Raw genomic sequence first — 253,012 nt, 5'->3', positions numbered from 1 at the left:
GCTCTTAAGCAAGACTCACAATATAGCTCTATATTTTTCCAAAAAAGTAATTATTTAAATGCAAAATAATCCAAGATGATAAGTTCAAGTGAAATGTGGGTTTTTCTTTATTGCCATTCCTTTATACTGTACATTCAAACAAAATGTCATTTCTTCATGGCCATAGAGCAACACATAACAATACAGTAGCACAGTACACATGACAACATAAAGTGCAAATACACAACAATGTGAGACAAGTGCATAATATACAATAAATACACATGATGGTGCATGTTAACTAGACAACTAGACTCACTATTCCCAAGGCAAACAATGATGTATAATGTAAAAATTAGCAGCGATATCAAGTACAATGTAGCAGCAAGTAGGCTAAAACAGTGTCTTATTACAGTAGAGTGCCCAAGTGCAGGTGTGCAGTGATGGTTGTATGATGGTGGGGAAGGATTCGACTAGGACACTGCTTCCAGGACACAGACTGGAACATGTTCAGAGAGGCAGCCACCTGCAACAATCACACAGACTTACAAGAGTACACCGAAACAGTGACTGCGTACATCAAAAAGTGCATAGAAGATGTGACAGTCACCAAGACCATCACCACACGGGCCAACCAGAAGCCATGGATGACAGCTGAGGTTCACGGGCTGCTAAAAATCCGAGTTGAGGCATTCAGATCAGGAGATAAGCCAGATCTCAAAACAGCAAGAGCCAATCTGTCTCATGGCATCAAGAAGGCAAAACATCAATATGCTCAAAAAATCAACAATAACTTCAGTGACAGTAAAGACACCCAGACCCTGTGGCAAGCCATTCAGACCATCACTGGCTACAAGCCCCTGCCACAGGCCAGTGACGATGACACATCCCTGCCGGATGCACTCAACCACTTCTACTCACGATTGGAGATACAGAACGACACACCTGCAAAAAAACTACACACATCTCCAAACAACCAGGTGCTCTGTCTCTCTCCAGCCAACGTAAGAAAGACCTTGTCCAAGATCAACCCACGTAAGGCTGCGGGCCCTGACAACATACCTGGCCGTGTACTAAGAGATTGTGCTGCACAGATGACGGATGTTCTAACAGATATCTTCAACACCTCGCTGAGCCAGGCAGTCGTCCCCACGTGTCTCAAATCCACCACCATAATTCCAGTACCAAAGAAGTCACTTGTGTCCTGCCTGAATGACTATCGTCCCATAGCACTGACCCCAAGCATGATGAAGTGCTTTGAGAGGTTAGTCATGCACCACATCAAGTCCAGTCTCCCAAACACGCTGGACCCATTCCAGTTTGCATACCGTCCAAACCGTTCCACGGATGATGCAATATCCTCCACTCTCCACCTAGCTGTCACTCACCTGGAACAGAAAGACTCTTATGTTAGAATGCTGTTCATCAATTTCAGCTCAGCATTCAACACAATAATCCCTCAGCAGCTTATCAACAAACTAAACTTGCTGGGCCTCAACTTACCCCTCTGTAACTGGATCCTGGACTTTTTAACTGAAAGACCTCAGTCAGTCCGTGTCGGCCGAAACACCTCCAGCACTACCATACTGAGCACAGGTGCCCCACAGGGCTGTGTGCTTATCCCGCTGCTCTTCACGCTACTGACTCAGGATTGCACTGCCAAGTTCAGCTCCAACCACATCATCGAGTTTGCTGATGACACAACTGTGGTAAGCCTCATCAGAAACAACGATGAAACACACTACAGAGAGGAAGTGGCACAGCTGGCTGAATGGTGCGGTGTCAACAACCTGTCCCTTAATGTGAGTAAGACAAAGGAGGTTGTGATGGACTTCAGGTGAAACTCTGTTGACCACCCCCTCTGACCATCGACGGCTCGGCCGTGGAGAGAGTCAGCAGCACTAAATTCCTGGAAGTGCACATTACAGAGGATCTCACCTGGATCACCAACATCATGTCACTCAACAAGAAGACCCAACAGCGCCTCCACTTTCTCCGCTGGCTGAAAAGAGCAAGTCTCCCTCCACCCATCCTCACTACTTTCTACAGGGGCACCATTGAGAGTGTGCTGACCAGCTCCATCACTGTCTGGTATGGAAGTTGCAGTGCTGCTGACCACAAGACCCTACAGTGGACAGTGAACACAGGCTCCTGCCATCAGGTAGAAGGTACCGGAGTATCAAAGCTCGCTCTGTCAGATTGCTCAACAGCTTTTTCCCCCAGGCTGTGAGAGCCCTCAACTCCAATCTCCCTGTCCCCCTCTGAAACCTCATCCACAACCCTACCTCCTGAAACCATGAACACCTCACCCTCTCCCCCCAACTCTTGAAAATCTGTTAAGTGCAATTCTGAGTGTGCTACACCTAGTGAGTGGGCTATACAAACCACCTGTAGTAACACACTCTTTTCTCTGAATGTACACTGAACACTTTTTATAGACACTCTCACACAAAGACTCAGTTTACTTGTTTACTATGTTTACTTCTGCATTGCACTGCAAATCATCTTGCACTATGCACTGCTTCCCCCAAAATATCTCTTTTGCACAATTTCATGTACAAAATACCTCTTTTGCACAATTTCATTTACACTATCTATGTAAAGTATCTATGTAAAGTTTTTGTATAGTTTTTGTAAAGTTTTTGTAAAGTATGTATAGTCAACTTAATTGTTTTTCTTATACTTCTATGTTCATATTTATGTTTAACTTGTATGTAGCACCGTGGTCCTGCATGACACAACATTTTGTTCCACTATATGTCCACACGTAGCAGAATGACAGTAAAGCTCGACTTGACTTGACTTGACTAGTCCGGGTGAGCGCTGGTGAGTGCTGGGAGGCAGCAGTGCATGAGTATTCTGAAAGCCTCAAGGAAGAAGCTGTTGTGAAATCTGGTGGTGGTAGCATGGATGCGCTGGTACCCTATTCCAGATGGCAGGAGGGTGAAGAGTCCATGAGAAGCGTAGGAGAGATCATCTACAATACTGTGGCCTTGTGGATGCGGTTGCAGTAAAAGGTGTCGAAGGTGAGTAGAGAGACCCTGATGATCTTCCCAGATCCTCTCACAAACGATTTAAGACTGTGCACTCCCCATACCAGAATGAGACAGCTGGGTTGTCCTGGGATGTCAGAGGATGACAGAGATCTGTCATATCTGTCTTATTATGATTTAAGAACATTAGATAAACAGAACAGATAAAGACCTGGGCACATTCATCAAACATAAAACATCTAAATAGCAATACTGGACTTTTCCTTGGAAAGTAACTAATGCACACTCAAAAAGTCACCAAAAGTCGAAGAACAAATGAACAAAAGAACAAAGAACTGCACAAGTTGTACAAACAGTAGTAATCAGTGATTGGTCATTGGGAATATCTGTTTGTGTAAGCACAACTCAGTCATGCTGTACACACTGGTGGTGAGTCAACTAAACCTTATATAAGCAGCAGCTGCGAGATGTTGAGAGCCTTATCAAGTGCAAGACAGTCACTAAGGTCTGGTCAAAACCTCACTAGATTTGTGGCTAGCCTAAGAATGAGATTTTTAATGCAGCAGGCATCTTTTGCAATAACACAGCTAGCAACTGGAACAAGACAGGATATTGTTGGTCAAATGTCATGAGCTCATTTCCATATTAAACTTACACAAATATCAGATTTCAATCTGGATACCTGGAGACCTATTTGACCACAAGTGAGAATGTGTAGAATGTGATTAAGATCTTACATATATATAATATAAGCATACAATCCTGACACAAGAAAACATGTATAAATGGAGTTAAAAAGGTAGTGTGTTAACAATCTGATCAGTTTAAAAAACAGATTTGAAAACAATTATTATTTACAACCTAGTAAATTATCTGAAAGCTTTTAATTAAATTAGGGGGATGATATGGCAAGGCAAAGCAAATTTATTTATATAGCACATTTAATACACAAGGCAATTCAAGGTGCTTTAAAAATAAACAAATATAAAACAAATGAAAAGAGAGAAAATGAAAAATAAATATGATTAAAAAACTATTAAAATATTTTTAAAAATTAATATAGCCAAAATATCATATCACAATACATTATAAACAGAAAAAGAGAAATTGTATATTAAGAACAAAAATACAGCACATTTTTAAACCTTCAGTCAACTTCCTGTTACTGTGAGTATAACAGTAGTCGGACGTATACCAAGATTGTGTCATCATATCGCCCACTTATAATTTAAAGCTACAAAGTGTGTAGGGTTTTTTTGTGGTTAAAAAATAGTGGGGACCAAAACATAATGTATAATATAATGTTCATGAGATGCTGTGAATCTCCCTGATATAAAGTAATACTTATTATTACATAATTGTAATTCACAATCGGTGCTGGATCATGCATCATATGCTCATGCATCATATGCTAGCACAGATACACCAAACTCCATCATGCCACAACTTTAGACACAAAAGTATTCCCACTACTTTCCGAGTGATCAGGACGGAGCGTGAACAAATCCAGTAATACAGGGTGTCCCAAAAGTCTCCATACATAGGGGATTATGTTTGCCAGCACCACATCGGTTGTGCCTTCGTCAGTGAATGTTCATGTACGTCCACTTCTCAGTTGGTCCGCAACACGTCCAGTCTTTTTGAATTTGTTAATAAGTTTGGTGTGATGTGCTTGCCATTTCCATTGCAACCTTGCGACAGCTTCTCAATCCAGCCATGAGAATGATTTCAAGGCCTTCTTCTTTTGTCACAGGCATTCTTAAAGGCTATCTGAATATATATATATATATATATATATATATATATATATATATATATATATATATAAACTGTATGAAAAATTTTGGAAGATATTTTGCTAAAAAGTGTTAATTTAAATGTATGGAGACTTTTAGGACACCCTGTACTATAAGATGAAAATTGGTGGGAAGCTGGTGAATAATAAATGATAATTTATGTTCATTCTGGCCAATTTATGTTCATTCTGGAGTTTGTATCGTCACCCAGCTGTGAATTTGCTGAACTAAAGATGACCAGTTAATGACTAATAGGAGCTGTTCATGTGTTTAGTCAGTATGTTTGTATTTCAAACTTGGCAATACTTGGGCAGCGGTGAGTCATCTGGAGAGTCTGTTCTCCCTGGAGTCTATATTTATCACTCAGTGTTTTAGCTATCATGCTAACATCTAATAGGTTTGATAGGTGAGAGAACAACAAACATAATAAAATAATGAAATACATAGAGAACACAGATCAGTTAATAAAAATACACACAATGGAAGTGACCAGAAGTAATAGCTTGGTGTAAAGATAGTTATCTACCCTGCATATAGTAACTGGTCTAGTTTGTGTCTAACAATATTGAAAATGCAACTCTCTAATGCAGATACACTACTTAGTGTGTTTTATTTGGTTTGGGATGCAGCCCTGCATTCTCTTTGAGCATCTACTGAGTTGTGAGATCAATCTACGCAGTGGAGGACGAGCACATCAGAACCCGTTGTTACACAATGTTGTTCAGTGACTAGCTTGTAATAACGTTCTACCAGAGAGGGAGAATTTCCAAAATCTTAGATCCTGTATCTGCTTTAAGTGTTTAGACAGACTACAATGGCTATCTATACATTCGAGGTTCCTGTCTTTTTTTTAACGTGAGAAGAAGAGAACAACTAAGAGGACGGTTTAAAGGGCAGAGAGGCCTAGCTTGCTCTGAGTGGGTGAGTGTGGACCATGGAGGCTTGTAACTAAAGGTTTCCTTCTATCTGCCAATTGTCTGGTTTGAGGGAAGCGTACACTCGGACTTTCATCTGCAGCTGAAGAAGAGCCATGACCTTGGCTTACATCCTTGGCCCATTAGTCCTGAGAGACAGCGCAAGCAAAATCACTGTCTGTCTGCAAATAAATCCTCCTGACATCAATTTAAGCAGAACACTGCTGAAGTATTTATATAAAGCAGACTCCAGTCAATAGTTCCATGATGGTGCTGTGCAGCAGCACTATTCCCAATACTACGCCTACAGTGCCTTTAAAATGACTGTATACATTATGGAAACATTCTTTATACCTGGTCTTGCAATAGCAGAGTGTTTTATAGTTTTGTGTCCTGTCTAAAGCGCTGATCATTTCCTGTAAATGTCAGTGTAAGTTTAATCAAGGACATCAGGACTACAGTATGCAGTTCCAGCTATTTCTCCCAGCTCAGTTTGACAATTTGATGCCTCATCAAATATCATGGCAATCTTAATTATTAGTATGTATCTTCCATGCCTTTACTCCCTGCATCACTAACTCTCAGAATGAAGAAACATTATTCTGCATAATTTAAGACATCTTGCAGGGTAGTGCATAAAATCATGTGGATATGGGTCAAGAGCTTCAGTTAACGCTCATCAAACATGGGGAAAAAATGGGATCTCACTCACAGGCAGGTTTGAGTATTTCAGAGAAAAACATTGATGATCTGGAATCAGGAGTTTATACAGAATGGTGCAAAAAATAAAAAAACATCCAGTATTTTGCAGTGTGAGGTCACCGTAGAATGACCAGACTGGTTTGAGTTGACTGGAAGGCTACAGTAACTTAAATAACCACTCTTTACACCCGTCGTGAGCAGGAAAGCATCTCAGAATGTACAACACGTCAAACCTTGAGGCAAAAGGGCTACAAAAGCAGAAGAGCACATCAGGCTCCACTCCTGTCAGCCAAGAGCAAGAATCTGAGGCTACAGTAAATTTAAAATCTATAATCATTAGTGAAGCTAAGTCACGGAAACTAATAAGAAACATTAGATACATTTGACTCTATTTAGAATATATGCACTTGATACAGTTCATTCTCCACACTGTTATGGACATATTATTAAAATATCAAGAAAAGAAATTGATATGAAGGAGAAAAGGAAAAATAAAAAGAAATCATTTTTGTGATTGAAGTGAAACAGCTGAGATTGAACAGCTGCTCCAGCTATTCGAGTATGGTTTTTTTTGGGATCAAGAAGACGCAGTGGACAGGGAATTCATGAACAAGACACACATTAGGGTATTAGGACAGGAGATGAAGCTTTGTCGAAAAATATACAGGAGAGGTTATTTATATAAGTGGTGTTTTAGGAGTTAGGATAGAAAAATGAAACAGAAATTGAGTAAAAACAATGTCTTTTTGAAGATGTGAAAGGAAAAAAAAAAAGAATTCATCTTACAAGACATCTTACTGACAATTACCACCATGAGCAAAAGGGAAGAAAAAAGGAAAGTCATGCACGACACAGAAAAAGGTCAGTTTAGGACTCATGAATCACATGCATGTGTCTGTTTATGTTTAATTATATGTAATGCTTTTTGAGCAGATTAATGTATAGAAAAAGCCTAGTACATCATATAGCATAAGTAAACTAACCATGCAAGTTGATCACTATTTATTAGTCTTGGTTTAAGTAACACTTAATAAGAGGTGATTAAAGGAATGAGGTCACCAAGTGCCATCAATTCACAGTTACAGACCACTTCTTTATAATTATTATGGGGCTTGATTTAATTATAAAATCAGGACGATCATTTTTGGGTGGAGTTGATCCTAATGCACTAATTATACCATGTAAACTTCTCTCGTTTTCTACCTCAGTAACTCTCAAAGTGTAAAACAAAAAGTTATTTCCTGCCAATGCATTCCATTTGATCTGTTTTTTTTTTAACTGTGTTAAAAATGCAACATAGCTAGATAGATCACAATACTGTCTCAGTGTGAGTTTTGATCTCCGCTCAAGATTGTGGTTTTAGTGCTGACTTACACATTTGGATGGAGATCTGGGAAAAACCTGTTGGATGTCATTGTGGATAAATTCTGGCAAATGGCCACTTGACACCTCAACTTTACATCCTGTTGAATAAGAAGTCAGTTTAACAAACACGGTGGTTAAAAACAGTTCGTCCAAATATGTCTAAAAGGTTGCTAGCTAAGTGTGAATGTCACGCTTTGATCGCACCCAATCAATTCAGTACCAGCTGTCAAAATGTCCACGATGATCCTGTGCCATCTCATCATCATCAAAACAGAGAAGAGCGCTTATACACTCTGTACAGATGGCAACAGACAAAAGTTTTTAAATGTCTGAATGACCCAAATATACAGGAAAATATAGGCAACAGAACAGAACTCACTGAATGAATAAGAGATTATTTCCCCACTTATGTCAGTGTGAACAGAGATCATTTGGGTGAAGAGATGATGATGAGGCTCTTGTTTAAATGCTGTGAGGGACTTTTACTTCAGGTGATGAGACAGAGACTGATGTGGATTATGCTGATACTCAAAGTGAGAACTCATTTCCCATTGTAAATGTGTGAATGCCATCTTCTCCTTTTTCACTTTTGGAGTAACCATCTCAGAACTTTATTGTGGTTGAGAAACATATTTCAGTAGAGGAAAAACTGTAGATTTTGGAACTATATATATAGTGAAAATGTCAAACTTTGACCATGCAACAGTTTTCCCAGGCTAACACACCTTTGTATTTGAGAGTAAAATGATACATGCATGTTGATCTAGAAATAAAAGAAATATACAGTCATATTTTCATAAAAAGGAAACGACACTTATGCCGTAAAGCATAAATCTCCAACACCAAACAATAACCAGCCAGGCTATTTTTTATTTCCTAGCCCGATACATAACAGTATCTGCACGCTAACCTGGAAAAGCAGAGCGTTTTTAGATCTGACTCACTCGTGCAGAACGGCTGCCAGAAAAACTAGCGCAAGACACAAAACACGCAAAGATAAATGTCACATTGGGAGTGTTTACCGTTAGCCCAGTGGTAACGCTGATTAGAGAGATCTATCACAGGACCATATGTAGCCAATATGGCTGAGAACAGCTGGAACAGGGACCGGCTGAGCGCTCATAAACTCTCAGGACTGTGTCTTATAGCTTCTCTGTGTTATATTAATGGTCGGGATTGAGACCATTTAGACATATCAAGACGTCTTTGTCATCTCCACAGAGTCCTTTCCACTGCAGATATGCACAAATATAAAAACAGACATGATCACAATTTTGATGTTATTCTGTTTTATAGGAGTGAAATTCTAATATTGGTATAGTGTTGGTATTTTCTACTATATATATTTTTCTGACTGTGGCACAGGAGCAGGAGACATTTTGATGGTCGGCATCTCATTACAAACTGAATCGATTAGTCGGGTGTATGTCCTTTTCCTACAGCACAAAGCTAATATAACATGATCAAAGTGCGACTTTCACTGTGTAAGGAGGATTTAGACATCTTTAGGAAGATTGACTGGTTTTACCACTGTGTTTGTGAAACTGGCTCCTTACGCAACATGATCTTTGCAGGAAGATAGCCTAGTCCAGATTAAAAAGTTAATTAAAAAAACACATCCGCATTGGTTTGGTGAAATATGTTTATGGTTTCTTACAATAGAAGTGTCAAAGTACACCGTATGGTCAAAAGTATGTGGACACCTGACCATCACACCCATACTGTTGCCACAAAGTTGGAAGCTTACAATTGTATATGCCGTCTTTGTATTCTGTAGCAGTGTCCTGACCTCAACTCTGGTGAACACCTTTGGGATGAATCGTAATGCAGACTGCACCCCAGCCATCATGTGTCCACAAACTTTTGGCTATATAATGTATATTATATGCAGAGAAATCCAATTTTATCCAAAACCTGATTTTTCATCTTCATTTGGCTGTTTGGCAGAATTCAGGCCCAGCCACATCTGATGGATTTTCCCAGACCTCCAACCAAATGTCATTTATGTCAATGTGAATCATTTAACATTGCATTTTATGACTAATTAATTAAAGATAGTCAATTAAACAGAAAATGGTTAATTTGGAGTTTCCAGAACAAGTAAGTATGCATATAATATAAATTCAACAGGTTCCAAAGTAAATCTTCTTCTGCTTAATTCATGACAGCACTATATTAAAATCCTGTTATCTAACTAGCCATCACTTTACCTTTGGAGTTTGTAAGCAAAAAGAGTTGCGCTGGCAACCTGGTTGCAAAAAGACCCAAGTAGCCTAGCAACTTTATGCTACTTGGTTATAATCTGTCTGAAAATTCTTTCAAGAATTTTATTTAGGAGTCAGATTGATATTACACAAAATGTTCTCCACTTCTTATTATGGATTAGCACTAAAAGACAAGGAGTGCTATTTGGCTAAACTAACAGTTTCAGATTGTATAACTCTAGAAGAACTAAGTAACTCCTCAGTAAGAAAGAGACCTACTTAGTTTCAGCTTAGAACTACTTAGCTGAGATGAAATGACAGATCTGAAATGAGACAAAGACAGAGTTCTTTGCTTGGGCCAATTATCCCTCCTATTGCCTGTAACCACTACCGTCTTCTGTTGGCTTGGAAAGGTGTCCAACTGGATAGAATTTACAATAAAAAAAAAAAAGAATGTGTTTATGATCACTTTTCCTTTTCTGGTAGCACAACGCAACATTTTAGAAAACTCTGGCGTGCTCTTAAAAATTACTATAGTTTCCTGCTTTTTTATTTTGTTTACTTGAACATTTGAACCCCCTACGTCTAGGAGACCAATACACACATATAGCAGTAGCGGGAACCTGTGTTCACACCTCACCTGAACGGTTTTCATTCCAAACCAACTCAGGTTATCCACAGCATCACTTTACCATCTCACAGAGTCAATATTTCTAACGCCAAGCAATTTCTTACTTATTAAAAAAAATCTCTATCTTGAACATTCACACAGAGCACTAGCTATATGCCCATCAAGGTTGACAGAGGGGTATTACCTCATTTTAGATTAGAAGTCGGTTTAATGGAAACTCAAGGTTGTGTAACGTCTGCTATATTACTTTGAGGTCGGGCTGCCATTCACAGCATGCAGTTGTGGCGATTGTAATTCTCCTGTGATGGCTATTTTGGTGCCTGTTGGCTGAGTCATTCTGCAGAGTAATACAAAAATGTCTAAGAAGACTGTTTCACTTCGTTTCATTTTATTATATTTAAGTTTATTTACCTACAGGCTCTATTCTAGGCCTCATTAAGTACTTCAGGTACTTGGTGTGGGGATGTGCATACAGGGAATGATTTAACGACAACAATGCGGTATGTAATTTTATTACAGAGGAATAAACACTATCCAGACGCTGGATGGAGGGATTTTAAAGCCTCCACTTTATAACAATGAGATATGAGCTTGGCTCTGTTATTATTATCTATAAAATCCAAAGGACCCACCATCAGTACAGTGGCCTGGATGGACAAATATGGCAAAAGCTGTCCTTTTATCATGGTGTTTGGCTTAAAGAGGATATAAACACAGTGCTACAGTTCTCCTATGAATAAACATAAATGATAGATGCCCACTTTACATGTAAACACTGCAGTGCCAGTGTATATGTCCTACCTGACGCCAGATTACAAAGTACTGAATGAACAAAAGAAAGGGTATGTGTGTGTGTGTTGAAAAGGATAACCTTCGAAGGCTTAGTAACCACACTGGGTTCACAGATGGTTCAAATTAGTGGGGCAATACTCTGACCTTCTTGTCATCTTCTCGTACCAGGGTTTCAGAGAAATGCACTTTTATAGGCACCCTGTTTAGTGTTGCTAAAATCCAGAAACTGCAGCCGTAAAAATGAGCCACTAAATCTGGTAAAAGGAAAAAGAGAGTGACAGAAAAGAGGAAAAAGAAAAGGTCGATTTCTAATGGAAATACCTATAAGAAATAGAGCAGCGATTAACCAAGGTATTTGAATTAGTATTAACACAATACACTACATCAAAAATTTTATAGAGTTTAAAACATCTTTCCAATGTTTTCAATGTGGTCCAGAAGTAAATGTACGTAAGACAGATTGAGCAATACAGGTACAGTTAAGTGCAAAAGGGCTTTGTATTCCTGATTTTGTTCCCTAGGACAAAATCAGGAATACAAAGAAATTTAATTTACACTAGCAAGACATTTAGTGTGTTTGATTTATTTTCTATATTTTTTTACTATTATAGAGAACAGAAAACTACAGGAATTCCTGAATTGAAATACAGTATGTATTGTCGTCACCATGTCTTCTGCATGTAGAAAACTGCATTTAAATTTCCATTCCAGGCTCCTGAGTGGCACAACAGAAAGGCAGCAAATCATCCGGAGGTCACGAGTTCAAGGATCCCAGTAAATGATCTTTTCTTAAATTTGAGATGTCAAAGTATATATGTGGCTGAAAAACCAAAAATTTTGGTCAAAACCAGATTTTTTTTTTTTTTTGCCATTTTTTGCTGTTTGCACTTTCAAATTAAAAAGTACAGTAGTTTGATTTTACATCCAATGTTCTGGAGTACAGCACAAAAACAACTTACTTACAACACTGTACTATAATAATGGTAACCTTTATCATATATCTCTCCTTTAAACCTCACCATTCCACCATTTTGCTCTGTAAAGATTATCATCAACGCATGCCTGGTACTAAAGCGCTCTACATTACCGTACCTGTTTTACAATCCACGAAGAGCAGGGTTAGTTTGTCTATGTTAATTAAAGCTGAAATATTTTGTTAACCTGTGGGGCAGGAGATACAGTGTTCCCTTCATTTCGCCTGTCAAATCAGATGGCACAATAAAGAAGGCCACACGTATAAAGGCACCATCTACTACTACTGAGAACCCAAAGATGCGGAGAAGTAATTACATCGTCCCGTTTACCAGCGTGCCAGCAAGACAAGTAGACTCAGGACTCAATCTGGCTCTGTTGAAAGAGAAGAGAGTTATTGTTTCCTCAGTAAGAGTTGGGGTAGAGTTCAATTACATTTGGATGGAGATGGAGAGATCTGTGTTACAGAAACCCACTGGGGCCTTCCGTCACTTCAAAGTGTGTGGCTTATCAACTGTTTGCATCAGCAGCCCCTCTGTGTTTGTACAAGATAGCTTGATACGGAACATGTAAGCAAACACTTTGTCGGCTGTCGATTTCTTGCACTCTGCTATCAGCATATTATAAACATACTTTCGTTTATTTAATTTGCTTTTTTTCCCACTTCCCACGTCTGACTTTCTTTGAAAGCACTTTAAGAATTATAGGACAGAGCTACGTTACTGGACTGAGCTCATTCTGAGTGTGATATGGATATTACATTACTTGAATTGATGGAAGATGCTGGAATTTCTTAACCACCAAAACAAATTGTCTTACTCTGCACAATAGAAGTTGTTTATAACAAACAGGAAAGTTGAACCTCTTTGGAATATCAGCAGCAAGAAATAAACACAGTAGACAGATTCATGCGTGAGATCAGATCGGGTTTATTCACGAGTCTTTCCATCTGAATACTTCTGGTTATTTATTCTACTGGATTTAATCCAAGCCTAAAGCTAAGAATCTCGTCTTCTCTTGAATGGTTGAAAAATCTCAGCCGCATTGAAATGACGCTTTGGATGCAAGTAGAACTGACTAGCTAGGGCCCATGTGCTGAAAGGGCCCTTAAGGGGATGAGACTAAATAAAGACAAATGCAGGGGTCTGTGGAGTCCACCCACAAATTCACGGAATGTCTCTGTTTGGATGACAGATGCGATTCCACTTCGTCTTCCCCTCTGAATGCGAAATACGTAGATGACTTATTAAAGCCTCTGAGAACGGGAGCATTGTAAGACACGCAAAAGATTCTTAAGCCAAGCAGAAACAACAACACCAGGGAGAATAAAGTGCCTAAACTCATTCCGTTATTCCGCTGGCTGAATGAGTGCAATTCATTTTGATGAGTAAGGAATGCAGGTTCCCCCTTGAGTGTTAAGTGTCAGAACAAGCGCACTAGAACAATTCATTTGTGTAGGAAAAATATTTGTGCTATGTAGAGTGAACAAAAAGAGACAGACTGAGTGAAGAAGAAGAAGAAGAATTCTCTTAAGATCAGTTCTCAGCTCACTGATCCTCAGTATGGGTGGGAGAAAAATGCCGTTTCGTCTTTCGGCTTGACTCGAGGTGAGACGTCCAGGACCACACAGGAAATTTATAACCACCCTGGAAATTAGGAAGCAGAAAACGTTTAAATGTAATACAATCTACATTTATTTAGATCTATTCAATCTATCCAAAAATATCACTGCTTTAAGAAAAGGTCTTGGTACTTTAACAAAAATAAGAAAAGTAAGTCATCAGACCAGATTTGAAGAAGGGAGATGTGTAAGAAATAAAACATGCTGTTATAGGAAAATAATCAGTGACAGCCCAACATGAAGCAGATTTACTGTTACCACCCTGAAGTTGATTATTTTCCAACAGCAGCACATCACAAAATGATTTATTCCTCATACACAGCTACAATTTGCCAACAATTATTATTATTATTATTATTAAGACACATCATACTTTTTATCCTTTTATAGTTGCATTAAATGTTGTGGAATTTCCCCAAAACAAGTTGGTTCCTATTATCACTTATGCTATAAGTCGTTCCCTTATCAGCCTCTTTCTTTCTTGCTCTGTGTTTTTTTTTTTCCAGTTACTGAGAAACCGGAAAGCGAAAGTCCTCTGTCCTGAAGACTGACACTGGAGACTCCTTCAATAAACAAATGTCTAAATGAATATTTAATAAATGCCTCCTTATATTTAACTTCAATATTATGATTGTACATTTTTATTTGTTAAATAACAACATGATATATATATATTTTTTTATTTGTCATCAATTATATGGAACATCCACCACACAGGTCCCTGTGTAATTGTTACTATAGAAACGATAACGTATTAGTATAAACACATCAACATAAACCTGGGGTTTGTCTTAGACACAACTATTGTCAGAGCTGCTGTTAAGGAAAATTAATCTACACCTTCTGACCACTGACAATTCAACAGGACTACGGTATTAAAGGGAGATTAAATTGTTTCAATTTTCTCCCTACTAATATCTTAAGCATTTTTGTTACCTGTGATAATGAAGGAAAATCTGTGAAACATAAAACAATGAATGTCTAGTTGGAATAAACTACATTTCTTTGTCTTCTTCATTTTGCTGGGGTACGCAAATACAAACGGTTGAGTCCAAACAAGGACAAAAGAGTCATGCTGTGTTTTGTTTAGGGAGTACATTCCCTTTGTTTATTTGTATATCGAAGTGTCTATTTAAAGTTGTGGTTTGTTCCATGTTAGGGTTCTTCAGACAAAATTCAATCCGTTCGTTTCTAATGGGATTCAGGATCTAGCGTGCCAGTAGACACCCACTCATCGGATCGAGGGAGCAGGAGGTGATGGACTTTGATTGAGCTCTTTCTCTTTTGACTCAGACAGACAATCCCCTTCTAGACATTGTCTTTGTGAAATCTCATCCTGACCACACACATGGACGTCAGAAGATCTGGCAGTTTCAGCATTAGCAGGGGAGTGGACATGGAGGATTTCAGATCCACAAACAACAGCAGAGACTGTGAGGGAGTGGAGAGATTGGACATGACTGTATCCTGCCTACTCAATAAATAAACATCAGTGATGAGCAGTAGCATTGCAAAGGCCATAAATCTTGATGTTTCAAGTTAAACGAACCCAAAAGTGTAAATCAAGTCTGTTGAGACAGGAGACTGTGGGTGTGTTTCAGAAGCTGTTAGTGAATTGGCAGTAGTGTTACAGTTACTCAGTAAAAACTGTAACAGATTGAATGGAAGCACATTGTATGGAAGGCTATCTTAAATCAATAAAATACAGTAAAGGCATAATCAATTCATTAAAATGTAAAATCAAAACATAAAAGAAATTTATTTAACTCCAGGGTCCATGGTAGGACCCTGAGCTTGGGTTATTGTCTGTGGAGTTTCACATGTTCTCCACATGTCCATGTAAACTTCCTCTGGGTTCTCTGGTTTCCTCCACTTTCCAAAAACATGCACGTTGGATTGGCTTTGCTAAATTCCCCATAAGTGTGAATGAGAGTGTGAATGTGTGTGCATGGAACCCTGAGAAAGACTGGGTTCCCACAGTATTCCCAGGATAGGCTCCAGATCCACTGTGACTCTAACAAGGATAAAACACTTACTGAAGAAGAAATGTTTAATTGGTTATTTCAAGGTTTGTTTATGTAATTAAACAAATTACATTTAGAAGCTACTTGATTTAAAAAAAAAAAAAGATATTTCCTGATAAAAACTGATTGATTCATTACCAGCAACAAAGTCTGGGCTAGATAAGTTTGAAGAGGAGACAGTCATTCGAGCCTGTTACATTCACATGTACACTGGCGAATCACTAAGGAGGTGAACGAGCAGTTTGGAAGCTTCTGTTTCAGGGAGTGACCTTTCTGAACAGTGGTTCTTTGCCCCATCCAAAGTGCCTTTCTGATGCTCTGAAGCCATCATATTTCTATCAAAATTTATGAAGCCTACCATTTATTAACTTGTGATGTCACCAAGCACACACAAGGTCCAAATCAGACCAAAATAGCCTCAATTGTTTTCATAGAATGTTTTTTTTTTTTTAAGATTCCTTTCTTTCTGGTGGAAAAAAACATGGTTTGGAGACAAGTCTCAATTATGACTAAGTAAAGTTTACCAACAGTTTTAACAGTGTGTTGTGTGGTCAGCAAGTCTTTTCATGTTATCATCAGATGTCCAGCACCACAAAGACTGAAAATCAATAATAAAAACCACGAGTTCAAGGCTACATATAAAGATGAGAAAAAATTTCAAATAGGTCTATAATGTGAAGATAAGTCACACAATTGCGTTATTTTGGATGTTTAATATTAAGTTCTGTACTGTGTAATGCTATCTTACCTGTGTTTAGAAGTCACATGTTTTATTCATGAAGTTCTGGAGTAATAAGACATCTTAAATTCTGTTAGGGAAAAAAAAAACAATTTATAGGTCGCAGTCACAATTTGTTTTGCCTTAAAAAAGGTAGTTCAGAACACTTACTGTTGTAGTCTAGTTTGAAGTTGAAGCTTTTGCAGTCCTGGGGTCTTATTTATCAACACTATGTAGAAAAGGTTCTAAATGGCTTCTTAGGCATAACATTTAGAAATCTGTGCACACAATAAAATTGTGATTGACAAAAGTGTAAGTAATGGGGCTTAATAAATACCAGTTGTACATAGCTGTCACGTATGTGCAACTACTTTGTTAGCTACAGGCACACCTACAACTAACCATATATGGTATGTACGCACATAAGCATCGCTTCTAGGGGTACATAATAAAAATTTATTTTGCTAGTGGCATGATCAAAATGAACTTTTTCAGAAGCAAGGATCAGGAAAGTGGAAGATGATGAAGCCATGCTGGAATTGTTAATGTAATATTTTTTAGTGTTTAATATTAACAAATGGACAAATGTTTACCAAATAACAAATGGTCACAAATCAGCTGTACCTTCACTGACTTTTCCAATTCACATGACATTCTGTGACTGCTGCAGATCATTACAGGGCACTGGATCAGTTGGGCCTAACAAAATTACGACATCCAACACTGCGGGTACAACCCTACTCAGTGATGGTTGGGAAACCTCTTTATCCTTGATTTCTTTCTGAAATGAGTCTGTAGCCAAAAACACTATGTTGGAAGGACTTGGACTTGCACAAGAATTGCATTTGTGTGCTTCATTTCCCTCCAACTTGAGTCCCAACACAAATTTATTAGCAGTGGTTTCGGGAATAAGTTTATCTGCTGATAAACCGCTCAGAGCTTACAGCTGGTCCAGTCTGTAAAACACGCTCTTTCCAAATGGCACAACATGCCACATCCTCTAATAGTCCTTAACATGCCGAAAACTTTTATAGCATTTGAGCGTAACTACAAACATGTTTGTATTTAACAGTAATCACATTTAATCAAAAAGCAGTAATGGATTTTATAGTTAGTTTAAATGATTAGTCCAGATTCCTGATTAAACAAAACCCTACGTAAAGTGCTCCTCAGCCAAAGCATTACACTAATGGCTCTATTTTTCACTGCTTGTTTCTTTGCTTGTTTCTTCAAATCTGTGCAGAAAATATACACAAATTTATGCAAATGTTCATTTTGATAAATCCCAGAGTACGCATTGACAAGTTTGTACACACAACTTACACCCATATTTGTGCATGAATGAGGGGCTTTTGTCAAACTAGAAAAATATCAGATTTGTAAGTCTACAAAGTCATTAGTAGTGAATCACAAAGATGAATACTGAAATCAAAATTCTGAAAAATCGGTGCAAAAAGAGGCCAACTAACATAACTGAGATGATTTGTAAAGTGTTATATTTTTATATGCTGCTGTATTTTTGGTAATTTAATTTTTTTTTTCTGTGCGTCTCTAGTCATTTTATATACAGGCATATGAGGCTAGAAATTTACATGACACATTCTGCGTATTGTATTTTATATAACATATATGTTGCTTTGAATTAAGTCAGAATGGCTGTAAAATGTTAAATAAATAAAAAATTAATACAGAAATACAGTGATAGCATTAACATGATGTAATATTCTACAGTCTTCTTAAATGCTTTGTGTTTGGCCAGCTTACCCTTCTTTATTTTCTCATTTGTCACTTGTTAGAAAGCTAACGCTCCTATTCAAGTTTCACCCACTCACACTGTTCACATCAAATCTTTTTACATTACAAACATCATATTCATGATAAATGTGTGGACACTTACCAGCTTTTCAACAGTTTAAGGAGAAGTTGCTCAGTGTGAGTCAGAGGAATTGTATTAATGTTCAGTTATTAGCTCACCGCAGTAGAGCTTTGACTTTTCCATAAACAATGGACGCAGGCAGAAACGTAAATAATTTCCTGGTTAACCTCATCAAAATGGAGGCCATATGCAGTGCTGCACAGCACAGAGACTCAATTTCAGTCTGGGCTCACACTGCAAGTTTGACGTGACAACCCCATTCATCTGAACAGGGACGCAGGTTGCCAAGCTTCTACCCAAAGATGCCATTGTACCAGCTGGGCTCTGACGTCTCCAATTGACTGACTTGACTTGCTTTGATTACTGAGCTCGGGCGATATGCCCAAATCACAGCCAGAGGGGAGTCTGGAGCCATTTGTTTCTCTAACTTCGTGAACGGGATGTCTATGAATACGGCGACCTTTGTGGTCAGGCTCATGTGCATACATTTACATAACAAGAAGAGCAGCAGATGAGAGAATTTAGCAACAGAAGCTGTCAAGACATTCTAACCCAGACAGATGAGTTGGCCTCCTCCTTCTCCTATAATAAATGAGCGAATAAATAAACCAATGCAAACAAGTTAATAAAAACGACGGCTCTCGGAGTGTGGTCTTCATTAGCGCTATGATAGGCTCAAGCTGACGGCCATCCTGTAATTCAGAGACAGCCTGGTCTTTCAGTAAATCACATAACACTCTGATGCTTAATGTAACTCAACTGACTAATGATCCAACATCAACATGCGCCTCCCCTCATCCTTTCATTACAGGCCGCTTCCTCTCACAAACGGCTCCGTTCTTTGAAATGAGACATAAATAGCTGAGCGACCCACACGCAGTGAGCATCTCAAAACTCATAACAAACCATAAACTGCATCAGTGACACCAGGTCCTGGAGGTGTTTCTCTGTCATGGAGAGGATTTAAAATATCATTTGTAGAACATATAGAACACAAACCAGGTAGCAGGACAGAGAGAACATGCTACTCATAACTTCCGCCAAAATGTAGAAGCCTCCACACGGAATATGAGGTCGTGTGCTTACACGGGAGAGATGGCATTCACTTAAATCCCCACAATCCAAACAAAGGAAATGTCATTATACAAAATTCTCAGGCCTACATACATGTGTACATGTGGGTATTTATTTGACACTAAGAAAAGAGCATGCAGAATTATTATTATAAATATGACACAAATCATATCAAAAAGAGAAGGAGACTGTATATGTGCCCTGAACCATTTGGAGTTGGACGTGTACAGATTATTCGAATTTATAAGTGAAAACAGACATTATGAGCTGTATATCTTTTCAGCTCATTTTACTGCCAATTCTGAAGCATGTCTGTCTTCTCCAGAGGGAGATTAATGATGAACAAAGAACTGACTCACAAAGCATAGAACAGCTCTGCATGTGGAGGAAAAGGAGATGTGAAGTGAATGGGTGTATTGAAAGATTCAGCCCAGGATCCACATGTATGGAGTTCAAATTTTAATCCAATTTCTAATTCATTTGTGCCAAAAGTATCAAAGAAAATAACAAGATCCACAAGCAAAATATCTAAGTATCAAAATATAAAAATGTTGCAAATATAAATAGTAAGATACAAATTTGATTTATTTACTCTAAAATGTACATGTTCATTTAATGTGCTTTTCATTTAATGTTTTTAAAAGGTTTTTGTTTTTTTATGCATTTTTCTGGATTTTCCCCCCTTTGCTTCTGACTTTTGGAACATTGTTCACGGGTAGGCAGGACATAGAGCAAGTCTTACACCCTAAGTGCAAATTGGTCAGCTGGAAAGAGGAGTGAGGCGCCCTCTGACCCCTTAGCCATGCTGACTCGGTGATCCATGGTGCCTCACTCAACATGGCAGACACATTGGGCTTAAACAAGCTGGGCTTAAACATGTAATTTACCTTAAATTCACAGTCACAGGAGTGAAACATCGCAACTGTCACATTTGTCTGCATGCAAAAAAAGAAAATAATTAACATTAAATGTTGTTTGAGATTGCTGGGGATTGACCAAGTTACACATTTGATCATGTTTTTTGCAGCTTTTCAAATGTGCAGTGCAAGAGCTGAGCCAATCTCCAATCTGAAAGCTCTAGATCTTCATTTTGGTTTGAGCAGCAGGAATGGTTACTGACGGACATACCAAACAGGAGTATGAGTTTCCAACAAATCCCACCAAACCACAATATTGTGCTGAATGATTCCCAAACTGGTCTTTACTTTCTCTGTGTTTTTGATAGTCACACTTTTATATGACAGATTTGTTTTTTTTCTGAGACCAGTGAGCGATCAGATTTTCCTAAAATACATTTCACAGGACCGCAACTCCCTGTTACACAGTCATTATTCTGGAACTGTGGGGGCAATCAGTGCACTACTGCAAGCATTCATTTTCAAATCACAAAACCTGAAAACTCACTGGAGTCTCATTTGACTGACACAAAAACAAACTTGTGGTAGACAAGTTTTACTGCATGTTTCATGTATCTAAAAACAATTCTTGTTTTTGGCAAACTGTGATACATTCTGCTGCTCTAATCATTATAATGCTAAAGGATTGTCCTTGACAGTAAAACTGTGCTGTCTCCTACACATGTTCTGCTGGTACAGACTTTACAGATTTAATTTTTTTCCTCCATTAAAAGCATTAATACAATGTAGTCTCTATGATCAGATACTGACCTGTGTATAACCTCAGCATCATCCACGATATCATCCACGAGAGACCAGTAAACTAACGGAGCGAACTGTTGTGAAATCTACACCCTGATGTAACTCTACAACCAAAGCCAGCACACACTCTCAGGTCACAACAGATGTGAGGTAACACGGCTGACACAAGTCACTTCCATGTGGTGGGGAGTCACTTGGGTTCTGGATGAGTGACGTACCTTTGGCTGACTTCACCACGAAGAAGACGTATAGACAGATGTGGCTGCAAAACTGAGGTTCTTCAGGCTTGGGGAGTGGCTGGAGGTCTTCCTGAAATGAAACCTAAGGTTAATAGCGTATCCAAATCCTCTGAGTCTTCCTGGAAATCTACTCATGTCCACCTAAAAAGTCCTTCTGCACCTGCTTTTTTATTTAACCTTTACTTGCCCTCATCCAGAAATCAAGAGACATCAAGGCCCTAACACTAAATGGACCATAAAAAATCTATATTATTTTGCAAACAAAACTTTTAAAATCACACTCTCTTATACACTATATTATCAAAAGTTTTGCGTAATAACCCCCACTTTTCTTTCTTTCCACTAGGATTTTGGAGCATGGCTTTGGGGATTTGTGCTCATTCAGCCACAAGAAAATTAGTGAGGTCAGGCCCTGGTTTTGGGCAAGGAGGCCTGGCGCACAGTTGGCGTTTCAGTTCATTTCAAAGATCTTCAGTGGGGTTGAGGTCAGGGCTCTGTGCAGGACATGTGAGTTCTCCCTCTCCAACTTTGGCAAACCATGTCTTCATGAACCTCGCTTTGTGAACAGGATGCAAGAATATGTTTGGTCCCTTTAGTTCCAGTGAAGGGAAATTGTAATGCTACAGTATATAAAGACATACATACAATTCTATACAATTGTGTGCTTCCAACTGGAAAGTTGGAATAGAGTGGGGAAGAACCTCATATGGGTGTGATGGTCAGGTGTGCACAAACCTTTGGCCATATAGCGTATGTACTAGTGGAACAGTGGGTAGGATTGCTGCCTCATAGCTACTAGATTTAAGCATGAGCTCAAGTTACTGTCTTCGCACTGTGGATGGATTCACAGTTATAAATAGGCTTAGGTATTGGCTGATACCCTAGAGAGGCCTGTCCAACTCTCTACACACTTCTTTTATGTAAATATCGTAAGTGTGGTGTTCCTTTTTTATATTCTCTGCTGGTTGCCGTGTTTTAGCCTGGTAGTGCCTGACTAGTCCCATTTGGCTGCACAAACTACATAGCTAGCTGGAGAATGTATGCAAACTAACCCCATGTCCAGAGAGCAGTTGCTTTTGCACTAAAACTAAGATATTTTGCCAATTTAGACCAAAAAATCTGACAAATTCCCCCCAAAAAAATTATTGTGTATAGATTGCATAAATAACATAGATAAAATAAATTGCTCTTCATGAACTCTACCGTCTACCCTCTTAGCAACAAAAACACTGGCACTGTACATAAAACAATTTAAGCCTGTGGCAGCAAGGTGGAAATCATCAGCTAAGTTCAGGAACTGTGACTAGGAAAAAATATCTGGAACTAAACTAACACAGACAGTGTTTTCCCATGGGTGGGGAAAAAAGAAGCATACCATTTTCATGAAGAAAATAATGAAAATCATGGACAGCAGTGATTTTTTTTCCTAAAAAATATGTTGACTGCTGTTTACTAGTATTTTTTTTTCAGTTGGTACTTTACATTAACTATTTGTACTTACGTATATAAGTTGATTAAAATGATGGATAATGTCAGCTAGCTAGCAAATGGCAACTCAGTCAGCGATGACCCCAAAGCTCTAAAATTTGCTTCCTGACAACAGTAAACTCAATATACCTGCGGACATTATTTGACTATGATTTACACATTAATTAATTTACATATGAATTAATAACACTGTATTTTCCACTTTGAGTTAGCTGATACACTATGTTAAGATACTTTGGGTATCTCATAGCGTGCACGCTCACGAAATGAACAAGTGGTGCCCATCACCAATAGGGGCGGGCAAGAGGCGGACCCACAGTCTGACTCGGCCATACATACTGTGCGTGCTCTGGCTACAATTTTAGCAAGAAAGTTCAAATATGTGGTTTGCCATTCAAAGTTCAGCAGCAATTGAACAAAGGAAAGACTGATACTGATTCGATCAAATTAGTGACTAGTGAAACATGTCTACAAACACATTCACAGCATTAAATATGACAATGGATCAGATATAGGGCATTCATCAAATCTGATCTGATACCCAGAGGTTCAGGCCAACGTTGGTCTACTCAGTATCAGATCAGTGCTTAAGTCATACAGTATTATTTTTTTAAACTATTTTGTATAAAAAGCATTACTCTACCAGCATGCGGTAATCACATCCCCCCTCTAAGGAAATAGAGGAAATCAGTCGTAAAGCCATCTATGGGTAATATAACAGTTATCGTTTTCTGTCCCTCAATGGAGCCAAACCAAAATAAAGCTTATGTGTACCCCTCCACACCATAAATCACCGTGAAAGCATTTAATTTGACCCCGACTGTGAAGCATCGGGCAAAGAAAACATCCAGCAAAATGTTGGAACCATCGGGAAATATTTACTGAGATGTATTAACAAGCATGTGAAACGGCTTCCTCCCTGGTGTTTACATGTTCTGAGTGGTGGACATATACATTTCAAAAAGCCTGTGAAAATAAATGGGTCATATTAGGATCACAACATCCCTGTGGTTTAATGGTAGTTTAATGGGAAAGAGGCAGATTCGCCCACTATTTCAAATCAACTCCACCTTGTGGGATACATCTGAGCTGTGTTGTGCACTGAGCCAAGGATGTGTACCGGTAACATGATTGAGAGGCTATGTTCATCTGTTGTGAAGCTAGCTTTTTTTATTCTAAAACTTCTATGTTTCCTAAAGCTTATTTTACTTCAGTAAAAACATTTCAAGGTCATGCAATATCTAGTACTTTGCTGGCAAACCCCAAAAAAATTAAAAAAAGAAAGTTAACCAACTTCCATGGACAAACATAGCCTACTGAGGGAAATAACCATAAACTACAGCTCCAGAGTCGTCCTACAATAAGTGTAAGAGGTACACTCTGCATGAGAAGTTCAGCCACCATGTCATTTTGAAGCATTAGTTATGTACAAATGTTTTATGACGTGAAAAGTCATAGCTGTGTTACGACATACGGCACAAACATTATAATCAGTACCACGTAATTAGGTTTGCTGACCAGCCCGGCTCTAAAAATACACCAGCTGCTCCATCCATCAGAGAGCGACTACTTGAAGCATGTGATTCTCTGAATGCGGATGGTGAGCTATGATGATGTAAACATGGAAATCATAAATCAAAAGCATGGTGGAGCCTTTTGAGGAGACAGCAGATTTTTCCTCTCCCTGTCATGTGGGTTCTGGGTTGCAGCACTGAGCACGAGAAGGAGCAATGACTCACTGCTTTGGAAAACTGGTGTACACAAATGGCAAGATCAAGTCTTAGAGGAGATAAACTGAGCTGGAAATCACAAATGAATCAGAAACAGCATGGATGTGTACAACTTCTTGTTCCATAACCTTTTTTTCAAAACTATCAATATTCAGAATTTTGGGGGAAAAAAAATGCTTAAACAATGAAAAGGGTCTTTTCCGCTATGTAATCCAATGCCAAAGTAGTTTTTTTTTTTTTAAACAAATAAATAAATAAATAATAAATTAAAAAAATAAATAAATAAAACTTTTTCCATAACACAATGTACACTAATTCAAAAAAGGGTCCTTGAGGGTTCACTGAATAGTTAATAGTTCTATCTTTCTAAACAGATCCTACTTGGAACCTTTTTCTAAGGTTCTACATAAAGGGTTCCTAAATAAGTACTTTTTTTAAACTCCATTTTCTCCCAGTTTGGTCATTTGACAGTTCCCTCCTAATTGCTAGCCCTCCCCATCACATGACAGCTAACAATTAAGGAGGCCACAAGCCACCACATCTTTTCAAACCGCTGCTCATGCTACGTCATAGGGCAGCCGTGCCCATTCAGAGGAAAGTGCTATCTGCCCTCTTCCGCAAACATGAACTCACAAATGCCCACGATTGGCTAATGTCACTCTAATTGACAGGGGAGAGAATAACTACAATGGATATTGCATCGACGGGATTCAACCTCACAATCTCCTGATAACAGGGCAAAAGCTTTTCTGTTGAACCACTCAGAAGCTACCAAAAAAAAAAAAAAAAAAAAAAAAAAAACACTTTTCCATATTTTCCATATACAGTATATGTAGTTTTTTTTTTCCACAAGAATGTAGGATCAGCATTTTTGCTTAATGATAGCTAGATGTGAGGCAAGGGGACAGAGGAAACCGGAGAATGCAGAGAAAAGCCTCACAAACTATGGGAGAACATGTAAAACTCTGTGTGAACAATAATCCAAGCTCAGGGTTGAATCGGAGACCCTGGAGCCTTGAGGTAGCAATGATTATGAATATGCATATGAATACCTTTACTGGCATTCCACGTTGTATATGTACAAGATTCACTGAGACTAAAGAGATAGCCTAGATGTGCCACCATCTTGGGATAATCCTGTATGCAAGACAATGTGGCCAAAAATCAGAAGACATTCCAAAGTGGGCTCTGGAAAATTAGAGAAAAATGGTCAGTTTTGATTTCAGGTCATCCTATTTTTAGGTCACATTGTAATATTCTGATAGTACCAACCAGGATATTGTGGAACCAAGCAAAACATGGTAAGATGCCCATCTTGACCTTGTTAAATATATTGCATTGAAACATCTGAAGGCAATTATTCAATGCCTTTATTTCACAATTACAAAATGTCACCTGGGATAGAAAGTGTTAAAAGTAGAATCCAGCTGCATTCTGGAAAGAATACATCAAATTACCTAAGAACATAATCTACCCAAGCAGCTCTCACCAGCACTTGGAAATTAATAGATAATTGAATTAACTTTCCCAAAGAAATATTCTTCTGTCCCCAAGCAGGTTATTCATCTGTGTCACTAAAGCCTTATGAGCAAGTGTAAGCTGAAAGACTTATATTTATATTTGTGCTTATAATAATGTTGCTATCCATCATCCGCCAGCTCAGAGGACACACAGCCTTCCAGAATGAGCAAGACAAAGAGTCTGGGGTTCAGCCACTCCAGGAAAGAAAGAGTACAAGGAGAGCAGCCAGAAGACACAGTTTCCACAATGTAATCCTGAAAATGAGACAGAGAACAGACTGGACATGTTAGAGGAAATTATAATTCATGGCCTTCTGTGTAGACTCTCCTCATCCATTGAATTAGGTCAGTACCAGTGCTTTCACGTGTGTGATTGGAACATTCAAAACATGTAAAAAGACATTTCTTCTTTCAAAACATCAAAGTAGATAAGATACAAGACACCTTTTTTTAAAGTTTTCTGTCATCAGGCTACTCTCAGAATAAGAAAGAGAAGTCAGGAGTGCTAAATGAGGAAAAAGGTAATTACATGGAAAAACAAATATGGCCAAGTACAGGGATGGAGGGCAAAGGTCAGACACGGCTGAACAATACTTCCGATGTTCGGTTCAGTGACCTTGCCTTAGAGATGTTATTTTAATAGCATGTAGAGACAGAGAGAGGGAGACAGGCGGCAGAGACAGAGCAAAGAAAAGAATAACAGGGTATAATATCCAACAAAGTTTTTTTTCCTAATCTCTACAGGGAGCATGCAGGGAAGGAAGACCAGGCTTAGCCTGACGTAGGTCTGGGGTTAACATCAGATGTACATCACATTACAAGTTGCAATAATGCATCTCCATCATCTTTTTATGTTAACAGGCAAGAAAATGACCTGCCACTATTGTCCTTTTACATAGGAGGCAACAAATCACTCTCTGCTCCACCTGTCTCTTCCACTTCACATACGAAAGGTCAGAATTCTCCACTTACCATCGCTTTTTCAGCTAGCCGGCAAAAAATTTACTTGCTTACATCTTTGTTAGGGTAACCATAGTAACGATTATGCTAAGCACAACTACCAGTGGTCCACAAGCCACATGTCCGTCCATCCATTTTCTGTACCGCTTATCCTACAGAGAATCACGGGGAGCTTGGAGCCTAGCCCAGGGGACTCTGGGCACAAGGCAGGGGACACACTGGACGGGGTACCAACCCATCGCAGAGCACAACTGCACACACACTCACACACCCATTCATACACTACAGACAATTTAGAGATGCCACTCAGCCTACAAAGAATGACTTTGGACTGGGGGAGGAAATCAGAGTACCCAGAGGAAACCCCCGAAGCACAGGGAGAACATGCAACCTCCACGCACACAGGGTGGAGGCAGGATTCAAACCCCCAACCCTGGACGTGCAGGGGGAAAGGGGAAGAAAAAAAAAAAAAAAACATGAAACCATGAACCATCTTAATTATTTCAGCTAAATTTAAAAAAAAGTATAGTTGTTAATAAGGTGCAGTTTTCTGTAAGGAGATGTTTAACATTTATGGAAGGAATCTCCAGTGTCAGTGCTTTGTAACAGTCAGAGTTTGAAGAAAGTCTTCTGGACAGATGTACTTTGAGCTTTGCTGATGAGGGAATGGCTGTTTATAGCTGTTATATTCATTCCACAACATTAAATGTAACTATGAATGGATAAAACATATGATGTGTCATTCTTTAACAAATTGTAATAAATGGCAAATTGCTGTGGTATAAGAGCAATAAAATATATTGGGACGTGCTGTTATAGGAACGTAATGATTATATTAATGATTATATATTAGGCATAACTCGTTGCGTCAGGCTGCATCCCACCACTGTTTTGTTGATTATTTTCCCATAATAGCTCAAGTGCTATAGCCTCAAGTGTTTAATCCCTTACTTATCAAAATCATTACTTTCTATGAATATTCTAGACCCTGGTACTCACCTCTATAACTGAAAAATCTAAAGGCAAAACTCAATTAGGAACTCTGTCTCTCCATCTCATACACAAGTTAAGGTAAGATTAGGTTTAACTATGTATATTATATATATATATATATATATATATATATATATATATATATATATATATATATATATATATATATATATATATATATATATATATTTTCCTTAAATTCCGTTCAACCATTTTTCCTTACAGTACTGCAAGCTTTCTGAAGGGGAGTGCAGAACCAGATGGTAATCAAGTGAAATATCTGAACAGGAATTCAGCTCAGTCAGAACGTATACACTGTGCTCTCGTATGGCCTCTTGTACGTCCATCGAGGTAATATCAGAAATCGCCAGCAACCTATGCTATGGCTGAAACGCCCCGTGGATTCAAAAAAGGGGGAGATTTGGACAGCTTCCCAGCACACCTGCCCTTCATTAGAAGATCCCCATTGTGCCTGTGAGATTTCCCATCCACAATAATCCAATTTAAAAAGTAGCCTGATCTTATATGGGAAAGCAATCTGCAATCTGGAATTAAAACAATAAGGGTTTAAATGGAGGTTAGTGTTTGCAGAGATTGAGTTTTCAGAAATAGGACAAAATAGGGTTTTAGTCAACTCAGTGCAAGAGACAAGGAAAGAAAGGAATGTATGCAATTTTCTGTTACTCTCAAAAAGCAAAAACAGCAATTTAGAACACAATTTTGGGCAAAGTTGTAACTATTGGGAAAGCATTAGTTAAATAAAAACATGCTTGTTAGGGATTATGTTTAGAAACCTCAAATAACACAAGGATGCATCTTACAAACATATCACTAAATGCAGTACAAGCAACAGAGCAATCGTACAAGAAGCTTGTTATAGCTCTACATTGTAGCACTACCCTCAATTCACCAACTGTGTCATGCTAAAAAATAAATTGCACCTTAAATGTATACCAATTTCAAGAATAACCATGTCCAGGGTCACATGGCTGTAAGCCAATTATAATTATTCCATTTATTTGAATGACCTTTGTGTTACAGGCTCAGTAGGTGATTCTACATTATTAATAATAACTAGTAATAACTATGTTATTACTTTTTATGCCTATAATTGTTGCTTATTGTTGCTTGGTATGTGTTTTTTAGATACGTTGCCATAGTGCTGCTGGCAATGTATTCTCAGATTAAGAATGTTTGCTCTTTACTAGCATTGTCAAAATACTTCAGATGTCCACTGATAGCTATAATTGCATTAATCTCGCAAGTCAGACCCCTTAGTTAGAGAGTCTGGTAGGTTTCATCAATAAACTTTCACAGAAAGGGGATATGACTGATATGCCAAATGAACAATTCCAGTTCATTTTAGTAGCCAGTTGGCAAAGACGCAAAATTGTGTTGTTTATTCACCACTGTGTGCTTTAAACAAGCTCTTTTTTCCAGTGTCTTACTTCAAAGGTTTAAAGGTTTTTGCACTGAAAACCATAAAAAGATGAGAGCCAAATCGTTTTCAACCTTAAACATTATGAAGGTTGTAGCCAGAAACATGTACAAAAATTATCGGATGCTCTGTATCCCATGGAGCATCTGAGTCTGATAATATGGCTGCATAACCTTCAGTAATCCTCAAAAAGACACGCAGTTTTCTTCGGTAGATGGTTTACCAATGTAATTATCTACACACAAGTTTCATCTGTAGTATTTTAACATGACTTGATTTGCTGCTATAAGGAGGCACCAGATCAGATTTTGCTTCAGGCAAGCCCGTCTGGAATTACCAGTGCCTCTGTTAAACCTTTACAGACATGCGCCTCAAATATTGAAAATTAAATAAGCCTTCAGACATGCGAATTTGCCTTGTCGTGGTCTATGCAGCAACAACATCTGTGTCTTCCGTGAGGTGGATTTCTCCACATCTGGGCCGCATCCTAATGCTTTTTAAGGGGGGGCGGGGACAGCCAAGCAGCTGCGCCCTACGGCCCCAGGTGGTAGCGATTGGCAACGTGTCAGACTGTTTGTTAGAAGACCGATCTTTGATCCCTGGCTGCTGTGTTATCATGTTAAGTCATGGGCCACACACAGGGGAATCCAGAAAGGCTCTTCTTGGAGCTTGTGGTAAGAAAGAGAAAACACTGCCATGGCGTCAGTGGAAGGAAGCAAAACTAACACTGAGCCTGAATATCTACACTCGCATGCCTTTTGTGCAACATCATAAACAACCAAGAAGTATTTTCTCTTCAAAGGGCTGGGTGTATACAACAAAACTGGGTGTGTACAACAGAATTTGAAAATTCCTGATACAGAAAGTCTGGGCTGTTATAAAGAAAATAAACTGTCTCAAATGACTGAATATCAATATAAGGATCTATATGCTGCCGCCTTACAATTTCTTGACTGATGCTCTGAAGTCATGACAGGGTCAGTCAAAGCACTATAAAACACTGGTTCTTGTAAAAGCATCTTCATAAATAATCAGTTTTCCTTCCTCCCACCTCCCAAATGCTCAGGTGTGTAACTTTTATCGCCTGGAAAGGAGCATACTCAGGAGCCCACATGTGGCAGTTTCCCTACCATCTGGACTCCTGACTCTCGTTTACACACACAGAGGTCAGATCCTGCATCTTGTTTTAAAGGAAGGTATTTTCGGAAGCAGAGAGCATTGATGTGGAACTTCAAAAATAAATGCTGCATTTACAGAGTGGAAAATGCTCCACAGGCCACGCGGCTTCCTCTGGTGTTGGGCGTAAAACACGTCCAAGCCCCTTTGGGAGGCCCAAGTGCACGTCTAACAAGTTTTAATGAGGCAACAAGGCCAACAGCTCGCCATGCAAGAAATAATCATGCTTGGCACAATTACTCACAGCTCAAGTATTTACAAAGATGTGTGGAAAGTGTTGGAAATTTCAGACGTGTGGAGGGCAATGTGTCACACTGTGACCCTAAAAATTACGTGAACTTACGCAAGATGTTTAACAAAAAAAAAAGACAATTAATATTGCATTATCAAAGGAGGTTTGGAAAGATTTTAAGGGGTGTAAAGCATGAGCTGTTAGCGAGGGAAAACAAGAATTAAACTGCCCCAAATTTTGTTTAGCCCCCGATTACTATCTGGAATTTATCTATTATCCTGATCCAAGATTCCCAAATGAACCTGACCAAATCAGGTAGTGCTGTGGCCAGAGATGAGAATGAAGTAAAGCTGGTTTATGATAACAGACTGGTTTATCATAATAAATGCAGTACTGAGTTTACCTTTATCTAGTTGTGAAGACTTCTGCTCAAATGTGTCTAGAAATGACCTCACCAAGACTACGAATACATTAGCACATCATGGTAAAATGTACATAAAAGCACATGGCCTGCAGCCAAGACAGCATGAAATAGGACTGAAAAGGTCATAGAAAGTCTGCCATGTATTAACTAGTCCATGGGGACAATTTCCTTCAACAATGCAGTTTTATTCCAGAACTAGCCCAAAGGTGTCAAGAACTCTCACTTTGGTTATAATTACGGTGTAAGAAGTCTTACAAGTCAGAAGTTCAGTGCCTTCTGAAGTAAATTGCCCTTAACTGACCACTCCTATTTGGCCCTCTTTCAGTGTCATTAGTACAGCTTGCAAGGTATTTGCCTATGGAATATGGATAACTCTTAATTAAATTAGAGAGGAAAAAGCTAGGAAAGCTGACCTGTTGACACCAGAAAGAATCAGGGTTGGGCATAGCTTCTGTCAAAGATGAATATGAGAAACTCAAAGGGAAGTCTTGGTCCACTTCCTCCATCTCCAAAATGCTAATATCAATTTCACTCTCTATACTTACCTGTTATTGGGTCTTCCGATGTGCCTGCAGACTAATCCAGCTCAGGGTTATGTGTGGAGTCCTGGGAAGGTAAAGGATTCTGAGTAGAGCCATAAAACTCAAGATGTGACATCAGTTGGGATGAAATATTGGAACTGCAAAACAAACTCTTGATTTTTTTTTTCTTTACAAAGATTGCAGAGAATCACATACTTTCACTTTATCCTGGTCTGGGTCAGAGTGAAACACTGGGTGCAAGGTGGGAGAATTCACTCTGGGTGTGACACTAGGAGGACGAAACTGGAGAAACCAGAGGAAACCCACGCAAACACAGGGAGAACATATAAAACTCTGCAGACAGTAACCCAAGCTCGGGATCGAACCCAAGACCCTGGACCTGTAAGTCATCAACGCTCACTGTGCTGTCCCACCAAGACCAATAATTCTCAGCAAGTCATAGGAAAAACAGTAAACAACTCTAGAGCAGCAACAACTACTTGACAAAATTGCTAAAATTCACTAATAAAAATACACTATATGGCTAACAGTATGTGGACACCTGACCATCACACCTATATGTGGGTCTTCCCCAAACTGTTGCCACAAAGTTGAATTGTCTAGAAAGTCTTTGTGTGCTATAGCATTAAGAGTTCCCTTCACTGGGACTAAGGGGCCCCAAACCTGTTCCAGCATGACAGTGCCCCTTTGCACAAAGCAAGGTCCATACAGACATGGTTTGCCGATGTTGGTGTGGAAGAACTTGAATGACCTGCTCAGAGCCCTGACCAGAACCCCACCGAACACCTTTGGGATGAACTGGAACGCCAACTGCGCACAAGGGCGCCTAGCCCAACATCAGTGCCCAGTCTCACTAATGCTCTTGTGGCTTAGTGAGCACAAATCCCCACTGCCATGCTCCAAAATCTAGTGGAAAATCTTCCAATAAGAGTGGAGGTTGTTATAGCAGCAAAGGGGAGACTAAGTCCATATTAATGCCCATGGTTTTGGAAAGGAATTTTCAACAAAAACATCTGGTTGTGATGGTCAGGTGTCCATACTTTTGGCCATTTAGTGTAATGCTGAGGGACGCACTGCATCAATCACTTTATTGAAAAATAAAAATGTATTTGGTGGAAAATAGCTGAGAACATTAAAACAGAGAAAATGGTTTGACCAAAGTCCTCCAATCTACAGGAACACTAAAGTCCGGTGTTGCCCTCATGACATTCTTCTGTGGCCAACATGAGAAGCACAATGTCCTGGGCTGAACCATACTTTTTATCCACCGAGTATTTTGTTGAGTTGTCCTAGCTCAGCAGGTTGCCCAATTGTTTCACAAATTTATGCTCATATTTATCAATCTTTCCTTAATAGAACATGGTGAACAGCCAACAGCCATGCTTATAATGGAAAAAAAGATGGTCATGTGTTTGATGGTGAGTGCCAGGGAAGGATAAGAACTGAGAAGGACGATGGCAGTGAACAAGAAAGCAGTTAGCGATGATCATATTTAGGGATCTGTGGAACTGAGGGTTCTACACAGCTCAGTGTGTTTCTTGCTATAAAAGGTTTCAAAGGAAGAAATGGCAATAAGAGATGGTTCAGTTAATTGTTATGGTACATTTTCCTCCAAACACCCCACCAACATTTCATGATTTCCAGTACATTCAAATCCTCAGGTCATGTTTTCAGCCCAGTCCATGGCCCATTGATAACCCACTTCCTTTTAAGTGTATCAAATGAGAGACTCATCCAGAAAATAAACTAGGGCTGTTAAAATAAGTTGGGCACTATATCCCGTTTTCTGAGTCCTGGGAATATATTTCCCAACACCATTCTTCACGTATGGTCATGAGATTAATGAATTTGGGGGTTGAAAAATGAGAAAGCAAAGAGATTTACAGCAGGGTCAGTTCATGGGTCATTCTGCAGGCTCTGCTGTGCCAGACCTCAGGTGGTGGATCTACAAGGTCAACTGTCTGTGAAGCTCATTTCCACTGAAAGCATGCAAAACCTGGACAGGAAGTGGTACAATGGAGAGCTGACTGGGGAGCGATGGAAATTAAATAAAGAGAGGGAGTGTAAGCAGCCAGCCCCTGTGCTCCAGTGTAAACAGAGCCTGTGCAAGGTCAAGAGCACAGAGCAAAATGGAGGCTTAATCAAAAGCAAATGCATGAGCTTTATCTTTAAAAATGAGGGCGATTGATTTAGGCAGCAGTCAAATCCAGGATGGCGAATCATCAAATGAGGAAGTGCAGGAAGTCATCAGGAAGATATTACTAATGGTTAGTTATGATGTGGCACAAAATTTTTATGTCTTTGCATACTGAACAGATATTCCATGGCCATAGTTAGAGCAATGTTTAATAATAAAATTGTCATATTAAAAACAGAGCAATGCTGCAATTACCATCACTGACTTATAAACTATTTATGTCCCGTCCCGTCCCGTCCCCGTCCCGTCCCGTCCCCCAAAAAAAGGTTTATAGTCCACGGCTTTATGTCTCGGACTCACATTTTAACACCACTTACTTTGTTCTTTAGGGTGAATGAATCAGGCATGTGTTTTATAACACAGTTTTACGGCTGCTGGTAAGTGCTCAGGCAATTATTAGATAAGAAACCCAACTTAAATCACAGTTTTGGGATCTGGCAGGGTTTTGCGATAGCCAAGCGACGATCTTAATTCCGCACAGTGGGGTTGCACAGTGGAAAGGGCAACTAGGGGGAGTGTCTGCTCCCCATCACAGTACCTCATTCTCAACCCACTCATTTTAACATTTCAGTTCCACTCAGCAGAACCACAGGAGAGAACAGTCAGTGGTAGTGCATGGATTAAGGCAGCTTAAAGATGATAAAAAAGAGCTCTTTGGCCTTACGTTGCAAGTCTATTCTGATCATTTTTTTGTTGTTGTTGTTTTGTTTTTTGTTTTGAGAGCTCCTATTCTGAGTGAGATTTTAGGTGAAATTCAAAAGAGTGTTACTATGCTTTCAGTTGTGCAAGCTATCTTGGAAAGGTGTTTTGATAAACATGCAGCTTGAAATGACTCGGAAGTTGCAGGAAAGTCCAGGTGATAAAAAGCTAACCCTTAAACCTATTAATTTGCATAATTTTTTTTTTTTTTTTTTTTTTTAAAGATTTTACCACAAAAACCCTAGTGCATCTTGGTGGACAGGACAGCTATTATTTTTTTTAGAAGCTACTTAATAATAATTTTCCGACCAAAGAGCCAAACAGTCACCCACTTGGTTTCTATTGGCTCACTGGAGAGAGGATGATGAATTCACAGGTCAAAGTTCAACTAAATAATGTCAGAATAAGTGAAAAATAGCCGCTACCAGAAGCAAATGTGCATCTTTCATGTACCATATCGTTCCATTAAATGGAAAGTGAATCTTTCCATTTAATCTGAAAAAGCAGAAAAGTGTAGTTTTCAGGTGTCTCCTGTATAGCTGTGGCAAGTTTAAAAATTCTAAATGCTGGCACCTTTGAATTTGTGCTTTGCATGGTTTAGTTTTTAATAGAGACACACACACAACATTATCTGCTGAAATATTAAAAAACTGAAAATAACAATTCTGTACTACATGCCTCATTTCATGGTCACTGTCTGAATCTGACTGTGTTATGTGCAAAAAAAAAAAAAAATTCAGTGGAACGTGCAGAACCTTCCAAAAAAACTGCAATACTTTCTCATTAGCGGTTGCAAGTATTTTCAGAGCTGATCTCAGGCAGGCATTTCGGCCAAGTCAACTTTGGAATGTAGAGGATGTGATCATTCATTACAAATGTAGGGTGGTTTTTTTTGCTTTCTTCATCACCAAGCAATACACTATTTAGAAGAGAAAATAATTTTCTCTAAAATGAGATAACAGATGCTAAACTGAACAACTGCAGAAAGAGGCCAATGGTGGCTGTTAACTGAGACTGTGGACTTCAAACTGACATGCCTGCGGTTTTCTAAGACTTTTTGCAGAGGCAGTAGATTATGGGGCTGTTCCTCAATCCTGGAAAAAAAGAACACATTGCTATATAGAGCAAAGGCTGCTGTAGTGTGGATTCATTTTTTTTTTTTTTTTAAATGAAGCTAAATATGTTTGAATACCCAACATATACATAGTTTTTTCCAGATACCAATTCCTCATCCATCTTGGTACCATTTGGCTTGGCAAAAACACCTACAACCACAAAGGTATCCACACAGAAGTGAATCTATATTCATTTAATTTTTACTCTAAACATAGTACAGCATTCTGTTTACTAGAGTCTGAACATGTAAATGCTTTGTCAAGACAATTTGTTATTAATTGAACTACCTACCATGTGAGGTCCAGAGACGAATGCATAGGTTTTGCTGCCCCCTAGTGTTTCATTCATGATAGTAGCACCAATTCACAATAAATGTGAATCGGAGTGTGAAGTCTCTTCTTTTTAAATTTGCTGACTCCAGAACATATCAAAACATTAAAATTCAACTCCAAAGAAAGCTTGCTTCTCAAGCTTCTCAGGGATTTAAAGACACACATACTTAAAACAAAATAAATAAACATTTATTCATCTTTTTTTTAGAAACTGGCAAAATGACATACAGTAATAAGATTACAGAGAGCATCTCTTGTGCAATTTTCAAGTCATCTCAGTAGCAGTACAAAGTACTTAGTAGAAATATATGGACTTTATACAAACCAAACAGTCACAACACAGGAACAGCGTCCTCCTCCCTTTCTCCCTTTACCTTTTTGGGTCTTTGGTCCACAAGCTGGACTGGGAATCTTACCACAGGATACACACTACACTGCTTCAACTACCTCTTTAGTAGTGTTTGTGTGTTTATCATGGCCAGCTCTTCATCGTTCACTCACTACTTGTTCTCTGGTGGTGGAGTTGGAACTGTCTGGGGATTACGAGGAGTCTCACACCTCCTGGGAGGGTTAAATGTCTTGCTGACTCTGGGAGAACGGACCATTCCCAGAGAAACGAGGGGTGCTGGGTTTTGGAGTCGTGACAGGTACTCCATACCACGCTTCCTTTTCACACTCTTTGGGTCCTTACTGTCCGAGTTTCCAGTGGGTATAGGGGGTCTTTTGGTCACTGGGGTGAAAGGGGAGAAAACTCGGCTTGTCTGATGTGGAGTTACCTGGGAATAATGACAAAGTGTGGAGATTATACTGGATTTGGCAGTCCATATCAGGTAATTGCATCATTGTGTCTTTCTACTGGCCCACATGATTAACAGTGAAACAATAAATAAACTCACATTATTTCTGACATTTGGTTTTGGCACAGATGGTAAACCTGGAGTTCTTGGGGACTCACAAGAGTTCAAGAAACCTGTTGGAATCAGGTTTGAGAGCTTCTCTTCAGCAACTGTGAAGAAATGCTCATAATCCTGTATGGAAAGCAATCAATAGCACATAAATCTACAAAATATTTTCCATTTGAGCATTAAATAAAAGGTTCTAATGATTCTAGGTTACAAACTGATCTCAAATGATTCATTCTAGTCAACCTGTTTAAATCTTGGTTTATACAAAAGCTATTTGATGCAACACTGCTTTTCATTTAATTATTAAAATCTTAAGCTAAAATTAAATCCAAAACAATTTTGACCCGTTAGATAAACAGATGTTCTGAAACTATATATTAATCTGACCAAGAAGTATAAACTGCCCTGGTTACCTCAACAAATGTCTTCAGATGAGAAATATCTTCCTGTAAGTGGGGTTCTTTAGGGTTTGTAGAGAATAGTGCTTGTTCTCCAGCATAAAGGCTGGGGACTGGGCCAGACTGCTGTCGGAGTTGCAGGTTGCTTACAGCCAGTAGAGCTAATGGCTTTACCAGGTCCTCCAGAACGAGAACAGCCAGGCTGCTGCAGATCCTCACAGAGACAAAGTCAAACTTTTCATCCACAAAATACAACACAGGAGACGTACCTGCGAATTAGGGACATAAGAGGGAAATAAGACACTTCATCATTATACAGCTGGAAATATTTTTTTTTTGTTTGTTTTTTAAAGGGACTGTAGGTTTAGACTGACAGATTATACAGAAAAGCAATGTATATGCTCTGATTTCAGCATTAACCTAAATTATTGCAGGTCAATTCATCCAAGAGTGCAGACTAGTGAAGGTGAATTTTTTTGCTTTTTTTTTTTTTTAAATGAAGAAGAAATGTGAGCTAAAACAATCCTGATGGAAAAAAAATCTGAGTTTGTTCTGAACAGAAGCATTTTCGTACTTTTTAGATTTTGATCAAATAAAAGATTACGTGCCAATATGCAGACTATACAACACCAGTTTACCAGGGGAAGCTTCTATCATCACATTTGTTAACAAAAACTGGAAATGTGGTGACTAGACATTGCTGCTCCATTATTCAACTTATTCAACATATTATTTATCTTTAAGCAGATAGAATTTAGAGAAGTAACTACAAATATAACTACAAAAATATGCTGCATCATATTATTTGCATAGAGAAAATTATGATGGATTAATGACAATTTCTAAACACTTATTTTCCTTATTCCTTTTTCCAAACAAACCTTGTCTGTCCAAGATGGAGATTACGTATCCCACAACGTCGACCTCTCCACACGGAGAGCTGAATCCAGGGCTCTGAAGATCTCTGAATTTCACTGATTGTCTTGCAGGAAAATGTAGACTTAACCATTCAGGGCAAACCTGTTTCACAGCACCTGATAGTTACTTTTATATCTGTTTCCATTCAGGACCGAGCAGTCCAAATGTGACACTTTAACAAAACAATGCAATGCACACTTGCTAGAATATAGAGAATGTTTTCAAGGAGTTCTTTCTAATCAAAATTCTAGTATTAATGTAACCTCCCCAGCTTTACCTCAATGTCCTGAAACTGTGTTTTCTTGGTGGCTGTAAACTGGATGTTGGAAGTGCTAGAGCGTTTCTTGGTCTCTGATGTGGCAAGATGATAAGCCTTGTATCTGCAGCCCTCTCTCAGTAAGGAGCGCAACTCCACAGAGGGCCGCCAGATATTCAGTGTGTATACTAGAAAATATACACAATCAGTTGCTTGAATATTAGCCTTAGTGTAACATGCAGCAAAAACCTGATGCATAAAATTACAAGCAGAACTAAGTGCATGTCCCGTGGTGTCTGGTTAAATATTTATGCTAGTGTTTTTTTCCACACATATGACAAATGTGCATGTCCCCTTCTGCCATGATTAAAGATATAGTGAGCTATTTTTGGCAGCAGTTAGCTACAACTAGCTTGTTTGAAACTTGAAAACCAAACAAACACAATTTTCCCTTCAAAGTTACATCCAAAACATATGCGCCCACAATGGCTGAATGCAACATGATTAACAGGCATGTACAGACACTTCCTGATTCGTTAGCTGTTGTTTTACAATGCTTCAGCTGCTACAGAGATCAGACTTTCTCCTCTGAGGAAGTATTTTTTGACAGCCAAGCATATAAAGCATGTTCAGACTTGAAAGTCACTTTTAATTTTTCCTGCAATCTATAATCTGTAGCATCAGAGTACAGGATAAACTCTCACCACGGCTGCTGTGCAAATCATTAGAGTCAGCGATGGAGAGTTTCCAGACAGGAGTAACATCTCGGTTAGCGCAGCCCCCTTCAGCCTCCTGTACAGCCTTGTGCATCCGGTCCTGTAGCTCTGCTCTCGTCCTTTCGGTTAAAGCTCGTCTGTAGCTACTCAGAGCTTTCACCTGCTGTGTGCTTAGATGGGCCTGTGCAAATACAACAGAAAAAATATTTTTTAAAAATTGCCTGTAAAGTGGAATCTCTTTAAGTTTAATCACCAGCTTTCCCAGTGTCTTATGTCACATTTTAAATAAACTGTCATGTGACATGTGTGGTATGAATTGTAGGTAATACCGCTTCAGTGAAAACGGCTATGGTACATTCTGAAGTGATCATGACTACACCCTATCCCCTTCAAAGGGTACACCCTTCCAGCAGGAACCCAGAAGGGTTTTCCCCTGTAGCGAACAAAAGTAACGGTACAATCACTAACACTCATGTAAACAAGAACAAGTACTGCAATTTAATAATGAACAGATGGACTAAGCAAAATTAAATTCACCCACACTGCCAGGAGTTTCATTTAGGAGCTGCTGTACAGTTATTCTGTTAACTTACAAAGGCAAGCAAATACAAATGTACGAGCAATGTGCTATAACCTGGGGTAGAAATTAAACCCTATATCAAAAAGCTAATTTGCAGGAGCGCTAATTTCAGCTGTTCAGCTGTACCTCATTCATTTGAGGTACAAGTTATAATAGGCTATGCGTCTTACTTGGACTTGACCTTGACATTTATACAGTAGTTAAGCCCGTCTGTTGGCGCAGCCGTTATTCTTTCATTCAGCATAGAAACAGTGCAAAGAATCTCAGCAAAGTTTCCATCAGTTATTTGCTGCAAAAATGACTGTTTTGAAGAAACAGATCACATCACTTGTTGGATAGTAGTGTATGATGGACCATCTCTAATATTCAGGGACTATCACTTTATTACAGCTTTTTATTTATTGACTGATTTTTTTTAAACAGGCGTTAAGTGTCTGCTGAATCATGCTTCCGTTCAATCATAGTTCCTCCTCTCTGATTATTCACAGCCTACCAATGATCAAAGTAGTGTTTATAAGAGGTTGGTTAAATCGGATTAAGCGCCTTACCTCCACAACAGCTGGATCACTTTCCATTGCTTCATGAAGCTCCTCCCCATCCTGCAGATTTTTTATCTCATGGAGACTGAATGTGCGGCTTCTACTGGTTTTCTTCTTTTCTGTAAATGCACATATAATAAAACCCCTCTGATAGCAATAATCTTCTACAAGGCAACTTAAGGCCTGTACCTAAAGAAATCACATCACATCCAGTGTGAATTTTAGGTTAGATGAATGTTCTATAGCAATTCTCTTCCATTACTTTGGGCCATAAATGACAAATTCACACAAAATAATTCTAAGTGAGAGTTGTATTTAGCTATATTTATGCAGCTTCGTATGTAAAAAAAGACATGCTTTAAATTCCTTAAAAGTGGAAATATACATTTATTGATCCCAAAAGAAAGTCACCGTGGAAAGAGCCACCAGGAACAGCTGTAACAGTTTTTTTGGGGGATTTTCTAAGAACTCTGGTGGAATTCAATACAGAATAGTGATAGTGATTTCTAGCTCAGAGATGATCATTAATTTGATTTAAAAAAAAAAAAAAAAAAATCAGTAAAAATGTAGTCATTATTCCTAGCCTAGCAGCAAGTACCCCAGTCTGATGCTATGGCACACAAAGACAACAATAAATATTCCCAATTTTAGTAATATCATACCTTCTTCCTCTTTCTCAATCTGGGCTTGTATTTTAGAGAACAGGAGCTCCATGGTCTTTTGTTTGGTGCTGTTGTAGCGTGCTGCCTCTCTTTCTTCAGCTCGCTCGTTGCGAAACACAAAGACTGAACCTGGCTTTTTCTCCATCCACTATTTAATAAGACAAAGTTAACAGTCAGAATATAATACAAGATCCGGTTTAGTCAAGTCTGGATTTCAGAGTGGATTTCAATATCAGGCTTGCAATAAACATGTCTTTAATCAGAAGTGCAACTCAATACCCAAGAAAACATTTTACAAATTAGGCCTCAATGAAAAGCTTTCAGGGGCAATATTGGTGAGAAATGCTGAATCTGTATTGGATTGGGTTTTTATGCCGTGAACAACATTAGTGAGTGACGTGATATTAGTAAACTGAATAGCAAATTGCAAAATGGGATCAGAGAAAAAACACACCTGTGTTGGGTAACTCCGCAACACGATGATGTCCACACAACTCACCACTCCTCCATTAGCATACAGTGATGAAAGTAACAGTGAAAAGGGTCGAGGGTCTTTATGGAAGCCAAGCTTGGTGTCCCAGCGAGCTCGTCTTGTACTGTTGGCTGAAATCTTAAAAAATAATAATAATAATAAATTTAACAGTACAATAAAACATTTTTCGAAATGCCTAAACCACTTCTTCACACACTGTATGAAGAAGATTCCATGCCAGACAGAAATGCAATCACTTCTATCTCTTCAGTTTAAAACAGTCATAACACACTGCCTTATTTTTTATTCTGAAAGGAAATGTTGCCTCACCTTGAGCATGAGCGAATCAGGAGCCTCTAGAGGAGGACAGGCATCCTGAGAGCCAATCAACTCTGCGCCGTGGATCAGAAGTTTCACACCCACTCTGAGACGGCCCTTTCGCAGCAAGGTAGACAGAGGAAAGTCCAGCAGTGCTTTAATCGAATACCAGCCATCAGTAAGCCATATGACTGCAGCGGGCATCTCGGGCTTCTTATCTGTGGTGTCTATGGCCTCCTCTGACCCGACTGGACTGTGATCACATTTGGCAATTCCACACACGCAGAGCACTATGGTCTTGGCTGGTGTGTCGTCTCTCTCCATAATCTTCTTCAGGGCTGATCTTCGACTGTGGTCCACCTCAACATCATACCTGAAAATAATAAATGAACCCCAATACATTAGAAACAGTTACCAATAACAACTTCTTGCCCTCATCAGTTTAGGTAGCTAAACAAAATAAATACAAAAGAATATGGAAACAGTGGCTAAACTGAAGAAAAAAACTGAAGAGTGCATTAGTGTTATTAAACACTAATGTTAGCGCAACACAGTCACCTTACATTTAGACTCTGGCTTATTTTTCAAAGCTCATCATAATTTTGAGTTATATTTTATTCTAGTTGCTGCATTTTATTCTAGATATTTTTAGGCAAGCATTACGTTGGACAGGACAAGCACACTAGAGCTGTCACTCGCCTGGTGGGCTAGCTAATAAATGTATGACTTGTCCACCCCTGTTCTATCAACAATGGCTGTTGACGTCAGTCACAAAAATAGCTGGTGCATATATTCCAAATTTTTTTTTATTCAGCAACATACAAACAATATACTTGTGTACTGTATAAATGCAGAGCACATCTAATACCTGAGCTTGAGCTGTAGGAGCACCTGCTCTGGAGTGAGACAACGCCCACCCATCACTTCTGGGAAGGCTCTTTCCATGGAGGCTCGTTTCCACACAACCCACCGATAGTGGTTATACACCCATGCTTCACTTATCAGTTTGGGGTCAACACCAGGAGTATCACACAAGGCTCTGCCAAGGAACAATGCTCCAGATATGTAACTCAGGAAAGTGAGTAGAGAAGCTAAATACAGAAATTCCCAAACATCTTTCTTGTGTTTACCTGTAGAACTCCTCTTTACCCAGCATTCCCCTGTTATCTGGAATCAGCCACCCACCATCAGCCAGCTGAACCCCTCCAGTCTCTCTGAGAATGTCATGTTTGAAAAACTCGTCGCAGCTGAACCGGAAAGCCTCGGCATTCTCGCTAGTTATCTGGGACACTTTGAAGGATACACCATGCTGATAGAGCTAAAAGAGAAAAAGCTTGGTTGTAGCTAAAACAGACCTGATGCTTCTAAATAGTAAAAATACTACAAGACATACAGAAGAAATCACCTGCTCTTCTGTGTGTAGCTCAGGACACTTGTATCCTACAGCCTCTTTCAGAGAAACTCTGGTCACCCCGGACGTCTTAGCCAAGTAAAACGTGCCAGGCAGAGGTCGAACTCTCTGACGCTTCTTTTTTCTGATTCTCATGTTCTGCATATCTTGTGCTAACTCCAAGGACTGCTGCCAAATGACTTTAATAATCAAAATGAGACTTAGATGAGAACAAGATCAAAATTAATAAATTGATTAACATACACAGAGGTGCTAACATTGCAAACAAGAAAATTGTAGCAGGCAGGAAGAAGACCAAAATCCACTGCACATTTGTTGGTTTGTTGGGGTTCTTTAATAGATATTTAAGAATAGCAAGGCAAAAGTCCAATGTGACCGCTGATATTTTACCAACCAAAGAGACCACAGTATCACTTTCACATTTTCAACTGGCTTAAAAATCTAAGGTTTGCAAACTCACAGGCTAAATTAAACCTAGAAGAAGCTGGTTAGTTTTCTTTGCTGCTTTAGCTGAAAAAGTGTAGTTTTCAAGTGTTTCCTCTATTAGCGCCATAGCAAGAAGTCAAAAATATTAAATGCTGCTGCTACACTGTCGATGTTGGCATGTCTGCAAAGACACCTTCGTACAGCACATTCTCAAATATTAGCTCACTTGCCTTGAAAAAAGACTATAATGAATATGTTAATGAATATGGTTGGTTCAGTTCACCTACACAATGCACACATCTCTGCAGATGCCCTTTTATTACCTTACATTATTCAAAACAATAAGTCACTATGCTGAGTCGGAGGCGGCGGCGGAGGCTTTGGACTCGTTTTCACGTACCTTGTCCACAAGCAGAATTTCCATCAATAACCACAAATTCCATACCTTTGGAAGTTTGGATATGACAATCCATTTACTGTCTGCACTTAGAGTTCATGAGCAGATATTCCATAGTGCATAGTAAATAAACAAACATTTCCCAATTTCTAAATTCCCGCTTGCAAACTTGTTACATTTGTATGTGTTTTATGGTCAAAATACTGTTTACCTTCCCACCACCACCACCTCCCCTTCCTGTCTAGAACCTCAGAGCACTTTTTTTAATTTCTTAGGGCACCACACAATGAACAAAAATTAAACACAAACGTAAACAAAGGTATAAAAGGCTCCTACATCCACATATTATTAAGAGTAGGACTTTTAACTTGCCTACCTTTCTTTTCACAAGGGACAGTAGTGTGATTCTCCAACTTCTCCTCTCTATTGGTTTGTGTCTCTGCTTTCTGGTCCTCTGGTTTCCTGGCTGAGTGATTCCTGCTGTTTTCACAACTAGAGCTTTTGATGGCGGGGGAATCGCCAGAAATTTGTGGTGAATCCTTCACATAAACACTACCTGAGGCATTTTTCTTTGTAATGGGTGGAACAAACACACTAGGAACTTGGGCCACAGCTGTGGGAACACAGTTTTTTGGCATCTCAGCCTTAAGATTTTTTTGAAATGGGGGTATAAACACTGGAGCTTTGGGGTCTGATGGTCTCCTTATTTGGTGAACTGGGTTGGCTGATGTTTGGTCCACAACATTCCTGTAATTCAAAACAATTGTTCATTTGACCTCTACTTACTTTTAAAAGCATTTTTTCCCCCTGAAATACCAGGTCTACATTGCATTAACCCACCTGGATGGATAAGTGATATTGGGCTTCAAGTTGTATTTGAAGATTCTTCTGTCTCTCAGAGTCCCTGTAAACATGAGGCCAAGTGTATATGAGAAGCAGACATGCTGTTATGGGAAAATAATCAACAATAGTGTGGTGTGGTCCAGTGCGAACCACCATCCCAAAGAAGACTATTTTCCTATAACAGCAAGTCCCAAAATGTTTTCCCAGCAATTTTCCAATGATTGATTATATACACATATATATTAGAGGTGCAAAATTATGTAGAAATTATATTTTAAAAATAGACCATTTAAGCCAATTATGTATTTTTCTTTTTAAAATAGCAACAAATCTTTTAACATGTTTATTATTAAGCTTACATTATTTTTAACGTTCGCTACATACATCATAAGTCCCTGTGAATGAGTTCTTACTATAGAAACAATAACATATTAGAACAAGTTCACTACTATCAGAGCTGCTGTTATATGAAAATTAATCAACCAACCAGAACAAGAAACCGTTTATGCTCATTTTACAACACTAACCATTGGGGCTGCTTTTCACTGGAGTACAGACTGTTCTGTCTTCTGAGATCTGGACAAACTCTGACACAAGTCTTCTTTTCAAAGGGGGTTGACCTTAATATGATTAAAACTTGCATTAGTAGTGTGTAACAGCAATACAAATGTACGAAAATCTAGAGCTGAAAGGTCCCACCTGTCAAACTCTTGTCATCTGAAGTCCGTTTTCGTATTCCTGTGTTCACCTCTAAGCATCTCTCCTGACATAGACTAGGACTTTGCCTAATGCCAGTGTCCAAGCTACTCAACAAACCGTTCTCACTGAGATCATCCTCTAAAAGTGCTTTAGTGCAAGCTATTGCTTCTTGCTCAAAATATTTTTGCTGGGTTACTGTGCATCCATCAAGATTTAAAGAACGGTGGCTCAGCAGGGAAGGATTATCCTGGGATGGGAGAGATGGACTAGTGGCTTTGGTCTTTGGCACAACTGGTGTCTTGTTAATATTTGTAGATGGTGCTCCACTGGTAATTTTATGCTGTCCATTAGTAACTGGTTGTGCATCACAATCTCTGAACATCTCATAAGCTACCTCGAGGGCTGATTTCGACACACAAACACCTTTTCCACTGGCTGTACTAAAGCCAAAATGACCTGATCCCAAGTGATCAGCCTTTGGGCCTCCACTCATCATGTTCTCATATGTTCCTTCAGATTTTCCAGCACTAGCTGGAATGCTTTCAGTCTTAGTACTTAAAGCTTCACTACTATAGTTTTCATGTTGTCTTGTTTGCATGTTTAAGTGGCTCTCAGTGTTGTGTGTGTCAACTGAAACATCATCACAACTGACAAACTCATCTTTACCCTTGTTCAGCTCCTTTTCTGACACAGCAATATTTTTGTTACTGGCTGCATTGAAAGGCAATCTTATATGCTTAGGACCTGTTGCTGATGTCTTTACAGCTGACAAATTACTGGGATCAGGTTCTAATCCATCCACATCACAGTCAGTAAAAAGACTCTTGGCTTTCTGGAGGGCCTTCTCAGAAATGGCAACGTTCCTTCCACTTGCAGTACTAAAGCTGCAGCTTTTTCCTGAAATAAGAGTCTCGTTTTTGGAAATACACTTCTCTTCTGTTATTTCCAATCTCCTTTGACCAGGTGAAGCAGCATTTGAATCATCTAACATAGCTTTAGCCCTCTGAAGTGCTTCAGTTGAAACAGACACCACAGCACCACTTGCTGTACTGAAACCACAGCCAGATGGTGGTTGAAGGGTCTCAGCGGAGGTTTTAGTGAATTTCCTTTGGACATATTTATTCAAATCTGTGGAGTCTTTCTTTAAAGTCTCTTTGTTCAGACTGTCCATTCCAGGCAAATGCACGATGTTTCCCGCAACTGCCTCAAAGCCACAATCATCCATCACACTTGTGTCGTCTCCTTTTGCTTGAGAAATATCCACACAATCAGGATCACAATTTTTAAAAAACATCTTGGCTTTCATAAATGCTTTTTCAGAAAAGCTCACTCCTTTACCACTTGCCATCTTGAATCCGTTGACAAATGCGTGCTGGCCTGTATTTCCTTCAAGATCCAGTTTTGCATTCTTTTCCGTTGATTTTGTTTCATCTGAGCTTCTCACGCTGTCATCAATATCTTTGAAAATGGTTTTTGATTTCTGAATCGCACTTGCTGAGACAGACACTCCTTTGCCGCTGGCCATTTTAAACCCGTTACTCTCCATGGATCGAGGACTCGGACACACTGCCTGTTTTTTGTCAGGGCTGTTTCCAAAATGGTGTTCTTTCCCAACTTCTGGTAAAGCTCCATCAGACATCTTTGAATCATGAAGTACTGCCAACACATCAGAAGAATTATGTATTGAAGTCCAAGAAGTGGCTTTTGTTTTTGCAGGGGAATTGTCATGCTTGGTTTCTTTGTCATTTGCAACTTCATTTAGAAGTTTCTTTGCATTCTGAAGAGCTTTTTCTGAGATCTTTACTTCTTTCCCTCCAGCAGTACTAAATCCAAAATTGACCGTGTTGCTCTGAATTAAATCTGGTTTCTGATCTATAGGTCCTTGGAGTGTTTCCAGATTTGCTTTGCTACACGTTTGTTTGCACATTTCAGCTTCTTTTGTTATTGAGCTTGCATTCGTTATTAGCTTTAGGTCAAGCTCAGACTCCATGGCAATCCTGCAAGACTTGTCCTGGTGGTCGTCTGACTGTTTTGCCTTTTGTTTAACAATATCTGCTTTGCAACCACTCTCGAGACCAAAGTTTCCTTCGGTGTCCTCTATATCTGCAAAAATGCTTCTTGCCTTGCTCAGACATTTCTCAGAGATGGTCACAGCATTTCCCTTTGCAGTTTTAAAGCCAGAACAAAAAGACTTTTCTTTCAGACTGTCGTTAGCCATATTTGGCATTTCCCATGGTATATGGCATGACTTCCTAATATTTATACTTTGAATACCAACATCTCCATTCGTCAGACTGTTTGGGACTGAAGCATGCACATCTGCCTTGGACTGATGTTTTTTCGACACCTGCCTTTCAGATAAATCACAGTTAAAACTATCATCAAAGTCAATACCAGCAAGTATCTCAGGATCCCACTCTCTCTCAGACTGCATGCTATCTGGACATTTTGAGCCAATCTTTGTGTGATAAAACTGCGTAAACTCATACTGGCTGCCTGCTTCTTCTAACATACTGCACAGCTCTGTCACATCCGCCCTTTGCGAAGCTGTCAAAGACGAAATTCCATCATCATTACCAGTGGAATGTTGTGAAGGTTTCCGACTGTTTTTCAAGTCAAAATTAGATGGCTTGGCATCTTTTACATTGCAGACCTGCAACTCGTTATTTGACAGACATGAATCAAACTTCTCTTCATCCAACTCCATGAAAATGTCTTTAGCTTTCTCGAGATTCACAGATGAGATTGTAATACTTTTGTTAGATGCTGTTTTGAAGCCAGATTCATTTGTTTGGCACATGAATGTGCTAGGAATATTCTCTGCAGCTGTCTCAGATATTAAAACACTTTCATCAGAAGTTTCTCTTCCAGATTTATGTCCATGGTGATAGCTTTCTGAAGCCAATTTCTCTCCAGCAGTGTTTGCTGTAACAGGTTTGTAAGAGTTGTACTGGTTCGTACCCACTTTCGTTGGTTCAGTTACACTTGAAGTGCCTGTGTGAGTCAAAGGATTGGATTGCTCTAAGGATTGGTCTAATGCTGCTTTGGCTTTCATTAAGGCTTCAGGAAGTATTACAATAATCTTATTATTTGCTGTTTTAAAACCAGAATGAAGATGTTCATTGCCACTACAGGATGGAGTTTCCAGGCTAAAACCAGAACAAACTGTAGGATAGCCACTGTCACAGATTGTGCTCTCAAGAGACTGTATATTTGTTAAATCGATGATTTTTGCTGCCTGATGGTTGATGTCACCATCACACTGCATCACAGATTCTGTTTTAGTCTGCACTTCACTTATTTCTTTCGCTGTGCAAGTTGGCATTAAGACACGATCATGGCTGCTCTGTGCACTCTTGTGTGACGATTTTAACAAGTTCACTTCCTGAGTGAAATCTTCTGCGAACGCTTTGCAAAGCTGAGTCATATCTAGATCATGGTCTATGTTAAGACTTGCAGAATGATCCTGCTTAACAGTAGTTTCTGCTGGCTGGACGAAATGATCTCTAGTGTCTGTGTGTGTATCCTCTTTATGACACGGAGGAGATTCCTGGTAGTGGTTCACAGCATCTAAAGAGATGACAAATGAGAGACAAGTTTACTACTTTGAATAGGTGCTATAAGAACATGTAGAGAGTATGAAAGATGAAAACTCATACCAGTGACATTGTGCTGTCTTGTACTTTCTGAATTTTGCACCGGATACACAAACTTCCTGGGTTTTCTTGAGAAGGTAAGTGCTGGAGATGCCTCCAATAAAGAACTTCTTTCCTGAGACTTCTCATGACACGAATCAGGAGAGAACCTCTGTTGCTCGGACGTGCATGAAGAAGACTGTCCAAGCTGTGTGATATTTTTAACAATATCACTTTTGACTGAGGAGTCTACATGAGGACTAGTGTGTTTACTTGATATTTCGGAGATACACACTTGGTTTGTCTTGGAGTCTTGGACGTCAGATAAACTCAGAGGAGTCCACTGTGTGAAATCCTTATTATTAAGCTGACTTGAAAATAAAGGAGACTTTAAACTTGCGATAGCAGTGCTGGTATCTGTCTTTGATGCTGATGTACAGTCTGTAGTGTGATCTACTGTCACATGATTTGACTTTACTTCCTTAGAAACACCGTTCACTCTCTTTTTTCTTTCCTTGGTTTTAACCCTTCGCAAGGCTGAGCCACTGTTCGTGAATAAGAAGGAGAGCACGTCCTCAGCATCATTAAGAACACTCTCCACTGTGGTCCGCACATCACCGTCCTTTATCGCATCCGGTACCGTCTGCCTCCAAACGCCTCCTATATTGTCAGAGGACGAATCTGATTTTTGTTCTTCTGCCTGGACATTCCCATCTGTTAGCGTGTCTGTGGAAAAAGGTCCAGACTATTTTTGAAATGAGATTCAAAATGAGCTTCTCACAACACATCCAAGTTCAGTTAAATAAACAGTTAAATTTATAAACATATACAAGACTAACCATTATGTTGCACACTGGATATACTTGTGGATGTTGCTTCTGTGCCTTTTGAGAGTGATGGAAACAGCTTTCGTACAATCTGTATGGAAAAAGAAAAAAAAAAAAACACACGTTAGTTAAAAAAAAAATTCTTCTTTCATAGACCATAACCCTGTGTTCCAACGAGTGACAAAGCAACAGGTGACGTTCATTTTTTATGTGCAATTTCAGCGACTGTGGCAGACGACATTGGGATTGGGATTTTCTCAACTCTATGATGCAGTAAAGAGACAAATCTGACTGGCTCGAATGATTCCTCAGACCAATCATATGCCGAGTGTGGTACAACATTTATTCAGCTCCTCACACACAACTTTATGCTGCGTTCATGGTGCCTTGTAAGTTATAATGACGTCATTTCCCATCTCGGTACATTCAGTGCACAAAGTGGAAAAAACATGGATGCCTCCATGAAACCGTGTCTTCGGTTTTCTCTATCAGAGCATGTAAAGCTCATAAAAAGCTACTTTAACTGCACTTTTGCAGTTACAAGCCTGAGTGAGTAGTGTTAGCAACAAGCTAGTCAGCTAACATTAGATTTATGAGTTGATAACTTTGATGCTTATCTTCTCAAAACAGCGATTAGTATGGTCAGTGTTATAGATTTAAGTCCTGTGTCTGCATATTAACTGATTTAGTGCTGATACTGCTTTAAGCTAATTTAAAAGTAGAGAAAGGGATCTTTACACTGTCCACAGTGTGCATGGACATGTTGATTTGATGTGACTCTATAAACAAGGAAAGAACAGGTAGATGAGAAGACTACCTCAAGCTGACGAGTTGAAATTTAAATTTGATCTTCTGCAGCTTATACTGGTTGGAGGCGGGGAATTACAAGTTGCGACCTAGCATCGAAAGCTGAATGAGTTCCTACCCACAATTAGTTCCTGTTTACTGTTTGATATGCAAAAAAAAAAAAGTCATTCTGTCACATACAGCTCACTAAGCGTGTACAGAGACATTACAAAGAAAAATAAAGCTTGGAAGGTAGTAATAGCTCTGGTGAATGTATGCAGTTAATAAAGCTTATACAAAGCTTTATAAAGCTTTATAAAGCTTATACATAGGCCTGTATGTACATGGTGGTGCCTCTAGTGAGTGTACTATTTCAGTGCTATTTCAGTTAGCTCACGCTGCTGATGAGCCTTTAGAACTGAAAAAAATAATGAGCTGCTATAGACGGTACACGGCCACACGCGCCACCAGTAGCATTTTTCAACACACCAGTGACACATGCGACTTGTTGTTCGCTAGTGTGAACGCAGGGTTAGGTGAACCGGATACCCACAACCCATATTAAAAGTGAACTTAAGACTACAATAAATTACATGATTAATTCCAGACTAAAATATCCACTTACAATGACTTCTTTGTCTCTGAGAAAACTTACTGGTGGAGACTGGCCTTCTGTTTTGGCTGTCGAAGCAGAAATACAATATTGTCAATATAAATGATTTTCTTTAAAAAAAAAATAAAATAAAATAAAATATTCTCTTGAAAAATGTCATCACCTGTGGCTATACTTACACAAAATAACCGTGGGGGTCAATGCTGATGGTGTGTTAAAGGAACTGCTCCAAGATAGATCAGGATTTAACTGAGCTCCAAGGCTCTCACAGATGCGCTGTGCAGATGTGGATTGTGGCTAAGAAAACATTTGCGAAATTTACAATTTTGATCAACATGATTAGATTTAAAATTTGGATTTTTAAAAAGATTCAGATTATTAATTGATAGGAATGTAATACGGGAGTGTGTCTTACTGTTAAATCCGTTGGTGTGTCAAGTAGGTCTGTAACAATGAAGAACAAGTACATAGCAAACAATAAGTAGAAATACATAACATTAAGATTACTGAGTGTTGGGGTATTTGAATGTTAAAAATAATAAACAGGAATAATTTTTACACATTAAAATATGTACAGAATAACACAGCTCAGACTATTTATAAGAAAGAAGACCATTATATGAAAATAATGCATGCTGAGGGGGTGTAACACGGCATTCTCGTATAAGAACACGGTCTGGAGTGTGTTGTTCCACTTATACCACAGCAATCTTCCAATGATTACAATATTTTATTTATTAAAGAACACATCACAGTTTTGATGATTTGATGATGAACATCCGAGAGACAAGTTAGTTCCTGTTATGACTTTATGTATGACGTTATAGCTGCGATAAACTTTCATTCCCTCACTTCCCTCTCTCTCTCTCTCTCTCTCTCTCAAAAAAACACAGCTTGTCAGTTTACCAAGAAACCGGAAAGCGTAAACTCCTCCTCCTGAAGACTTTCCTGTGCTGGGAAACTTTACAAAGCACTGTGACTATTACAAAGCACTTACAACCAAGACTCTTCCGTAAACGTTAAATAAATGTCTCCTAACAAAAACATCACCATGTTAATGATTATACATTTCACATTGTTAAACAACATGTTTTATAAAATAATTTATTTACAGGGACCGCTGTAGAAGTCCCTGTGTATAAGCTGTTACTATAAAAACAATAACGCATAAGAACGAGTGCATTAATATTAAACTATTGTTCGTGTTACAGCCAGTATTACTGTCCACACTGTGCTGTTATAGGAAAATAATGCATACCTCACCAAAAAGATTAAAAAAAATAGAACTGGGCTGTGGTATAATACATTTTAATAAATAAAAAAAGCTATGCACAAAAACATATACACATTCAAACACTAGCCTTGATTCTTACCTAAGCATGCACTTGTCTTTAGAGATCCCCAGTCTTTTTCAAACTGCTGGCTAGAGAAACAAAAAGACAAAGACCTTGTATTTATACCTCAAATATGAAATTGAAACATTTATACCTGGGGTGGACAAATCACACTACTTTCTCCAACAAAAACAATACTGTTAAGATACTACTATCTTATGCGTGAAGTGAAGAGCAACACTGGTCAACAACTGATTTTTTTTTAAGACCAAAAATATAGTGCTACGTTAGCAAATCTCTTAGAAGAGTACTTATTATTTTAAAGTAACTATTATGGCCAAGTTAGTTACCTGTCTTTAGCAAAGCCAAACAGGCATGGGCTTGATTCTGCGCCGGGTGGAACAAGAAACAAGTTCTGCATTCCTGGGAGTGAAGAAAAAAAGATGGATTAAAAGCAGTCATATAAAGTATCTGTAGATCATACAGGCTTGCTGCTGAAGAGCAAAATGTATCTCTCAATCTAAAAAAAAAAAAAAAAATCTCAAAAACAGTTTGACGATAATTTATTACAAATATACTTTAAAAATACAAATACAATTTAATATTTATTTGGTGCAGAAAATAAATACTGAAAAAAAAAACTGGTTCATTATGACATTTTAAACCAAATCAACTGCTTTTTAAATTTCTAACTGTTTTTAAAAAAATATTTAAAGTGTTAAAATTTCCCCACCTGACTCGGGAGAATCTTCAATACCTAACGCAGGAGAATGTGGCCGTCTACGCCTAAATATTCTGGGTGTTGAACACATCTGACTGTCCAAGACTGGCGTCTTAGCTGGAGCTCTGAAAATGACTTCGTCCTTGTGTGCTGTGGTGTCATGTTCAACAACAGTGGAGTTTTCACATCCATCTTCAGAAGCTCTCACAGTCAACTCCTCAAACCAGTCCGAGTTTAGTGGCCCGAGTTCTTCAATAAAAAGCAAATAAATAAATAAAACAGCAAGTTAAAGTTAAAGGACATTTTGGATTGGTACACATAAACCGGAACATGACACAAACTATTAGGGGTGTAACGATGCACTATGACACGACATCGTGGAAATGTGCGATTCGCATTGTGGACATCAGCATTCTGTTGATTATGTATATAATGCACTTGGACTGTTTGAACACCAGAGGTCCCAATCTGCACATCCCACAGAGTTAATATATACAGAGAGCAGGCTGACTGATAGCTCCAGATCACAATGACCAACACGCATTATAGGTTGTATCATTACATGGAAAGAGCTCTCCAGTAACCTTCAAACAACGCCAGCCCCACATCTCTGTGATCTAGGGTGCCCAAGAAAGAGGTTGCAGAAGCCGGGCCTTTTAGCCGACTTTGGAGCTTTATTTCGAGTTAAAATGTCATCTCAGACGCTGCTAAGGAGCTCATTATGTTTCAGTTGATCATTTTCCCCAGGTGAGAGACTTTGTTTATTCAATCAACTTTATAAAGGAGAGAAGGAGAATTTATAAATGAATTAATTTATTTTGAAGATATGGTGAACCTGAAGTACATTTTGCTCACAATATTAAACCTCTGTTCGTAGAAATATTTAATTTATTTTGTTTTATAAAGAAAAAAAATGCACATTGTTTATGATTTAGAAATAAAAAATGAGTCTTTTGAGTCATAATTTTTCTTTATTCAAACTAAATGCTCTGAGAATTGAATTGAATCGAATTGTGAAGCCAGTATCGTTAATTGAATCGAATCCTGGCTGGAGTGTGTCGTTACGCCCCTACAAACTATGTACAGGCACCTGTTTCAATTTGATGGAAGAAGTCGTCAAACATTTTGATTTGTGTTTGTTAGTGTGAAGTCTGAGACGAAGACGAGCTGGCCTTTGTAGAGAGCTGAAAAAAGAAAAAAAACTAAAATTAGTGTAAACATGTAGTCACAGATCCGACCAGTGATGTGAATTTCAGCTGTAATTAAGTTATTGCACCTTTACAAATGTCTCCATAAAGAAATCTTCACCATATCAAAGATTACACATTTTTATTTACTAAATAACCCCATGTTTTTAAATCCTTTTATTATTAGGTTAGATTGTGTGTTAAAGCTGTTATAGAAAATTCCTCACCACATTCTGATCAGATTCATGAACTCAACAGCACTGTGCTATAAGGCATTTTAATGCATTAAGGTATTTGTTTTCTTTGCAAGTTAATGCCCTAATTTCTGACATATACTTTAGTGAAGTGAGGTGAAGTGACTTGTGGCCAAGTATGGTGACCCATACTTGGAATTTGTGCTCTGCATTTAACCCATCCAAGTGCACACACACAGTAGTGAACACACACACACCGTGAACACACACCCGGAGCTGTGGGCAGCCTTTTTTTTTGCTGCGGCGCCAGTTGGGGGTTCGGTGCCTTGCTCAAGGTTCTCACCTCAGTCGTGGTATTGAGGGTGGAGGAGAGCGCTGGTCATTCACTCCCCTCACCTACAATCCCTGCCGGACCCGAGACTCGAACCCACAACCTTCAGGTTCACCTTCGGGTTGCAAGTCCGACTCTCTATCCATTAGGCCTGCACGACTGCACTTTAGTGAGCGTTACTTCAAACTTGGCATGTACTGATGTTAGATTAGATTTTCAAACACAACTTGATTTTAAAGTCCATGAAATGGTCTATGATGTCAACTAACACGTTCATATTGACATTATAATTCTGTGCATATTTAAGATCAGCAATTAAGTCTACAGCACTGTCCTGAAGCAAGAGTACTGCAGTAAAACGATTTGTAAAAGGAAGCCTAGAATTTGTACTAAATATAAAAATGGACAGCATTTTCCAAACTGGAAATCACCACTGTTCTCAGTGACCAACCGCTGATCAGCACTGTAGCCAATAACCAATCACTGATCAGCATTGTAGCCAACAACCAATCATTGATCAGCATTGTATCCAACAACCAATCACTGATCAGCACTGTAGCCAACAACAAATCACTGATCAGCATTGTATCCAACAACCAATCAACAACCTTTTCGTCCCAACCTCACACTTCTTCGTTTGAAACTCTCTTCTTGGAGATATTTACAAGTAATAAAAGCAAGTTTCCTTCATAACTTCTCACCTTTCACAACTACTCGTTATCAGTTTCTTTTTGTCTGCGTTCTTGTTAGTGAGTATAGTGTTTTGTAAACGTGTTAAAGTTTACTTTGTGCACAGTGCCATCACCACAGATTACTTCCTTCTATAAGAAATAAACTATTTATGAAATAAGTTTATAATTTATTATCTTCTACTAGGGTAAAACACTATTTTAGTCTACTTTATTATATTCTAAGTGAAAATCTTCCTTCTTCACATACCCTAAATTGTAATTTGATTATGATCAAGAGGAATACATTAATATGCCAACCAGTGTGTGACGTCATCCAGCGACCTTTCTGAGCCTGCTTCAGCTACTTTCCCCTGAAAAGAGTTGGCAACACTGCAGTATTTTGCTGACTGTCGTGTAAACTGTCGTGTAAACCCCGCTGCTTTACTCAGATTAGTTTCTTCCGTTTTATTTCTCACTTTTCTGCTGAAGTTACCTCAGAGTTTTAATCCACCAAAACAAACTCCACCCCACAGGATGGCGAGCAAGAAGCACAGCTATTATAACAGCTTGCAAATTACATTATTATAAAAAAAAAAAAAAAATACACACTGTGAATAAATTCATGACAACTAATTTAAATCCTGACAGGAAACTCGAGCTAACTTGAGCTTAACTCAGAAACCTGCTAGCTCGCTTGCTAACTCTTCACTTCGCCAATAAACCTATTAACACTGAAGTAAAAGTGCAACTTAACTGAGTAATAACTGTAATATAGTTGTAGTTTACCGTCAGCCAAACATATCGGCATCGTTTTATAACCCGCTGACATCTGTCAAAGTCGTTCCTAATGCCTTTCGCTAGCATTAGCTGTTAGCTCGTTGCTATTAATCTGTATTCTTGCTTGTCACGACACATTAAAAGTTGCCGCCTCTGGCTTTGAGTCCACTGATTTAATAAACCCTGCTAGCGCTATCCCAAATAACCCCATGCGCCCTACTTACGTACACTTCATAGGCCATGGAAAAAAGGTTAGCACACACTACCTAGAACACTGCGCTCTCCCATAGGAACACAGCCAGCATGTCGCGGCGGAAGAATTGTGTAAACACCCAATCATATATGAGTATTGCTGTAAAGAGGCGGGCTTACAACGAACACGGACCAATCAGCTTCAACCCTAGCTTCTATCCCAGAGCAGAACGTACCGGTTCCTGAATATTTTAAAATATTAAATATTATATAATTTAATCTTTTGAATATAATAAAATACAGTACAGTTAACTATTAAGAATATGTTAAAAATGTTTTAACTAAAAAGAAGTCTTTTCTTTAAAAGGAAGTAGAAGAAATTTAGCAGTGTACCCACTCTATGAATATAGCCTGTTATTACCATTACAGCACCCTAGAGGGCGCTAATGCACTTCAATTCTCTCTAAACTAAACTAAAACGCTTTTAAAAAAAAATATGATACTCATATTATTGCAACTTAAGATTTATTATCCACCAAACTCCATTTTTAATGATTATTGTTCAATTAAGTAGTAGTTGCAGCTATAGGAAAGAAAAACATTCATCTATACATCCATCCTTTAATGGCTTTGGACTGCAGTTGATGTGAACAGTTTTGCTGCAATGGCTTAGGACTACAGTTGCTTTGCTAGTTTTAGGACTGCAATTCCCACAAACAGTCTTGCATTCAAGTCTCCAACCGTGAACAGATGATAACTTCAACAAAATAGACTTCATGTGTAAACTGTAATGATCTTTTGTAGTTACACAATTGCAATTTTTGACCATATAGTACGCAGTTAAAGAAGGGATTTATTTATAATCACACTATTCGGTGTCACCCAGATGAGGATGGGTTCCCTTTTGAGTCTGGTTCCTCTCAAGGTTTCTTCCTCATATCATCTCAGGGAGTTTTTCCTTGCCACCATCGCCTCTGGCTTGCTCATTATGGATACATTCATAAATTTAAAATTTACATCCTGAGTTTATATATTTCTGTAGTGGACAGTGTCCATTGTTAAAAGTGCTATACAAGTAGAATTGAATTGAATTGAACATGACAAGCTGCACATTTCTGTCTACTTCAAGAGAGAAAAAAGAGGCTAGCAATAGGATGACTGTTTATAGCTGCTACAACATAAGTGATAACAGGAACTAACTTGTTTCAAATGTAACTAGAAACAAATAAAACCTATACTATATACCTTTATTTAAAAATAGTGTTGGCAAACTGCTGTAGTATAAGAGGAATAAAACACTTCAGGGCATGCTGATATAGGAAAATAAATCACTTCTGTGTGGTAACATCGACTTCACTTCCTGTCAGGCTGCATCACACCACCCCATCACTGATTACTTTCCTATATCCACATGCCCCATTATGTTGTATTCCTTCTATGGATAGTTTCATTACGAGCTTTCTGAATTTTAAAGTGTGAATTTTAGCCCAACTTGCCCGTCTTGCCCATTTCAACATAGCTGTTCTTCCAATATGTATGGCTAGATATTGCTGTGCTGTAACATACTTTTTTTTTTTCTCTAAAAAACTTGTCAAATCAGTTATTTCCAATTGTCTAACCTGAAGACATTTAGCAAAATTATAGCTTACATTTTCACTCAGGTATTCTAGCAGTCTCTGGTTTCATTCTGCTTTAACTAGTAAAGCAGCTAGCAAATATATATATATATATATATATATATATATATATATATATATATATATATACAAACAGGTGGTTTTGTAGTTCTTTAACATTGATTTCCACTGGAAACATGTTACTACTATAGTCTAATAAACCTCAAAAAACAAGATCTACATCATCTAAAGTCTCTCCTGGTGAAGTGCTTTTACTAGTTCATGTTAAAGAATGTTTTCAAAGCATGAGGCGTGACTACAGGAGGATGGAGTGTACTGACATTTTATTCATCACGTTTATTCTGCACCAGAGCTTCAAAGAACACAACGCAAAGCACAAGAACAGTATTTACAGGTTAAACACATCTCTCAAAGCATAGCATGTCTGCGTCATCCCTTTCGGAGCACACAGGTCTGCAGAGTCAAACAACAAAAAAAGATGAATAAAATAGCAGAAAAAAAGAGAAAAAGTTACAAGCACGCTTCACTCAGACATACTATTATGTACAAACGCAACCTTGATTTAAAATAGTTTCTTATGTTCATAAATATCTCTATTCTCTTCTTATGGTACATACATTTGCATGCTTGGCCATGTTTCCTTCTATAAAACTATACCATCCAAAGCGTGTGGATGTATTGGGAATATAAATAAATCTCCTATATGCAACAGTAGAAAGCGAAAAAAAAAAAAAAAAAAAAAAATCTGATCTTCATTAAGTAGTGGATGACTTTTCTAAGCATCCAGGTCATTCAGACAGTAGCACTGCAGCAACATAGCTCTGAGTTGGTATATGTGTGTGTGTGTGTAGTCATTATACCGAGGTGCTTAATGGTCATTTTCCTCATATGAGCACAAAATCATCTTCATTAATGATTAATCAGGAAGAAGAAAAAATACAGCATCATTCCATCATTCCTGCTACAGTATTCAAGTAGCCTGAATACAGTATAAAAAACAAAACATTCTTTCAAAGATACAGTAAGTCTTTTTAAAGCATTGCACATTTTCCCTTAACCTTTACAATGGTAGACGTGAGCCTGGCATTCAGGAAGCTTTGGTTTCGCCAGTGGCAGAAAAACATGACCCTGTGACATCATATGTACTAGTTTTAGTGCAATACTCAAGGCTAAGGAGTTGTTTTTTTAACTAACCCTAGAACAGATTGTCACACATATCCAGTCCCACACGGATGGATGACAGTAAATTCAGCAGCGTCTGTGGATCTCCAGTGGAAAAGCAGCACCTCAGAGGCTGATCCCAGTGACACTGGAGTCGGGCAGGAAGGCCGTGATGGCGCTGTAGCCTTGCGCCCGCCGGATCATGTCCCTGATCTCGCGGTTAAGCTCGGTGAGACGTGAGCAGGCCTCGGACAAGTCTTGCTTGCAGCCCACCAGGGCGAACGTGCCCGTCTGTCCCAGCGTCTGATGCCGGAAGTAGATGCTCAGCAGAGTCTGGGTTTCGTTCTCCGAGCTGCTGCCGAAGATGTCGCTCGGCCACAGCCTCCTGCAAGGCAGAGGGGATTCACAATTCATATTCCGTTCCTTATTTAGCAATAAAGCATTCTCATATACTCTTTTTTTTTTACTCACTTCCACCTGCCCTCTTAGAAAGTTTGACCAATCCCAAGTATGCTCAACATCCCTTTATCTAAAACTCCCAGACTGCTGAATTACTACAGGAGAACTAAACTAGCTAAATATTCTTGATTTTCCCATTTGGCTCACATGGTAATGAGAGTGGAAAAGGCCTGCATGAGCCGGTGGTTATACCTGCACTCCTGAATGTAGCGGATGGCTGTGGAGAACTCGTTGTTCCTCAGGCTCTCCAGGATGGCCTGCACCGCCGCCTCAGACGAGCTGAAGGAGGGATCAGTGGATGTGTTAGTATCTTGCGCTGCCTGCTCTCCTGCAACCGAAGCTGCTGCTGCTCGCAGTTTATTCTTTAGCTCATTCAGCTCCTTGGACATGTTTACCAGCTAGAGAGGAAAAAAAAAAATATGTTTTACGAGCTCCGTAGGCTTGGATAATCACATATTAATAATTGTCATGAAAGGATGTCGCTAAACCGTGGAGTGCATGAATGTAAAAGGAACTAAGTGCTTAGAGCCTTAAGGTGAATGGATTCATATTTTAATATAAAACTGAATACTGCTATAAAAAAATACCTGAACAATATATTGCTTGAAAAAAAATCCAGCCGATATTAAGGTTTCAGCGTAAGTAGGAATCACTGATTCCTGTTAATGGACCTCATTTATCAATCATTTGGCAAAGTTGTGTGTAAATGTTTTGTACTGATTGATTTGCTATGGCACTTCCTTCTAAGGGGACAAGTGGAATAAAACCCATCCATCCATCCATCCATTTTCTGTGCTGCTTATCCTACACAGAGTCGCAGGGGAGCTTGGAGCCTATCCCAGGGGACTCGGGGCACAAGGCGGGGGACACGCTAAACGGGGTGCTAACCCATCGCAGGGTACAATTGCATACACATTCACACACTACGGACAATTTGGAAATGCCAATCAGCCTACAAGTCCAAAGACTATCATGTCATGACTATGATGTCTTTGGACTGGGGGAAGAAAGCCACTTGCAGGAAAGCCACTCGCCCACTTGTAGGAAAACCATGCCTGAAAATTTAAAAAACATAGGGAACCCTGTAGGATACAAGCATCAGGCATCAGTTGTGCCCTGATATAAATTGTGCATGTTCATTCATGAAGGTCGTACCTCTGGAACAGAGCTGATAGTGTAGACTTCACTGATCAGTTTACAGTAAGACTGAAAAAGCAGGAGCAGTTGAAAGTGGAGTTTGTACAGTCTTTGACACAGCTCCAGTTGCTAGAATTTAAAAAAAGCAGAATAAAACATATAATCAGTGCTTGCTTCATTTACTACGCTTGTTAATATTTTAAAGGCAAAACCAAATGCTGTTTTTACGTATTTATTTTTTTTTTAGTACAACAACCTTTCAAAGGTCATCTGTATAGGGATGTAGAGTAACTATAATAAAAGAATAACCTGTCCAAATCACAGTTGCTAATCCAGTGTTGGAATAGGGCGTAGAAAGGTTTTCTGAAACTTACTGCAAGAGTTTCCATTTGCTACAAAGCAGGCCGTTTACAAGGGAAAAGGTGAGAGGTGAGGAGAGAGAAAGTTTAGCAGATCGACAAAAAAAACCACATGCAGCCCTCCAGACAGGGCAGGATTAAGCAGAGGCTCGATTTGATTGACACATGCATGGCCAGAGAAAGACAGAGCCGACGGGCGGCAGAACGGAGATGAAATATGAGGCAACTCTGCAGCTCTCTTATTTCAAGCCAAGCACAGAAGCAGCACTGCCCTCTCACAGAGACTCTGCTGGGACAGCGAGACCTATTACAGCTGGTTTATACTACTGCACTAAAGTGTATTTGCATCATTACACAGAGAGGGGGTTTATGGGTAAACCTGGTGCTTTGACAGACTGATATGTAGTCTGTCTTGTGTATAGGAGTGTGGATAGTACAGGAGAGTGCTGATTGGTTGAGGCAGGGAGGTGCGTCAAGTTGGGTACCCAGAAACGGAAACATTGTGACCCTTTTTCTGTAGGTTTTCAGAGTAATATTAGCAATACTTAAATCTAACTGCAAACTCAACATCGCTTTGAAGTAGCTCTATAACGAGCACAAAAACATATGGAAAGTGATATACTGATACTGATATACTGCGAGATAACACAGAGAGAGAGAAGTGTTCGAGCTGCAGCTCCTCTCATCACTGTGGGCACAAAATGCAGCACACATATACTGTATAAATACACTATATACTGTAAATATAACTGTATTTTATTTATATAGAGTAATAATAATAGTATATATGAAACTAATAATAACATTTCAGTTCATTTAGCTAGCTAAAGTGTTGAGTGATTTATATGACCTTTAGATGAATGTTTGAACAATAAGCTGTTCTTATTAGGGACATTATTCAGTGGGCGGGGCTTATTATATATTCTCTTTGCATTTCCAATATCCATATTACTTATTACAATATCCTTGACAGCAGATAGCATGGAATTTGTGATTTAGAACAGGGAAGTAAGTATTGATCCGCTTCTTCGTTTGAATTTTCTGCCTCCTAGTGGACACATTCATGGTTACGTGCAAGTAAGAAAGCAGACACCTTTGCAATCGCCTGCACATGACACCCTGATACGATCGCAAATACCCGAAAGCACAAGTATAAACCATGCCTTACACAGACTAAATATAGTATGTATAGTCATATTTTATTGATACCAATGAATAAGATCAGAATGATGGGAAAGAGTTTCTTTAAGGTTGTTGTTCACTGGGCTACATGACACCTACATGAGCCCTTCATGACAACTGCCATAAACATACATCAGCAATTATAAAGGTTTATCACACGATGGATGTTTTTTTTTTTTTTAATCAATTTCAGTATCACAGAATTCATTACAATGACACTTTCTAAGCTCATTGTAGCTCATTGCACTTCTGCTGTGTCATGGTAATAGTGATGGTTTTTGACAGTAACAGTTATTCTACTGTAATGACACAGTTATATGTATGTTCTCTGATCTTTGAGCAAAGTTTCATTTTATAATATAAAAAAAAATTATATTAAAATAGATGAAAAGCATATTTAAGACAACTGATGTATACTGCAATAAGACCTTATGTTTATGTAGGTTTATGTTAGTTGTAAGGTTTAGGGAGGGTTTACAATATGTAGGTTTTATGTAGCCCTATAAGCACTACCCTTGCAGGTTATAAGCAAATAATGACTAAATAGTATGCAAGGCCATCCTGAAAACAAATATGCTTGGTATAATAATTTTAGATGCATAGATATAAGGAAGTGAAAATTAAGCAGTAATGTTGTTGAACATCACATATTCTTGTCTAAATCACATCCTTCTAATACTCTTCTGCCCAGCAGAGTTTTCAAAAACCTGAGAAATGAGAGGGGTTTGTTGTAATGATATGCCAAACTTCTAAGGCTGCTCTGGAAACAGGCTTAAAGCTCAAGAGTCAGAGGACAAGACAGCGATTTCACTCACAGAGCTACCGCAGAACAACCGACAGGCAGGAAATGTGAGAGATAGATCGAAACGGAAGCTGAAATTAACTTGGTCAAATAATGAGTCATATCTATACAGATAAATGATAAGTAGGTAACGTGCATTACATTTGGGCAGCTACATAACACATTTAGATCATTCACTTGTTACCATGGAAACAAAGTTTTATACATCAATACATAACTGTAATCAATGGCAACGTACAACATGAAATTCTGGATTAAACAACGTCATGACGCGAGCAGTGGGCAGCAGGCAAGCCTACAGTAGTCCACTTTATATATAAGGTACATTCTCAGACATATTATGAGATTATTTCAGACTTCGTGAGGATTATGAAGTAGGAATCACACACTGACGTGAATTTATACCTTCTCTTCAATCTCGGAAGTCTGGTGTGTGATAATCCCGTCTCCTGAGCCTTTCGGAAAAGTAGCCTTGCAGTTCCGCAGCCACTGAAAGCAATAAAAATGATACATGAGGTGTTGGGAAAAGATTTTAAATCACGCATTAGAGCAGAAATGAAATTACACGTACTGAGATGGCTGCTTCCTTCCTGTTGTTGTAGGTGTCCAGGTATTCCTGGAGCTCCAGCACACTGAACTTCATTTTCTCCAGCAGTCCGTAGGAGACGATCTGGAACGGATAGAAGGAGTTTAGAGGAAAAAAAGCTGCAAAAAAGACGACCCAATTAGAGGTTGTATTTATAAAACTTTGTAACACTAATAGTTCTTCCAAGTGGCAATAAATGTAAAAATAAAAGTTGCTAAATGTAAAAACATATATTATGTATAAAAATAAAGTAGGTATAAAAAAGTTTCTTTTTTTATACCTACTTTTATATCTACTTTTTCTTTTTCCGTCAAAGAAAATGACGGAACAAGAGTTTATAGCTACTATAACATAAGTGATAACAGGAATTAACGTGTATTTAACATTTTTTTTCCTTGATTTGTCTTCTCTTCCTTCCTCTTTTCTTTTTCTTTCTTTCTTTCTTTCTTTCTTTCCACTCCTGTTCTGACTTCTTATCCTCCCTTATTTTCCTTGCTTCTCTACCCACATGTATGTATATTTAAAAAAAGATGATGATAATAGAATGCATAAAATAACTTATAAAAATAACTAAAAAAAAAATTAATGTGTTACATGCACATTCCACACTATTAAATATAACTATAAATGGACAAAGAGCACAAAGTGTCATTAAAAACAGAAATAATGAATCGTAACCATTGCTGAATCACTGTGGAGTAAGAGGAATGAAACACTTTGGGATGTAGCTGTAATGGGAAAATAATCAACTTCAGTGTGGTAACAGTAAATCTTCTTCAGATCTGGTTGCATCACTTATTATATAACGTTCCCCTAAATCAGCAAGATAAGAGCTTTTAACCTTTAGATTTTTTTAACTGCCTTAGAATAACCATTTTAAGGAGGTTAGAAGAGTTGTTTATTTAAGTTGAAGGACTATATTGCTATTGGGCGTTTATATTATTGATCATTTTAAATTACAGCAGCCCAGTATCAGAAATTAGTATCAGAAATTTTAGCTCCGTAAAATCAGCATTGCTGATAAAACTTTCATATCACATATGCCCAAGCACATTCAAACATTCATTTGGTGTAAGCAAATCCAAGATTTTTTTAGGCTTCAGTAGTTTTGTGTTTGTGTGGCTGTAACACGTGTTTAGTTCTAGCATTACTCACTGTATCAGCATCTATAAACAGAGTGGGGCACTTAAAGCACGACGTTAACATCTGCGACGACCTGACGAACTTTGCTCCTATTCCACGAAGTCCATCGCCGAGGAAGCCAGCAGCGTCACAAGTCAAGGCACAGAACTTGGTCTGGATACTCTAAAAGAAAAGTGTTATCAGTATTAATAAAGTCACAGCACGCATCCAGGCCTGTCAGCTTTGGGAAATGGAGCACAGCTAACTAGATTAATGAATAAACCACAGATTAGTGGTGGAAATCCTCCAACTGGAACTTAACCAAAAGTGACCAGATTTTCCAGGAACATGTTTAGAATCATCCTGATTAAAACCCACATCACAACAAAATATGTTTGTAAAGCACATGAGCCTTAAAGTGGAGCACGTCATACTTGGAAAAGTGAAGAAAAGACGTGGAAGGTGTAGACAGCGCAGGAGCCGTCAGTGTCGGCCACTAGCTGGTTAAGGTGGCAGCGCCAGGCCTCCTCAGCGTCATCGCACACCACCGGCTGGAAGGCAGCCAGGATGGCTGAGAAGAAGGGAGACGGCGGGGGAGAGGAGGAACGAGAGTCAAGCAGGAGGTCCTCTCTGTCATCTTCAGCCATCGCTCCAGGACTGTGCTGATCCCCAAAGCGACTGAAAGGCAAATTATGATTATGTGAATAGAACATCACACACTGAGGTCATCACACACAGAGGTCACAAGGTCAATTTCTTTACATAAAGACAATAAAAATAAAGAATTAAATAAAATAAATAAATAAAATATTCCTAAACTGACTGAAAGGCAAACTAAGAGACAGAGGTTTAGCTGTATAGCACATTTCATACACAGAAGTCATTCAAAGTGCTTTACATAATAATAATAATAATAATAATAATACAAATACTACTACTAATAATAATAATAATAATAATGAGAGAATTAAAATAAAATAAAATGAGATCAAATAAAATAAAAATACAATTAAAATGTAATTAAAAGTACATTTCAGAAAATAAAGCTCAAGTCCTACAAACATGGTAGGCATAAATGGTAACCTGGATTCAATAATCTTAGATCTAAAATCTTCTAGGAATTGGTTATAGTTATGTATAACACACACACACACACACACACATATATATATATATATATATATATATATATATATATATATATATATATATATATATATATATATATATATATATATAGTATCTCTAGGTATCACATGGTCCTGAGAAGAAAACGTATGCTTCATATTCATCATTAAAGCCATTTAATGTCCAAACCTGGGTGGACAGCTGGGCCCCATATCTTCCTTTTCCTCCCCGTGAGCATCCAGAGACACACTGTCAAAGCCACTGGGAAGCTCAGTAATGGAGAGGGAGATGTCATCCTCATGGAGGCTTGTGTCTTCGTCCTCTGCTGACAGCTCAGTCTAATAAACAAACATGACGAAAAGCTGTGTAAGTAATTGGAACCCGTGAAAATGCACCACACATTGGTCTTTCACTGGAAACTTAATAACTGGAAAAGTAAACAGTGTGTGCTAGCAGTGTATAACTGAATTATGCATAAGCAGTCAAGCAAACACTCATGCATGATTATTACGTGGTTCATTTTATGTGTCTGGTTGTGCTTTTATGTGCTCATCTACAAACATTTATCTCAGTTAAAACTAAAGTTAAAAAAAGCCATAACTACACAATTTTATGCGATTTTACCTCCAATGGTGCCAAGGCAAGTTTAATGTCACATATTTGCTTCTTCATGTAGCTACAATGTTAATGTAATGATATCTAAGAAGTCTGTCATATATATATATATATATATATATGTGTGTGTACAGAATTTCTTACAAAATAGAAAAGATGGCTTTTCTATATTTAAAAAAGTTAAATATGGAGCTATATACACATAACTAACTACATAATATACCGTAACTATATACTATATATAGACCTATATAATCATAACTAATATACTATATTACTATATTAGCTGTATTATAACTTTCTGTTCAAATTCCACTTTTAGTCTTTTATAAGCAGTCATTCCTTCATTTGAATAAGACCAAATGTAGAGTTTGTTACTGAGAAATATGGGGGAAAACTGACTGCTGCAAAGTCACCAAGCATTGCCATATCAACAATTGTACATCTTGTTTTTTTAATTAACAACACTTTTTTAATCCATTTATTAGTCATAGATTATGTGGTGCATCCGCTATACAAGTCCCTGAGTATTAGCAGTTACTATACAAACTACATATTATATACCATTAATATAAATCTGTGATTTGCCTTGCAGTTAGAACTACAGTCAGATCTGCTGTTATTGAAAATTAATCAATACCTTTTAGCCAATCAGATTCAAGAATTCAACAGCACTGTGGTATAATAGTTCTAATTTGAATTAAGTTAGAAAATATGGATCTCTGCTATTTTATGAAAATATTTCTTTAAAAGTGGGATTGATGTAGCTTAATAATGTGATCTGAAGAAACTTTATGAAGATTTGGCCTTCCATTTTGGCAGAGAGATTTTCATTACTTTTGATCAACTGTAGCTCAGATACTATTTAGAGTAAGTAGAAAAATTAAGTCTTTTTTAACCAAACCATTACATTAAGCAATCAATATTTATCACAAAATGTATTCATTGCAATATTTCTAAATTTTAAGAAAACATAGAGGAATAAATTATGGATACACTGACCTTTTTAGTCTAAGATTCTTCTTGTAGAGTTTCTTTTTTCTTTAGGGTATTTTTTTTAAATGCTCAAATCAAGGGAAATTGAGAAATGTTTGAAAATTGTTGGAAGACTAAGACCCAGTGATCTTGTCTAATATATGAGGCCACAGGCAATGTGTACGCTCGCTTCCTTTGCAGCTCCAAGCTTAATTTGCATGCAGAGGAGATCCGAGCACAGCCACCCCAGCGAGAAGCCGTACACATTGCCACAGTGGCCAAGTAAAATTCGCTGCCACCCAAACCCAAAGCAATGCCAGTTAACACAGCCAGATGAAACCTTAAAGCCATGGAGCTTCTAAAGAGTGCTAGGGTTAGCTGATTTCCATGCAGCTATGTCTACGTACAGAAATCCCAGAGCTTGTCATGGTCTTTAAAAGAAGCAGGTTATTAAAAACCAAGATGTACAGCAGCTAACCATAAGCCTGTAAGATGTTAAACCTCAACCATGTGCAGAGCTAAAAGCAGAATCATTTCCAAAAGAGAAAGCAGAAAGTGTTTTTAATCAGCGGGGTTAGTGAAAAACTCGAGAATGGAGGTGCGGTAGGAGTAGGAGTGACTCGGCCCCGAGAAGTCAGCCGTTCTGAGGGCCTTATTCACCCGTGGGGTCGAGTCCTCAGGCGTAGAGGCGTGAAGACCAGGCAGTGATGGGGTCAGAGGGAGGGGGGTGGCCGGCACAGGTTCCAGTGAGGAAGGAAGTGAGTCCATGTGGTTCACCTTCTCAGTGGGGGACATCATGACATTCTGGAAAGAGATACACAGGCTCTTACTTAAAAATGTTTTAACAAAGGGAACGTTTGATTACATTTATACTCAAAGGAAAAAAAGTAGCTCTGCTATGCTTTGGGGGCATTTATTTATTTTGCTGGTAGGTTTGGGTACTGCAAGCCTCCCTGCAAATCAATACAAAAAAGTTCTTCTGACTGATCCCCTTTATCCTGTGATGAAACATTTTATCCTGATGGGTGTGGTCTCTTCCAGGATGACTCCACCCCATCCACAAAGGCTCACTGAATGGTTTGATGAGGATGAAAATAGTGTAAATCATATGCTATGGCCCTCACACTCACCTGATCTCAACCCAACTGAACATCTATGCATGATTTTGGACTGACAGGGCTCTTGACCACCGTCAACAAAATTGAGGGAATATCTTTTAGAAGAATGGTGTTCGTTACTCCAGTACAGTTCCGGGACTTGAAGAATTGACGACAAGGAGCAATGAAGCAGTTCTGGTGGCTCGTGGTGACCCAACACCTTACTAACAGGATTTAAGTTCACCCTTCTAAAGGTGTTATTTCAATCCTAAAATTTTTGATGTATACTGGATACTAGTTGTTTTGATTCACATAATATAGTCTATTTATTGTTCCATCCAAAGCCACGCCCCTAAAACACGCACAAGTCCACAATTGACTTTGTTGGCTAGACGACCTGAGCGTTAGTGTAAGGCCCTGTTTACACCTGGCATTAACACGCATCCTGGGTGATCAGATCACAAGTCATCAGCACTAAGTACAGGTGTGAATGAGGTCAAGAGGCATTGTGATCCGATCACTCAAACCACATTCCGAGGTGGTCTGTGATGCATACGACCACATCACATTTGTAGTGTGAATGTGTCTCGATGCATCCTGGACAGCAACAAAGAAGAACCTAATCGACTGCATCATTGCCCTAGACGGAAAATATGTAGTCATTGCGAGACTGTGTGGAAAACATGCTGGAGACCTCCACTGCTTGTCTAATGAATAAAAACGACGCTATATCAGCTGAGAACACAGCTGCTTTTCATAGCATCTTTTGTCATCTCATTTCTCATTCATTTAAAAGTTCTGTTAGCAGATCAGGTGATTAAAACATTTGAAACAGTCCATATAGGTACAAATAAGATTCACAGGAGATTTCTTCTTGAAAATAGATGCAGTGGAAGACTGACGTAATAAATATCTGTGACAGGCTTTCTCCAGCAGAATCGTTGTATGAAATCCGCTCACAAGTGGTTACTGGAAACACATTCATAATGTAATGCCAGATGTGAACGGCTATGCGTCTCAGCTGTCCACTTGTGATCCAGGGCACATTCATATGCCAGGTGTGAACGGCTGTCCACTTGTGATCCGATTACCCAGAGCACATGTTACTGCCAGGTGTGAACGGGGCCTAAAAGACGGTTCATTCGGATTTGAAAGAAAACACGATTGACAGGAAGGACACCTTCTAATCCTGATTGGCTGGATGCTGCAAGAACACGTCACACGTGTTATCTCCTGGGGCAGCACAGAGACCAGACTTTCTCGTTAGAACATACAGTATATTTTACTGAAATTGCCTGAATGAGAGAGATAATCATTGTTGAAATGATTATCCTGATAACTTCCTGCTAGGTGTAACATCTGTCAGCAATGAAATATTTTGGAATCTTAGTGAAACTAGCACTACATTGACACCAAAGCAGCGAGATTTTGACTCACGAGCTGTGAGGAGGCCAGGATCTGGCTGACAGTAAGAGAATCTTCCTCAGAGGACTCGTCTGAGTCATGGCAGATGGTGGGTCTGAGGCTGGGTGAGCTGCCTGACTGTTGACTCTCATCTTCCTCTTGGATGCGTTGTTCCACACGGTCCAGGCTGTCTATAGAGCGCCTCCTTGCCCCCCAGTTAAAACTGTCCACCGTCTCCCCCTGGCACAGAGACACACAGAGCAGTTTGGGGAAGAGGTTCGTGCTTCCATATACATACATTTATACACACTCATGCTTCCATACACACTCACACAAAAGCACGCAGTGTCATGCTCTTCTACAGATGTACTCTATACCATGAGTGTAGATCAGGCTGTCTAACAATTCATTCCTGGCATGAATATTGAATATCAACTGCCCAAAAAGCACATCAGTGAAACATGTCTGTTGATTTGACAAAACCCTCCAGAGCCATGACTGCCCAGGTTAAGGAGAGCTTCCTGCTGAAATAAGGACCAACTTTCAGTGAAATAACGTCTTGTCCTGATCCAGCACTAATTCCAGCCATCATTATATTTTACTTCAAAGAAGTTTCATGTTATTGATTGAGTAGGAGACTGGTATATTTATATTTCCCTAGCTTAGCGATGTTTAAAAGTGTTCAAAAACCATATCAAACCATGCATGAGTGGAATAACACCATGCACAACACTGCAAGCACAGGGAACGTGATAAGATGTAAGTAATGCTACAGTCCTTGCACTGAATACTAGAGCTTACCTGTAGCTCCTTCACAGTACAGACATACACAGAAAGAGAGGAAACCACTGAATATAATGTCAGAGACAGACGTTTGTCAGGATGTTTTAAACACTATAGCATCATATTCGAGTTCTGCCAAATGATCAGATTAGGAATGGGGGTAAAAAGGATGGGTAAAGCATAAACGTTACACATTTGTGGTGGAAACATAATTTCATAAATTGACCAATCAAGTATGCTCAAGCTAAAGCTCAAGCAAATTTTCCAAAGAAAATGAATTAATAACACAAACACTTTGTTATCGAGGACAAAGATGAAAATAACAGCAATGCCGGAACAGACTGTATTGAATCGGCAGTTCGTATATACAGTAGAACTACAGTACATCATTAAAATCCAGTGAAAAAGTGTATAACTTGGCTACACTGTGCTGCATTCAGTCCATTCAACTTGACATGGAATCATCTGTTTAACTGGCTACATATACATAAGCCATAAAGCCCCTAAACTGCACTATAATGAACAATTATGTCACACTTTAACATTCAGTTTAGAGCCCTTTCTTTCTTAAAAAGTCTTCTTGCTGCCTGTTGTCAATAAGACTTGGTGATTTATTGGTGAAGCTGGCGCTGGCTGGGTGACACAATACTCAGTATGTAAGAAAACAAAGGTGGCTGAACTCCAAAATAAGGTAAGTCAATGTTATTTCAGATATGAACAAGCAGAATGGCAATGCCTCTGAAACCAACAAGTCTAGTCTTCTTGTTACCAATCTGTATGGCTCAAATACCCTGAAATATACCTTGATCATGTTTGGATCAATGGCAAAATGTAATCAATTCAACTAATGGTAGAAAGGATAAGTCCTTACAAATCCTACAATTAACCACGTATTTTTGAGATATTGAACTCACAAGAATTCCATATCGATGGAATTACAAATGGACAGATTCACAAATGGCAAAAATCTTAGATAGCCAGTTCCTGAACATGAACGTTCTAGTAATATCACTATATGACAAACAGGAAGGAAGTTGCTGAAAAAACCTATTTCAGACATTTACCCTTGCTGTGACCTTGACCCCTTTTGGATCAATTTCTATATCTAATCAGTTCATTTGCTGGTTACAATGATAATTCCATATAAATCCCACAAACATTCAAACACTGGTTCTTGAGATATCATGCTAATGAGAATCTCGGACGGACGAACAGACGCACAGACAACCTGAAAATGTAATGCTTCCACTACCTTGTGCCGGAGGCATAAAAATGCCCTGCAAAAGCTTTCTTGTTTGCATATAGTTGGAAAATAAAGACCTCATACCTCTCCATCCTCCAGCTCCACGTCCAAGAAGTCAAAGTCACGGAAGACCCGGAACTGCTGTTCAGAGGTTGTGTCATCCATGTTGTCTGGATCCCGGGTCCCGTCCTCTGAAGACACCAGACTGGGCTGGTGATCGATCAGGTCCAGCTCTCCGCAGGACGAGAAGATCACCTGGAGATTCAGAAAAGGTGTCATTATAAATTTGATTTTATTTTACAGAATTATTTTCCAGGAATTATTTCACAGTTTTACTGACTGAAGGGTTTTTGCTCAGCCCCACTTCCTGTCCACACAGCGTCAACACGTTCACCAGCTTCTCTCTCGTTCTCTTCTACAGGATGAAAAGGAAGGAAGGAAAATTGGGTAACAATTCCTATGAAGCACATATTTATAAATATTTATAACTGTGCTCAGAATTCTTTGTAAATTGGCAATGATTCCTTATAAGCCATTTTTTTTTAACTCTAATAAAACTCTAAGTGTCACTATTCATTATAATGCCATGTGCTGTAATGTACAACCTTTATAACTAATAATGACCTGTGAATAATTACTAATTACTAAATAATTAATATTTATTAACAATTATTTTAAAAAATCATTATAACCATTTTAAATGGCTTACAAGGAAACACCAACTTCACAAACAGTTTGTCAAGGTAATGCTCTGACCTTACTCTCACTCTCTTAACACATAATTAATATCCAAAAGAACATCATGGTTATAATATTTGCTAATGCATGTATGGATGATACTGTATGCACTGGTGTGTATCTGTGCACAGATGTTTAAAACACACCTGAGATGACTGGGGTCGTTTCCAGCTGACAGGCACCAGCACGTGGTTGGTGTTGTTGGAGCCAGAGGAAGTGGAGGAGGTGCTGCGGGTCACGACCACCATTCCTCCAACCTTGTCATCCCTACCTGGAGATCCGTGCAGCTCGTCATAGCGCCGGCCAATTAACGGAGTCTGAAACACACACACACACAAAGTCAAAAAGATATTTAGGCCCAAATTGTTAACATGTAAAGCAAGCAAATAAACAAAATCCTATCTATCTATCTATCTATCTGTCTGTCTGTCTGTCTGTCTGTCTGCAGAGTTTTACCTGTATCTGTACCTAAATACAATACAATATAATACATACATACATATATAATACCTACAGTACAATATAAAATACAAATGAAATCACCATATCCACTTTCTCTTCTCAGTACAGGGACTGATGTTAAAATTAGTGCCTGTGGTAATCAACCACACGCTGCACGTGGAGCTCATTTCCCTCTAGCTCTGCTAGTGTGTGCTCAGTAGCTTGGCTCAGAAAATGATGACCAAACTCACTGCCAAGATGGATCAAACTCAACTCACTTTCCAGCTCCACTGGATTTTGTACTAGCTTTTTCTCTCTCTCTCTTGCTTCCATGAGGCTGAATGGTCTGTATTCTGTATCTGACAGAGAGGTGAGATCTGTTTAAAACCACTAAATGAGCTGTCTAGAACTCTCACTCTATTCGGGATGCAAGGCACCAAAACCGGACTGACATCATTTCCTGGAATTCATGCAGCACACAAATAGCTCAGTATTTGGTTCCCACACACTGACCGAGCTGGGCTTTCCCACACACTTTCAACAACCAGTGCCTTTAAGCAACGCTTTACTGCCTGCTTTCTCTTAAAGTGTGAAGTAGAGGTGAAGAAAATACACTTCCCTGACAGCGAAGCTAGAGATAAATGGCAGAGGAATAAGAAAAGGCCCCGCCTTGGAAAACTTGGTAACACTGGGCAAGTATGCCAGGACTGGGTGGTCTCCTTTTCAGAGAACACTTCACACAAAGATCTCAGAAAGTTCACAAGAAAAGGGGACAGAAAAAAAGGAATAAGATGAGACCATAATAAACTAAGGGAAAAGAAGAGAGGGCAACTCACCTCTGAGATGTCAAAGTGGAAATCGAGTGTTTTCCCGGGCAGTGCTTTGGATGCCGCGTCCCACACACGACTCACGTCCACATGTGAGACGCTGCTGCTGGAAGGAGACGAGGGAAGAACCAGACTGGCAGAACGAGACACAACTAACTTCAGTATGTTCAAAGCTTCCTTCCAGTGCGCCGTCTGGAATGCACACACACACACACACACACACACACACACACACACACACGTAAACAAAACATCCACAAAACATGTGCAGGTATGCAAACAGATACAAACCTCACATACATACACACACACACACACACACACACATGTACTCACACAAACAGAATCAGTCCAGACATAATAAAATGAAATAAAACAAAAATATTTAAGAAGATACACAGCAACCAGAGAGCCTTCTTACAAGCACCTGGATCTCCTTCTGTGTGTGTGTGTGTGTGTGTGTGTGTGTGTGTAGGCCTCAGTTATGTGGAGGCTGGCCAAGAGGGCAGAGTGTTTACAGAGAGTTGCTGGGTGTGTCTCTGAATTTTCTACCCAAATGCAAGGAAAAGGCTGAGAGATAGGAAGAGATTAGCAAAGCATTCTGGGAAATGAATTAGCAAAATTTTGATTACTTGAGATAATGATAACCTGTGCGCTAATGAGCAGTTAATCCCAACACATTAAATGTTCATGGAAAAAGACGGCTGGTCACAGTATTGAAATTCTGCATGAAACGGCCCATCAGTACCTCAGTGTCAACAGCTTCCACTGCATATTCAAAAGTTTTTAGAACCAAAACAAAAAATCTTTACTCCCTTTCATGTCATTTTTATGCAAAATGTCATAACACTATGTTGTCATCAGGAATGCCCTGAACCAGTTCCACTTGGAAGAAGCCCAAGACTCTCAATTTCTGATGGACCAGGGTTTAGTACAGGTGGTGTGTTCAAAATGGACAGAACAAAAGAAAGCATTTAATATATCCTCAACAAGTAACATAGGTGTGAGTAAAAGTGCCCTAAAATAAATTCATATAGTTCCCCCTTAACATGAATGTATTTGATGAGCCAAAATATGTTCTTTAATATCACCCTGGAGCTATGAGGCTAAAGTAACATAATGAAAACTAGCTATAATCTTCCCTTACATGTTAACACTAAAGAAGTACACCTCCAACACCAAACCCTGTGGTTTACAGTAATAGTGAAAAACATTCAGCAGTAGAATTACAGATATGAGAAGTAAATTATCTGAAATCTAACTGTAACTGAAGTCTGATTATTATAATTCGAGATAAGAACAAATTGTACCCCAGTAGAGAGAGAGAGTGAGGAAGACAGATAAACTGTAGCCACATGTCTGACAGTGCAAATGTACTGCAGAGACAGAGAAAGAAAGACTGAGAGAGATTGAGAGAAAGATCTCATCGAACCTGAACAAACTTCTCGATGGTGTTGAGCACATCGGTGTTGAAGCTTTTGGCCTGGATGCTACTGAGCTCCATGTGTGTGAGCAGACTGTAGATAATCTGCAGGAGACTCTGCTGCATGCTGGGAAGGCCTTTCTCCAACAACTGCCAACACATTGCATCACACCAGCATTACCTATTACTAGTATTATGTTTATATAATGCATATGCATAAGCATAAGCAATGTTTTATACTGAAATTGTTTGAAAGTAGTTTATTGGTACAGACTGCATAATATCATATCTACATAATATAAGTACAAAGTATAAAGATGAAAAAAGAAAGGAAGAAATAGGGAAGGATGCAGTCGGCTGGCTTCACGTGCCTCAAGGGGAAGCAAGTGATAGCCTTTGCCCTCCCTGGTTGGTAGCTGTCGTGTGATAGGGGAGAGCTGCCTGAGGGGTGGGAATTGGCCATGACTAAATAGTAAGAAAAAATTACGAAATAAAAAAATAATTGTTAAAACTGTTTTTTCATTCTCTTAATTTTACTGTTGTTCTTTTTTGGTGCTTAAATAAATAAATAAATAAATAAATAAAATAATTTTTTTTCCAGTTTAGAGTTTTATTATTGTTTTTGTTAATGTCATTTGTTGTTGATTTTGCAATTAACATTTAAAATTAAAATTTAATTTATTAATTATTTCCCCTTGAATTTTGTATTCTACCTTTTTAATATTAAAAGTGTGTTAGTTAAAAAAAAACTATTTTCAAGGCATAACAAAAGCCAGGTTTTTGCAAAGTGCCTGTTTACCTCAGCCATGTAGGTCACCATGCAGAGTGTGTTTTCACTGAAGGCTTCGTGCAGGTAGCGACACACCACGTTGACCCAGGACAGGCAGTCACGTGTGTATGAATGTGTTTTATACAGGGTCATCACATGGGCCAGGTTGGACAGCTTTGAGTTCTTCTCGTCAATGCAGACCTGAAAATTGACATGGGCAATGATTAGAGAAAAATCTTAACACTCTTTTGAAGAGCTATGTAATGGCGTTTGTGTTCAGCTGAGCTGACCTGAGCTATCCTCTCAGCCACGTCCTTACAGAACTGAGTGGGACAGTCGAAGTGTTGGACCAGGTGAGGGAGGAGACAGAGGATGTTCAAAGGAAAACCTACAAACAGCAACAGGATATTTTTATAAAACAAGACTACTCATACTGCACTCATACAATCTATACTAGAACAAATGCATACAAAAAATAGCTTATACATAATCCATGATTAAGGCTGCATTAATATATGCATAATTAACACTATATTGTTGCTAACACTACATGATAATATAGCTGCATTGTTATTAATACTGCATGACTGAAACTACATTACTGCTAATACTCCTTCATTAAAGGTACATTGCTACTAATATTACTAGAGTAAGGTTACATTACTTTATACATAATTAACACCACATTACTCCTTTTACTTATTTATTAAAGCTGCATTACTACCAATACTACTTTAATAAGGTGAAATACTACTAATAATACTGTACTAAAGTTGAAATAATATTAATACTATTTTATTAAAAAATACATCACTACTGATAGTACTAGATTAAGGTTACATTACTTCATGCACTACTTTATTACTATTACCCATTTATTAAAGCTGCATTACTACTAAAATTACATGGAGTAATAAAGATACAGTTGCGTTAATAAAGATACAGCATTGCTAATACTACGAGATTATGGTTACATTACTTTATGCATAAAAAACTTTATTAAAGCTACATTATTACCAATATTACATTACTAAAATTACAGTAGCACTAACTAAGCAAGCTTTGGTATAAATCTTCCAAGTAAACAGGCTAACAGCACACCTATGGACTGGGTCGTGTCCACTACAGACAGACGGGAGATGGGCGTGAGCTGGGAGAAAAGCTGCAACGTGAGCTCAGTGGTGGAAGCCGAAGTGAAGCCCTTGAGCAGAAGCTGCTGGAGCCCAGAGAATCCAATCCACCTCAGCTGGCTCTGGATCTTCTCCAGCTTTTCACGGTAATCTTGCTTCTCCAGAGAGACATGGGCAAGCAGCTTACCCAGCAACCGCAATGCCATCTGGTACTCAAACTCAAAATCTGACTCCATGAGGGACACGGCTGCCCAGAAGATGGTGGCAAGGAGGTTACGGGGATGATTGGCATTGGTGGGGTTGATGGAGAGTACATCATCAGTGCAGGAGGTGGAGGAGTGGGAACGCAGCTTGGCCAGGTTGCCCTGGCGCCGATGGGCATGGGCATGGAGGCGGTCCAGGGTTGCACTGCGAGGAACATCAGAGGAACGCTCTGCCTCACCAAATCGCTTAGGCACAGAGTAGCTTCGCTGATGGCGGATTCGCTCGGATGCAGTTCCTGAGCCAGGGGCCAAATCCAGCTGACTGGTGCTCTTTCTGTTCATTGTGAGCTTCCCATCAGCAGGAAGGTCTGGAGAAGAAGCTCTGGTAGAATATATAAAATATTTACATAAGAAATTAAGTTTGCTTTGACTACCTTTTAACAAAAATATGAGACTGATAACCTCTGCTACATGTTTATACATAACCTTTATTACATGTGACTATGAATTAATAAAAACGATGATTTGTTGTTTTTTAATGAATAAAAATGTGATAGTGCTGGCAAATTGCTGTAGTATAAGAGCAATAACACTGCTACAGGAAAATAATCAACTTCGAGGTGGTAACAGTAACTCTGCTTCGTGTCAGGCAGCATGACATCACCCCATTGTTGATTATTTTCCTATAACAGCATACTACCAAATGTTTTGTTCCTTACTTATAATTGCACTGCGATAAAACTGCTATGAAATATAACTGTAAAGAAGATAGCGTGTGTTAAATAGTGAGCATGAAGCTTAAAGTAAAGAGTCTGTGGTTGTTACCTTGTAAGAACAGTCATTAAATCATTGTTCTTCAGGCACTCGGCGAGGTTGTCCACTACAGATTCGAGAGTTAGGAGAAGCTCCATGACATAACCCTGAGAAAAAAATAATAATAAATAAGCATTACTGTTATAAATTTTGAGAAAGTCTTCTTTGCCAGATCAAACTACAAATATTTAATCCAATCTAGCGTTTAATCAGCCTCACCTGCACCTCCTCGCCATGTTCCCCCACCACCTCGACGAGGCGAGAGAGCAGGTCAGACACGGCCAGAGCCGAGAGCGGCTGCCTCAGAGCGCGGAACAGCTGGAAGGAGCGGCCGGCGTAATGCCTGGACGAGCTGCATAGAGCTGTCTGCAGAGCTACGTCACTCAGCTGTTGCTCCAAACATGCACCTGATTGCAAACACACATGTCACGCACAAACACTACTTCTATATATCAAGTATTGTTTTTATTCCAAATGTATGAGAGCTATAATAACAACAATTACCACATTATCACCATTATCGTTATAATGGAAAGCACTTGAAAGACTTGCCTGATTTGGACTCTTTAAAGACAGAAACGACATGATGCAGGAAGTTGGTGAGCTGCTCTGTGCTTTTTGAATGCTGGTTTTTAGGGCTGATATCTTCATGACACCACAATGGCCCAAATGGCCTAAAGATAACAGGAAATATACCATAAATATTACGACCTGTATGTCAAGGAAGTCCGCTTTATAATAAAGCTTATCGCTCAGCACATTGGAGTAAAATGGCATCTGTTATTCTCTGTGTTCAGAAAAGTCTAGCTTATATGATCAAAATCTGATCAGAAAGGTGTCATGTCATAACCACAGACACAACTGCACTGCTGAGTACTCGATTCTGATTGGTCAGACGGCATTGCTTTATTAATGTGCTCGTTCTAATACACTACCATTTCTATAACAACTTAACAACTAACACAGGGACAAGTAATCCGGATGTTCAACATAAACAAATTAAAAACTGTGTGTTATTGTTGATATTTTGAAGTTTTCTGTGAAAACCTGTTAATTTTATAATTATATACTTTTATTCCTAATCTTAATCCTAATTTTATAATCATATACTTTTAATCCTTGTTCATAACAAATCTTACCAAAAAAAAAACGAGTGTTCGAAGTGTACCATTTAGAAGTGTTATCATTAGAAGTGTTTCCATTTTAATTAAAGATTGGCAAAATATTTTTAAAAAAAAGTGTATATATGCTTTTGATATTATAAAATATATTTTTTATATAATTTCATGTTTTCTATATAAGGGATACCATATATTACTCAGCAAAAATAAGTTTGTCCCAAACAGTTGTAGTGATCACCACTAGGTGTCAGACAAAGCAAAGAGTGTCACAGGTTTATTAGAGAATGTGAGTGTTCACCGTGTGCTGAGGAACTCCACAAGCTTGCTGCTCTTCTCATCAGTGTCAGTGCTGCTCTCCAGTGTTTCTGACTCCTCAGTGGAGAAGTGCGGGAGGTTGCTGCTGCTGCTTCCCAGACTCAGACTCGAGGATGTAGACGAGGAGCTTAATCCAGAGTCAGGCACCGGAGACGCCTGGGCATCCCGCAGGAAATCCACACCACCTGGGGACACAACATGGGCATGAGGGGAAAAGGGGGCTTAAAGCATAATTGAGTCCAAAAGTCTGAGTCGACTGCTAAAAACTTTCATTCAATAAAACCCTGACAAATATGTCTCCAGCTGTAATGCATATTTCTAAAACTAGTGATATAGACGGGAGGAAAAGCAGTAGGGGTAAGAAACCTTAATCCCAAATGAAGCCTGAAGTCCTGCATTTCACCTCCAATTCCACACTTGATAAAGCTGTTAAGGTGCAGACTTACAGTGATCAAGTGATCGAGGGTTTGAGAGCATAAACATGAGCATTTGGGACAGTCTTAAAGACTTGATTACATTCCTGAATGTTGCCTGTTCAGCGATAAACACTCAGTGTCATTACTCTGAGAAATAGTGAGAAATAATTAGAAATAACTGTTTGTGACGGCCAGTTAATTCCAATAATACACCATGGCAAAATTAGCTGTCTACACACAGGAGCACCATATAATATAATGTGTAGGTAGGCTACAGTCTAGTTCATTTGTGTAATTATATAAATTAGATCATTGATCACACTCAGGTTAGCCAATTATTTTATATAATTTGTGACCTTCATGGCAAGATTAATTAACATTAATTAATTAAAACTTTATTTGAAGTCCCTTTTCCTCTGGTTTAACCCGCCTTGGTGTTTCCTGCTCTCTGATAGATCCCTGCTCATCATTGCATCGAGGTTTCAGTTACAAAGAGTAACTGTGTAATAACAAAGTAGGGTTAGACTCAAACTGAAACTTCGAACTGAAACTTATCACACTTACATAACTGCGTCATCAAGCATTATGCCAATAAAAGCGATGGGAACTGTTTAAAATAGGATATGAACACAAGTGTATGTTCTGTTCAGAGGTTAAATGTAAAGAAAACACACTCATAGGCTTTTCTCACACACTGTTGCCATCGGAATTGTGAAGTGCAGCAAATATTAATATAAAATATAATATTTTATATAAATATGAAAAGAATTGTACAGCAGCACATTTAAGTCAGAATTTCAAGAAACTTTTTATTATTTCGAGATACTAAGACATAGCGTAATGAAACGTTAATGACGGGTTTATATTGTTTATAAAATGCTGGAAATGTGGAAGCTGTCTTCATCAAATTTAATATACATACAATAAAATGAAATTATCTACTGTTTGAGTAGATAAAAAAGATACACAAAAACATACTCATGATATATTTCATGTTTATTTTAGTGTTTATTTTAGTATTTATTAGTTGAGTTTTAAATCATATGTGCTATTCTGAAATAATATGATTGGAAGTTTTGATGAAAGGACAGAGTAAGTGAACTTGCTCATACTGATGGCACGCATACAGTATACGTGGTGTGTGTATTTCTATCTATGTATGTTTATGTAGAGGGTTGACATAAAAATTAATCTCATTAGATGATAAAGTGACTCCGATTCAGCTGGTTATTTTCACATAACGAGACACAACCGGAGGCAAAGCGACTCGGCAGCGGAGGCTAGGCCATGACATGGGTATTAATCTCATTCACAGTGTTATGACAGAGTACAGTGAATAATGTATGATCAGTGTCAGTTCGGCTGAGACCAGACACGCTCAACTGAGCGACAAATTCAAGACCTCGTCTCACACACACACCAGCCGCTGGTAGATGCCCCTTTTAGGGCAGGAAGATAAAAACAGCGCAGTGGAATGCTCTAATCAGGGCTCTAATCAAGACGCTGCATACATATGATTGTTTTTGGCAAGGAATTCGTTTTCGTCAAATAAGTACGTCATCGTTTCTCCACCGAGACAGATGAGAATAGCAGTGCTGTATAAAGCTACTTCGGAAAGTGTGTTATGTCACTGACAAAGTTTCGTTCTAAAAATAGTGCATGAGGGTGTTGTTTTTCAGGAGAAACCACAGGTCTACAGAAGGTCAAAGTTCAGAGCTCATAAGAACCACTTGCTGATTGCTGAGATCCACTGAAAAGTCTTATGAATAATTCAGACCGCTCACACAAGAAGTGCCTAAAATTGGTACTAACCTGGAGTGTAGTATACAATAACAAATGCTTATAGTATATTTGTGCTACTGTTAAGACATATCTTAACACTAACTTACAGTCTCATTACTGTCTGAGACTAAACAATGAAGACATCCTTTAAATACAAAGATTTAGGTATTTGATGGAACATTTGATGAATTTTTTCCTTATTTACTTGCTGATCATTGGTAGGCTGTCATAAAACATCAAGTCTCCACATATGAGACCACTACAATCACAAGTACAGTAGCACAAATATACTATGCTATGTGCAACATGTATCTAATTATAGTGATCCATATCCGCCTTTTCCACTTACAGCTTAATTTCCCCGAATAAAATCCAATAAAAATCTAATACATTCCAATAAAATGCCACTCAGTTCACTTGTACGTATGTCAAATGGAGATTTTTAAAATCTACAGTATTTAACTTGAGCACATTTTTTGAAATTTATCCAAAAATGTTAATTCAAAATTTTTGACTGGCAAAAATTTTAGCTCTTTTATGCATTTATATAGATCAGAACAAGGGTTTCGTATACAGTGACCCCCTTGTAACTGTAAAAGAAGTTACCACCTGAGCACAAATATATTTACAAATATAGTCAACTATTCAAATATTAGGCTCACTATTTAAATGTGTACAATAATATCTAGGATATTTATTGGAGTCATATAATTTTTTTTCTTAACTTTCCACCAGCAGAACACACCACAAACCTTTTTAGAGGGAACATTTACATTGTTCGTGCCTTTGGTAATAAGATAAACCTGTAAGCCTGTAATTTTCTTTGCTATAACATAAACTGCAACTTCCCATCTATGATCATGAAAATAACTGAATCTTACACACAACACTACACGTAATTCTACAAAACCACACCTACTGAAACAGAAGGCAATAAGTACATCCTATGCTTGCCATGGCACCATTTCTGTCCTTCCTTTCTGGTAATCTAATAATTTAAAAGAATGCTACGGGCAGCACATAGCATGTAACACTGACATACCTGTGTAGAAGAACTCAGTCTGGTAGTTGGGTCGGGTGCCAAGACTTTTGCTGTGTATCAGTGTGGAGGAGACCAGGGGGAAAATCCTGCTGCAGGAGAGCGTGAGGAGCAAGTGCAGGAGAAGATGCTTACAGTGCTCGAACACCTCGGGCCGACAGTGGTCCATTCCTGAGTTGGAAACGCAACACATCGTCAAACATTAATATTTTGGTTAAACTTCATGCAGTGGGATCTAAAACTGACTCAAAAGTGAATAAGTCTAAGACTTAAATAAAATAGCTACGAAATTGCCGAAAACATGAGCCCTTCCAGGTTCCATCTTCAGCTGGTGGATGTGATTTCTGCGTTTTTTTTTTTTTCTTTTTCTTTTTTTGGTCCTTCTCACATTTATTCATTTATTTATTACTGTTTATAGTTACATTCAATGTTATGGTATGTCTGCAAGAATAGCTTGTGACTTTACCAAGAAACTCTGTGGTAGAAAACCGTAAAATGTAATAAAATGTTGTAATACCTTATAAAAGCATTATAACATTTTCTGAATGTGTTCATAGGTTATGGCCCTGAGAGAAAGTGTTACAAACTTTTAGGTTTTCAGCATGAGGATAAATGAGATTTTATATGTTTTTGAAAATATTTTGAGAGGAAATATTTATATAAAAGTGTGTAAAAGTTCCTATGAGAATGATTTTTGTAAAGTAAATAATTTCACTAACTGTTTGAGTAGAACATTTTTATAATTTTCTTTAATTTTTTTTTCATACAGTCATTTTTACCCATTTTAATGAAGGATGCCAATATTTTCTGAACTTGCTTTAGGCTTGAATGGTTTGCCCTTCAAGTACATTTAAAGTTCCATTAAAATATGACAGCAGACAGTTAATAAGCCTGCAATTACTAAAATCAAGATATCTGGTGAATACTTTGTTAGTATTTTTGTCTGTGACACTAATAGAGTGTCTGGGAAACTTTGACTGGCATGTTAAAAGTGTATGTATTGTGCATGTGTGTGTGTGTGTGTGTGTGTGTGTGTGTGTGTGTGTGTGTGTTTGTAAGAGGAAAAATGGCACGGCAATCATAGCAGTCTCTGAATAAAAACAGATCCAAGCATTCCACAGATTTTTGTAGAACGATAATATGATATCACCCAGCATGAATCAGGCTCAGAGGAAAGATTTCTCTGAGAAGAAAACAAGATAGTGACAATTTTAAAGCCCCGTCTGATGAGTATCATCACGTCTCATGGATTCTAAAGAATCATAAGATTATGACGGCTTTAAAAAAAAATACTTTCTCAGGATTGAGTTGTGTACACACAATTGCATACAACATTAGTGATGAAACCAATTCTTCTCCTATCCTAGCGAGACACAGATATTATATCTCACCCAGAAAGAAGGCATGGAGCAGCAGTGGCAGGTGAACACTCCAGTCCTCTTTCACACTGTGATCCACCACCAGCTCCGTCATGAAGATCACAGCTATATTACACCTGAGAAACCAACACACATGTCATGCACATCTGTGTGTAAATAATGTGTACAAAAAAAACAATTAAGCTGATCATGCAGATGTGCATTTGTTCATATTAAACGTTAATATTACCGAAATAAACAACTGCCTAAATAAATAAATAAATAAATAAATAAGTCACGAATTTCCACCTTACTGTCCAAATTTTAGAACTTTGTGCATTTTCCCCACTATTAAACAAGTTCCATTTTAGGACTTTTTCAGGATACCATATACAGTACATTGTGTGTAATATGCTTAAATACGTGTATTTGTACTGTTTTTAAAAAATACAAATCATCTTTAAAAATTGCTTATTTATTTCTTTTTTAACTACAGTCTTACTTTGGCAATTTAATTATTTTAATTTGGCCTCAGTCTACAGGTCAGTGTGTGCTGCTTTAAAATGTGCTTTAAAAATTGCATGTTTTAGTCTGTCTGATAAAAAGAGAATAACATGCTTTTATATTTTACCTTTGCATAAGCTGACTTCAGATAATTTGCTATAATTTGGCTTAAATGTGCTGACTTTGAAGCACTTCTGACACTGTTTCTGTCTAATTCGCAAGACATGTAATTTGACACATAACATTCTTTACACACCGAACCTGACACTTTTGGTCATCTAACATCATCCCTTTCAAGCAGCAGCAATTGCTTAAATACATTTAATGACCATGTTGCGTATGTTCTCTGTGCATGAAAAGCGTAATCTGACCTGTGTAACGGCCCACGCAGGGTCACGGTTTCAGGCAGGAAATCGACCAGGGGGGCCCAGCAACCTCCGTTAGCCGGCATGGGCAAAGGCAGTGGCTGATTGGTCTCCAGGACATTCATCAGCCAACCAGCATATGGTGGGAGGGGCTCATCTGCATGTCAGGGAGCAAATTTTGTACATTTTACTGTATATTTATGACATCCTTTTCCAATTATCCATTACCACTAATGCTAGCTTTTACACAGCTCTTAGAAGAAAATGGTCTATAAAAATCTCTTTATTTGTGACAATCTGCCAGGTGGTTCCCTGTGATAGGGCAGGGAAAGTCAAAATCAAAAATAAAAAAATAAATAATAATGAACCATAACACAATATCATGATTGTACTTTACTCTAAATAACTCCATTATGCAATAATGTGATCTGTTTAGTGCAAGAGGTTTATCATACAGGAGCACTTTTTTTAAACACACCACTCTGAGAAACTAACAGAGTGAATATGTCTAAACTGGAATTTCATCCTCTTTCCCTTACCCATAATCCCTCTCTATGCATCACATTGCAAATATGCAAATATGTATGAACACTGAAGTGTAAACCAGGCCTCAGGCTGCATTCGAGCGTGAGGATATCCGTCAGTGTCACCGCACACAGTTCACTAAAGTTCACTCACTCTTTTCCTCATCGTACGAGCCTCCGGAGCTATTGCTGTAACGAGACTCCAGACGGATATGAGCCCTCATCATACTTTTGAGCCTATGGCAGAGAAACACACATAACACACATAACACACAGATCTGCCTGTCAGGAATTTGTCGCATATTACAGCAATTAAAATGTTTAAAATAATTCTAGTGGGTGGTATTGTACTCAAGTTATTCTGCTCCAGTAGCAGTAGGAGATATTTTAAGTGTACATGTGTTTGTGATAAGGTAGGTATCACTACTGTACCTGTCCTCACTTTCTTTTGCCATTTTTGGGTCATCATTGTCAGAGATGTTTTCCTGGATGGCGATAACTGTATTGCTGCTGGATGTCGTACCTGTCGAGATGTTTTATTATGGTTTTAAAATTGCAGTGAGAGTGGGAATCTGGATGGTTGTGTGATCGTTTTGGTCCTTTCTAGCATTTCCTAATGGATATTAAATTAATATTTCAAGACAGCTATAATTCACGGTGTGTGTGTATACCAGAAGTGGCAGTGGGTATTTTGCTGGTGGCTGAGAAGCGGTAAAACGGGGGATTGTCGCAGTGCACCACCATGGGATTGACCGGGTCAGTCTGCTGGAGCTCAAACAGCAGCTCTTCCATTGTCTGGGTGGTGTTGTTCCGACACAGATAGATCACCACCTTCTTAATCTGAAGAGAGACAAAGAGAGATAGACGGAGTAGGAGATATAGATATGGACTGCATCATAAAACCCTATTTAAGGCCATAAGAGATAGTGATGTTGGAGCACATGAATGCTGATGAAATGTTCTTGGTACTGTCAGGACTATTGGTGTGGTTGGTAAATTTTAAAAAGGCAAACGAATATATTATCAGGGGTATGCCAAAGTGTAATACCAACCCAGGACATTACCCCTCCCTGCCTCTACCATTCCACTATGGTTCTCATATATATTTATATACACACAAAGAACTTTCATTTGTTGTGAAGTGTTGCCAAACACTGTTTATTCACTGTGTTATTCTCCTGATTTTATGCTACACTACTTTGCCAGTACTTTGTGGACAAATGACCATCACAACCATATGTGCTTTTTGAACATCTCATTATTAACGGACATGAAACTGTCATGTAAAGAGCCTGAGATGGATGCAAGTGCAGTCACGTGTTTATTAGAACAGCAGGCAGACAAATCCAAAATACACAAATGAGGGAACAGAACAAAGAACCAGAGAGTAACAACACGGAACAGAAAGGCTCAGTAAAGACAGGCAGGTAAACACTGAACAATATTTCGCACTGAACACAAAAACATGAGGGTTTAAATATACAAACTAATCAAGGTGCAAAATGAAAACAGGTGAGAGTAATCATGACATATTAGGACAACAACCAATGACAAGACATGGGTGGAGACAAGACACGAACCAAAACAAAGACGCACGTGGCAACGTAAACAAACACTACATAATACGGAAGTGTGCGCCATAGCTGCGAGCTGCTAAGTGCGCTGAGAGGCATGGTATGCAGCGCTCGGCATGAGGGGGAAATACATGACAGAAACATTTGACTTTTAAAAGAAAAATGGTAATCACTGAAGGTGGTGCATATCTGTCTTTCAGTAATTGTGTTCCTGTGTGAATGCCTAACAGGTTTATTCCTATGATGAGACCTTGTGCTATAAAATTCAACCATAATGGTTTCATAATAGTAACACTGAGGTACTGATGAGTAGCAGAATTTTTTTTTACCTTCCCATTCAATATTATGACCAGCCATCACTGAGTAGATGATTACATTTTCAGAGGTAGAAAAACATATCTGAATGACTACACTTACATTAAGTGTGTTTACTGTCTTCTCATGGACTTTTGGGAATGTTTGTTCAGGGACGTGGCATTTACACTATATGGCCAAATATTTGCAGACACCTGACCATCACACCCATAAGTGGGCCTTCCCCAAACTTTTGCAGCAATGCTATCTGATAACAGCTGTCTGATAATAATTCAGTCAGTTAGTAGAAGGGAAGTAGTTGAAGTACTCTATTTTGCTATAAATATTGACAACTACTTTGTTAGAAATGGGACAAGGCTTTTAGTCAAGGCTTAAAGTCAGGAAAATACCGCATTCGCATTGGCTCTTCATTAAAATGGGGTCTCAAACATGAGAATGTAAACACAAATTCTGACCAGAGTAACCAGGCCCCATAATTTCTGTTTATTAAAATAGAAACTGGTGAGAACAGGAAATAAATTGGCTTAATCAAATTAGCTATACAACAGGCGTTATACCCTTAAGTCATGCTTGTGTCCGCATGAAAATAGACCTGTGTTGTTGTTTGACATGCTTTGGATTCTTGTGTTGTCGCTTGAGCACCTCAGGGCTGCTGGGTCTAATATTAGATGTTGTCTAACATGAGCTTTCACATGCTATTTATCATTTCCAAATGACACTCATCCCTGCCTCCACCCTTCAAATGTGACAATAGCAGCCGACCGTGACAATAGCAGCCTTAACAAACTGCCTATTGTTGCCAATGTACAAATACAAACACAAGCACGATTCCAGTTATTAAAAGTAATGGTAAACATTCAGTTTAAGTAGGACTGATATTTCCAGAATGTGTAGTCACACAGGACTCACGTGTGGTAGGAGAAGGGTGTCGCTGCTGACGCCACACAGGCTGATGAGGAACTGTAAGGTTGTACGCAGGTTACTGCTCCATTTCTCATTAGAGACCACAGCGTTCCAGGCTTGCTCCATCTCTGGGCCCGGCACATCTTCACCATACTGACACACACATCCATATGAAAGTAATGTGCTTTTTTAATACATAATCCATATATCTTATGTGATTATCTAATCAAATCCAATAAAGATATCTATCTAAAATAGATAAGGAGAAGAATTAAGACATTTTTCAACATGATTTAAACATCTCATCTCATTTATTGAAACACTTGACTTGAAGTAGTTTTTGGAGAAGCCCAAAGGTTCACATACTTTTTTTTTTTTCCACCCTATGTTGTGTCTGATTTCGATTTTTTATTCACAGTGCATTCTTAGAAAACGTCCTTTCAAGCTATCAAGGGTTTCTTCATATAGTCAAGAGGTCTTGGCCTCCTAAAAGGGCTCTAGTTTGGAACACTTTCAGACAGAGAAACACACTGTAGGGTTCTACACTGAAGAACCTTTAAGAATCTCCTTGGAGGAACAATCTGAGAAGGGCTTCAGATTTTATCCAAGCTACACATACTTTAAAAAAACATGCTGTGTCTGAATTCATTTGCTATTCACCATACGCTCTTCAAGGGATTCTTTGTATAATTACAAACTGGTGGCAGTAGTGAGAAGTTTTGGCTCAATGGTTAAGGCTCTTGGAAACTGATCAGAAGGTTGGGGGTTTAAGTTCCAACACTGCCAAGCTGCCTCTGTTGGGCCCACGAGCAAGTCCCTTAACTCTCTCTGCTCATGGCTGACCCTGTGCTTTCATCCTAGTTTCCTAACAAGTTGGTATATGTGAAGAAAAGAATTTTCTTTGCATGTACTGTAATGTAACGTACATGTGAGAAAAGGCTTCTTCATTAAGGGTCTAAAGCTGCCCAAATGGCTCCTAGTTTGGAAGAGGATCTCTGTTGGAATGTTCCAAAGGGACAACAAGAGAACCTTTAGGGGGCCCAGATTTGACCTTTTTTCTAATAGCGTGTACTGCATTATTTGGGGTTGCGGCCATTTTATAGTGTTGTCTGAATTCTGCTTTAGGTGAAGATCAGACTATATTTTATAAAAAAATTAATGCAGAAATCCTGGTAATTCCAAAGAGAACACAAACTTTTTCTTGTAACTGTATTGTAATTGGCTCTACTGCTTGCAGTCAATAAGAATCTTGGTGGAATCTTGCATGAAAAATATAAACTGCCCAAATTTTGGTTACTCCTACGCAGCGATCTCATGGATTACCTTGGCGGTCATGAACATGAGGTTGTTGAGGACGAGTGAGGTGGCTTGTGCTGAACCCCAACCGGAACCCTGGAGGTGTGACGAGGGTGGGGATATGCAGTGACCCCGCCTTCTCTTCTCCTCTACTTGGTGGGCGGGGCTGGAGGTAACAGGCAGAAGACCTCCGTCCACCAGCTCGATGTTTCTGAGCCACGGCAGCAAGTAGGTCAACATCACCTGCCTCCCGTTGGCATGCGTGGAGGGAAACCTCTGACTGACCTCTGGAGATGACGGATCACGACAGAGAAAACGGGAACGATTGCGTGTGAGATTTGTATTTTGTGAAACAACAGCTCATTAGCACAGACAACCACACTAATCACCCACCTGAGAAGAGGGGCAGGGTAAGTTCCGGGTACATCCTGGCAAGCTGGGCAGAGAGCTGGCCCACTGAGAGACTGTAGAGGGGCGGCAGAGGCCTGTGTGTACCATACAGAATCCCACTACTCTTCTCATCCACTATCCTCTTAGAGTACACACACAGCTTAGACTCCAGAATCTGCTAACGCAATGGAATACACAAACGTGCACACACCCAACATATTTAATCCATGATTCATACCACACCAACTGATATTTTTGGTTGATGAATGTTTTTAATCCATAATCACCTGCATTAACTGCATAGAAATCTCATAGATCTCTCTGCTGTTGTTTGATGCTTTGAAGAGGATGAGGTTCAGCAAGGTTACAACGTCATAAGAGTAATTTCTGCAGGGAAAACCAAAATAAAGCATTAAAATGAAGTTCAGGCCAATAATTCTATATATGTGGTATGGTACACATGGTACACATTACACATTAGAGAAGGAAGTGTCAGAGTCTCTGTCCAAACCATACTCATTATGGACACACCCCCTATTAATGCCATGAATGCCCACAGTGACTAAATATAGTTACGGCGTATTTAGACTACACTAAATGAAGTTCTTTGTGTAAAAGTATGCAACATGCCACAATAACTAGAAATACATGGTTCAAGCAAGCTACAGTGACATTCCTCAGATATGAAGGGATACTTGCAAAGCCCTGTATCCTTCAGCTTATACATACACAAATATGAAGGTAAGAAAATACGGCTCATATAAAGACCTTATGTAAATATAGGTAATATTGGGGTGGGGGTTGTAACTCAAATTTTTTTTTTTCATTTGAGGGCTGATTTTTATCATATGGATTGAAAAAACCCTTCTCATTACTTCCAGGTGTCATATCTCTGTCTGTCTTGTATTCCAACTCCCAGAATCCTTGGTGAGCACATCACAGCCGGCAACTAACCACAAATGCCAAATCTTCAGAATTCAGTCTCTGAACCTGAATCACATGACCTCTATTTCCCTTCATAGTCCCCTGATTACTAATTACACACACTTGTCTTTAGAGAATTGCTTAATCTCTTCTTTTCTGTTTGAAGACTGCCTGACTCTGTCATAATTTGTATATACAGCATCATTGCCATGTTCAGGCTTTGAACGCTGCTACACCATGCAAATTTAGTTTTGCATAATAAGCAAATCAAACCTGGTTTCCATGAAAGCACTGAGGTGTTAAACGTCACTATTACAGTTCAGAGTGAATCTTTATGTGCTATAAAAATAAAGCACATGAATATTCTTAAAAACAAGTACCCTGGGCTCCTCTTAGACCATCTTAGCTGTAAACACAACGAATGCCTGTAAAGTGTGTATAATGCATTTCAAATTTAACCATATATACCACTCATTAGCCACATCTGTATTTTATCTTATTGGACGTTATGTTGAGGACACACATTCTTGCATGCACTGTATTTACCGAATAAAAATCCTGATTGTGGTTTTTATTTAATCCCAAACCCACCTGCTTCCACAGACAGTGGCGATGGCTTTGAAGCAGCCCGAGGCGAGTTGGTATGAGCTGGTGTAGCAGCGATCCATGGCCCAGTTGAACAGATTGGCCTGATCTGGGTTCAGTTCCAGCAGGAGCACCACCACCTCACAACCCAACTGATGAACCTACAGGAAACATCATACTTCTAAGTAATTCTGATTAATCCTTATGATCTTTTAGGTCTAAATCACCAGAGGCCATTTAAATTAGTGTGGAACCTATTTTCAGTGTGAACCTTGGCTCAGTTTTATTAAAATAAAATCAGCAAAATAAGTGTTTAAAATGGATACTTGAAAATGTAAAATTAGGGGTGATTTTACTGACTAGATGTAGCGAAAAATTTCCGTGCATATTTCAGTAAATATCGTTTGTAGCTAATTATTGGTATAAATCAGTCTTTGGCATTTTTAAATGCATTGCATAACTACAACAATATGAAGAAATTGCCTTGTTCAACAGGACAATCATTGCTGAGTTAAAGAAATATGACAGCATTTTTTTAAAAACCTGATCTCTAATTGATATTAATCTCCTTTAATGGTGTGGAATATTTATTGACAGCTCGGATTTAGACTTACATTATAAGTGAGTTTCAAGAACACAAGTACAAGTCTCAGTACAGAGGAAACTACTGAAAGTTTTGCTCATAGTAATCATGCTACAGATGCTGCAAACAGAGATGAGCGTTTCTTTAAACCACTGACTTCCACAACTTGATACTTTGAAGTGCATTTCTTGTTTACATGTGCTGCAATACAGATATATAGTATGCAGTATATACTTAAACCAAATAAAAGAGTCTGGTTTCTTTTTAAGTCAGTGATGAAGATGTACATGCAGGGACTTGAAAGGATAGCAAAGGCATTTTGCCATGAAATGTACGCTTCCACGTACGATGATACATGCCCTATATGCAGTGATATCCAGGCATTTGAGACTCCATATCAGCACAATAATATAAACACGGATTTCCCTCTGACAGATTCAGACTCAGGATGAGCGAATTAAATGGGCATTATTATTCTAATGTTTGAGAATAGTATTGTGATGAATGATAAGCTGTGTACCCGCTGATCCTGGCAGGCTAAGATGTTATCCAGCCACTTGTAGAGATAGCCGTCTGGAGAGAGACCCACGTTGTCAAACACAGGGCCACAACAAAGCACAGACGACATGGCCTGAGAGAAACAGTGGAACATGGACATGTTTAGCATTTAATCATGTTACTCAGTCTAGCCCTAGACTGTGAGATAGAAAACCGAAGCATGGAGTAGTCTTTAATAATTTTACATAGTATGCATTATTAATTTTAGGGACACTTGTAGGTTTATGTAGGGTTTATATTATGTTGCAGTAATAGCAGTAGTAGTAATAGTATTAGTGGGAGTATTAGTAGTAGTTGCAGCAGTAGTAGTAATTGCAGCAGTAGTAGAAGGAGTGCTAGTAGCAGTAGTAAAAGTAGTAGTATTGATAGTATCAATATTAGTACTCTCAGTAGTAGTAGTAGTAGTAGTAGTAGAAGTAGCAGTGGTAGTAGTACTAGGAATATTAATAGTACTCTCAGTAGTAGAAGGAGGAGAAGCAGGAGTATAAACAGCAGTAGTAAGAATATTAGTATTAGTACTATTACCAGTAATAGCAGCAGTTGTAGTATTAGTATTAATAGTAATGGTATTAGTATTAGTAGTGGCATTAACATTAGCAGTAGTAGTATTGGTAGTATTATTAATTAGTGATAGTACGAAAAGGAGGAGGAGAAGGAGAAATATAAGATCAACTTTTTACTCTCTAATGTTCACACACACACACACACACACACACACACATACTTTCCCAACCCACCTTGAGTATAAAATTGCATTTGAAAAAAAACAAACAAACAAACAAACAAAAAAACCAATGGGATCTTTTCTGAAGAGGGATCTTTTCTAGCTCTGTTTGACAGAAATTAAGGACCTCACAACCAAAAGGCAGAACCTACAGGAATTTAAGTTTCGTGCACTCATATCATGTTCCACTTTACATTTTCAGACAGGCAAAAGTTCTAAAATTACATGCTTCTAGCAGCAGCCACAGATTGGCACAGGATCAGTTTACATCCCTCACACTGTTATTGAATAGAGGGTAAAGACAGCTCTGGAAAGGGAAGACAAACGCACACGTGCATACATGCACACGCATGCACACGCGCACACACGCACACACACACACACACGTTCTCCAAAAAACCCCCACAAATATTCAGCACAAAATGTGAAACAGAACCCTGCAGCTTTCCTCACCTCTGGTGCAGGTACACACCAATGTCTTGTCATTGTGCAAACATGCAGTAGCACTGATGTCATTAAAACAGCTGCAGTCACCTATTAAATCTATTGTCCAAACACAAGCCTCAAATTATGGGCTTTTACTCCCCATTCAGCTCTATACAACGACTCAAGAGGGGACATTAGTGTAGGTGATGTTTTTGTCATCAAAAAAGGAAGTGCAGCTTTAAAAATATATTAACACTGCTAATTACTTTGGATAAACCCAGATTGAGGGTGTTTATAGATAAATAACATGGGTATAAGCTTTAATTCTCTTAATTCCTTCATTTAGGTCATAACTGTCATTAAATAGAGGCATTTTACTGAGCATTTATGGTTGTGGTTGGGGTCAATATAACTGTGTTACAACCGTGCATGCAACATGGTCCATACACACTGATTGACATATTAACAGCAAACGTACTGATCCATTTTTTTCCCATGATTTTAAACCGCACACAACCTGAACCTTTATGATGTGTGAGTGTTTTTTATTCAACTCATTAAAAGTAGTGAAACTACTGAAAAACTGTGATAGAAGTGACCACAGAACCACACACAGAACAACAGAGAGAGCTTTGTGATATTCCGCAGATTGCCACTTGAGCTGAGATACAGCATGCTAAAAAGAACTTGAGGATAAAAGATAAGAGCGGTCACATAGTGTCACAGTGTTAGTGTTAGTAATTATTATCAGCCTTGATGAATCAGAAGTGGAAAGTTCTCTGTCCATGAAGAGTTCCCCATGTCGGAAAACTTAAGTTATGACTTCACCTCAGACTGTTGCAAAGCACTGACACTGGATACTCCTTCTTTAAATGTTCCATTAATGACTCTTCACGGAAAATTTCACCATATCAACAATTACACAATTTTTAAAATCTGTTTATGTGGAGCATCTGCCATAAAAGTCACTGTTTAAGCTGTTACTATAGAAACAGTAATGTGTTAGACTAAGTGCTTTAATATAATCTTGTGATTTGACATCCAGCACTGAGGGGCTGTTATAGAAAATTACCTTCTGACTCAGAATTCAGCAGTGCTATAATATAAACAAGTATAATATGTCAAATTGACTCTAAATATGATAAAAAAAACTAGTACAAATCTCTTTTATAAGGTATAAAATGTTTCAGATTATAAGTAGTTTGGTTTCTGTGTTGAAAATCCAGCACTAAATAGCTCTAATGCCTCAAAATAAATAAATTCATAAATATCAGGGTACAGAACTGCCTAATATTTGAGTAAATAAATCATTAAATCATATTCCTGAAATAAATCTAAAAATAATTCTTAAACTGGAGCTAGATTGCTGCTATTTGAATGCCTACTCTAATGAACATTAAAGATAACTTTAATTTCTTCTCCCATTCTCTATATATCTTTATCTATACTGCCTGAAAAGAAATTCAGAGCTTCTGTATGCATTAGACAGAACTTGCAAGGCCAAATCGAATGAAAAAAAAAAAAAGAGTAAATCTAGTTGGCTCAGTGCTGCATTACCTTCAGGGCACAATACTGATATCGGGTGATTTGATGGTTCCGGTCGCTGTAGCGGTCCAGGGGAGTGAACATGATGCTGAAAGGACCGGCCCATTGGCTGAAGAGGATGAAGAGGTGATGTCGTAAGCTCTGTTGGGGAAACAGGAAGCGTCGATGGTGCACTGAAGACAGAGAAATATATCATTATGGGTCAGCTCATCAGGCAGCTCTAACCTTTCATCGAAATGCAAAGAATTTATCATGGACTACCCTTCTTTTTAGTATTTACTTAACGGCCTGTATGTGAACTCTGAATATTTGATTTAGACAATGCCTGATATTGTGACTCAAACATAACATTTGGTATTGATTGTGAAATCCATTCTCTGAATGCCGTCTCTGTCACTTTACGAGGAAGTCTGAAATAGCTAAGAATAGCTCGTCATTTTGCCCTTGACATCATTATAATCACTGCTATTTTGGGAAGAGTCTTACAAAGAGAACTGTAACCGCTATCAGTCAGACAGCAGGGCAACAATTAAGTTAGTCATATTAATAGGAACAACTTGGAAAAAAACATTTGCCACACTTATGTTCCATCATGGATAGTCTCAGTTCTTGAGTCACACTGTCCTCATTTAGAAGCGTCTCTGTGTTCTACACTGAGAGAACTGTATTATTTGTCAGTCTGGTCTTTACCAGGGACACACTGTATGAGGTTGGCCACCATGGAGCTAAAGTGGGATCGGATGTCTCTGAGGATCTCCACATCTTTGTCATTCTCAGCCTCCAAAAGCATCCTGGTCAGATCCACATACTCCAGAAAGAGAGCGCCAAGAGCCAGAGTGTCACGTTCCAGTGCTCCATTAGTACTAAGTCGAGAGACAGAGAGAGAGAGAGAGAGAGAGAGAGAGAGAGAGAACAGGAAAATTCAATAAAAATTCAATTAAATATAAAATATATGGTGTCATAAAGGTCTGCCTTAAAAAGTGTAGGATAAAGTGTCATTCCTGGAAATGGATCAGGTTTTGTTTACAATGAGCTCTTTCAATAGTTCCTCATTAATTACTGATGAATTCCCAGTGTAAAAACACAAGTACTACAGGGGATATACAGGGCATTATGTGGGCTATATAATGACTTTATGCCATGCCTATGAAATGCACATATATAGTGAATATGAAGTCATTTTGGAGGTATAAATAAAGAAAAATAATAAACCTATTATCTTTGGTAAAGACTTGAGGATGGCAGATTTTTATATTTACATATATATCCTGGCTTGCCTAGGAAATCAAGCTAAATATCAGCAACAAGAAGACAACAAGAAGTAAATAAATGAAAATCAATGAAAAACATTCCAGATTCATTACTGAAAGACATAATTTTAATCTTCTGCAGTTTACACAACATGAATGCACAGTGCTGCTAATGTTCCTTTGTCCATAGTATGAAATTACAAGCTCATTAATATTAAAATATTTACAACAACAAATACAACAACAAAAACAGATACTATATGGTTTTAAATGTTAAATAAAATTTTTGAAGAATGTCAAAATCCCTAGTACACAATAAAGTTACATTTGTAGAGAACAGGATGCAAGTACGTAAACTAAGAATGGGGTTTATTAAGGGTAATCCAAGTACCATCATCAAAATCAGTAGCTGAGGTCAAAGCACAGACAGATGGCGTAACAAAAGAATAACCCATAATCAAAACATAAGAACAGGATCAGGACCAAACCAGAAAGAACTACACAAAGAAAAAGAGAAGACAGGAAAATAAGGAATGAACTTAATGAGACAAAACATGATAAAACTTTACAAGGAGGAACTGAAACAGCAGGTCAGAAATGACCAAACTAATCAAAGTGAGGCACGTAACAGGTGACCACATTAGGGTAATCAAGCAATGTCATGAGACAGGACCAAAAGTAAAACCATAGCACATGTCACAACAAAAGCACAGGGAACTCAAAACAAAACTACATGAGAGCAGCTAGGAAACTCCCTGTACACTGTCAGTGGGAATTCACAACATATTCATACAAAAACACAAAACACACACAGATACAGATGAACATATTCCTCTCACCTGTCACTTATAACCCCAGAATCAGCCAGCAGCTCAAAAATCCTGAGCAGTTGGAGCCTCAGCAGATCCCTTCGCTCTCTCCGCTTCTTATTCTGATGCATAACAAGAGCTCAGAGATTGCAGTAAATTGCATCCATAAATGCTGCATACTGTTTTTATACAGCCATCCATCTTTTATTTACACATCATAAATGTACAGGGTATATATGTGAAATGAGCCATGGTTGTATGAACATCTACACACTTACAATGACATGAGTCATCAACAGAAGGGCATTAACACTGCACTGATGTTTTATAAAGTTTTTTTCATGTTCCCACTACTGCTTATAAGCATTTATACAAACTTATGCCAGGCATTTGAAGGTTTCATGGTGTTTTATGTGTTCTTATCTTATCTGCTAGACTCCTGCTGAATTCACAAGTGAAGTGAATAAAGTTCACAAGTGAAGTGAATTCACACAGAACAGGTGAACACATTAGGGTAATTAACCAATGGCAAGACGGGGGCAGGGACAAAACCAAGACAAAAGCACATGCCATAACAAAAGAACATGGACTGAACTCAAGACTACATGAGAACACCATGCACTGGGAAGGGGAATTTGTGATACAGGGGCTATATTTGTTCTGTAACACTTAAGCACATTTAGAATGCATTATTAAAATACCACGATACCTTAGAATGCCTGGCATAAGTTTATATAAATGCTTATAAGCAGTAATGGGAACAAGAGTAAAACTTTATAAAGCATGAGTGCAGTGTTTATGCCCTTCTATTGATGACTCATGTCATTGTAAGTGTGTAGATGTTCAGACAGTAACTATTCATACACTAGGACTATGCTTGGATTGGATTGCTCCACACTTGTGAATCTTATGCAAATGTTATGGTATAGACACTGACCTCTGGTCTCTTCTCCAGAGCTTCCTTCATCAAAGGGTGCAGTTCTTCTATCAGTTCTCTGCATGAAACACACCAACAAATAAATTAAAAAATCAGCAATGTTATTTTGTTTCTACGAAGGTCATGTTTATGATGAACTCATACACATATGTACACATATCATGTTATAACACCTTCATAATACATTATACATATTCTAATAATTACTTATTACAATTTATTACACTGTATAGCTACTTTTATGATGCATTATGAATTGCTAACATGTCCCATGGTAAGTAGTGTGTATATGAGTGAACAGCGTGCACTCAACAAACTGGGCCTGAATTTTGGTACTGATGTGTTAAAAACAGTACTTACAATGCATTCTGTTAGCAATTTATTGATAAATAAGGGCACAGGTTAGGAAATGATAGTATTTCTTTACGGACCTGAAAATGAGTGAATTTGTGCGGCCGAAGCCCAGCACCAGTGCCTCGGTGATCTCGATGCTCTCAGAACGCATCAAGGGAACGAGCTGCTTTAATAGCCAAGCTACTGAGGGCGTCCCCACCACCTGATGCACAACACACACATACACAAACATCATTACACTATGATGGATATAGTGCCATCCAAAGGTACAACACTTAAAACTTTCAAAAATGAATACAAACAAAATGAATCAGCTAGTGTAACTTACATGTGTTAATTAATGACTGTTAATTCTGAGTACTCACCTTGTAGTCGTGGCTGCTGCTGTTCTCACTAGTAGGGGTCATGATCTCTGGAGCGGAGGCTCGCAGATGGCCAGGGCTCATGATGCTTGGCTTGGCCACACCGAAGCACAGGATCAGGTAGTTCCTCCACAGAGCCACATAGTTGTCACCTGAACCTGCTGCACTCATCTTTTTAGTATTAGCTGGGTTGCTAATGGGGATCAACGAAAAACAATTTCACACATTTATTTATCAATGATTTATCATATTACTGAGCATGTTGAGCATTGAATAAAGTTAGAATAGAGCCTGCTATTAAGCACTTGGTCAGCTGAAAGAGCTGTGTCTCACCTGGGATCGATCACAGGCATGAGCAGCTGCATGCGGGTGAAGGCGTAGGGCCAGGCGTAGCTCAGCGCTGTAGGACACTGCTTGGGCAGATGTTCCTGTCTCAGCAGGCTGAAGAGGCAAAGAGCCCAGGGGTCCCGAGCCCATTGTGCCACCACCCACACCGACGAGGGGCTGCACACATCATACTGACTGCTGAGGAGATTCCCGCTCCACTCCACTAACCACTGCAGGTCAACCTGGTGTCCTGAGGGAATCGACGTCTGAAACACATACACACACAAACACTCATGTACAAGTTTAACTCATGTTAAAATAACGGCCAGACATGGTTATGACATTGATATTTTTAATAAAGTATATGGGTTAATATCCAGTAGTTTCCCTCTGACCTACAGTAGGGTCCATATTTCTGAATGTATGTCCAGTCTTTGTTGATTATCAGTTATTCAAAAGTTTTGTTCATTTCACCAGTTTCATCAAGCTATGCCAGTCTTCATTACACTTTTTAGAACTGTAAACCAAAAAGACAAAATAAAACATTTTAACCCTTTCATGCACAGTGTCCACACTACTGAAGAGTCAGTAAGGCTGTTTTTAGGAAAACATAAGCTTTAAATCACACACAAATCACTTATATTCAATATAAATCATTATCCTGATTTCTGTTGTTCAAACTTTCTCTACAAAATCCCAAATTAAGAAAAAAAAATTGTGCTAGACTACAACGAACACCCTTTGCTTTTTTAACATTTAATTTTCTTCCCGCCGAAATCATCTGAATCAAACATCGCTCCTAAACTGTGCATATTTTCTATAATTTTAATCACTGACATTAAATATTTTAGACCTTAATGTCAACTATTTAGTTTGTAAACACATTAGAAGATTTTTTTTGTATTATTTTAGGTCTAATATGTTATCTATTTTACTCATGGCATTCCTACACATGCACAATCCATTTATTATTTCATATAAACGATATTTAGAAAAAGTGAAACTTCATATGGCATGCTATTTTATGTAATAGAAAAAAATTAAAAGCGTTTGGATATGTTTTTAAAACAATAAATGCATGAAAAGGTTAAATGAGATCTTCAAATAATTTCTTACATTTAAATTCCTTAATACAAAAGCACTTTTTTGGACATGTACGCAGACTTTTGGACCCTGCAGTAGGTGTCAGTAAGTGAAGATTCTCCGCGGCACTGAACACACAGGCTCTGTGCAGTCCACAACACACACAGTGTATTAAACTGAGTATTAATCCATAAACAGAGGGCAGACAGGCCAAACTAATTTGTATGAGTGTGAGAACAGAGGCGACTTTGTGGCTGTACAGAGGCTGCTTCTGTGCAGGAGGCTGAGTTAAACCACACACACAAACACACACACACACACACACACACACACACACACACATGCACACTGTGAATTGCTTACAGAGTCACTCAGCACATGTGTGAAGCTCTCCAGCACCACCGGGCTCGCCTGGTCCAGCACGTCCAGCATGGGCCGCTCATCATCCTGTCCAACACACACATCCACCACACATTTGTGTTCACAAATACTTCCAAATTTCACTCTTTTTTTAATGTGTGCAGCATGTTTACAACATTTTCCTTGGAAGGCCCTGTGCTTTCCTTATTAAACCCTCAGTCAGGTGCTGGAATTTATAGATGATCTTTTTTTTTTCGCATTAGCCTACTCGTAATATGCCAATTTGTTAGCATTTTTAATGACAGTCATAAAAAAACCCACCTATCCATTATGGTAGTTAGCTGCCCCATGTGGTAAATGAGCATACTGTTACAGTAGATTAAACCCTGTTCAGATGGGGTTAGTTTTACAAGGGGGGTTTTGGGGTAATTATTAATTATAGGTCATGTCTAAATCCATCATGTGAGCATGCTTGTGTCTTTTACCTAAATATTCTCTCAAGAAATAATCCCAAGTAATTAGTATTCTACATTCTATCATATCCTGTGTAGAAAAAAAATGAATCCGTGCACACCCTAATTCTCTCAGTTCCAGGTTGACTGTAGAGGACTGGAATGTCTCACAAAAAATTTTATGATACTGTTAAATATCTTAAATATCTATCATTACTCTTAAATATCTTTTAAGAGTATCAAATATCATTATTCTTAAATATCTTGAAAATGCACTGTGAGCTGTGAATGAATGCATGACTGAGTTCAAGGAGAGTTTTGGCCTTCTGTTCTCAATTCCAGAATCAGAAATGAGGGTTGCTATAATGTGTGCTGTGAGAGGTGTGTATGTGTGTGTGTGTGTCTGCTCTAACCTCAGTGTGTGAGACTGTAAGCAGGAGGAGGCGGAGCTCTCGGAGCACGGACACGGCTAGTTTGCGTGTAGCAGTGTGACAGGAGCAGAGCAGCACGAGAGCGAGACCCTCAAGAGCACGCAACACCGTCGAGAAAGGAGCAGTGTCAGCACGGAGCCTGGAGCCTGACACACCCTGTAATAACTACACATGTGCGCACACACACACACACACACACACAGCCAGATATAATATACACACAGAGACAATACATACAGTACATACATATGTACAGATATAGATCACATCTACACATACATAGGTACAATACACATATTCACATATACACTAAGTCATAAATATCAAATGCATGAACATACATATGCATACACAAACATACACACATGCAAAGTATATACAGTTACAAAACATGCTCATACACATACAGACATGCACAGAGACAAAGACACACAAAATCACATGTTACAAAATATGCACCTCCCCAACCCATAAAAACACACACACATATATTTTCAAACAAACTAAAATATCAACATGACATATTCACATCAACTGAGTTCTATAAATCTTCAGTTTTAATTTATAACACAAATACGAAATTATGTAATTAATGGATTTTTTTGGATTCTGGAAGTTGCTTAGAGCAACAGAAAGGTGTGAATCATCTTCATGACACCGTGACACCACCCATCCTCTGCAACTCCACCTTAACTTCAACTCCAAAACCAATAAAATCTCACATTGTTCAGATGTCATCACGCATCAGGATCATATTGTTCAACTATAATCAAGTCAGTATGGATAAATCTGTATAAATATAAGTGTGAGTGTTGATGTTTTACCTCGGCGGAGCAGATGTTGGTGTTCTCTGTGCTCCTGCTGGATGTGAGGAGAGCGAGCCTCCACTGCGTGAGGAGCTGGAGGAGCAGTTTGATGGAGGAGTGGAGAAGGCTCTGCTGCGTGTCCTGCACCTCCCGCAGCAGGAAACCGCTGTATCCCAGCAGCACTTCCTCCCGCCAGTCTGAAAAGTCCAGCAGCAGACTCTGCAGCGAATTCTGGGCTATCAGACGCAGCTCATCGTCCATGTGGATGGTCAACCTACTCACAAGACACACTGAGTCAAGCACGTAACTATAGTTTATTTCGACCACATTTTCACCAGCTGAACAAATGAAGCAGCAATCAAACACAGCAGAGCTGCAAATGTACAGCTGATATAGTCATAATACTCACAAATAACAGTACTGTAATATGAATTTTGGTTTACACCATAAAACAAAAAAATTAATCAAATGAGAAAAATAGAAATAAAGCGCTCTGTGAAAATGTTAATTTAAGTCTTTAATAAATATTAAAAGTGTAACATGTGAGTTGAGGCACAACACAAGTGCTTAAAATCATAGTCAAAGTCAAAGCATTGGTCAAAACATGGAAACCAGAAACTCAAGTGAGGGTCTAATCCAGGGAATGCTAAACATGAAACAAGAACAAGGCGTGGATGTAAAGACAAAAAAATGTTAGACAATGAGACAAAGACACAGGGCGTATAAATAGACAAACTAATCATGGATGACATGAAGGTAGGTGAATACAATCAGGGAACATACCAATCACAGGACAAGGGAGGAGACAAAAAAACAAAATGCACTTCAGTACAAACAAAGGAGCACATGGAGGGAAATCAAAACAAAATATGAAGGCTAGAGCGGAATTCATGAGAAAAGAAGCACAATGTAATGTGCAATGTTATGTAAGGACAGAAAACACAATGGGGCCTACAGTTTTAGGAAAATAATCAGTATTGATTATGTACAGTGGCACAGTATTGCAGCCCAGTGCAAAGTGAATGCTGAATATATTATATAGCCAAAAGTTCGTGGACACCTGATCATTGCACCCATATGTGGGCCTTCCACAAACTGCTGCCACAAAGTTAAAAGCACACAATTGTATAGGATGTCTTGTATGTTGTAGCATTACAATTACAAATTCATGACAATGCCCCTGAACACAAAATGAGCTCCATGAAGACATGGTTTGCCAAGGCTGGAGTGGAAGAACTTGGAAGGTGGAAGGTCACTTGAGCCCTGACCTCAACCCCACTGAACACCTTTGGGATGAACTGGAACACTGACTGCACTCCAGGCCTCCTCACCCAACATCAGTGCCTGACCTCACTAATGCTCTTGTGGCTGAAGGGACACAAATCCCCACAGCCACGCTCCAAAATCTAGTGGAAAGCCTTCCCAGAAGAGTGGAGGTTATTGTAACAGCAAAGGGGGACTAAATCTAGAATGGCATGTTCAACAAGCACATATTGGTGTGACGGTCAGGTGTCCACAAACTTTTGGCCATAGAGTGTATTTCACTGTAACGGCCCATCCTGAAGAGTTTGTCACTTCGCTATGCTTACAACATAAGTTCATAATGTATTTATTGTTGTGGAACAGCTGCGAAACAAGATAATTACTGTTATCTTTTAAGTTGTTGCAGTTATAAACAGTTGTTTGCTCACCAGCCCCCTTTTTTACTTCCTTTTAAACCGGAAAGCACAAAATCATCTGTCCTGAAGACTTTCCTGTGTCAGGAAACTGAAGCCAAAGCACTGACACTAGAGACTCCTTCCAAAAATGCTAAAGAAACGTCTCCTGACAGGAAACGTCTCCATATCAGTGATTCCACACATTTTATTCATCCATTTATGAGAAGCAAGTTGTTGCTATAGAAATTATAACATATCAGAATGAGCATATCAATATATACCTGTAATTTGCATTGCCGCCCTCTGACCAATCAGAATCAAGAATTCAACATTGCTCTGGTTGAAATCTACAAAATAACCTGAGAGTATATGGATATTTAATTATACAAAGAGAGTAAGTATGAACTTGTGTTCATGTTCATGGCTTCAACTTTAAGTTAATTTATAGCTACTTACTGATGTTTCAGAATGTGTTTTATGTTTTTATCAAGTCTACTGAAGTTGTACTGTAGAGGTTTGGAACATTTTACCATCGTTTACAAGATTTACAAAATTGCTTAAAATTTACCAGGTGCACAGTGAGTTTTTGTAAAATGTACAAAGACAATACATTTTGAAAGTAACTTTAAATGATAACCAGCTTTTCAAAACGAGAACATTGGTAGCTCAGTGCTTAAGGCTTTGAGCTACACATCAATAGGTCATGAGTTCAGATCTCAGCACAGCCAGGCTGCCATGGTTGTGTCCTTGAGCAAGACCCTTAACTTTCAACTGCTCAGCTGTCCTGCTTCAGCTGTAATGTGCTTGGGTTAAAAGAGAAAATGCAACATGTGCATTACTAAATATAAGTTAAATATGAGAGATATCCTGGAGCAAGCTGAAAAGGAGCAACCCTTTATTTTTTCACCTGAAATAATCCTCGACATGACATTTATTTAATAAATAATGAAATGAAGTTCTTCTTTTACGGCGCATGCAGCAGGAAAGTAACACTCGAGGTTATCACCTGCAGTCAAATAAACCTGCTCTGACCTAATGCTTTAAACATGAGGAATTAGACCCAATTAGAGCAGTTCACCTCTCAGATTGCACTGAGAAGTCACTTTACTCAGGAGTCTCTGAGAAATCAAATCAGCCATGCATTCACTATACTTTCATGCTTCTGTCTGTATCTGTTTGGAGATTTCCATACATGTAAAGTTAAAATGAACCCTTTCTGTTGACTACTTATGCTAATATTTTGAAGTGCAATAAGATAATGTATTTTTAAACAAGAGAAAGGAAATGAGGCAAGCTCATGGAGAAAAGTTGCTACTTGCTTCATCATTGACATAAATGTTTTCATCACCTTTTATCACCTCCTCTCTCAGTCTATACAGCCATATTTTCTAACATAATGAATCACCAAAAATCGTAATCATAACAATATTGTAGCAGATAATATTTAACCATATTTCATATAATACCACTTGACAGTGTGAATTCAGAATTGTTAAAAACTGAGGGATAAAATGGCAACTTTCCGAGCTGGATTACTTTCACTGCATTGTAATGGTCACAGAGAACAGAGGCTCTAGTTCTTTCCAGTTTCTCTATAACATGAAAAACTGTGTTCTTTTTTTATTATAACTTCATGAGAGAGGAGAAAAGAGAAGCTGGTGATGTAATGACTATTTATTGCACTTATAAGTGATAGCAGGAAGTAACGTGTCTTGCAGATGTTTCACAACATTAAATGTAACCATAAGCAGTGAAAATGCATGATATGTTGTTCATTTATAAATTACAAATTGTAATTATTGGCAATTGCTCTGGTATAAGAGGAATACAATGTTTCAGGATGTGTTGTTAAAGGAAAATAATCAACTTTGAGGTGCTAACAGTAACTCTGCTTCATGTCAGGCCTCATCACACCACCCCCATCATCCACCCCTAACACACACACACACACACACACACTCACCGAGCTAGCAGGTCGACAAGCTCTGGCTTGGTCATGCCATCAGGCAGGATGCGAGGGATGGCAGCTACACACGTCCTAAACAGGTCGATCTTGGGCTTCCTCTCCCCTCTGTCACACAAACACAGACAGAAATAAAACAGAGTTTAGGAATATTATTCCACTACCACAGCAAAATGGGAAAAACATGTAACTATAGAGTGTAATTACATATGTACTTTAGACAGCACTCTAATACACTTATTTATGCTTTGTATAAGTAGATATTCACAAATTTGCATATTTTCTAAAACCAAAATTCTTCTGATGTTGTAAGAATTCAAACATTTATTTTACTGAAAAGACACTCTCAAGAGAAAGACTTTTTCAGAAAAGGAAATGATGGGAAATTATTATTTCTTTATTATTTCTTTACTATTTAGTCGAGAAAACAACAAGGTTATCGGAAATTCCTTCTAATGGGAAATATGCATCTAATTAGGGATAGAAATGAATGTAAATTCCATGAATGCAGGTCATCTAGAAACTCAGATTCTTGTTTATAGTCTAATTAGTGTGGTTTATAAGATTTGTGAAGAAAATTGACATCTATCATCTATATGATAAACAAATTGATATATGCATCAGAAAAAAAAGCTTTTCAGGGATTCATAACATGACATAATTCTGGAAAGTGGGTGGAGCTTAGGTTTTCTTCAAAAATAATCATAAATTGACTGGTTTAAAAGAATAAATAAATAATGATTGATGTTAACAAATTGGTCATTTCTATTGGTCATTTCATATAAATCCAGCGTGCTGTGTGTAATACTCACGTGATCATGTCCTCCGGTTCCTTATTAAGCATCTGTGCATTAGTAAGCATCATACAGCGACCCACTTCTTTATCCAAATGTCTCAGGATGTTGTCTATGGCTTTCCGAACTTGGGAATAATAGAGAGACATTCCTACATGACAGAACACATGGGATAAAGGATCAAATATATTTAAATTGTTTTCTTTTCTTGTAATTACATAAATAACACATATTTGTGATTATGCAGTGACCAAGAATAGTGCTCAACAAATCAAAACTATTTTATATTATAAATTCTTTACAGTGTTACTGATGAACTTCACACACTCTTGGCTTTTTCTCAACCAGCTTCAGGAGTTTCTTAAATTTCTCAGCATCTACGTTTTACATGATTTTTTTTAACCTTTTAGGTAAAAGCTGCTTCAAACTACAGTTGTCATAGAAACAAATTTCAACCACCAATCTTTATAAACTGTCTTCAAGCTATTGCTTATATACACTTTCAATCTAGTGTGCCTAAACTTTTGATGGTAGTGTAAATACTGTACTTTGCTTGAGTTAATCTGATGTGTTAGTGTTAGTCTAAAAACACTTTTAAAAATTACAAACCACACCGTTTATCTATAGAGTACATAGAGTCTATAGATATACAACTATACCTTTTTTATTCCACTTCATGGTTTCAGTCACTCACCTATAAGTTTGGCCTCCTCCTCGGTGAGTGCTTTGCTCAGGTACGTCTTTTTGACTCGCAGCGTGTTCCCAGATGGAAGCGTGACCCCCGTGTTGGGCATCGGTGGCTCTCCGTCCTTCTGCTGCAGCTTATCGGCGATGACCAGGAATGCACGCAGGCCAATATTCATCCTCTGAAGTACACACAGAGGCATTAGCAAAGCCAAGAGGATAATGTAATGGCATGCAAACACATTTACTGAGTAACTCATCAGTGGATGAAATGGCATGAACACACACAACACAAAACATTGCAAAATAAATTGATTTAGTATAATAACTTCATTATTTATGTACCTCTGGATTAAGACTAAAAGCTTTTGCAGGCTTCCCAACACACAGCAGGTCAAAGATGACTTCTTTCATGGCAAAATCAAGCCTTTCCTGTAACAATGGAGTTAAAAAAGTAAAACAAACAAAAAAAAACCCAAAAAGCCATTCTTTGCTTCATAAAATAATTAACAAACAGTCGCACTGGCAGTTAAAAATGATTACACACCTAATAATTTGTTTCAACTTATAAAACAAGTTACATTAAATACTTTAAATATTTATTACTTACCTACTTACTTACTATTTACTTGCTTATTATTATTATTACATATGAAACTTTTGACTGACGGTTTTGACATTGTGGGGACATTTGTCTGGTCCCCATGAGGATTTTTTTTGTTTTTTTCTTTACCTGTGCAATAAACTGAATGATCTTGACGAAGATATTGAGAGGCATGTCTTTCGGGACCACACTCCGAGACCCTTTCGGGAACAGCGTAGTGACAATATTGTTAAGACGTCTGTTTAGAAAAAACAAAAAGGCAGTAAACAAAATGCAATATATCAATTTATCAAGACCAATCAATTAAACAATCGAACAGAATTCATTTTAACAACTGACATACACTAGGCTTCACTGGCAGCAGGGACAGAAATAACGAGGATTCTGTTACCGTATCGTCTGCTATTTTACTCAATTCTTCTAAGTTTAGTTCAGCTCTATTTTGGAGGTAATTAGTGCATCGCACAATCCTGGCATGACCCCTATACACTAGCTTTATTTAAAGTCATGGCATGAACGTGTGTATATGCTTGAGAGTGTGTGTGTGTGTGTGTGTGTGTGTGTGTGTGTGAGAGAGAGAGAGACTGACAGCTTCCAAGTGGCCGGGGTGACTGCTTGACCTGCAGTGTGCTAATCCCGATTCATATCTTCACAACCTGCTAAAGTAACCGAGCGACTTCTTTATGCTAGAGGTTAGCGGAGGTAAATGCAGCCTCCTGTAGCCTGTAACAACAGACCCTAAGACCACTGAATCAACCTCCAACCCTACTAGAACCCCACACCAGAGCACAGTACAGTAAACACAAAAGACCAGGTTGTGGTGCAATACACACTAAAGGAATTTATGTATTGCACAAAGAACTAGACTGTTTGCCATTAAAAAATAAAACAATGCATTTTCACTGCCCATCAGTCCAGCGGTAAGGTTTATATCTATTTTAGACTGACGCTAACAGACTAACAGAATTTAACGGTACTTGAGGGAAGGGCTAGCAACACCATTGTCTATTGGTTACAGGGTTATGGAAACTGCACCATATATGCCACACACAAATTATTCAATTATTAAATTAATTAATAAAAAACAAATGCTAATATTGACAAGGACAAGATCTCAACTTGCATAAACATTTAATTTCTCAAAAATGTAGCAAAACAAACCCTGCCCAAAAGCACAGAAGTATTTTCACTTTCGAATCATTACGGGGTTCCGCCTTCAGGAAGATGTGTTGATAACATCCTTTACAATTTTCTGTGTTTAGAAATCGGATTCTCTGTTCTTAACCTTGTTAACTTTATATATTTGAGTTGTGCGGATGGTTATGAATTTGCGAGCTGGATTTTTCATCTTGCGTTCATTATTGACAAAATTTTAAAATCTGTCATTAACCAGACCTTTCATCAGTAACCGCATTGCATGTAATTAGAAAAGTCAGATTAAGAAATAATGCCTGAACTATACAAAACATGAGGCATATCTGAGTAAACCAGCTGGCACAACAGGATATTTTCCCTACTACTGTATCTTAATGAGACCAATCATATATATATGTATATATATATATATATACATATATAAGAGAAGAAATATTGAATCTTATGTTTTAAATATGTAAGGGACATACTGTTACTGGAAAATCACTTATTATATAAATATATAAATAAATAATTACTGTTACTAACCCAAATTGATTATTTTCCTATAACAGCAATTTACCAGCAATTACAATTTTTCCTTATTAAACAATGACATGTCACTCTTTTTAACCATTTAAAGTTACATTTCATGTTGTGGAACACCCATAAGACAAGTTAGTTACGGTTCTCCCTTACATTATAGCAGCTCTAAACAGTCGCTCCCTCATCAGCCTCTATTTTTGTTTCAGATAAAAACACAGCTTGTCGCGTTACTAAGAACCAGGAAAGCGCAAACTCCTCCGCCATGAAGACTTTCCCACGATGGAAAACCTACCTACTGTTACAAAGCACTGACACTGGAGACTCCTTCCATAAATGTTAAATAAACATCTCCTTACAGAAAACATCACAATATCAACAATTATGATATACCTTACGTCTTTGTTAAACAAAAAACACTTTTAGATTATGTGTATTATTCACATGACAAGTCCCTGTGTAAGTCGTTTCTATAGAAACAATATGGTATTAGAACAAGCACATTAATATAAAGCTATGATTTGGATTACAGCTAGAATTACTGTCAGAGCTGCTGCTATAGAACATAAATCAACCTTCTGACGAATTAGATTTGAGACTTCAACAGCACTGTGGTATAAAATGTCATAAAATTGTATTAGCTTTTTCGTAACTAATGGAAAATAATAGTTCTTCATAGACTCAGCATTTCACACTATACCTCAGTCCACCTCATTAAAGTGCTACTGCAGTTATAGTGGTCTGGCATTTGGACTAAATTAACACCCTAAAGCTCAAACTGCATCCACTGAGTTATTTTAGAAAACCTAATAAATCATCAGATAAAAAAGGTCCAAACACACGTCTAGGTTCCAAAATGGCACTATTCATTGTTTGCATCCAAGCTCACTGCCAAATAAGGCTGTTAGCCAAGTTCCCAGAGTTTTTCCTTTTCTGTCCTCCACCCGCTCCTGGCCCTCCTTCACTAATTACGCTGAGGCACTGAGTGCATTTACTCTCCACACACACACACACACACACACACACAGTGACGCCACTGGGTGGGGTACAGAGCGTGTGTTATTTATTTCACTGCTCCAGCCTGCCCATAATCCACCAAGAAAGATGGCATTGATGGAGCAGGCATGATGACGTAAACACCACTTCCTGTGGCTCAGCCCAGGCCTGGCTCTCAGTGGGGTTTTAACTGCAGGAGTGTTACACAACACGGGTACACACTCACCCCTGTGTTGCAGTGTTGCTTTCACACTTGATGCGGATCATGTACACCCAGAGGAGACGGTACAGAGACTCCAGCGCTACACGGGCCATCTTCGGGTCTTTGCTCTGCACAACAGAAATGCTCTTTTTAATATGATGTTAAATCACAATTATATATGTAGACATTACAACTATGGCATATTCAAGGAAATAAAATATACTGTATATAATATGTTGCGTTTAGATGCCACCTTTCAAAACCAGTCTAGATAACTACAATAATAATTCAATAATTATAGATAAGTATATCAAATATATTATTTGCTACAGAAGATTTGCACTTAATCCAAAATGGCAATTTAAAGCAGAAATCTGAAAAGCAGTACAGAGTGTAAGGGGAACATCCACTACCTTCAGGTTTGAGAGACAGTTGCTGAGGAAGACATGCCATCTGTTGAGGAAGAACTGTTTCTGACTGACGCATAGCAAACAAGTGACGAGTGGGTAAAGAGCCTGAGCACAAAGACAGACACATGATCAGGAAGTTTTCTAACTGTATATACTTGGCTTAACTTTCAAAAGTTTTCATATATTACAAAAATGATATCCAGGGCTCAGTTTTCCACAAGCAATGGTCACTCACACAAACACACACACACACACACACACACACACACACACACACACACACACACACACACACCCCTCCGTATTCTGAAAAATTCCCAAGCATGAGTACAGTTTTGGTGTATCTATTTCCATAAACATTGTTTATATAGATAATAATTTAGATAAAGTTACAATATATAAGGCATTATTAAAATCAGATGACATAGGCTTTGTCAAGGCAACAATCATTCCTACGATGAAGTTAAAATAGCACTTCTGAAGCAGAAAGAGAGCTGTTCAGAGGTAGCATCTGACCAGAGAGTGTTTCTTCCTAGTAGACAGATCCAGCGTTGTATCATACAAACTCTCCACAAAGTTCCTGAGACAAGGAACGTTGACTTCATTCTTCACAGCCTGCCATTAAAACAAAAATGATCAAGGCTCAGCCAAACAAGTTTCAGCCACAACAATAACAATTAAAATATAGCCAGTGTTATAAAATACATAGTCAATCGCCAAAATTGCATCTTCTACACATATCTACATGTAATGTGTTCACCGGAGTTTTTTTTCTTGAATATACAGTAAATCAGACAGTCCAAATGATAACTCAAGATTTAAATGAGAACACTTAAAGATTGCTTCAAATCTTTCTTAATGTATTATTAAACATTAGTAAATGAAGCAATTTGAAAACAAATATGAAAAATCAACAGAGATTCTCAACTCCTGTCCACTAGTTTACAAATGTTTAATTTTTTTCCTGCCTCCAAAACATCTGATCCAGCTGTTGGGAGCAGAGGAAGCTTGAAATCGGAGTTGAAATGATCAAAAAGCATTTATTAATTAAAATAAAAGACTTTATGATCTAAAAAGTCATTTATTCAAATGATCAAAAGGTTCTGTAGGGGTCTACATACAGTATATAGAACATTTAATGGTTAACCTTCAGGGACAAGCAGAAACCCATGACGGTTCCAAATTTGACCTTATTTCCCAAGAACATACTATATTTACGTTTACAGCATTTAGCAGACGACCTTATCCAGAGTGACTTAGAGAGGCGGATACTAGAATACTAGATGTATACAAGCAGAAAGTTTGTCTGAATTTGTAGAGCCTGAGCCAATACTTGTGCACTCACTGCTGCAACAGGCACCAAAATCTCCACGAAGAGACCAGCCAGAGCCTGCTTGATATCTTTGTCTTTCACTTCCAGGAAATACTGTGCACATTCCTGTAACAGAGAACATGGTGAGGTTTTAGATGCCTGCACTGATGACTTCACCCACAGCAGCGACTCGACGAGACCGCAAAGCAACTCCACTGTACATGATTTATACCGCATATATCAATTAGAAATCTGACGACAGGTGGTTTACTCCAATAAAAATAAAATATCATTGATAGAGGCATAGCCTGGTTTATGCTTTCAGTACGAAGTGTCTCATGAACACAGACGAACAGGACACGTTAGAAAATCGATCAAAATCAATGTCACTTGTCTCAGGAGCGATGACATCTACAACACAAAGGTTGAAATAAACCTTTATAAATGTTTACGCAGGTTTATACGTGTCTGTATAAATCCCAAATAAGTATTTAAATACTTTTATTACCTATTTACATAATAGCCAGAAATACAAATTCTGTTAGAATTCCAATAGCATTGTCAGTTAATTTTGTACTTCATACACACACACACACACACACACACACATACACACAAGGGCTCCTGAATTTTTGCCACACTTTCAGTTTCTCTCTTTTGGATGAGTATCTTTTGATACTTATTTTATCCCACTCTCAAAAGATTATTTTAACACTGTTAAAAGATCCAGTAAGCCCACATATGGTAACATATTTAAACTGTAAATATGTGTGAGATTATTTTTTGCTGTTGGAACCTTCCGGCACACGGCTTTAATACTCTGTACTGATTTGTTAATAAACAAATGTGGTAGAGGTTGCGTTTCGCAAACTCACTTTTCAACCTACGAAACAACGTGTGTTTGCTTGCAATGCTATGAGTCATAAATACTGTAGTACAGAGTGTATACATATTCGATAAAAGCACAAGATGTGAATTTTATCATGTTATTATTAGAAGAAGAAGCAGCCTTTATTTGTCACATATACATTACAGCACAGTGAAATTCTTTTTCACATATCTTCCAGGTTTCACAGCTTCCTAACAAGCTGGGGTCACCCATGATACAGTGCCCCTGGAGCAGACAGGGTTAAGGGCCTTACTCAAGGGCCCAACAGTGGCAGCTTGGCAGTGCCGGGACTTGAAGCCCTGACCTTCTGATCAGTAACTTAGAGCCTTAACTGTTGAGCTGCCAAAGCCAATGTTACATATAGCACTTACGCTGTTTTAATACAAAATGTTTTCAGTCAGTCAGATCATTATCAGTATTTTCCTAACTCTAAATCCTTATAAATTTAACTTTTTGCAAATTTGAGTTTTTTGATATTACGTCAGATATGTTTTACATATGCACTGCTCTGTGTTACATTACCACCTGAACCAACAGGAACAAAGATTCCAAGCAAATACAAGGTGCTGATCTTGCATCTTGTTTTTTTCCATGTGGGTTTTTTCCAGGATTACAAAAATAGAGCTCACTGTTCCCCTATAATGTTACTTTTGTGGAAGTAATGTGTGTTGTTATAATAATTTAGACACGCCCATGATGTAGTAAGCCTGTGCAATGCTTTCAAAGAAAAAAAAAACTAATTTCATTCTTTTTAAGGTATTTTTCCACAGAACAAATGGGTTCATAGCTTGGCAAATTGAGTTGATAATTGAATAGTGCAAAAGAAAACATCTTACAGATTTAACGCCTAACTGGACGCATTAGTCTACAGCATACTTACATCAACTTTCACTTAAACTCTTGAATAACTATCAGTTAATGTGCTATGAATAGCCTGATACAGATTACGTAACTATAGTTAAAACAATATGCGCACTGTGCTGCCATCAGAGTGAGAATATGTTGTGTATGGTGTATAACTTCCAGGAAACTTTGCGACATTCATCACTTTCTCATCACTTTCTCATCACTTTACAGTACCTGCATGAATTGAAAAGATGCCTCAAAGTCCTCGACGGGATACATCTTCACCCTGAAGAACTTCAGACCCATGATGAGACTGATGGTGCTCTGGACCACGCAGGGGTTCTGCTCCTTCTGACGGAGCTCCTTCAGCTCACTCAGAAACTTCTTCTTCACAGCAGGGAATCTGAGGCAGGGCCAAGCGAGAGGAGTAAAAACAAGACCATATACTTTTAGAAGAAGATGAGAGATCTGTATATCACGGTCATTTTTCCATCTTGAATTCAATCCAACAATGCATGACACTTAAGTAAACCATTAAGCAGGATAATTTTTTTAAACAGAGTAGGGTAAAATATATTTCACGAGATTCTGAGAATGAGTTCTGAACAAATTTCACATAAAGATGCAGAATCATTTTATTTTAGGTACGAAAAAATGGACTTGGACAAGGACTCAAAAAGAAAGATAAAAAAGATAAAACTAAAAGCATGGAGTATGAACAAGAAGAATATTAAACGATAATCTAACTAACACAGTACAGACCTTTAGCTAATTAAATATATTATATATAATGAGACTACACCCTTCATCTCTCTCTCTCTCCCTCTCTCTCTAGATCTATTTCTAGTCAAAACAAGTAGTCCTTAAATTAAAATTAAAATTATAATGTTTCCCCAAACAAGTAGTTTTCATTAAGAACTTAGGAGAAGCAGTGTGGAGCTTGTAGACATCTGGGCAAAGCATGTATAGTGTATTGTTTTCCTTTTTTGTGTGTGTGATCTACTCACTTTGCCTGAGCCAAGACTCCTATTACTTCTGCATATAAATCTGCTACAATGTGCATATTGGCAATGTTAGGACCGTTGTACCTGAAAACATGCAGAAAACACCATAATGTTATAGCTGAGTGAAACAGGAAGATCTGACGTACTGGTAGTGGATAGAAGAAGATCAGAATATTACCCTTCTTTGTATTTAAAGTGCTTAAACGCCAAGTCAATGACTTCCTGGACCAAAGTGTCGAGAACAGGGTGGAGAGGCATCTAATCATTGAGGGAGACAGAAATGATCATTAGAAAGCTTATATGTAGCTCCTGTCATAACTTTTTACATGCTTCATCCATGTTTCATTATCTTAAAGAACCTGAGCAGTGCAGCACTTGTGGCTGAACTCTAAACTCAAAAATATTTGTACCAAAATATCCAAACCAATATCTGTAAAAATCAACCTGAATATATGAGGAAAATAATATTGCATTGTGACTCATCAAAGAGAACGCAAGAGACTATATAGGAACAAAAATAAAGTGTCTAATAAAAGTAGCGGTCATCTTGAGGCCAGAAAAAGATCCACCAACAGTTTCCTCATTCATCGGTTTCATCTCTGGCATAACAATCTCACGCGTGTGTAAATTTGTGGGTAACATTTTACCAACCTGAAAAATGCTTGCTTTACAGTTAAGTAATAAATTCAATGTCATTAATAATAAAATAATCATGTGCCTATAAGTAATAACAATGAAAGTAATGTTAATAATCACAATTGCACATGTGGGAAACTCAGACTTAAATATTGGGAATGAGGATTAGTATCAACATAAACAGGATACTAAATGAGGTTAAGTGTCAAGGTCTGTTCATGCTAGTTTACATTATAATCAACATTGTAAATGTAAATTAGAATGAACAGACATGGATCTTCATCAAGCCATTAGTCCTTCAGTTGACTAACAGGTGCGTTTGCGTACATGACTCACCAGGCATGAATATTATATATGTTACCATATATGAGGTTATTACATAAGTTGATATCAACACTAAAACACACTCACCTGTATTTATAAATAAAGCTATAATGACATTAGACTGTGGGTAAATTTGACTTATTTGAGTGCTAAAATGAATAAAAACCTAGCTATAAATAGTATTTGCAAGTTAACTACCTGCAGACGTGGCTGGAAAAATGGTTCAGTTTTCTCCTTGATTGTGACCTTAAACAGTTTTATAAACGAGCAGACAAAATCCCTCTAAATCAGAAATGAATTTTTCCTCTTTTTCTTTACTTCTTTCCTAGGATCTTAGATCACTGTAATTCCTTTCTTTTATTGGCCCAGTATCGCAACACGTGCAGAAAGTAGGGCGTGTTTCTCGTGAATTGGCGCTGTAAATGCACATTAGCGTATGTCATGTCAGGAAGTTGTTTCCATGCAGCTTAAGCTAAGTGATCATTTGAGTTCGAATCAGCTCTTGTTTTGATATTGTACAACAATTTCTTGAACCAAGCACAGTTTCGCTCATATGCCATTCCATGTGCTCAAATCTGTGGTTCTGTCTACGTAACTTTGATGAATAAGGGTAAAATGCTGATGATGTTAAATTAGAGGCCATAGACTCATCATTGCATTATCCTCAAAGCTTCAATGAAACAAGAAAGACATGAAACATGAAAATGTCAGCCACAAACTGGCTGACGAGTCTGATCAAATACATCTGGGGTAAATTTTGTAAGCTTGTGCTTTTCTCTGAGGTTGCTGCTAATAAAAAGACATAATAGACATTATAAAGACTTCATAAAGACACAATTTTGTAAATTTTAAAGATCTATATGTTAGATTATGACACTAGATAATTCAGTGTCCATCCAACCTGCTGAGGTGCCAACTCACATGTTGGTTTGAGTGAGATAATACTGTATCAAGTACCTGTTTGAGAACTTCTATAAGAACAAGGGAGAAGATGAAGTCGATGGCCAGATCTCTCCTCTCCAGTAGATAATCTCTCTGCTGTTCATCACTGAGACAGAGAGTGAGAGAAGAACAATGAACAGATTGTGTAAGCTATATTCAACCTCGCTGTCTCATCCTCAATCACAGATTAAAACATTATTGTGCAGCGATGAAACACAGCTCTCCATGACTCAGTGCTGGGCTGGACGTGTGATGTCACTGGGCTATTTTGGCACTGCTGAATCAATCCGCCAAGTCGAGCCTGGAGGCGAACATTTTAATGGTCCATTATAGTGTATTTCTGTTATGTCAGTGATATTTATAAGGAGAGGTGTCATATAGTCCATGGCAGAGAAAATATACCCACCCAAACACACCCAAATACAAAATCACATGGAATTCAATACCAACAGAGGTCCATTCAGTTTTATAGAGTAAAACAATAATGTAATGGTCTTACAACACAATTCTCACTGCTCTTATCCTTGTGAAAAAGGGTAACAAGTCTCACTTTTTGGACTTTGTGCTGGAGCGTGGTCTGTACTCATGGGATTCATCGTCCACTCCATTCTGCCTCCTGTACCAGTCGAACAGCGTGCGGAGGATAGAGGGCAGGCAGTACTCTGCCAAAGAACTCATAGCGCTGATCAACTGGAAGGCAAATGATTTATACAGTTAAATATTGGTGAAGAAGAAGAAGAAGAAGAAGAAGAAGAATATAAACACAGGTACAGGTATATCATAGATCACAGTTATATCATAGATCACAAGCATGTAAAATTAATAATAATCATAGACTTTCAATAAAGGGAAAGGAATATGGACAAAAATAATAATAATAATAATAATAATAATAATAAAAGCTCTCACAGTACTGATGAACTGGAAGGCAAAAACAATTGCACATTTAAATGTAGGATATTTGTAACCTCCATCTGCACTTTATTACTTTATGTCTGAATTGTAGTCATGACATATAATAACATTTAGTAAAGATATATAAACAGTAATAAACAATAATTCTAGAAGAAAGTCATTAGGTGAGTGGAAAAAAATGGTGCAAAAGACGGCTTTTAGTTGCATTTCAAAATGAGGAAGGGAGACGCAATCTCAGAGATGTGGACAAAAGTGTTTCACTCTTTACTGAATGTTGCATAATTAACTGCTTGAAGTCACAGTTCAACTGTTTCTGGCATATTTAGGTATAGTTAGTCCCATTTCAAAAATCTGTTTTAATCTGTTCCAATTTGGCTGCAATGTGAAGGAACTTTAACGTCACAGAAAGCAGAGAGGAGGACAGAGAGCAAAGCAGCAGAAACCTAAAGACATGGTCAAAGTGGATTTCTTCACCAGAGTGGAGTAAAAGCAGGCTTTTATCAGTGGTCCTGGTGTGACGTGTTTCTAGCGGGAAATTAGTGGAAAGCTAACCATAGCCAGGGAGTTTGTTGTTTGAGAGGAGCAGAGAATGACCTCAGCCCTGTGCCCACACTCAAGATTGATTCTTAGGATCAAAGTTCATGTAGGTGAACTTGGAGCAAAGCAAAATTGAAGAAGGCGAATGCAAAATTAACCACTAACAGAAGCGAATTCCTTCTTTTTTTGTGTACTGCATCCTCTACCAGTTAAAAGAATGGGCTTTCTCACCAATTTATTTGTTTCCGGTGTTACCAAAGACACAAATCTTGGTTGACATGGTAAACTTTCTCCTCCCATCCAGTGACAATTTTCACATTCTGAACAGACTTCACTGTTAAAAATTAATTTAATAATATTCTTCCTTAATTAACGTAATTAATAAAATCAGTTGATTCATCTCAAAGGATTTAATCAAACAAAATATGGATTTTTAAAGTTTAGGACAATTCTCATGAGTGGGCTAAAGAAAAAGGACAATCCACGTGGATGAGAACATCCATGAAAGATGAGGTGTGTAAGGTACAGGAATAGAACATACAGAAAGAAAGATGTCAAAATGAGTATGAGAAAAAACAACAACTGAGAAGGTTAAAAATGGAGGCAAAGAGGTGAGTATGTATAGTATATCTTAGATAGTGGGGAGGAAAGGAGTAAAAAGGAGAAGAGAGGAGTGATAGGTTTGGGGCTCAGGGAGAACACAGAACCGTTCATTCTGAAAGAAGAATCATCTCTCTGTGAGGTAGCTGAAAGACCAGGAACTACACACACACACACACACACACACACACACACACACACAAAGCCCTGTGAGCCCTGAATGAGCCTGCTATCTACCTGGAGCACACACACACATACACACACACACACACACACACACAGAATGCTTACAAACCTGACTATGAAAATAAAACTGCTTGCTCACCAGAACATTTGGATGTTTTTTTTTTTTTTAATGCTGTAACACGGCACGTAACATGGCACATAACAGGCTTTATCCAACATAAATCTCTAATAATTACTTAATCTGATATCTAATAATTTCTTTTATACCACAACAATTTGCTATTTATTGTATTTTTTTTATTATTAGTTAAAGAACAACATATACTTTTCTAGTTAATGCATCAGTGCATCTGCAAAACAAGTTGGTTCCTGTTATCACTTATGTTATAGCGGCTATAAATAGTCTCTCCCTCACCAGCCTCTGTTTTTATCTCTCTAGAAGCAAATAAAACAAAAAAAAAAAACAGCTTGTCTTGTTATTGAGAAACCAGAAAGCACCATTACAAAGTGCTGACAATGGAGACTCATTCCATAAACGTTAAATAAATGTCTCCTTGCAGAAAAGTTCAAAAATGGTCTTTGGTAAATAACACTTTTTTTATTTGTTTATTATAAAACTTACTCCTGGTGTATTATTTATTAGTATACAGCCAGCACTACTGTCAGAGTTGCTGTTATAGGAAATGAATCAACACCTTCTGACCAATCAGAATTAAGAAATCAACAGTGCTGTTGATCCAACTACAGATCTAGAGGAATTATTAAAATAGGAAACATTTTAAAAATTGAAGTTAAAAGTACATTTAACAAAATAAAAGAACTAAAAAAGAACAAATATGCTTTTATACAACACAGAACTATCCCATAATCCTGTCCTTAGATTTTACTATTCATCATTTATAAATCATTTCCGTATTCCCACTGATGTGGGCCAGAGCGATCCATAAGCATTTCAATAAAATATAAAGCCTGATTAATCTTTGGCTTGGCAGATCAGGCTAAAAGGTTCCCGTCTGCAGGAGCTGACATTTGGTCATTTCTCGGATATCATGTTTCCTGTATATATATCTGTTTGTCTGTATATAAAGGATCTCATCTTTAAATCTATATAAAAAAGTTTAGTGATGTGCTCAGCTGAGTGAAGTGCACCTACTTGGTCAAACTGTGGATCCTCACCCCTCTGCAACGATTTAGTTAAAGGCTTCTCCTGAAAAAGGAAAAGAACATAAAATAACTTTATTACATCTGAAGAACAGTCATCAACTGGTGTATTCTATCGTAGTGCAGCAAACATTATTTTTAAGGTTTATTTTTAAGATTTTATACAGTCTACCACATGCATATATCACTGAGAGACTGCGTTCGTGTTTGGCGTGCTATTTTTCCCGTTGTAACTCTTAGAAATGAAACTTTATTATTTTAAAAATAATTTGTCAACACTGAATCTAAGAAAACATGTCTTTAACCATTCAAAATCCATGTTAACCAATTGCAAGCAAATACACTTTATTTTCTCTAAGGTTCCCTGGTTGACAATGGCTGCATTTCGCTCTTAACATGGTTGGGTCTTTTTAGCATGGAATTAGCAAAATGACAAAATATGGCTAACTAGCATCATGCTAAAGTCATGAGGACATTCTAACGATTTATTTAACGTGTATCTTTTTTTTTTTTTTTTTTTTTTTTTTTTTTACTAATTTACTTTCAATCTATAATTTGGGTAACAGGGTTGTACCTTCAAATTGACCTTGTCAATTAATACCTTAATGTCAATGAGAATAAAGAAAAACAAATGAGAGAACTTATTTTTCCTTTTGATGTCACAACTTCTGAAGATGCAAAAATCTTCCAAATATTTCATAGGGATGGACGTGTTCAGGTAACAGGGCTGAGGAAGTGTTGTGGGAGAGTAAAATAGTATATAGTGGATGACTCATGGAAAGCATCTGATGTTCAAGCATGAGATGTTAAATGTACAGTATTCACACATTAAAGCCAAAAAAAAAAAATTTTTGAAGTATTTTAATTCATTTTAATTTTTGTTCTAAAGTGCAGTTATGCTGGGTTGGAAAATGGCAAAAATGCTTTTTTCAAAGTGCTACTGAGGTTTTATTAATATTTTGAGCTATTTTTCTGAGACATACACATAGGTGGTCTACACCTATGTCTTTTAAAATGGCTTTTACCTTTGCTTTATTTACATATTTTTAAATGTAACATCAGTTGGTCATGAATGGTGCCACAATTGTGGAACCTTCCACCTACATGATCCACATAAAATGCAGGAAAAAGTAGAGGCACACTGTCTTGGTGTTTCCGATCAAACAACCATGCTTTTTCCACGCCTAAGTTATTCAATGACACATAAATAAGACATCCAAGGTCGTGCTGTTGGCTTTCTTACAGCTCAATCAAACACTTATATCGGCTTTAACTTTACGCAGTGCAGTCAAGAGCAAAGAGAAGTCAACAGAGCTAAACGAGTCTATAGGCCCAGACAGACAGGACGCTGAGGTCAATTCAATTTATGCTGATTCAGCTCAATAACAAAGCCTTTTAGTTTTGGGCTCATAAATATTTCAGCTGAAAGTTGTTCTGGAGCAGAATTGATTAAGCTTATATTTATAGAAAGTGCAATGTTCTTTTCAGAAACAAATGCCCTTTTGTATGAGCTTAATGCAGTCATTGATCAGTTTTTACGACACTCATAACAAAAAAAACAATGTCTGCCCACTAGATTACTCATCTGAGCTACTGTTATTTCATTTATTAAAAGTGCAAACAACTTTCTCAATATTAATAAAGATGACAGGGAGGAAGGTGTACTTTACATTTCGGAAATGGACAGAAGATTTACAGTCTCATCTTGTAGTCCTTCCCTACTTTTTATAGGACGCTGTAACCTGTAAAGGCATTCACCCTTTCCGCCTCCTCACATTTCTCTGTAAATCTTCCTCGACCTGTAAATCTTTTTGACTCTCTCAGCATGTTGATAGGCCTTGGAATGCTGTGAAACATATAGTCATAGGCTGTACTACCACTAACCACTTTAAAATACTTTACTGAACCTTAAGGATATGAATCACTAACATTTTGCTAGCATGAAAATGGCTAGTAACTTGCCCGTGTATTTTCTACACAGGAAAACTGAATATTTTAGACTATATCATTGGGCACGGCTTGCAAAGAGTATTTGTTTCTACACTAGCTAGCACTAGCGTGGCGAGTCTCTAAGACTAGCACCTCCGTGTTAGCATACCATTACAGAAAACCTATAAGACAATAACATGGCTAATACTGTACTTATTCAGGCAATTTGCCAAATAGTCTTAAATCCTTTAAGACAAAAATTATTGACATTAACACTAACACACAACACTAACCAGATATATCATCAGGCTGTAAATATGTTTGCTAACCCATGAACATCAAATGGTACCATATTGTAAGAACTAGTCACATTTCAATTGGGTTTTATTAGAAAGAAAAATAAACTCTCTTTTTAACCAACATATAGACATATTAATTGCCAGTCATCATTTCTCAGAACTCTTTAGAACTATTGACAATGTTGCTATAAAAAATACTACAAAATCTTACACAATCACTTAAAAACTACATAGGCAGCACACAAAAACATGTTGAGAATGCTACACACACTTTAACTCTCACTTTATCCCTGAGCAGAGGGCAGCAGGTGCTGGTGCCTGTGGCCAACGTTACCAACTGACGTATCCGGGACCATTCTCTAATATCCTTTCACCTTAACTTGACCCTGTCACACATCTGTTTTTATTCCTTGGCCTTATTCCTGGCTTGTCTTTACTCCATACCTCTCTAAAGCCAGTGATCACGTAAGCAATGGCATGTGATCTGAATTTCTGGAGTAATGGAACGAGGTAAACGTTGTTTTGGGTTTCCTACTAATGCACCATTTGAGACACACTTTTTTTTTTTAACTTTTTTATCTTCATTCCAAAAGTATTCTTTAAAGAACTTAATTTTAAAAAATGTTTATTGGGAATATCACCAATACAAACACTAATATTAGCAAATATTTTGGGCAAGTGATTTACAGGAAGAAAATGTCCCAGTATGTCCTCGTATCTTATGGAACAGTATCTGAGCTTCCTGGTGTCCCTTCTGCATGTACCAGTTCCTTTAAAGGCAGTACGACACTAATAACCCAGCAATTGTGAGCTTGTTCATAATACAGGCCCAGTTTAAGTCACATACGTTATATGGCCAAAAGTAAATGGACACCTGACCATGTGTGGGCCTTCTCCAAATGACTGCCACAAAGTTGGAATCACACAATTGCATAGAATGTAGTATTACAATTTCCCTTCACTGGAACTAAGAGGCCCAAACCTGTTCCAGCATGAAAATGCTCCTGTGCACAATGCAAGCTCCATGAAGACATGGTTTGCCAAGGTTGGAGTGGAAGAACTCGAGTGGCCTGCACAGAGCCCTGACCTCAACCCCACTGAACACCTTTGGGATGAACTGGAACCCTGGCTGTACACCAGGCCTCCTCGCCCCGCATCAGCGTCTGACCTCACTAATGCTCCTGTGACTGAATGTGCAAATCCCCACAGCCACGCTCCAAACTCTAGTGCAAAGCCTTCCCAGAAGAGTGGAGGCTTTTCTAGCAGCAAATGAGGAACCAAATCCATATCAATGTTCATGATTTTGGAATGGGATGTTCAACATGCACATATGGGTGGGATGGTCCACATACTTTTGGCCATACAGTGTATTTTAAGTTTAAACAAAACGTATTACCTATTCACCTATTACTAATTCAAAATATTATACATCAAAAGATAATTAACCCAAACACATTAATGGCGCTGTTGGGCACAGGGTCAGAGTAAATTCTTTGAAATGCAGCCTATGAACACTCAACACAAACTGGGCAGTGGAGGAGCCTATGTCTTGAAATGTTGAAATACTCGATCGAAGCTTGAACAAAAAGCTTTTTAAGGTCTGACTGGCATTTCTGTAGTACTTTGAGTTTAACTAAAGAATGCATTCTGATCTTAGAAAAAAAAGGTTCATCTTCTTAGTTTCTTCATTATTCCAGGTGACATAATTATTTCAAAATGTCACATTATTTTCACTTTGATAAATTTTGGGACCAATGCGCAATTTTAAAGCTCAAATTTTTAAATAATTAAATAGATCAGACAGACAGATAGATAGATAAACAATAAAAAAGGTTATAAATAAAAAGGTTACATCTAGCACCTTTTAGGTGCATGCAAGCTTAATGGTCCTATGAAGAGCCTTACAGCAGAGAGTTTCCCCTTCCCAAAAGACTTCAAACAGAAACCCTTTAAAACCTAGAACTCCAACCATCTCTAAACCACCCATTGACGGTTCACCCATGAGGAACCCATTTTCTAAGAGTACACATTTAGAAAATTTAAGACTCGCAAGGGTTATACATTAAGAAACCTTTAAAGAACCCTACAACATATGCTTCCATATTAGAAAAGGCTCCTAGTAGAACTGTTTATGTAGCAAAGTCTTAATTATTCAATTTCTAAGAGTATACTTTCATTTCCCACCATTTTTTTCTGTCCTGTTTATCAAGGATATTTTTTGTCTTTGTCTTTTTTTTAACTAATAAGCACTGTATGTTTGTGTGTTTGTAGTTGGATGTACTTTCAGGGAAATAAAATCCATAAAAATATTTGAAAACACTAAGTACAGATCTCTTTTAGAAATCTGTACTGTGTTCAGTCAGGATGAACTTTCAATCTTATATCACTTAAGAATGTTGGAATCCTGTTTGAGAGGTACAGTAGACAGAATGCTATTAGTTTTTCATAACTGAGGAAGTGTGTACTCTAAGGCATTTTAGAAAGGCTCAGTTGAGGAAAGGAGGGTCAATTTTAGCTAAATAGTGTGCTATATTAAGTTTCATAAACCAATATCCTGTCTTCTTCTCATAAGAAACGAAATCAATGTGAGGGCACATATTGATTCCCGCTCCCTTTTAGCAGTGAAAATTAAATTTCATTCCATTTTCACTCAGCTGAAAGCTGATGTCCTCAAGACATGTGGGTCAGATTCAGTTTCTGACCCTAAGTTATGCCATTATATGTAGTTTACCTTACTTCCTGTTCTGCTTTATACTGCCAGGTGACAGTTTGTGTAAATGCCTTTAGATAGGATGCTGATATACAGTGACATCATGAGTTATGTAAGGAATGAAACATCTGTAAGGAAGAAAAACATCTGTTTTAGGAAAATAATTAATGACAGGGAGTTGTGATGTGTGACGCAGAGTTACTGATACCATCCGGAAGTTGATTATTTTCCAATAACAGTACATCCTGAAGTGTTTTATTTCTTTTATACCACACGATTTTTATTTATTAAAGAATGACACATTGTACGTTTTATATGTTTATCATTATATTTAATGTTGTGGAATGTCCACAGAACAAGTTGGTTCCTGTCATTACTTACAGTATAACAGTTATAAATAGTCATTCCCTCATCAGCTTCTCTTTTTTTCTCTTTCTTGAAGTTAATAAGACAAAAAAAAAAAAAAAAAATCCTGAAGATCTTTGGGTGTCGTAAAACTGACAACGTTACCACTGACTGTTACATACAATGCTCTGACACTGGAGACTCCTTCCATAAATATGAAATAAATGTTCCATCACAATCATTATAATCAATGATCATATCAATAATTACACACACTTTTAATCCATGTATGTGAAGTCCCTGTGTACATTGTTACTATCCAAATAACAAAGTACTATAATGAGCACATTAATATAAACCTGTTATTTGTCTTGCAACCAAACTACTACCAGAGCTGCTAAGCAAACTAATCAACACCCTCTGACCAATCAGAATGGTGAAAGAAAAACCTTGCTCCTGCATGTTATAAACATACTTGCAACCTAACGCCTCTGTTTATTCCAGAAACTGAATGCAATGTAGAGATAGCTTTCATATTATACTGTACAATGGCTCTGTGGCAGAAATATCTCCCATCTCATGTCATAATTCTTCTTTTTATTATTATGATCTACACATAACATATAACCAACTAAATTTCCTTTCAGATATGAAGGATTTGTCGAAGAACAAAAGGTTAATGAAAGGTCTATGCAGGTTACATATCACTGAATTGTCTACTAATATTGAATCGAAGCAAAACCAGTCATCTGGGAGTTATCATTGACACCACTGATTTGACTACTAGATCACATGCATAAGTGGCCAAGCCATGACTTTGACTATTAGATGAAGAGGCTGAGAGGGCCGAGTGCAGAGTGTGTGGTGACTCAGGAACTCAGGGAACTTAAGACTTAAGCAGAACTGAGACCGTCAGAAACGACCAATAAGAAAAACAAAAGCATCAAGCAGGAGAATAAAGAGAAGATCTATGACCTGTTCTCCAGTAGTATCAATCAATAAGAGAACTTTTGTCCATCTATGTTAAGCTTACTGTAACACCAGAGACTCAGGAGACGGCTAAGGCTCCAAGTGCTTGGAGGTTTTAATCAAACGTTACACACAGTGCAAACCTAAGGCTGAAGAACAGGAAGAGGGACAGAACACAGAATATCCATGATACTATCAAGGCCAGTGGAAAATAAGAAGAGCAACCAAAATACCAGAGCAAAGATCAGTGCACAGAATTATCAGTCAGAAAACAACGGCTCAGAACTTACACGTTAAAAAGTATGAGCAAGACACTGCAACGTGATTGTGAACTTGATTGTCCTCATCTAGTTCATAAACAAGAAGTGATATCAGAACAGGACATGATCATGAAACAGGAAGTGGCAATTAGTACTCAGGGGAGGGGGCCCTCTGCTGGCATGGATGTTTCATGACACAAGCCGATGTTACACCAGCTTTACATTGTATGAGTTTTGCCAGATTTTGCTGTTGCGGAAAAATATTGCTCATCAAAAAGAGTTCTTTGGTTGTAAGTTGGGATCTTAGCAAGCATCATGTGAAAATCTCACTTGCAGGCAATTTAATGCCATTAAGACCAAAGACAGACAATAACAATAAGTTCTGTCAGATATTTTCTCAGAGTGTGCATTTGGATTATGCAAAACTCACAGGGCGGGTACAAGTATGGTACTGGCAATGGCGAAGCGTAAAAAAAGTGCTATTAGGTATGTAGCCAGCTAATTAGAAAGCAAAAACATCGAGTTTGTTTATCATTATGACAACGTGAAATTATTTCATGCTTCCTAGCTAAGTAGCTACAAAAACTTGCTGCATTGCTGTACGAGATCCCGGATCGCACTTATCGATGACATAAGCAAAACTTAGTAATTTTCGTTAATCACAGGTCTATCCTTAGTGGATCTTCATCATATAATCTGACATGAAGAACGCATTATCACACAGTCTGTTATAGAATGTTACCAGGACCATCTCACACAGTGTGGCAAAAGCTGTAATCACACAGTCTACAGCCAGGTTTACTCACCAGTGGCTCGGCCATGACAAGCCGGATCTTGCGCTCAGAAAGTGTGGCGAAGTTGGCAAACAGGCTCTTGAGGACATACTCGCCAGGGCGGCTCTCGGGGTCCACGTTGATGGACATCATGGTCCCGGGGCCCTTCTCGCTTTGAGAGTGGTACACAGGAACCACAGGAGGCTTGTTGTATCCAGGAGAGGCTGCCAAACATAACACACAAATACACGTTAACAAACATTTGGCTCGGAAACCTGAAAAATTAAATGTCAATACTGAGATGCTTCCTCTTTCTGTTTTTTTTTTTTTTTTTTTTACTCAAAAGACACAATACCCCATGTGCTACACAGGGAAAAAAAGAAAATTAAAGAACACAAACTTTTCCTCAAGCCAGTGTGTCAGACATGAAGTCATTTCCCATGTTCTCTGTCTCTCTAACAAACACGCCTGAGCGCATGGGCCGCTCTTATCTCAGCGCAGACAAACGGAAGTAAAACGCCCAGACTCACAGATGCTGTTCACATTCCTCCACTGAAATGTGACATCATTACCGTGTAAGGCAAAAAAATTGCCTAAGATTGAGACAAGGCAAGGCAAGGATGAACTCCAAGATAAGTTAAATGTACACTTTAAAACTGGGATCTAGACTCTGATTCTGCATTTCCATGTTAATTTCACTCCAATCTGTGTGAGAAATAGAGCTTATTCAGAACTCTGCCTTTTGAATACAGTACGTTTATATCAGTGATTACAGAGACAAAGTTTTGCCAGTATATGGTGCTCAATGCCAAGCGACATATAAGTAAAGAATAAACCACAACATGACATGCTGTTATAGAATCGACATTTATATATTGTTTTAATTAATTAAAGAATGACACCTCATGCTTTTTATCCTTTGATAGTTACATATAATGCTGTGGAACAAAACAAGTTAGCTCCTGTTATCACTTATGTTAGTAGCTATAAAGAGTCATTCCCTCACCAGCCTCTCTTTTTTTTCTTTCTCAGAGACAAAAAATGCAGCTTGAGAAACTGCGTAACCCTCCGTCCTGAAGACTTTCCCGTGTCAGAAAACGTAAGGTTAAACTGTTACATCTGACTGTTAGAAAGCACCGACCTTGCAGACTCCTTCCAAAAATGCTAAACAAACTCCTCCTCACAGAAAAATCTGTGAAGTTGTAAGTTGTTTCTCTCTAAGCAGAAATGATAGATTAGAACAAGCACATGAATATAAACCTGTGATTTGCCTTGCAGCTGAAACTAAAGTAAGAGCTGCTGTTATAGAAAATTAATCAATACCTTTTGACTAATCAGTTTTGAGCATTCAGTACAACTGTTGTATAACTACAGTTCAATGTAAAATATTATAGGAAATTCAAAGAAAACTACGGGGAATTTTTGTAGTTTTTAAGCTAGTTATTAAGGAAGATTCACTATCATTTACTATTTTTTTAATTAAGATACATTATCATTTTGTTATGACAAAAAAAAACACACCTTCACTTCACTAGCGAACACCTAAGATATGTATTCTTACATGTCTTTTTTTTTCACTTACACACACAGAAGCTACTGTACAGCAGAGGTGTTAAAGGAGGGAAACAAGCCAAAACACTCACCTAGTTAGAGCACACGGAGAGGTTAGAGCTGAACAACAAACATACAAACCTTTAAAACAGACTCCCTTTCTCTGCATCTCAGAATTTCTCTCAGAATTCGCAATCTCACCCACATCCCATTTTTAAATACGATATATATAAGGTAATATATAGTATAAAGTATATACATATATATGAACTACCACATACAGAGTAAACCTCTCTCTCTGTCTCTCTCTCTCTCTCTCTCTCTCTCTCTACACACATACCCAGGCCCTTGATGAAGCTGACCATGCTGGCTTTGCTCCAGCACATGGCTGTTCCGTCCATAGTGGGACACCGGTGTACCGTATCCATTCTTGCTAATTTTCACATCACACGTCGTTATCAGCCGTTCCTACTGCATCTCTGGCTTGTTGCGTTCCCACACACAGCCTCCATCTCTATCCGTGCCCTCAGCAGATCTCCAGTCAATCCGGGATGCACGGCACCGTGTTTTCGAGTGCGCTTGTTGCTGGACGTCTCTGTTCAGACGTGTGATCAGTTTGTGGCTCATGAGACTGAAGGTCAGGTTGGAATTTTAAGCTGGGGGCCCGGGCATGTGTGGAGGACTGACACGCTGCAGTGGCATAGCTGCTTGGCTATATTTATCCCTGAGTACACACTATACTGAGAGATCAACCCACCCACACCACCAGTGTAAACACCTCCCAATAACACACAAGCACATACACACACACAAACACAGTTTAGCTCCTGACAGGCTACAGTCAACCTTTTTAAACTTTTTTTTCAGAAATTGCTGATGAATACAGCCAAAATGAAACAACTACATGCTTACAAAAGTAAAAAAAACAAGCTAGATGTGAAAATGTACAACTAATTTTATAAGATACCTAAGGTTCTGTACTAGTGAGAAGTAGATTTTAAGTTAAAACCCTAGGACTGTCAAAAGGTAAGCCCCTGAACCCATTTAATCCCATATCTTCCCCAGATATATGGGTACATGAATTAAAGACTAAAGACTCAGTAACAGTTCCCTTACCTGATATTATTTTACACATTATTTAACATGAACAAACCATGAACTTCAACATTAATGTACCATCAATGAAATGAAGTAATTTGTACACTTGTATTAATTGATTTGTAAGGAATAAAATATGACAGGGCTGTTATATGAAAATAATGCATGACAGAGAAGAACAACACATCCCAAAGAGTTCTTTTGGCCTTATAAGATTGCAATTTTATATTTATTAAAGAACAACGTCATGCTTCTTAACGTTTTAATACTTATGTTTAATGTTGCGGAACACCAGTGAGACAACGTTATCACAGCTATAAATAGTCATTACCTCATCAGCCTTTCTTTTTTTTCTCTCTCTTAAAGTCAATAAGACAAAAAGCTACAGCTTGTCATGTTACTGAGAAGCCACGCAGCACAAACTCCTCTGTCCTGAAGACTTCCCCATGGTGGAAATCTTACTGACTGTTACAAAGTGCTGACACTGGAGGCTCCTTCCATGTTAAATAAACATCTCCTTACACAAAGATTCACCTTAGCGATGATTATACATTTTTTTTTTAAATAAAAAAAAGGTTTTCTTAATTCATTTATTATTAGGCTTACATTATGTGGAAGGTCTGCCAAACAAGTCACTGTGAATGAGCTGTTGCTATAGTAACAACAATGTTTCAGAATGAGTGTTTAATATTATATTATATTTAATGAGTAATTAATATTATAAACCTGTGCTTTGACCTACAGCCAGAACTACTGTCAGAGCTATTGCTATAGAACCCATGCCTTCATATATGAGAAGTCAGCAGTGCTGTGGTGTAATTTTAAATAAAAAAACAAATAATCAAAATAAGGAACACCTCCATTTACCAATGTTCAGACCATCAGTGAGTAAAATGAATACACAAAGACCCACACGAACAACACCTTATTGAACAGGGTTGTGGTTGTTGCTTGGCAAAATTCAGAACTTAGACTGAAAAAAGTTCCAGTATTTCAACCTTCCACACTGTAGTTTAAATTTTGTTAATTTATGTGGATTTATTTTTATTCATGGATTAAAAAAAGCAGTCAATGCACATGCATTTCATTAACATTTAAATAAGCATCAAATAATACACAAGTTATCGAACGTTTTTACTCACTTAACAGTGTTTTATTAATGCTAAAGTTTTGTACGTTCATGTTAATTAATGCAGTAAATAATGTTGCTTTAGGGAACCTTAATGCAAAGCTTTACCATTTAATCCTTAGTCACAACTGTAAGAAGTTATTATTCCATATACAGTATTGTACCATTATATCATAGGTTGCATCAGTTGAGGTAATTGTGTTTTACACCATACAGTAACTGCAATTTAGCCAAATATGTCCTTCTGAGTGACTTTCATAGTTATGATTGTTCATATGTTTCTATTTCCTGTGAGGATGACCTAAAAGTGCCAGTACTTATCAATATTATTAAAATATCAATAATTATTATACATAAAAAAAATAGTACATTTAACTCCCGTAACTAGAATGATGATAAATTGTCAGGTGCATGTCTGAAGTAAGTGTGTGTGTGTGTGTGTGTGTGTGTGTGTGCGTGTGTGCGCGTGATGAATCCAGCTCGAGACACTACGTGCAACTTTGCAAACAAGACGCTGACTCAGACAGAGCACATTACATCATCGCTCAGCAGAAGAGACTCTCAGAACAGTGCTGCTCCCCGTGGAACAGTCCGCAGACACCCACTGAAGCCTGTGCTTCAATTACTGTCTGTTAGGAATTTGTGTACTCGCTGTTTTATTGGGATGAAAGATTAACGCTCATTGGACTACAGGCTTTTAACGCATCATTTTGAGTCCCGCCTCTGGACGCACGGTTTCTCTTTATGACAATTAGTAGACCTCTCAAATGGGCGTAACCTCATAACCAGCTGTCAGTCAATAAATCGGGAATGAACATGACTGACATGTCAAACTTAAACATATCCATGCCAGTCCGAATTGCTCGGAGCCTGCAGTTAGTGTAATTTGTAAATATCATAAATAAACTGTAAGTAAGTTCTGGTTGATTATATGCATTCGTTTCTGAAATTTGATGTTTATAAGTCTAGCTAGTTGTCACTTCCTTCTTCAGTTAGCAGCATAGCTGCTTTCTGGGACGAAATGGCTGGCACAGCTAATACTGACCTGATTTTAGAAAAGGCTTTAGATGCTCATACTTATGAGGAGAGACTGAAAATTAAACAAGATGGCAGACCAATGCCCAAGATTTTAATTCAAAAGTCAGGGTCCGTGCAAAACAGGTCCGTATAGCTGTCTTGGTAAAACTGGAGTAAAATTGATTGGCTGTGTTTATTATTACTATTACTCTAAAACCCTGTGAATGAGCGACAACACGTTAGAACGAGTGCATTAATATAAACCTATCTTACATGTTACATAAGAAATGCACACACAAACACACACACACACACACAGCTGTGCTTTACTCACATGCTTCAGTGTCAAAAACAAAAAAGATACGAAAAAGAAAAACATTAAAAAAAAAAAATTCTGTATTAGTGACCAGAATGTTGAGTAAGTAAGAGTAAGTAAGTAAGAGTTCAAATCCCAGGACTGTCAGAAAAAGCAAGGCCCATAATTCATTCAAACCCAGATGTTTCCCAGATATTTGTCTACACAAAAAGTTGTTTTAGAAACGGGAAAATATAAAAATAAAATATAAGTCTACACACACACAGACTTATTAATTAAGCTAATTAATGATATGCCTAAACCTGAACCTAGCCTAACCTTTTGGCTCTTTTATTTTATTTATTTATTTATTGATTTTTAACAAAGCTGCAGTTTTTATAAAAATTTTTTTTTTAAAAAGTTCCTTCAAGGCTAAAACTGTCAGATATTCCTATCCTTGTGGGGACATTTGTTTCCAATGAAGATATAAAAACATGTCCCCAAACACACAGACATAGGCTCATACTGTATATGCATCCACATAATTATCCAAACTTCCTGCTTCAGCTTCAGCATGGGAAGAATTTTCCTTCAAACCGAACCTTCTACTGTAAATAATGTAGGATGTTATTTAACAGTTAACTCTATAAACGGCCCTTTGGGAAACTCTGCATAATTATGAATAAATGGGAACTCAAAATCCCCCTCCATTCTCAGATGCTTATCAGCTCAACACATTTAAAGCAACCTCACAGCCCACACATTTGTTATTTCAGACTCAGGACTACTGATGTTCTCGTAGCATGGAGTGGATCATGAGCGAGTTATCCCGCAAAAAGTTACGTGGTTCACATGATATCACAGTACATAGCTGAAGTGTATTCTGTGCGTTACATAAGAAGAACATGAATCTAGGGCTATGGTCATATTACCAAACTGAAGTGACAAAAATCATAGTTTATGCCTTACTGAGAAGTGGTCATGTGACATGAAGGAAAACCGCCAAATCAGAATTCATGTGGCTTTGTGGTGTACGCACATGCCATCGTCATCATCCAGCATCAGCAATGCAGCAAATCAACAACAGTGGACAGCAACAGCAGTGAATATGTTCAATGGAAGGATGGAGAAATTGGTGATTTCCAGGAAACCTGGAAGAACTCTACTAAAACAGGGTAGTGTAATGAAATAATTGTCTAAGAAGTCAACGTGTGAATGCGGGACATTTCAGGGGACGAGTGCTTTCTCATTAAAGACAAATATAGGCAGAGGTAAGCAAAAAGTACTGAGAAATTATACTTAGGTGAAAGTATAGATAATGTGTCAAAATATTACTCAGGTAAAAGCAGAAGAATCCAGCCAAAAATGTACTCAAGCGAAAGTCAAAAAGTTGCTCAAGTATTAAAAAGTAAATAAGTAAATATTTTTAACTCCTGAAATTACGTAGGTTACAGCACTGACATGACTGAATTGACACAATTCTTTTTTCCACATTGATGTATTTGATTGGATGCTTTAAACTGTAAATGAAATGCACTAGAGCCCATGTTACTCATGTATAGCATCCACTCATTGGGTGTATGAGAGAAGAAGAGATTTGTAATGTACTTTGAAGGTCTAAATAAGAATGTAAGGAGTAAAAGGTCTTGGAACTGTAATTAAGTAAGAGAACAAGTATTCAATTTCCAAAATACTCAAGAAAAGTATAAATGGGGCAAAATAATACTTAAGTACAATAACAAAGTACCATTACTCAAGTATTTTCCACTCCTGGATAGGGGTCACCTGTGATTGTGAATGTGAACTATCAAGATAGCCATATCCAATCTGAGCTAAAAATCAAAATTGTGCAATGTGAAGCATGTAATGTGAAAATAGCATTAATTTCTGAATGTGTGGGAAGAAGTTGTACGTTTTGGAAAACAGGGTTGTACACTCATTTTTCCTTTACCTAGAAAAGTGCATATATTGTACCTTTAACCTAAAGTGAATTATATAATATCTTAAATTATCATTAAAGGTACACTGTATCCACAGTTTTGGTGAAAGATTCATATAAAAGGTACAAAAGGTAAGAGATAAGGCTACTTCATCACTGCAACTTTACACTGTGTATGTGTGCATATGTGTGTGTGTGTGTGTGTGTGTGTGTGTGTATGATGTGATGAATGACTGATGAGACCTCTATGGAATAAAACCTGAACAATCACCATCTGCTAGTGAAAGCCAGATGTCCTTCACAGAACAAGACTGACAACCGGATCATGAACACAAGAGTCTCTTTTTTCACAACGTCCCTGAGAATCTAGGAACCTGGTAACAGAATCAGGTGATATTGAAGAGTTGAGCTGTTGCTGAAAACAGCCAGATGAGTTATGGACATGAAAAAAAAATATGACATGTCACTGCCTTAGCACAGTGAGAACACCAAAGCACTGAACCTGTAGATAGATAACAGCTAATTCTACAGCAGCAGGAAGTAAATATTGTCTTTAAAGTCAGAAACCAACAAAGAGGAAAAAGGTTGACAGAGAAATAGAACTTCTTTATTTTTTTTAAATCACGTGACAGTGGTGGAGATTACTATCATCTACTATTAATATTGTTATAGCTATTGTTTTACTTATCACAGTTGTAAGACTAAATGATTGGTCACATGAAAGAATCTAAAACTCAAAAACTATATAACAAGTATAAATAATGTTAACTTGAATCTAACTGCAATTCTAATGAAACCAGAAAGTGCTGTTGATATGAGACATAGTGTTTCAAATTTGCCCTATTGTTCATATAGTTAACTCGGAAATTCTTTAACTCTGAAAAGGTTCCGTGGGTGCAAAGATTTTGAGAACACCTGGCTTAAAGAGTTAATTGCATTGTCCCTCTGGACCCTAGACCCCTTTCATATACTAAACATGACTTGCTAAATCCCTTCATGTGAGTAGATGTCAATTTGCCAAATGTCCAAAATATGATCTGACCTTCTAAAACTAATTAAAAAAAACCACAGTTTAAACTGTTATGTTTACTGAATTCGTGGTTAAAATCAACTGAAGTCATTCATGTTCATTTCAAAGCCATCAGAAACTTTTTCATCATGTAATACAGGGAAACCTACAAGGGTGGGAACTGGAAAAAAACAATAATTCTACTTCTAGTTATCGCAGGTGGAAAAACATAGCCACATCTTAAAGTCTGATCTTTTGGATTTTCCACTGAGTCGGGGGAAAACCAAAACAACACAGGAACATTAAGGAGCTTGTTCTTTTTTATGGGTCATCTTCAGATAGCATCAGGAAAAAAAAGCTCAGCAAGTTTCACATGAACACGACTCCTGCCTCCCAACTGAACATCCTCTACTGTCAATTGGAGGAGAAAAGGGAGCTCCTAGAGAGCAGGAGCTATGTGATTAACAGCCTTTTCTGTAATATCTTTTACATAAAACACAAAATATGTAATGTGCATCAGTTAAGTTTACCCATATCCAGCTTCCTAGCTTCCTCTAGCTGCCTCCATTAAGTTTGTCAACTAGGGATGTAACCGAATACAAATACATTATTGAGAACGAACAGATAATGTGGTCTATACAGATACAAATATTCACCCAAAGGTGAACAGAAAATCTAGCTGAGACTAGAGGTGTGTATCAGGACTGGGATTCTGCAGAATGGCAACAGGAAAGTCACGTGAATGTTTTTTCCTTTCATTTGTGAGCGAGAGAACCATCAGATATTAAACCTGTGGGACTTACAGCATTCATTCATCCTTAGTACCTGCCTGGTCACAGTTGCTGTGACTTAAATTAGGCTCCTAGATTTTTTTTTTTATAATTTGGGAAACAGAACAAACTAAATTTTTTTTAGATATTGCACACAGATTTAAAAAAACTAACACCTGTACAAGCGGAGTAAAAAAAAAAGTCCTCCATATCAATTATGAACTCGAATAATGTAGCTGAAGCTAAGGAACTTCAGAGCCAGAATTAACACCATGCTGACAGTGCTTGTGTTTCTACCTCTGGGCTTTTTTCAGCGTTTTCCAGTTTTTCTGGGGTTTAAATAATCAAATAGTTAAAATTAAATAATTAAATAATAATTAAATAATTAAATAGCTAAAATACCGATTATGTAAAAAATACAAATATGAATATCTGGGGCATTAAACAGATACAGGTACAGAAACTGGCACTGTGTAACACCCCTATAGTTTACAAAGCCAAACAATGACCAGTCCCATCTAACTTAAAGCCACAAGTACAGTTTGGCCTGACCCACCAACTTAAAATGCCTTTTTTGGTACTCAAGTGGCCGAGTTCGACAATGTTTCTGGAAGTGCAGAGTAGCCAGTGTTAGTGCAGCATGACATGGAGTAGGTTGTTTTATGTTCTAAGCATGAGTTATCCTGAAACTGTCCAGACTACAGATCTAAATATAGACATTAAGTTAGAGAACCAATTTATTTTTTTTTTCTTGGAAGGACAAGGACTGAGACTGTTGTGGCATTCATGTAATGAAATGCGCATTCCCTGGCTGTCCCTTATTGTCTTTAAATTCAGACTGAAGATGTTTCAGTAAGCACCTCAATCATGAATCTAAACATGCATTATGTAATGTAATAAAAAGGTGGTATATTTACAGTATGTCTCAAACTCCTGTTTTAGGTAGTGCCTTAGCTGTTTTTAGAGGCTGGTCTATTTGCTAGGAGTGGGAATCTTTGCATTTCGCAATTTGATTAAATTTCAATTTTATGGTCCCATAATATGATTATAATTTGGTTTTTATACATCTCAATTTTGGATTTTCATAGTCTTCAGTATAATCACTATCTGTGTTAAAACCATAATATCAACACTTTCATCCATCTTAATCTATATCGATTATGACTGTCAGAAATAAATTCATAGTTCTAATACTTCTTAGAATTTTCTAAGAATTTGCAAATATAATTTGCATATTTGAAGACAAAAACTCCACATTTGAATGTTTCAAATATTATGGTCTACCATTAAAACCAACCTCTACCAAGCACAAGTTCAAATAAATGTGTTTACTGAACTTTTCTACTACATTTAGATAAAGAGCTGTGAATAAATGCAGGTCATTTTAATTAATAAAGTATGCAGGAGCATATGTAAAAGTCAGTTACAATTTGCTCCTCAGTGCAAAGAGAAATACATGATGCGTTGCACAATCGATTAGTTGTTGTTGTTCCATATCTATTACCTGAACAAGCAATTTTTTTTTTAAGCAGACAACAAGGCACTTCTGCAAGTTAGTCTGGATAAGAGCTTCTGCCAAATGTCATAAATGTAAATGCATTACGGAAGTGCTTATAAAAACAAGAAGCACGCATCTCCATCGGATAATCAAAGGAGTAAGCTCAGAGGACACAGTGATAAATCAAACCATCCCTAATCATATTAGCTGCTAAATGCAACGTGAGATAAAATCTAAAAATCTCTCGAATCTAAGCAGAAGTGACACGAATCCAGCAACAAGAACAACAACAACAACACATCCCTTTGCACAGAGTGGTGAAGTTACTCACTGCTGCTCCAGGACTTTAGCAGAGACTTGATGCTGATTTCAAAGAACCCCGAGTCCTGCTGGCTGGCCATGGCGTGTTTGGCTGTCCCGTGAAGACTCGGCACTCTTTTCATGCTCTGCTTTGTGTGTATGTGTATGTATTTGCGCCCCTGCCTGCTGTAGCCAGGCCGTGAGTAGGCAGGTGGTGTACGCTGCTCTCACTGCCTGAAAGTGATGCGATAAAACAATGCTGCTGCTGGCTAGAATACACACCGCTCCAGCTCTCCCCTTCCTCCTTTCCCTCCCTCTTTCTCTTTCTCTTTGTCTCTCTCTCTCTCAGAGGCAGGTTGGTTTTAAATGCCCTTGCTGGATCAGACTCTGCTTGGAGACCGGGAATGCAGGGAGGAGAAATCCTCTTAGCCAGTGTAGCTAATTATAACCTCTGTTCGCATCTCAGAGAGGGGCTCTTACTATCAGAACTGTCCGGCCCAAGACACGTAGCATTCAAGCTGATCATCCAAACCCCGAAGGGAAAAGAACTAATTAATGGTGCTCAGATTTTCAGCCCAATCAGTGAGTTTTCTTAAAAAAAGTCTGTCTTTTGTAACAGCATCATCAGAAATGATCACAACCTAAAGCAAACAAAGTGATGACACACCACAAGGAAAAACTGATTATGCTTTTACGTTGTGGGGGGCATTTATTTTTATCAGCATGATTTGGCATGCCTTAGAGGGAAGAGTCATTGTAAATCAATACAAAGTTCTTCTGATGACCTTTATCCTATGATGAAACATTTCTATCCTGATGCAAGTGGTCTCTTCCAGGATGACTCCGCCCACATCCACAGGGCACAAGGGTTCACTGAATGGTTTGATGAGAATGAAAATGATGTAAATGATAAGCTATGGACTTCACATTGTGAAGTAGCTGTCCCAACACCTTACTAACACACTTTATGTTGGTTTTTCCTTTAATTTGTCACCTGTCTGTATAACATACTGAATGTTATGTATATTTATTTGACCTTTTAATCCAAAGCAAGTGACAAGAGATGCTTAACGAAAGTGTCCCTCTGCCATTCATGGGATTTGAACTCACAACCTTCAGAGATTTGAACTCACTAGTGTGTTAGTAGCGCAGAACTGTAACACCAGAGCATGAGATTCATACATTCATTCATCTTCAGGAACCGTTTCATACTGCAACACCAATCCAATGCAAGACACACTCTCACACTCATTCACACCTAGGGGCAATTTCGTATAGCCAAATCACCTACTGGCACGTCCTGGTGATGGAAGGAACCCTGGGAACCTAAAGGAAGCCCATCCAGACATGGGGAGAACATGAGAAACTCCACACAGAGCTAATGGACCCTGGATTTGTGAAGCAGCAAGACGACCCACTGCACCACAACACATTTCTATAAAGTTAGCTATGATGGGCTTGGGTTGCTTATACTTAATTGCCATGTGGGCTTTGCTCACTGCAAAACTGCACTATTGCTAAGTCATTAACACATGACCACTGTGGATTAGCAGTACACTTGAAAACCATTCTCCAAGGACCGATTTTTTAATGTAAGCATGTTTAATAAGGGATTTTTTTAAACAAATTAAGTGAGTAAAATCTATATCATAAATACAGATTTAAACCCCAGAATCAGACATTACAAATCTGTGTTCTTGTCTTTACACCTGATTAATGGTTATATGGAGGATTGGGAGGACATGGTTGTTTTTATGTTGAATATATTGTAGTTTGTACTGGCTACTATACCCCAGCTAACAGAAGTGACTTTATCAGCACAGTGGTAAATGTAACACTGATTCTTTTAATATGACCTGTTGAAGCTTTTAGCGCAGTCAGCAATCTGAACCTTCTCTGGTGCCTCAGTGAGAGATCAGCTGTCTGTCTGTCCTCAAGAATCCCAAACATTTACCACATGCTGCGCTGGCACCGAACTAGCATACCTGTGCTGTCACTCAGGCAAACTTCAATATCTCAGAAAGCGAAAATTCTCATTATGAGGAGAGTGTTTTCACTCACTCACCAATGTCAGGTGGACAATCAAATTGAAATAAAGCCGAACCCAACTCAGAGGACAGATATGGCGTATGATATGGGTATGACTATTTACATTTATATTTATATTTATGGCATTTGGCAGATGCCCTTATCCAGAGCGACTTACAAAAGTGCTTTGAAGTCTATCAAAAATACATTCTGATATTGGCTCACTAGGTCACAAACTAGGAAGACCATCAGTCCAAAACTCTGTTGGGGAGGTAATAGACAAGCACTCAGACAAAACAATATATATATATATATATATATATATATATATATATATATATATATATATATATATATATATATATATATATTTTTTTTTTTTTTTGGTAAGTGCTAACTTAAGTACTTAATTTCCAGTTGCAAGGTGATTACGAGCACCAGTACATATATACTCCAATTTTCATGCTGATCCATAGTATTAAGTGGTAATGGAGTTCACAAAATCTGGATTATATAATCTGATTACAGAAATCAAATAGCTGTAATGAGAATAGGATAAATTTTTTTTAAAAATGTACATGGCAATCAGATTGTGATTATTTTTTTTATAGATTGTAGTTACTGAAAATGAATGAATAAATGAATTTTAACCCTGATATTTTAATAAATGATGGCAATGGGATTGTTAAGATAAAAACACTACATGTTAACTGATAAGACAGTGTTTGGTGTCTAAAGTTTGCTTCTTTACTGGTGCGGGTATGCAGTTCCCTGAGCTACATTAGATTTGTAGTGTTGAAGTGTTTTTACTTTATTTTTTTTTTTTTAATATCTGTACTTTTCTTTCACCTGATACTTCCAACATTTACTCACTACATTGTACAATAAAAATCTCTAATTTCTACTCACTGCATTTCTTAACAATCATAAATTTGTAAAGTCATAAGACAACTTTTTAGCATCAGACGGCTTCAAGGAGTCAACTCGATTTCTCACGTCTAAACTTTAACAGACGTGACAGTGAGAATGAGACGTAATACCCATCACTGTAATCAATCCGTTGCTAAGTACATTAAGTATTTAGAAAGTAAGTTTGTATTGGGACAGCTAACAATGGGTTTTCAGATAGTTTGTATGGTCAGAGTTATCATGCTAGCTAACATTTGAGAGATTAGGAATAAAACTGTTGTTAGTTAGCATTACCTAATGTTTTCCCACGTTCTTTGGTTCCTTGGTGAAAAAAGCACTAATTTACCACCGGTGACTAAAATTGCTTGTAATTTAAGGCAGATACGATACGTTTCTACTGAGTGAATAATTTGTGAAGATTCTGTACTTTACCAGAAGATTTATTTAGATAAATAGTTGCACTTTCACTTAACTGAACTAATATTATTTCCTACTGCAACTATGAACAGATTTTTTGTTCTGTTCTGTAAGGCAACTAATAACAAGGATGAATCAGATTACTGAATCAGTGGGTTTGTAGGTTATTACTCGTCTCCCATCCATCTGTGTACACACACCATGCTGGTCCAGGACACTGCTTTAGTAATCTTATTAGCTTCCTCTTTAGTCAGCTACTTGACCTTCGTTACATAATGCACTGACTTATGTTTATCAGACCAGCTGGCCATTTATGTAGCTGTGAACAGAAGAAAATGACCTACTGGGTTTGGATAAATGGAGATTGTTTATTTGTCTTGAGTATAGTATCATTGGAATCACCTTTTTAATCTGTTACTGTTGATTTATCCAGTAAAATTAGATTTTCTAATTTGAGACTTTCACTTAAGTACAGTAACTTTGACTGAAAAACTGGACTGGCAGTGTATATTCACAAATGTTTATTAGGAAATTTTTAATTGTAGCTTTTTAATATGTTGCTTTAAAACCATGACACTTTTTTGTAGTGAAAAATTTGGTACATAATTTTATGTAATGAAAAATTTGGAGACAGTAGATTAATCCGATCTCTTGAAAATGTCTATAAATTGGAACAGGGCAATGTAATTTTGTTCGATTTCATACAAATAGTAAAATAGAGTAAAATGTATGAAGTCGTGCAACTTTTCAAGTGTGAGACCATGCTCACAATACTGACATTAATGGCAATTTCTCACATACCAATATACATATAAAAACAAATTACTTATGTAATTTATATAAGTAATTATAAGTTTAACTGTTAAACTCACAGCCTCATTCCTTACTGGCATAACTACACAGCTTATTCTGTTTGTTTAACTGCAGTAATTAGATCATCTGAAGTTGTTACTCAGTGATACGAAAAACTGAATAAGAAGTTGATAGGTTAAGTTGTTAAAATAAGTCAATAACGGAAACTCTCAGAATGTTGAGCTCTAAAAAAAAGCAGAATTACACCATAAATGCATAAAAAATCACTAGGAAAAAAAAAAAACATTGTTAGTTTTGGTGTCTCTAGCACCTTACAGTATTATGTGATTGTTGTTTAAAATACCATCATGTCCATACAGTTTTTTTTTAAACAGGCCATGTGATTTCCACTGATTAGAGAGTGGAACTTCAGTATCAGCTGATCATATCACAGGATATATCAGCCAGGCCCTAAAACAGTCACGAGAGAATTACAACATTTTCAAATTATAATTACTTGAAAAAAATTTGCTGGAAGTATCTGAGAGAAACATTGTAGCCTGTAAAGAGGAACACAGTAGTACCAATAATCTGGAAAATGAAAGTTCAAAATCTCTATCCTGGTAACATTTGGGACATACTGGAACTTATTTCCTGACTAAGAGCACTTTCACACCAACTAGTCAAAGGGTTACCAAATATTTTGGACAAATGACCAAAAATGGATAAATAAAATTTCTTTGGCTCAAACCGTTGACATTTTGGTTTCTCCTTGTTAGTTACCATCATGCTTGTAAATCAATATTTTTTCATGTTTCAACATATATTCATGTTCATTTTCTTGCCTTCTGTTGAGTCCGAGTCACTCAAGGGTCTAGCTGAGGTAGATGGACAGTGAAATTTATTCATTTTTATTGCTAAATTAGCATATACACACTTAACTTAAATGTGGCTTCTTCAAATGAATTAAACACATATGCACATGCGATAACACCCTAAAGAGCTATTTCACACTGTAGGCACACACACACACACACACACACACACAAAACAAGCTTCTGTTCAGTTAGTGAAGGCCATGCGATATGTCAACAAGTAGTTAGAGAACATTGGCGTAGGCAGCTCTTAGCTGTCACATTAACAGTTTATTAAAAGCATTTTAGACTGTGGGTGAAGGACAAGAATGTGAAGCATGTTGGATGGATGCATACGTCCCTGTGGTTTATCAGAACTAACTCAACTCCCTTCAAGCACCCCCTTCTCCTCCCCATTCCCGGCACGTTCCACCTCTCCCTCCCTCCCTTCCTCTCTGTCACTCTTTTGGCTTCTATCTCTTCTTTTACTTTCACTTCAGGCTTTTGATTCTTTCCAAATTGCATGCATTGTTTTTTTTCACACACTTCCTCCAACTGTCACTAAGTCAAACATTTCCTCCTTCCCTAAATATGTCTCATCTTCTTCCAAGAATAATGTCAATTTTTTTTAACAAAACAAAAAGCTCACCACAAGAACACCCATACTGTGCCAAATTTGCCCAAATTACTGAGTCCATCTGGATACAAGAGAGCAGTATTAAAGCTGAAACAATGCTGTTTCAAAGCAATTCAATTCAACACCACAAGCTATTAAATAATGTCCACTTTAATTTTTAGTTATTTGATTTGCCTTTCTGGGGAAATCCTGAAAATTTCTGTGAAGAATCCTACAACAGAGAGTTTCCCTTACAGAAAGGCTTCTACTGTATGTAGAACCCCGTTAGCTTCCATTTCAACACTTTCCACGCATCACTAAGTCTGTGGTACTACTCCATAGTTAAGATCTTATGCTTTTTTTCCATTCCCAGGCACAAGACTCATTATGCAGTACCTACATGAAAATAATGCAAAATGTGAGGAGCAGAAGTGTGGATCCATGTGTGTGGCTTCCTGGGAAAACCCTGGAAAATTTTGAAAACTCTGAAAACTACAAACTTTCCAGAACTGAAATATGTTTCTCAATCACAAGTAATGTTCTAGCATTTAAGAGACTAAAAAGAGAAAATGAGAAAGTTGCATAAAGTTTTCATTCCAACTAAGGCACAGTAGCATCATGGACACTTTGACAGTCATTATCTAATTCAGTAATTCCAACTTAGCGACTTTGTCAACTTTTTAGACTCCTTTGGCAATTTAGTTTCAAAAAACAGCCTAGTAAAATTCCTAGCATGTTTTTGAGGAGGAGTTTTTCAGATCACAGCTGCTGGTCATATGAGTTGAGAGGGCAGGTTCGATCAACTCATCACCAGTGGGTAAAGTCTGACTGAGTCGTGCTCGTGTCATTGTTTCCCACCAACCCATCACCAAGTACCATTGTTTCTCAATGGCCAATCACTGATCACCAGTGTTCCCAACAACCAGTCCCTGATCGCCATTGTTTCCCTGTTTCCCAACAACCAATCACTGATCACCAATGTTTCCCAACAACCAACCAACCAATCACTGATCACCATTTTTCCCAACAACCAACCAACCAATCACTGATCACCATTTTTCCCAACAACCAGTCCTTGATCACCATTGTTTCCCAACAATCAATCATTGATCACCATTGTTTCCCAATGACTAATCACTGATCACCATTTTCTCCAACAACCAGTAACTAATCGCTACAGTTTCCAACGTCCAGTCACTAATCGCCATTGTTCCCGACAACCAATCACTGACCACCATTTTCCTCAGCAGTCAATCACAGATCACCACTGTTTGTTCACCTGTACACTTCTTTGTTCTTCATTTTAAGGGGTTACTCCATCCGTAACCATTTCTGCTATGTCTATTTCCCATCTACTCTCTACCATTGCTTCATTTTGCCTTGTGTCCTTGATAAAACTACACTATTTTGTAAATATGTAAATAGTGTGTGGTGCTGTTACCAAAGACCTCTTTCTATAAGAAATAAATTATCTATTATTTTCTATTCTGATAAAACTCTGATGAAAATCTTCCTTCTTCATATAACATGTTTTGATATGCAAAGGACCATCATGATTCAAATAATATACAAATTAGTCTATGACATCATCTGCTGACTTCTAGCATCTGCTTGAGCAAGAATTTGCTACTTTCACCTGAAAAGAGTTGACAACACCAATCTGATTACAAACTGAATTGATTATGGTTGTGTTTCTTTTATTACAGCATACAGCTGTCCCAAAAAAACAAACTGATCAATGTGTGGCATTCACTATGTGAGGAACTCACACTTAACTAGGAAGGTTTTAGCCATCTTTAGGCAGACTAACTGTTTTTACCACCATGTTTGTTAAACTGACAGAAAGATAGCCAAGTGAAAGTAAAAAATAAAATCAAAATAATTCCACATCGTTTCCTGAAGCTGACTTGTCAAAGTAAGTTATAAATCCAATTTTGGTCAAAACCTACTTTTGTTTGCTAGAATTCAGTGAGTGGGTTTTTCCAGACCACCACACAATGAAATTTAGCAGGTTGAATAACAGCAATAATATAAATACTCGCCCACACCTTTGTACATCAGCCATGTCAAAACACACCAATCAATTACAAATGAACTGCTCATGAGAAACTTGATTCAACCCCAACTCTACAGAAGAAATCTAGCACCTTGTACTGCTACTCCTAATGTGTGCGGTGTTTCAGCGACGAGATGTAAAATTCTTGAGCTAACCATTATAAACATGACCATGAGGTAAGGCATTTCACGCCTGCTTGAGAGTAGTAGCTGCAATTTATCGGTGTGGACTCTCCTTAGGAGTGTTCAGGTCTCTCCTAAGCTCAGAAATCCAGCTGAGTCTGTACATCACCTACATGACAGAATGCTGGGCCTCTTTTTGTAGCGCATCTTCTTCAGCTTGCCCCGGAAGTCCTCGGGTAAATTTGCCATCCGGTCCAGCATCATCCTGTCGTGCCATGTGCACGAGTCCGTCTGCTCCGTGTCTGGCATCTCCAGCTGGCACCGTGCCCGCTGTTCTTCAGCCTTTCCTCCACAGGAACATTGACATCTGCTTTACTTTACTTCTGCTGTCTCAGTCCAGCTCTCTCCCTCTCTCTCTCCCTTTCTTTCACTCTCGTACTATAAGTTTCCCGCGGAGAGTTGAGTCTTTATTTTGGCTTGCTGCTCGTGAGAGCATGTGTGTGTGTATGTGTGTGTGTGTCTGTGTGTGTGTATGGGTGTGTGAGGAGATCCAGGCTGGCGCATTTTAACACTCCCTGCACTTGTCAGAGCAGTTCAGCCAGTTACAGAACAGCAGTTCATGGAAATGGGCAGGTGGAGAGAGAGAAAGAGAGAGAGAGTGTGTGTGTGTGTGTGTGTGTGTGTGTGTGCACATGCTATTCACACAGAGAGGAAGTGTGGTGGTCAGCCAGGGTGTGTAATTTGCAAAAACTCCCCTCCTTAAGGCAGCTATCGCAAACAAGCCATTTCCTTAAAACAGTCATTCCCTGCACAAACTAAGCGCTCTGTGTGTTCATGCTTCCGTAGTCTGGAGGTGGAATTGTCAAATAATTCAAGACACGCTTTCTGCTGCACAACCTGTGTACCATGTACAAAATTACACTGTACAATGTTTTTTTAATTTGACTTTCATTCTGAAATCTCTATTTTGTAGTTACACTTATAGTGTCCACTTTATCTGTTTATCTATAGATAATCTTGGTAAAAGTGTGCATTTTAATTGAAACGAAATTTATTTTCTATTTATCAATTTTCACAATTCTTTACTCTTTCAGTCAGTAAAATTGCATTGTTTTAATTTAATATTCAGTACTGCTGTTATACTGCGCAACAGTGAAAACATTTGTCGTTGATCCAATTAAATTTGTTTTGCCTGTCAATCGATTCATGATTCACTTACACGAGTCATGCAAAATAAACAACCTATCTGCCTGTGAATCGATTCCCCAATGTACGTTTAAGTGTGTGCATTTTAATTAAAACACCATTTGAGTTATTAATTAATCCATTCTTTTTGCATCTTTCTGTCAATTAAATTTTTTCTTTTTTGTTTTATTTCAATCAAATAAAGCTGCTGTATTGTATTATCTAATTAATTTTCAGTGTTGAGATTCTGATGATTCACTTACAAGACTCTTTCAAAATGAATGAATCATTTGCAAACATTTGCCTCTGAATCGATTCTCCCAATTCACTGACCAGAGTCTTCTAAACAAACAAATCAGCTGTCTGTCAATCAATCCTCACAATTCATTTACAAGAGTCATTATAAGGAACGAATGATTTGCAAATGATCACTAGCACTGGTAAAAGAGACAGAAAGCTTCCTATGAACGACTCTTGTGTGAATCAATTTCCACTTTCCAGCTGCCCCTTTTAAAAAAATGTCACTAACAGTGTGCATTTTAATCAAAAAACTATTTGTGTTTTTAATATATTTATTTTCAGAATTTTAGTCAATAGAATGATATATTTTAAAGTTTGTCGTGCCTGTGAATGGCTTCTCACGATTTACTTACAAGAGTCATACAAAATGAATGAATCGATTCCAATCATTTTCATTTTCAATTCTCACAATTCAGTTACAAGAATCATTCAAAACGCATGAATCACTTGCAAATGACCCATCACCAGAAAACAGGCTTCGTGGTAGATTTCTGCATGCCTGATTGTTGAGACAGAGACAGAGGGATTCCCGTGAGCGACTCCTGTATAAATCATCTGCCACTTTCCAGCTGCCCTTATAAAAAACGAGACAACAGCAGCCCACGCCTAAATGAGTGAGGTTTTTCCAGGGTTGACACACATCTGCAATACAAACACACAGTGTATACACTTAAAGGCGTTTTCTGTTCTCAAAAGTCTTCTAGCTTTCTAAAGAATAGACATACTGTATGCCAGGAAAACTTTTTGACTGGATGTTCACACCTGAGCACTTTCATTTTTAGCATGCTGTTATTTTCCATTGGATATGGGTGCAACCCCATGACATCCCAAACAACGTTATACAAATTTGCAGCTTACAACATGTGAATAAATGAATAAATCACAATAACTTTTAGGATACCAACAACAAATTTAGGATTTTCATACAAGTGGACAGGTGGAATCACTATGCAGGCATAGTCTTATTTTATTCTATTTTATATAACTCTGAGTGTGTGTGTGTGTGTGTTTGTTGGTGGTCAAACCTGAAATATAGGTCAGCCCTGTCAAACTGCACATTCAGCATATGCCATGCCCCGGTAAAGCACTCTTTATCTAAACGCCAGCCTGGTATCTTAATATAAACATACTGACAATCACACACCCTCACCTGTGTATCTGGAGCACTTAATTGTGAAATCACATACACACAGTGCATACCTTGTAATAAGGTTGGTGTACTATAAACACTCAATATTGAATGTGTGGTAGTTACTTCTGCGTGTTTTTTGTATTTTGTATGTTGTTTAGGGTTGGTAGATCTGTAAAGAAAGAGCTTAACACTGAGATCTTAGCTTGATAAGATTAAGATATACCTTGTCTGAACACAGATATCTTGGAAAGCAGTGCCTCAAAAGGGGGGGAAAAAGGCACATCCTAACTAAATTATCATCAACTATATTATCCATTAAAGTGAGCACTTGATCCAGCATTGGGATGCTGCTGTAAAGCATGATTTTTGTTCCCACTCATGTAACTGCATATGTAACAGTTTGACACTGCACCAGTGGATGCACCATATTTTCAGAAATTACACATCTGTACACGTTAGAAAAGAAAAGTTATGAGATACGACAGCACCCTCTAAAGTTTGTCCTGCTGCAATGCAGTCAGTGCTCCTAAATAACAGAGCAGTAACAAAGCGAAAAACACATCCACACACCTTTATAATACAACACAATAATAACACAGTGTGTGCACTGTGCCCAATCCAAGTACAGAAACATTTCCTCAAAATTTGAACCGATTTATATGCTATAGGTATGTAAAGATATGCTACAGGTATCCCTTAAATCACTATTCAGAAACGTGTGTCAGGTCACTGATGACAGCAGAAATACACAAACTGCTTAACCGATGAACCCAACACTCGGACCAGCGAGAAAATTCAGCAAGCTGTTGCCATGGCGAGGAACATTTGGGTTTGCAAAGGCAGAGCGAGGCCTGGTGAATAATTGATAAGCAGCTATTATTAGTATAAACTCATCTAAAGTTAACTGCCTGCTGGCCTTCATGTCTAACTTCGAAAGGCGAAAAAGGAGGACGATCCTGATCTGCTACGGCAAATGAATCAGCCAAGAGACGCAGTATGAAATCCAGAGGCCTATAAATGATCCAGCTCCATAAGTTGCTCTTAAATCATGTACATATCAGGAGTTGTACAACTGTGGAATGTGTCGGTATACTGGGCACCAGAAAAGCTTATATCAGGGGTATTCAACTAAAACATAAAATTCCTTACTTACACATTCCTTGTTGACATCCTTGAAATATGACTGGTGATTTCTGGCAAAAAGATATTTCAACAAAATGAATCAGAACCTGACCTTTTAAAAATTTGCGTTGTGGTTACTTGTGATTGAGAGACATGAAGAAGAGAAGCATATTTCAATAGAAACTAAAGGTTGTAGTTGTTCAGATCTACAATATATACCCTCCTGGGCAAAAAAATGGGCCAAGCACAAAATGACAAAATATTAAGCTTTTAATGGTTTTAACAACAAATCATTGGTCAGGAAATCAGCAAGAATTAAACAAATAGATAAAGGAAGTTAGTATGGGAGAGCTTTTCCCTTTGAATATTTTAAATGTTTAAGCCTTGTGGCCTTTGATGGGCTGCATCAGCTGTGGAAGATAACCAAATAATGACTAATCTTTTAAGAAAAAAAAAATCCCAGAAGATATTTTTGGAAAATTTTGTACACCCAGACATGTGTTTGTTTGAATTTTACATCTAACATTTTAATCATTATCATGATTTTACCTTTGTGTAAAAGAAGACTATACAAGTGAATTTCCCTGTTTCTAGCTTTTCCCCAAACACATCACTGCAGCAAAAGGAAATGAGTAAATGGTGGCACAGGAGCTCTCAGGAGTGCATTTATTTAATTCTTGCTAATTTTCTGACCAATAATTTCAGACCATTAAAAGCTTAATATCTGCCATTTTGAGCTTGGGACATTTTTTCTTTTTTTTGCCCAGGAATGTATATAGTAGAAAAGGGTTTTCCTGGGCCACCACACATAAAAAAGGTTATGCAGGGAATAAAACACTGGTTAGAGGAAAATCATGAACGATCGGGTGATGTGATGTGGCCCGGTGCAAAGCAGAGTTAGTTACCACCCTGAATATGATTATTTTCCAATATTATTATGCCCCAAAGTGTTTTATCCCTCTTACAACTCAGCAATTTCTCAACAATTACAAATTAAAATTTTTAAAGTACATCATACTTTTAACTGTTATCACTTTAAGGCAGTTATAAACAGTCATTCTGTCACCAGCCTCTCTTTTTCTCTCTCTAGAAGTTAGTAAGACAAAAAATGCAGCTTGTTGCCAAGAAACTGTAAACTCTTTTGTCCTGAAGACTTTCCCATGGCAAAAAAAAGGACTAATTAAAAACTTACGGACAGTTACAAATTGCTAACACTTGAGAATCCTTCCATAACTGCTAAACAAATGTTTCCTTAAAACTTCACCATGTCAATGATTATACCATTATATCATCTTTGTTTATCCATTTATTATTATGTGCAGCATCCACCATACAAGTCCCTGTTACTTGAGTTGTACTATAAAAACATCAGTGTATTAAAATGGGTGCGTTAATATAAACCTGTGATTTGAATTACAGTCAGGACTTCTGTTATGGACAATTAATCAACACCTTCTGCCCAATCAGATTTGAGAATTCAACAGCACTATGGTATATCAGTCTCTAAGATCATCAGCAGAGCAGGCCTCTTCTGTCTCAGATGCCATATGGAGCTCACACCCCTTTTACTGCTTTCCTGTGTGAAAATATCCACCTCCTCCATCTTTTTACACACACACACCTACCTGCCAGAAGTCTGAAGAATGCACGCATGTCTAATCTGTAATAAATGAGCAGTCATAGGAGTCTAATGATGCATTTTGGACCATCAGAAAGAACTCTGTGTTACATTTTATGAACTGTTCTGAAACATTTCATAAAAGAAAGGCAGGGCTAAACCACCTTGTCTTTCAAAGATAAAAAGGCATCAATACATGGCTTAATGTTTTGGCTTCTATTTCTGGATTTAATTCTGGCATCTGGCTTTTGAGGTCAGTTTCCAGTACGTACAATGTTGACGCAAGTTACATATAAATTTCCATATAAACACATGTAATGGCTAGTAAATATTTATAGCCCCAAATGTCAGTTAGGCACTATGACTACATCATACACATTTGTACGTTTCATTTTAAGTCTACTTAAAATGAGGTGACAAGTGTGGCATATGGTTATTATTTCTGAGGTTTTGCTATAATATGCCTTTAGGTATCTCAGGAAAATTTTTAGTCATGTGATTCATCTGACTGCACAACAGAGAATGATGTATTTGTACCTTTTTTTTTGGGCAGTTACACCTGCAATACTTTTAATCTATTACAGGATGAAGAATGAAAAAGACTCAGTTTATATATATATATATATATATATATATATATATATATATATATATATATATATATATATATATATATATATGTCTTATTCGCTGTTAGAACCAAGAGGAACATTCACCCACACCTTGTTTTTTTACTCTCTCACTGAACAAAAACAAACAGTAAAACCAAGAGCTTCACATATGCTGCACAAGCCAGACACAGAAAATAGAAAAGGATGCTTTAAAGTGAGCAAGTCTCTACATTAGGATGCTGCAGCTGTAATGAAATACTAAAAGTGCTCAACAGGTTGCAGCATCACCATCGTATCTTTGCATATAACAGCAATTTTGACAGTATTATAATATATCAAATAAACCTGTGCGCCTGGCATAAATAGGCTAGTAGGGCTAAGCCCCCTTCAAAGATTAAAAAAAAAAAAAAAAATAGAAAAAACGTCAATATATGGTTGGAGTTTTTGGCATCCACATTAATATGGAATTTTTGGACATTTTAGAGATTTTGAGAATAAAGTTGTAATATTTTGAGGAAAAAAAAAAACGTAATATCTGATATTACGAGAAAAACGTCGCAACATAAATAATAAAGTTATGTAATAAGTAAAGTAGTGAAGAAAAAGGATATAATATTAAGAGGAAAAAGTTGTACTATTTCGAGAATAAGTAATAATACTATGACAAAATAGTACAGAGCACTGGTTGTGTGTTAAAATGAGGTAAGCTGAGAATTTGGTTTAAGTTATTGACTTAGGAGAAATAGCAGGCAGTGGTCACCTTCAAGGCTACCGATGGTTACATGTGCATCTACATCAGATATTACGACTGTTTTCTCTAAATACTACAACTTTATTCTCAAAATCTTGCATTTTTATTTTTTAAACAGGAGCCCTAAAATGTTAACATGCAGCAGCACCATCAACAGTTGTGAATAAAATAAAATAAAATAAAATAAAAAATAGACAGAAGGGTATGCATAAGCGAGGCTGAATTCTTTCTAGCCCAGACTGTAGATTCATGCAGCCTATCAGCGACAGCTGTATCAGATAATTACACGGAAAGGAACAGCCCCTAGATTTCATCTCTGTTTGATCTGATATAGTTCAGCGCACTGTGCTGACATCCCTAGCACGCCATCAGCAGTGACTGAAAAGGTGCGCGTGAAATATAGTTGTGGGTGTAATAAACGTGAACAAGGTGGAATATTTACTCTATTATCCTTTTTTTTTTCTTTGGAGGGGAAATTAAACCTAGATAGACTAAGCACACATTGTCCAAGACACAAGTTACACAAATGAACAGATGAAAGAACAGTAAGTCTAATGTTTTATGGTTTGAATGTTTGTTATTTGGAGGAAACGGCATGAACCCAGTAGAGCATCACAGACTTGAAACACTTAAATAAATTAGAAATGATGAATGCTGCTGACTATCTGTCCTCAACTATGTTTGTCCTTAAGTATGTGTTTTTATGTCATAGATGAGACTGTGTGATATAATGAACTGCTCAACTCTAATGTCTTAATTGTGGAGTTAGTAATAGATATTAGAGTTTAGCTCTAACCATCTAATATCACGACCAGCCATCAGTGCTCTGAAACTAGTCCTGAAATCCGAAGGGACGTGGACTGGGGTACTATGTTCCCAGAGCTGAGACTGCTCCCCATCAAAGGGCTAGTGCTTTCTGCTTCACTGATAATGAGGGCTTTCAGAGTAGTCGGGTCCTCATTCTGCACCTGTCCCCAAAACCGTCTGTCCGTCAACAGTTCAAGGAGGAGCCAACATGCATTTCAGCAAATGCAAACGCAGAGTGACTGTTCAGAGGAGGAGATCAAGTCCCATTAGCCAATAGCAGCACAGGGAACCAGGTGCAAAGCCTGTCTTGATCTTAGGCTCTGCTGCCGAGTATCCAGTTACAGCCAGGTGATTATGTTCGTCTTGCATCGGTCATTGATACGCATAACAAGCGCTCATTGTCCATCCATTTTTGGACAGGAAAAGGAAATAAGCCAGACAAACAAAGGAGATTACACCTTTGCACGGATGTCAACCCAACTCAAGTGACATGACGCGCTACAGTTATGTGACCGGGGCTGTGTAACTTTTGTGTGTGTGTCATCATTATAGACTCACACATGAACAGGCCTACGGATTATTTAGAAGCTTTAACTCATGCAGCACCAAGAGATTCAGTGGAAATTTGTGCAGGCGGATGAACACGAAAAATAACACTGCAAAATAAAGGACAGAGGAGGAACACGGTTATGTAAATGCTTGGTATCAGCACTGCTATCAGCCCACACACGCATATTTATAGCGGAGCACTAAACACACATATCTGGTTGCCTGAGAAACAAGAACACCATTTCTGTTGAATAAAGCAATAACTGTTAATACTATGGATTTTTATCATTTTATATAACACACTGAAACTTCACCTCGATCTAGTTTTTGGGTTTCCAATATGTTCCATGTTGATGCTCAACATTTAGTTTCCACATACAACTTTCCATATAAACACATGTAATGACTAGTAAATATTTATAGCCCTAAAGGTCAGTTAGAAGCTACCACTACATCATATACTTGTGTTAATTAAGTATGCTTCATTTTAAGAGTGACTTCTACTGAAGCTTAAATTCTTTCATATAATATGCCTTTATGTAGCTCCTAGGAAACTGAAGTTCAATCTTATAACTTATGTGATTCATCTGAATGCACAGCAGAGAATGATTCATTTGAACCTTTTTTTTTTGGTCAGTTACACCTGCAATACTTTTTAATCTGTTACAGGAAGTGGGCTGCTGTTATGGCCAGTGCTCTGTACCTTCTAAAATAGATAAACGGTGAAATATTAACCAAGTGAGAAAGCTCCTGTTGGCTTTTATAGTGTATACTTGCCTTATTTACGAGGGAAATTCACCTACATCTTGTTCCTTCAACCTCACAAACACTAAAGCAAGAGCTTCACGTACTGTATGCTGCACAAGCCAGACCCAGAAAGGGATGCGTTAAAGTGTGTACCAGACTTGGTGATGCATCTACTGTCTCTATATTTAGGATGCTGCAGCTGTAATGAAATACTGAAAGTGCGCAACAGGTTGCAGCTTCATCATCACGTCACCGCGAACATTTTTTCAGTAATACATGGAATAAACATGAAACCTACCGCAGGAGAAAACGTGCTCTACAGCATCTTCTGGTCTGATGGGTTGGTCCGAGTCCATAGAGCTCGTGCGCGCTTAGAGCTGCGGCTCCGACGCAACTGGGCCATGAGCGCGGCACTGCGCGCCCCCGCCGCGCGCCTCCTCCTCCTCCTCTTCCTCATCCTCCTCCTCTTTCTCATCCTCCTCTATCTCCCACCTGCTACTACACCCTAACTAAATATTATCACTTTATACCCTGAAGGAGGCTTGTCAGTTTATTAGGTATACCATAATGAGTAACAGAAATACCCAGTTTCATAAGAACATAAAAAATACAAACATATAAGTAAAGCAAAAGATTAAAAAGCTACTTTTACTCCGAATTTTCCCCATACACTTTCCTCATCTATTCCTATCAAACTCTTAATAAACTATTCCGTTTATTCTGCCCGTTAAGTCTTGACTGTTCAATGACCCAAACGGCTCTTCAAATCAGTGAGTCGACTCCCTATGTTCACCTCGAAGAGCCGACTCAAAGAGCCGAATCAAAGAGGCGACTAAAAGAGCCGAATCAAAGAACTGACTCGTTCTCAGAGAACACAGCCCTGCTTTTTAAAACCAAAGTCAAGCCAAAAGTATTTATACAGAACAGTTAAAACCTTTCATTGACCCAAGTGCTGTAATTCAAAAGACTAACTATTTCTAAAGATTACTAAGAGAAGGCCAGTAAGTAAAATATAAATCGAAGTAGTAGGAATAACAACAGCAATAATAATAATAATAATAATGATAATAATAATAATAATAATAATAATAAAAATAATGGGGGGCACAGTGGCTTAGTGGCTAGTACTGTTGCCTCAAACTTCCAGGGTTGGGGGTTCGAATCCCACCTCTGCCCTGTGTGCACAGAGCTTGCATGTTCTCTGCGTGCTTCGGGGGTTTCCCCCAGGTACTCCAGTTTCCTCCCCTAGGCCTGTGTTGTAGGCTGACTGGCATTTCAAAATTGTCCATAGTATGTGAATGGGTGTGTGAGTGTGTATGCGATTGTGCCCTGTGAAGTATTGGCACCCCATCCATGTTGTCCCCCGCCTTGTGCCCAGAGTCATCAGGGATAGGGTCCAGGCTCCCCCACGACTGTGTGTAGGATAAGTGTTACAGAGAATAGATGGATGGAATAATAATAATAATGCATAAAATTATTATTAATAGGGAGCTGGGGAAAAGTGGCTTGGCTAAATTATTATAAACTGATAAATAACATAATGTTGAAAGAATATAAAGTTTGAACCTGCCCTTCAGCGTCATCCATGATTTCCTGACATCACTTAACTGATCTTTTTTTTTTTTAAATCTGTACTTACTGATTATGTACACAGTTTATGGTGGTCTAGTTAGTTAGTCATATTTAAGTTGGTTAATCCTTGTTTATAGACAACGAGACATAAAATCCAAACCAGGACTGCTCGCTCTATCCGCAGGAAGAAGAAAGATTTGCACTATTTTCATATTATATCATGTCACATGTACCGAGCCCTTGTCCTGCAGGCTCTACTGCACTGAACAGATTTGTTAATGAACAAAGCAGATTGTATATGAACCTTCAGGGGCCCTAACTAACATCCTCCCAGTGCAGCAGCGCTTTCATCCTTTAATCTGTCCAGCTCCCTCTCCTCCTTCTCTGTGCACTCTGCTCAGACAGTTCAGCTTCCAAAACTTCAGCTTTCATCCTATTATTGACATCAAGACCATTCACTCATCATTTCATAGATCGCTAACCAGCGGAGCCGAGTCTCTGCCGTAACCCAGTGTATCTGCACCGTATATCTGCATTGCATTCTGGAACTTTGAGGTTAACATTTATTGTCTCCACTACATCTATGTTGGATTTCTCATTAATGCGATTAATATGGTCTGGAAAATGGTGAATTATTGTTAAAACTCTTGCTCTTTTGTTGCTAGGAGCTAACCTCTAAATCGGACCATTATGTATTACATTTGAAATCACTGAAATTTTTTCTCTTACTAACTCAGTTGTAATTGTGTTAGCAATGCCCCCCTGTGACGTCAGCGCCGTAGACAACTGCTAACTTCTCACAAGAATAATGAAAATACAGCACCAACCAACAAATTAGCACCAGAACCATTACGCACATCACAAACATTTCAATATAAGCACATTTACTGTGTTTCAAGGTGAACTTTAATAACTATTCTTTTTGTACCTAGAGTCTTAAGAAAGCTACTTGAGATATTACATCCGGTTCATTCCTTGCTATGAATAGTACAATAATTATTTAACCATTAAGGTACAATTCATTTAATTTGCTTTCTCCCTTACTGTACTGTTACCCTGTCCCAGAATCATGTTGCATATTGGGAAAAAAGAGGGTTTTTTGGGAGGTACTAGATAGAACCATTTTTCTAAGTGTATCCCCAAAATATATGAGGGAAATTTCTAGTGCCCATGATATATCTCATACAGGAGAATGCAAGAAACCATGGCAGAATGAAACAATTACAGTCTGTATAGTCTGACTCTTTCTGACAGTTAAGTGACTGGTGTGTTTCCCTGAAGGGGCCTTCATTCCAATCTTCACTACCTGAGTGCAGAGTTCAGACGCTGACTCATTTTTGATGACTAGGGCGATCTCACATTCTTATTTGGATGGCGAACCTGACAGCCAGCGACGGTTTGCTGCCTCAGTAATGATACACCAGAGCCAGATGTGACACATTTATCAATGCAAAATTATCACAGATTCATGAGTTCCAGTGGAAAAAAGGTATCCAAGTATACAGACAAAAAAAAAAAGACTACATGGGAATAAAGATTTGAGTGGTTTGGTTTTGAAAAATTCATAAACATTTTAGTTCTTGTCTTTTTTTTTACTTGTATCTTGTTGCCACCATAATTCATTGTTCCATCAGAGTGATACATGATTTTGTCTGTGATGATAGACTGTGCAGAGAGAGAAAATACACAGAGCTGATGGATCCTGTTGCTAGTTCACCAGTTGTCCTTCCTTGGACCACTTTTGGTAGGTACTGACCACTTCATACTGGGAATACCCCACAAGACCTGCCGTTTTGGAGATGCTTGGACCCAGTCGTCTAGCCATCACAATTTGGCCCTTGTCAAAGTCGCTCAGATCCTTACGCTTGCCCATTTTTCCTGCTTCCAACACATCAACTTCGAGAATTGACTGCTCACTTGCTGCCAAATATATCCCACCCTAGACAGGTGCCATTGTAATGAGATAATCAATGTTATACACTTCACCTGTCAGTGGTTTTAATGTTATTGCTAATCAGTGGGAAGTGGTAACTCACTGGTTAAGCTGTTGGACTCCTGCTCAGAAGGTTGAGAGATTGAATCCCAGCACCGCCAAGCTGCCATTGCTGGGCCCTTGAGCAAAGACATTAACCCTCAACTGCTCAGTTGTATAAATGAGATAATTGTAAGTTGCTCTGGATAAGGGCATATGCCATAAATGTAAATCAAATGCATTTTCTCAGTCACTGTTGATGTGTTATGGATGTCAGTGAGGCAGGATAAATTAAATAACTTAACCTCAGTGCATACAAAATGAAGTGTAATCACCTAACATGACTGTCACTGATAGGCTGCATGAATCTACACTGTGGGCTGGAAAGAAATCAGCCCCAGCCTCTACTTCATACTATTCTATGTATTTTTGCTTATGACCAATTGGTGGTGGTGGTGTTCTTGGTTTTTCAAAAATATAGAAAAAAGAAATTTAAACAATTAGTTAACAGCAAATACAGTAAGCCAATATGGATGCCAAAAACTGATCCTATTTTTTTTTAAATATATTTTAGCCCTGCTAGTCCCTTTATACCAGTGGTCCCCGATGAACCAAGATGCCAATTATTACAGTTTTTTTGTTCTTTCACTGAGATGACGAGTCCTCACTCAGGCTCACTCTAGATAAATCTAATCCCTCATGACCCTGCTGCTATTTATCACTCACTGTTCCTGTCACTATCTCTGTCAGTCAGTAGAAAGGAAACAATACACTAGTTATGAATGTAATTCCAAATAGTACCATGATTCCAAACATCGCTGTGTTCAGTAATAATGTGAGCTAGCATGGAAACACTATAAAGTAATGCTTAGACTTCAAAAAAAAAAAAAAAAAAAAAAAATGAATCATTTTATTTGCTCTGTATGTTTTAAATTTTTAATGTAACAAATACTATATTATTATGTTTCAAAAGCATACTAAAAGCATATTATATGTTACATGTATAAATAAGCAACAAATAAACATACAACATAAAAAAAAACTCATGTAGTTCTACATTCCAAAAATACATTACAGAACTAGGGTGAATTTAAAAAAAAAAAGAAAACAGCTTCAAAGATAGTAAAACAGATTTCTGAAATGTACAGTATACTTTCACGCACTGTACTTTTAAAGAGATTATGGGCATGTTTCAAGTTCTTCAAATTCATAGTAACATCACTAAACGCAACAAATATATCTAAATAAAATCTTTACCATGGGGTACAGGACAGAGGACAGTTGCAGGACACAGGACGCAAATACATACTAAAAGCATATTTATTAGTATTAATCCAGGAATCAGAGCCTGTACACCAGACAGGCATCCATCCCAGTTTAGCAACACAGCAGAGTAACCCATAAACCACCAGCCTTCATCATGACTTCATTACAAACTACTGGTTCTCTGGGATAAAGATCGAAGACCTAAGACTAGAGACAAGACTGAAGTCCACTGCTTTGTAATACAGATTTGCACATGCAGCACATTACAAACTCAAAAGCCAAGCAAGAGGGTTTAAATAGACAAACTAGACCATTATAACAAGCAGCAGGTGAAACTAATTAACAACCTTGGCAACAAGGTAATGAGAACAGGAAACAATGACCATATATGGAAAATGAGGCGTTAAAAAAAGAAGGAGGGACATGGTCAGAATATGATAAGCCAATGAGGGCATAATCAGGGCAGATGTGACAATTTTGCCAAATACATGAATCTTTATTAATTTTGTTCAAATTACGTTTTAAAAATTACAGAAGCCCTGAAATGCAAGCTGTGGAAAAGGTGCTATGTCATCATTTCACAATAGTATTTCAAGATAATACGTTGAAATAATGAGATAAAAACTCTTAATACTGTGTTATTAAGTCAAAATAATGAGTATACTGAAATAATGACATATCAATTAAATCTAACCTGTAACTGTGACTTTGTCAGCATTGTCAGCGTATCAGCTTTATGAACTTCGTCATTTTATGAACACTTAAATAAAGTTATACATTTCATAGGAGCCTTTTCTAATGGCGACGCAATGCTTATGAGAAACTTGTATGAGGTATCGGTAGAAAAAGAGCTTAGCTGCATGTCTTATGGAGTATGCCTTCCATTTAATTACTCAGTAAGATGCTAGTTGCTTGGTAACTAGCATTGTTCAGTACAATGATTGCTGAATCTCTGTAAAACATATTTTGAGTACATGAATATCATGTCTAGTAAAGTTGTGGTCTGTCCTGTAAAAGTCCCATTCTTCGTTCGTGCTGAGGTTACCTCAGGTTTTGTGTACATATCCACTGCTGGCTTTCACTTCTTGGATCAACATAAAGCAGAACCAAACCAAGGTACAGTATCATCACATCTCCAAGCGTCACCTGGGGAACCAAACCTCTTTTCCATCGGTTTATAAACTCACAGGATACTCAGCAGTTCATCTGAAACTGCCATTAAAGTTTAAGATGGAGGTCCGTGGCACGAAGTCACGCGTGCAGTATGGACGTCGTGAGTTTTCTATGTCAATGACTGAGCTGGTCAAGCTCTTCCGTTCCTTTCTGAGGGTGGAGTGTCTTTGCCACTGGCACAGCATCAGCTCCACCTGCTCTCGGAAGAAGCTGGTAGTCAGGGTGTACAGGATGGGGTTCAAGGCACTGTTGATAGGCAGGATGAAGATTACCACCCAAGATGTGATGGTTCCTTAGAGGGAAATGGAGAAAACAGTGAGAAGACAATAGAACAAAAATGCATGTCTCACAAACTGATGAATATAACATAACATGACATAAATGTGTGGCGGTGTGGAGAAATCCAACAGATGTCACTGCCACTGAATTCTGACAAACTAACAAATCTGCTGATATCAGAGTTAAATTTTTTGTAATATTGTATATTTTACATTTGAATCTGTTGCTTTCATATTGCAAGGGTTTTAAGGTGCACCAAACGCTTGTGTTTTTTTGATTGTCAGGACTTTGATGAGGTGTGCTTTAATGGACACTTCCTATTAGCTCTCAATAAGAGTTGGTTTCTCTCTGAAGGGCATACAAGTGCATTTTTATTAGAGAAAAAAAACTGATAACAGCTATTTAAAAGTGTGCCAGTAGTTTAAAGTCATTCATACATGAGCTTATAGCGCTATTTTAGCTGTCTTTATAATATGCCAAAACCCATAAGGTTAGTAAAAAAAATTGGCATTTCTACACACACACTTGAAACATCTTAGTCTAATTTCTATATAAATGACAAAATATTCTTTAGAATTTATTTAAGCAATTTAACCCATTCATGCAGAAAATTATTTGATACAAATGCAGATTATCAAATGCAGATTCTTTAGATGTTAAATATCAAGGTAAATGGACTATCCCTATGTAGGAATACAATGCATCAAAGAGAAATGTAAAAAGAGGTTAAAACATTTGACAAAATTCATGCAGTTTAGGAAATTCTTCAGTTTGAAAATGCTCCCAGCGATCATTAGAGTCTTGCACTGTTCTGTTATAGATTGAAACCTTTGGTCTGTGTAGACTTAGAAAAAAAATTAATTATACTATACTTTATTATACTATACAGCACGATTTAAATAAGGGGCCACAGAGACCACAACATTCCTAGCCTTAAGAAATTAAGATTTAATTACAGGTTACAGATTCAACCAGGAATTACTTGCAACTGTTTCTAATGCAAGGACTATTAGGAGAGCTGGATTACAGCAATCTATTCAACAAACTATAAACAGCATGTTAAGTGTTTAGTCCTAATACCAAAATGAATGCAATCATCTTTGAGGGAAATTTGTGGTGTTTCCTGCATATACCTGGAATCTCCACCTCGAGCAGAGAGAGAATTTTGACCAGGAATATGGGGATCCAGCAGAGGGCATCAGAGAACACGATGAAAAAGAAGCGGTTGGCCACAGCCACGTCCTTGTGCAGCCGGCTGCGCAGCTCTGTGGCATTAATGCCTGTCTTGTAGATGGAGTAAAACATGCTGGAGTAGGAGATGACGATGATGAGGAATGCTACTAGGTTGAGTCCTACACACAACACAGCAGAGGAGAATACATACATTTACATTAGATATATTATTAAGCTGCATATAAGAAGTTCTCCATGTTCTCAGCACTCACCCAGAAATATGCCGATGGAATATACCTTCGCTGTAGGTTTCTCTACACGCTCAGAGTGCAGAGGGAAGCAGACGCCGTTTCGGCCGTAGTAGTTCCCGAAGAGCTCGTCGTTGAGCAGCGGCACAGTGGCAATCGAGATTCCTACGAGCCAGATCACAGCCAAAATGGTGAATGTCTGATTTTTCCCTGGCCTTAGGTGACTCAGTGGGAACACAATAACCAGAAACTTCTCCAGGGTCAGGTAGGTGAGGAGCATGACAGACACCTCGGAGGACAGCATGGCCAGAAAGCCAATGGTGCGACATTCAAGGCTCTCCATCCACACATGGGCATTCTTGTTGTACTCTCCACGGAACTTTACATCGTAGATGCCCACAAAGAAAAGGTAGACGCCCATCAGACAATCTGCACCTGCAGGGAAGGTGTCATGGAAAGAGGAAGTGAAAGCATGATTGCATGAAGATATAAGAACAAACAGATAGAGACTACAGAACAAAACAGTTCTGACTGGATATAACCAAAATGTGGTAATCTAGGGAGGTGACCAGAAAGAAAGTGTATTGTTGATTACGTAAGTCTGTTATACCATGGTGCTCTTATCACATACTCTCGAATGTGACCGGTCAGAAGGTTTTGACTAATTCATATTAATGCGCCTGTTCTAATACATTATCATTTATTTATTAACAAATCATTCACAGGGCCTTGTGTGGCAGACGATTCACACAATCTAAGCCTAATAATAGCAGATTTTAAAATTTTATTTAACAAAGAAAAACATATAATCATCAACCTGGTGAAGTTTTCTGTAAGGAAACGTTTGTTTAGCATTTATGGAAGGAGTTGTCAGCGTCAGTGCTTTGAAATAGTCAGTGCATTTCCAGCCATGGGAAAGTCTTCAGAACAGAGGACCATGACAAACTGTGTGTTTTGTCTTATTAACTTCAAGAGAGAGAAGTATGAAAAGTATGATGTGTTGTTTATTGATAAAATTAAAAATTGTAACTGTTGGCAAATTGCTGTGATATATATGGAATAAAACACTTTGTGACATGCTATTACTGGAACATAATCATTATAATGGTAAGAGTAACCCCACTTTGCATCAGGATGCATCACACCAGCCTGTCACTGATTATTTTCCTATAACAGCATGCCGTGTCATGTTTTATTCCTTACGTGACAAGCCTCCTATAGTAGTAATAACTCAGAGGTGGGGAAGTGTTGCCAGAGATTCGTCACAAGACAGGAAAATACAGAGTTGATTAATGCCGTAGATTAATTTATCTGCTCAAGCTATGCATTGTCCAGGGGCATTGCAAAATATTTACTCCGTAACTGATGTCTAAAGAGGCATATTTCTTCTCAGGAATTCAAAACAGAACAGAAAGTTCTGCTCGTGGAGAATCAATTCAGTAGGAACTAGCTCAGTGCTCTCATAAACCATTGTTAACTAAACAATATGCTGCAAAATAACCCTTCGATATAACATCTCTACTTCTGTATTCTAGAAGATGTGGTGAAAACAGTTGGACTTCTTCCTACATGAATTATCCATTCTTTATGCGATTCAATATTTCAGAATCCTGCCTACTGACAAAAAGGGTGCTAGAGTTAATGGTGCTGGCTTGAAAGCATTGACACCTATTTCCCAAGGGAATGAAGCCAAAGATGAGAAAATAGAGCATGATTCAAGAACATATTGTGATGGAATCTAATGTCTAAAAGAGGATCAGGAGAGCCGACAAGATTACACAAGATTACACAACTTCTGTCACGACATGAGAACTCTCAGGGACTGAATGACAAATCTGGAGAATGTCAACTATAGAGGCATCCTAGGTTATTAAGAAAGACAGATGGAGAGAAAGAGAGAGAGAGAAAATAGATACAGGGAGTGACTGAGGGAATTGTCGGTCTAGCAGGAAATTGTTTGACTCTGGTCCTCATATGTGGAATGAGAGAGAGAACGGTGCAAGGCAATTATTTTAGTGCACCATCTGCACTGCTAAATAACCAATCTTCCTGAATATTAAGGGGTACATTTTCAAAACCATATACAAGGCACTGGGGATGTCAAAGTATTCCTGAGACCACTTGAAAACAGGCTCCTCCAGGACATGTATTCATGAATAACAGGTGTCGTAAATGTAGGGGATCGTAATTGTTGAGGATCTGCATGCTACAAGTAAGAGTGCAGATAGACACCTTTTGTAAGATGGAGTTGATTTGCACCTGTAGTATGCAGAACAGGCTTTTAAAGAAAAGAAAAAGAAGAAAATTACTGCAGTACCTCTCAAAGTGTGTCCATGAAGCATAGGCAGGGGTGATTTTTTTTTTTTAAGTGGTGGAAATCACACCATCACTTTAAATCACCATCATCACATCATCACCCACCATTATCAAAGTTATTACATTCATTATTGAGTTCATATAGTTCTTAGCCAAATCTAAACTGGAATTTAATCTAAACCTCAACAACTAAAAAAAAAGGCTTGCATCCTGTTCATGTGAAGTTCAGGAATAAAAAGCTTGATTGCTCTAGTAAATAGACAAAATATTATTGTACACATAATTGGAATTTATTTTACTGTTAAAGGGGTCCCTGGCTACAAAAAAATTGGAGAACTCATGAATTATTGTGCATAATATATGCAATACACTTATAGACATTTTTATAAATATAAGTACAAATATGTATAAATGTATAATCTTCTCTACTTTTGTCTCGTAACAGTGATTACATTATGGGAGCAACAGCACATTATGGGAGAAGTTTAAAGTGAAGAATTATGTCAAAAACAAACAAATAAACAATATCATATTAAGAGTATAAAATAATCATTTGGTATATTTGTAGAATATTGCTTGTTTTCCTTTTTTCCCTTTTTTTCATCCTTGATCCAGAACACTTAGACTTGTTGTACTCCAATACTCACAACACAAAACTTTGATGCAGATGGCATGCAGGTTGTTCTCTGCACGGATGAGCGTGCGCATGCCAATGACGAAGAGATTCCCAAAGCAGGTGAGGAAGGCCATCACCCACACAGAGACCCGGAGGATTACACTCGCCAGGAGGTCTTCAAAAGACGAGAGGCCATCCGAGTTGGGCTTGCATTTCCGGACATGAGGAGCGTAGGAGCAGTACTGGAATTTCTTAAAGTATCTGTGGAAATGTTAACAGAACAGTTTGCTATTACTAGTGGACCCAAGCAGTGTGATTTTAATATCATTCACTGTTCTAGATGTAAATCTAGATTAAAGCACCGTCAGCACTTATGCACAATGCATTAACCTATCCTACAGGATTATAAGATATTATAAAATGTATCTAAGTATTAATGAGACAATGCTTTTTTACATGAGTGGATGATTTGTTATGTGATGAAAATGAGTGAGCTACATGTAGGAGAGGTTCTTCATTGACTGGAACATGCGGGTCTGGATGTCTGGGATCTCCACTCCTTCCAGGCCCCTGTGGAAGTGAGTAGAGTTTCAGTAGTTATTATCCTTCTCTCACAGGCTTTCAGCAGTACTGAGCTTCGGTGTGTTCTAGGTTGGACAAGCACAGAGTCTGGCCTTCTGTTTAATTTGTTTTTCTTTTATCAGCTCATAGCGCTTGGTCTGGAATGGTACAAAACCTCATTTCAGTACACACATTGGGGCACAATGGTGGTCTCTCCTAACAAAATGGCAGGTATAACAAAAAAAGACAAAATTATTATTTTTTTTTATACTATTGGCATTGAAAAAGTAAAAGAAATAACCATTCGGTACTTAAATGTATTCTAAACTCATAACACTGCTGAATATGACAAGTAATGTCATATAGAAGCCCTTCTGTAAGTGGGGACTAATGTTTCATTATTTTTACATAATTAGTTGTGTCAAAATATTATGTCATTATTTCAGATTAATAGCTTGTATTTCAAAGTTGTAGGTCATTATTTTAACTTAATATCAAATTATTTTGACTTAAGAATGCATAATTTCTAGTTTTATATCTTGTTATTTCGAGTTAATTTTTTATTTGTCATTATTTCAACTTAATATTTAACACACCACAGTCAATCTATCACATGACTGCTATGGCCATTATGGAATTCCATCAATTTACATGAAATATTGACCATACTTTGAACACATTTAAATGAATTAATGTATATATGTCAGCTGAATTCTACTAAAGCAATGTCCCACTTACTTACCATCTGTGAATTAGAATATAGAATAGGAATTATTATTACCATAAACTAAAGCCACCAACACCTCCTGAGCATTCAACTTCAAGAATTTAAGAGTGTTATAAGAGCTTTACAAGGTCATATTCGTACGGCTTGTAAAAAAAATTGAATAATAAAAATACTGATCCTTTACTCACAGTGACTGGAGTTGCGTGAGATGATCAAACTGGCTCAGGTGGATGTGGCTCAATGGGTTTTGGGAAAGATTCCTACAAATGATATAATACACAGAGGACGACATGGAACAAAATGTAATAGAAAATCCAGAAAACAAGACATAGTACTGTACATAATTGGATCCCCATAGTATATAAAAATAAAGGTTCCCTTAAAGATACAATACTGGCCCCTTAAGGTACAATTGACTATATTAATGACATCCCGCTACAATTACAATCCTGTACATACAGCTACAAATTCAGAGCTCTATTGAGATGAGTGTTTGTAACCTAAAGTCCAAGCTTTGTACTGTTTTAAAGTCTTGCTTCATCAACTGCAGACCCAGCAAAGTATTTTTAGGTAAGTATTTGAAAAACTATTGTAGTAGAGCTGATAAACACTGTAGTTCAGTGACTCTAGATATCTAAACATGAACCACTGTAGCTTCTGTCTGACATCCTCCATTGTGGTTTATAAATTATTTAGGTGAAGGCAGCTCATCGGACCAGAGACTAGCTACAGGGCTAGAGACATTAGCTCAGAAATGGGAGAGTTTTCACAGACTTTTGTGGATTTTTCATTTTATTTACCCTCTCTGGTCTGATTAGTGAACTAATGATATGGCTCGTTTAAAGAAAAGTCAAAAACAGGAAGAAGAAATGGAGGCAGAGGGGTATGGGGAACATGACGTGCTACGATGAAATGAAACAGAATGACTTATTTATGCCTGATTTATAGCCATAAACTAGTCATTAATTGTTAAGCATTAAAAGGTAAGTGCTATCGCCATTCAGTCCTCTTAGTTTCTTATCAGGACCTTTGTAAGAAATGGAATTTTTATAATTGGATCTTTCCAAATTTTACCACTGGCATATGGAATAGTCAGAATATTCACAAACAGCCTTAGATGTTATGAAGCCCTTAAAGTGCACATATTTACAAATCCCTAAATCAGCTATTCCATTTGTTCCAAAAGAAAACTCACAGTATCTGTAAAGACTGCAAACCCCTGAAGATGTTCAATGGCAGCTCTTTTATTTGGTTACTGGAAAGGTCCCTGTGTAATCCACAGAAATATTGGGATTGTTAATAAATACGCAGCTCATATCTAATACTCAGTGACATAGACATTGCGGTCGTACTCACAGCTCTCCCAGCACATGCAGAGATTGAAAAGTGTTTTCCGGAAGCCTCTTGATGTGATTTGCTCGCAGTGATCTAGGCAGAAGAGCAGAGTGAAGGACTGTGAAATGATTGTCCTTTATTGAGAGACCACTTCATTTCTGTCCCAGTGGAAGAAAAGGCAATGATGTAGAAAGGCAGTGACACTGTGGTATGAATGGAAACTGTAAAATGCAATAATATATACATACTGTACATGTAATAACCATCTGATCACCTTCGCAAAAACAACAACAACAACAACAACAACAAAATAGACGAACAGCCAAATGCCAGAAATCACAAAGTCATTTATTTATTTATTTATTTATTCATTCGAACTAAAGTACAGCCTTTTTGTTTATGGAACAGCATGCCCTGATGAAAAACCATTAAGGTCTGCTTGAGTGGAGTTGATGGGAACAGCCTGAGAGTGCAGATGAAACCAGGACCTGTGTGTTTGCACTCGAAGTTCCTTCATTACCCCAGGCCTCCTGCCTTAATTAAAGGTCGAAAAAGTAATTTCTTGCCCAAATGAAGGATGTGTTGACACATGCCTTGATGCTGTCCCAGGTAATATGCCCAAAACAGCAGGAGACATGACACATGGCTTTTATTATAAATATGGACCAGTTGTTATGACTTAATCAATCCTAATAATCTGCTGCATTATCAATCTCATTTAGATAATTTGATAATTAAATTTCTCTCTCATGAGTGCTATCCTTCTTTGTCTCTCTCTGCATCTCTCTTTCTCTCCTGTTATATCTCTCACTCTCTCTCTTTCTCACTTTCTCTCAATCTTGCTACATTATAGGGCCAGAAGTTTGTGGACACCCGAGCATCACATTAATATGCGCTTTTTGATTTAGTCCCCCTTTGCTGCTTTGCTAATAACCTCCACTCTTTTGGGAAGGCTTTCCATCAAGAGCATTAGTGAGGTCAGGCACTGATGTTGGGGCGAGGAGGCGTGGGGCAAGTCAGGTGTCCACAAACTTTTGGCTTTATAGATTCTCTCTCTCGCGCTCTCTCTCTCTCGAGCACTGTCTCTCTCTGTCTCCCTCTCTTTCTCTCGAGCACTGTCTCTCTTAAGTGCTGCCTCTCTTTACGCCCCCCTCTATTTCCTCTCTCTCTCTCTCTCTCTCTCTCTCTCTCTCTCTCATTCTTTATTGGCATTACAGATATTAACATTTGTATTGCCAATGCTCGGATACACACTTGGGAAACAAATCAGAAAAGAACTACAAAAATAAATAAATGGTAACAAGAGTACTAAGTCAAAAAGAAGCACTAGTGATGAACGAGAGGCCTGAGAATAAAAAACAGAATACCAAGTAGAATAGTGTGTGTGTGTGTGGGTGTGGGTGTGTGTGCACGTGTATGGGCTCTCGGTCTCTGTGTTAATCGCTTCTCCTCTCTGTCACTCGCTCTTTTTTTGTCTTGCTTGTCTCTTATCTCTCCTTTTCTCTCAGATCTATCAAATACTGGCTCCACCTAAAACACAGTGATCCCCAGGTCTATCACTACAAAGCCCTGCAATGCCAAGAGCTGAGCAGACAGAAGAGTCTCCTCACCCGGCTTGTCCTGAATCTCAGCTCACTAACACACACTAACACGGTTCTACATCAGGAGCAGCTGCACAGAAGAACAATCAGACCTCAGCAAATTATAACCCTACAAAAACAAAACGACATCACCCACTGGAACACACATACACAAGCACAAAGTAAAACCCAGTGCTATCTGGCCCTAAATCGACAGTACACTGTAGCTGACTACCTGAGCACAGTGACTGAGCTCCAGCACAGATCCACGCTGACAAAGTACACACTCAGCGCACACACACTGGCCATCAAGACGGGGTGCTATAAGTACAGACGGTGCACACACACTGGCCATCGAGACGGGCTGCTATAAGTACAGACTCAGCGCACACACACTGGCCATCGAGACGGGCTGCTATAAGTACAGACTCAGTGCACACACACTGGCCATCGAGACGGGCTGCTATAAGTACAAATTCAGCGCACACACAATGGCCATTGAGACGGGCTGCTATAAGTACAAATTCAGCGCACACACAATGGCCATTGAGACGGGCTGCTATAAGTACAGACAGTGCACACACACTGGCCATCGAGACGGGCTGCTATAAGTACAAATTCAGCGCACACACAATGGCCATTGAGACGGGCTGCTATAAGTACAAATTCAGCGCACACACAATGGCCATTGAGACGGGCTGCTATAAGTACAGACAGTGCACACACACTGGCCATCGAGACGGGCTGTTATAAGTACAGACAGTGCACACACACTGGCCATCGAGACAGGGTGCTATAAGTACAGACAGCGCACACACACTGACCATCGAGACGGGCTGCTATAAGTACAGACAGTGCACACACACTGGCCATTGAGACGGGCTGCTATAAGTACAGACTCAGTGCACACACACTGGCCATCGAGACGGGCTGCTATAAGTACAGACAGTGCACACACACTGGCCATCGAGACGGGCTGCTATAAGTACAGACAGCGCACACACACTGGCCATCGAGACGGGCTGCTATAAGTACAGACAGTGCACACACACTGGCCATCGAGACGGGCTGCTATAAGTACAGACTCAGTGCACACACACTGGCCATCGAGACGGGCTGCTATAAGTACAGACAGCGCACACACACTGGCCATCGAGACGGGCTGCTATAAGTACAGACTCAGTGCACACACACTGGCCATCGAGACGGGCTGCTATAAGTACAGACAGTGCACACACACTGGCCATCGAGACGGGCTGCTATAAGTACAGACAGTGCACACACACTGGCCATTGAGACGGGCTGCTATAAGAGGTCAGAGATCACTCTCTAAAGAGTGTGTGCATACAGTGCAACAACAACCCAGTGGAGACAGAGCTACACTTTCTAACAGAGTGTAACAAATTCCAAAACTTTCATGAAATATATTTCAAAAGATATTTCATATCACACACCCCCAGTTCTCCCTTATGCCCAACGCTGACAAACTGCCCATTCTGTCAGGAGAAATGAAGGAGAGCTGTGGTTTAGAAGGATAGTATGTATCTGCCTGCCACAACAGTGATTAACCCAACCAAACACACACACACACCGCCTGTTTGTCTTCTGTTTTTTATTTATTCATTCATTCATTTATTTATTTTACTTATTTAAGATTACCAATATTTGTAATAATGTTTAATTGCTACTCTCCATGTTATAATTAATATGTTTGTTGTAAATAACAGTTCTTCTCTTTCCTGTAATGCTTTGACTATACTGTACATGTATACGGTCATGCCAATAAAACTTGTTGAATTGAATTATATATTAGCACTCTCTTGCTATCAGTCTTCTGACGTCCTCTGTATTTATCTCTACGTCACTCTCTCTGTCTTGCAATCTCTCCCTGTCACATACTCTCTCCCTGTGCATCTCTCTGTCTCACTATCGCTCTCTCTCTCTCCCTCTCACTCTTGCTATTCTCTTGTCTGTCTCTCTGGGTCTCTCTCACTGCCGCTCTATTGCGATCTCTCTCTCTCATGGTCTCTCCTGGTGTTGCTGTCTCTCTCTCTCTCTCTCTCTCTCGTTCTTTCTGTTGCTATCTCATAGTCTGCAGTTCTCTGTGAAAAGCCCCTTAAGTTTCTTCTCTACTATTTTCTCTGCCGTTCCGTGTGCCCTTCTATTCCTTATCTCCAGATGTCTGTTGCTCTTCTGTCTCTCTTTTTGTCTTACTCACAGCACAGTGAGCTCATCACAGGACAGCAGGGTGGAGTAGTTCAGCCTCTGAATGCAGTTCCCTTCAAAGTCCCTTTCAAAGCAAAAAAAAAAAAGAAAGAAAGGAAAGAAGATTAATGAAGAAAACTAACGATAGCCAAAACAAATACAGTAAAACCATTGTATATTGCATAAGAATCACTTTATTTGGATCTGATAATTAAAATAAAGGGTGTTTACAGTACACTAGTTAAAAGTTTGATTTGTGGACAAATGTAGCAGTGAGTTAGGAAACATCTTACATTATATCATCCACAAATCTCTCTGACATACCCGGCACAGGAGATATGAGTCAGTGCGGCAAATTATAAGCAGTAAATGAGAACACACTGTTCCAACATTGTACACACATCCACATGAGGGACGAGCTTAGAGCACCATTTGTCATTTTACTACCTTTTTCAACCCAGTGCTTAAACGTGATATGTTTGGGGAAAATCCATTTGGGTTTCAGCACAGCTATTTTAGTAAATGCACTTTATAAATGCAGTATGAATCCGAAAAGGTGTACAAGAGCTCTCATTGTTTGCAAAGCAATCTTATTTACAGGAATCCCTGATTGCTGAAATTTAGTTAATCACAGTAATTAGGCATTTGGGAGTCGCTGTTTGAAGGCAACAAGCAAGACATTAGAATTCAGCAGATATTTGAAATTTGGTTTGACAAAATCTAACAGTATTCTCATTCTCTTATCTCCATGTGTGTTTTACATTTTGGAAAAGAAGGTAAATCTTTTCTAAAGTAATTGGATTCTCAAAATTATACTTCTAGAAACACATGGTGTATTACACGCCATCATTTGCAAAAAATATAAGCTGAATTACTGAAGCTGAATTTTTTAAAGCAATTAACATTTATTTTCCACAACATATAAAAATGCTTTAAATTTAAATTGCTGGTACGAAAAAAATACTAATTTCACACCATTGCCTAATTAATATGGAATAACAATATGAGCTTAATTATGAAGAAAAGCAGTTGTGGAAAGGTTTTTTTTTTTTTTTTTTTTTATTTCTGTGATTTTTGTCTCACTGTCCACTTTAATAGGAACACCTGTACACCTCTTCATTCATGTAATTTTCCAATTAGCCAATCATGTGGCAGCAGTGCAGTGCATAAAATCATGCAAATTAAAGGTCAAGCGCTTTAGTTAATGTTCACATCAAATATCAGAATGGGGAAAAATTATGATCTCAGTGATCTCTATGATCTCAGGACTGGCGTGGTTGTTGGTGCCAGACAGGCAGGTTTGATTATTTCAGAACCTCCTAAGATTTTCACACACAACAGTCTTTACGCAGCGTTTACACAGGATGGCGCTTGCTCTGAAGTGTTTTATTCTTCTTATACCACAGCAATTTGCTTCAATTATGACGCATCTTTCCTTTTATCTGTTTTTTAGTTATGTTTAATGTTATTGAACATCTGGAAGACAAGTTAACTCCTATAATGACATTAAAGCAGCTACAAACAGTTGTTCTCTCACCAGCCTCTCTTTTTTTCTCTGTAAGTTAATTAAGACAAAGAAATGCTCTGGTTCTGGTACTGAGATCAGCAAGCCCTCTGTCCTGAAGTCTTTCCATTGTCAGAAAACTTAAAAAAAAAAGTTACAAAAGTTACAGCTTTATTGCTGACTGTTCCAAAGCACTGCCACTGGAGACTCCTTCCAAAAATGATAAATAAACGTCTTTTTAAATCTGTTTACCAGAGCATCCACCAAATTAAAGTCATTGTGAATTAGCTGCATTACAGAAATGAATATGTATTAGAACAAGCACATTAATATAAACCTTAGAGCCGATCGAGAATCCAACAGTGCTGTGATGTAACAAACATTACACTCAATGGGCATTTCTCTAAAAGTTATCTCAGTGCCAAATCACTCCTTCAGCATGGATCAGTAATCAAACCCTAGACATGACTCTCATTGATGAGATACTGCGTAACATTCACAGAATCGACTGGGTCTGAAACCTATTCCCTTCTTTTACAGCCTCCTTTTACACGCATGGTATGATTGATAGAAGAGCGAGAGGGAGAGAAAGATAGATACAGAGAGACAGTATTGCCATTTCTCTTGTCTGATATATATGCTCAGTGACACATTGCTAGAGGACAGGTTTGTATTATTCACTCTAATCTCCAGCAGCACTGTTTCCTGATTCTGCATTCTGGGCCCTCGGCATTGTACATTTCAGTGCATATTTGAAGCACTCATTAAGATCAATGAAGAGTTTGTTAATGAGCTTACTCAGGGGCGTCAATGCAGAGAAAATACTCTAATGCAAGTGCAAGGGGTGCAAGAGGACAAAACACCATAACAGGGAAACACTGACTTAAATCATGTCTCAGCTCCTTTTTATGCAGTCCTCTGTATAGCATAATACCTGAACAAATCAATCATACTGTATCTGCAAAGTACAAATGACCTGAAGTGACCTTCAGTGCAATCAATCAGTGCTTTGCCATGCAGGATGTCATTGCAACACAAGACACGAATACACGTCAACTTAATATACGCCATAGAGACAAAATGGAGAGCAAAACTGAGACGGAATGACAAAAGGAGAACCCAAGAGAATTCCATTAGAAAACTTCAATCCTGCTGGTTTTTTTTGTTTTTTTTTTTGGTTAGCTGCCTGGCCTTGACATTTATAAGAAATAAAAGACATTACAGTTAAAAGTCATCTTTGTTTAATTACGACATGTGTGCAAATGAGTCACAATGGATTTTTTTTCTGTTAATAAAATAATAATAAATAGTTTTATATGAAATACGCAACTACAGCAGTGTACTGAGGTTTCATGATCTTATTTACTTCCTAATTATGTATTTTAGAAAGAAAAAATGAGAAAAATGAGAAGAAATAACTTCTCTTTTTCAGCGGACAATAGTTTCATCTGGACATAGTGTGCCAGATGGACTTGTAGAGCCAGGAAGAAAGAAAAATGCCTGAAATCAGATGTCCTGGTTATATGAACACATGCAGGCTATAACGTTTTTTTTTTCTTCTTCTTCTTTTTTTTTAGATTCTTCTTGAAATTTCGTTAGGCATGTACATTATGTCTCAGTAACCTAACCACAGGTCATGTATGGTTTGACTCCAACTAAAAAAACACACTTAAATACAGTCAATTATTCCAATTGTGATGGACATTTATATCAGCGAATAATTTAGAATATTTGCTATTATGGAGTTGAATGAGCTGAATCATTTTACAAACATCTGATTTATATTTGTATTCATGTCTAGAGCTCAGTGTCTTAACTGTCTTATTTATCAGTTATTTATGCTTTATTATAATGAGTCCTTGAGTTTATTGCACATGTTGCAAACTTGCTGGTCAGGACAGACAGGAATACCATATAGACATGGGCATTTTTTAAATATCCAACTTAACTGGCTTATCTGTCCACCTCAATATCTGAACATATTGAAGTAAGTAACAATATGTGAAGAAATGTCAATGAAAAGTCACGATTAGACCAGGATATATCCATGGATATACATATTAGAGAACTGACTGCCAACAGAAGCCACTGCTCAAATGTGACTCATGAGCCCTGTAACTAAATGCCCCCACAAGCTTTGCTTTAACAGTCTATTGTTCCACACACAATGGGGGTTTAAATTGACCGAAAATTCACAAGGTTTGAATTACTTTGTTATTTACTGCCAAAACATTGCAGTTTTTTTTTTGAATGAGCTGCAAATAAACTATGTTGGATTTCACAGACATTTATAGCAAAGTGCTGTTGAATTCTTGATTCTGATTGGTCAGAAGGTGTTGATAAATTTTTTATAACAGCAGCTCTGACTTATTTTCTGTTCTATAGTGACATACACAGGACTTGTATGGTGGACACTTCACATAAATAGGTTAAAAATGTGTATAATCACTGATAAGGTGATGTTTTCTGTGAAGAGATGTTTAGCATTTTTGGAAGCAGTCAGAAGTAAACCTTTAACTAGTCTTCAGGATAGTTGGCTTTGTGAGTGATAAGCTGTGCTTTTTGTCTTACTGTCTTATTTCAAGAGAAAATGGTAAACAACAGTTTATAGCTGCTATAAGTCATAAAAGGAAGGAAGTAACTCGTTTCACAGCTGTTCCACAGCACTGAATCTTATAAACTGATAACAAGTAACAAGTAAGATATGTTATCCTGTAATAAAAATAATGTAAGCAAATAATGTGGCAAATTGCTGTTGTATAAGTGGAATAAAACACTTGTTCTGTTATTGAAAAATATTCAGCTTCAGGGTGGTAACAGTAACTTTGCTTCATGCCAGGCCACATCGCACTAACTAACAGGAGAAGAAACTGTAAATAGATAGAAGTCAAAAAGCAAAACCAATTACACAAAAGGACAGATGACAGAACCATAAATTTAGTGTTTTGAATGAAAGGGTTACAACATTTCTGTTTAATGTTTGGTATTCAGAGAAACCCAGTGGCACGAACCCAGTGTAGATATGAATGTAGATACTGCTCTGTGTTATATATATATATATATATATATATATATATATATATATATATGTATATATATATATATATATATATATATATATATATATATATATATATATATATATATATATATGTATATATACAGTTGAGGTCAAAGGTTTACATCCCCCTTTCAGAATCTGCAAAATGTTCATTATTTAAAATATACCAAAATAAGAGGGATCACACAAAATGCATGTTATTGTTTATTTAGTGCTGACCTGAATAAGATATTTCACATAAAAGATGTTTACATATAGTCCACAAGAGAAAATAATAGTTGAATTTATAAAAATGACCCCGTTCAAACGTTTACATCCTCTTGATTCTTAATACTGTGTTGTTACCTGAATGATCCACAGCTGTGCTTTTTTGTTTAGTGATAGTTGTTCATGAGTCCCTTGTTTGTCCTGAACAGTTAAACTGCCTGCTGTTCTTCAGAAAAATCCTTCAGGTCCCACAAATTCTTTGGTTTTCCAGTATTTTTTGTGTATTTGAACCCTTTCCAACAATGACTGTATGATTTTGAGATCTATCTTTTCACACTGAGGACAACTGAGGGACTCATATGCAACTATTACAGAAGGTTCAAACGTTCACTGATGCTCCAGAAGGAAAAATCATGCATTAAGAGCCGGGGGTTCAAAACTTTTGAACAGAATGGAGATGTGTACATTTTTCTTATTTTGCCTAAATATCATATTTTTTTCATTTAGTACTGCCCTTCAGAGGCTACAGAAGATAGTTACATGTTTCCCAGAAGACAAAATAAGTTAAATTTACCCTGATCTTCAAATTCAAAAAGTTGTGTGTTGTGTGCGTGTGTGTGTGATAGTTTGCCCCACATGTCTAGTGTCTAGATATTAGATGACAGCCTTTCGGTCTAATGTCACAACCAGCCATCACTACATATTAATTAGCCAGCAGAGGGTGCACTACTGAAACCACCTGGTATAGTGTGACGATTATACTACAACACACTATAATTCCAGGCACTAATAATAAAACTTAATAGGGCTGACAGACAGAATTCTGATTCAGATTCATTTTATATTGGAGAAAAAGGAGAGAAAAGAACACACTTACAGCCAGTTGAGAAAGGGCATGTGTCTGCAGAGTCTGGATGAAGGAAGCCGTTCAAGCGAGGTGTTCACCATCGACCTGCACACACCACTACCTACATGAGCTATAATCACCCAGAAACCATTTCAGCCTCCTGCAGTTTCTCACCTCTAAACATAATGGTTCTTTTACTGAGAACAACTCAGGTAGAAGTCGATGCAGTGTATGACTGGGTTATTGTGTAGGCACAGTAGTTCCTACACAATCAACCAGCATTAGTCACATAGGCATTAGTAAAAAACAACGGAGAAAGGATTAAATTAGTTAAAAAAAAAATCGGTACATACAGGAAGAAGAGAGATCTCAGGCCAGTGAATGTGTTCACAGTGATGGTTTTCAGAGGATTGTCATCCAGAATTCTAAATATAGAACATAAATATAATTCATATACCACTTGCAAAGAAGTGAGACAAAAACAACATAATGGAATAACTCCAGTAAATTAAAATCACTTTACTGAAGAAGTGCAGCTTCAGTTCTGTTCATTATTTCTTTGGTCTGTGGTAAAAGTGAGTTCTTTTTGTGTAGTGGCATAGTAACCGACTTTTCTGCCTCCCAAATGTACTATTAAAATACTGCTCAGTAATGCCAATCTGTGCTCTACAGCTGGGATACATGCATAAGTGCTTCCATTTGTTACAGAACAGTGCTGACAGACAAGGGCCCACTGGACACTGAAGAAATAATCAACAATAATCACTGTTCAAGATGGAATCCAGCAAGATGGAGCCTGTTAATCTGTGTATCAAAATCCTGCAAGGATCCCAGTGAGTAATGCTAATGTGTAAGGAAGTCATATTTAGATGGCAGCATGAAACTGCTTTAGGAAAGGGAATTAGCTCTCCAGTACACCAACAAACAAACCTGCAACTTGAAAAGTTAGGTGAAGATCTCAAGGAGAAGACCTACAACATCCCAGCTTACTGAATGATACAGCTTCCAATCACAGACAGATTTACGTGCACATAGTGAGGATTTACAATAATACGGAAATCGCGTACATTGGTATTCAGACCTCAGATGTAACTACAGACGTAAGCGCTATTCAGAGAGTAATACAAGAGTTATGCACATTGGGTGGAGTTTACCTAGAACATTGTCATGTCTCAGTTATGTACGACTCTAACCTTGGACATAAGCCTTGCATGGTATTGGCTTGTGTAAGGATCAGTATTGATTAATAAGTATTATTACAAATGACCATCAATGCATTTAATGTCCTGCTAAGAGCTACTGGAACATAAAAAGCATTGATGTTCATCTGTATGCTAAACATAAAGGATAAACTGTGACTTTAAACCCTATCTACATATGTTTAGACGTGTGCACATAAACTCACTGATCTCTATATTAGGAACGCACCCACCTGCTCTTTCATGCAATTATTCAATCAGCTAATCACTTGGCAGCCGCACAGTGCATAAAATCATGCAGATACAAGTCAAGAGCTTCAGTGAATATTAACATCTCACATCAGAATGGAAGAAATTTGTGAACACAGACATGGTGGGCACAGTGCACACTTACTAATAAAGAGGCTGGTGAGTTATTGTGCACGTTCTAAAGATATATAGAAGTGGTTTAAAGCCACATCTCATATTTTATCTTTAGCATGCAAATGAACATCAATGCATTTAATGGCCTGCTAAGTGCTACTGGACCATAAAATGCAGAACTCTAAATAAACCTTCTGGTCTCATTTTTTATGGTTTCTGTTTAATGACCACAGCAACAGGCCATTAGCATAACAATTTAAAGTAATGTAACCTGTAGAGTATTTCAGAGATGTTTCAGACAGTGGTAGTTCAGTAGTTCTGGTTTATTTCAAATACCAGGACTGCAAGAAAGACACCACTGAGCCTGTAAAGGACACCCTTAGCAATGAATTATTTAGCTGGATTGGGCTCTGCCTCACCTGTTAGCTGGCTTGGAAAAAAGCATCTTGATATACTATATACATACAGTGCATTCTCATGGACCTCAAGAATATTTTTCTTTCAGTAAATGTAAAAACTAAAGGTTTGTGTGGACCTAATTGTTTTGCTGCATATAAATGCAGTGCTGTACTTACAGCCAGTTGAGTTGGTGGAGATCAGCAAAGACTCCATGTTTTAATAAAGTGATGCAGTTTTGGCTCAAAGACCTGCAACAGAACAGAAATGTTGACATATATCCTCATAAAGAATAGAAAAGACCAGTGTAGTCTCTCCAAAGCACATGATGGAGGTTTCATCTGATCGATCAATAGGCTTGAAAGTCTACAATTCTACGTGGAGTAACATTTAATAAAAACCTTTAAGGATGTGCATACAGTGCATGAATTCTGATGAGGTTACTGCACACACTGTACGAACCAGTTGACATGAGTTCACTCAAACTGAGAGCATGGATTGAGTTATTTATAATATACTGTTTAGTGGAACAGTGGTGCAGCAGGTAGCATTGTCACGTCAGCTTCAGTGTCCCTGGGTTGATCCTGAGCTTGGGTTACTGTCTATGAGGAGTTTCACATTGTGTCAGTAGATGGATTCCCTCTGCTAAATTGCCCCTTGGTTTGAATGAGTGTGTCCATAGTTTTCCTATCTCATGACTAGTGCTCCCAGGGTGTATTCCCGAATCACGCCCAGTGTTCCCGGGATAGGCTTCAGATCCACCATGACCCTAACTGCTAAGATAAAGCAGTTACTGAACATGAATGAAAGTTTAGTATATGGTTTAGGCACAGCTGTAGACTACTGGCTACTAGTCTACTAAAATGTAAATCATGACTGTTGCTTGTAAAGAAATAATTCCATATTTTGTTTTAGGACCTCATCATAAAGGTTTTGAGAAGAAAGATTGTCTTATTTTATCTTATTTGAGAGCTCTCAACTCTGACCCCTCCACACCAAAACTTCAGCTTGAATAAAACAGCCAATATGGGATTGCTGCAGTCTAAATCTGTTTTATATGTACATATAGTTATATAACTCAAAGTGAAATACAGTTATGTGGAGTATATGTTTCGTGTCCATGCTAATGAGCAGAGCTCTCTGCATGAGCTTTTTTTTTTTTTTTCTTGGCAACTCTTTTAAGATGCGCTGTGCTCATTGTAGCTCCACATGTCCGTTTTTCAGTCAGATTAAATAATTATAGTGGATGGGGACACGTTTTTTTGTCTATAAGCTGTTATGTGGCATGCAGTCTGTTAAAGATCATTTATAATTCTTTATGCAATAAAATATGGAATGAAAAATGTGCACATCATGTACACATCAAGTGCAGAAAGTTCAACTTCAGTCTGGTGGCACAATCCATTTTGAACTTTAAATTCAGATTCAAAATTTCAAAACACTATATTATTGTCTGTTTGGCTGAAATGGTAGTGATTAGATCTGTGCTCCACATAATGTAGTTTTTTGAATCTGAATTTGAAGAATTAAAAAACCTTGGACACAAATTAAAGCTGGGAAGAACAGTTAGATCTAATTAAACAGCAAATTTTGACTTAGAAATTCAAATTAATAAAAAAAAAAAATCAGATTTTTAAATTTATATTCAAATTGAATAGCACATATCTCATTACACAGTTAAAACCCTTCTGTAATATTGCTTAAAAGGGATGGATCATTCTAATTGTACTCAAATAATCATACAGATGAGTAGCAAACACAACCAAGACCCAGGAATGCTAATCTAAACTGATGACATCGAAGGACAACAAACTTGTCTTTGCAAAACATTTAACACATGCTCTAGAATTCCTTCCTAAAAATGTGACCTTTCAGCAACTGGAAGCCAGTGACATTTCTTAACAGAAATACTCACAGTTTCTGCAATTTGAATAATCCATTAAAAGCCCGATCAGACACAGAGCTTATGCAGTTATCCTGAAGAAATCTGAAACACACAACAACAAAACCCCGGTGATAATAGGCTTATCTCAATGAAAGCACTTTTATTATTAAAGTTCTTCAATAATTACTACCAGATGTTGCATTTGTTAAACCGGCCATGAGTTTAACACTTCACTGTAAGTAAATGCAACCGAGAACACGGCCATTGTACTTAATGAGACTGTAGTGTAGATAAATTAAGCTTGATGAACTTGATTCATTATTTTACTGATGTATACAAGTTTGAACTTGCAAGAAAATTTAGTAAAGTCAGTCTCCTGGATCATTTATGTAATGGACGCACGCACACGCACACACACGTGGTAAATAATGATAATGTGGTAAAAAGGCATATCACTTACTTTATAATGAATTATTTTTTAACTAGCAGCACATCATTAGCTGGTCACAGAGTACAGCCTAGTGACATAAATTGTTGCATTGTACCATTTCCATTTAAAATATAGTTATTAAAGTGAGTCAAAATAGTTTCTCACCAAAATGGGACTTTCTGTGTGATTCTGTGTGATTTAGTATGTAACCATTAAGTAAAGAATTACAAAGCATAAGAGAAATGATTAACACAGTGATACCTGCATGCCTGTGATTTGTCTCTTTGCACACTAGAGGCAAGAAAAGTAAGATTCCTCTCCATTATAGCCAGATAGGGAATTGTTCAGTACCGTCTTTTCACTATTTCCTTTACTCAGTCAAACCTGTTCAGTTGAAATCAGGCCAGCAGGGCTATTGGCTGCTACTCAACATTATTGACTTATTAGTGCTGCTCTAAAATGTGCAACCAGCTTGTTAACATACACTGACATTTTATGGTTACTCAGACTTTTGGGAAGTATGCTACTTAACCTTTCTATAATTAAACAGCTTTGGCATCAAATGGAGCTAATCAGCAATTAGCAATCTGTTCTTTTGGCATGGGGACACCATGCTAATAAACCTCATCATTAGGAGGCAGTTATTATTACATGCAGGTGTAACAGAGAGAGGTGCATCCTGTACGTGTGTAGTCAAAGCAGGTTTATTCAGGGCAATCCAAAAAGCTTAGTCAGGACAGCTGGTAAGATTCAAAACAAAGGCAGGCATGGTGAGATTAGGCATATCCATAATCCAGACCTAGGTCAAACAGGCAACAGGTCAAAACCAGGAAGCAAAGCTCAACAGTTGAGACTGCGCTTGGAGTGCTTGGAATGGCATCAGTGTCCACAAGCGGAGGACACAGAAAGGCAACACCAAGACTGTGAGAGGATGGGAATCTGTAGTCAGGTGAAGGAATTGGCTTGGACGTCGATGTCTGCTGGAGGGCCCACTGATGTGACAACTACTGCTGGAGAACAAAACAAGACACAGCTCCAGGAGACGTTTATGGGACACCTCTCTTTGCTTTGCACAACTTTGCAAAGTAAAGACATGGCTAGGAACAAATAGGGGTCTGGAAGTGGAGCAGACAGGTGAAGGATTCAGATGAACAGTGATATCCAGAGCACAGAGAACATGTGACACTCAGGACAAACATTAACCCACGCTCAGACTTGAACCTGGGACGCTGGAACTTTGAGGTGGCAACATTACCACCATGCTGCCCTTGCATGATAATTATTAATAACAACTCTCCCTGTTAACAGTAAACTCCTTGAGGGGCGCGGCTAACAAATGTATCATCTCCAGGGTGTCCACTAATGAGTTCTCATTCATTCATTCATTCATTCATTCATTCATGTGCTTTATTGGTAACCCAGGACAGCATGAACTTAACCCTTTCTCTCCCTTTCAGGTAGTGTATCTTGTATATATCACGACTACAAGGTGGAGCTAGTATGCTCAAGGGCGCACAACAGAACATTCCATTGAGTCAAACAAAGACATAAATTGAAAGGACATTCTCCTGGTAGCACAAGGTGTTTTGCAGAGTTGACAGACTGTCCTGAGATATTTGGAGCGATTTGGAAACACTGGACTGCTATATGCTGGCAGCATCTCATGCTTCACTGTGACTGACTGCATCCTTGCATATTCTCTAATGTGTGTGTGAGAGAGAGAGAGAGGTACAGGTCTCAAATGCATACTTAATGACTGTTTATTTGGAGCAACCTGAGAATGACAATCAGCACATCAGGCAGAGGTCAAAACACAGGCAGACAGGGTGAGAGTGGACATATCCATAATCCATAACTAGGTCGAGCTGGCAAGGGTCAAAACCATAATACAAGGAAGAGGAAATAAGAAACAATGCTTGGAGCTGAATGACTAATACACAATGATACTTTGCAAAACCTTAGGAGAAAAAGTGGGTTAAAAATAGAAGTAACCAACAGAACAGAAATCTTGTTGACATATCATTAACACATTTTGTCAGTAGTGGAGTGTATGGCCCTGCATTTGTTGCTCTATCCTGCCCCAGTGGAACTTTTTTCAAATCTTTCAATTCAGCTAAGATGGTTATAATTTAGAAATTGAATTCAAAATTAATTTAGTGGTATAAAAAAACTCACTCAGTTCACTCTGAACTGAATCTTTTTTTAATATCATAGTAATTTTACTTATAAAGTAGGTACTGAAGGTACTGAAAGACATTATCTATGCTGATTAAAGATTTTTTTTTTTTTTACCAAAAATGATTTAAAGATTTGGACAGGCTTCTCCTCCTTTCCAAACTTACATAATTTTGCACCTCGCATGCAGATATTAATAATTTGTACAGCATTTTGAGGTTGGATTGTGTCAGAATCTGCTACTACTGGTTTGGTATGAATGATCAGTTTTGGTAAAGCAACAGGAAAATGAAAGTTTTAAACGACTTGTAGGGACTTACAGTCTTTGAAGTTCTGTGTATCTACTAAAAGCATTTTCTGGTAATACTCGAATCTCATTGCTCTTAAGAGACCTGTGGAAGAACAAAAAAGCAGCAGTGAGAGGTAAGCCATCCAGACGTTTCCTTCACAACATGAAAGGGTATGGTGTTTTTTTTTACTGCTAATGAGTACTTGCACAAATTGGGCTTATGTCCTGAGAAATTCAAGTTTGATCATTTCTGTTTGACACCCAGTGTGAATTGGCATTGAATACTGATGCAAAAAGAGCCAGAGCCTTCTGTACCTCCTTAGGAAGATCTTTCATTGTATCACAACAGTGCTGTATAACTTCTAGCAGTTTGTTGCAACCAGCAGTATTGTATGCTCTTGTGCATACTGGGTGAAAATAGCCAGGATGACTGGTAAACTCTGATATTTGAGGTTGAAATAGAGAAGTGGACAATAGCCAAGTTGCCATTATAAACTTATTTATAATATGCTGGTATAATATGCTGGTAAACCAATAGCATGGACCAAGGAACGTCATCTGTGCCAAAACCTATTAGAGTATTTATTCGTTGGTATGTCTGTCTGTTGTAGGTCAGGCCATATTCAGTGTTGCCGTTAACATACATAATGAGGACTCAGTGCTGAAATTGTGCACATTGTAAGGTGGACTTTGCCCAAAACAGAGGTGAATCTCAGTTATTTGAACTTTGAGTATTAGTCAGATTTTCTCAGGCAATGTCTATTCTGAATATGCACTGTATTATTCCAACACAACTGTGTGACATTTTACTGAAATGTCTTGGGTGATGTAAAATGCTAGTTCCTTTTACGCCCTTGCTCATCAAACATGCCCATTCCTAATAATTCCAAAGGCATAGTGCCAGTTGCCAGTTAACCTTCTAGCCCAGCAGTTAAAAGAGCTGTACAGGGAGATCTTTATGACCACTCCTACCCCAATGCAGCCGATGAATTACCACATAAGGTATGGTAATGAGGCCCCATGCCCGAGGCTTAGGAACTGGCACTTGAGCAGGTAAAATGCAGACACTGGGAATAATAAAAGAATTCACTAGTCCCTGTCCCAAATCATCATGCAAAAGCCAGATGGCACCCTGAGAGTCTGTAATGATGAGAGCTGGAATGAAATGCAAAAAAACTTCTGCGATCGACTCCTAGCCCAGGCCACAGGTGAGTGAAATTGCTCCCTGTACAACTTTGGACATTATATATTTTCACCATGGTCTTCATGAAAGGTAGGCTCTTCATGCCAAAGGCTCCACCCTAACATGCCATTTTATCATGCTCAGTGGCCCCTGGCGATACTAGGTTCTGCCATTCAATCTCCAATGGCCCCCTTCTGAGACTCTTCTCATCAAAAACATTGTGTTTTGGAGGCTCTACCATCATTACATTGCAGCCTACATTGTTCACTCAAAGGGCTAGATGGAGCTGGTCCTGGTGATATATGTGATTTATGTGACATGTGGTGAAATGCTGTTCTAAATCTTCTAATATTCCTCAGGAAAGTGCTAATTTATTGTCATGCGGTCTTGTTTGTTGCCAATGGACCTCTTCTAATATTTCTATTATTCCTATAATTCTATTATTTTACTGGTTTGTCTGTGCCCTTTTACAAACACCTCTATTGTGACTTTTCCAGATATACCTGAACAAGTGTGAACTCCAGCTTGGCACTGAGCACCTTTCCAGTGAGAAACAATGCCAATTGCTCCTATGACCCACAGAATTCCTCAATATGCCAAGAGATTGGTAGCGAATTAAAAACTCTCTATTAGCATAAATAGCTTTTAGTGTTTTATTGCCTGTGTTGGTGCTCTCTAATACCTTAAATTGTATCAGACGCTTAAAATCCATCAGTTGTCAAAACAACATTATCCAAATAATAGACTTGTTATGTTCAGCTGAGGAAAATGAAAATCTTCTGGGATAAGCACAATTGATAACATGATAACCTTGTTCTGAAGACTATATAGTCTTGCGTTTTGGAAATTCTTTATCTACCATGTTGTATAAGCACTATACACTCCAAACAAGATACAAGTCTTAGCAAGACAAAATGGGTCAATTTATCAATGACAGTGCAATTAATAAATGATGCCACTTACGAATTAGGTACGTAATAACACTGAAGTACTGTTCTCACAAAATAATGATGCTACAAAATAGTTGCAAAATGCTACAAAATGCATAACTTCCTTTTCTTTCCTTCGGTGTCTATTTCTTGATTACTCACTACCAAGTGTTTTCAAAAAATCTTCCTTTTTCACACAACACGTATTGATATGCAAAAGAGCATGACAATTCAATTAGTATGCAAATTAGTCTATTACATCATCTGACAACTTTTTGAGCGTGCATTTCCCCTGAAAAGAATTGGCAATGCTGCTCCTTGATCTTGTAGTGCGCAAATGTTATACAGAGTGGATTATGACTAGAATCCTTCATCTATGTTTTGTGAGGAGTCTATAAATGCCCTGAAGAGCTATTCTCAAAACCAGGCTTGTGTTTGATGACTTTCTCAAATTACTAATACCTGAATTTGACTCAGTTTTAATAACTCACAAATGTGATATGTTTTTTGTCCCTCCGGCCTTTGGTGAATCAGCTGTCTGTCTGTATGTCTAGAGTTAAGATTAGTCTGGAGTCCTTATCAGCAACTGTGGAAACAGTACCACGGCAGTCAGGTCCAGAATTGAAACCTGCCCATCAGCTACTGCAGTACCTGAGTGGAGCTGTAAATAAATATCAGCTGCAGATACAACCTAAGTGGGACTGTCAGGAAATTGCAGTGAGTGCCTGCAGGCTGATACAAATTGACAATGAAAAGTACATACAGAGAAGTCACATTGGGTGAGACGTGCGGCACGGAATTCAAACTGATGCGCACACACTGAAGCTCCAGCTCAATGCACTGACAGCGATCGGGGTACTGCTGCAGAACTGTGTACAAGATAGATAGATAGAGAGAGAGAGAGAGACCAGAAAGGTGAAGGCAAAAGACAAGAAGAATGAAAATAAAGTTTTGAAAAAAAACCCACAAACATATTGATTGAATTGCATTTTCTTCTTTTTTTCTTCTTTAGTATATACAAATTTCTACACAAAGTTAATACACTACACAGTCATGTCAAGAACCTCAGACTGAATCAATTGATCCTGACTGCCTCTGAGATAGCAGTAAAACATGTAAATGAGATTAGGTGTACTCTTACAGCAGTCTGTGGACAGATCACGTGGGAGCGGTATTTGAATGGTCCTGTCGAAAAAATTGGCCCAGCCACTGTTATCTCCTACAGAACACAGAGAGGATTAGCAAATTGGTGCAGAGTTGTCAAGCTGTCCATGCAGGAAAGGTCAGACACACCCACATCTACACAAAAACACTCTGAGTGCAATATGGTTGTCAAGACCTTAGAGATTCTGCCTAATTTTGGTCTAGCTTTATTATGTTTTTCAAGAGCACTGACACATGGTCGTGTTCAGAAATATAATAGAAGTCTAAGGGCAGTAATTGAGATTAGTCAGTAAATGTTTAAAATATGGGATTATATCTGGTGAATTTAAAACTACAACCATTACTAATAGTGAATGTCTTATGATAAGATAGACAATAGGGAACATTTTACAACAGCTGTAATTGTGAAATTTTATCCATCTTTTTCAAAATTGGCGCAAAACCATAAAAAAAAAAAAAACGTATTTCAGTTTTACTTTGAGCTACTATGTTGGTAGTGGCCATGTTGGCAATATATAACCAGATTCTTCCCTTTGGAAAAGTAGTCCATCTTTGAAAGATATCTTCCGAGTGGTGCAATGGGAGACAGTGAGTTTGAATCTTGAGCTTATGTATGTTGAAGAGGGCAGATAGCACTTTCCTCAGAGTGTGTTACGCTGCATCGTGACATAGCATGAATAGCAATTTGAGAATATGTGTTCGCTTCATGTGTCTTGGAGGAAGCATTTATTAGCCTTCACCCTCCCTGGTTGCTATCTATGATATGAATGGGGAGAGTTAGATAATGAATGGAAATTGGCAAAAGACCCCAAAATTTAGAGCTTCGTGTGGTCAATGGGCTTGCGTACTTTGGTGAAATCCAGCGCTATGTCTCTTGGAGCTTAATGCTCGTAATAGGGCCACCCTAAGTGAACAAATTTAAGGTAAGAGTCAAAGACTCTCAGACAAAGAGAGATCCTAAAGATTCCTGTGAAAGATATAAAAATTACTAAGGGTACCCTGCTCAGATTGGGGTTACCGGGACCCACCCCTGAGCTGGGGGTGATGTCCACAGGCAAGTGTCTGGTGACCGGCCACCTACGTAACCCAGTCAGGCTCAGTGACATGGAGACATTTAGTGGGCTCACCAATGGTGCAAGGTACAATGTCAGTTTGGCAGCAGGCATGGTCAATTGGACTAGAGCTTGGCAATCAATCAATCGATCAATCAATCAATCATTCAATCAATCAATCAATCATGAAAGCTTTACAAAAAAGACACAATTTGCCTTAATGTTTATTGTGGTTATTTAACAACTGCCCTTAGACTTCCATTATAAGGGAATTTTAACAAAATTTTAAAAAAATTTTAACAAATAACATTCCTATCTGATCCATGTACATTGCGTTCATTCGTTTTTTATTTTGCAGTTGAAAGAAAAAAAATTGCTAACAAGATGTTCAAAACATTGTTTCATTATAAAACAACAAATGTTACGCAAAGCTCTTGTATTAATTCTTTTTTTTGTTTTTCATCATCTGAGATTCATTTTGATTCTAAAATTAATGAGCGATCTTGAACGACCCAGATGTGTATCAGCAATTTCTGGGTAGATTAACGATTGCCATTAGTGCCTAATGTACTGCTAGTATGGAACACTACGTACTTTTAAAAAAACAGCAAGAGGGTGATGGTAAAGGAGGATGACCTTGCGGATGAAAAACTCAGAAGGATTAAAAAATATTTTAATCACCCAAAATTTATTTCTGCGTGTTGATCCCATTGTTATCATAATGTACTTCCATTTTAATTTTTAAAAATATTTTTATGAAAAAAAATGAATTTGTTATTTTAGTGTGTGCCAAGACAAAAATATTAAAAAGTAATTTCCTTGTTTTCCAATTTTTCATTTTGAAATGGCAAATGAATGATCGCAGTACAGTGAAATGTATATGTGGTATTTTTCTATATGCTGCAGATATGATAGATAATATTAATAATATTTTTAAAAAAAGGTTAAAAAATAAATAAAATAAAAAAAAATACTCTGGAGTATTCCATTAAGGAACACACTTGTTCCAGGTCAATCCACTGAGGTTTTCACATAAAAGTTGCTGCACACACTTACAGACATATAGTTCATCATCCCTGACCAGCAATATGGAGTGTGAGATAGAGTAGGAAAGCGTGTGTGTGTGTGTGTGTGTGCGCGCACTGACCACAGTGCTCCTCATCAGCTCCGTTAGGACAGTCCTCTTGGCCATTACAGTGCAGCACCTGAGGCAGACACACACTCACATTTCCACACGGGAAGTGGCCGAGTGGGCAGATCTCAGATGCTGACCATGTGCTACCAAGCCCTGCTGCCAAGAAACACACACACACACACATACACACACACACACACACATACACACACATGCTCATTTACATAAACATTTACAATGTCACTTAAGATTCACACACTAAATAATCATTTTCATTGAAATTATTTCATTATTTAATCAAGCTCAAGCAAATTAATAAATTTGGAATTTTGATAGAGATATAGATGAAAAACAGGATATCCCGGCTTCTCAGTGGCGATCCTGCCCCATATCAAGTTTTTCCCCATATCACCAGGAGCCCATCCCCGGGAGTCCGTGAGAGTATAATTTGTCGTGCTATCTGGATGACGAATTTCCCTTCTCCCTATCTCTAATTAATAGTTTTAAACGTTACAGAAAAAAATCTATGCCATTAAAGAAAGTACGATATTAAGTACCAGACTATAGACCACTTTTCAGATAAAAACATTACTCAGCTTGTCTGGGGCCTACAGAGACTGGATTTCCTTATAAAGCTGTCACTGTACATGGGAGACTCAATGCAGTTTTAAAGGTATTTAAACCTTGACTTTTGTGTTTACTTTTCATGCTGTACTAACCTCCTCTTTTAGCGCTTTAGCTCAGTAGTATTCTTTATCCTTCTCCCTAACCTAGTGACCTAGCCCTGAGGATATGTTTTTGATAGAGACTACAAACCACTTCTGCAAGCTTTTCTAGATAAAGGCATATGCTAAAGGCTGTAAATCTAGAGTTAGAGGGAAAAACGCAATTCTTTGTCCTAGATAGCAGGGCTAATTATACTCTTTTGGACTCTTGGTCATAGAATATGGTGATGTACTCATGATATGGAGCACACATATCCTGTCTAGTAATATTTATATCAATATTCTGGTTCTCTGGTTTCGTCTGACCTCCCAAAAACGTGTGTTGGTGTGAAAGAGCATGTGAGAGAGACAGAGAGAGAGAGAGAGAGAGAGAGGAACAAAGGAAAGTAAAGGTTGTATTTCCTTAACTCTGGAAAATTTTAATTACGTGATCTTATTAGAAATTTGCACCGAGAAATTACCATCAACTATGGCTAAAGACAAGACGAGAAAATAAATAGCACATTTCCTCAAGGCTTGATAGATAGTATGAATTTTCACTGCAGGCACATATTAGAAATTTGTAACTTGAAATTAATATCAAGCAAGAACAAAGACAAAACAGGAAAGAACTAAAGTCATATTTCTTACATCTTCCAGAGAGGTGGATAGTATCCAAGTAAATGAATTTATCCTGTCATTTTAATTTAATGTTTTATAGCATGCATTATATCCCAGAGATGGTAAAAGCAATGTGATTATTATCATAAATCAATATGAGGGCTAAAAGTAGACATCAGGAAGTGGGCCAGCTTTCCTGGATCTGATCAAACTAGACCTGCCAGAAGCTCCTTACTCCTGGGACTCCTAGGTGCATTTCCAAATCAGATACAAGACACACCTGATTCTCATCATATGTGTATTCCAGAATTATTCCTCACCCGAACTTTAAAGCAAGTTAAAGCTTTACTGGTCATGTCCAACAAGTGTATTGGAATTTTTACTTTTCCTTCACTTTAGCCTTATAATGAAACTTATACCACAGCACTGATACATTCTATCAGTGTTAATTAATGTTCTATAAGAGCAGCACTGACGGTAGTTCTGGCCATAAGACTAATCACAGGTTTACAATAATCTGCTTATTCTGATACATTACTTTTATTATTCTAGCCTCCAGTGTCAGCACTTTGTAACAGTGTGTTACAGTTTTGTATCATGGGAAAATGTTCAGCACAGACGAGTTTACACTTTCAGGTTTCTTGGTAACATGACAAGCTGAATTTTTTGCGTTATAAACTTCCAGAGAGAGGCTGGTGAGGGAACGACTGTTTATAGCTGCTAAAACTTAAGTGATAGCAAGAACTAAATCATCTCTCAGACGTTCCACAAAATGAAATGTAACCATAGATGTTTAAAAGGTATAACATGTCCTCCATTAATAAATTAAAAATTGTATTCATTGGCAAATTGCTGTGATATAAGAGGAATAAAACACTTCAAGGTGGTAACAGTAACTGTACTTCATGTTGGGCTGAATCACACCACCCTGTCACTGATTATTTTCCTATGACAGCACACACCATTGTGCTTTATTCCTTACATAAGAGCCAGCAAAAGAACTTGCATATACACAGGTAACAGGAAAGTATGGTTTGTACAATATAAATACAGTACATGTAACACGATGCAATTAAATTCACTTTCTATATTGATTTAACCGCCTGATAGTCACTGCAGTCCAGGCGGCAAATACCAAGTATTTTCATTCTGAACTAGTCCTGCATCAATTTCTCAGTCAGCAGTAAGTTTTTTTTTGCTTCCAAAGCACTCACCATCCAAAAAAATATCTATAAATGTTAAAACCCAGAGTTGTTGAGATAAATACAAATGTGTAGAAAGCAGCCTTTACAATCAAACCTTTCTCTGCATACATTCAATTACAGGTCTCTTCTTATTATTCAGTTATTCATCTTAAACAATATTCCATAATTATTATCGATCATTCAGTAAATCCAATGAAACTAAACAGCAAAAATTTTAGCTCTGTAATTAAACTTCAAGATGTTTGAAGTTAGAAGTTTTTGTTGACTGTATTTCATGATATTTCTTTAGTATTCTGGTACTAGTTATTAGTACCAGAAACTGTTATATTAACTGTTAGTAATTGTTATATTACTAACTATATTCTATGTAAACTAGACTTAAAATAACTTCTAATCTTCTTAGTGTCAGCCAGAGGAGGATGAACTCCCTCCGATACATTTTCCTCTCGTGATTTCTCCTCTTAGGGAGTTATTCCTCACCTTTTTGCTTTTGATACTGTGGCTGTAAAACTGCATTGAGACCATGTGTATAATAAAAAAGTGTTAATAATACAACTCCTTTTTTTAATTCAATTACAAATTCTTAAACTTTGAAATAAATCAAAGTTTAGCTTAAGATTTACAAAGCATGTCTGAAGTTTGAAGCCAGTCAATACAGACTTTCTCCTCGTTCCTCTTAGTAAGTGTCAGGGATTTGTAGAGGCGGTGGATGCAAGTGCAGCTTTTTATTGTATAAAGTGCAAATCAGACAAAACAGTGAAACCAAGAAGCATACACCTAAGCAATGGATACAAGGTGAAAACATGCAGACTATGAATGAGGCTGTAGCACACACATCAACACATACACACGACAACAACAAAAGCATGACAATGAGGTACTGAGAAACTAGAACTTATATAGTGGTATTAATCAAGGTGAAATGAGACACGGGTGATAGTGGTTAGAACATGTGATGTGCTGGGGCTGATGGGTAGTAATGTAGTTCAGCACCCCTTTGGCACTACTGTGACAGTAAGTCACATGGTGTGTCTCTGCCTCATCCTTTGGATTTTAACACCAGAGACTGCCCTTTAGTATAGTGTTTCCCTAAATGTGGGCTGTCTAGAGTGTCCCTGAGGGCCAGATTGGGAAACACTGCCTGAGCTGGATGACCTGATTAATTCAGCCAAATGTAACAAATGAATATAATGTGACAGTGATGAAACTCCTTTCGGGGGAGGAGAAGTTCTTCTTTTCATGCGAAGGTGCGTAATTGGTAGGGTTTGGCCTTAATGACAGGAAGTTTAAAATCCCCCAAGGTGCCACTGACCATTGACCCTAATTTTTTTTTCCAAGACGAAATGAAGCAAAAAGCATTTCATTAAATGTGTATACTCATAATATTAATAAGGTTGATTTCTGGGGAGAATTTATGGACTCCCATCATACCATAATCACACATAACATGTCAGGTCGCTTGAGGAGATTTTTTACCAACCATATTGTAGCTCCTTGCACATAAACTTGATTTATGGAATATTTTCCGTCTATCTATCCATTTTCCATACTGCTTATCCTACATAAGGAAGCCTGAAGCCTATCCCAGGGAACTCAGGGCAAAAGGTAGGCGTGACACCCCACTGCTGGGCAAAATTGCACACACTCACATGCTACAGACAATTTGGAAATGCTAAGCAGCCTACAATGCATGTCTTTGGACTGGGGAGGAAACTGGAGTACCTGGAGGAAACCCCTGAAGCTCGGGGAGAACATGCTAGCTCCGCACACACATTGTGGAGGCGGGAGTTGAACCCCCAACCCTGGAAAAATAAGGCAGACGTGCTAACCACTAAGTCACAATTAAAACTCTTTCGCTTTAAGCCCATTTTAAACCAAACTCCAGCAGCATTGTGTCCAGTGCGCTCTCAGGTTAATCGAAGTGTCCTTTTACACCTGACACTGGCAGCACAGAAGCCTTGCAGGCAAGGTCATGGTTTTTAGCTAGAAACAATATTCATGCTATATTTTGCAGTGAATGCCCACAATCTAAACACCACATGAGTGATATTTCAGTCTGTAGCCTGCTGCAGCAGCAGCACTACTCTAGTGTCGGTTAAAATTCACCAGACTGTAGAAATGAAAATCTCTTTGGATTAACAAATTTTATGTGATCATATACCTGTACAATGTGATCATATAAACTGTATATTTATAATATTTACATTTATATTTGCACAATATATTTACTAAACCAGCACAAGAAAACACATAAATGAATGCCCCACTAGGGCCCAGTTATTTTGGTGTAAAATTGGCTTCATGCACAAATGATCATCAAATCAATGTTCCGATCTAGATTGGATGTAACAGCTGAGATGTAGCTCACTTTCAACAACAAAGCCTGACTTTGATATGCTGCAGTGCAATGCACAAGCCCAGGCCTCTCATTAGACTCTGAATGCCTGCAGTTGTTATTTCAATATTTGATGATGGTGCTTCTATGAATCACTTTGTATAAGAACTCTTACACAAAGTGATTTAAAAAAGCACTGTTAAATATGTAAATATAAAGAACCCATATGCTAGTTGCAAAGTCTTTTGAGGTCACAAGAATATTAAGCCCTTAAAATGGGGTTAGTGACCAAAAAAGGTTGAAAACGCCTGCTCTACACCAATGCAATCCATGAACATCCACCACCCTGCAGAGCTCAGCAACAGTGCACATGGCTCGAGTATTCAGATGCTACTGAAGGTTGTGAAATATATCAGATGTGTTAGATTATGGCAGTAACTAAAGTCTGCTGGAAATTACCTCACCAGGGCCAAAGAGTGACCATAACTGACACAGTGAATTTTCATCAATCGTTCTTATTATGACTCTTCTCAGCTGTGACCCAGAGTGCCTTGTCTCCAGATTCATAGCACAAATCATGAAACGCAGGGAAGTCCCAACTCTAGGACATCACACATCATGTCCTGGATGACTCCTTAATGGTTCCTGTAGGCTCCAGGTTTGGCCTGGCATCGCCTGGTCATTATCACCTGTACCTGCTCCATCTTTCGATAAGACTAATTCGCTCTATTCGGTTCTCTCCGTGTTCTGTAAAGTTTTATCAGTGATACTGACAATACAAAGGCTTTCAAATACTTAAAAAGGTTCTACCTATTACCATAAACGGCTCATGAAGGTGTCCTGCGAAAGACTGCTGTGGCTGCAGGTTTTCATTTCAACTGTTTAATCAGTTTATCTTGATGTTCGATCAGCTATAAGTTGCTCCTGTTTAGTTGGACTTCTCTCAGATGTCCAACCAGCAGCCAGCCACAAGGGCTATTTGTAGATATCACTGGTAGATATCGCATCTGTAGTCCTCTTCTCGGAAAAGTTTCCATTCAACACTAGAACTACCGACCTTCCGACGAACCCTTGAAGCCTTTTCTCAGGTTGTGTAGTTGTCCTTGTTATTTCCAACTTTATTACAAGGATGTCAGCCTTTTTTTATGACATGTCACAAAATGATGGAACGCATACAATCTGTTCTAACAAGATGTCCTTATTTTTAATCCTTCATATGGTGTTGTCTTGCTGACCATGAAACCTTAAGCATTACCCATGATGCACTGTAAGCACATCACTTCTAACCCTGAGAAATGGCTTCCACTTCATAGCTATAAATGTGCAAAGTTATGACATTCTTTTTGAGCAACTCCTCAGTTGTACATTTTCGATCAGCAAACATTGTCTTTCTCATCAAGTCTCTTGTTAGAGAGTTTTAACTATTTGTGGAAAAGCCTTAAATAATTGAATATACAATGGCCAATGACTATCACCTGTCTCCTACCTGTTAAGGGAAAGGTGAAAGTCGTTCTTGTTTTTTTAAGGGTCCAGCCAGTGCCCTCATTCTCCATCCTTTTTTTTTTATTCTAATTTGAATTTAATTATATTTGCATACCACTTTTAACAACAGACAACAGACAAAGAGAAATCTGGATGAGCAAGCCAGAGGCAAGGAATGTCTCCCTGAGATGACATGAAGAAAGAAACCTTCAGAGGCACCAGATAGATCAGGTGTAAGAGTCTTAAGATAAGTGCGCTTTACGTCCAAAATATTTCGTTGAAAAACATGCATGTAAAAGGCTAATACCTTGAGGAGCTTAGTTTCAGCTCAACTCGAGTACGTCAGGCTCCAGCCTGATGTGGATTATCTGTGGATCATGTGGCGAACACAATGGATCGTGTGTTCATGCATTTGAGTTGGAACACACACTCACATTTATTTCAAATCTTGTGACATCTCTGGCTGCCAAAGTCACGGCCACCTTCATCATTCTAGCTTCATTTTTTTTGTCACAAGTGGCATTTTTTGAGAACAAAATGAAGCTCAAGGTTAGCGTTCTACTCTGTCTAGAAATGCAAATCTCTCTCTTTCCTCAAATTGCTGCGTTGTCTTCGTGTTACCTTCATATAGCGATGTTATGTCTAATGGAAAAATGGAGTTTATTTTTTTTTTTTTACTATTTTACTACTTTTATTATGGTTTAGCATCTGACAATGATTTTATTTCCCATTAAGCACTGACTGGTGCATTAAATCTGAATAAACAATCCAGTGTGTGAATGGTTTTCTACTATGCCAGACCTCAGGGTGCATTAGTTCGACCACAGCTGGAGATCAAATTTTCCTTTTAAATGAATTTTCAGCTCACACCAAGGCAGCACTAAATCACAGCTAAACTGTAGTGGGAAAGAATCAATCATTATTTAGAGAAGCATGCAGTGGTGCGTTACTCTATTGCACATCTGGGAGCAAAGATAAGGTCTATAGACCAGTCAGAGATAATTTCCATCCATCTTCTGGTGCCTCTATATTTTTGGCATTTTAAGACTGGGCAAAAAGGGTTCTGCTTCATTTCCTTTCTCATGTAAACGCTGAACTTTTAAAACTCACACACACACTGACACACACACACACACACACACACACAAGATGAGTTTCACTAACATGATCAAATATAGATACAAAGTGAGACTGTGTAGATGTGAGAAATAAGCATTATTATTGTTATTATTATTATTATTATTATTATTATTATTGTCCAACAATTTAAGCTAAAATCAAGAAAATGACAATTATTATTTAATGTTTAACTCGAGCAAACAGTTCAGGTCAAATGTGATTTTCAGGTGTTTAGCTTAGTTAAAGTCAATTAAGTAGATTCTATTTGCCATAATATTATTATTATTATTATTATTAATAATAATAATAATAATAATAATAATAATAATAATAATAAAGCAATCTATGCACAACAAAGAATAATACTAATTAACAATAATAAATAAAACAATTATGATTATTAATGTGTTGTTTAACAGATTTGTTTTTCTTCTTCCTGTTGGTGTTTTTGTTGTTGTTGTTGATGTTATTATTATTATTATTATTATTATTATTATTATTATTACAATTTCTATCTTTCTATCTATTCTTTTTTTATCGAAATATATTTATTATCATTATATTTATCCTTATATTGATCATGTATTATTATTATTATTATTATTATTAATTTCTTTTTTTAATCACTGATAATAAAGAATAGTATTTTTAACCCTTATTCCTCACACACACACACACACACACACACACAGTGCATGGTCTTACCTCTGACTGTGGACATGAACACGAGGAGAGACAGCACCAGTGAAATAATATCCAAGCAGAGGGAATATCCTGCGCGCGGACTGACTGAGCTCATGGTGGCTGTGTGCACAGAGCCCCACTCACACCTCAGCTTCACACACACCTCCTGCGCGTCTCACCAAACACCCCGAGTCTTCTGTCAGCCCCATGCCATGAGCCGCACGCAGCATGTCCTGGAGAGAGTACTGACACCACAGCCACAGAAGTGACTGACTGACTCTGAACACCTCGCCCTGGCTACACACACACGCACACACACACACACACACACACACTCTCACACACACACACTCGCGCGCACACGCGCACACGCACGCACAGTGGTGAGACGCATCTATCCTGAGCTTTACGGTAATTAAGTAACGTCAAGAGCGCAGGGATGAGAGGAGACATAGGGCAAAGTGTCACAAACGCACTCCACTCTATTATTTTTCTTATTATCTTTCCCAACCAGAGTAAATTTCCCATTAATTGTCTCCATAATAACTCCAAGTAACAAACCCATCCGAGAAGCGGCTGGTGAGAGACAGTGTGTTTACTGCTGCTATAACTTCAGTGATAAATAACTTGCCTCCACACTTTCCACAACACTGTCACTGTGCACAATGTCATTCAATAATAACTTAAACACTGTCAGAGTTGTCAAACTGCTGAGGTATAAGTGGAACAATACACTCCACGGCTGCTATACAAAAATAACACACTTCATATGAAGCTTGTATCACCCCAGCGTGGCTTATTTTCATATAACCACACGGCCTGTTCTTTATTCCGTAAATATCCTATTACAGTAAAGTGCTGCACAGTTAAGTAAAGGGTGTGCACTGGTGACAATTTGCCCCATCAGTGGGTAAGTTGGCACACTGGATTTTTCAACACATAAGAAGTCAGTGTAAATATTGAATTTGTTAAAATGTCAAATTCAAGACCAAACATATATAGTTTAACACATAGTATATAACATATAAGTATTTTATATAGTATACTATACGCAAAGTATAATTTTATAATTATCAATTTACAATAATATTTAATACCAGAAACAGTCATCATTATGCCAGGGCAGGTTGTCACATGTGACAGCAAAGCCTTTGTGATAGCTTGCCCCAAGCTGATGTGTGTTAATGTTGGCTAGTTTTCTATATGTAAAATTTCACTATTCATACCTAGCAAAGATTTATTAAAATCCTCTTTAATGATATTTTGAAGGTCAAAAATTAGAAAACTGCACCTCAGATTAGAGTCACTTTGAGCACAGGTAATCAGGATAATAACCTTAAAACACAAACTCACACAAAACAGTTGTTTACTTTTTGAGTTAGTGCCTGTTAGCGCTGTTAGTTTTGAGTTAGCGCTGGTGTTGGAGTGGTGTTGGAGGAATGAGCCGCGAGACAACTTAACCAATCAGGAAGAAATACTGTTTACAAACTTTACACACTTTACACAGGAACCTGCAAGCTGTGTGCTTGCACATTAAACACACTCAAACATATTAAATAAAACATGCAGACGGATTAAACATGAGCAACAGGTGATTATGTTGTTCAATAAGATAAAGTAGATAAAGAAAACTCCTCCTCTTTACTACACTAAACCAATCAGAATCAGAATTTAGAGAAAGCTGATGTTGGTACTGCAGAGACACCCAGTGACAGTATTCCGTTATCTGGAATAACGACAATGGAAATGTAGCTTTCCATAAAATCCTGCCAATTATGTCATCAAATCATTTTCCTCCTACACTTTTAGCATTTTCTTCACAATTTCTTTCTTTCTGTTTTTTTTTTTTTTGGAACTACATGTTTTAGAATACTCACTGCAAGAGCATCTGGCTGCTGTCTTATAAACTATTTAAAAAAAAATTCACACTTGTTCTGGACTGATATTTTTAATGATTGAATATATCGTTTTTTACAATAACACCTTGTTGATGTTGCACATTCTGAGTAAAAAGATGTATTTTTTCTATTCAGAACACATTTCTGTATGTAAAACTTATAGTACTTAATTTAATTATAATCCAGGGCTTAATTTTCCCTGCTTTTCTTAGCCTACTGCAGTGACGACCAGTCATTCTTTACCATCAGGTCTGTAGTTATAGTTAATACTATACATGTGATACATGTCGGTTAATCATTTAAAAATGGAATTTTGCTTTAAAAAAAAAAAGTGACAGAAAGAACTGCAGTCAAGTAGCCGGCCACTTCACAGACAGACTCCAGAGGGGCTTTGAGCTCATGCCCTTTCACTCTAGTGCTGCATAAGTGCTCTCTTGGCTGGTGTTTATAATAAGTATAATTTATATGGCCTTCAGGTGGCTCCCTGAGAACAGATGTAGCATGAGTGCACCTGAGTCTGGAGACTCAACCTGAGCACCGTCGTTAAACAAGATCCTCTTCAGTGAGGCACAACTGACTCAGCCTGCTTCAGGAATTGCTTTGGGTTGGCTTTGGTCCTGAGAACTTGGCTAGCAGGAGTCTCTTGTGATGCAGGAGTGGCTTATCTTCACCTCTGCAGCTACAGATTAGGGCAAACCAAATCCAAAGACCTTGACTCACAAAACAGAGTTCAGCTTCTTGAATGGTTTATTTACGGAAGCAATGCTAAGCAATATCTTTTCTATCATTTCTAAAAATGTTATTTGCTTTTGCTGAGAATCAAGTACAACTTATAACTATAGGCTTCTATTTAGTGTATGAAGCATACGGTCGTGACTATATGAAACTGCTACATTATGTACCTTCTAGTCACCCCTTTCTAGTAATATTTGATCATTTTAGTAATTTGATCTGAACCTCACAGTTTCAGGGTGCATGGTTCAATCTGGAGCTTCGGTTGCTCTCCATGTTGTCCCCGTATCTGCGTGGGATTTCTCTGGGTTCTTCGGTTTCCTCCCATCTCCGAAGAAAACATCCTGGTGGGTGGATTGGTGACTATATATTACCCTCTATATATTTGTGTGTGTGTGTGTGTGTGTGCATGGTGTCCTGCTATGGACTGGCCTCTCAGGCAGGGTGCATTCCTGCCTCGTGTCCAGTGTAGATTATACATTTCTGTGCTTGGGCTTGTCAAGAATTCAACAGTAGCAGCAGCAATTCACTTCCATCTAAATGTTACAGGAAACTGAAAAATGTACCTTAGCTAATCATTCTAAGCAACAACCATTAGCAATGGCTAAACAGTTGGCTAGTGAGCTCATTTTTTTCTGGATATTGCATCTATCAGTTAGGTGGGGGTTAAAGTTGCTCTACTTTTACTGATGTATGCTCAAAAGCAGCATCTCTGGGCATAGTGAAAAAGCTTCATATTTTAAAAATGTTCTCTGCAAGGGGCTTGATCCGAATATCTGTACCACTAGCCATATGCCAGAACACAAAGCTTGCGTGACACAAAGAGAAACATTGTATTTTATTGTTTTTATATTATTTTCTGTGGTTAGTTTTGGCTGTATTTTATGTGAGCATCCCTGTGCAGGCTACATCCATAGTTTACAGTGAAAACTCTAAGATAGAAAATAAGGAGCTTTTATATTACCCTTCAAGGTCCATTTCCCCCCCTGCCAAGTTGTACGAGCCACTGTAATATTATTTTTTATAATAATATATTATTATAATTTTTCTTTTTTGAATATAACAATTGTATAGAGATTGATTTCACATTGCTTCAGTGGTGAATCCAGAAATGAATTTCAGGAGGGATGAGAAAATAAATTTCAGTGTATGATCTGTACAATTATATTGATAAGTGTGTCATGTTTATGTAATTTGGGTGGATATCAGACAGTATTATTATCATTTAATTATTTAAGGCATAATACACCATCAGCCAATCTTGTCTTATTTATAATTTTAAAAGGCATATGAAATAACATCACTTATGACATTTGAAATGTCTGAAATGTCACTCAAAATGATTAAATGGGGCTGGAGTGGGGAGGGGTGGGTAGCGCTGTTGCCTCGCACCTCCGGAGTTGGGGGTTTGATTCCTGCCTCCGCCCTGTGTGCGTGGAGTTTGCATGTTCTCACCGTGCTTTGAGGGTTTCCTCCAGGTGCTCCGGTTTCCTCAATGGGTATGTGTGTAGGTGCAATTATGTCCTGTGATGGGTTGCCACCACCTCCAGGGTGTCCCTGGAATAGGCTCCTGGCTCCCCTTGATCCTGTGTAAGTTAAGCGGTATGGAAAATGGATGCATGGATAAACAGCTGCACTGTTTTATGTTAACCACCAGAATAAATATAGTATTCACTGTATTTGGAACTGTTCTAAAATATTTCAGGAGGGTTCAAACCCCAAAACAACCCAAGCTACATCTCTTCATTGAAAATAATAACAGCCATTAAATAGAAGCAGATGGATGTACTATAAGCATCAGCAGGTAGAAGTTGAATGTCAGGCTAACAGAGTGATGCGGGGAAATCAACATCAAAATTTAAGGACAGAAAAAAAAACTGAAAAGATAACAAACTGAGAAGCCAGTGCACAGACACACAGCCTGAAAAGGCGAGACAGATGTAAAGACAGATGGCAGATGATCTGGTATGAATACACAGAAGTAAATGAGACTTAACAGGAAACAGGTGTCTTCAATAGGCAGGTGAGTGAGAGTGAGATAATGTCTGGACAGGATTGGACTGTGAATTGGTGCAGGCTTCTGGATTGGCAGTGGGTTCAGATATCTGGCAATATCAATGGAGTTGTACTAAAACAAATAAAATGCTGTATTTGTGTAAGCTCAGCTATTGCACTGCACTTTGCATCACTTTAAATGTGGCAGACCCAAATACTACACATTAGTCCAAAAAAATGCAGCATGTGTGCCACAATGAAACTTAATAACTGTCCAGTCACAAGTCCTTTATTGAATTTAGGGCATGACGGAGAATCTAATAAAAGGATTGCTCAGGATGCAGCAGACACTTATTGTGGCCTGTACTGGGGGATGAACTGAAACGACTGTGAAGAAATCTCCCAAAATAGATCATTAAAAAATTAATAAGTAAGAAAAAACACTATTTCTCCAAAATGTCACTTTTTGTTAAATTATTGTTTGAATAATTAGCTTCTTATGAACCTTGTTATTCTAACAACCAATCAGTGATGGCATAAAACAAACTGTAACTACTGTGAAGAACCTCCTCCCCTAAAGACCTAAAGAACACTTTAAGGTTCTAGATTTAAAGTGTTTTTTTTTTGTTAAGAGTTTTTTTTTTTTTAAGTGTAAAGGCCAACCTGAAATAGAATGCATGGTATGTGTTTCTGTGACGTGAACACTGTACACTCTTAGAAGATAAAAGGTTCAATAGTGCATTACCAGGATCCTCTTCTGAGAACTCTAAAACACAGGAATCTACCCTAAATAGGAAGCCAGTCCATCTGAAAGCACCATGTCCACTCAAATGCAAACCTAGGGCCAATTTAGAGTAGCCAGTCCACCTACATGCATGTTTTTGGGTGAAAACGGAGGAAACCCAGAGGAAACCCACATAGACACGAGGTGAACATGCAGTGGAGCAGACCAGGGACCGTAGAGGTAGGAGCACTACCTGCTGTGCCAACATGCTGCCCAGTTTGTCCATCCACCCTTTTCCATACCGCTTATCCTACACAGGGTTGCGGGGGAGCCTGGAGCCTATACCAGGGTCACAAGGTGGGGGACACCCTGGGGTGCCAACCCATCGCAGGGCACAATCACACACCCATTCATACACTATGGACAATTTGGACATCAGCCTACAGTGCATGTCTTTGGACTGGGGAAGTCAAGCCACAGCACTCTCACTGCTGCAGCCCAGGTTTGAGTCCCGGCCAGGGATCCAACCTCAGAAACTGCGGTCATATGTAACAGTGCACTTTTTAAAATGTACTAGGCTTTTACATATTCAGTATTTTTAACATATTAGCTTTTAATATACATTTTGAACATTGTAACATTTATGTATAATATTACATTTCTGAACAATGTAATTTAAAATTACACATTGTTTTGCATTGTAGCCTAGTGCAAGTCAAAAACTGGATACAGCAGGTAAACCCACAACGTAAGGAAGCATAAAAACAACATTTAAGACAATATATTTCGTTGTTGTTCCTCTTTCAGCTGCTCCTTTTAGTGGTCGCCACAGTGGATCATTGGTCCGCATATTTGATTTGGCACAGTTTTACACCAGATGCCCTTCCTGACAAAACCCTCCCCAATTTTATCCGGGCTTGGGACTGGCACTGAGAGCGCACTGTCGTATACAACCCCAGTGGCTGAGGTTGGTTCCCTGGCTGCAGCAGTGAGAGCACTGTGGCATAACCACTAGTCCCCCAAGGGCCTCTAAGACAATTTAATACATAATATATGCTAAAAACACTTGCTAAGCAATGGTAAGCATCCAAAACTGATGAAACAAAAAGTGTTCTGACCAAAATTGGGTTTTTGTGCCTATCACAGACTTTGACAGCTCTACATCATGAAAACATAAATATACAGTATTTCACTGCAATAATCTAGAAACTTTCTCAACTTTCTTAACTCATCTAGGCTTTCTGAAAAGATGACATTAGGTAAATAAAGAGCCTGTTTAACAAATGAGGCTGGAAAAGTGGTCACTCTGCCCGGAGATGTTTTATACGGACTCTCCAGCATGTGCCATATTTAAATATGTGCAAAATATTATTCATCACTTACAGAACATGCAGTCCGCAGATTATTGTATTTTATTCCCTCCCAACTGGAAGGAACTGGCAAACTCAATTGTGAATGTCTAAACAAGTATCCGCCTTTCCTGGGTATGGTGTAGTGTCCTGTTTGTAAAACAAAGCCAAAAGCATGTATGTTGCAACAGCACTCAAATGGTTCAGGTGGATGCCAAGAACAGGGATATGAGGCTACAGTGGGTAATGAAACTAGACAGTTAAAGACTGGAAGAACATCACCTGGTCTTTTTCCAATGTTCAACTGTCCTTTTTCGGTGAGCCTGTTCCCACTGTATTCTCAGATTCCTGTTCTTGACATGAGTGGAACCTGATGTGATCTTCTGCTGTTCTGCCTCAAGGTTATGCATGTTTGTTCTGAGATGCTTTTCTGCACACCACGTTGGTAAAGAGTGCTGAACAGGTGGACAGGTGTTCCTATTTAAGTGGCTAAGGCAAAATTTCCAGAAAAATGGATTTGAGAATTTATAATGAATGATAAAACTGTGACATGGCTTCCTCCTGATTACTTTGAGTAGGGAAAGTAACAATGCAGGAAAAAATTGCTGATAATGTAGCAAACAAAACTGGTACTAGCTCTGGTACTGGTATTGAGTCTTTTGCGTAGGCAGTGTACTGTATTATCCTTCTAAAAAGTGCATCTCAACTTCTGCTACTCTGCTTCTCTATTTCCTTGATCCCTAAGTCCCCCCTTTCCTCTCATTTTTTGGCATTGCGGAGAGGGTGGGTGAGTGAATACAAAAGATGTCTGAAGGTTGTTGGTTTCTGTACTGAAATGATTGGAGACTTCTGCCTCCTGCATTTTTTTTTTTAGAATTTATCTCACATCCACAAGTTTTTCTGTTTATGAGAAGATATTTAGTCTTTAATCTCCCATGACACATGCAGAAACCCATGGGCTACAGCAGAAATAAGAGGGAAAATATGTTTTGAATATAGACTCTAACTCAGGTCAGAAAGGGCTTTGTATGCGAGATATTTTCCATTTTCTAACTCAGCCAAGGAAATAGAGAACATTCTCAAATTTGCAAGTTTATGACCCAACTATTTCCAGAGTATTTAGGTCTCAAATATAACAAATTTTCATTAATGGTGCAGAATTTGGGCAAACTGTGAGACAGATGGGGAGAGATGCTGTATATCACACACAATGGAATCTTAAGCTACATAATAGTTCTATAACTAAACTTACAACATAATTTACATTCATTGTAACTATACATGCAGCACAAAGAGAGCTAATTTAAATATGTGGCTGCCACACATTCTCATCATCCGCTTTTCAGTGGATAATTTACACTTATTGTATGCTGCCGCTTTCACTAGCTGAAAGGTGACATTTTTTGAAATTGCAGTTGGCATGGTGGCAGAGCGGGTAGTGCTGCTGCGTCACGGCTCCAGGGTCCTTGGTTCGTCCTTGGTTTGGTTTGTCCCCAATCATCAACTGTGTTTTTTTTTATCCAATGCATTAATGCCCAGCCAAACTCAGCTAATATATGTTCCATTGTCATTCATCACTGAATATTTTCCTATAACAACACTCCCTGTCTTTTTTTTATTGTTTACATATCTGGCATACTGTATACACCTATATATTTACTGGCCCTTGCTGGGATTTTCAACACTGTGTACACTTACTGCAACTACCTTGTTGGTCCACCTTGCATGCATACATGCTTTCAGTTAGATATTATATCTAATTATATCTAATATTATGTATCTATTATTTTATTTCATTTGCGATAGAATTAAGGTGGTCCCTTTCCACTGATAGACAGAGTAGAGCAGGGGTTCTCAAACATTTTGGAGCCAGAAACAACTTTACTAACTGTAAAATAAATTTCACAGACTCCCAATATTTAAATATTAGGTTTGTTATGTAAATGTGTACAATATTATATTTATTGGAACTTTTTTTTCTACTTGTACAGCACTTTTAACAATGGACACTATCACAAAGCAGCTTTACAGAAATATAAAAATTCAGGATATAAATTTTAAATTTATGAATTTATCCCTAATGAGCAAGCCAGAGGCGATGGCGGCAAGGAAAAACTCCCTGAGATGATATGAGGAAGAAACCTTGACAGGAACCAGGCTCAAAAGGGAACCCATCCTCATCTAGGTGACACCGGATAGTGCAATTATAAATGTATAACTTTTATTACTTTTTATTCCTGAACTTTTCACTGACAGAACATATTAGGCTTGACATTATTTATAGGCTACTTGTTTTTGAGTTGTTGAGGTTTGATTTAAAGTGACCAGTCAGACAAGCTAATAACTATAAGAACTCAATGATACATATAATACACTATACTTCAGTAATGGTGTACTATGAATTCACTAGTTATTTTGAAATTTTTCCCCAGATGGGTCTATTCATAAATATTCCTCTCTGAGGAGGTCTGGGACAGTGTGAGCGGTTTGTGGCAACCCACGGCAGCTGAGCCAAGCTAAACTTTGGAAGAAACAAGAATGTTATGATCATGAATCTCTTAAAAAAGTACAGTGTCACCATCTTAAGAGATCTATAATGTGTGAAGATTCAGAGTGAAATCTTTTCTGTGTTTAAGTAATAATATTGACACAGTGCTGTGGTTTCCTGTAAGTGTTTAGAGAGGGTTTAAAGCTAAAAAAATGTTTAGAAATACTATAAAGTGGATGTGTATCCTGTAGTGACTTTATCTGTTTAAAGATTCCTTTCATTATATAAATCAGAATACACTGATGGGAGATAATCTATGCTCATCTGGCACGGTTGGACTTTCAGTTTCTGGTCCTGGAGCTGGTCTGATAAAGAGCTAAATAAACACGTCTGAACAGAATGCTTTGTCTTGTGATGAATTATTCAGCATGAACAACTAATAAATAATTACAATGCTCCATCTTTCAGTAGTGCCTCAACAAATCTAAGCACTAGCTATAGCTTTGGATATTAAACATTATGTACATTATGTACTGTATGTGACACAGCAGTGTGTTGTTTATAACCAGGCTCTGAATACGAAAGAAATAAGAAGTCTTGGTATGATGTGTTTTGCTTAATGTACCTGCATTTTTCAAAAAAATCACCTACTGCAGCCTCTTGATTTGAATGAAGGCATTTTGTGAAACAGATGCAGACATTGAACAGGTGTGATTGAAAATAACAAACCTCAAGACCACTAATTAAATATATTATGCATATCTTATGTCCTGTGATGTACTGGCGTCCCATCCAGGGTGTATTCCTACCTCGTGTGAATATACCAAACTGAACTGAAGAATAATTAAAATATGGTAGGCTATATCTTAATTGTTTAAAATACTAAATAAAAGCAGCTTCTGTGTGCAAAGTGACAGTCACTGTACTTCCTGTAGTTCACCCTTAAATGAAAAATCCATTAAACAACCTGATCTCCATGTGACCTTTAACAGGATTCAAGATTTACTTTTTAGATGTTTTTAGCTTAAACTTCTTTCATCAACATGTTGGTCTACTTTCACTTTGTGTAACGATTTCCTTGAATACCCACAATGCTATTCGACTACCTTCTGATAGCGGTACAGTGGGAATTCATCTCTACCTAAAGAGAGCAATGCAGCAGTGCTTTAGCTTTTTAATCTCTCCAGCGCTCTTACCTCCTAATCTGTACACTCTGCTCAAACAAATCAGCTTCCAAAGCTTTACCTTTCATGCTAATGCCTCCTTCAGCACCATCACGCTTGCCATCTTGGAGATCGCTAACTAGCCAAGCTGAGTCTCTGGCATAAATCAGGGCAACTGCATGATGGTGGATTTGCATTCTGGGACGTCTGCTCCAGAGTTTGCTCTCTCCACTACTTACTATCCGGAATTTCTCATTAATATGATAATAATTGAACCTCAGTGCAAAGAGAAGCTCTTGTGTCTCTGTTTTTATTAGCTAACAGTAAAATATGACTGCGCTCCTTTATGTTTGAGATTGTTGAATTTTTTTTCCTCCTATTAAATGCCATTGTAACTCATATTACATGCCATTGTAAGTGTCTCTCTGTGATGTCAGCACAGCAGACAGCTGCTAAATTCTCACAGGAATAATATAAATACAGCATCAACCCACCCCAGATTTGCTAAACACATCACAAACATTTCAATATAAGTTTCAGGGCGGAGGTTTATTTTCAATTAAGGCTGACATTCTGCAGTTTATCTTCATAGCCTTTGTGTGTGCTGCAGTACAGAACCAAGACAACATCATTTTTTTTAGCACTTCGCAAATAGACTGCAATATGAACCCATGCAGAAGACACTGGGTAGAAATTATAGCCGCTTTCATATACAGAGCTCCCATTTTACGGGACCTAACCTAATTAGAAATGTGCTGTTTACTTGTTTCTAATTACTCAAATAACAGATGACATTGAGTGTAACTCAACAGGTAAAGTTCTGGAAGGTTCCGGGGACTGCCAGAGAGCCACCGCTGAGCCACTAATGATATATCTCACTCCTAAGGTGCTTTGGGTAAAAATCCTACCAAATTTAAACGTAAATGAGATCGTGCATAAGAGTCCTTTATATTATTGAAGTGCCGTTTTTATTTAAAGTCTCTTGTGGTGGTCCAACAGTGCTGTCAATGCCAGTAAAATAGTCCAAAATTCTAATGAAGATAAATCAATTACAGGCATAGCAAAACATGTGTGCTTAAATCTCCCATTTGGTGGCTGAGGAAGGGTCTGCATGCTTTCAGATGCTGCCACTTAGCTTTCTTTCCTTAGGCAAAACTAAATGATGTGATATCCATTAAATATAGCATCTATTAAAAATAGCGTTTTTGGATGCAAAACTACATTTTAGGAAGTGAAAATATCTTGAATATGGGCAAATTTATCTAATATTGCTTATTATGAGATTATTACAAATCAAATATATTATCCAGCCTGTTTTTAAGATGCTTTTACTCATTATACATTTACATTTAATTTTTAAAAAGTTAATTTTAAGAGACTATTTCAATTTTGAATTTAGTAAAAGAAATGCCTAGAAATAGGTTTAATAATCATATAATTATTTTGTTATAATCTTATAGTAGGAAATACTATATGCATTTTACTATATAAGATATTTTTACTTGCTAATATCATTTTTTGTGTTCATTTTTTTTTTTTTACGTTTTCAGCATGAAAATGGAAATCTTTCATCTTACAAAAACATTACTCTGACCAGTCAACCATATTTTACTCATCAGACTTTTTTTATTTTTTATTCCCTATTCCCCCCACCCCCACCCCCACAAATATAATTACATAACATAATTACAGCAAATTCCTCACTTGGCAGATCCTAAAGGGACATAAATACAATGTCAGCTCCTAGTTGAATTTCACAAGACATTTGAGAGAAATTTGTGAAAAATTCATCTAAATTACACTGTCAGTAACAGACCATGCTCTATATATGCTGATTATTCATGACCATGAAACAACACTGCAGCAGGGCTTTACAATTAGTCAGAAGATGAAGCATATTCAGATAAAACAAGGTAGTGAAATATTCGATCACTACTTCTTGATGCGTAGAGTACAGGAAACAATCATTTTGGACACTGGCCAAAACCCAATTTGTGTGATATTAGGGAAGTAAATGAAGGATGAAATATTACTGATCAATTTGAATTTACTGCAGGACATTTTAACCCATTGTGTTATGCCCATTTTAATTCAGCTAAATTTTTTTTCGATAATGTATAGGAGACAATGTGTCTCTTAAATATTCCATATTGTAAGAAATGTACTTGGCTGAGAAGGTCTAATAACTCTAAGGTTCTGAAGATATACCAGTATACCATGATATGAATCATATATCGGTACAGATGATGATAGTGGTTTTAAATGTAATAAGGGGTTCATATGTTTACAGATCTGTTTAGAGACAAGATCAATTTTCTTAACACTTTCACAATTTATCACATAACAAAAAATACATCAGTTGTTCTAAAGAGATAATTTAATATTTTAAGCACCAGGGCAGTGTTATATGTCTTCAGGGTTGGTATAAATGGACTAGAAGGGCTGAGCCCTCCCTGTATTTTTACAGACAAAAAAGACATCATTACTGTATACTCCGAAGTGGCACAAACAGAAAAGCCTTTTCCCTATTGTCAGAAGATCGTAAGCTTGAATCCCGATGATGCCACAGCCATCTGTGTGAATCACAGTGACGCTAGCTAATCATGTGCACCTGTGAACTCATGTATGTGGAAGAGGGCAGACAGCTCTTTCCTCCATGTGCGTTACGCTGCACTATGATGTTCAAAAATGCAGTTGGCTGGCTTCATGTCTCTCAAAGGAAGCACATGTTAGCGTTCTCCCTTCCCAGTTGGTAACTGTCATATGATAGGGGAGAGCTGGCTGGTAGGTGAGAATTTGCAGGTGACCAGTTGGGGAGAAAAGCTGCATATCTGCCTTTTAAATGTGTGTGTGTGTAATAGTTTGCTCAACATCATTCTTATTTTGCCATGATATTCCATGATATAATGTATTGCTCAACACTAATACTTTCTTCTCTTGGGTGTACCAATGTATACACCTTGGAAAAACAATAGCTTAAGTACTGCATACTTAATATATATTAGTGAAAATATTCATGAACTGAGTTTGAAGATTACCCTGAGAATCCCAACATGTGTGTTAAAGCTCAAAAGTAATGTCAGGGAACTTCATTCCATGCATTAAAAGTTTATATGTCCACCTACCCAAGGCACTGAAGCCCATCTGAATCCCACACAGCAACAGTTCAGTCCAAAATCTCAGCATGGCGTTAAAATAGGATATGAGATGAGTGGAAGTGAGGCGCTTAGGGGTATACAGATTCTATTTGAATCGGTGCCTAGGTCTCAGTATGGCTGCAGTGATTTACTGTGTAATGAGCAAAATTCGTTGTCTGTGACTCAATTTACGGGTAGAAACTTCGCTTTCTTTACCAAGCACACTTCATATGTGACTGTTTGCTCACCCCCACATGAAAATAAAAACTTCCTGCTTGCACGACTTTTTTGTTGCATTCTGTGGGAACTCAGTGCTGATGCACACCTCTAGTCTCAACCAAACGCCTTGTGAACACCACCACAACAACAACATGAATTTGTGTCTGTTTAGAACACAATAATTATAACACAATAATTAATTTGCATTTAGTTACATTCCTCGTGGACACACTGCTGCTATGCAATCATCATTTATTTTTTGCATTTTGAGTACCTTTAATGAATCTGGAGAGTTAAAAGGGAAATCTACTAGGCGTCAGGTCAGAGCAAAAACATCCCGGGCTGGCAGGGTTCCAGGTCGACCCGTATACTATTCTGGCAAATGTCTACGTGTTGATGTGAAGTTGTATGGAGACAAATACAAATGCAAATAATTGAGGACAAGCTCTGCTGGATTCTAATCAAAATGTTCCGCTGTTTTGGTTATTATAGCCTGTTTAGTCTGTTGCTGTGGTGTATTCTGCCCACCATTTATTTTGCCATGTCTCATTAATTTCTAAGGATGAGAAGCCACTTTGAATACATGTATGTGTAGTGAAATCAAGCATTAAACTTGCCATAGGCAAAACAGACACACAATTTTAATGCTTTTAACTATTTATACTGCTCATTAGAAGCTTTTTAGCATTGGCATTCACAGTATAACTCAGTGTTTTGCAAATGCCAGTAAAATGGTTGCTTCTTCCTAGGACCACTGATTCGGCATTGCAATGTTTTTATTTTTTGCCAACTGAGAACAGGCCCTTTTTGGCAAAAAAAGCACAATCATTTTGAGATTAGACACAGGCTCTTGTTCAGTGGAAAGAATCCATCTGTAACTATCAGGTCCAGTGAAGGAGGTGTGAACTGCCACTTCTCAAGCTAACAATTTACATTTTTTTTTTTGGCAAAATCACTGTTTGCACCTAAATTTCATCTAAACAGTTCAATCCTATATGCTATTGATTTTTTTGGCTCATTAATTGTGACTGATTTTTCATAGATCAAATCATATAGTGAAATGGAAACAGGTTGGACTCCTGATCAGAAGGTTGAGAGTTCAAATCCCAACACCGCCAAGCTACCATTCCTGGGCTCTTGAGCAAGGCCCTTAACCCTCAACCGCTCAGTTATATAAACGAGACAATTGTAAGTCACTCTGCATAAGGGCGTCTGCCAAATGCCGTAAATGTAAACAGAAACACTCCTAGAAATGCAGCATGGCCAGCCACAAAATCTGGACATTAGGGTGTTTTTTTTTTCTGGTGATAGAAACATGCATAAATGTACATAGGAATCTGGCAGGAAGTTAAAAGCAGTAATTTGCAGGATTGTGGAAATGATTCCACCCACAAGACTCACAAATGACATATTTATAGTGTAGGAATGTTAAACCCAAAGTCACTGTGACTTAAAATTCCCCCAGCAGAAGTCAATAAATCATGTTTTGTGTGTCCAGTTTTGGACGGATGATACAAAACAACTGTCTTATTTAAGATGGACTGTGCATAAGTGATTGATTAAGCACCATTGAGAATTCACGTGCACCTCGTGTAGAATGTTTTCTGTTATAAGGTCACAGAAAAAGGAGGTTCATGGCAAAATACAGCTTTTATATTTGAAGGGCAGATATTTTCTGGTGTAGAGTGCTTCCCTTTATCCTCTCTTTTATCCTCTGTTTTTTTTTAAACATCAAGAGCTCTTCTTCTGCAATTAACCTCTTTTGCAGTACTCTCAGTAGGGTCACTAAAAACCCTTTAGACTCCAGCTGCGCTTATTAAACAGGCTGCAAAAACACTAAAACACTGACTTCATTTTTAACACCTACACTACTGTTTGAAAGTTTGGAATGTGCTCTCGGTAATATAAAATCCATGTTTGTTGAGGGACATTATTCATTCAAAACACCCGGAATGATGTATGAACGTATCTGCGTCGGATTCATGAAACTGTCGTAGAATATCAAAGTAAGGGGAGATTTTTTGAATTTTTGAATCAGCTTCAACTGCATGGAAACAATTTCCCACGCACTAGTCCCGTATTTACATATCAGATGCATATGGCACCCACCAAGTTATCCTCATATACATTTACTCCACATAAAACACACCCTAATTTATGCAGGTGCTGTGACAGTGCCTAGGCAATAAAAGGAAAGCACTCAGTTATCCAGTTAGTTAAATAATGGCACAGAGATTTTTTTTTTTTAAATAATGGGAGTTTTATAAGTAATATAATACACAGCATTAAAGAAAGAAACATATCCAAAAAAATCTAAACATATTTTTGCCAAATAATGACCAATATTATAAATATCTCTCGCATACATTTCCTGTCAAACATTTGACAACACTTTGCCATTCTAAAAACATTTCTGAGTACTTTTTTCATTCTCAGTAACTTTTGAAGACTCCACACACACCTCAAAGCTGTTTAAGAGATATCTGGAGAGGAAGGAGGAAGAAGGCAGTGCTGTCTGTAATGGACCGGCCTGCCCAATCCTGAACTTTCCAATCAAGCTGTTCTAAGGGAAGCTGGAACGAGACATAATGGCGTCCAGGCAGCTCCACAAATCTCTGGGACGTTCTGCAAAGAGACATGGCAGGGTATCTTCAAAGGACGTCTGGAAAAACTGATGAAAAACATGTACTACGGCTTCTAAGCTGTAGATGGAATGTATAGTTTGTTATTAGTTAATGCCACAAATAATGGGCCTCATTTAGTAAATTTAGTAAAGTGTATAAATGTTTTGTAGGCCAAAACTAAGATTTTTGAACCAGATTTTCATAAATTCCACATTTCTTACGTAAATACACGTTATGGACAATTTTCTTTTAAATTCGTTAGTATCCAGCCTGATAAATGAGGCCCATTGTTATGATACTGCAAAATAAATCAGATAAATCAGGTTAGCCTTTAATGCACCAGGTTATGGCGAGCTGCACAAACAAACATACTAGACGTACTCAAAGTTTAGATTTCACACATTCTTTCTCTCAAAATTGTAGTTCTTAATCAGTTTTAGTAGGATGGGCATTCTATTTCTTGTCTTTAAGGCTAGAACGAAGTATCTCACCATTTACCTGTCCATGTCTCAGTCTCAATAAAGAGACTATAACTCTTCTTTAGAAGGTTTTCTCAGTCGTTCTGTACTGGAGCCATGCACATCATCAATTAGCCACTTGTGAAACACTGTAATTGGGTCAATATTCCAGTGTTTGTGGAAAGAAATGGGAGTCTGGTGGGCTAGAAAGTCTCTGGCATAATCCTCTGGCCGTGCCTGGGCAACACAAGAAAACAGCACAAAGACACACTCAGAGAAAATCTGGGATCCAGTCAGAGCACGTACTCGAGCACTTACTCAATCAGAACATGACACTCAATCAGTAGGGTCAGCACAGATTTAAAGCGATTGAATACTCGCCTGGAATAACCAGTTCTACTTTAGTGCAAATACACTGCTCCTAATAAATCTAGGAGAAACTACTTAATGCAAACCCCGGCACTGGTGGTGCTCTTCGTTTGCCTGAGTTCAGGAAAGCAATATGTTCCATGATTGCAAATCCAAAAACTGAACAAGTGAACGTTTTCTGACCATTTGTTTGTTTGTGAAATACTGCGTGTCTGGGAAAAACATCTGAAATTTGCAGAAATAATGGTATGTCTCTGAGTTTATATGGGTTATCTGATCTTCTGGAAATAAAATCTGACATGCTGGAGGAGGCAGCATTATCCCACCCTGCTGTCAGCTTTGATTAGTGAACTTTAAGTGGAATGGAGGCTGTGTAGGCTGCTTTTCTTGTTTTGACTTTGATATAATTATGTCATAAGAAACTCTGGGTCTATATGTACATGCATGTGCATAGATGTAGTTTTCACTAAATACTCCTAAATTCTTAAAACCCAGTTGTAAAGTTAGCTAGAGTTTGTTGCGGAAACTTCTAAATAGGGTGTAATTGCTCATAATAGTGTGGATTTCATCAAAATAGGACTATAACAAGGTCTGATTGAATGTTATTATAGTTAAGTGACACAGTTTTGAGCTCAAATTTTATAGCTCCAACTTCTAAACCAAAAGTCCTTATTGTGGTTGGGAGGCTTTTTAAAGCAGCATCTGCAAGATCATGTCTTCCAAAGAAGCCAATATTTTCCAAACAAGCAATGTATTGTTCTTATCCCCATCTTAGAGCTATTTGAGCCTCTAGTGTACAAAATATCTAATTATTCAAACCCAGCATGAGATAATGTTTACCCTCAAGGTTATTTTCCACTTTTCTAACCACACAACTGCACACAATTAGTTTGATCACTAATTAGCATCTCTCTGTAAAAGACTAGGACGTAATTTACTATAGTTCTATAGTTTTCCGAGTCAAACAGGTGCGATAGATGGCAATGTCTGAGTGTCTCAGGACAATTTTAAGAAAAATATCATGGTTAATAATAACAATAGTGTGAGTCAAAAAGATGCAGTAAAGGCCATTACTGAAAATGAAGAGACACTACTGATGTAAAAAGTGCCAGGTAGAGAAAAACAGTTCACTAGCAATCATCTTCATCATCTGTTCTTCAGAGTTGGACAGACTTTTCTGTGATTAATGCTGGGCAGACCCATTTATGACTCTGTGTCGGATGAAACATTGTCGATTTAAAATTGTAATTTTATAATATTAAGTCTTGAGTTAAATCTATATTGAAGTTATGCATTCATTCATCTTCAGTAAGCACTTTATCTTGGTCAAGGTCTCAGTGGATCTGGAGCCTATCCTGGAAACACTGGATGTGACGTGGGATCCATCCTGGATCATAGCCAATCTTCCTACCAGCACATTTTTGGGAGGATGGGAGGAAACCAGAGAACCCAGAAAAATAACCTTTATATAAAAATGAGTAATTGTGATGCTATCAATCTACAGATTTAATTAAACAGTTCACATTCAGAAGACAGCTACAATACTCACATGGTAGCAAAGAATGTCAGATAATCTGACAAAAAAGCCTGGTATTTTATGGTGTTAGTTACATAATGTAAAACATTACCAATCACAACATAACTTGTTTAGAGTGCCTTTCAGTGACCAATGAGGTTAGACGACCCACGAGGCTTTGTATCCAAAGGAATACAAAGGGCCAGGTCGTCTGGTGCAGATTTTATTGTGTGACACCAGATTTTCATATCGATGCTCAATTTCTAAAATACACTATAAGGTCAAAAGTATGTGGATACCTGACTACTGCACATCCCATTTCACAACCATGGGCATTAATATTGAGTTTTTCCCCCTTTGCTGCTATAACAGCCTCAGCTCCTCTGGGAAAGCTTTCCAATAGATTTTGGAATGTGGCTTTTTCGGGATTTGCTCACTCAGTCACAACAAGTTTCACAGCAAGAAGTCATGCACTGATGTCTGGAGAGGAGGATGGTGTGCATTTGGAGTTCCAGTTCATCCCAAAGGTGTTCAGTGGGGTTGAGATCAGGGTTCTGTGCTGGTCACTCAAGTTTCTTCCACTCCAACCTTGGCAAACCATGTCTTCATTGATCTCAATTTATGCAAAAGGGCATTGTCATGCTGGAACAGATTTGGGCCCCTTAGTTCCATTTCAGGGGAATTTTAATGCTACAGTATACAACGACATCTTATACAATAGTGTGTTTCAAACTTTGTGGCAACAGTTTGGGGGAAGACCCACATGTGGATGTGAGGGTCAGGTGTCCACATACCTTTGGCCATATAGTGTATACAGGAACTGATATTGTTTTCTGAATGCAATTTCTGAGTTAGAAATAAATACAAGCCTTCTAGCAGCAAGACAATGACTCAAAACACATTGCCAACACAACAAAGGGCTTCCTTAGGGGAAATAAGTGAAAGGTTTTAGACTGGCCATGTCAATCACCAGACCTTAACCCAACTGAGCATGCATTTCACCTTCTGAAGTGGAGACTGAAGAGAGAAACCCCCCCAAACAAACAACAACTGAAAGAAGCTTGTTGAAAAGCATCGCAAAAGAAGAATGCAACAGTTTGGAGATGTCAGTGGGTTGCCAACTTGTTGCAGTTATTGCAAACAAGGGACATGCAACCAAGTATTATTACTTTCATTTATTTCATGCCTATCTTCTCCTATACTTTTGCTCACCTATAAACTGGGTGATCTGCCAGCAAAGGTGCCATGTTCTAAGTTGTTTAATACATCTAGATGTAAATATCAGGCAAATGAAAGCTGAAATGAAATGAAATTCTGATCTATCGTCTCATATTCATCTCAGACAAAAGAACTGGCCTGGCTGTTCTAATACTTTTGGAAGGGAATTTAAACAATGAGGTACATTCATCGTCTCTTCTTGTTCTTTCTACACCTGTTCCTGGACAGTTGATGGAAACTGATGCAGCACTTGCATCTGTATAAGCTCTTCAAACAGCTCTAAATCAGGAGTATTCTCAGTATTCTTCCACATTTATATGCCATTTTGAATAACAGTGTCTGCTGGATAAATGAATTTAAATGCAAATATTACAGTAAGGATTAAGAGTTATATAGCTTCAGCTGAAACTGTTTCAGCAGGGTGGTACAGGCTTTCACACTCTGAATGCTTATTCACTATGACATTCCTCATTCGAGTCATAAATACCCAACACAGCAGGTCTTCCAGACATTTTCTAGTGACTGCAAATAAACCTTGAAATCTGTTTACTGTCTCTTTCTATAAAGCACTGCTGACGGCTGAAGCAACCAATCATCTCACATTTTGGCAAATGTGCAGTAATCCTGACTGGCAGCTGGTGCTGGTTATGAGGTAGGAAGCTCAACATGCCCCAAATATTTTGCTATCAACAAGCTTTACTGCTGTCAACAGGTTTACCTTTTAACAGGAATCCTTCATTAAGATCCCAAGCAAAGTTCTTCTGGAGTTCTTTGCTTGCACAGATCATCATGCAAATCTGTCAGAAACATTTCCCAGAAACTATTTGTGCTATCCTATTTTTATTTCTTTACATTTATTTTTTACAACTTCTACATTTATTTCTGAACTATCCTCATTAAATTAACTCATGAGAAAACACAGTGGTCCAGGGTTAGATTATTAAGCAAAAGGCACAGTATATCAGCCTGATGAAAATTCATGCCATTTTATTCATTCATACACACCTTTTCAAGTGATCTAGGAATGTCATTAAGTGTTCCATACAGGCAGGGTTTGTGCTGGAAGTGTGTTTACCTGGTGAAACAGTGGGCTGTGTGTGACAGGAAGTCGCAGAGAGTTGAAACACATCCCCAATACCATATCATCAGGAGCATCATTACTGTAGCATTTACAGCCGCTGGCCAAGAGCCTGAGAACAGCCTCCCTGCTGAACACCATCCTGTATAACACAGGGTCAAAGAGTGTGAGAGTACAATTCAGTACCCGATCATTCTGTTAAAAAAAAATATACAAGCATATACAGTACAACATTTCGATTTACATTTATAGTATTTGGCCTTATCCAAATGACTTACAGTTGGCTCGATCAAAAACATATCCTTGTGCAAGTATAAATATGTCAGGGTCTATGAATGAACGACACGTCATGGCACAATGCACTGCAACGCAAAAACGTGATGATGTGCACCGTGAAAATGTGTGATTCACATTCTATTAATTCTGCATCTAATGCAGTTGCATGGCTTGAACACCAGAGGTCCCAATCTGCACAACCCATAGAGTTAAAATATAGAGAGAGCACACTGACTGACAGCTCCAGATCACAATGACTGACACGCGTTATAGGTTATATAGTCACACAACCATGTTATAACCATTAAAAAGAACTCCTCAGTAGCTTTCAAACGAATCTACTGTGCTCAAGAACGAGGCCACTGAATTCAGGCATTTTAACCGACTTTGGAGCTCTATTTCCATTAAAATGCTGCTACAGAGCTCAGTATGTTTCAACCGAATATTTCTAGGTCAGAGAATGGTGAGCCTGTAGGGCATTTTGTTTACCTCTGTTCGTAGGAATTTTTGATTTATTTAGTTTTATACAGACAAAATGCACACTGTTTTGTATTGTTTATGATTAGAAATAAAAATGGAGTCTTTTCAGTCATCATTTTTCTTCATTAAAATTTTCTTCAAAATATTCTGAGAATCTAATTGAATCGTGAATCCAGTATCGTGAATTGAATCTAATCGAATCTTGACTGGAGTGTATCGTTACACCCCTAACAAATACTATAAAGTCAAATCCCTAGTACAGAGAAGTGAGTTCAGGAAGAAAACCCACAGGTCTAAGGTTGTTTTATTTTACTTAGTGCTCATTTAAATGTTTGGTGAAGAGTAAAGATGTAACCAAATATGAATAATTGTGCACATCTTTAGCTGAGATTAATTATGAACTCCAGTGATGTGGCTGAGGAGAAAAAAATCAAAGGTCATGCTGACAGTAACGGCATTTCTACATCTGTTTTTTTCCCATGTTTCTGGGGGCGTAGTGGTTTTATAAACAACAAACAAACAAACAAAAAACAAACAATGAAAATCCCTTCTAGTTTAGGCCACACCCATTATGGGTTTAAATCTGAACACAGATTGGGTACAGATACAAATTTTTGGAGCACTAAACAGATACAGATAAAAACCGTGGCATTGTGTTACAGCCCTAGTGAAGAGTTGGGTCTTCAGTTCTGAAACTTAGCTGTTGAGACAGCCAGGGGAAATTCATTTGACCACCTGGGTGCCAACACAGAGACGAATCTTGATGCAGGTCTTCCTTGCATCTTGAGAGATCATGGGTCAAGTTGATCCATGCTAGAGGCTGGTCCATTTTTGGCTCTGTAAGTCAAATCTCATGTGGAGGAAACAGCAATGGGGTTGGAGAGAGTGAAAACAAGTTGTATAACTGTATTCTGGATCAGTTACAGGGATCAGATAGCACACAGGGGAAGACCTGCCAGGAGTGAGGTGCAGTAGTCCAATCCTGAGACTGAACCAGTACCTGAGTGGCTTCTGTGGACAGAAATGGCCAGACGTTGTGAAGGAGAAACCTGCATGTCCAAGTCAGTTTAGCAATGTGAGGAGAGAAGGATAGACGAAATAGCTCAAGGTTGCGTATGTTGCCAGATTGTGTGAGCTGAGAACACAGTGGTTCAGTGGATCAGTTGCAGGGGTCAGATAGCATGCAGGGGAAGACCTGCCAGGAGTAAGTTGTAGTCCAACTTTGAGATAATGAGGGACTGAACAAGCACCTGTGTGATCTCCATCAAGAGAAAAGGCCAAATGTTTGTCCTGCACAACTGAATCATGTTAGCCGTGTGACTCACTGTTTTTTAACTTTCATTGGTAAAATTGTATTGTGTGGATCGCCAACTGGCAACGTGTTTACATGATGAAATTTGTTCCTCGGCTGTAAATCTGAACAAATGCCTTTCTCACATCCCTTCCCTGAGACCCTTTATATACTCTTGAGAATTGAGAAATAACACTGAGGTACAGATACTGCTCACTGAGGTGGACCACTGTTGTACAATGTTTGTACTTTGGGGAACTGAAACATACTGTTTTTTCCTGACAGAGCATAGTGGCTGACTAATGATACAACTGTCTACTGCAAAAGTCTGAATCCCCAATGAATGCTGGGGGAAAAATCAAATGAAGCCTATATTGCAATTTATCAACAAACAACAGAAATGAAAAATGAAATGTGGGACACTCCTGGACCAAGGCAACAATCCAATACAGAGCAAAATGAACAGAAAAAATAGTCTGAAAACAAATTGCCATGATCCTGTTAGTGCCCAGAGCTGATCTGATGATGGTAATATGGACTGTCAGTTATAACAGATATGTCAATAAGAGCAGGAAAAAAATGATCAAGCAACCTGGCAAGTATAGAATAGGGTATAGAATTGGGTATAGAATTTTTTTTTTTTTAATTGTAAATGCAAACTTTTGAACCAGTTTTTTTCACTATTAATACAGAAGGCTGACAAATAAAAAGGAAAAAATAATGTCTCTGTTATACTGTAAGAGGGGGCATTTATTTATTTTGCTGTTGGGGTTGGGTCTATGTGTCCCCTTAGAAGGAAGAATCACTGCAAATCAGTTTTTCTGACTGATCACATGTACCCTATGATAAAACATTTCCATTCTTTTCCAGGATGCTCCGAACCCATCCACAGGGCACCAAAGCTCGCTGATTGTTTTCATGAAAATGGTGTAAATCAAATGCTATGACCTTCACAGTCACTAAATCTCAACCCAACTGAACACTTATGGGAGATTTTGGAACGTCGTGTTAGACAGTCCTCTCCTCCATAATCATCAAAACACCAGCTGAGGGAATAGCTTTAGAAGTGGTGTTCAGCGCTCCAGAAATGCTCTAATGACTTGCAGAATCGACACCAAGGAGCACTGTAGCAGTTCTAGTGGCTTGTAGCCCAGCAACTTACTAACACACTTTATGATGTTTTTTCCATTAGTCTATATCATATTATGCAATACTTGTCCATTTTTGCTACACCATTTTGTCTTACGGGATGCAGTACAGTGGATTATTTTAATCAATTCAATGTATCTAATTGCACAGGTATTTATTTCTTTTACTGTATTTGTGTAAGTTGATTGTAATTGTATTTGTTGTTCATTTCTATCCTTTAGCATAGTGGTTCTATGGTGAATAAATTTCTTTACAGTTGTGGAAATCAAAGCTCACCATTATAAAAGTTATTACATTTATTAGAAAGTTCTTATAGTTATTAACCAGCTTGACTAGTCATTTTAATTTGATCCAAACCTCAGTAACTCAAAAACAAGTAGGCTATAAATAATCTGAACTTCGACCTAATGTGTTCTGTCTTTGGAAAGTTCTGGAATAAAAAGCCCCATGACTCTAATAAATAGACAGTAATGTTCCTGAAATAAATCTGTACTGGGGGGGGGTCTGTGTAATTTATGTCACCGCTAAACTTTGAGAACCCTTGCTTTAGCATAATCATTCTGATAGATTTATTGCGCATACAGGAAGACTAGAATGAGCTTACATGGAGATGTTTGTTATTTATTTGAGAGATTAGTCAAGCTAGGAATTTGTTCTATTTGAGTACAGCTGAGCCCTGAAGTTTGGTTTATGTGTCAGGGGAGCTATGCTATGTACACTCGTCCTCACACAAGGCTACACCCAACGAGAAGTTTAACTGAAAACTAATCTTATTTCGGATAACTTGGATATCGCTACCATGTCTTGCACACAAGCTCTGTTCATCCAGTGCCTCGTTCCTGATGGGACTGATTTGGAGAGAAAAAGATGACCAAAACAACCAACCAACCAACCAACCGAACATCCCCCCTAAAACTGAGTTGTTCTGGTTATTGACCTTAACAGCAAGCAACTAAACATCTCTTTCTACATAAATTACGATCCGCAAACCTCTGGGCAATGTTTCCTACGTTAATGAACTGATGAGATTAGCGAGCTAGGACAAATAGATAAATCCTTTCCAGTTTCATTTCCACTGTTGGATCCTGAGAATAAACATTGCAGAACAGACCCATCTTTCTGTCTTTCAAATCATTGTTACTACACTACATTTAAATGATGATATTTAGGTAAAAAAAGGATAAAAGCAGAAAAGTATAAGGATGGGAGCTATGACAAAAATAGCTTAAGCATTAATACTATGGTTGAGTGCAAACGTTAGCATCCCCCATGGAATCTGGGTGGAAATAAATGAAAATGTACCTCTATTTTATAATATATCTACAACAAATCAGAATTCCAAGGAGTTAAACAATAAAATGTTGGTGCATCCTACAACAAAATGACAGAAACACATGCCATGGTCATCTCAGTCTCCAGGTGTGATCTGAAGAAGGCAGGGTAGAAAATAATGACAAAGTTACAACTGATCTGTCAGGAAGAACAGGCGCAGGAAGAACAGGCCAAGACAAATATCACAGCTGAAAGGAAACAAAAGCTGTTCAGAGGATGTGAAAGATTGGAGGCAGTTATAAAGGCATTTTATTTGGCAGAAGTTATTTCACCTGATCAGTACTTCACCATTATTGTATAAAGTCTCAACATCATATCATAAACAATTATACTTAGGTGAACAACAGACAAAAATCGAAAGATGGGCTTCGGCATGAGTGGGAGCCCATACCATCCCAACCCATGGCATCCCATCCTATCCCATCATATCCCATCTTATCCCATACTATCCCATCTTATCCCATCTTATCCCATGGTATCTCATCCTATCCCATCCTATCCTATCCATTCCAACCAATGCTGTCCTAACCTATTCCATGCTATCCTATCTTACTCCATACCATTACATTTCCCAACCCATCCTATCTCCTCCTATCCCATCTTATCCCATCTCATCATATCCCATTCCACCCAATTCTGTCCTAACCTATTCTATCCCATCCCATCCCATCCTATCCTATCCCATACCATTACATTTCCCAACCCATCCTATCTCATCCTATCCCATCCTAACCTAAAATGTTACCATAGAAAAAAAAAACATTTTTGAGGAAATCTTCTGACTTCTGACTGATTTTTAACCATTTTTTGGATGATATTTTTGTTGACTTGTCGTGAAAAATTATTAATCCATTTACTGTGGCTATATTAAAATGATTATACTGTATAATGTCACAACAAAAAAGAATCTTTCCTGGCAGCGTTATTTATACATATGCGCTTCAGGTGCAGCTGCTCACACAAATATACTTCAGCAGTTTTGTAAGTTATGAGTCAACAAGGACCTAAACCGAATGTCAAGTGTTCTCTAGAACATTAAAGATGAAAACGTTTTCTAGTATAACAAAGATCAACATTTCAGCTCACATGCCTTTGTTTAAAATTAATTGAATCTGAGTTGAACACACTTCTCGTGTGTGGGTGCTCGGAGGTGTTATAATATCTAGGCTATAAGCCACAAATAAATATCAAGATGTTTGATTTGCAGATCATGAGGTATGTTCTCTGTGTGTTCAACCCTCTCTGTAAAACCCATGGCCTGTAACTCATTAGCTAGCTAATTGAAGTTGAACTGGCAGTGAGGTGTAGTGGTGTAGTGTTACCAAGTAGAGAATACACATACTTTATTTTATACACATACATTATTTTATACTTGGACAAAACACCTGCTACCTGCTAATATATTTCACGACCAGTATTAAGATCAGGTTGAAGTATCTATCTGCTGTGAGTGATCTTAGTTTGCAATCTACACAATCAGTGGGCACATGATACACACGGGAAAACCTAACCAGATGCAAAATGATGAAAATGTGACATGCAGGAAAACCGAGCCCTCTCTACATGCAATGGTTTATTCATTATTAAGCATATTGCAAGCCTTTAGAAATTATATACTTTTAAAACTTTCAGGCATGAGTGCAAACCCTGAGTCATGGCTTGAATTTAACATCCAGCCACCACATCTGGCTAAAATTGGTTGGCAACTCAATTAATTTAACTGCCACTTTAACCAGTAACCTTGTAAACCATGCGGAGCTTCTCAATCTAGAAAAAAAAGATGTCTATTACATAGACTTGTAATCTGTATAAAGAAAGTGTCCTTGCACATGCACAGCATGTTTTTTTTTAACTTTAAGGAAGCTTACTTAGGCCAAATGTGGAGTCCAGGTCAAACAGTGAGAGAACAAAGAGCATGCAAAATTAAAAACGAGTGCAGTGAGGGATGAGTGAAACAATGTAAGAAAAAATAAAAACGTTTCAATTAAAAGACTGTTTTCTGTTTCATGGAAATCATAATCAGTTTTAGAGTCTTTTTTTTTTTTTAATTTTGCACACATTCGTACAGAAATAAATGGGGGTACAAAGCAAATAAAGCAAAAATCCGTTTGAATATTACACAAAAGTATCAGATTTAAGAGTTACATTACATTTGAGTGGCAAAGGTTTAACTAGCAAAAATATTGACTGGCTGCTGAATTGCAAAAACAACAAGGTAAAGATATGCCAAAGGTATGTGGACACTTGAACATCACACCACTATATCACAGCCAATGTTGGAAGCACACAATTGTCTAGAACGTCTTTGTACACTGTAGCATTACACTTTCCCTTCAGTGGAACTAAGAGGCCCAAACCTGTTCCAGCAGGACAATGCCCCTGTGCACAAAGCGAGCTCCATGAAGACATGGTTTGCCAAGGCTTATAGAGAAGAACTCAAGTGGCCAGATCTCAACCCCACTGAACACCTTTGGGATGAACTGGGACGCCGACTGCACGCCAAGCTGTCTTGCTCAACATCAGTGCCCAGCCTGACTAATGCTCTCATGGCTGAATGAGCACAAACCCCACAATTACAGTTACATTCCCTTAGTTTTGATCCTATGATTGTTCTTTTCCAGTGATGAAGTGAGTAGAAGGGAGATGACAATTTGTGCTTAGGAACAAATCGGATACATTAATTGTAAACCTATAAGTGCGCCTAATGGTAAGTTTACCTGATATAGTGAAATGTATGGGGATACAAGGCAGGTGTACCTAATAAACTGACAAAGACACTTGCTACCTCATATTTTAATGAATGACACTCAGTTATCCTTCAATATCCCCCTGAATCATCCTGCAATTTTCCTCAGCCAGTTATTGAGACGTCACTGTCTGAATGTGCAGGCGATTTCTTTACTCTTAATCCATCGTCATTTTAAATACAAGCTGTCACTTCAAACTCAAATGCCTTTTCTTGCTCCATGTATCTTTCTCCTTTGCAGAGCCCAAAATTCCCTTACTTGCCGTTGATACCTTACTGATGTTATTCTTCACCAAGCCCTGGGAGAGGATCACTTTCACTCATGGTTCGGTTGCACCCTGAATGCAACTCCAGACCGCTGACGGAGACCGAGATTGTTTTTTTTTTCTCGACCCCACCCAGGTTTCAATACAGCTTTCACACCTGATTAAACAGACTCAACCTCTCAGTGCAAACAGCCTTGGGTCCAGAGAAGCTCATGTGTGAAATGTCTGTGTATATCTTCAGCACCTGCTGGTGGAACACTGTGATGTTCTGACCTGAGCTGTATCTCTAGTACATGAGAGCAGAGTTTTTGATCACTCACCCGCCTCCTCCTGTGATATAGCTGTATCCTCCCTGGCCAAGCCCGTAGCCGTAACGCTCCCCGAGGAACACCGGCTCTGTGGGATCATAGCAGCTGAGAAGTGCTTGTAGTCTGGGCAAGCTGAGGGAGGGAAACACACACACATACACACACACACATACACACACACACATACACACACACACACACTTTATTACAGCACTTTAAAAATTGTGTGCATGTGCCTGGGCAGCTTTTATACTGTATGTCCAAACAAGCTGCCTGCTCTTATAGTTCTTTAAGCTTTACATGTACAGTATATATAATTATTTCATATGTAAGGGGGAAAAGAACACTTGAGGGTGTGCTGTTTTAGGAAAATAATCAATGATAGTGCGATGTAATAAGCATCTCCTTACAGAAATACTTCACCAAATCAACAAGTACACACATTTTTAAAAATCAATTTACATGGCGCTTCCACCATACAAGTCCCTGTGTAAGTTGTTACTGTAGAAATGGTAATATATTACAACGAGCACTACTATCAAAGCTGCTGATAGAAAAAATCAATCTACACTTTCTGACCAAACAGCATGAGCATTCAACAGTGTTTCAGTAAAGAGTCAACAATAATACACTGCACTCAAGGTTCTTTTCCACCTTGTGACCCACACACCTGCACCAGTCACTAATTCCTTCACCACTTACTCTCCCTCCAGTGAATTTTCAGACACAATTTAATACAGCCCTATAATTTCCCCAGAGGAAGAAAGTGCCATAAAGGAAACCTCGGCATCATCTCTGTTAATTATCTCTTTACACATGAGGAGATTCACAGACACTTACATATACCCAGAGAAACGAAGACGGATTGTGAGAGTTAGAAGGGATATCAAAGGAATAATCGCTCTCACCTAATGAGTGTGTCATCGTCTACGATGAGTAACCAGTCAGTTTTTGGTTCCTGCCTGCTTACGTATCTCTTCAGGATGGCAAAGGTTTTCCCACAGTGACCTGCGAAAACAATTACACATATATTTTCACACACACACATCACTGTTTCCTACATATAATTACACACACAGGCCATGCCAAGTATTGCATGAATTTCAACCTATGGATTTCAGGTTCATGGCTGAGGAATGTAAGCACAGCACTGCATGGCTTTCCTTATATGAGGACACTATGCCACTCTCTACCTCTCTTCAATTCTGGCTAGACATAAAAGTCAATTACTCTTTAATATCCCCTCAATCCCTTCATGATTTCTCTCCCTAAATCACTGAGATGCCCTTGTCTGTATGCACAACATATTTCTTTACTCTCTATCTTCTCTGCCACTCGAAAAATATGAGCTTTCAATTTAAACTTAAATTCTCCACACACACCATGTTAACCTCACCAACGCCAGAGGTGTGAGGTAAACGTGCTAACCAGTATATGACAAAAATCAGTATATGACAGTATATTTTCAGTGAGTGACAAAATCTCAGCTTATTTGTGCCTAAAAAAGGGCATATTTCACCTTGAATCACATCTTGTTGCCATATTACCTGCACCAGCATATAAAAAGAATTATTGCTCTTGTATTTATTGTTACAGATTATACACAGTAATGCTGTTTTTATCCCCAGCACTTAAACTATACAGGTTTCCAAATAAGGAAGCCAGTGTATTCCCTGATAGTTCTCATTCCTATGTGCATTATATAAGACATGAGGAATGAAGATGATGTATAATGAGCACGGTGTGTGTGAAATGGAAAACAGTAAATGTAGAACAGAACGTGCCGCTGTCGTGTGCACCTGAGGGAAGAACAGGACTCTCTTCCACAATAAATATGAAAGCTGCTCCTGGTCTACACTCGCTTACTGAGCTCCCCATGAACCACGTTGCCTCCAGGCTGCAAACACTCCACAGGGACTGAGGAAACTCCTTCACCTTGTTTACACACACACTCCTATTACTATTCCTATTGAAGATGTGAAAAAGAATCGACATCTGCCTAAGAGCCCAGGTGCTCAGAATAAGTGAGAAGAGTCAGATCCCTCTACAATCGCATTTCTGATTAATCTTTGAGCCGGGATTTGAATACTGATTAGCAATGTAATTAAATCGTGAGGTTTGGAGAAACTAAGACAAAGACTAAGTCAAATCGTTATGCCAGAGTATTTACAGAAATGCTGGTTTACATTATGCTCTTTAGTCAAATCATGCTGTTGATTATTATGCCTGATTTGTCCAAAGGCATTGATTAATTTTAGCAACACTGACACTAGTTGACAGGTTTATATTAATGGGCTTGTTCTAATATATATGTTCACATAAATGGCTAAAAAATATGTCAATGTTGATATGGTGAAGGTTTCTGTTAAGGAGATGTTTATTTAACATTGCCTATGTTTAAATGCAAAATTTTCACCAATATCCATTCAGCTTTTTATTGCACAAGGCACACATCATTCATCATGAACCAAAGAATGTACCAGATGATTCTGACAGTTAAAGTAATCAAACTGATCATTTGTTTGGACAGGAATTTCATTCAGCAGTTCTCAATCAGTTTACTCTTTCTGGATACTGTATTTGGTATGCATGAATGTCTTATAATCCCATTGAGCTCTCAGTCAGATTATTAACGGATTATTAGGCTGCATCTAAATGAAGCCACTAATGGAAGGAATCTCCAGTGTCAGAGCATTGCAATTGTCAGATATAAAGTTGTCCCTTTAAGTTTTCTGCTATGCGGCTTTGTGCTTTGTTGTTTCTCTGTAACATGAGTTGTTTTGTCTTATTAACTTCGAGAGAGAAAAAAAAAGAAAGGCAAGTAAGGGGATGACTGTTCAGAGCTACTACATTGTAAGTGATAACTAATTTATTTCTTGGACAATCCACAACATTAAATGTAACTATTAACGATAAAAAAGTATGATGTCATTATTTAATAAATTTTAAAAATGTTAGTGTTGGCAAGTTGCTGTGGTGTAAGAGGAATAAAACACTTTGGGACATGCTGTTATTGGAAGACAATCAACTTCAGCGTGGTGACAGTGACTATGCTTCCTGTTGGGTCACATCACACCAACCCGTCATTGAATATTTTCCTATAACAGCATGCCTACAAGAGTTTTATTCCCTAGTTTACAAAACCCTTTGCTTCTCAATCGGTAGTTGAAGTTGGAAGTTTAATAGGTGAAATCACTGATCTTGCCATGTATGTATTTCTCAGCCTTGCTGTAACCAATCACAAATGCACGATTTTGAGTCCTGGCAAGATCTCTGTCTTTATCACGCATGTGTACACCATATATTGTAATCTTTAATCCAATATGTCATCATAGACTTCAAAATAACATCACTATCTTGTTGAGGTTGTATGGTGTGGTGTATGTGGGTTTCCAATCAGAACTCACACTGCATATTTTGTTCTGAGACATTTAGCAACTGGAATTTGGTCCATGTTTGCTTGTTTGTCATGATGGCAATGTTCCCTTTTAAAATTATTATATTCTCCCTAGCAAACTCTGATTTTTTTCCCCCCCCTCACACTCTTAAATTGGTAGCTGGTTGTTTTTGAGTATATTTATAACTGCGGATTTGGTGGTGGTCCTTTCACATTTAGTTCTTTCACTGTTAGAAATACATGTATGGCATAAAAGACAGCTGTCTCTTTAGTTTCATGGTTTTCGAAAGGCAAAAAATAAGTACACCTGCTTCTCCAAGAAAGCCACACCATAATAATCTTCACTGGACAAAAGTTCTTTTGAGGTTTTTAAACATACAAATAAAAAGCCGACACACCACTGTTGAAATTGCAGGTTTTTGTGATGTAAAAAATGAAACCAAGATCAATCATTTCAGATCTTTTTCCACCTTTAATGTGATACAGCAACCAGCAAGTGAACAACAAATAGAAACAAAAGAATTTTCTAAACAAAGTACTGATCACTCCGTTCAAGTGACAACAAACATAATAATAAAAGACATAATTTTATTATGACATTCTAAAAGACATACTTGGTGCAGAAACAAGACAGCTTATTACCCAAATAACACTGTACCTACAGTGAAGCATGGTGGTGGCAGCATCATGCTATGGGGCTACTTCTCTTTACCTGGGACTGGACCTAGGACCTAGGAAGAGAATCATGGATAGCTCCAAATACCAATCTATTTTGGTGGTACGAAACTTGTAGGCCTTTGATAAACAACTGAAGATGAAGAAAAATTTCACCTTCCAGCATCTTAACAACCCAAAGCACAAATCCAAGTCAACAAAGGAATTGCTTCAGAAGAAGATCAACATTTTAAAATGTCCCAGGCAGAGCTCAGATCTAAGACTTGAAGAGGGTCTTGCAATGGATAGATCTGGAACATTTTTCAAGGAACAATGGAATAAAATTTCCAAGTCAAGATGTGCTAAGTTGGAAGACTCTTACCCATAATGACTGAGTGCTGTATTACAAGGAAAAGATGCTTTAATAAAGTATTAGTTAAGGGGTATGCACACTGATGCAACAAGGTTGTAATTGTATCATTTTCTTTTTTCCCTAAAACTTTTCTATTTGTTTTTCACTTGTATCTTGATGGTTACTATATCACATTAAAGGTGGAAAAACATCTGACCTGATTTATCTTGGATTCATTGTTTCTACATAGCAAAACCTGCAGTTTTAACAGAGGTGTACACTTTTTATATCCACTGTATAGTATAGACAGCTGTGACACTAACTACCCCCAGCTGAGCTATAACTTCTAACCAATATATTTTAAAATACATTAAAAAATATTATTTTATCTTCAGTAACCGGTGGGTCGAACTACACAGTCTCCAGGCTGCAAGTGCACATTGAGTTGCCAAGAGAATGAGAAAACTCTTCCCCCTGATTCACACACTTTCCTCAGCATGTATGTGTTTTTAGCGTGTGTGTTCATTGCCTTGAAGGATACAGACTGAATGGGAGTGTGCTAAAGGTAATCTGTCAAAAAGCTTGTAATTTCCTGATGATTGACATGAGTAGTAACTTGCATCTTAACATCCATCTTCTCAGTGACGCTTACCTGCAATATTCAAGCTATGTGTTATGTTTAATGTTATGCCATTAATAAATACTGAACTGCAATTCATAATGAGGATTTGCTAAGAGCTCTGACACATCGCGCTAACAGTCAAGAATCATTAATGCTTCATGTCTTCTGTAAAATGCTGCACTGATGCCCAAACTGAAATAATAAAGTATATAAAATATGTCCCAAACTAAACCAAATTGATTGCTACTATATTAAATAACTCTAAATTGCCCCAAGTGTGAAAGTTTGTGTGCATGGTATCCTGCAATGTACTGGAATCCAATCCAGAGTGTGTTCCTGCACTGTGCCCAGCGTTCCTGGGATGGGATCTGGATCCGCCATGACCCTGACCAGAATAAAGCGGCTATTGAAGATAAATGAATAAATGTTTGCATTAAATTCTATGCTACCTATCAATAACAGTCCTCACAGTGGTGTACTATTTCGTCAGACTATTTGATGTAGCTGAGACAAACAAACCAGCTTAACTAACATTTTTACATCACTGTGAATCTCTTTAAAAGGTCTGCTTGGACCTTTTTCAGAAATAATAAGCAGATGGTAGAAGTTATTAAAATAAACCAATGTGAATGTGCAATATTTGTACTTTGCTTCTCCAATGGTTTGCTATGCCAAACAGCCAATCAGAGAGCTCTCTCTCATCACTAACCTGTGAAGCATATTCAACACAATCAGTCAGTGTGTCCTAACAATGCTACTGGTGAAGGAAAAACCGCAAAAAACGACAACCACCAGTTGGACATAGACACAACAAAACAACCACCAGTTGGACATAGACACAACACGACGTCTCATGCAGGACAGTTGGCTTGGCATGTCAAGGCCCTAACTGGAGGTGTGCCATTATAGGAAAATAATAAATGACAGTGAGGTATGATGTGTTCACATGCCAACATTTTTAATGGTACGATTCCAGAATTAAACCTTAATTAGACACACCAATAAACATTTAATGGTGAAGCTTCACATTAACACTAATGTGGGGATTTTCACTTTTTTTCTGATTCATTACTTTCCTCATTACTGCTGTCAGTCATATAAGAAAGACTTTGAGATAAAAAAATCTTTTTAAAGGGCTAAATGAATCTTTTATATGGCCACAGGAAACCCTGTATTTCTCTTGGTTTCTCTGTAATGAACCATCATTTGGTCCACTATGAGCTCAGAATAAGTAAGTTCAGCCTGCTCCTTCCCTAAACACATTATGTTTAATAACTGCAGCAGGTTTTGAATAATGATTAGCATCGTAATTAAATCATGTAGTTTGCCGATACAGAAACAAGGTCAAATCATTATGCCATAGTATGTATGTACAACATTTTGTTTAACATTTTATCCTTTTGTCAGATCAAATGATTTAGATGTAGATCCTCAAGCTTTGAATCTTAATCAGAATTCGAAGTTAGCAGTTCACTAGGTAAAAAATCACCAATTTTACCAGAATAGATATAACCAAGTCCTGTCAGAGATGCTCTCAGTATCACTAAGAACACTAATAACACTAGATGAGCTATTTGCTTTAATCAGTGACACCATGTAACATGATTTTCAACACAACATTGCAGAGATTCATTAACTAATCTTCACTATCTGCATTGTTGTATGAATGCACTCTTAGGAAAAAGGTTCCATAAAACATTCTTAGGTTTGTCCCTCTGGGGAAACCATTCAAAAGTTCTTTGTAGAACTGACTCTATAGTAATTGTTCATTAATGTAAGTAACTTTAAACACTGCAAATCCTGAGGAGAAATCATTTGTAGACCCAGAAGTGAAACTCTCGGTCTGCTGCAGCTCAAACCATTTGAACGCATCTATGCTGGACAACAAACAGTGTTTCTAATCACTTTCTAATTATAATTACCATAAAACTTATTTGTAAAGTGTCAGATTTGACATGTCATTGTAGCCCTAATTAACCTTTTTTGTTTGGTCAAATGTTTCGGTGGCCAAAATGTTGGTATATCTCGAATAAATAACTGATGTTAATTATATGCTTGTCTAATCTTAGCTATGTCAAACATACACTGATAGATTTTACTTCCCATTAATGAACTTAAAACAACCTCCATTCAGTTTGACAAAACATGAGTGTGCTGCATCAGTGCATCTTTCAAGCGAGAAAAACCACAATGAGACAAAATCACTGGCCAAAATATTACTGATGTGAGATTGGGGGAAGGGAGGGGCTTCCAGGAGGTGTCAGTCAACATCAGAGAGTTTAATACACGTAATAGTCAAATGTTACAGACTCATAATAGTTGATAAGCTCATCTGCCATTTTTTATTGAAGGGAAAAATGCTGACTGCTGTTTTGCTGTATTATGACTGATAATTTGCACCAGCGTATTCTGATCAAATGTGCTTATAATGTAGAGATCTTACATAAAATGTGTGAAGGTTGGCAGGTCTGCTATACAAAGGTAATATTGTGAAATGTTAAGAAATTAAAACTATTCACCACACAGATTTATTGGATTCTGTCCTGGGATAAAAGAATCTACCAAATAAACACATGCAAATATACGTGATGTGAAAATGTAATATTGGTGCACGCCTGCTGCTAGCTTTTATAATCAGATGAGAAGATGCACATGGCTTTACTGAAAGCACACATTAGGTACCTCAGTCACGGACAATTATGATGAATTTACAAGCTCATGAATAAACAGGAGAGGAGAAAAGAGGAACATGGTGTGCTAACAGCCTCCTGCAGCATCAAACAAAGCCAGGGGTGGCAGAAATGAGAGCCAACATTGTGTGGAAGATCTCACTCTGTATTACTTTGCCAGCTCTAATGTAATCAAAGAGCAGTGACTTTGTTTTTCTTAGATGATGGAAAAGTTTGGAGCTCTGCAGGCTTTCACCTCAAAGGTTGGAACACATCAGTTTAAACCAATGACATAGCTGCCAACAAGAAATCATTGTTTATTGAATAGAGAAGCCAATGAAAGAGAGACTTTGGCTGATGCTCCAGGAAACACAAACTTAGAATTAGTAAGGTGTGTGATTATGGTTCCGATTTTTGGTAACTGTTGTGAAATTATTTGGTTTTTGTTTGAGCTAGTTTGGTGCGGTGGTTTGGTACATTTGGCTTGCTAGTTCACAATTAATTTCTTTACTTACTGTATTTTATTTCATTGCTCAGTGTGTGTGTGTGTGTGTCTGTGTGTGTGTGTGTGTGTGTGTGTGTGTGTGTGTGTGTGTGTGCGAGAGAGAGAAAGAAACTGTTACAGCTTTAGCTAGCTGAGACATCTATGTTAAACCATTATAGCTTTAGCTAGCTGAGACTAGCTGAGTATACTATGTATTTACTTCTAGCCTTTGGCTTCTGTGCTTTATAAATAATCCTTGCTGTGCTGTATGCTCTCATTTAGCTAATTGAGGCACTTAGCTTAAACTGTTTCAGCTGTTTGTGTTTCTCCTCAGTTTTTTTTAAAGCTAATGCCATGTCTCTTATTGCATTTCTAGTGGAAAGTTCACTAACCTCAACGCAAAAGCAGCCTCCATTAAACCAAGCATGAGTAAGTAGAAAACAGGTTTACAGGGTTGCATTAGAGATGAAAATTATGCAGTGTCACTTTTGTACTCCTCATTACACTACTGTGAAAAGTGTAGTGAGAAACTGACCCCATTTAAATGTCTTCTCTGGCCTGTTCATGGCTTTCTCACTCCCTGATTTATGCCTCTGCTCCACACCAGGCAGTATAACAAGTGCTCCACTGCCACTTCATTTAAGTGTTTCAAATTTGTCTTCTGTTTAAAGAGTTGTCTTGTTCAGATGACCTAACTGAGAGATGATACAATTTCCAGACATCTGTTGGAGACATCATATTGTTTCCAGTATAAATATGATGGTGAAAGCTGCTTTTAGAGTGTGTTCCAGCTTCTGTTTGATTCAGAATTCAGATTTTGCTTTATCTGACCACATTCAACAATCCACCTTCTGCCTCTAAACTTTGTGTTTGGATGGGTAAATGCGTATAAAGAACATTTTCAATTGGTCTTTTATTTTGCACTGTCCCATTGTATATATGTTGTTTTTAAGAGGACTTGACAACAATTGGTTTGCATTGGATTGGAGGCCCTGGTTCGATCCTGAGCTTGGGTTACTGACTGTGTGGAGTTCTGAAACTGTTTCCCATGTCTGTTTGGGGAGAACATGTAGAACTGTTTCAGAACTCTGCACAGTCAGTCCATCTACCAGCATCTTTTTTGAGAGCTGGGAGAAAACCGGGGGTTTCCTCAGGGTACTCCGGTCATCTCCCAAAAAAGATGCTGGCAGATAGACTGACTACTCTAAATTGACTTTAGTCGTGAGTGTGTGCATGAGTGCATGGGAAAATTTGTCAGATGCGGTTGGCTGGCTTCACGTGTCTTGGAGGCAGCACGTGATAGCCTTCGCCATCCCTGGTTGCAAGCTGTCTTATGATAAGGGAAAGCTGACTGGTGGGTGGGAATTGGCCAAGACTAAATTAGGGAGAAAATTGGGAAAAATACAAAAAAAATTCTAAATGTGCTTTGGCACGTTATGTAGATCAAGAGGCAGTTTAGCACTGAATAAAGGAGGTATTATGATGGTATAATATTCATAGAAAAACTGCTTTTTGACAATCAGTGTGCTGATGTCGTAGAGCACAGTAACAATGAAAATACAATTCTCTTCTTTTCACTTTTGGGGGTAACCAAATTTTAAATTGCTATGACTTTATTCTTGATTGAGATACGCACAAAAAAGAGAAACAAATTTCAGTTCAGGAAAGCCTGTAGTTTTCAGAGCTTCCACTCATTAGCCTAATAACGCATGTTAAATGAGGTCTTTCCAAAAACATCTCATCATTAACCATCTAATTGGAATACCAATAATATTACATGAGCATCCCACCAAGATCAGGGTTTTTGCGCAGTATAGCCAACTCACCTCTGTCTGTGTTGGGGACACCAAGATCAATGGTTGGGATGGAAGGATCAGCATGATCACTGTAGTACTCCAGATGTGAAGCTTGTTTCTCCCATGTCTTCTTCACCACAGGGACTACAGCAGATCAGGAGGTAATGAGTCAACACCAGCATTCCAGGCTTGCAAAAATCATACAATGCTTAGGATTTACTGGTGTTGTAATGGTGCCTGCTCTAGAGTAGACAAACATGAAAATTTACTGCAGCTGTAATGACTTCTATTACAGAACAACACATTAAAACGTCTCTCAAATAATATTGTTTCTCCAATAGTTCTGATATAAATCTGAATTATTTAGTGTTAATAGTTCCTTTTTGCTTGTACAATGACATACCAAATATTTGCAATGGTTATTTAAATCAAAGCTCGTGACATCTATGATGTCTGTTTTAGCCCATTTATTTGGATAATGTGCAGATATAAAGTCAAAAGAAAGTCAAACAAAACCAATAATCCACAATTAGAACACATCAGTGATTCAAAAAAAATGTTAGCTAGCAATACATAATAATTACTTGTAACACTCAGCCACATAGAATACACTGTTTTCTTGATTTATCTTCTAAACATGGGCAAACTCTGCAACACTATTCTTCCCAGGAATGTATTTTTAAAATACTCTATCCTAATGACTACAGCACTATTGCATACAACTGTACAAAAAATGTCCAAACATGCAGATTTATTAACTGAGCTATTAAAATCATCAGTTTTTGTCATCCACTATTCCTTATCCATCACGACAGGAGTTTGTCTTTCCTGCAAGTAATGCGTTTAGCTGTATATCAGGAAAAAAACAAGTGAAGACTGGCTGAATGCTGTAATGGATTTCTCCTTTCCAGTGGAGAGACACATGGAAATAACATTAAGGTCTGTTTGCATTTCTAATTGTTACAGGAACAATGGTTTGAGGTTAGGTTTAGGGTTAAGAAAGGATCATCTATATCACTGATCAACTCATCTATACTGGTTTCACCTCTTCATCTTCAGAAGCTTGCGTAGCTAATGAAGGGCTTTTGTCCACAACATCCTGTTTCTGATGAAACTCTTTGGGTGTGTGGTAAAGTGTTCAATGTAAAATGTTCAAACTGAATTCACTAAGCACAGCTAGCCCAAAACAGCAAGGATAAGGAAAGGGAAACAAATAGGTCTAATATCCTACAAGGACAGACCAATAACAGCAAAGATTATCAAGACCAAAACAATGCTTCAGATATGTGGATGATAACTAGGTTAAAGTCAAAACCCAGGACGTGCAACCTGAACAATTCAACTCAGTGGACTCACAAGATACCAAAAGGCCTCTTTAGTATGCAAAAGGAGAACAGCAATTTAGACACCTTTATAAACCACCTTACACTGATCTGTTTTTGCTATCACACCCCTACTATAACACAATCTATAGAATAATCCAAGGACAAGGAGTGCAAACATGGGGAAAGGTTTAAAAGCAGTTGTTATCTAAATTGGGCTTTTGTCAAACAGCAACAAGATCCAACAGGAACCCCAAACCCATTATTCTAACAGCAAAGGAAGGACAAACAAAGAAATGTATTTTCTTATACAAACCAGTAGTACCAAAGCAACATGAGATTAACTTGGAGGCCAAAGGTAAATGGGATACACTACTTCATCAGGGTCAAGTGGAGTAAAAATGTGCCTGACAAGGAACTTTGCAGAAACTAATGTTCAGGCAAAGGGTATTAGTAACTAAATTCTTCAGCTAGATTGACTTTTGCAAGGCCACTCCATCCTTATCAAGATTTCCTAAGATACACAAGGAGATAGCTGCTCACAGGAATATCAACTTTGTGACAGACAGTATTGACAAATACATTGGCCGGCCACTAATTCGGGCCTCTTAGTGCTAAACATCACACAGCACATACAAAACTCCAAGGGCACTGTAAAACCAGTCTGGAGATTAAATCTTGAAACGGGTGACTGCACATCAATGTATATATGCAATCAAAGCTCTGAATCCAAGGACATTTCCTAAGGAACAATACACTAAGACACCAGGAAATCACTCGTTTTCTCTGCGTAGCCAATAAGTGGAGTAATAAGTGGAGACGAGAGGCCTGAACGCCTTCCAGCAAACGAGCCCAAGCCACTCTTTCAGATACGTGGATGCTATCTGGGTTAAAAGCAAAGCCCTTAAGGTAGAACCCTTTACTGAACGTATCATATTACACATAGGGAAGTGGTGGCTTATTGGTTAAGGCTTTGGACTAGTGATGAGCTTGTGAAGGTTGTGAGTTCAAAACCCAGCACCACCAAACTGCCACTGTCAGGTCCTTGAGGAAGACTCTTGACTCGACTGCTCAGGTCTGTCCTGTTTCAACAGTAAGTCACTCAGTATAAAAACATCAGCCAAATGAGCAAAAGTAAATATCACTTCAGTGGGCAACTACATAAAGTACACACAAGTGTAGATTGTCTTTGGCTGACAGATAGAACCTTATAAAACCAAGTTTGTGAGTTGGTTTTATACACACAAAACACCACAGGGAAATAAAGTATCCCTCAGAGATGATATAACAGTACACCTAATTAATTTACTCAGTCAATTACTCAATTTACTCAATCTTGTCATTGCTACTGTTTGCAGTCACCAATATTATAGTTATGGTTATGATATTTTTTTGCTGTCATTATTCCTGCTGCTGTTGTTATTGGCATAATAAAAATCCTCCTCTTAAAAGTTCTTTAAAGTCACTTCTGAGAGATAATTATGATAATCAAGCCAATTAAATGCTGGCACCAGTTCCACAAATACGTCCTTCCTTTCCAGATATGTCTTCAGAACAGTTGGCAACAATTAAGTTGTCTCATTAAGTGGAGTAACGATGGGATGGGTTGGATCTATGTGAGTGCTCAGGTCCATCAAGACCTGTGATAATGTGACAGGCAAACCAACCCAAAATAGCAAACGTAAAAGGCAAATGTTAGAATATTCTGATAGAGCACATTAGAAGATGGACACTATGAGGACAGAAAGTGGCTGTGTGATCAGCCAGGTGTGTATCTGAACCAAGCTCATTCTGCTTCTGTGAAGACATTAGCGATCAATGATTTTCAAAGTGATAATGGGATACCTGAATGTAGGACTTTATTCTCAATCGCAATCATGAATGATACACCAGGTTCAGCTCATTATAAAGTTCTAATGAGTTCAGATAATTATTAATCAGATTTATTAGCAAAAGGGTAAACAATGAACTATACAAATAGACGGAGAAATATAAATGTAATTTATAAAGGAAAAAAAAATGTTTCAGCTTTACAAGACAAAATGGATGGACAATCCTTTGAGGTACAACTAGAAGCTTGAGGCATTGATGAAAGAGGATTTGTGTGTACATATGAAGGTATCCGCCGTATTTTCAGTGTTCAGATGAGCCATTTCTGTTTATTTCAGCTGACTAGCTCGTATTCATCACAGCACCTATCAACATTGCCATTTAACATCTCATAGTTAATGTTAATAGATATGGATTTGGGGAAATCTGCTATTGTGTGTGCACTTAAGGGTTGCCATAATAACTAGCACAAAAAAAGGTTTTCTTACAGCAGGTGTGTTTTGACCGTAAACCATGCACCACAGCTAAACGTGGATGTGAGATGCCATAAGATCTCCATCTGCCTCCTAAAAATTAAGAAGCTCTTTGGCTTTGGTTAAAAGATTTGAATCTAAAGAAACCACTGAAGCGACCGCATGTTTGCTCTTTTCACTTTGGACAGATGATATACGGAGGAGCTCCATATCCAGAGAACCGATGTGCTCCGATGCTCCAGTGAAATCTCTGAGGTGGTGTCTTGTCCAGGAAAATACAGTTGTTTGAAAGCCCAGTGGTGTTCACTGTGCCGAAACAACAGCTGAGACAAGGATTGAGTTATTTCAGGAGTTGTCTGCTATCTTGTATAACCATTAGACTGGCTAGCTGGCAAGGGAACATTAGCTGCATCTGTTCATAACAGTAGCTTGTGCAGTCAAATAGCCATGCTCATAGCTCTCGCACAAAAAGAGGAAATACAAGCGTGTTGCAAAATAAGGTGGATAGTGATGCGCCATATGATCAAAAAAAATTCATAGTGGTGTGGGTCAAAGTTTCAACATCATTTGGTGAAGCAATATTAAGATCCATGCCCTGGTTCTGCACTACAGGTGCTAATGGGAGGGTGTAGACACTTGGCAACTAAGAGAGAATAATTAAAACTGCGTTTTTATCCGTGTTGTGTTTTAGAAAGTATAGGAAATAGGAAACGTACTGATATTAGTGAGGGAAACAGGAAACCATCTGTATTACCAGAGACCTGATACCAGCCATGGTGCCTGATACCAGGCATGAAATGATTATCTAATGAATCGAAAGCGGCTGAGATCAAGAATGAGGAGAAAGTTCTAAAGTGAACAGTCATTTAATACTCATGAAAGAACAATCTTAGTGCTGTGTCAGGAATGAAAGACAGCTTGAAGGAGTTTCAAAAGGACTGCCGTTATCTAATAAGCTTCGTAAGTGTGTGGCTACAACACCAACACATAAACCAGAAATAAGAAATTGGATTAAAAAAAAAGGGTTGATGGTTTTCCAGTGAGTCAGGCTTAAGAACAGGAATATGTGTTTTAGGAGCAGTAAGGACATACTGGAACTAGAAATAAGTGACATTAATTAGATGACATATGACAGCAGAGATGACAGATACGTATTAAAAGTAGGAGTAGGTGCCGGATAAATCAGGCAGAAAGATGCATTAGTTGCAGAGATAAGATCAGAGATAACTGTGGCTGTGTAAGAAAAACACAATTCACAGGGCTTGCATGAAGGGGAGGCTGTATGATATATTTTGCTAATTTTATCTTTAAAGGAAGGTTCTTTAAACAAGAAGAGTTCCACTAATTAGCTTCTTGCACAGTTGTATACCAAGACCTCCCACTTCTCTTTCTATCCTGGTTAGAGACACTTCTGTTCTGTGAAGGGAGTAGTACACACCTTTGTGTAGATATCTTCAATTTCTTGGCAGTTTCCTGCATGGAATAGCCTTAACTTCTCAAAACAACAATCGACTGATGAGTTTCTGAGGAAAGCTTTTTCATTCTGGCTATTTTGAGACTATATTCAAACCCAAAAATGCTTATGCTTCACATACTCAAGTATGCCAAGAAAGGCCGGTTTTAATGCTTCCTTAAACAGTACAACATTTAAACAACATTTTCATAATTGCACAAGGGTTTTCTAACGATGAATTAGCCGATTAGCTAACACACTGTGCCACTGGAACACAGGAGTGAAGGTGAACAATCATCTGTTTCCAGCTATAGGAGTCATTTACAACATTAACAATGTCCAGATTGTATTCCTGGTCAACCTAATGTTGTTTTAATTGAAAAAGGTGATTTAGACCTTCCTTTAAACACAAGCACTTGCCTTTAAACCTAAAATCAGGGGATTGAAAATGAGAACTTAAGACACAGATAGTGTTTTTATTTCCTTTGCTTTCAAATGTAATATGATGTAAGCAAGAGAATATTTTAAAATGGCAACATGACTAGTACCTGTTCATAGGATTTAAAAAGATGATACTATTAATGAATTAATAGTGTGATATTTATGCATCTAATATTGGCTTCAAATAGGATTCCAGGCATTTTAAGTACATTTACAGTCCCTAACATAAATCCTAGCATGATATACAATATTGTTGTTCCATCAGAATGGCATGTAACGGCACCTTTGTTTTACTCAAGCTTCACCCCATGCATGCAACTCTTGCACAACTTCTGAATACTGCTTAAGTCTATAGGTGCATCTGAGGTCTGAATACTGATGCGCTCAATTTCTATACATGCACATAACTCTGAATATGGGCCACAGTGTATCTGTAAATGTAGCTGTCCTGATTTAGATCTGTCTATCTAATTAATTAATATTAATCTACATGTAAACTATTGTGTTAAAATAATTACACTTGGAAGGTCCATGGTATTTTTTGGAAAAAAAGAAAAAATTCCAATATGAGACAAACTGGGTATGAAATAAAACAAACATTTCTGAATGCTCCACAAAGGATAAACATTATTAACCTGATGAAAGCAATGACAAATCAACTCACCTCTTTCTGTGTGGAACTTCTTGCATGTTTTCACCGCCACAAATATGTCCTCCCTTTTAACAGGCTCACCCTGATGAGGAAAAAAAAAACATGAGGAGATGATATCAATATTGACACACACACATGCAAACACACACACACACACACACACACACACACAAAACACTGTGAAACTGAAACTGACAGGGCAGTGAACCAATTTCCCCACATCAAACATCACTTTATCCTCACAAATCTCACCTCATTATTATGTGCTCTCTGCATACACAGGGTCGCTGTCCACAAAACAAACACTGATATGCATGCGTGCACACACACAAACACAAACACAAACACACACACACACACACACACACAGAGTGTACAGAGAGACTTTGAAGCTCTATTTAAATCCGGAGCATGTAGTATAGGTTTGAGTGACTCTATAAAGCGTGAGGTTTGAATAGTGTCCCAGGGATCATTCTCTAGTGTGACAGATTTTACTTTCTGGTTTACTGAAAAGAACCAGACCCTGAATTTTATCTTCCTTCCTGATTTCTCCTTCAGGCGAAATGTGAATATCAAATATTACACAAAATATACAACATCAAATATCATATTTATTTCAGATCAGTATTAGTATTAGTATCAATAGTATCTCATTAGTATATGAAAATTATTCATTTAATAATAAGATTTTTGTAGTGGAAATATAGTGCTTTTTTTTAGAAGAATATTACATTTAAATAGAATGTGTATGTTAGATTGTGTAGATAATAAAACTTAGATAATAAACTGCCCATATCTGGGGAAAAGAAATTACACTGATCAGGTAAACACCAATGTTGTCTTTAAAATATGAATAGATAGAATTTAGTGGAGGTTAATCACTCAGGGCATCTCTAATTAATTAATTCTTCCTTTTAGGATTAACACACATTTTTTAAAAGAGTTTCTCTCACACCAACTAGTCAGGAGCTACATTTAGCCATGAGAAGGAGATACTTGTCCAATCAAATAATAGGACATGTGAATTCTAGCTCGTCACTTAAGCACTAGGCTTTATATAAGAAATCCTAAAAAAATAACAATTGCGAGACTCACAGTTAAACTGTCAATTTCCCAGCCCCACTTCCCAGATGTGTGGCGCTCAACTCGTCCTAGTCTTGGTTAATCTTGCTCACTCAAACAAAAGAAAAAAAGCTCTTTTCACTTTACACCTTCACTTCACCTGCAGGAGCTGTGCTGCCAGCTTTTCCCCCCATTCTCCTTTTTTTCCCTTTTTGTGTTAAAATAGGTACATCACAATTACCCTTTGGCTTCACGGCTCCTCACCGTCTCTATGAGATGTGCTTCTGAAATAATTGGATCTTCTCAGAGAAAATTATCTAACCTAAATCCATATAAAAAGTCTTTCAATTGAAAAAATAAATGGATAGATACATAGATAGAGAGAGATCGATAATAAATAAATGAATAAAATAAAATAGATTAATAAAATAAATAAAAAATAAAAAAATAAGCAAATCATATATTACATAAGTATTATATAATAAAAACAAATTCTAATAAAATATAATAAAAATAAGGCTACGTCACTCTATCCTGTTGTTGATTATTTTCCTATAACAGCATAGCCCCAGGTGTTTTATCGCTTACTTAATAACTGAGAGTAAGTAGTCAGAAGTCAATATTAAACACATACAGTCCTGTTATTTGATTTTAGATTATGATTTCAATTGTTCCAACTGATGCTACAGTGATTTCAATACCAGTAATATCACCTGGATCAAATCCATGATCAAGCATAAATATACACATAGACACATGCACAGATCTGAGAGAGCAAAGCATTGTGACAGCACAGAGATATTCAGGAAATATCTGCTGCTTGGAATAAATCAAGAATGTTTGCTTTAGTGGAAGGATGGTCAAAAACACTCTTTATGCATTTGAAAATATGTGGATGTGAGGCTGGTCTGAGTAAGGCTCTGTGCTGAGGGAAGCACCACCTAGGCGTGATAACATCAGATCTGAAGTGAGCTGATAAAAGATTGAAGGTGAGGAAAGGAAGTTATTTCAGTAGGTCTGAGATTAATGTTGGACCTGCTGGGAATCCTGACAAGACTTGCTGACAAAGTAAAATGCAAAAGAAACTCACACTGCTGTGGAAGCCTTATTATACAAATTATAATGATTTCTTATTGAGGGGAAAAGTACCTTTCCAAAAAAAAAAAAAAAAAAATCCATTTTCATTTAATAACTCATGTTCATTTCCTATTGAAATCTCATTACAATATACAATTAGTACAGCAATGGAGTCTAACAGTTAATTTTATTATTAAACAGTATTAAACACATAGCACTCGTGACTGAACCTCGAACAATGTTAAAAATTAGGACTTTAGATGAATGTGAATGAAGCGTCCACAGAAACATGGCTCAGAATTATATACCATATAAACAGAAATGTGGCTCTGTTTATATGCTATATAATCTTTAAAACAAAGCCCCTGTCCTGTCTTGTATGCTGCACTGTGGTCCTGGACGAATGATACTCCATTCCACTGTTTCACCTCAACAGAGGAGCCGCACAACACCGGTGCCAAAAAGAGAACCGCAAAGATTATCACTAATTCCATACAGCCAGGTCAAAAAAAAAAACTATACCACAAAGTTATAAAAAACTGCAGCACAAAATAAATAAAATCAAAGGAAACATGAAAAAATCCAAGCCACTAGAGGTTAAAGAGTTTAGCTCACAAATCCAAAAAAGCCTCTCTTTGCAATGATTTCTTGTCTCGATTCCCCCCATCCTGTGAGGAAGGACCCTCTCAATGCCCAGGAACTTGAAATCTAAAAAACAATATTTGGCTCAATCAAAATGTTGGGAGACAGGAGATGTATGATCTTGTCTCCTGATAGCACTCATATGTTCAATAATTCTGATACATAATGTACATTTATTTATATAATGATAATTTCTATTATTATTTCTATTATATATATTTCTATTATATATATATACACATATGAGACATGTAGTTATACAAGTAAGCAATTGCTTAATGTTATAAGTTTTGGAAGTATGCGGATGTGTAAAAGATTTGATGTAATGAGAACAGGAAGTACAATTGTTAAATGGAAAATTCCCCTGGGCATCGATGAGGGTTGCAGAGGAGATGATGGTAGTATCAGCATGCACCAATCTATCCCTGAGGTTAGCATTCCTATAATAAATACACAGAGGGGGATCAGTGAATATGCCCATCAATTCCCTGTCACTTCAAATAATATACCAGTGATTAGAAATTATCTTTTTAATCTCTGAACTCAAAGGACTAAATGTAGATTTAAAAAAAAAACACATGAAAAATTGCTGATTGGTCTTTTCTAGCATGGATGAATAACGGACTCTATCAAGTGCAGTGTCCAACCAATTGCTGGCGTATCCACATGACCTGAAATCACCATATAAAACCTGAGCTTGAGCTTCAAAATCATTTATATTGGAACAAATATGATACAGTCTTGAGAACTGACTATATTGTAGACCTCGTTTCAGATAGACTGGATGAATGCTATTAGCAGATAGTTTTGTTTTTTTTTTAATATATAGACAGAGGACACAATTCGCCCACCAATAATTGAGATACTGGTGTCCAAAAAATTAACCTTCATGGTACCCATATGACGTGTAAATTTAATGGATGGTCTCAGGCAATTCATATATAAAATAAAAGCTTCTCATAATTATAATTTCTCACAATAGTTTATCATAAACAGGGGCCATAGCGGCACGCATAGTTGTTCCCTCAAGTTCAGCCATATTTACAATAAGTCATTGGACAAACCATCGTCATCAGTGTGTAGATCAAGAAAATGCCAGAAGACCCTCAGTATGAGGAATGTATATAAAAGATACCATCCATTGTGGCAAGTATAATGTCTTCTTCCAGATTGTTAATAGCTGACGAGTGCTGAAGAAAATCTGTTGTGTGTTTAAGGTAACTAGGAAGAGATGTGACTAAAGGTCTCAGAAAAAAAATCAGCAACAATTGGAAAGTGGCTCTTTTTTTAGAGACTGTTTTTTTACCAGCCACTATAGGCCACTTATTATTATTATTATTATTATTATTGTTATTATTATTAATGGCTGTTAATCACTTCAGGAAAAGAAATATCTTCAGAAAGTTCTGAACCTATTCAAAGAAACAGGACATGTTCAATGTGTTCTCAATAACAAGTGATTTCTATTCCAACGTTTAAACAGGAGCCTTCATTAGCAATACTTTACCGAAGGCAAAAGTGCACTAGCAATCTCAGGAAGTACGACTGCAGATGAGTGTGATGAAGGTGTGTACAGAATCACAGCAGCTTGAAATTTGTCTGGATTTCCGTGTTTGCACAAGATTAAACCGGGACTTTCTACCTCTGGTGTCCTTGTAATGCCATGTCACATGTCTCAAATCAAGCAAAGTAAAATGAAAGAGGAGAATGTCATAACCTCCTGAGGGAAAGTGAAACAGTGCCTTGAAAAGTGTTTTACATCCACCATGCAATCTAACTGAGTTTCTCTGAGTATTAACATCAAATATTACAATGTTTCTGGAGTTTTAAGCTAAAACATTATTATTATTATTATTATTGTTATTATTATTATTATTGTTGTTGTTGCTGTTTTTGTGAAATCATTTTTAATTTAATTTCTTTGTATTTAATTTTTTAAATTTAATTTCTTTGTATTTAATCAATGTAATTAATTAATTTAGTTAATTATTCCTTTAGTCATTCTGTCATTCGTTCATTTATTCATTCATTTATTTATACTTTCCTGTTTCTAATGTAGCACTTTGCTATGTTTTTGCTTCATGTGAGTGTGACAAGCACGTTTTCTTTTGCAAAAACAGACTAATTAATCAAAAAAAAAAAAAAAAAACCTTTTTAGTTATTATGGCAAGCTAGGAATCATTCAAGAACATTATTTATCCAGTAGTGTGTTTACTGATTGCATTGCATTTTTTTGTTTTGTACTCCTAAACACTACAACTCTGTGATACACCGTACATGACTACAGCTTGCATGCTGAATGTTGTACATGTACGTTGAATATTCTTGCTCTGAGGTGCTGTATATAAATAAAAAGATTCACTGATGAAGAGTGAAAGCTGAGAGTAAGTACTGAGTGTGCTTGCCAGATGTTGTGTTTACCTACACACAGCGGTGAGTGTGTGTTAACAGTAGTGGCACAGCGCTGGGCTTGAGGTGAATGCTCCGGCAATGTACACAGTTCAGGAACTGCCGTAAGTCGAGGCCCTTTACCTTCATCCCAGATGTACAGCGCCACCTAGAACAACAACACACTTTAATGTTACACCACTGATGCATCTATAAGCATAGCAAAGTAATAAGTGACTACTACCATCAGTGTTTAAATATTATACCCCTGCTCTCTTCAATATGCACTCAATTTCAGTTTTTTTTACTAATAGATTTCATCTTTCAACAAAAATATCGTATAGTCAATATTTCATCATTTCATGCCAACTCATTTCAGTCCAATCTCCTCAGCTTAACATTAAAAAAAGACAACATGAAAAATACATGTAATTTAATGACAATTAATTCAGCACTCAGGAGGATCAGACAATTAATTCAGCACTCAGGAGGATCAGACAATTAATTCAGCACTCAGGTGGATCAGACAATTAATTCAGCACTCAGGTGGATCAGACAATTAATTCAGCACTCAGGAGGATCAGACAATTAATTCAGCACTCAGGTGGATCAGACAATTAATTCAGCACTCAGGTGGATCAGACAATTAATTCAGCACTCAGGTGGATCAGACAATTACTTCAGCACTCAGGTGGATCAGACAATTAATTCAGCACTCAGGTGGATCAGACAATTAAATCAGCACTCAGGTGGATCAGACAATTACTTCAGCACTCAGGTGGATCAGACAATTAATTCAGCACTCAGGTGGATCAGACAATTAAATCAGCACTCAGGTGGATCAGACAATTACTTCAGCACTCAGGTGGATCAGACAATTAATTCAGCACTCAGGTGGATCAGACAGTTAATACTCAAATTGGTCAACTTTGACCAATTTGCTATTTTTTTCTCATCTGATTGGCATAAGGTAATTAATTTGTCCAGGCTATGTACCTAAACACATAAACTTAAGGATAATTCACTGACTTTTCGGTAGTTTCTTCCCCTTTTCTGTGGCGTTCCAGTCATGACTATGAGAAGATTCAGAATAAGAATTGTCTCACTGTCTGACTGTTAAGTTTGCAAAGCAAGTACAGTTTTGTTTTCTGGTCAGTTTACCTTTTTTAAACCTTTTTTCAGATTTTCGATTCTGGAAATGCACATATATTGGCTAAAATTTGATACAGCCCAACAGTCTGATAGAAGAAGCTGGGTTCAGGGTTAAGGGCCTTGCTCAAGGTGGTGCTGGGGCTTGAACGACAGAAGCGGGTAACATCACCGCTTCACCCATACTAGGAATTTGTGCTCTGCATTTAACCCATCCAAGTGCGCACACACACAGTAGTGAACACACACACACACACCCGGAGCTGTGGGCAGCCTTTTTTTTTTGCTGCGGCGCCCGGGGAGCAGTTGGGGGTTCGGTGCCTTGCTCAAGAGTCTCACCTCAGTCGTGGTATTGAGTGTGGGAGAGAGCGCTGGTCATTCACTCCCCCCACCTACAATCCCTGCCGGACCCGAGACTCGAACCCACAACCTTCAGGTTCACCTTCGGGTTCTGACTCTCTAACCATTAGGCCACGACTGCGCCCTGCGCCCTGCGCCCAGCGCCCAATGCCCAATGACAAATGCCCAATGCCCAATGACCTAGGCTTGATCCTGAGCTTGAGTAAGAGTACAGAGTTCAATTTCATTCAGTCCTTTGAAAATACATGTTGAATGTATGAAAACAAATTGTGTTAGTGTAACTCGATTCATTCGCGTGGAACTGATATATGCATTTGAATTAAGTAAATTCAATGAGATTTTTTTGTGAGACCTTCAGAGAAAACATTTCAGCGCTATGTGTGAGTCATTTCCTTTCACAACTGATGAAACACCTCGAGTGAGTGAGGAAATGTCATCAAGATTAAAATTCAAGTCTAATTACCTAGACATACACCTAAGAGACATTCAGACTGACCTACATGACTCCAATCCTTCACCGAGAACCTTTCTGAGGCATTACAATGCTTCAATTTCATAATACTCTTCCTGTCAAATTATTAAATAACCTCCAATCCAAATTCATTTATTCACTGAGGAGTCAACTGTGCAAATCCTAAAGCTGAAAGCTAGAAAGATATGGTGGCTACATCAATAACTTCCAAATAGCATTTATATTCCAAACATATTCTAACACCATATTGTCACACTATGGGCTGGAACTAATGGTAATGTCTTCAGACAGTCCAGGACTTTTCATATACCTTCATAGACAAGAAAATGTGACTTTCACAGTACATCCAGAGGCACTCTGAAAAAAAAGAAAAAAAAAAAAAAATCCAGCCCTGCGCACCAAAGGCAAGACGGCCGACATCAATGGTATATGAAAGAAATGGAAAAGAAAAGAGAAAAAGCAAGATAGAGGTATCATGAAGGTGATTTAATTTAAGAGAGAGAGAGAGGACTGAAGATGTGCAGTGATAGGGAGTAAAAAAAAAAAAAAAAAAAAAACTTTCAGGAGACAAGCTAGGCCCAGAAGGCGTAAAAAAAAGAGTGAGTGAAGAGAGAGATGGAAAGAGACACAGAGTGGCATTGCCGATCTGAAAAGGTCCTTGACTCTGCAGCGTGACTATTTTAAATTGGAGAGCTGCCTGCATGGAAAGGCGTATGAAAAAGAACATGATGAGAGATCAGAGTGCTCGCAAGTAAAGACTGAATATCAGCAGTCAGCATAGCGGATTTAAATTAGAAAATAATATATAAAATTCATGAACATCATGACTGAAGTCTTAATAAAAAAGTGCATTAGTGTGCAAAATCAATACAAATTTGACTTACCTCGTGTTTGAGGTCTATGGTGAAGTCTGACTTCAGAGGCTGTTCTTGTACCTTATTGGCAAGCCTGAAATGAAAAATCCATTCAAATTAGTTTTTTAAGCACCTAATTAAGCATACACCGGGAGTTAATTACACCATATATCGTGATATATACATTATAATTGACAATAATTATTGCTCTTTGTGAGTTTTGCATTTATTCTTTCAACACGGGGATAAAATGTGATTAGTCACTTCCCTGAAAACCTGACAGCATTTAATATACAGTGGCACTACTGATCGGAAAACTCCAGGGCTGTCATTTATCATTTAATTTTGCATAGAAATCTTCAATTTGTGTGCATGTACTGCCAGGACGCATAAGGAAATTGCCATTTATCACACAGCTGTACACAATAGATGATGATAAATTCCACGTACTCTAAACTGATGTGCTCGTGCACGCCAACCCTCATTTATATAAAGAAGCGCCCCCAAAGCGCCATTTACGTAGCCTGCTTGTGGCACTGCATT

General features: G+C 38.0%; 4 protein-coding genes and 1 long non-coding RNA gene across 14 annotated transcripts in view; 1 reads left to right on the top strand and 4 right to left on the bottom strand.

Moving 5' to 3' along the window:
• The first annotated feature begins 26,440 nt into the window (after positions 1–26,440).
• LOC128319992 (uncharacterized) lies at positions 26,441–27,943 on the top strand. Its single transcript, XR_008303447.1, has 3 exons — positions 26,441–26,641; positions 27,158–27,249; positions 27,415–27,943. It is a non-coding gene; the product is annotated as an uncharacterized LOC128319992 (long non-coding RNA).
• Positions 27,944–36,237: 8,294 nt separating this feature from the next.
• On the bottom strand, positions 36,238–57,329 carry brca2 (BRCA2 DNA repair associated). 2 transcript variants are annotated; one of them, XM_053239916.1, is made up of 27 exons: positions 57,031–57,329; positions 54,952–55,045; positions 53,874–54,110; positions 53,491–53,563; positions 53,180–53,229; positions 52,222–52,250; positions 51,986–52,103; positions 51,819–51,874; positions 50,420–50,498; positions 49,605–50,306; positions 45,946–49,515; positions 45,774–45,866; positions 45,244–45,307; positions 44,780–45,150; positions 43,575–43,759; positions 43,300–43,487; positions 43,038–43,208; positions 42,182–42,542; positions 41,834–41,989; positions 41,380–41,527; positions 40,727–40,836; positions 39,587–39,779; positions 38,904–39,070; positions 38,590–38,728; positions 37,724–37,977; positions 37,302–37,433; positions 36,238–37,181 (listed from the first exon to the last, which is right to left on the bottom strand). In XM_053239916.1, exons 2-27 carry the CDS (start codon positions 54,983–54,985, stop codon positions 36,906–36,908), a joined length of 7,956 nt encoding a protein of 2,651 aa, XP_053095891.1. In that variant the 5' UTR covers positions 54,986–55,045; positions 57,031–57,329; the 3' UTR covers positions 36,238–36,905. The 2 variants fall into 2 exon arrangements, with proteins under 2 accessions (XP_053095891.1, XP_026790782.3); XM_026934981.3 differs by having other exon boundaries at positions 51,849–51,874.
• A 1,827-nt stretch (positions 57,330–59,156) lies between these two features.
• Positions 59,157–148,255, bottom strand: frya (furry homolog a (Drosophila)). Of its 6 annotated transcripts, none has more exons than XM_053239541.1 (62): positions 147,864–148,247; positions 129,324–129,514; positions 121,998–122,051; positions 119,157–119,296; positions 118,622–118,712; positions 116,883–116,962; positions 116,708–116,788; positions 115,935–116,103; positions 113,999–114,091; positions 113,170–113,268; positions 112,657–112,758; positions 112,268–112,371; positions 109,498–109,606; positions 109,110–109,196; positions 108,775–108,946; positions 108,099–108,231; positions 107,287–107,394; positions 103,684–103,939; positions 102,842–103,024; positions 101,980–102,063; positions 100,540–100,799; positions 100,210–100,399; positions 99,922–100,046; positions 99,491–99,548; positions 98,584–98,675; positions 97,185–97,357; positions 96,507–96,667; positions 93,762–93,872; positions 92,665–92,819; positions 91,437–91,536; positions 91,153–91,324; positions 90,787–91,046; positions 89,470–89,616; positions 87,343–87,511; positions 87,104–87,194; positions 86,826–86,908; positions 86,154–86,304; positions 85,312–85,415; positions 83,924–84,091; positions 80,667–80,868; positions 79,800–79,921; positions 79,467–79,654; positions 79,260–79,354; positions 78,203–78,816; positions 77,392–77,489; positions 77,132–77,302; positions 76,342–76,482; positions 74,919–75,101; positions 73,788–73,958; positions 73,244–73,318; positions 72,988–73,158; positions 71,679–71,687; positions 70,911–71,117; positions 69,037–69,180; positions 66,976–67,124; positions 66,093–66,336; positions 65,692–65,841; positions 64,522–64,620; positions 64,356–64,439; positions 61,626–61,736; positions 60,663–60,868; positions 59,157–60,396 (listed from the first exon to the last, which is right to left on the bottom strand). In XM_053239541.1, exons 1-62 carry the CDS (start codon positions 147,997–147,999, stop codon positions 60,138–60,140), a joined length of 9,135 nt encoding a protein of 3,044 aa, XP_053095516.1. In that variant the 5' UTR covers positions 148,000–148,247; the 3' UTR covers positions 59,157–60,137. The 6 variants fall into 6 exon arrangements, with proteins under 6 accessions (XP_053095516.1, XP_053095519.1, XP_053095517.1 ...); XM_053239544.1 differs by lacking the exon at positions 147,864–148,247 and adding an exon at positions 131,182–131,553; XM_053239545.1 differs by lacking the exon at positions 59,157–60,396 and adding an exon at positions 61,917–61,999 and having other exon boundaries at positions 60,731–60,868; positions 147,864–148,255.
• Positions 148,256–161,141: 12,886 nt separating this feature from the next.
• rxfp2b (relaxin family peptide receptor 2b) lies at positions 161,142–199,793 on the bottom strand. 3 transcript variants are annotated; one of them, XM_026934610.3, is made up of 18 exons: positions 199,526–199,793; positions 191,367–191,510; positions 189,145–189,222; positions 188,767–188,872; positions 185,923–185,994; positions 183,028–183,099; positions 181,292–181,363; positions 179,508–179,579; positions 179,185–179,259; positions 173,549–173,620; positions 169,772–169,843; positions 169,611–169,682; positions 168,604–168,675; positions 167,626–167,697; positions 167,159–167,388; positions 164,220–164,630; positions 163,908–164,126; positions 161,142–162,787 (listed from the first exon to the last, which is right to left on the bottom strand). In XM_026934610.3, exons 1-18 carry the CDS (start codon positions 199,617–199,619, stop codon positions 162,525–162,527), a joined length of 2,268 nt encoding a protein of 755 aa, XP_026790411.2. In that variant the 5' UTR covers positions 199,620–199,793; the 3' UTR covers positions 161,142–162,524. The 3 variants fall into 3 exon arrangements, with proteins under 3 accessions (XP_026790411.2, XP_026790412.2, XP_026790415.2); XM_026934611.3 differs by having other exon boundaries at positions 191,367–191,507; XM_026934614.3 differs by lacking the exon at positions 161,142–162,787 and having other exon boundaries at positions 163,985–164,126; positions 164,245–164,630.
• An 11,874-nt stretch (positions 199,794–211,667) lies between these two features.
• b3glcta (beta 3-glucosyltransferase a) overlaps positions 211,668–253,012 on the bottom strand; it is a 128,067-nt gene continuing 86,722 nt past the window's right edge. Inside the window, exons 8-16 of one of the 2 annotated variants that reach the window (XM_053239497.1) lie at positions 252,500–252,563; positions 249,672–249,803; positions 244,478–244,547; positions 238,325–238,438; positions 229,229–229,328; positions 228,333–228,452; positions 220,470–220,614; positions 216,325–216,528; positions 211,668–215,834 (exon numbers count right to left, since the gene is read on the bottom strand). In XM_053239497.1, the coding sequence (XP_053095472.1) occupies positions 216,361–216,528; positions 220,470–220,614; positions 228,333–228,452; positions 229,229–229,328; positions 238,325–238,438; positions 244,478–244,547; positions 249,672–249,803; positions 252,500–252,563 (913 nt within the window). In that variant the 3' untranslated portion in view covers positions 211,668–215,834; positions 216,325–216,360. The remainder of the gene's footprint in view (positions 215,835–216,324; positions 216,529–220,469; positions 220,615–228,332; positions 228,453–229,228; positions 229,329–238,324; positions 238,439–244,477; positions 244,548–249,671; positions 249,804–252,499; positions 252,564–253,012) is intronic. The other variant, XM_026935148.3, reaches the window with a different exon arrangement.

This window comes from Pangasianodon hypophthalmus, chromosome 14 (genome assembly GCF_027358585.1).
Source record: "Pangasianodon hypophthalmus isolate fPanHyp1 chromosome 14, fPanHyp1.pri, whole genome shotgun sequence".
NCBI classification, from domain to species: Eukaryota; Metazoa; Chordata; class Actinopteri; order Siluriformes; family Pangasiidae; genus Pangasianodon; species Pangasianodon hypophthalmus.
The sequence above is the reverse complement of the archived record's forward strand: the minus strand, read 5'-3'. Positions and strand labels throughout refer to the sequence as shown.

What these genes read in the sequence shown, in the direction of transcription:
- brca2 (XM_053239916.1), bottom strand. Translation starts at nt 54,985, where the DNA reads ATGTTTGACGACTTCTTCCATCAAATTGAAACAG. An exon ending in AGATGACAAGAGTTTGACAG is followed by an intron (nt 45,867 to 45,945) that starts GTGGGACCTTTC and finishes AATCATATTAAG; the next exon opens with GTCAACCCCCTTTGAAAAGA. An exon ending in CTCCATCTTGGACAGACAAG is followed by an intron (nt 37,978 to 38,589) that starts GTTTGTTTGGAA and finishes CCTAATTCGCAG; the next exon opens with GTACGTCTCCTGTGTTGTAT.
- frya (XM_053239541.1), bottom strand. Translation starts at nt 147,999, where the DNA reads ATGCCAGACACGGAGCAGACGGACTCGTGCACATGGCACGACAGGATG. An exon ending in TTATAGAAGTTCTCAAACAG is followed by an intron (nt 116,963 to 118,621) that starts GTACTTGATACA and finishes CTCAATGATTAG; the next exon opens with ATGCCTCTCCACCCTGTTCT. An exon ending in AATACCCACTGCCACTTCTG is followed by an intron (nt 87,195 to 87,342) that starts GTATACACACAC and finishes ACATCTCGACAG; the next exon opens with GTACGACATCCAGCAGCAAT.
- rxfp2b (XM_026934610.3), bottom strand. Translation starts at nt 199,619, where the DNA reads ATGAGCTCAGTCAGTCCGCGCGCAGGATATTCCCTCTGCTTGGATATT. An exon ending in CTCCACCAACTCAACTGGCT is followed by an intron (nt 179,580 to 181,291) that starts GTAAGTACAGCA and finishes TTCTATATTTAG; the next exon opens with AATTCTGGATGACAATCCTC. An exon ending in GCTCGAGGTGGAGATTCCAG is followed by an intron (nt 162,788 to 163,907) that starts GTATATGCAGGA and finishes TTTCCCTCTAAG; the next exon opens with GAACCATCACATCTTGGGTG.